Below are 210,720 nucleotides of genomic sequence, written 5' to 3'. Positions count from 1 at the left end.
GCCACTAAAGTGACATATGAGGTTCAACATGGAAAATAACTGGACGTTTTGAGTTCTACCTTCATAGTTGACATCCATTCACATTGCCGGGACCAGTCCGGCCAACTCAGAAAATGAATGGTAAATAATAGAGAGAAGCTACAAATATCACATCATTCCGTTGTGCACCTGAAAAGAGTGTGTTATATGTCCATTATATTTCAATAAAACAAAGTTAAAAAAAAAAAAAAACTAGAAGCGACTTGCCGTATGTTCCTCTCTGTCTTTTCTTGGCACTGAGGTTCGCTGGCTGCCTCGGATGCCACAAGAATGGAGAGAGCGTCCGCGGAGTGCAAAGGACGAGCCGACCAGCGCCACAGGCAGGAATTCGCGCTTGCAGTCGGTCGGTTCGCTGACGCGAGCTCTGAGGCACCAGCTCTGAGCCGCAGGAGCGCGACGCCGGGAGACGTCCCGGCCCGCGAGCGTAAGAGCACTGCGCAGGCGCAGACCCGCCCCCCGCCCTCTTCGTCACCCTCGCCGGTTTCCCCGCCCCCTCCTCCGGCTGCGCGCGCAGCGCTTGAGCCGGCACCGGCGGGAAGAGAAGCGGCCGGTAAGAAAGGCTTAGCGTTCCGGATGCTTCTGTGACGGGGTTGGGACTTTCCTCTGGGGGTCTCTCCGGCTCTCGGGACCCGTGAGGAGGAGAGAGAGAGAGAGAGAGGAGCCCCTGAAATCGGCTTTGTCCTGCCGCTTAGGCGTGCCTCTGCTAGTCCAAGTGTTTTCGCCCTCACCGGAGCTTCTCTGGTCCGGTCCGCTCCCCGCCTCTGCTGGGGAACCCCAAGGCCCAGCCCCCGGCCAGGCTGCCACCCCCGGACGGCTCTGGGATGCCTTCCCCGCCATGTAGGTAGCGCCGGAATGTGCATCCGCCTTCAGTGGCGCAGCAGCGTAAGGGTAACTCTCCAGGCAGCCCCCACGTCAAGCACAGAGCCTCGTGGTTTTGTTTGTTTTGACACTTGCTTGTCCTGTGATTCTTTCTGAAGAATCAGCTTTGTGCTTCACTTCCTCTGGGCTGGCTGCTCCGCCGTTTCCTAGTAATCGGCCTTTCAAGTTTGAGGCTCTGGATGCTCGTCTCTTACATCCCTGTGCCGTGTCCCGAATTATGATCTTTCCCTGCGGAAGTGCAGTCACACCCTGTGTTCCTTTTGGGCTGGAATACACCAGTGGTGGTGGGATAGTAGCAGCAGTTTCTAAAAGCGTGGTGAATAGATCGGGGTATCTTCTGTCAGCTGCCAGAGTGGGTGGATATTCAGTGAGCTCTTAGCGGCAGGAGGCAACATTTTAGCCCAGTGGCTGTGCTTGATGCCTTGAAGGTACCTTGTGTTTAAACCACCGGGGAAAATCTGCTGACAGGAAGAAATCTTAAAACAGAATAAAGCTCGATAGCCAGGTCATGTTTAATAATATCTGCAGGTCAAATTTCTATGTAGAGACAAATACACTGTTTACTTTTATATGCCAGTTAAACAGCGGCATTCTGTAGATACTGTTGTGAATAGCAGCCGCCTGGAAACGTCTCAAATTTCTCAAGTTAATTCCTAGATAAGTATGATAATCAGCCTAGTTATTTTTATTTTGATGAGCTTTAATGCTATAAACTTAACCACTTTTTTCTAACATCAGCCCACACCATTCCTGTCAGCCTAAATTACAAAACCCTAGGCATCTTAGATTTCCCCTGTGTTTCATCTCCTTATATTAGTGAATCTCATGGTTTCTTGATTTAAAAAAAAGTAACTTGGGTTTATATCTTTGATTCTCATTGTTGAAGCTGAACCAGCTGTGTTTTAGGACTTCGCTACCTCTTAGCTTATCCCCCTGAAGGCTCAAATAACGGTTCTGAAATATGATGTTTACTCCCGATGAACCTACAAAAGCTCAGGTCCAAATTTCTGTGCTTGGATTTCTCTATAACCTGGCATGTGGGAAGAGCCCAGGATTTAGAGTAAGAAGACCTGGGTTCAAATACTGGGACAGTCATTACATTAACACTGTGTTCTTAGGAAACTTTGAGCTTGTTTCCTTTTCTGTCATTTTGAATAACAGTATCTTTTCCTTCCAGCCCTTAATTATTGTGAGAATTATAGTTGACATAATGTGTTGAAAAGCTATCAGAGTTGTACAAAAACAACCTAAGCGCCCCAGCTGGTTTTGCTTGCGGTGGTTCTCAACCTTCTGGCCCTTTAAATACAGTTCCTCATGTTGTGACCCAACCATAAAATTTTCGTTGCTACTTCATAACTGTAATGTTGCTACTGTTATGAATCGTAATGTAAATATCTGATATGCAGGATGGTCTTAGGTGACCCCTGTGAAAGGGTCGTTCAACCGCCAAAGGGGTCGCGACCCACAGGTTGAGAACCGCTGGGATAGAGCAATGGCCTGCGGACTCAAGGGTCCCAAGTTCGATTCCGGCCAAGGGCACATGCCCGGGGTTGTGGGCTCGATCCCCAGTAGGGGGTGTGCAGGAGGCAGCTGATCAATGATTCTCTCTCGTCATTGATGTTTCTATCTCCCTCTTCCTTCCTCTCTGAAATCAATAAAGAAGTATATTTTAAAAAAATACCTAAGCCATTGTTATTTCTCATTGTACTGACTCATTTTACCAACATTTGAAAACCTAATATATGTTCTATTCTTGTGCTATAGCTATGAAAGATAGTCCCTGCTTTTGAGGGTCTTCCTTTCAAGAAACTTTCAGAGAGAGAGAGAGTAGGGAGTAGGGTGATAGAGTGTCTGACAAGATAGAGTGTGATATAGATTGTAAAACAGGTAAGCTTAGGGCAAGCACCAAACCCAGAGGAGAGAGGAACAGGGAAGAGTTCCTAAAGGAAATTATATTTGAGCAGTCTTGAATTATAACAAAGATCCAGAGGGAAGAGGTGTGGAAGGACACCATGCAAGTCACTTTTAAAGAACTGCAAATTGTTAGGTTTTGTTGGAGTATTAAGTTCAAAGAGGAGTATGGGAGATGGGACTGGATAGGTAGACAGAGGTAAGATTTGAAGGACTTCTGTGCGCTAAGGGAAGTGTACAGATTGAAGGATTCTAAGCAAACAGTTACCCTGATCACAATTGTCTTTTGAAAGTTCATTCTGGCTACAATGTGTGCGTCCTTACTGCAGTGTACAAAAGCTTCTTTCTGCCTTTGTGCCTTTCCTTATTTTCTTTACTCCACCCAGAAAGGCTCATGCCCTCTCCTCATACTTACTATCTTTCAGTATCCAGTTCAGGTTCCATTTTTCCATGTCCTCCAGTTATTTTAGGTCCTATTACTTATTCCTTTCTCTGAAACCCTAGGAATGGTACCACACAGTTTAGTTCTTATTTGTTTCATGTGTGTTTTATTCCCTAATTATATTGTAGGTTCCTTGAGGATAGGGAATGTTCCATAAGTATATGAATAAAAGACATGTTGCCGAAACCGGTTTGGCTCAGTGGATAGAGCGTCGGCCTGCGGACTGAAGGGTCCCAGGTTCGATTCCGGTCAAGGGCATGTACCTGGGTTGCGGGCACATCCCCAGTAGGAGATGTGCAGGAGGCAGCTGATCGATGTTTCTCTCTCATCGATGCTTCTAACTCTCTATCTCTCTCCCTTCCTCTCTGTAAAAAATCAATAAAATATATTTTTTAAAAAAAAAAAGACATGTTAAACACAAAAATATGATGTTTGGTCTCTTTCTGTTTTGGTTTTCAGGGTAGGACCAGATTATGGGCAGAAGTCCTTTAAATTAATTTATCATCATCATGGCTAATGAGGGCTGTCCCAAGGCTGGTGATAGTCTTTTTTCATCAGATAAACATGCCCAACTCATCTTGGCCCAGATCAATAAAATGAGGAATGGACAGCATTTCTGTGATGTGCAGCTACAAGTTGGGAAGGAAACTTTTAAAGTTCATCGGCTGGTTCTCGCTGCCAGTAGTCCTTACTTTGCAGCTTTGTTCACTGGAGGAATGAAAGAGTCCTCAAAAGATGTTGTACAGATTCTAGGAATTGAAGCTGCAATATTTCGAATACTTCTAGATTTTATTTATACAGGTATGTTAAGTAAGCCTGTAGTTTTAAGTGAAGAATGATGCAGTCACTCATGTACTGCTATGGAAATATAAATTGATATTACTTATATGGAAAGCAGTTTCACAATTTATTATTATGAGTCTTTGAAAAATTCCTATCTTTTGACCTTGTAGTCTTTTTCTAGGAATACTAAAGAACTAATTAGGGATTCAGGCTAACATTTATGTACCAGGATATTTATAACATTTTTTTTTATATAACATTATTTATAATAGTTTAATTGAATGCAGTCTAATTCTCCCTCAGTAGGTTATATGGTTAAATAAATTATGGTACATATAGGTAATAGAATATTTTTTAGATCTTGCAAATGATTTATATACTATCATGGAAGGATGTTTGCAATATATTAAATGAAGATAATCTGTATGTAAATACCACTTCAATTTTGTTTTTTAAAAATTATTTGTTTGTATTTGTACACAGGAAAAAGACCACAATGTTGATGTTTACCTCTAGATGATGAAATGTGGAAGATTCTTATTTTTCCATTTTTTTCTGTTTTTCCTTTGTAATGTCATAATCAGCATGTATTATTTTATTTATTTATTTTTCTATATATTTATTGATTTTTTAAAATATATTTTATTGATTTTTTACAGAGAGGAAGGGAGAGGGAAAGAGAGCCAGAAACATCGAAGAGAGAGAAACATCGATCAGCTGCCTCCTGCACACCCCCTTACTGGGGATGTGCCTGCAACCAAGGTACATGCCCTTGACCGGAATCGAACCCGGGACCCTTGAGTCCACAGGCCGACGCTCTATCCACTGAGCCAAACCGGACAGGGCTATTTATTGATTTTTTACAGAGAGGAAGGGAGAGGGATAAAGAGTTAGAAACATCGATGAGAGAGAAACATCGATCAGCTGCCTCCTGCACACCCCCCACTGGGGATGGATGTGCCTGCAACCAAGGTACATGCCCTTGACCGGAATCGAACCTGGGACCCTGCAGTCCCCAGGCTGATGCTCTATCCAGTAAGCCAAACCAGCCAGGGCACCATGTATTATTTTAATCAAATCTTTTACTTCTAGCCGAAACCGGTTTGGCTCAGTGGATAGAGCGTCGGCCTGCCGACTGAGGGGTCCCAGGTTCGATTCCGGTCAAGGGCATGTGCCTGGGTTGCGGGCACATCCCCAGTGGGAGATGTGCAGGAGGCGGCTGATCGATGATTCTCTCCCATCGATGTTTCTGACTCTCTATCTCTCTCCCTTCCTCTCTGTAAAAAATCAATAAAATATATTTAAAAATAAATCTTTTACTTCTAAAATTTTTGTGAAGAGTGTTAATGATATTAGAAAATCCATATAAAAACTATATATAAAGGTTAAATCTTATATAACAAATATACATGGGAAAATTTTTAAAGAAATATAATAAAATGGTAATAGTGTATGGATATGGAAAATGTGTGATTTTCATGTTCATTTTTATACTTTTCTAACTAAAGTTTTTTCTGTAGTGAATACATAGTACTCTTATAATCAGAAAAAAAAGTTTAAAACAATGACTGTTGTTTGGCCTAGTTTTGAGAATACACCATACTCTCCGTAAAGGAGATAATTATGTGGCCTGATAAAGTGTTGCTTATTTAATGCATAATATTTACAACTGGAAAATAACAAAAGGTAATTTTTCGTTGTGTAGTTTCATATTCCTTTTTGGAAAATTTTAGAAAATAAGTTAATTGTGAGGATTGTAAAAATGATTTTTTTATCTACTGAAAGTAATGCAGCTCTGCCTATTGGCTAATGTACAAATTAACATTGAGAGGTTCTTGATCTGTCTTTTGTAAATGACTTGTGTGAGTTGGAAACTGCTTTATAAATACCCCTGCTTCTCATACTTGGAAAATAGAAATGAACAGATTAATCCAATGGAATTAGTTGAACCACATAAAAACAGAAGAAATGCCACAAACTGTCTACTCCGCCTCTGTTGTCTGTTAGTAGCAAGAAGAGATATTTAGTGAAAGAGAATGTTCATGGCATCATTACTATATTGCTGGTGATTAGCACTTCCATCAAAGAATAAGAAGTGGTAAAACCCAGAGAAATAAAAGTTACTGAGCATATATAGGGAAAAATAACTGTACTACGTTAACATTTAAAGCTAAAACTGGTGTAACAGTTAAGAACAATGTTTGCCTGCTAGTAAAAGATACAAAGTGGCTTAACCAGATAGGAATTTATTTATTTTTCCACAAAAATGAATCCATAGTAATTCAAAGGCTGGTATAGTGGCTTCATGATGTCATTAGTGTCCCATTATTCATCCATCATTTTGCTCCACCATCTGTAGTATGTAGCCTCTATGTTATCACTGAAGTCCAGCCAGTGGAAGGAGGAAGAGGAAAAGGCAAAAGAGCCTGCCCCCTCAGACTGTCCTCTTTTTAAGCTTTTCTAGTAACCCTAACCACTAACCGCTACCTATATCCTTTTGGCTAACCTCAGTCAAAAATTCATTTCTATCTGCCAAGGGAAGCTAAGAAATATAATTTTTAGCTGGGCACAATTGCCACTCATAGCAAAATCAAGGTTCTATTAATAAAGATGAAAATAAATTTTGGGCATATATATTGGTCAGGGAACTTTGTAATTTGATACAATTTTTTTTAATTTTTTTGTGGTTAGAACATACCGTTTTATTTTATTTTTTTAGCATATTAGGCTTTTATTATATAGGATTTTACATATGTCTCCTTTTTTCCCCGCCCTTAACAATCTCTCGGCCTCCCCTACTCCCCAGTGTCTTATGTCCATTGGTTATGCTTATATGCATGCATACAAGTAGTTTTGTTTTTGTTTTTTAAAAAAGAACATGTTCTTTGATTTTCATTGTAGTGGCGTTTCCTTTTCGGGGAATGTGGGGACAGCAGTCAGGGTTAAATGAATGTATAAAGCAATTAATTCTGTGTCTACTTCATTGTAAGTGTTCCATAAATGTTCTGTATCTTTATCATATAAGTTTTGTGCTCTTTCTATCAATCCTTTGTTGCCTTTTTACTTAGCTATTGGTGGAATCAAATATAATGCCTCTTTAATATAAGTCAAATGTTTGTTTTTATTTTACTGCATTGGTTATTTGTCTCCCTGTTTCCCTAGGCATAGTGGACATAGGTGTGAGTAATGTCCAGGAGTTGCTTGTTGCAGCGGACATGCTACAATTGACTGAAGTTGTTAATCTTTGCTGTGCATTTCTGAAAGGACAAATTGATCCACTGAACTGCATTGGGATCTTTCAGTTCTCTGAGCAAATTGCCTGCCATGATCTTTTGGAATTCACAGAAAACTATATTCATGTCCATTTCTTGGAGGTTCAGAGTGGGGAAGAGTTCCTGGCACTTACAAAAGATCAGTTGATCAAAATTTTGCGAAGTGAAGAGCTTAGCATTGAGGATGAATACCAGGTCTTCTTAGCTGCAATGCAATGGCTTCTCAAAGATCTGGGAAAAAGAAAAAAATATGTGGTGGAAGTGCTAGACCCAATTCGATTCCCTTTACTACCTCCTCAGAGGCTTTTAAAGTATATAGAAGGTAACTTTTTGTTGTATATCAGTCAACTACTTATCCAATGGCTTTTTTGCTTTCTGAAATGTGATAGTGTTTTTATTTTTCAGTTCAATAGCAGACATTTATTGAATGATTACTATATGCAAGTTACAGATTTGTGTTTTTATGGGTAGATAGTTGTATTTCCATATTTCTGCCCTTTGTTTTCTTTTTAAATATATTTTATATTTTACAGAGAGGAAGGGAGAGGGATAGAGTGTTAGAAACATCGATGAGAGACGAACATCAATCAGCTGCCTCCTGCACACCCCCTACTAGGGATGTGCCCACAACCAAGGTACATGCCCTTGACTGGAATTGAACCTGGAACCCTTCAATCCTCAGATTGACACTCTATCCACTGAGCCACACTGGTTAGGGCTTCATATTTCTACCTTTATTTTAATAAAATCCTTATGTACCTTTCTTGAAATTAAATACTAATAGAGGTTAGAGCTATAGATAAAATTACTGACTGAGCTAAAATACTGTTGTTTTTGGCAGTACTAATTATTTCAGGATAAGTTTCCTCTTGTCGCTTTTAAAAAGTCAGCAAAACCTAACAGTTGAGGAAAATGCATATGCTAAAAACAAAAACAAAACTTAATAAATCCTGTAAGTCCTCTCATTATAAAATAAATTTTATATTGATATATCATAGCTCCTAAGTGCCTTTGAATCAGACAGACAGAAATATCGATGTGAGAGAAACACATCGATTGGTTGCCTCCTCCTGCACGTGCCGAGACCAGGGCCAGAGAGGAACCTGCAGCCAAGCTATATGCCCTTGACCAGAATCGAACCCAGAACCCTTTGGTCCACAGACTGACACTCTATCCACTGAGACAAACCGGCAAGATTTGTCCTACACTGAATGAAACTTGAGGATGTGACTAAATTATGAATAATGTAAGAGCTAATTCTCTGGACATCTTTTCTACTTTAGTTTACTTTGTTTCTCCCATCTAAAATTTGAGATCTAGGTGTTATGTTCTCACCACTTCTTTCTAGCTTGAGACATGAAAGAAGTGGAAGAATAGAGATTTGCTAAGGCTGAGGTCCTTCCTTAGGGACTTGGTTCTGAGCTTTCTTATGAGATCCTAATATTGATCTTGTGTCAGGACCTACCTACTTAACCCAGCCAAGGATGTATCTCATATAGACTTTGGCTAGCAAGGTGCTCTGTTAGATGGCAAACTCTGGCGATCCTCTCTACCTTTACTGCTGGTCCTATAAGGGATTTTCCTTTTATTGTTTTTGTTCTTTGACTTCTCAACTTGGCTTCTTAACTGCTCATTCTACCTCTCTCCAAATTATTAGTAAGAATTCTCAAGATTTTTTAAATTGACCTTCTTTCCTCAATATTGCATCTGAGATGTAGGGACAAGCCTTGGAGATAGTCCTTGCTAGCATAAATGGGCCTTTGTGCAAATTTGAAAATAGTGCCCTTTTAGGGGGTCTTAGAGCTTGCCAGATGGGATACAGGTTGACTTTCATCCCCAATTCACCACCTCATCTAAGTACCGTTGAGCAGGAAAAACCTATCCAATCATGCTCAAAGTCTCTAGGAAATGGATCTCATCCCAGCAGCTCATCCCAATAGCTCTTTTGTTTCTTGCTTTGAGTATAATTTTTTTTAAATATATTTTCTATTGATTTTTTACAGAGAGGAAGGGATAGGGATAGAGAGTTCGAAACATCGATGAGAGAGAAACATCGATCAGCTGCCTCTGCACACCTCCCACTGGGGACGTGCCCGCAACCAAGGTACATGCCCTGACCAGAACCGAACCCGGGACCCCTCAGTCCACAGGCCGACGCTCTAGCCACTGAGCCAAACCGATCAGGGCTGACTATAATTTTTTAAAGTTTATGACATATTTTATATCCTTTTGTTATTAGGTTATATGTATTGAATTTTGGGCTACTTTTTTTTTCATTTTGTTAAATAATTGTGATTCTATTTCACCTTGCCATCTTTATTTAGAAATCCTCATACATGTATTTTAAAATTGTCTAGTATGAAGCATTTTTTTATTGATTTCAGAGAGGAAGGATGAGGGAGAGAAAGATAGAAACATCAATGATGAGAGAGAATCAATGATTGGCTGCCTCCTGCACACCCCCTGCGGGGTGAGCCCACAACATTCGCCCTGACCAGGAATCCAACTGTGACCTCCTGGTTTATAAGTTTATAAGTCGACGCATAACCATTGCGCAACACGAGTTGGGCTGAAGCATTTTTTAAAAAAATATGTACTTATTGATTTTAGAAAGAAAGAGAAACATCAATTTGTGCCCTAGCCATTGTGGCTCAGTTGGTTGAGCATCATCCTTACAGGGTTTTGTTTAAAAGGTTGCCGGTTCAATTTCTGTTCAGGGCACATGTCCAGGTTGCAGGTTCGATACCCAGTATGGATGTTTTCGGGAGGCAACCAACGAATGTTTCTCTCTCACATTGATGTTTCTCTCCCTTTCCCTTCCTCTCTCTCTCTCTCTCTAACAATCAATAAAAAACATTTTAAAAAGAAAAAGAAACATTGATTTGTTGTTCTACTTATTTATGCATTCATTGGTTGATTCTTATATGTGCCCTGACCTGGCATAGAACCTGCAACCTTGGCATATCAGGCAACACTCTAACCAACTGAGCTACCCCGTCAGGGCCATGAAGCATATTTTTAAAAACAATCTTTGGCCCAGCCAGCGTGACTCTGGTTGAGTGTCAACCTATGAGGTCACGGTTTGATTCCCGATTACAGGCTTGATCCCCAGTGGGGGGCATGCAGGAGGCAGCTGATCAATGTTTCTCTGTCATCATTGATGTTTCTCTCTCACTCTCTCTCCCTCAAACTTCCTCTTTAAAATCAATAAAAATATATTTTAAAAAATAATCTTTGATTTAAGGAAAGTATATTTTTTAGTAGCAATGAGAAAAATAATATAGGAATGGTGTGGTTAAATCACACCATTGTTTGATGATGAGTTTTTTATTTTTTGATTGTCAATTATTTTTATGTAAGCATATCTTTTCAGTATTTAAAAGTTGACTAAACATTATATTTTTAAACATTACTTTAGGAGTATCTGATTTTAATCTTCGTGTTGCATTGCAAACACTTTTGAAAGAGTACTGTGAGGTGTGCAAATCTCCCAAAGAGAACAAGTTTTGTAGTTTTCTGCAGACATCTAAGGTTCGACCTCGGAAGAAAGCAAGAAAGTATCTGTATGCAGTAGGTGAGAACGTACATTTATTTATTTATTTATTTTTCTTTCTCTTTTTACATTGTATTTATAGGAGTAACATTGGTTAATAAAATTATATAGGTTTTAGATGTACAATTTTATAATATACCATAGTTGATAGAGGTTATCTTTATTTTCAGGATCAAAATCTTTTAATATTTTATTGTTATTATACATGTCAGAATATTCAGGTGTGTCAAATAGACATTTAATTTTACATGCAGACTACAGATTTATAAATTGTAGTTATAGAATACAGTGAACACATCTAAAAATTAAATAGCTACTGATTTGACATTATTCTGTGATCTGAATATTTGGTTCTTAGATTAGTCAATTATTGTCAATAACTGACTACAGAAATATTACTTTAAAAGTTGAAAATGTGCTTTAAAAGTATCTGATTTTAATCTTTGTGTTGCATTGCAGGAAGAAAAATGAACCTCAAAAATATTAACTATTCATAGTGTCATAGATGGTCATTAGGGATGATAATAACTAATGGTCTCCAAAGTGTGGGTGTGCAGGATAATCCATAGGCATATCAGATGAACATATTAAAGCCTCTCTTTCTTTTTATTTTAAAAAACATTAAACCATATCAGTATTTGATCGCCTAGCTTTATATAGATAATATAATTTATATATAAATATTTTCTGTATAATTTATATGTATGTAATTATAACTAGAGGCCCGGTGCACGAATTTGTGCACGGGGGTTGGAGGGGAGGAACCTCGGGAAGTTGGCCGGTCAGGGGGAGCGGAGGGACTGTGGGAGGTTGGCTGTGGGAGCGCACTGACCACCTGGCCACCTGGGGGGAGGGACTGTGGGAGATTCGTTGGCCGCGGGAGGTTGGCTGTGGGAGCACATTGACCACCAGGGGGCAGCTCCTGCTTTGAGCATCTGCCACCTGGTGGTCACATCATAGTGCACATCATAGTGACTGGTCATTTGGTTGTTTGGTCATAACTGTCGCTAGGCTTTTATATATATAGATTTTATATATGCTATAATGTATAAGTATGTAATTTTTTAGTGCATGCTAAACTTTTTAAATGAGATGTGCAGTCAAACGTGAATTTCAACTTGCTATTTTTTTTAAATATGTTTCTATTAATTTTTTTAGACAGAGAGGAAGGGAGAGGAGAGAGAGAAAGCAATTTGCTGCCTCCTGTACACCCCCTAATGAGATTTGAGCCCACAACTACAGTGTGTACCTTGATCAGGAATCGAACCAGCAACCTCTTGCTGCATGGGATGACATTCAGTCAACTGAGCCACACCAGCAGGGCTCAAGTCACAATTTTTATTTGAAAGAGACACTAATAGAGATCATAATGGAACTTTTTAAAAAATATGTTTTCCAAAGCGAGAGAGAGAGAGAGAGAGAGAGAGAGAGAGAGAGAGAGAGAGAGATGAGAGGGAGAGGAAGGGTAAGGGGAGGGGGGAGAGAGAGAGAGAGAAAAAAAAAAAAAACATTGATCCCCTGCTTCCAGCATGCATCCTGACCAGGGATGGAGCAAAACGTGGGCATGTGTCTTGACTGAGAATCAGACCGTGACCTTTTGGTGCACAGAATGAAGCTCAACCAACTGAGCCTCACTGCCCAGGGAAGAAACTTTTTTAACTAGACAGATAACCAGCTCCTAGATTATGTTTTTTGTTTTTTTTGGGTTTTGGTTTTTTTGTTGTTGTTAATCCTCACCCGAGGATATTTTTTCCCTGTTGATTTTTTTGGAGACAGTGGAAGGGAGTCACGGGGGGAGAGAGAGAGAGCATCAATGTGAGAGAGACACATGGATTGATTGCCTCCCACACACCCCCCAACCAGGGCTGGAGATCAAACCTGCAACCTGGGTGCATGCCCTTGAGCAGGAATGGAACCCGAGAGTCTTTGGTCTGCGGGCCAACACTCTAACTACTGAGCAGCACCAGCAAGGGCTAGATTTATGTTTTATCTAATGTTCTATATAACTAAGACCAGGTAGTACAACATTGTGGTTAATTCACTTTATTTAAGCCATAATCTTTCAGGACTTGGCACATTTAAGAATAATATATGTATATATGGCAAGCTCTAAAGCATTTATTCTTTGCTATGAAATAGTTACACTGAATGTCTAGATGTAGATGGTTAGATTTTTCTCCTTATTACCATTTCCGTATTTAGCGGTAAGGGATTTGCTATGGTTCTTCTTTCCTTCCTTTGTTCAGGTGGATATACTCGGTTGCAGGGTGGTCGTTGGAGTGATAGCAGAGCCCTCAGCTGTGTAGAACGTTTTGACACCTTTAGCCAGTATTGGACCACTGTATCTTCACTTCATCAAGCTCGATGTGGGCTGGGAGTAGCAGTTCTGGGAGGGATGGTCTATGCTATTGGAGGTAATGATGAGAGTGTCTTATTTCCCTTATTAATCTTTAGCTATAAGTTGGCTAAATTCTTATATGCTTTACATATATTGTGAGGCTATGGGGTATACATAGCTACCTTGTGCTTAATAAATATTTATTGAATAAATGAGTGAAAGAAATTAAAAGAAAACACAAGATATTGAATATTTCAGACCAGAGGGATACTATAATTTATCATAAGGCAGAATACTTAATTTTGATGATGTCTGTTTTGTTGTTGTTGTTGTTGTTATTATTGTTGTTTTAAATTATTTGTATTGATTTCAGAGAGGAAGAAAGAGAGATAGAAACATCACTGAGGAGAGAGAATCATTGATTGGCTGCCTCCTGCACAACCCACACTGGGAATCAAGCCCACAACCCGGGCATGTGCCTTGATCAGGAATCGAACCATAACCTCCTGGTTCATAGTTCAACACTCAACCACTGAGCCACACTGGCTGAGCACTGTTTTTTAATTGCTTTTTAAAATACATATTTTATTGATTTCAGAGAGAGAGAGAAATAAAAGCATCAGTGATGAGCACTAGCCCAGTGATGGCGAACCTATGACACCCGTGTCAGAGGTGACACATGAACTCATTTTTTTGGTTGATTTTTCTTTGTTAAATGGTATTTAAATATATAAAATAAGTATCAAAAATATAAATCTTTGTTTTACTATGGTTGCAAATATCAAAAAATTTCTATATGTGACACGGCACCAGAGTTAAGTTAGGGTTTTTCAAAATGCTGACACTCCGAGCTCAAAAGGTTCGCCATCACTGCCCTAGCCGGTTTGGCTCAGTGGATAGAGTGTTGGCCTGTGGACTAAAGGGTCCTGAGTTCGATTCTGGTCAAGGGCACATGCCCAGGTTGCAGGCTCAACCCCCAGTGTGGGGCATGCAGGAGGCAGCTGATCAATGATTTTTCTCTCATCATTGATGTTTCTATCTCTCTTTCTTCCTTCTCTGAAATCAATTAAAAAAAAATTTTTTAAAGAAAAGTTCATACAATGTGGCACCAAAACTTAGGTTGATATTTATCATTAAAAAATTTTTTAAATTCTGAAAGCTGCATTACAAATCATTTTTAATTAATCAAGCTATCCAGATAGTGGGACATACAAAAACCAGGTCAACTAGATATTTGGATATATTTCTTGATTGAAATCATTGTGTTTTCTGAAACTGTTATTGTGAAATATATGCTCCAGCAACTGAACCACACTCAACAAGGCTCTAAATATTGTTTTTTTTGTGTTTTTTTAAATATATTTTATTGATTTTTTACAGAGAGGAAGGGAGAGAGATAGAGAGAGTGAGAAACATCGATCAGCCGCCTCCTGCACATCTCCTATTGGGGATGTGCCCGCAACCCAGGTACATGCCCTTGACCAGAATCGAACCTGGGACCTTTCAGTCCGCAGGCCGACACTCTATCCACTGAGCCAAACCGGTTTCGGCTCTAAATATTGTTTTTAAAAAATTAAGATATAATTCACATACTATCAAATTCACCATTTAGAGTATATAGTTCAGTGGTTTTTAGTATATTCACAAAGTAGTGCTACCATCACTACTCATTCTAAAACATTTTCATCTCTGCAAAAAGCTTCTCTTATCATTTAGGGAAATTTATTTTTTTAATTTTATTTATTTTAGAGAGGAAGGAGAGGGAGAGATAGAAACATCAATGATGAGAGAGAATCATTGATCTGATGCCTCCTGCACACCCACTACTGGGGATTGAGCCCGCAACCTGGGCATGTGCCCTTAACTGGAATGGAACCCAGAACTCTTTAGTCCACAGGCCGACACTCTATCCACTGAGCCAAACTGGGTAGGGCATTTAGGGAAATTTTTATATCAGTGTAGGGAACTGTTTACTAGCCATATTCCAAGACTCCAACCAAGGGTCTACCTTGCAAAGCAAGCCTTTCTAAAGATAGGCAGTCTCAGACTTGCTATGTTAACTTCTGCACAGTAGGAGTTTTGTATACATTCAGGATTCTAGGCCCTCATACAGTTAAATGTGCTGCAAATATCTTTCCTACTATGCTGCTTCACCTTTCACTTACATGGTATCTTTTTTTATTTTTTACTCTTCTCCCAAAGGTATGTTTTCACTGACTTTAGAGGGGAAGGGAGAGAGAGAAACATCTATGTATGAGAGAAACATCAATTGACTGCCTCCGTTCCTTGCCCCTGCCAACAATCAAACCCACAACTTAGGTATGTGCTCTGACCGGAAATCAAACCAGCAACCTTTCAGTACCTGGGTTGAGGCTCCAACCAACCTGAGCCACACCAGCCAGGACTTTTTATAGTGTCTTTTGATAAACAAATGTTTTAAATTTTATTGTAGCCAACTCTATTATTTTTCCCTTTTATGGTTAGTGTTTCTTTTACCTTTTTAAAGAAATCCTTCCCTACTCCAAAGTCATGAGGATACATATCTTTACTGCTTTCTAAAATTTTATTTTTTTTATTTATTTTTATTTTTTTATTTTTATTGCTTAAAGTATTACAAAGGGTATTACATATGTGTCCATTTTATCCCCTGCTTTCTAAAATTTTATAGTTTTTCCATTTACATTTACGTCTATAATCTACCTGGAATTGAGTTTTTAAGGATAGTGTGAGTAGGGAACCAGTTTCCTTTATCCCGCCTATCCTATCTAATAAAAGAGAAAAACGGTAATTGGTGTATGACCGCTACCCTTCCCATTGGCTAATCAGTGAGATATGCAAATTAACTGCCAGCCAAGATGGCGGCCGGCAGCCAGGCAGCTTGAAACTAACATGAGCCTTGCTTGCTTCAGTGACGGAGGACTCCAACGTTCCCCGCCTGTCTTGCCGGCCTCTGAGCCTGCAGTTTAAGAAACATTGTAACGAATATAGAAGCTAAACAAAACCCCAGAAACCTGCTTTCAGCGAGCCTGGGATCTCAGAGCTGGAGTTGATACAGAGTTTCGATTATAGAACCGAAACATACCTGATACCTGCTTTCAGGAGCAGAGGCCTAAGAGCTGGAGCCTCAGAGATAAAGCTGGCCCAGAATAAAAAATAAAAAGGAGCGGTTGGGAGCTTCCGTCACCCGCCAGCCTGAAAACAGCCCTCAGCCCTTCACCCAGTCTGGCCAGGCACCCCAGTGGGGACCCCCACCCTGAAGAGTGTGTGACCAGCTGCAAACAGCCATCATCCCCTAACCCAGGCTGGCCAGGCACCCCAGTGGGGACCCCCACCATGAAGGGTGTGTGACCAGCTGCAAACAGCCATCATCCTCTCACCCAGGCTGGCCAGGAACCCCAGTGGGGACCCCCACCCTGAAGGGTGTGTGACCAGTTGCAAACAGCCCTCAGCCCCTCACCCAGGCTGGCCAGGCATCCCAGCGGGGACCCCCACCCTGATCCAGGACACCCTTCAGGGACAAACCACCCGTCCCCACACGTGCACCAGGCCTCTATCCTATATAGTAAAAGGGTAATATGCCTCCCAGCACCGGGATCAGCGGAGCTGTGAGGCCTCCCGGCACCGGGATCAGCGTGACGGGGCAGTGCCCAAACCCCCTGATCGCCCTGCGGCTCTGTGTGTGACAGGGGGTGGGGCCACAACCTCCCTATCGGCCCTGCTCTGTTCGTGACAGGGGAAGGCGCCCCAACCTCCTGATCAGCCCTGCTCTGTGCCTGATACGGGGGAGCTCCCCAACCCCCTGATCACCCTGCGGCTCTGTGTGTGACAGGGTGCGGCGCCCCAACCCCCCCCCCCACGGGCCCTACTCTGTGTGTGATTGGGTAGAGCCATAACCTCCCCATCAGCCCTGCCCTGAGTGTGACAGTGGCAGCGCCCCAACCCCCTGATCGGCCCTGCTCTGTGGGTGACGGGGCGGTGCCCCAACTCCCCTATCGCCCCTACTCTGTGAGTGACAGGGGGGAGCTCCTCAACCCCCTGATGGGCCCTGCTCTGTGCGTGATATGGGGGAGCTCCCCAACCCCCCTGATGGGCCCTGCTCTGTGCGTGAAAGGGGGGGAGCTCCCCAACCCCCTGATCGACCCTGTTCTGTGCGTGACAGGGTACGGAGCCCCAACCCCCCTGATGGGCTCTGCTCTGTGCGTGACAGGGGGCAGCATCCCAACCCCCTGATCGGCCCTGCTCTGTGCATGATAGGGGGTGGTGCCACAACCTCCCTATCAACCCTGCCTTGAGTGTGACGGCGGTGCCCCAACCCCCCAATCGGCCCTACCCTGAGCATGACTGAGGGTGGCATCGCAACCTCCCAATCCACCCTGCTCTGTGCATGACAGGGGATGGTGCCCCAACTCCCCAATCGGCCCTGCTCTGAGCCCGACCAGGGGCTGCACCTAGGGATTGGGCCTGCCCTCTGCCACCCGGGAGCAGGCCTAAGCCAGCAGGTCGTTATCTCCTGAGGGGTCCCAGACTGCGAGAGGGCACAGGCCGGGCTGAGGGACCCCCCCTTCCCCCCCGAGTGCACAAATTTTTGTGCACCGGGCCTCTAGTATGTATATAACCAATTATCCTAGCATAATAAAACTTTTCTTTCTTCACTGCTCTGCAGTACAAACTGTCTTATGCCTAGTAATCATATATGCATAGATCTGTTTCTAGATTTCTTTTCTGTTCCATTGGTCTATTTGTCTATCTCTATCTTAATTACTATAGCTGTATTTAAATCTAATGAGCTTATCTGATAGGATAGTTTCTCCTTAATTTCTGGGAGTGCTTGCCTATTCTAGATCCTTTGTGCTTCCCATATAAATTTTAGAATCATTTTTTTTAATAATACTGTATGATTCCACTTATGTGAGGTACTCGGAATAGTCAAAATCTTAAATCAAAGTATAATGGTGATTGCCAGAGGCTGGGAGAGGTAAAAATGAGGAGTTTTTGTTTAATACGTATAGTGTTTCAGTTTGATAAGATAAAAAGGGTTATGGTTGTCGTGGCTACACAACATGTGAATGTGTTTAACATCACTGAACTGTAAACTTAAAAATGGTTAAGATAGTAAATTTTATGTTGTGTTAAATGTAACAAAAAAATATTTTTTTAAAAATTGGGATTATATTATATCTATAAACCAGTTTGGGGATAATGGTATATATATGTAATTTTTTGTTGTTAATCCTCACCTGAGGATATTTTTTCATTCATTTTTAGAGAGAGTGGAAAGGAGAGGGAGAGACAGAGGGAAATATTGATGTGAGAGAGAGACATCAATGGTTGTCTGCCACATGAGCCCTGTCTAGGGCCGGGGATCAAGCCTGCAACCAAGGTAGATGCCCTTGACCAGAATCAAACCCAGGACCCTTCAGTCCATGGGCTGACACTCTATGCACTAAGCCAAACTGGCTAGGGCAATAATCATATTTACATTGACTCTTCTATGTCATAAAGATGATACATCTCATTTATTTAGATCAGGGGTCCTCAAACTTTTTAAACAGGGGGCTAGTTCACTGTCCCTCAGACCATTGGAGGGCCGGACTATAGTTTAAAAAAAAAAAACTATGAACAAATTCCTATGCACACTGCACATATCTTATTTTGAAGTAAAAAAACAAAACGGGAACAAATACAATATTTGTATTTGCATGTGGCCCGCGGGCCGTAGTTTGAGGAGCCCTGATTTAGATATTCCTTAATTAAAAATTTTATCTAAAGTTTATAAATTTTAACCCTCGAGGTCTTATACAAGCTTTGATTAGATTTACTCCTAGGTATAGTATATTTTTCAATTCTTTTTTAAGTAATATCTTTTTTATGCTCCTAAGATATATATATATCTTATATATGTATATATATATATACACATATATATAGATATAGATATATACAGATATAGATGCAGATACAAAGATAAAGATATGGACCTGTAGACACATTATATACTTACATTACATATGTATTACACTTATGTGTGTTTGTGTATATATATGTGATTGGTATCTTCTTTTATGTTGTTATTTAATTGTATGTGTGATATGGGACTTCTCTCCACAGCTTAAATCATAGTTAAACTGTAGTTTTACCCATTTTCCAATAAATTCCATTAATTTCCACTTAATTTTTTTCATATTTTTAGACAAAGTGACTACAGGTATCAAATTCACATATACAACTCAGCGTTTTGTGTTTTTTTTTTTAATTTACCTTTATTGTTGAAAGTATTATAGATGGCCCCCTTTTTTCCCCATTGACCCCACACCTGTCCCCACCTCCCCCCAGGCCTTCACCACACTATTTTCTGTTTGTTGCTAGATAAGAATTACATTACTAGTAAAATTCAAATTTTGCAATTGTCAAAATGCAAATTGTGTGGATTGTTTGGGTCAGTGGTCCGCAAACTGCGGCTCGCGAACCACATGCGGCTCTTTCACCCCTTGAGTGTGGCTCTTCCACAAAATACCACATGCGGGCGCGCACGTACAGTGTGATTGAAACTTTGTGGCCCATGCGCAGAAGTCGGTTTTAGGCCTGGGCGAGTCTGTTTTGAAAAAGTGGTTTTAGAAGAAGTGGGGGTACGTTCGCTGAGGTCGACCCCTCAGATTGAGGACATTTTTAACAAAGGCCAGTTTAGGAGTACCCTAATTAAGTTAATAACAATGTACCTACTTATATAGTTTAAGTTTAAAAAATTTGGCTCTCAAAAGAAATTTCAATCGTTGTACTGTTGATATTTGGCTCTGTTGACTAATAAGTTTGCCGACCACTGGTTTGGGTGATAGAATTAGAAATAAATAATAGGAAAATTGTGCCATTACTACATTAAATGGACTTTACTAAATGATAGTGCTATGATTTCAAAATAACACTTGCTGGACAAATGAATTTTAATAAATAGTATAAAATCAGACATAATAGTTGAATTTCTGACAACATGAAATGCTACTGAATATTGTGTTATGGTTCTAGACTATTAGCATTACTAAGTCTCCTGATATGTGTCTCTTTTATTTAACATAGGTGAAAAAGATTCAATGATTTTTGATTGTACTGAATGCTATGATCCAGTTACTAAACAGTGGACAACTGTAGCTTCAATGAATCACCCCCGCTGTGGCTTGGGAGTGTGTGTGTGTTATGGGGCTATCTATGCTTTGGGTAATTATGCTGTTCAATTTAAGGATATTTAATGTTATTTAAATTCTTAGATTCTGATTACTTAGAAATTTTCCTTCCCTCCTGTAAGAAACATTTTCCTTTCAGCTTTATAAATTATTCTTCTCAAAATACTATTACTTGGGGGATATTGTAAAATGTGGAGTTCTTAGAAAGAGGTGGAGATAAAATATAGATGAGATATCCAATGAAACTCTTTAGCTGATAGTTAAATTGCATGACTAGTATAAGCAGGCTAAATATGCAGAAGTTGTTTCAAAAGATAGTTTTGCAAAATACCAAATTTCCTATGCAATATGTTGAAGTTTTAGGTTTATTTTATTTATTTTTAAGTACATTTTTATTTTATTTATTTATTTATTTATTTATTTATTTATTTATTTTAAAATATATTTTATTGATTTTTTACAGAGAGGAAGGGAGAGAGATAGAGAGTTAGAAACATCGATGAGAGAGAAACATCTATCAGCTGCCTCCTGCTCATCTCCTACTGGGGATGTGCCCGCAGCCCAGGTACATGCCCCTGACCGGAATCGAACCTGGGACCCTTGAGTCCGCAGGCCGACGCTCTATCCACTGAGCCAAACGGGTTTCGGCATTTTATTTATTTTTAAAATATACTTTTATTGATTTCAGAGAGGAAGGAAGAGGGAGAGAAATAGAAACAGCAATAATGAGAATCATTGATTGGCTGCTTCCTGCACACCCCAAACGGGATCAAGCTTGCAACCCAGGCATATGCCCTGGCTGGAATTGAACCATGACCTGGTTCATAGGTTGGCACTCAACCCCTGAGCCATGGCAGCTGAGCTATATTTGTTGATTTTAGAGAGAGGAAGAGAGCGGGATAGAGAGATAGAAATATCGATGAGAGAGAAGCATCATCAATCTGCTGTCTCCTGCATAACCCCTACTGGGAATTGAGCCTACAATCTGCACATGTGTCCTGACCTGGAATTGAACCGTGAACCAGGCCTACGCTCAACCACTGAACCACACTGGGCGGACTGTTTTGTTTTATTTTAAATTCCCAGTTGAAAATAGACAGTTAAAAGATCTGAGTTCTACTCACAGTTAAATTCTAACTTTTCATGTGATCTTGGACAAATAACCCCTCTATTCCATGTGATAATCATCCATAATATGAAGTTGTCAGGTTAGATGTTTTCTAAGGTGTTTTTGATAAATAAGATTCCTTTATCCCAGACATAACATTTTTCTGTTTGGTTATAGGTGGATGGGTTGGAGCTGAGATAGGGAACACCATTGAACGATTTGATCCTGATGAAAATAAATGGGAAGTAGTTGGCAACATGGCTATGTCACGCTACTACTTTGGCTGTTGTGAAATGCAAGGTGATTGATTGCTTTATAAAATGTTTTTCTTGAAAATATCTATAATAATAAAAGTGTAATATGCAAATCGACCAAACGACTGAATAGCAGAACAACCGTCTGGACAACCTTCTGGACAACCACGCTATGACACCCACTGGCGCCAGGCCAGCTAAGGCGGGTGCGATACAATTGGTTGGGGGCCTGGCCATGGCCCCATGATTGCCCTGCAGAGGGAGGCCCAGGCCACCGGCTGGTGGGGCGATCAATCAATTGGGGGGCTCCACGATCGCCCCAAAGAGGGAGGCCCAGGTCAATAACCGGCAGGTTGTGGTGGGTGGGCGAGGCCTACTTCTTTGGGGCGATTGATTGTGGGGCTCCCGGACTGAGAGGGCACAGGCTGGGCTGAGGGACCCCCCTGCCGAGTGCACGAATTTCATGCATTGGGCCTCTAGTATATTTATAAAAACTGAGCCTGAGGCTTTTATTTACACAAAAGTATATTTATGTCTATTAATGTTTATTAAGTATTTAACATTAACAATATAGAAGTTCTGCTTTTAACCTCATATCTTTTTAACTTCTTATTTCTTTATTTCTGTATTGTCAAATAATATATTTTTCTCCAAAATAAACAAAGTTAGAATTTAAAATTACAGATAGGCAAAAACACCTGACTAGCAAAATAAGCATTTAAAATATAATTCTTGCCCTAGCCCGTTCGGCTCAGTGGATAGAGCATCGGCCTGTGGACTGAAGGGTTCCAGGTTCAGTTCCAGTCAAGGGCACATGCCTAGGTTGTGGGCTCGGTCCCTGGGTAGGGAGTGTGCAGGAGGCATCAGATCAATGATTCTCTCTCATCATTGTTTCTATTTCTCTCTCTCTCCTCCTCCTCCCTTCCTCTCTCAAATCAATAAAAATATATTTTTTTAAATAAAAATAAAATGTCATTCTTGTCCTGGCTGGTTTGGCTCAGTGATTAGAGTGTTGGCCTATGTGCTGAAGGGTCTCAGGTCCGATTCCTGTTTGTGTTATGGTAGACCATTAGCATTACTAAATCTCCCCAAGGGCACGTACTTTGGTTACAGATTCCCCAGCCCCAATAGGGGTGTATACGGGAGGCAACCAATAGATGTGTCTCTCTCACATCAGTATCTCTCTTCCCTTCCACTCTCTAGAAATCAATGGAAAAAATATCCTCGGATGAGGATTAAAAAATAAACTAAATTAAATGTCATTCTTTATTGTTATTTTGTCTCCCATTCAGGCCTTAGCAAGTATTTCTAAGTAAGGAGAGAATATAAAAAACAATCTTCACATTCTCTTCTTTCAGGCTTCTTCAGTGTGTTTTTTAATAGGGTACGTTGTGATTCAGGCCACGTAGAATATAATGCTACAATAGATTTAAAAAATGTTGCACTGACTATTAAAATGGTGTACAGAAATTATTTTAATTGTCTGTTATACCCTGAGAGATAGGTAGTTCTGTCAAATAAAACCTGATTCTCTGTCCAGAGTTAGAGAGCAAATTTATATGTACCTGCAGAGTAGGAAATAGTCTGCCCATTGTTTTATGACAACTCAGCCTACTTTGTTCCCAGCTCAAGTTCTTCCTGCTTTGTGAAGATTTCAACTAGCATTTCTCAGATTTCAACTAGCATTTAAATGTACAAATTACATGGTGCAAACTATATTAATATTATAATGTTCTCTAGTTGTTTTATATTTATTATTTTATCTTCCCATCTAAAAATCATAGAGTCAGGCATCTTGGAGATTATCTATTTCAACCCCTTTATTTATAAATGAGGAAGCTGAAGATTAGGAAGGCTGTGAGTTATCTGTTTTCATAGCTGGTTACTAGATAGCTGGAGCTAGAACCCAAGTTTATTAACATTTAGCTCACATTTCTTAAAATACCATTAAAGTGAGGAGTTATCACCTATAGCTCCTCACTTTAGAAAGTGGGAAACACACTGGGTACTCAGAAATAATTATAAATTGACAGAACCAGTAGTTTCAATCAAATTTAAAAATGAACTCTCTGTGAATTATATTCTATTATACTCTAGTGATTAATCTGATACTTTAATCTAGCCATATAAATATTATAATTTAAATTCAGTTATCTATTTTATTTCCATCTGAACAACAGGTAGGCTTTCACAGTTTAAGTGCATAATATTTTAAAATATATATATATATTTTTATTGATTTTAGAGATGAAGAGAGAAAGCGACAGAAACATCAATGATGAGAGAGAATCATTGATCAGCCTCCTGCACATCCCCTACTGGGGGATTGAGCTAGCAACCCAGGCATGTGCCCTGACTAAGAATCAAATCATGACCTCCTGGTTCTTAAAGTCATTGTTCAACCACTGAGCCATGCCTGCCAGGTTTAAATGCATAATATTTTTTAGGGGGGGAAAAGTCCCTTTCCCTTTCCTTTGTTACCTATACTTGGTAGCATATGGAACTTGAGACCATTAAGCAGACAATAAGATGGGAAATCCTTGTCTGACATTTATTTTCTTATAGCATCATTAGGCTCGTTGAAAATTTAATTAACACTGTAAATTCATACCCCTAACTCTTTGTAACATGCTTAAATGTAGCTGTAATAAACTAGACATATGTCAATTTTCTGTTAAAAAAAATTGGTATAGCCCTATATTAAATATAACAAACTGAAATCACAACTTTTGCTAATTATTGTGTCCTATTTTCTATAGCATCTGAGCAAAAATATTCCATTTCCAGGTTTAATTTATGTAATTGGGGGCATCAGCAATGAAGGAATAGAACTTCGTTCTTTTGAAGTTTATGATCCACTTTCCAAGCGTTGGTCTCCACTTCCTCCAATGGCAACCAGGAGAGCATATCTTGGGGTGGCTGCACTCAATGACTGCATATATTCTATTGGAGGGTGGAATGAGACTCAAGATGCTCTTCAAACTGTAGAAAAATATTCCTTTGAAGAGGTAGGTTGGATGATTTCAAAGATTTAGTATCCTGTTATTCTTTTAATGTCTTTAAGATCTGTAATACTCTAGCCAGTTTGGCTCAGTGGATAGAGCCTGCAGACTGAAGGGCCCCAGGTTCAATTTTGGTCAAGGGCACGTACCTCAGTTGCAGGCTCAATCCCTGGCCCTGGTTGGAGCTAGTGTGGAAGGCAACCAATCAATGTGTCTCTCTCATGTCAATGTTTCTCACTCTGTCTTCTCCCCCTCACCCACCCTCCACCCTCTCTCCGCCCCCTCCCCCCCATCAGTGGAAAAATAGCCTCGGGTGTGGATTAACAACAAAAAAAGATCTGTAGTGATGTACATTCTATCATTCATGATGTTGATCATTGAGGTTTTTTTCTCTTTTCAAAAGAAGTAAATTTTGGTGTCACTGATTTTTTTTCTACTTATTGTCCACTTTCTATTTCATTTATTTCTGTTCCTATTTTTTTTCCTTCTATTTGTTTTGGGTTTAATTTGCTCTTCTTTATATTGGTCTTTATTATCCGTTTCAACCTCACCAGGGCCGTCCCAATGTATTGATTTTTAGACAGAGAGGAAGGAAGAAGGAGAAAGATATAGAAACATTGATGAGAGAGACACATCGATTGGCTATCTCCTGCATGCCCCCTGTTGGAGATTGAGCCCACAACCTGAGCATGAGCCCTGACCTGGAATTGAACCTGGGACCCTGGTCCATGGGATGACGCTCAATCCACAGAGCCATACCAGCCTGGCTTATTTTTGTTTGTTTTTTAATAACTTTTTAATGTGGAAGCAATTCTTAGTTTGTAGTCTTATACAAATAGGTTTCCCACCCCTAATCTATACTACTTTTCTGAAATATGTTTTGCAGTCACTAACTCCACCAGATGGTCCTTGCAAAAAAGATTACATGGTTAAATAAATTTGGCAAGTGTTTTTTTGCTATGTCACTCACATAGAGATCTATAAGGCTCATTAGCATTTCAAAGACTGTTTAAAGCCCTTCTGTAAACTGTAGATAAGCACTTATCTTCTAGGACAGCCGTTCTCAACCTGTAGGTCGCCCCTTTGGGGGTTGAACGACCCTTTCACAGGGGTCGCCTAAGACCATCGGAAAACACATATATAATTACATATTTTTTTTGTGATTAATCACTATGCTTTAATTATGTTCAATTTGTAACAATGAAATTGGGGGTCACCACAACATGAGGAACTGTATTAAAGGGTCGCGGCATTATAGGAAGGTTGAGAACCACTCTTCTAGGAGCTTTGTGGGTTTGTGGTGTGTGTGTGTGTGTTAGTGTGTGTGTACGCACATTACCTACTTGTATTCCATAGAACTAGTTTTTCAGAATGCCTGCCTATATAGAGTCTCTAGATTTATTTTCTGGTAATAATTTATTTTTATTTTTTTTTAACATATATTTTATTGATTTTTTACAGAGAGGAAGGGAGAGAGATAGAGAGTCAGAAACATCGATGAGAGAGAAACATCCATCAGCTGCCTCCTGCACATCTCCCACTGGGGATGTGCCCACAACCCGGGTACATGCCCTTGACCGGAATCGAACCCGGGACCCTTCAGTCCGCAGGCCGACGCTCTATCCACTGAGCCAAACCGGTTTCGGCATAATTTATAATTAATCACAGACTTTTCAATTATTTTCCTCTAAAATTACCACTTTGTCTACATCTACTTGAAAGTTTATTTTAAAATGTTCTATATACTGATGTGACTGGATTGTATGTTTGAAATTTAAATATAAAAAGAACCATAGTATCTGCTTTCTTCACAGTTTTCTCTATTATTATTTTATGACACCGCTAACTTATTTTTTTCTCTTAACCAGGAAAAGTGGGTTGAAGTTGCCTCAATGAAAGTGCCTAGAGCAGGCATGTGTGCTGTGGCAGTCAATGGGCTTCTGTATGTTTCTGGAGGTCGATCTTCCAGCCATGATTTCTTGGCACCAGGTACCTTGGATTCAGTTGAAGTTTATAACCCTCATTCAGATACATGGACTGAAATAGGTAATATGATCACCAGTCGTTGTGAAGGAGGTGTTGCTGTACTATGAACTATAAACTGTAAGAGAGCACAAGAAACATTTTGAAAATATAGGTTCTGACTTTTTGCAAATCACACATGTATCTGGTCATAGGACCCTTTGATTCTGTTGAGTTTCCCATGTATTTGATAAATAACTAAAGATTATTTTTCTAAGAATTTGAGTGAAAAGGATATGGATTATGTCCTAAATTAATAAAGAGCTCACAAAAATTTGCCACGCTTACTAATAGAAATGCTATTTATGTTTAAGAATTGTTCAGTTAGGAGTAGAGTCCTACTTGTAAAAATTATTTACTAGAAACTTCTTGGCAAATAGCCCCTTTAGCAGCTTCTCCAGTGCAATTTAAGCTGTAACATGACCTTGTGTGATATAAAAATATCAGTGGAACAGTTTCAAGATGTCGAAATTCATAATGTAATCCAGAGCACAATTTTTCTTTTTCTTTTTTCTTCTCTCTCTCTTTTTTTTGTTGTTAATCCTGGCCCAAGGATATTTTTCCATTGATTTTTAGGAACAGTGGAAAAGAGAGGGAAAGATGGAGAGAAATATCAATGTGATGGATGTCAATTAGTTGTCTCCTGCATGAGCCCCGACTGGGGCCCAGGGCAGGGAGGAGCTTGCAACCAAGGTAGGTGCCCTTGACCGGAATCGAACCCGGGACCCTTTGGTCCACAGGCCGACGCTCTATCCACTGAGCCAAACTGGCTAGGGCCAGAGCACAATTTTTCTTGGCCATAGTTTAATTTATACTGATTAGCCAATGAAACAACATACTACTTTTACTTGATGCTAGGAGTTTCACTAGCCCCAAACTTTTAAAAAATATATATTTGTATTGATTTCAGAGAGGGAAGGAGAGGGAGAGAGAGTTAGAAATATCAATGAGAGAGAATCATTGATTGCTTACCTCCTGCATGCCCCACACTGGGGATCGAGCCTGCAACCCAGGCATATGCCCTGAGTGGGAATCAAACAGTGACTTCCTGGTTCATAGGTCGACGCTCAGCCAGTGAGCCACACCTACCAGGGCTAGCCTCATACTGTTTCTTGGCAGCAGATATATGGGAGGGACATATATAGCCACTGTTAGAAACATCTAGCTACTTATATAGAGAGATAACAGCATAAAAAAAAGCTTTTGCTCACATCTTTTTTCTTGATGCTGAGAATGCAAATAATTAAGAGGAGGTTCTTAGTGATAGTCCTTTATTGCAATAGAATGATGGAATGGGTGATAGAGCCCAGTAGGTGGTATGCACCTACTATATTTTCCCCTATTTTCTAAACAGGCACCAAAAATATGTTTGGCTTTGGGAAGATGGAATTTTATTAGATCATCTAGCTTTGTAAAGTTTACTTGCACTTGGGCAAGCCTAAGTATGAGCTTATTACAAAGCTACTGCCTGGCTTGAAGAAGGTAGAATTTTAGATACCTGTGAAATTTTTTATAGACACTGACTCATAAGATGAAAGGCTTCTGATTCAAAACTACTTCTCAAAACTTATTTTTCCCCTAAGAAGCATTTTAAAGAATTGTTCTCTGTTCAGTTCTGAAAGATCTGTGTATATGATCATTACTTTTAAGTTATTTCTACTAATCAGTTGGAGCCATTTATATGAAAGATCTTGCATACAATTAGGTTTTTACCTAGCTCATTCCAGGATTTGATTAGTATATTCCCCCTTTTCTTTACTAAAGTCCATCAGTATATATATATTTTTTTAATATATTTTATTGATTTTTTACAGAGAGGAAGGGAGAGAGACAGAGAGCCAGAAACATCGATGAGAGAGACATCGATCAGCTGCCTCCTGCACATCTCCCACTGGGGATGTGCCCGCAACCCAGGCACATGCCCCTAACCGGAATCGAACCTGGGACCTTTCAGTCCGCAAGCCGACGCTCTATCCACTGAGCCAAACCGGTCCCGGCGTCCTTCAGTATATTGTTATAAGTATCAATAGCTTAATTAGAATGAAAGCTTTATGTAAGCATTAAAGACTCAGGTAGCATTAATATCCAAAATATTTGGATTGGCCCACAAGAATACTTCATAACTTAACCATATGCTTGTATTAAGAAAAGCTTATGGCCCTGGCCAGTATGACTCAGTTGGTTGGGCATCATTCCATGCACTAAAAGGTTGCCAGTTCGATTCCCAGTCAGGGCACATGCCCAGGTTTTGGCTCAGTCCCCAGTGGGGGATGTGTAGGAAGCAGCTAATCAATGTTTCGCTCTCACATTGTTGTTTCTTTCTCCTTTTCTCTCTTTAAAAGTCAATTTAAAAATCTTCCCCCAAAAAAGAAAAGCTTATATAGTGCAGACAGAAAGCTCTGAAAGTCTGAAAGGTCACAAATACCTAATTGGGATCTGTAAAATGTAAAGGAATGAAATGTCAAGTTAATTTGTAGGTTATTTAAGCTCATGTGCCTTTAATATTTCTAGTTACAGAGAATCTGCTTTCAAAAGAGATTTATAAAAATGCTCCTAATTTAATTTTCATTATTGCCTAGCAACCTAAAATGGCAATGTGAAAGGGGGGCATTATGTACTACTGTGGCAGAAATGTAATGTCAAGACAATGTTTAGCCTTAATAGGTCCAAATGATCCCTGAAAAATAGGTAATTGTAAATATGCTTATTGTTTCCTAGGTAATGACAGACTGTTTAAAAAAGAATATACTAATAAAGTATTTTGATTTTTGCTCTTACAAGGTTTTGCTTTTCCTTCTGAGAAAGATCTTCTGAAGAGTATGAGTTTTCATATATATATGTGTGTGTGTGTGTGTGTGTGTGTGTGTGTATGTATATGTATATATACATATATATATATTTTTTTATTTTTTTATTGACTTCAGAGAGGAAGGGAAAGGGGAAGATAGAAACATCAATGATGAGAATCATTCATTGATCGGCTGCCTCTTGCACAACCCCTACTGAGAATGGAGCCTGCAACCTGGGCATGTGCCCTTAGCCAGAATCGAACCTGGACCTTTTGGTCCACAGGCCGATGTTCTATCCACTGAGCCAAACAGGATAGGGCAAGAGTATGAGTTTTCTTTATTATCAGACTATAGTAAACTGTTCTCTACCTTAATAAAGAAGGATCATGTGGTGGTTTCAGCCATGGGCTTTAACTAGTATACTTCTTAACCATACCAGACCTGAGGCCCTGAACCTAAATGTCCCCTATACCTGGGCTCCTGAGCATTACAGAGAAAAAACCAACATGATATAGAAAAATGTTAGTTACATGCAAACAAGTGGTTAGAATAAGATGCAACTTGGAGACATTGTAGAAAATAGGTCTAGGCAAAGTACCGAAAATTAGGTTCAGCGATATAGCGGCAGATTCGGAAATTACCGAAAAATCAGTACAGCGGTCTGGTAGGGTTAATGATCCAAATAAGTTCTAGCTCTGTGGTGGTATATTTGTTTGCTTAGGGCTGCTGTAACAAAGTACCAGGGAAAATTTTAAAAATATCTTTTTATTGATTTTAGAGAGGAAGTGAGATAGAAACATTAATGAGAACCATTGATTAGCTGCCTCCTACATGTCCCCTACTGGGGATCAAACCCACAATGGGCCCTGATCAGAAATTGAACTGGCATTCTCCCTGTATACATGTCTCTAAATTTTCCCTTGTTATAAGAATTCCAGTAATATTACATTATAGCCTACTCTCATGACCTCATTTTAATAGTTATTACCTCTGTAAAGACCCTACCTCCAAATAAGGTCACATTCTTAAATATTGGGGATTAAGACTTCAACACACAATTCAATACATAACAGGTGTGTAAGAAAGTAAACAGGCTACCAATCTAGACTCTCATCTCTTCACTGCAAGAATCATCACCAGCACGGAAGTCATATGTATATAATTTACTTATGAAATTTGATATTTGAATACTTATACAAAGATAACATACCAGGTGAAATCATTTCCTTATTTATATTCTTACATAAATTCCTTTTTTATGATACTAAGAATCTCAAAAGAAAAGGTTTTCAAATTAGAGTCTTAAGGTGATGTTTTTGCTGTTTTGAAAAAGCTTTCTGGGAGTTAACATGTAACATTAATAGCCCTGCTCATTAGAATATCAAGATGGCTCCAGCTTGATTTTTCCTAATTTTATGTACTAACAGCTTTATCTTTTAAATAATTTTGACCTGCTGGTGGTCTATTTGGTGATAAGTTGCATCTATACTCTGCCAAATATCCTGATAAAAACTAGAAAAAGTGTCCAGATTCTCTTTAAACATGACTTCCCCTCGTGACACTACTCCCAAGTGACTTTAGAGCCACAGATCCTCTCAGCTCGTGTAACTAGGTTGTACCAGGTAAAATGAGCTTGGGAATGCAATCCCCGGGGCAACTGCAATGAAAACTCTACCCTGGAACTGCTTATTGTTTTCAGACATTCATGGATTGAAGTTTTCCTCTTGAAATGGGAAAGTATGTGTGTTTTTCAATGATCATAGATTCTAGCAAAAGGGATTTTTCCATCTTTTGCTTTTAATTTTACTTTTTTCCCCCTTCAAAATAAAACTTTGAAATGAGTGGACCACTATATAATTCCTAACACTGAATGAGAACTCTAACCTAATATGACATAAAAAGGACTTAAGGATTTTCAAGCTGTTGATCATATAATTCCTATGAAATAGAATTTTTAGAAGTGAAAAAATGACTAAATTACCATTGGTGGGAAACAAGGAGCTAAACAGTAGTAGAAGAAAAAGGATATGTAAAACAACCTTACAAGGCTGTAGCCAACGTGCTAACATCATTTATTGAGTAGTTTTATATTTATTCTCCTTGACCAGGTTTCTGGGGTCCTTTCTCTGGATAAATATTTTTAAGTAGTAAAGTGATTACAAACGATAAAAAGGCCACTAAAGTGACTACTATCCTCAGGGCTTTGAACCAATTGGGATAATCTGGCAAAAGAAAAAGTTCATTATGTAATGCTATCCCCAAACCTATTATTACTGTGAGTATAGCTTCAGTGAGCCTTTCGGAAACAAGGAAGGCAAACCATGAAAACAGGACAGGAGCTGTACTACTAGCTAAATTTAGGTAGTCTGGTTTGGCTGGACTACCTTCTGGCAGAACAAAACCCCATCTGATCCCTCCCAAGAAAGATAGGAAACTGGCTCCATAAGCCATCTGAGTAAAAGCTAATACGGGGATATAAGTCTTTACCATCACCATAATCAGTGGTGGAGCAAGGAAAGGGATTAGTCCCGCCAGAGATATGTATAATGCTGGCTTTGGGCTGTCAGGCAGGTATGTGATAGTTTTCGGTGGCCTGGCTGGAAGCACTTCTTCCTTCTGCTTCTTCTTAAAGTTGCATGGGGAAGTATGATAGTATTGTGTCTTGCTCATACACACTGGAAATGATGAGGAAGGCCTAGGCCTTAGAAACAAAGGTGAAAAGTTCTGCTGGAGACATGCCTTGAGAGATAGTGTTTCTATTCTCCTGCTGGCTCCTAGTCCAACTGTGAAAGGGTACTTCAGCATCTACATAGAGAAAATAAACCAGAAGACGAAAGCAGATTTTAAAAAATGTGTATCACCAAATGTCTTAGTTAATGCCAAACTAGAACAATATAAAAACAAACAAACTGCTTTCTGTTAACACATCGAACTTTACAGAAAGGTTGGACTACAGAGTGATGTTATTGCTGGCTAAGACTATTAGCAGCTATACCACATACAAAAGAAACTACTGACTAGAAGTCACTTATGTTTTGGCTTACCACTAATCTTATCCCATGAGAAAATATCTCAAAGAAGAACAGGTAAAGACTGGATATTTAGTATTTGGCATTCTAAACTGCCTCTTGGACTTACAAATTGCAAAAGCAGTTGCACTAATCACTGAGGCAATGCTATTTTATGTAGAGAAAAGCAGTGTACCTTCCAATATAGCTTTATGAACACTGCATACTTTTCATAGTTCCATGCTTTTCTATATGTCTCTACCTAGCATTCTGTCTTACTTTTCTATTTTGGAACTGTTTTTACAAATTCAGCTTAAAACTTTATCCAATCTGCTTGACCAATTTGTCTCAGTGGACAGAGCGTCAGCTTGCTGACGACTGAAGGGTCCCAGGTTCAATTCTGGCCAAGGGCACATGCCTCGGTTGTGGGCTCGGTCCCCAGTGTGGGGTGTGCAGGAGGCAGCCAATCAATGATTCCCTCTCATTATTGATGTTTCTGTCTCTCTCTTCCGCTCCCTTCCTCTCTGAAATCAATAAAAATATATTAAAAAAACAAAAACTTTCTCCAATCTGATTTAATGCTCCTATAAGTAAGTACCCTATGTGTACTTCCATTATAATTCTCACCATGAATTAAAATTGTGAGTAAACTTGAGAACCAGGACCATATTTTTTCTTTGCCTTAAAAAAAAATCCTTATGCCTTCCATGTTATATGACCAAATAAACTTCTCTGCTGATTCTATGCTTTAGTAAGCAGATTCCAGACTTCAGTTAGTAAATAGATTACAAGTAACTCAAGAAGTGTTTGATGAAAGCAAAAATGAAAGTTGAGAATTTTGGTGATTCCTCAAAATGCTAGGAATGATTCCATCTTGGGACCTCATTTTTCCTTTAGTCTAGAATGTTCTCTGAACTACCTGCATGGCCCATTCCCTAATTTCTGACCACCCCATTTATATAAAGTGCAGTCATAAGTCTATTTTTTAATTTATTTTTTAGTCTTTATTGATTAAGGTATTACATATGTGTCCTTATCCCCTCATTGCCCCACCACCACCCAGTTCATACCCTCAGCCCCCTAGTGTCTGTGTCCATTGGATATGCTTACATACTTGCATGCATACAAGTCCTTTGGTTGATCTCCCCCTTCCCCCCACCCTCCCCTTTGTAAGTCCATTTTTGACAAGTCGTATTCCCTTCTCCTGCTTTATAGTACTCCATAGCACTTACCACTTGATATATTAAATATTTTACTTATTTGTACTTTACAAACACACACACACATATCCAAATATCAGGAAAGGATTTTTTTTTTTTTTTGTCTTCTTTTTCACTGCTATTGCCCAGCCAAATCATGTCTGGCAAGTAGTGCTCAAATATTTGCTAGATAAACCAACCTTTGAAGATGCTTGAGAAAACTTCCGGATGAAGTGAAGCATACTGGGACCTAATGAAGTCTTGCTCAGGAAGATGCCAGGCAGTTCTGATTAATGTATTTTTATAGCTAAGTGGACACGCTGAATCAGAAGCATGTTGCTGTGTACAAAATAAGATGTCAAAAAAAAAAACAAAAAACAACCAAATAGATGTCACTTAATTTTCTTCATTTTATACATAATTTTCTTAAAGTAACTTGAGAATTGCCTGGCTGGCATGGCTCAGTGGTTGAATGTCGACCTATGAACCAGGAGGTCACAGTTCGATTACTGGTCAGGGCACATGCCTTGGTTGCAGGCTCAATCCCCAGTGGGGGGCATGCAGGAGGCAGCCAATTGATGATTCTCATTGATGTTTCTATCTCTCTCTTCATCTGTCTTATAAGTACCGGGCGCTAACCGATTGCGCCACTGGAGCTCCTCTCTCTTCATCTCTGAATTCAATAAAAATATATTTAAAAAAAAATAATACAGTAACGAGAATTTCTTCTATATGTTTCCTTTGAAAACAATCATCATTTTCAAAAAATCAAAAACATGTTAATAGATCCTTTCATTCTCTGAAAATATTAATGCACAGAAATCTAGATTTTACAGATAACCATCATTTCCCAGCTGTGTGTCCTTAGATAAATTGCTTCCTTGAAGTGCCAATTTCTCATCTTTAAAACTGAGGGTCAGCCCTAACCGATTTGGCTCAGTGGATAAAGCATCGGCCTGGGGACTGAAGGGTCCCAGGTTCGATTCCGGTCAAGGACATGTACCTTGGTTGCAGGCACATCCCCAGTAGGGGGTGTGCAGGAGGCAGCTGATCGATGTTTCTCTCTCTCATTGATGTTTCTAGATGTTTTTAACTTTCTATCTCTCTCCTTTCCTCTCTGTAAAAAATCGATAAAATATATTTAAAAAAAAAATAAAACTGAAGGTCATAGCATCCATGTTCTTTTTTTCCCCTTATTTATTTTGGAACTTAGGAGTTTATAGCTCAAAATAATGATGATAATACAATTCAGCTGTGAACCAGACACTGTGTTTGATATACAAAAACTAATTAATTACAAAAACCTCATCATCTTAGTGCTGAGAGACTGTATAACCTGGTAAGCTAGAGCACAAACTTTGGAGTCAAACAATCTAGATTGGAATCCTGGCCCCACCACTTACTAGCTATGACTTCAGACAAGCATTTAATCTTGCTATGATGCAGTTCATTCACCTTTGAAGATAAGGATTATAATAACTACACAGGATCGCTGTAAAAATTAAATCATTTGATACATGTAAAGAGCTAAGAACTGTCCCTAACACAAAGAAAGCACTCAAAAAATATCTGCTACCCTAGCTAGTTTGGCTCAGTGGCTAGAGTGTCAGCCTGCAGATTGCAGGGTCCCGGGTTCGATTCTGGTCAAGGGCACATACCTAGGTTGCAGGTTCGATCCTCCCAGCCTGGCCTGGTCTGGTCTGGATCTCTCTCACATCAATGTTTCTGTCTCTCGCCCTCCCTTCTACTCTTTCTAAAAATCAATGGGAAAATATCCATTGTGAGGATTAACAAAGAAAAATTTTTTTACCCTAGCTGGTTTGGCTCAGTGGCTAGAGCATCAGCCTGCGGACTGAATGAATGGTCCCAGGTTCCATTCCGATCAAGGGCATGTGTTTGGGTCGCAGGCTCAATCCCCAGTAGGGGGTGTGCAGGCAACAGCCCATCAATGATTCTCTCTCATCATTGATATTTCTCTCTCTCTCTCCCTCTCCCTTCCACTCTAAAATCAATAAAAATACATTTAAAAAATAAAAATATATATTTTAAAATTTTAAATTCTTATTTCCTCATTCTTTTTTAATGCTTTTATATTATTGATTTATTTTGCTTACATAATATAAGTAGCCAGTAAAGTGACTGAGAATATGAATCCATGTCTTATGTGAGTCCCATTCTTTGTTCTTTTTCCCCCTTTTTTTGGTTTGATTGTGTGTGTGTTCCCCACTCTTAACCAGAAAAATGAGGTCAAAAAAATTCACAAACCAAAAATTTTTTTAAATCCCAAACCCACAGTTGCCTCTCCATTAACAATTTTAATGAACTAACTTCTTTTATTTGTGCGTTGTTGTTTTTAGTTACTGATTTTTAGAGAGAGGGGGAAGGGAGAGAGACATTGATTTGTTGTTCCACTTACTCATGCTTGTATGTGCCCTGACTTGGGATGGAACCCGCAACCTTGACTGTGGGAAAGACGCTCTAATCAGGGCAATGAACTAATTTCTTGATCACAAATCTGGGAATTCCTGTATACTGGTCAATGTCATTCTATACATAGGAAGCAAGTAGTGAGTTAAGTTATCCTGGGCCTCGGAGTAGATCTTAAAATGACACCCACCACCACATACACCTCGTAACTCCCAGACACACATTTCTCTGCAGGGCCCACACAATCACTTTTATGCAAAATCACCTGCTTAAGGGCCTTCTGGACCACCCCACTTAAAATCCCAGCGCTCTCTCCAGCTTTGGAACTCTCTATGCACTGTGATATATGTGCTTTCCAACTCGTGAGTTCAAGCGAATCAATGATAGCCTAAAACCCGGGGGCGGCCAGTTGGTTAGGGAATTAAGAACAGACCCAAGGGTTAATCCGCTTCAATTCAGGCGAAACGCTCAGTATTTCCACTGCCCCAAAAGAAAGAGTTGCAAACTGCAAGCCTCAGAGCCCACATCGGAGAAAAGGAGATGGAGCCTGAACTCTCGGATCCTCGGTGAACTTTCCCCAACAATGCCCGTGTCTCCGGTTTACTGCCAACCCCGATTGCCCCCCTTTCCAACCTGCATTTCTGGCAGCAGCCCTACTACTCACTTGCCAGGGTCGCGCGGAGAGATGAAAACCTGAGCTGCAAGAACAGCCAAGTACTCCTGAAAAGGCACTTCCGGCAAGTGGGGTTATAGTCCTTCACTTCCTGTCAACTGGAAAAAATGAATCCGGGTAGGATCGTGAGCAGCGCTAAGTGGTTCCTACGTTGGGCTTTCCTTTCCGTCTTGGGTCAGTCTCTGAATTTAGTGAAATCCGGCTTTTGAAATCTGCAGGGTACCTGACGGGTCTTTGCCTCTTTATTCCAGGTCTCCTAGGCAGTTCGGTAGGAGAGATTTGGAGTCTAGACTAAGTGTGAGTTGGCCAAATTGCTTGTTATCTCTGGAACTCATATTTTAGTGTGCATAACAACAGGGTTTCTCAGATCTACGGGGCATATCTCACTGCGATTTATGGTCCTAATAAGCAAAAGTAAATATGGAACATAGTGTTAGTTGCCTATCCAATATCCATTTCTCTATCTTCCATATTAACACAATTCCAGTTTTGTATGGGACACCAATGTATGAAGAAAAAAATATTTTTACTTCCATTGTCTTTGCTAGGGCCTGGAACCTTCATTAAGAAATGAGGGAAGCCCTAACCAGTTTGGCTCAGTGGATAGAGCGTCGGCCTGCGGACTGAGGGGTCCTGGGTTTGATTCCAGTCAAAGGCATGTACCTTGGTTTGGGGCACATCCCCAGTAGGGGGTGTGCAGGAGGCAGCTGATTGATGTTTCTCCCTCATCAATGTTTCTAACTCTCTATCCCTCTCCCCTCCTCTCTGTAAAAAATCAATAAAATGTATTTTTTAAAAAGAGAAACACATGAGGGGAGCCGGACTGGTGTGGTTCAGAGGTTGAGCGTGGGACCATGAATCAGGTCACTGCTGTGGGCTCAATCCCCAGTGGGGGGCGTGCAGGAGGCAGCTGATCAATTTTTCTCTCTCATGGATGTTTCTCTCTCAATAAAGTCAATAAAGCTTTTTTTTTTTTTTTAAGGAAAGACGGGGAGGACGGAAAGGATTAACCAAAGGACATATATGCATATATGCATAACCCATGGACGTACAGTGTGGGGAAGGCCTGGGGTGGGGCTGGGACTGGGTGTAGGGGGACAGAAAGGGGGAATGGACATCTGTAATACTGTCAATAAGTAATTTTTTTTAAAGAGCACAAGGGGCAGGATTTTCATGCTCATGAAAGGTGTAATAGTAAGAGCTTTGGGGGTGATTCAAAAAGTTAGATCATTCATCCTGTCACCCTTGGCTTGAATTTTTGTCGGTTATGTGACCTTGGGCGAGTTCGTTCCCTTCTCCATTTTACAATCTATCAAAGAGGAACAGCACCAAGCAATTTGAGTGGCCTTCTTAAGCCAAGTAAAAGGACAGCTCAAGAGGCCCACGCTAGGCAGTTTCTCCATCCCTCCGGATTCTGCGTGGCCCAGCTTCCCGGCTGCGGGTCACCGTGTGGTGTAGCTCCCATTGCTGGATGGGCTCACAGCAAACTCTTCGTAACTGTAACCGCTTCTGGTCGCGATAGGCTTTCGCTTTTATTTCCTCCTCTGTGCGTCTTGGCAGCGCCGCCCCTTCCCGTCGTGCAATACCCATGAGACTTTATTTAGTTTGGGGAACAGCTTCTCGGCTGAGCAGAGGCCAGAAAGCCGCACTGTGCCGGTCCAGGGCGTGACGCCAGCCGGCAGCGGAACTACCACTCCCGGCGGGTAGCGCGTCGCGCGCCGGAGCGCTGGCCTCCCGAGCCCGGTCGTGTGGCCCGCGGGGGGCTGGAGTCTTAACGACACGCGCTCGCGAAGGAGCGGAAGGTGGGGAAGGGTCGGCAAACGCACGCTCCTACGAAACGGGTTTGCTAGTCCTTGTGGAGGTAATTTGGGGACGGGGTGTGGGAGGGTGAAGAACGGAGGAGCAGGGAAAGGCGGGTACACATAGACACACACCCCCACGCACTCATTGACACGCGTCCCGGCTCTAGGGTTGGGCCGGGGGACGAGGGGGGGGCACCAAAGTCCGCGGGCCCCGCCTCTGGTCGAGGCGGAGGGAGCTGGGGGCGGGGCAGGGAATAACCGCCGCTCACGTGCCCCGAACGTTGCCGGCGTGGGGCCCCGGCAGGGTCACCCGAGCAGGGCGCGTGCGCGTGCGTCCCTAGTGGGCGTTGGGAGTGGGCGTGTGTGTGCGGCGGTGTTGAATGGGGGCGGGCTGGGCCGAGCGTCGCTCCTCCCCCTCCACCCGCCGGGCCCCTCCTGGGCAGTGTGGGCCGGGCAGCCATTTTGGGAAGAGCTTTGTTATGGTTGTGGGCTCTCCAGCTCTGCGGGACCAGGAAGCCGAGGACGCGTCCTCAGACACCGCGGTGTCGCGTGCCTAGCTGCAGCCCGGCCGCTGCCCAGTGAGTGGGAGCTCCCGACCGCGGGGCAGTAGGAGATCGAGGGTTTTCCCGGCGCGGGACTCCGCCCGCTGCCTGCCGGCCGTCTGTTGAAACTAGTTGGAGGCGGCTCTCACACAGGTGGTTGGGTGGAGGTGGGCCCGGGCCAGGGGAGCGGAGCCCGCGGGTCGTGTGGTGGGCACCGGCACCTCCCCCCGCGCGTGGGCTCCGGACGCGGGCGGCGCCGCGGCGGAGGGCTCCCGCTTCAACTCGGGTCTGCGGGTCGCAACCCTCACCTGCGGCTCTCGGGCTCCTCTCCAGGCGTCTCCGCCTGGCGGTGGAGTGACTTGGTTTACGGGTTTCCTTTTCTTCTTCGAGGAGAGCCAAGGGCTTTTTTCCAGTGAAGGAAAATAATGAGGAGGAAATGATCGTGTTAGTCAAATGCGGTGTGTGTGAGGGGGAAAACCTTTAACCCCCACCCTTCTGGTTCTCCTTGGCAGCGAGGTGTTTTCCTTGGTTGAGCACCTACCATCACGACCCTCGGGAAAAAGCTGGTAGATCTTGAAGTATGAGGAGATGTTTTGTGGGGGGTTTTTTTTGTTTTTTTTTCTGTTTTAAATCTACCTCTAACACACACACCCCCAGACCCCCGGTGAAATTCAAAAGAAACGCTGAATCTAAAATGGCTGTAGCTTGGGGAAGTGCCCTGAGCCTCGGTCACTTAAAATACGTTAAATCGTCTTACATTTTTAGTTGTTTCTCCTACGGGGACAGCTTAATCTTTTGATCTTTCGGTTGTCTTGTAACTGGTGTCTTATCTTGAAAAGGCCTCGGTAGGTGAAAACAAACGTGAGGCCAAAGAAGTTTGCTTACTCCAAAAGTTTACGTAAGAGTGGGTGCGGGGGTTGTGTGTTGTCATTGCTTATAGTTTTGAAATGGTGCTGTGGTGGTAATTTTATCTCCCAGCTTTGTGCTCTGAGGTTGGTTTGTCCTATTTGTTGAAATAACTTGCTCTTTGATATGATTTATTGCCCCGGAAAAAAACGGAGTCCGCGGGTGGGTCATGTTTTAGTTCAGTAACGAGTCGCTCTCCGTGTCATCCCTTCCCGAGTACGGTGACGGGTGTCCTCGGGGCGCGGAGCCCTGGGGTCCGGGCCGCCGGCTTTTCCGAGGTCTTTTCTGTGAAACAACCCGAAAGGGAACCTGCGTGCCGTTAAGTTTGGGTCGTTCATTAGAGGAGTGAAGACAAGTGAAAACAAACTTGAGCCGCGGAGCGCCTGGTGGTTGTGTCCTTTTAGACAAAAGCCTGTCTTTTTGTTCTTTCTTTATTTTTTTTTTACTATAAGACCCAGTAGTATAACTGAAAACAAAAAGGCAGAGAATGTAAACCAGAAACAGTTAACTTAAGTGTTTGGGAAGGTGCTTGAGCTTCGACTTGTAATCTGTCTAAACGATAATAAAATGCTAATGGGAATGAGAACTTTGGAATTAATAGTTAAATAAGCTGTCATTCCCCCCGCGCCCCACTAGAGAGTCAGTGTCAATTTACTTTCCTCCATTCTTTCAATACAAACATATATTTTTTAGGATTTTTTGTTCTTATTTTGGTGGTTTTACGAAAAAAGAAAAACATTTAAAGTGCTTTATAGAAATTACAAGTCAGTTTGGTTTTTTTGTCATCGTTTCCTACTGGACCCCGTAAACTTAAATGCGACCTTATTGTAATTTTTTTTTCAGGGTACTCAAATGGTTTGTATATGGTGACATATTTTTTCAATTGATACTGGATAGTATGCTATCAGAGCTCTTGAAATTTGGGGCGGGGGGGGTGTTATGAAGCCTTTTTTATTTTAAGTGATTTCAACTAGTTTTCTCTATCAGTGGCTGTTTAAAAGCTTGGCTAAGGAGGGGGCACATGCAACAATTTTAATAGGTTTGGAATAGTAAGAGATCTGGGGCACATTTCTGCTTACAAATTCATTTTCAAATGCTCAGTTAAAGATGAAACAATTCTGAATCAGACTTCAGCAGATTGCATATGTTTTATGATTAAAGTGTATACACTTAACAACAGTGATAACTCTAATGTGCCAGGAACTGACTCCTCCTTGAAGTGCTTTACATTTATTAGTTTATTATTCCTATGAGGTAAATATTGTTTTACCCATTCATTTTTTAGTTGAGGAAAAAAAGCCCAGAGACTCATCCAGCTAGTATTTATGCTATTGGAAAGATGAGAACACACAAAATTTTAAAGCATCAGCTGGAAAAGTAGTCCATAGAAAAGATAAATTTTGGTGTGTGTGTATATATGGTTTTTCAAATGGGTTGTAAAAAATTCTATGTGGTGCATAGATAATACTGCCTCAGAAATGACTATTAATCAAATTCTGAATTTTATTTCCCGCCGAAGTCTGCTCAAAACAAAACTGACTATAATCAAACTTCAATAGTTCAATAAGCACAGCTAATCATTTATTGTCCAAAAGTATATCTTAACTAAAGAGGTAAAATATTGCTATTGTTATGTAAATTGGATTTTATAGGTGATTTCAAATAAACTAGGCAGATATATTTAAAGGATTCTAATAGTTATTTTCCTTTACTGAAGCAAATAATCAGCCTTTAATTGATCTTTTGGGCAAATTATTTTTTATTTTATTTATTTTTTAATTCTTTTTGTTGCTTTTTTTTTTTCCCCCCCAAAGAGGAAGAGGGAGGGGGGGGGAGAGATAGAAAGTAAAGGGAAACAAACAGCAGTGATGAGAGAAAATCATTGATAGGCTACCTCCTGCATGCCCCGCCCCCCCCCCAGGGGATCGAACCCACAACCCTGGCGTGTGCCCTTGACCAGAATCAAACCCGGGACCCTTCAGTCTGAAGACTGATGCTCTATACACTGAGCCAAACCATCTAGGGTTTTTTTCTTTTTTTTATTTATTTATTTATTTATTTATTTATTTTTTGAGAGAGAGAGAGAGAGAGAGAGAGAGAGAGAGAGAGAGAGAGAGAGAAACATCCATTTGTTGTTTCACTTTAGTAATTGTGCATTCATTGGTTGATGCTTGTAAGTGCCCTGACTTGGGATAGAACCCACAACCTTAGTGTATCGGAATGATGCTCTAACCAACTGAGCTAACCAGACAGGGCTATTTTTCATTTTTTAGACAGAACGGGTCAATTATTCTCCTTTTTAAGAAATGCAGAAGCACATGACTTGGGGTGGTGAACACAGTGCAATATGAAGATGATGTATTAGAGAATTGTACACCTTAAACCTATGTAATTAACAAATGGAATCCCAATAAATTTTTTTAAAAAAAAGGAGACGAAGAAGAAGAAGAGGTACTGCAAGAGGGTGAACTATGTATGGTGCCAGTATCAGCATGCTGGGTGCTAGGAATACCTAGATGACCTTAAAACATTTCCTGCCACCAAAGAACTTGTTGGTATAACAAATAAACACAAAAATATTCATAGGTTAACAACATAGCTGTCTTTCAAGTTGATTTTTTTTATATTTTATTGATTTTTTTCACAGAGAGGAAGGGAGAGGGATAGAGAGTTAGAAACATCGATGAGGGAAACATTGATCAGCTGCCTCCTGCACACCCCCTACTGGGTATATGCCCGCAACCAAGGTACATGCCTTGACTGGAATCGAACCTGGGACCTTTGAGTCCGCAGGCCGACGCTCTATCTACTGAGCCAAACCGGTCAGGGCTCAAGTTGATTTTATAACATTAATTAAATTTACCTTCCTTTTCTTTCTTTTTTAAATACATATATTTTTATTTCAGAGAGGAAGGGGAAGGGAGAGAGAGATAGAAACATCAATGATGAGAGAGAATCATTGATCGGCTGCCTCCTGAATGCAGCCTACTGGGGATCGAGCCAGCAACCTGGGCATGTGCCCTTAACTGGAATCAAACCCAGGACTCTTCAGTCCGCAGGCCATTGCTCTATCCGCTGAGCCAAACCAGCTAGGGCTACCTTCCTTTTCTATAATAAAACTATTTTGCCTTATATTAACCAGACATCAGGCTAAAGAATCACCAGCATAAACAAAATTTTAGTGCACTTTTCTGAGCAGTAGGTCTATTTATGTGGAATAAGTTTTGTTTGTCTTCAAAAAAAATTTAATTTAAGTTTGGCTATACTTTAAATTGCAAACTCTTGTTTCTGCTGATTATAAGTTTAAATTTTATGTAAAATATTCCTTTTTGAATTATTGCTATTCTTAAAGTTTATATTTATAACTATCTTGAAAAGTTGGTTTGGGTGCTCTTTAGCTAGTTAATTAAAAGGTAGAGCTATTCCAGTGTTTCTGCTCTGTGTTTATGAATTATTAGCTCGACTTTTTAATTAGTCGCTGCAGGTATGATGGGAAGGGTAGTGAGAACCATTATTGTGGGTTTCATAAGCTAAAGCCTATAATATAGTCCAATATATAATCTCTCTATTCCTTAACTATGTATGGTGCCCTTCTCTTCTACAAGTGAGTGTACAGAGGTTCTGAGAGGTTAAATAAATAATTGATATGACATAAGGAGAGATGGGTATTCAGGCAGTTTTATCTAATTCCAAAGAGCTGTTTCCACTACATCATGTAGACAGTATGATATAGTAATTCAGGGTACCAACTTTATAGCCTGAGTTTGAATCTCAGCATTGTCACTCGACAGCTTTATGACTTGGGGAGAGTTTTAGGTAAGGTTTCTGTGCCTGTTTCTTCCTCTGTTAAATGGGGAAAGTGGTACCTTCTCATAGGGTTATTGAGGTTAACAAATAAAATATTTGTAGAGTTCTTAAAACAATACCTGACAATAGCAAGCACTTCATAATTGTTAAATATAAATTGTCTGAAATTATCATTAATGTACATCCATTTACCAATGGGGTGAAATCGGAACAGATCATTGCACATGGAGTTGTTTGCTCTGTTTTTCTTTCTTAGATTCAATGTTTCTGTTGACTTTCCTAGTTTTTGTTTGTTTTTTGTTTTTAAGCAGAACCCAGGCCCTACACACTGTAATTGACTGATTTTCTTTCAAGCCTCTTAATTTGTATGTTTCTTCTCTCTCTCTTTCTCTGCACTTTGTTGAAGAAACCAGGTCATTTGTCTTGCAGAGTTTCTCATATTCTAGATTTTCCTGATTTCCTGTAAATTGGTAGTTAGATGTAGAAGCTTAGATTGAGATTGATTTTTGGGGAAGGGGAGTCAGGAGGCAAACTTCATAGGTGATTCTGTGCTTTTTGGGAATTCCCTTCCGACCCCGTTGAATATTAACTTTTCAGATAGTTTGTTTCCTGTCCTTTTTTTCTTTCTAGTATATATTTATTGTATTATGAAAATTGAGCTAAGTATGCTAGGTTTGCAGTGGTTTTGTATTCTGGTTTTGGGTACTAGTGAGTAGTTTTCTCAGCCTATTTGGTCTGAAATTTTCTCTTCCCCCTATTGTTTTATTCTTAACACTGATTGAATACACACTTTTGGCAGGTACTTTTCTTTTCTTTCCCCCAGGGGAAAACATCCTGGCAACTATTTAAGCACTACATATATTCACTCATTTAATCATCAACTTTCCAACAACCTCAAAATTATAAATAAGGATTTGAAGCAAAAAGAAGTTGAAGTAACTTATTAGCCCAAAGTTGTACAGCTAGTAAATGACAGAGCCAGCTAGATCCAGAGTCTGCTCTTCTAACTTAAAAGTAATGTTTGGGAGGGATGCAAAGTTTATTATTGAGAAGAGAAAATGCTTGAAGTAAAAATGTATGTCTTCTGATATAGTAGTCACTACTATTAAATCTCAGTTATAAAAACGATAGTTTTTTTAATATGACAAATAGACTATTTACTAACATATATAGGGAATTTGGAGCCTTTCAGGGCCAGTGTAGGTGCAAATATTTGATAAAAGTTACTATTAAATAGCCTGTTTGTAGTGTAGTTGATAACTTTTGGGACAAATGCTCGTAAAACAGTTTTGCTGGTTCTAAACTCTTAGTTTCGGATACTTGCATAAATACATAGTTATCTAAATCTTATAGCCAGAATTTAATGTGTCAGATTGCATTAGATAGTAAATTTACATATGTATCATATTACTAGTATTCTTATTTGGAACTGTTGTGATTTCAGTGAATTCCATTTCTATAATAAGTGTTTAAGTATGGTTGCAGCAAGTATTTGTGACTTTGAAAGACAAAATATTGGAAAGGAGATTAAACACCTGAGAAAGGTTATAAATTTTAGGTTTTAAAATTTTTCTTTGTAAAATTACTTTCAGGAAATGTTTTTTTGGAATATGAAGCAGAAGAAAATACACATTAAAGTTTATTACTAATGGGAAGACTGGAATAATTCTTGTGCTGTACATTATACTCATGGGGCTTTAAAGCGATCCTTGGTTGTTCCATTTATCTGTTTATCATTTTAACCCCTTTCCAGTGTTGCATTTTTGTGACTCTTAGAGAGGAAATTGGAAAGGCTGTGTGCCTATAACTTGTATGTATACACACATACACATATCTTATACATACACTTTCTGTCCTAGACCCCTGGTAGCTGTGCCACTCAGATATACTTGACTGAGGGCTGGATAGGTGCAAAGAAGCAAGGACAGTTTAGAATCCATTCCATTGGCTGGTGGCAGTGGCAGTTTTAGTGGAGTTTCCTGAGGCTCTTCCTGTGGTGTGATCTTGGTTGGTGGTCTTGACTAAGCTTTACTTGGTTTCTGCATATCTGCCAAGTTAAGGAGGCTCTCATTCATTCTCTGAACTCTCTATATCTGATAAATTCCTTTTCTGGCTTAATCTACCTAAATACGGTTGGTTTCTTTCAACCAAGGACCCTAATTTTTTTAATTGTCAATTTGCTCCTTCCAGGAGATTTTATTTGTTACTGCCTCTATTTAAATAGAGTCGTTTCCTAACTAAGTAAAAAACTTCCATGAATGTCTTTTTATTTTTATTTTTTTATTATTTTTTTAATATTTTATTGATTTTTTTATAGAGAAGAAGGGAGAAGGATAGAGATAGAAACATCGATGAGAGAGATTGATCAGCTGCCTCCTGCACGCCCCCTACTGGGGATGTGCCCGTAACCAAAGTACATGCCCTCGACCAGAATCGAACCAGGGACCCTTCAGTCCGCAGGCAGACGCTCTATCCACTGAGCCAAACCGGTCCGGCCCATGAATGTCTTTTTAAAAGGTAATCTTTTAAAAAGAATTTTCCTTTTTATCTAATCCCAATTCTTTTTTATTTTATTTTTATTTTAGAGGAAGGGGGAGAGATAGAAACATCAGTGATGAGAGAGACCCACTGATTGGCTGCCTCCTGCATGCCCCCGGCTGGGAATCGAGCCCGCAACCTGGGCATGTGCCCTTGATCGGAATTGAACCTGGGACGCTTCAGTCCACAGGCTGACGCTCTATCCACTGAGCCAAACTGGCTATGGCATAAACTTTTTGAAAATAGATTTTTCATTGATTTCAGAGAGGGGAAGGGGGGGCGGTGGGAGAATCATTGACTGGCTACCTCCTGCACACCCCCTACTGGGGATTGAGCCCACAACCCAGGCATGTGCCCTTGACCGGAATCAAACCTAGAACCTTTCAGCCCCCAAGCCGACTGCTCTATATCTACTCCCAATTCTTAAAAGCAGTAGTTCTCAACCTTTAAAAATTTGTCTGGAGAAAGGCCTGGGTATTTTGTCTTGTGTTGTGTTCATGTATGATTAAGATTGTGGATCATAGAGGTTTCACAGCTTCAACTTTATATTTGCCAAACTGTTTTCTAAAATGGTTATACAGGTTTACACTTCCACCCACAATATATGAGAATTCCTTGTTGCTTTACATCTTTATCAATACTTGATAATTGCAGAAGTTTTTGCCAGGTTAATAGGTTTGAAATAGTCTCTCATGATTTGACTGAGGTTTTAAAAGTAGAAATTTGTGAGTGATTCAAAGTAATGTTTTCTGTAGTGCTTTATATTATTGCAGAGCACTTGCATATCAAATACATATCTCTTGTGGACAGGGTAATACATAAAATTTCCAGTTATTTTTTGACAAATAGGTTTGTTGTCATCAAGTTTGTACTAGAAACAGATTTTTTTTTGTTTATTGGACCCTAAATATATGATAGCAGGTTTCACTTCTCAATATTGATTACTATGATATTAAGTATTTTCTTAATGGGAAAATGCTATAGTGAAAAAAAATCTTAAAGGTGTCTTATGTGCCCTTTTGGTTCATTCCTGCTCACATTTCATGTCCTTTATGAATTCTTAAATAAGGATTTTTCTCCTCTGAAATTAAAATAAATACTAAAGTAGAAAATGACTTTCTACTTTTTTGTGCTGAAGTATCAAATATGAGGATTAAAAAAATTACGTAATGTGCTCTGGCCAGCACACCAGAGGGTTGCAGGTTCCATTTCCACTCAAGAGCATGTACTTGGGTTGCAGGTCTGATCCATGCCCTCAGTCTGGGCGTGTGCAGGAGTCAACAATCAATGTGTCTCTCTCACATCACACTCTCTCCCCCATCACTTTTCCACTCCTTGCTTGTCCGGTGGGGATTTAAAAAAAATTTTTTTTAAATAAAAATTAACAACAGGCTTACCAGTAACCCTGGTGTTTTCCTTATTGAGGACTTAGGAGGGAAGCTGATATACAGACAGTTAGGAAATGAGTATAGAGTCTTGTTGGGTTATTCAGTCTTTAAAGGAAGTGAAAGTGTTAAAGACATCCTATCTAATAAAAGACAAAAAGGGTAATTGACCATACCTTCACTACGCTTCCCATTGGCTAGTCAGGGTGATATGCAAATTAACTGTCAACAAAGATGGCGGTTAATTTGCATACATAGGCTCCAAGCAGTGGAGCGAAGCCAAAGGGCCCCGAAGCCAGCTGAGCCGGGAGGCCTCATGCCCTGGGATCGGCGGAGCCGTGAGGCCTGCGGGGGCTGGGGGGGTCCTCTGACTGGAGCCCAGCCAGAGTGAAGGCCTGGGTCCCGGGTGCCAGAGGAAAACTGGTGCCAGCAGCCAAGGGAAGGCCTATCGCACAAATCTCTTAGTGCAACAGGCCTCTAGTTTAAACATAAGTAGTATTCTCAGTTCATGAGATTTGGAAAGGAAATATTAGGACGAGTGAATATCTGAAAATAGGCAGGGGTTACTGTTTTGGGCTCTGCAGTTGAAGGAATGTTCAAAGAGCTCTTAAGAACAGGAAGATAAAGGAGCTACTAATTGATGTAATTGTCAACATCTCTTAAATTATTATGTAACAGTCATCCTGTGTATACTAAGATTATCTCATTTGCTATTAACCCCTACCAAGTGATTCCCATTTGTAGGGGAGATATAATATGTAAACAAGTAAAAGTGATGCATGATGGATGCTTGAGTATAGATACGTGCATGATATAATGCTTCATGAAGCAGGAATTTAAGTCACCCACTTAGAGGTGAGAACTGATGGCTTGAAAGTGAATGAGAGAGTAGAGATTCCAGAGAAACAAGAAAAAATGCTGCATCAGAGCTTTTGAGTAGCTGTTATATTGACAGAGCAAAAGAAAACGTGGGAAAAGAAGTAATCACAGGGTAGGGAGAGGATCAGGATATCATAATGCAGTCCATTCACACTGCTCTCTGACAAAGACTTCCCCAGCCCTTCTTGAATATTATCAATGTAAGGGTGACAGTTTTTCTTTTTTCTTTTTTTTAATATGACTTGTCCTTTTTCTAACATTCTACTTATCCAAATAAAATCGGCAACCAGTATCACTGAAACATTTTGAAATTTTATAGCTTGGTGCAGTCCAAATCTGAAAACTGTAGTCTTAACGATACAGCGTCATAGAAACCAAGAGAAGGGATTTTAAGATGGGATTGGCCCAGGTACATGTAAACAGTATAAGCCATTGAGGGTGGTGAGTCACAAGTTTCTGACCTTTGAGAGTGTATTGGTCAGGGTGTTTTTGTTGTAGATAACAAATGTTTAAAAGCATGGTTTTGTGTTTTTCTTCACCCACTGTCAACTTTCATGGGTGATAGAACAGAGTAACCAAGATTTGGGTTTTACTGGGATTGGAGTTTGGGAGTTGGATACAGGTTTCGAGAGAAGAGCCAGTGCGTTCAGGGCAGCCGTGGGCAAACCACGGCCCGCGAGCCGGATACGGCCCGTTTGAAATGAATAAAACTAAAAATAAAAAAAAAGACCGTACCCTTTTATGTAATGATGTTTACTTTGAATTTATATTAGTTCACACAAACACTCCATCCATGCTTTTGTTCTGGCCCTCCGGTCCAGTTTAAGAACCCATTGTGGCCCTTGAGTCAAAAAGTTTGCCCACCCCTGGTTCAGGGTGTACATAATGATGGACTAGGTCAGTGGTCGGCAAACTGCTGCCCCTTGAGTGTGGCTTTTCCACAAAATACCACGAGCGGGGGGCGCACATACAGTGCAATTGAAACTCAAGGGGCCAAAGAGCCGCAGTTTGCCAACCACTCAAACTGGCTCGTGAGCCACATGCGGCTCTTTGGCCCCTTGACTGTGGCTCTTCCTAAGCCTTAGGAGTACCCTAATTAAGTTAATAACAGTGTACCTACCTATATAGTTTAAGTTTAAAAAATTGGGCTCTCAAAAGAAATTTCAATCGTTGTACTGTTGAAATTTGGCTCTGTTGACTAATGAGTTTGCCAACCACTGGACTAGGTAATTTAAACTACAGAACTATGCTAACTGGTCTTATTTAAATCCATGATAACTTACAAATGTGGGCCTTACTGTGCTGGGAAACTAGTGTATTTAGTTCATTCACTCTCCAGTTCTCATTTCATACCCTAACTCTTCTCAAACTTGCTCCTTCCCATTCTGAGGACTTTGTTTCTACTTCATTGAGAAGATAGTTGCAATCAGAATAGAAAGTCTAAGCCAGTGATGGCAAACCTATGACACGCGTGTCAGAGGTGACACGCATGTCAGAGGTGACACGCAAACTCTTTTTTTTTTGGTTGATTTTTCTTTGTTAAATGGCATTTAAATATATAAAATAAACATCAAAAATATAAGTCTTTGTTTTACTATGGTTGCAAATATTAAAAAATTTCTATATGTGACACGGTACCAGAGTTAAGTTAGGGTTTTTCAAAATGCTGACATGCCAAGCTCAAAAGGTTCGCCATCACTGGTCTAAGCTCTCATTGTAGCAGTACTCAGGTATTCAGCCTTCCCTCTACTATTACTGTAAATAACAAAGCCATTGAAGGCCAATCTCTGGCATATCAGATCCCACTCTTCACCTACTCAAGGGCATTGTTTTCAGCTTCATCAACTGCATCAGGTTTTTCTTCTTTACTAGATCATTCCCATCAATGTATCAAAAAAAAAAAACCTTCTTTGATCTTCTAGCAGTCTAGCTGCTACCCTATTTCATTGTTCTACAACACTCAAAGGAGTGTTGCAGTCCACAGTCCCTTAGAACCCACTCAAATCAGGCTTTCACGCGGCCCTATGCAGCATAGTCACTGGTAACGTACATGCTGCTAAATCCAGTGGTCAGTTCTCAGTCTTCCATCATTTAATAGCATTTGATATAGTTGATCATTCTTACTTTCTTGAAATACACTTCTGCTGAACTTCTTTGTGGGTCCCCATACTCTTGGTTTTCTCCTCAATGGTCCCAAATTTTAAAGTTTTACTTTGTGGCTATTGTGACTAAAGCTGCTATGAACATTCACTTACAAGATAATTAAAAATTAGACACTGTGTACTTTTTTATTTTCCCATAGGTTATTTTTTTGTACTCTATATTATAGCCAAAGCCCCAGTGGTGGTATAGAGGTAACTTGAATTACTGTGTATATGTGGGAGGGAAGTAATTTGGTATGGATTGAGGAATAAATAGGGGAGTGAGAAAATGAAAACACTAAGTGTACTCTGCTCTCTATAGAAATTTTGTTAAGAAAGACTAAAGGGCCGAAACCGGTTTGGCTCAGTGGATAGAGCGTCGGCTTGCGGACTGAGGGGTCCCAGGTTCGATTCCGGTCAAGGGCGTGTGCCTGGGTTGCGGGCACATCCCCAGTGGGAGATGTGCAGGAGGCAGCTGATCGATGTTTCTCTCTCATCGATGTTTCTGGCCCTCTATCTCTCTTCCTTCCTCTCTGTGAAAAATCAATAAAATATATTTAAAAAAAGAAAAGAAAAGAAAGACTAAAGGAAAATGAGCATAAATACCTAAAGGGAATACAGACTCGATGAGAGATGGGTGTGGTTTTGTTAGTTGAATAAAACCAGAGTAGATAGAGGTTGTAGGTACCAGTAGTCGTAGATGTGGACTGTGGAGAAAATGAGAGCGATTGAGATCAAAATACACAGAAGATTGAGTGGCAAAGGAAACCTAAGGTAGAGGAGATTGAGATAAGGCACTTGTCAGGGATAGTCTGTACTAGCAGTATAAGTTTAATTATAAGGTGTAAAATTAGGCCATGTTGTGAAGTACCTCATAGATTGCCGGGTTGAATATGAAATGCCCAATAAGTCATAGGTTTTGAAAAGGTTGATCATCACCCTGCCGGTGTGGCTCAGTGGTTGAGCCTTTACCTATGAGAGTCATATAGTAATATTTGTCATTTTGTGTATCTGGCTTCTTTCACTTAGCATAATGTTTTCAAGGTTTATCCATGTGGTAGCATGTATCAGAACTTTATTCCTTTTTATAGCTGAACAATATTCTATTGTATGGATATATGACATTTGTTTATGTATTCATCAGTTGATGGATATATGAATGGGTTGTTTTACTTTGTGGCTATTGTGACTAAAGCTGCTATGAACATTCACTTAAAAAATTTTTGTGTGGACACATGTTTTCATTTCTCTTGGCTATATACTTAGGAGTGGAAATATGGTTAGGTCATATGGTAGCTTTATAACTTTGTGAGGAATCACCAAATATTTTCCACAGCAGCTGCACCATTTTATATTTCTACCAATGATGTAGAGGGTTCCAATTTTTCTGCATCCTTGCTTTATTATAATTTATTAAACCTTTGAATCTTTTCTACTTGAAAAGGCATCATGCTAGATGTCGTGTGAGTTTCAAAGAAGGACATTCTACAAGCAACAAATTTTTGGCCTGCTGCTGGGAGTTAAGATCAACATTTGTAACTCTTTCTGAAGAAGCAAGTGTTAAGTGCATTAGAAGGCACAATTAAAGTACTTGAGCAAAAGCCACTTCATTTAGTCTGCCTTTAAAAATGGTTACAGCCCCAAAATACATCACCAAAGGAGTTTATAATATATTATAAAAAGTGCCCTGACCAGTGTGGCTCTGTTGGTTGGAGCACATCTTCCAGTGCACCAGAAGATCATGAATTCAATTCTTTCTATCATCTAGATTATTAGGTCAGTTTGTTTTTTAGTCTTTTTTTTTTTTTTAATATCTATTTCTATTGATTTTAGAAAAGAAGAGGGAGGGAGAGAGGGATAGAAACATCAGTGATGGGAGCTAATCATTGATGGGCTGCCTCCTGCATGCACCACACTGGAGATCGAGCCCGAAACCCTGACATATGCCCTGACCAGGACTCGGATCCATGACCTTCTAGTTCATAAGTCAATGCTCAACCACTGAGCCATGCCAGCTGGGCTGTTTTTAGTCTTCTTAAAAAGTGTTTTTAAAACTTATTTTCTATTAAGTGCTGCCCTAGCTGTAATATTGCAAATTTATTGTGTGTGTTTTTTGTCGCTCTATTTATTTTGAAATTTTCTTTACCATTGCCTCCTGTCTCACACAGTAAGCAATCTGACACCCATGCTTCCTAATATTTTTACTTTTTGATTAATTCCCAATATATGACCAACCTTCTGTTATCACATTCTCCCTTGAAAGTAGTCCTTTCTCACCACACTCAAGTTGGAACACCTGTGAAGGCACCTTGCTGCATGGAAGCCCTTAGTTAGCTTGGCCTTATCCCTGTGCCAGGATGCCCTTCTCATTCCACTCAGGCTCCCACTCTGCATTGGGCTGCCCTCCTACTGGGACACTTGCTTGTGATGCCTAATGGGTTCTGACATCCTGCACTGTGCCGCTACTTTACACACACATTTCTCCATTCTCCACCCCACATGGACACCCTTCACATCTGGTTAGGTCCCAACACCCTGCTCTGGGTCACTGTAGCACCTCCTCTGCCACCAACAGATCCTTAACTTGCTTGACCCCATCTAATGGCTTTGGACAGGATTTCATCAGGAAGAAGGAGAGGGAACTGCAAGAGAAAGTCATTTTCTAATTTTTCAATGTGATTAGAGAACATGGGTGTTTCATTCTTTGGAACTAATTGAAACAACTAGTGTAAGGTCAGTTTTTATGACTATTCCATTTTTTAAAAATATATTTTAGTGATTTTTTACAGAGAGGAAGGGAGAGGGATAGAGAGTTAGAAACATTGATCAGCTGCCTCCTGCACACCTGCTACTGGGGATGTGCCCGCAACCAAGGTACATGCCCTTGACTGGAATCAAACCTGGGACCTTTCAGTCTGCAGGCCGACGCTCTATCTACTGAGCCAGACCAGTTAGGGCTATTCCATTTTTGCTGAAGGACTAGATATACTCTGGATGATTGATATATATGTATGTTTACATGTATATGTGTTTCAACTTATAAAATACATTATTCAAATCATTTACCCAACTTCATATATGCTTATTCTATTACTGCTCTTTAAGTATTACAAGTATATAAAAAAGTGTAGAGAACAAGTGGATAGTCATGTACACATCACTCAACTTAAGAAATAATGTATTATAGATAAAATTGAACCCCCCACCCCATGATCTTTTTTATTTCTTTCCCTTTATTTCCCCACGGAGGTATTTACTAGCCTGAATAATTAGGTAGATGATGACTGTGGTAATAAATGAGCAAGTTCTATGGCTCTTCGACCATTTATTTATAGCAAGCTGTTCTATGTATAAATCTAACACTCTTTAATTTGCATTTCCTTTTTTTTTTTTTTTAATTGACCTAAAGAGAGGAGTAGGGGGAGGGAGAAACAGACATGCAGGCATCAATGAGAAAGAGACATCAATCGGTTGCCTCCCTCATACACCTTGACTAGGAATTGGACTGCAACCTGGGTATGTGCCCTGACTGGAAATCAAACCCAGGGCATAATTAGCATTTCTGAATTCCTTTGATAGCTAATTGGATTAATGGTTATATAAAAAAGCGAGCTCTTGCTTTGGCTGGATGATTCATTTGATTGGGACAAGGTTGTGGGTTTGATTCCCAATCAGGGCACATACGGGAGACAACTGATCGATGTTTCTCACATCCATGTTTCTTTCTCTCCTTCCTCTCTCTCTAAAATGATTGAAAACATATCCTCTCTTTAAAAAGCAGACTCTCTTCAGGTGGCTTTTCTAAAATTCTTAGAATTATAACCAGCTTAATATGTTGTTGCTATAGGTGGTGACACATTAATGTCTAAATTAGACTTAAGAGTTTTGACTCCTAAGGACCTTTATTTGAGTGAACATTTGATTGTCTCATTTTAGCAATTATATATAATAATGATTTCGCCTTGTGATAATGTTATTTTGTTTTTGTTTTTTTTATAGTGTTAGATTCCTGTGGCCTTTTAAATTATTGAATAATGATGGATATGGATCCAAAATAATAAATGACTTCTCTACTGAAGCAATAGAAGATTCTTCACATCACCTTCCAGTAGCTCAATTTCAGTCTTCAGGAAAGGGCAAAACAAGTGAAATACAGAAAACTGCAGAGAAGAAAACCTCACTTTGGAACTGTCTTTCTCCTTGACTACTCCTTAACCCCCATCTTTCTACTTGTTTTAATTTTGCTGTGAATTTATAAATAGTGAAGACCAAAGAAATAGAAGATACATTTGGGAGCTTTATACCAAGAAATTTGCCTTGAAAGCTGCTATTCTTTGGAGGGAAAAGTATATCAAGTTCCTGTCTGATTTTTTTTTTTTTTAACAAGATTTCTTATATCCTTAGATTTTGAAGAATAAGACAAATATAAATACATATCTGCACACTATTTTTAGCAGCTGTGTAAGAATAATGAGATTTGTAAATTAAGGGCTTTTCATGTGGATGTTTTGCCACTGGAGTTGAATGCTCAGAAGACCTTTTATAGCTCTTTAATATTATATTTTTGATCTGTCACTTAGATGACATTATTTGCCCTTGCAAGTCCACCTGTCTTTCTAGTTATGCCCTTGCTATGAACAGTGTTTGTACTCACTGTGCAAATATCCATGTATTATCTATTTAAACAACATCATAGAGCCATCACTCAAGGAAGTTGAATGAGGTGAACATAGACATAGGTCTTTCCCCTTCCCCCCATTTTTAAATGTAACAAATACTTTTTTTATCTTCCCCTCCCCCCTCCCCCTCCCCCCTTTTCCCTTTTGGAAACCGTGTCAGGAACTAGGTAGTTTAAGATGAGCAATTGAGGGGACTGAGAGAGTGATCCACACAGAGCCTGGCTTCTTTGTGCTTCATCATAAGGTGTGCTGCTGGTCAGCCTTATTAAGCACCCTTCTAACGAGAACCTCGTGGGAAATCCAGCTGGCAGACTCAAGGAGTTCAGGAAACAGGACCACAGAGGTTACACTCTGGGGTAAATATTCTATGTCTAACTTGGGAAGAAGACTGTATGTATATGTATCGTGGAAGATATACTGCTTTCTGGTGTATTTGATTTTGGAAAATATCAGTGGGGTGATTTGGAGACAGTAATGGATCTTTCAGGAAAAACTGATGATAGTTGTGTTTGAGGAAATTAAAATGTGAACTAAATAAAACTCTTGAAAGGTTGTATCTTCCTTCTCTAGGAAGATTTTTTTACTGCCTTTTTTTCCCCTACTGGTTTTGCCAAAAATTACCTAAAGGAGATTAATCTCTTTTTATAAGTATCTGTAATTTTGAGTAAATGTTTATTCTTTTTTAAAAATTATATTTTTATTGATTTCAGAGAAGAAGGGAGAGGGAGAGAGAGAGAAACATTAATGATGAGAGAGAATCGCTGATTCTTTGCTTCCTGCACGCCCCCAACCTGGGCATGTGCCCCTGACCAGATCAAACCCGGGACCCTTCAGTCCACAGGCCGATGCTCTATCCTCTGAGCCAAACCAGCCAGGGCTAAATGTTTATTCTTAAGGTTCTTCTGCTATAACTCAAGAATTCATTAGCTTCTTTCATATAACCTTCCAGGTCTAGGTCACTTTTTGTATGTGTGTTTTTCATGGATATATATTCACAGACCATTTCTTTGTTAAAACTTCTCTGAAGTATGGATTCTGATTAGTAATCTAGACAGACTCAGAGGGCAGGTCTTTCTGTAAAGAGCAGGATCTTAAGTAATCACAAACTCCTTTACACATTAGTATCAAGATCTTGCAAGCATAAATGATGAGAGTTCTCTCATTTTCAGATCCTGGCCATGAGGTTGATGCCTCACCTTGCTGAAAAGAGACACTGGACCTAAATGGCGCAGCATGACTTTGTTCCTGCTTGGCTAAATTTTTCAACACCACAGGCAGTTAAGGTACTGGTCCATTCCTATAGTAACTACCCAAATACCAGTGTTTTTTTCATGCCCAACTTGTCTTGACTTCGGTTTTACAGTTTAGGTGTTTTTGGATTTTCAGCTTTGCCAGAGGATTTCAAATATGTTTTCACAGACTAATTACCTTTGTTTTATTTTATATTTATGATAGATAGATAGATAGATAGATAGATAGATAGATAGATAGATAGATAGGAAGGAAGAGGGAGAGAAGATAGAAACATCAATGATGAGAGTATCATTGATTGGCTGCCTCCTGCAGCCCCCCCCTCCTTACTGGGGATAGAGCCTGCAACCCAGGCATGTGCCCTCACCCGGAATCGAATAGTGACCTCCTGGTTCATGGGTAGATTCTCAATCACTGAGCCACACCAGCCAGGCAAATTTCAATATTTTTAATAAAGCTACAGTAAGCAAAGTTGTGTGGTATTGGCATAAGGATGGGCATATTAAAGCAATGGAATCAAATAGAGAATTCAAAAATAGTCCTAAATATGTAGCCAGTTGATTTTTTACTAAAGTGCCAAGGTAATTTAATACAGAAATTAAAAACCATAAAACTTCTAGAAAAAGAATAGGAGAAAAATTGTTGTAACCCACTATAGTGGTTAAAATAAAAAAGACTGGCAATACCAAATATTGGTGAAAATATTAATAAATTAGATGTAAAGATGTCTATGCCCCAACCTGTAGTTTTCCTATAAGCCCTTGTCAAATATATCTATACTTCAAATGGCTTTTTAGACTTTGGTCTCTATCACTTGAGATTAAAGAATGTCATAGGATAAAATTATTTGGAATAGGAAGGGACATTACAGTTCATTTGTAAAACTGTTCCATAAACTGCTTTCTTTTTTGTGTGACTTCAAAGACTAATTCTTCCTGACTTCTTAACTCATGTGTAAGTGAGTAAAATGAGGATGATGCCAAATTATAGTACTGTTATAAGTATTAAGTAATGTTTGAAAATAAGTCTTTTATAAAACTACTAGAGGCCCGGCGCAGGAAATTTCTGCGCGGGTACCGTCCCTAGGCCTGGCCTGTGATCAGGGCCACCTTCACCAGCTGCCGGAAGCCGGCCCCGCCCCCTGCTGCCACCCACCCCAGTTCCCGTTTGCCATTGGGCAATAGGAGCCTGACGGTTGGGGGACAGGACCGAGAGGTCAGCCATTCCCACCTGATCGCCGGCCCCGCACCCTCCGTGGGTCATCCTCTGTGTGTGGGGAAACTGGCAGGGCGGGGGCCTTGGCCTAACACTACCTGCACCCCCCACCACCCATCTTCGGTTCCCCGTTTGCCATCGGACGATCAGAGCCTGCTGGCCAGGGAAAGGAACCAAGAGGTGATCAGTGCACCTCATAGTGACTGGTCAAGCGGTCATTCTGGTCCTTCTGCTGTTGGGGTCAATTTGCATATTACCCTTTTATTATATAGGAGGATAAAAGCTTTGTGTAGTTGTTAGTGTCCTACAAAGGTGGGCATTCAACCACTCCTCCAGTCTACAATAATTTACAAAAATAATCTGTTTAGAATTTTTTTAAGGAAACATCTTAATTTTTCTTTCCTATTGCGAGATTAACTTAATATTTTTAAGTGTGAAGTTTTGGGACTTATTCTTTCTGGCAAGGTTGTTTTGTGTTTTGTTTTTAAATAGATCTTTATTAATTTCAGAGAGGAAGGGAGAGAGAGAGTTAAAACATCAATGATGAGAGAGAATCATTGATCGGCTGCCTCCTGCATGCCCCACACTGGGAATAAAGCCCGAAACCTGGGCATGTGCCCTGACTGGGAATCAAACCGGGACCTTCTGGTTCATAGGTTGATACTCAACCACTAAGCTACACTGGCTGTGCCTGACAGGGTTTTTTGTAATTAATTGAAGTAGCTTCCTTTTCTTTCCTTCTGGGATAGTGTAAGTGAGTTAATGATTGAATATGTAACCTAGGCCCTCTCTTGACTCAGAGGCCTGAGGTACCCTTATTATGGCCTATCTATAATGATAAAGCATAATATGCTAATTAGACCAGACATCCTTCCAGAGGAAGCCAGAGCTGCGAGGGAAGTCCAGATCCCAGGTGCCTGCTGGTGGCTGGAGGGAAGCCCGGGTCCCGGGTGCCAGAGGGAAGCTGGTGCCAGCAGCTGGGGGAAGGAAGGCCTACTTTTGCACGAATTTCATGCATCAGGCCTTTAGTCTATATATATAAAAGGCTAATATGCTAAGTGTCTGACTGTCCGACTGGTCACTATGATGCACACTGACCACCAAGGGGCAGACACTCAACGCAGGCGCTGCTGTGACGCGCACCGAGAAATGGCACTGTGGACCTGGCGCCCACAAAGCAACACTTGGCTTCCCCCAAGTGGGACACAGGCCCCACCACCACTCGGAGCAACAGCCCACCAAATTGCAGCCAACGTTGCCGAGACCACATGGCGCAAAATGTGGCCCCCAAGCCTAGCCCGGAAACGGTGGCTATGGACGCCGGGTAATGACATCATGTAGCAACACCCGGCTTCCTCTCCCTAGCGATGACTAGCCTCCTTGCAGTTTCTTCAGTCGAGTAACACAACTTGCTTTATAGCCAGCTGCAAACATTTCACACTTTAACCAAATGTCTATGAAGCCTTTTCCTGTGCTTCATCTCATTTGATTCTCACAGAAGTCCTGGAGTAGGTAGATGGGAGACTCAGTGGAATCCTGTTTTCTTTTCATCAGTCAGAAAACGGAGATTTAGAAAGCTTAGAAACTTGACCCCACTGAAAAGAAGAAATGGTGGACCTGGAAAATGACTTCAGGTTTTCTCACTGTACAGAATGTAGTCAAACACAGCTGCAGTTAAATATTTTACCCTTTGTTCTCCCTGAGTGATCTACAATAATAATCTGCTTCCTGTTGATATTTACAGCTGTGTTGCTGACAATTACCTGAGAGAGAAGTTGGGGTGCTTCACTGGGCTGGAAAAAGTTTAGCTACATCAGAAAGCAGGTCTAATTAAGCAAGTTTATTCTATATATATTAAAGGCTAAGTTGACTCACGCATGCGTGATACATATAAAGCTCTCGCTGGTGCCAGTCACACACGTGTTTCCATCTGTCATTGTTGATCATGAATTTGGTTGACACTTCTAGTATAGAGAAAGGGCAAATAGCGATATTAAAATATTTCTTATTAGCACCAAAGGACTTGTATGCATGCATATTAGCGTAGCCAATGGACACAGACACTGGGGCGGTGGGGGCTTCCCTGGGGTGGGAATGGCTGTGGCAGGGGGGTCAATCAGGGAAAAAGGAGACATATGTAAAACTTTAGACAAATATAATACATACACACACACACACACACACATATATATATATATATATACACACATATATATATTTCTTATAGTTAATTTCCTTTCAGTGTGCACAAATCCATGCACTGGGACACTAGTATTCTTATAATGGCAGTTTCTGCCACAGTCATTTCTTGTTTTCTAAAAGCCTGCTACAAAATCTAAGAAAGACATATCTACTTACCTGTTTGTTTCCCTATTCTTTATCATCTTAGTCACCTACAGCCACCTTTGAAAAACACGGAGAGCACCTACCCCGAGGAGATGGTAGATTTGGAGTAAGCCGTCGTCGACATAATTCCTCTGATGGCTTTTTTAACAATGGACCTCTACGAACTACAGGAGGTGAGCCATGGCCAACTTCGATGTTTATATTTAAGCTACTCATTTAGGGCAAGCCCAGCATGAGGGTGCATGTCCATAATCTTGAAATTATGATCTTTTCTAAGCATAGTTCTCAGTTAAATACTCCAACTATGTTGGCTTTCTAACATTGTTATGTTCTCAACTATATTGGGTGTTCTCATGAGTCATTTATTCAGTGGAAGAACTCATATAGAAATACATTAAAAGAAAAATATATATTTTGTGATTTCTTTTCCGTAAACTTAATCTTTTATTTAAAAGGTCCCCCTGAAGGGCTTTTGGTGATACCATAAACCAGATAAGGAAGCATCTGGCCAAATTATTTCTGAATTTCCAGGAAGCAAATAATCTAATGTGTTACTTTTCCTTACTGTTCTAGATTCCTGGCACCAGCCCTCCCTGTTTCGCCATGATTCTGTGGACTCGGGTGTCTCTAAGGGAGCATATGCTGGAATCACAGGAAACCTATCTGGTTGGCATGGCTCTTCCCGTGGTCATGATGGCATGAGCCAGCGTAGTGGGGGTGGCGCAGGAAACCATCGCCACTGGAATGGCAGCTTTCACTCCAGGAAAGGCTGTGCCTTTCAGGAAAAGCCACCTGCAGAGATTAGGGAAGAAAGGAAAGAAGACAAGGTGGAAAAGTTGCAGTTTGAAGAGGAAGACTTCGTAAGTATTATGATGGTTTAGTTGTGCAGTTAAAACCTAACAAATAATGTCTTAATTACAAGACCCTATTAGTAATGAGAACATTTCAGAAATTACTAAAAATTGAGTCCCTACGTTTAGATTTTTATTGTTTTCTGAGAAGAGTTGATTAGCATGAAGATGGTGTCAAAAATCTTGTGTAACTTTGAGCACATCTTTTGTTTTCATCTTTATGCCTTTGGAACTTTAAAAAAGATCCTTAATTTCCATTAAGTTTTGTAAGGTTTAGTATTCAAATATATAATAATGTAAAAATGTAGTCCTGCATATTAAATTGTCTTTCTCCAATTATCATAAGAGGGTTTTTTCTCTTAAATTTGCCCTTTTATATAAAAGTTATAATAAGTTATAAACATGCAATTAGTAGTACTCTAGCTGTTGTCTATTTATTCTGTGAAACTTGATGCTATTGTGTGTTGAAGTACATGCCTTTTGGCTCTAAATCAAAAGTACTCTTATAAGCAAATACATGAAAGAATAGGTGGAGTGATGAAGAAACAAAATCTGTTGTTCATCACATTTTGAAAACTTGGTGAAATCATCATATCATCAATCCAAATAAGTTTAATTGTATTCTTATTATAAAATGAGTTTCTTTTTGTACTTCTATTCCTATAATTAAATGAACCCACTAATTATAATTTATATCTTACATGAATATTTATCTAATATTTATCTATGACCACAACCAGCTGAGCATTTATAAAACAGGTATATCTAGGTCTCTTTAATAGTTTGGTTTATTATGTGCTTTGATAAAAAAAGAGATTGTAAAAAAACTGAAGTAGTATGGTGTAGAGTTGAAGTTATTTAGAGTACCTTCTAAACTAGGTATTAAACAACTGATTGGCATAGTTTGATAAGAAAGTCCTTTATCATGTCAAACTTTAAACAAAAAAAGAAAATGTAAAAAAAAAAAGAGAGAGTCCTTGATCAGTTCTGTGGCATTCCAACTGGGAAATGAATTGATGACAGAAAGAAAAAGGTTAAGGTAGCATTATCTTCATCTGCTAAGTGATTTAAATGGAAGTTTGTTGTCAAATCAAATCTGAACAAGGTCAGTAAGGGCAAATTTATTTTGCATTTATGTTTTTTATACAATATTCTATAAGTCAGTGGTTCTCAACCTTCCTAATGCCGCGACCCTTTAATACAGTTCCTCATGTTGTGGTGACTTCCAACCATAAAATTATTTTCGTTGCTACTTCATAACTGTAATTTTGCTACTGTTATGAATCGTAATGTAAACATCTGATATGCAAGATGGTCTTAGGCGACCCCTGTGAAAGGGTCGTTCGACCCCCAAAGGGGGTGCGACCCACAGGTTGAGAACCGCTGTTCTAAGTGTACATAGAATATGAAGAAAATGATCAAATTAGCACATCACCTAACTTTGTGAAATATTAACATTTGCCAAATATGCTCTAGACCAGTGATGGCGAACCTATGCACATTGACCAACCTTTGACACACGAACTCATTTTTTTGGTTGATTTTTCTTTGTTAAATGGCATTTAAATATATAAAATAAATATCAAAAATATAAGTCTTTGTTTTACTATGGTTGCAAATGTCAAAAAATTTCTGTATGTGACACGGCACCAGAGTTAAGTTAGGGTTTTTGAAAATGCTGACACGCCGAGCTCAAAAGGTTTGCCATCACTGCTCTAGACCATTCTTTTACAAAAGAATTAAAATATTACAACTTTTCTATCTGGCTGCCGGCTTCAGAAATCTTAAAAGGATCAGTTAAATGATTCCCAGAAAACATGGAGCAGACTCACAAAACCTTTTAAGACCTAAGTATCTTTCAACTAAAAAAAATCTTAAACCATTATTTTATGTGTAGAGGTTGTTCAACAAAAGTAGTAAATGTCTGTTAAATTTTTTTAAAATGGTAAAATATCACAGATATAGTTAAAGCTTCCCTAATCTGTTCTCCTCACTTTCCCCTAGAGCAGTGGTTCTCAACCTTCTGGCCCTATAAATACAGTTCCTCATGTTGTGACCCAACCATAAAATTATTTTCATTGCTACTTCATAACTGTAATGTTGCTACTGTTATGAATCGTAATGTAAATATCTGATATGCAGGACGGTCTTAGGTGACCCCTGTGAAAGGGTCGTTCGACCGCCAAAGGGGTCGGAACCCACAGGTTGAGAACCACTGCCCTAGAGGTAATCACCATCTTTATTTTCAATGTTTCATCATCCTCATACATGTTTTTTATAGACTTTTACTACATGTGTATATCCATAAACATTCTATAATATAATTTTTGCCTGATTTTGATCTTTATATGAACAGTATTATATTGTACTAGAGGCCCAGTGCATGAAATCGTGCACCAGTGGGGTCCCTCAGCCTGGCCCGCAGGATCAGGCCGAAACCAGCTCTCCGACATCCCCCAAGGGGTCCCAGTTTGTGAGAGGGTGCAGGCCAGGCCGAGGGACCCCACCTGTGCATGATCGGGGCCAGGGAGGGACGCGGGAGGTTGGCCAGCTGGGGAGGAACCACAGAGGGCTCCAGGGCGTGTCTGGCCCGTCTGGCTCAGTCCCGATTGGCCAGACCCCAGCAGTAAGCTAATCTACTGGTCGGAGCATCTGCCCCCTCAGTGCACGTCATAGCAAGGGGTTGAGCAGCCTTAGCATATCATTAACATATTACACTTTGGTTGAACAGACAACTGGACACTTAGCATATTAGGCTTTTATTTTATAGGATTCTCTTTTATTTGCTTAAAATTATTTTGAGGTTTATCTGTATTAATACATATACCTGTGGATCAGTGGTTTTTAATCAAATGCAAGTCACCCCCTACCCATATCTCCCCCTGGGACACATTTGTCAATATCTAGAGCAGCGGTTCTCAACCTGTGGGTCGCGACCCCTTTGGGGGTCGAACGACCCTTTCACAAGGGTCACCTAAGACCATCCTGCATATCAGATATTTACATTACGATTCATAACAGTAGCAACATTACAGTTATGAAGTAGCAACGAAAATAATTTTATGGTTGGGTCACAACATGAGGAACTGTATTTATAGGGCCAGAAGGTTGAAAACCACTGATCTAGAGAATTTTTGCATGTCACAACTAAGAATAGTGCTATTGGCATCTAGTATATAGAGATCAGAGGTGTTTCCTAACATCCTACAATGCATAGGACAGCCCCATAAAAAGAATTAGCCAGCCCAAAATGTTGGTAGTACCATGTTTGAGAAATCCTGCTCTATGTCTTTTTTACTGCTATATAGTAAATATTTTATTGTGTGAATATAGATTTATTTATCCATTTCCCATTGACAGACTTACAGGTTTTAAAAGATCTTATTTATAGGATAAATCTAAAGAATTGGAACTGAGGTATTGTAACTGGGAAAGAAAGAATAAAAAATAAGATTTCTTTCCAAAGCAACTTGAAGCATAATTAGTAATTAATTTGCCAAGGAAAATAGGAGCAGAATTGGAAGGAGAAGATAACAGATCCTTGGTACCAAAGGAGAGATCTAAAGACATGCACTTGGAAATAGAGAATAATAGTTGAGGTTTATAAATAGGTAAAATCACCCAAGGAGAATAATATATAAAGAGAGGAAGCCTCGCCCTAACCGGTTTGGCTCAATGGATAGAGCATTGGCCTGGGGCCTGAAGAGTCCCAGGTTCGTACCCGTCAAGGACATGTACCTTGGTTGCAGGCACATCCCCAGTAGGAGGTGTGCAGGAGGCAGCTGATCTGTTTCTAGCTCTCTATCCCTCTCCCTTCCTCTGTGAAAAATCAATAAAATATATTTTAAAAAAAGAGAGAGAGAGGTGGCCTAGAGTAGAACCTGTGGAATGTAAGGGATTACTGAGAAATAATTGGTTGAAGAAGAGGTATATTAAGAAAAAGTAGGTGGTCAAAAATAACAAATTAAAGATCTTTTATAGAAAGTTATTTTGTTTTATTTTTTTTTATTATTTTTTTTTAATATATTTTATTGATTTTTTACAGAGAGGAAGCGAGAGAGATAGAGAGTTAGAAACATCGATGAAAGAGAAACATCGATCAGCTGCCTCCTGCACGCCCCCCACTGGGGATGTGCCCACAAGCCAGGTACATGCCCTTGACCGGAATCGAACCCGGGACCTTTCAGTCCGCAGGCCTACGCTCTATCCACTAAGCCAAACCGGTTTCGGCAGTTATTTTGTTTTAAAACAGTATTAGTTTTTAGCCCTGGTCGGGTAGCTCAGCTGGTTAGAGCGTCATCCTGATATGCCAAAGTTAGGATGAATGCATAAATAAGTGGAACAACAAATCTATCCATCTCTCCCCCTCTCAAATCAACAATTTTCTTTTTAATGGGCAAGATTTGAATGGCTATTCCCAAAGGAAATTATACAAATGACCAATAGGCACGTAGATAAAAACGATCCATGTTTTTGGTCATAAGAGAAATTTGGAAATTCAAATTAGTATCACTATGACATACTGCTAAACACAAAATTTGGTGACATTTTAGAGCACCTGGAACTCTCTCACATTGTTAGTGGGATTGTGAAGGAGTACATCCGTTTTGGGGAAAGGCTGTTTCTTATAAAACTAAACATAAATTTACCTTGTGGCCCATTCCATGTCTAACTTTTTGCTAAAGAGAAATGAAGGTATATGTGTATTTATTATAATTTCATTCATAATAGCCCAAAATTAGAAATAATTTAAATGTCTATCAACATAAAAATAAAAAAGTTGTGGTGTAATCATGTAATGGATTATTTATTCAGTAATAAAAAGGAATGACTGATGTAATAACGTGATGAATGTCAATGAAGCCTTACCGTGAAGGGAACGTACTGTATAATTACATTAATATGACATTCTAGAACAGGCAAATAACCTATAGTGAGGGCAAAAACCAGAACAGTGGTTGCCTATGTGGAATGAGGATTGACTTGGGAAAAGCTTGGGTGAACTTGCTGATTGTAGGAAATAGTTATCTTTATAGAAGTTGGCAAGGTGTGATCATTTTTCAAAACTCCTGGAATAGTATAATTAGTATTGGTGCTCTTCGTTGTATGTAAATTTTATTTTATTAAGAAGTAGATTAATGTCACAGTCATGGGATGGTACAAGAGCAGATCATAAGCCTTCTGGTGTGATGCAATGAGGATCCAACATTACTTCTGAATTCCTTCAAAAAATGCATATCCTTGAATCTAACCATGAGAAAACATTACACATACAGTCAACCCTCGATTTTGTGGCCCTCAGTTAGACGGACAAAATTTTCTGTTTGTCATTTGAAAATTAATATCCTGTCCATTTTAAAATGCTTTTAACCAAGTTTTGCTTATAATTAACATGTGGGTTTTATTTATTTATCTATAAATATAGTTTTCTTGATGTCAGAGAGGGAAAGAGAGAGCTAGAAACATCAGTGATGAGAGAGAATCATTGAATCAGCTGCCTCTTGCACACCCCACACCGTGGGTAGAGCCCGAAACCCAGTCATATGCCCTGAGTAGGAATTGAACCATGATCTCCTGGTTTATAGGACAATGCTTAACCACTGAGCCATGCCAGCGGGGCAAGTCTACATATTTAAATCCAAAAGTCATTGCTCGTAAACAATATTCAGGGAATGATTAGCACGTTATCGCACCTCATTACACATGACAATTGGTTCTATTGTTGCGTGGGGTGACCTCTGCTACAGTTTTAACATGTGCTGGCCGATTTTGCCACGTGCACTAAGCCACACAGCAGCTGTGTGCGTTTGTTCACTCGAGGTGACTGGTGACTGCATGCATTTACTAGACCTATGTAGTATAAACTTAAATTTGCTGTAATTCACATAGAAAACTTTTCAGTGAAATTAAACTTTTCATTCCTACTTAATTTTACACAAACGTGTCTACATAAGTAAACTCGGGTAAACTAACTAATTTGTCAATTTTTAGAATACACATTCAGAAAACCGACTTTCGGCTTTAACAGACTCTCCCTTGCCTGAATTAGTCCATTATATCAAGACTTTACTGTACTCAAATTGAGGTTTCTACAAAAGAGTTAGAAAATATTCCACACAAAAACTAGCCTGTACTCAAAAAAAGTTATGGTTATGAAAAAAAGTTCCAGATTAAAGAAAACCAAAGAGAACAACTAAAGGCAACATGTGAACCTACATTGGATTCTGGGTGGGGAGAAAAACAATGTTTTTAAAACTTTGTTTTGCTATAAAAGATATCAGTGTTATGGCTTAAATAAGGGTTGTGGATTATAAATAGTATTTATTGTTAACTGCCTGGTTTTTATAATTATACTGTGATTATGAGAGTGTTCTTTTAAGGAAATACATAATAAATTTTTGAGGATGAGTGACATCAAATCCATCAACCTGCAAATGCTGCAGAAAAAAAAATATATATCTACAGAGAATGAATGATGAAATAAATGTGGTAAAGTGTTGACATCATTGGTGAGAGCAAAGAGGAGGTTATCAACTCTGCTTTTGTGGAGCAAATGCAGAAGCGGAGCTTCAAGGGTAGTATAATAGATGGAGCCTATTGATGAGTACGGTGCGGCAGCTCAAGGAGTTTGATGAAAAAAGCTTTGTCTCAATTACCAAGGGGGGGCCTCGAGCTACCTGAGGATGAAGAGAAGACAATGGAAGAGAGCAAGGCCAAGTGTGAGAATATGCAAACTCATGAAAGAAATCTTGGATAAGAAGGTTGAGAAGGTGACAATCTCCAATCGGTTTATGTCTTTATCCTGCTGCATGTGACTAGCACCTACCTACAGCTGGACAGACAACATGGAGCAGCATATCATGAAAGCCCGGACACTTTGAGATTACTGTACAATGGGGTACATGATGGCCCAAAAGGACCTGTGCTACTGTTTGAAACTGCGCTGCTCTCTTCTGGCATCTCATGTGAGAATCCCTAGACCCACTCCAACTGCATTACTGCATGATCAAGCTAGGCCTAGGCATTGATGAAATTGACGTGACAGCAGAAGAACCCAATGCTGCTGTTCCTGATGAGATGATCTTCATCATCCCGTTAAGGGTGATGAAGATGCCTCTTACCTGAAAGAAGTCGATAAGGACTTCCTACCTGCAGAACTTGCTCTCCCAGCAGCCCTGAGTGTGTCCCCAGCCCACCTGGTTTCCTCTGCTGATGTCTAGTGGTTTTTTTTCTCTTCTGTCTTTCTGCCTAAGGCAGAATACAAGAGTCTCAAGCCTTGCCTTCTCTTCCCACATTTGACATCAGGTTTGGATGTTGTTTATTTGGTGGGAGGAGAAGTTGTTTATTTGATTTTGAAATTAAAATATGCAAAAGAAAGAAGATGGCAGTTTTATACAAAAAGTAATATAAATAATTATTAGAATGGTGTAATGAGTGATTGGCTAATAAGAAGTAAAGAGAATACTAAAGAAGATTGAAATAGCAGATAAAAGGAGCAGCCCACTAACCCTAAGGCTAAGATGAGCACCCAAGGAAGAATTCCCCATTCCCCCATCACCACCCCAGACTGAGATCCAGACTTTGTTGAAAAAGGCTTTGCTGTGGCTCACTGAATGGCTGAGCAATTGCTGAAGTGCTTCTCCAAGGAACATGCTGGAAATCTGCCTTCTAGAGTACTTGATAATACTGTTCATGGAAGATGCCTCCCTGTTACAAAAATCACTCACGTCAGAGCTCACTTGTACTTCAGAACCTGGCTTAGCAGGAACTGGGTGCTACAGGAGTCTGCTGAGTAAGCACACTGGAACAAGAAGCAAAAGTTTCTCCATTGTTCTCTACTGATTAAAAAATTAGCATGCCAGCTGACAAAGGAAAATTTTTTTAAAAATATATTTTATTGATTTTTTACAGAGAGGAAGGGAGAGAGATAGAGAGTTAGAAACATCGATGAGAGAGAAACATCGATCAGCTGCCCCCTGCACATCTCCTACTGGGGATGTGCCCGCAACCAAGATACATGCCCTTGACCGGAATCGAACCTGGGACCTTTCAGTCCACAGGCTGACGCTCTATCCACTGAGCCAAACCGGTTTCGGCGACAAAGGAAAATTTTTAAAGTGCACAGAAACATTTACACAGAGCAGACAGAATGGATGGCTTTGGAATTAAGAGACAATAAATTGATAACTACCACAGGGTTCTATCGTTGTTCATACTAACCAGCAATATTCCCTTTCAAAACAAAGCCCCCAAGGACAAATCTTTTGGAAATAGAATCCAGATTGAGCTGCAGAGTCCATCTGGTGTGGCTCATCCACCTATGAACTAGCAGGTCACAGTTTGATTCCTGGTCTGATTACTTGCCCTGATGCAGGCTTGAACCCAGTAGGGGACATGCAGAAGACAGGGGATCAATTATTTCTCTCATCGTTGATGTTTCTCTTTCCTTCTCTGAAATCAATAAAAAAAAATATTTTTTTTTTTTTATAAAGAACAAATAGAGAAGAAAGACAAGGTTCAGATAAAAGGGGGAAAGTGGGGCAGGGGAACAGCCAGGACATGAAAGAAAGTGAACCATCATTTCTTTTTTGACCCTCTATGAAAATAACAGGAGAGCTCTAAAGTATGATGTTTTTAAAAAAAGCTATCTTGACCCACATTCCCAAAAATGATCACATACAAATGAACAAATTAAGGAGAAACAAATAGATTGAAAGTTAGAATTGAGAAAAAATGATACAGAAGTTGTGGTGGGAAAGGCTCCAATCCTATGTAATAAAAGGCTAATATGCAAATCAATGGAACTGCAGAACGACCGGTTGATATGACGCGTACTGACCACCAGGGGGCAGACACTCAACTCAGGAGCTGCCCCTGGTGGTCAGTGCACTCACACAGGGAGCACTGCTCAGCCAGAAGCCCTGAGCTGGGCTCACCACCCCCCACAGCAGAGCTAAGGATATCCAACTGATGGCTTAGGCCAGTGGTTGGCAAACTGCAGCTCGCGAGCCACATGCAGCTCTTTGTCCCCTTTAGTGTGGCTCTTCCACAAAATACCGACATCTGCGCATGGGCCACGAAGTTTCAGTCACACTGTACACACGTGCCCGCACGTGGTATTTTGTGGAAGAGCCGCACTCAAGGGGCCAAAGAGCTGCATGTGGCTCACGAGCCGCAGTTTGCTTACCACTGGCTTAGGCCCACTCCCGAGGGCTCCCAGACTGCAAGAGGGCACTGGCTAGGCTGAGGGACCCCCCCCCCCAAGTGCATGAATTTTGTGTACCGGGCCTCTAGTATATGTATAATAGGATCCTTACCCTCCACTCCACAAAAAATAACTCAAACAAAGGAATGGTTTAAATAATAAAAAGTGTAATTCAGGAATAATTTATATTACAATAAGATTTGTAGCTACAAATTGAAAGGATAACCAGAACAGCCAACATCTAGATAGTGATAAAATACTAGACTCAAACAATAAAAAAAAGTCCTTTGGTCATCCAGGCATAAAGACCAAGTGACTCATAAAAGAAAGAAAATCAGACACTTTGACAACAAACCTTTATAACAAATCAGCGTAGTAACAGTTGCAGTATGCAATAAAAGAAAACGTGAGCCAAGGGTTTTATGTCAAACTTCCCTTCAGTTATAAAGGTTAAGTATCAATGTATAGAAATTCAGAATACTGTTCCTAAGGCTTTTCCTGAGGAAAGTACTAGACAACAAGCTTCAGACAACCAAACTGACCAGAAAGACAGCAAGCAAGCAACAAAAGGAATGGTGGTAAATATTAAGTATATGCTTAATTGTAGAACTAAGACTAAGTGAGAGTTAAAATAAAGTATTGGCATGTAATAGCTATAGCTCTGTCAGTCTATTTACAGCATAACTATTTTAATGAGAGAATGGGGAAAACGTACAAGAAATTAACATTTTAATCATACTGGTGGTATAATATTGATATTGTTTTTCTCAGACTATTGTAATATGGAATAAAGCTATTGAATATGATATTCTATACCTGTATCCTTGAAAGTCAGGATTCTTGGTGTAGAAGAAAGGAAATACAGATATAAGAAATGTTCAGTAAAACCCCAAGGTACTCAATTTGAATTAGAAATATCAATAAGAAGTATTTTATCTTTGAAAATGTGTCCTATACACACACACCTGCCCCACTGAAAAGATCTAAAAACAATGATCAATCCCACAGCAATGAGCATTCCTAATGCCCAGATTGTGGTCTTGAAATACCATTACTGGAAAGAGCATGTATTGTAAGATAGGCTTGGGATTTTTTGTCATACTAAGTAGCAAAGAAGAAAAGACTACTAGAATTGTAGCAAAAGGATTCAGAAGCCAAATTAGAGGTTCCCACTGGCCAAACATGGGATAGTTCATGTATCAATTAAGGTTAATAACTGCAAGGGTTTAGTCACAACTGTAATTAAATCTGTGAGTTCACAGTAATATTTCATCTTAGAAACTAGCATGCATTTTATCTTTTCCATATGAATCATACCAGTGAGTCACCAAATAGAGTAAGTTCCTTTTAATGGAAGTATAATAGCTAATAAGGAAGGAGTGAAAAAATTAGAAGGTCATTGTTTTGCAGCTTGTAGTGAGTTAATAGTTTTAGGCTATAGGCAATCAATGCGTGCCACCATCTCACAAAGAAGCACAACCAGATGTATGTGTCTCCTAAAAGAAAAACACAACATCAGTAAGAAGTTGCCTTTCCAAAATAAAGAGGCAGGGAGGAGATTCTGTAACCTCTAGAACCAATTACCAATTTATAGAAAATACAGAGGGCCCTAACCGGTTTGGCTCAGCGGATAGAGCATCACCCTGCGGACTGAAGGGTCCCAGGTTCGATTCTGGTCAAGGGCATGTACCTTGGTTGCGGGCACATCCCCAGTTGGGTGTGCAGGAGGCAGCTGATCGATGTTTCTCTCTCATCGATGTTTCTGACTCTATCCCTCTCCCCTCCTCTCTGTAAAAAATCAATAAAATATATTTTAAAAAAAGAAAAGAAAATACAGAGGTATAAGATTTTTTAAAGTAATCTGTAGATGAAGAGAGTTTGAAGTTTTTTGTAGACAAACTATAGTTTTGAGGGATACACAAAAGCAAAGAGGCGATTGCTGTAAATCAGGAAAGAAGGATTTTCTTTTTTTTGTTTTTGTTTTTGAATGAGGCTTATAAAATGTTTATAAGAATTTGGCCTATTTGTTTTATGCAGTTATTTTACATTTTTAAAAATCAGTGAAAAGAGAGCAAAGCTATCACATAAATAGGGGCAGTATTTCTGAAAATTCTAGAAAGAATGTGACTAAAAATGCAGGTATCTGACTGGGCAAAGGTAATGGTCACCTTAACGAGAAAGGTGTCTTAAGACTGGCAGACAGCCGAAACCGGTTTGGCTCAGTGGATAGAGCGTCGGCCTGCGGACTGAAAGGTCCCAGGTTCGATTCCGGTCAAGGGCATGTACCTGGGTTGCGGGCATATCCCCAGTAGGAGATGTGCAGGAGGCAGCTGATCGATGTTTCTCTCTCATCGATGTTTCTAACTCTCTATCTCTCTCCCTTCCTCTCTGTAAAAAAATCAATAAAATATATTTAAAAAAAAAAAAAAAAAGACTGGCAGACAAAGCAGGCAACTCCATAGAATTTATTACAGGGTCATTTACATAATGAAAGATTGGGTTGAAGACCTAGGAACTCTGCAGATTATTCTCCTCTATGGTATACTTTTTTTAAAAAAAAATTTTTTTTAATATATTTTATTGATTTTTTTTTTTTTTTACAGAGAGGAAGGGAGAGGGATAGAGAGTTAGAAACATCAATGAGAGAGAAACATCGATCAGCTGCCTCCTGCCCACCCCCTACTGGGGATGTGCCCGCAACCAAGGTACATGTCCTTGACCGCAATGGAACCTGGGACCCTTAGTCCACAGGCCTACGCTCTATCCACTGAGCCAAACCGGTTAGAGCTGGTATACTTTTTTGATAGTGTAACTTGGGTACTAATAATTGATAAGACAAAGGGACAAAAATGCAGTAGCGCCTGGGGCTGTACTTCCTGGTGGTCTTGTGATAGAGTATTGTTTATCATTGCTACTATCAGTAGTTTAATATTTATCTCAGTTGTCATGCCATTTTGGCTATTAACTAACAAAAGTATTTATAGCTTCATTTTAAGGAACACAGATAATTGGAAGGCTTTGATATGCTTGCTAAGAACAGTGAGCTTAAATATCACATGCTCTCACTCATTTCTGGAATATAAACAACATCATAAACTGATGAACAAAAATAGATACAGAGACTAAAAAGCATCGAACATACTGTCAAACTTCAGCAGGAAGGCATGTGGGGGGGTGGTAAGAGATCAACCAAAGGGCTTGTATGCATGCATATAAGCATAACTAATGGACACAGACACTAGAGGGATGAGGGCATGTGCCAGGGAGTGGGAGAGTGGGAGGTGGTCAATGAGGGAAAAAGGAGACATATGTACAACTATTTGTAATACTTTAAACAATAAAAAAAAAAGATTCAAAAAAGAACAATTAGGTTGGTCAAAGCATGAAACTTAAAAAATCGAATGAAATTGAGACACAGAGATGGAGTTGGTGTTTTTCACACCTACATCTATAAAACTAGGCCTATTAAAACATGATATTCTAAAAAAAATCATATTCTGTCACTGATTTATCCACTTATATAGTGAGTTGGTGTTTGTATCTGCTTATTCCGTAGTAATGATTCTCACCTTGACAGGTCGAAAATACATACCTGCTAGGGCCCTACTCCTAGAGATTTTTATTCAGGAGCTCTGTAGTGGAGGGTGGGCATCTTTCTATTCGTTTAATTATCCATGGTCAATTGTGCCGAAAAGACATTTCTTATTCTATTACCAGATTTTAAAGTTTAGGCTTGGACACCAGTGTCATTCTCAAGTCCAGTCTATTGCTCTTTAACACTTCTCCATCCTTTTCCTCATCTTCCTTTACTTCTGTTGCCTTCATTACTCTCCTGGACTATGAAATCAGTCTTCTAATGGTCTCCTAGTTGATGTTTAAACCCCTCAAATACATCCTTCAAGCTGCTACCAGACCATGTAAACTAATGATTGGATCATGGTTAACTCTGTTTATGAAAGAGGGGTCATTACCTATAGAAATAAAAGTCAGTCTCTGAGAAATACTCCACAATCTGGCTCTTGCCTACTTTGCCAAACATCTCTTTCCTCACAAAAGGGTCCCCTCTTTCCCTAGCACTAATCATGTTGAACTATTTGCAGGTTGCTGAATATTCTATTCTTTTTCATGCTTTCCTGTCTTAGCTTTCACTGAGCATTCTGTTCTTTAGAATCGCTCATGGAAATCATCTTTAAGGACTCTTAGTCATCTCCCAATGAAAACTTTTCTAAGAGCACTTCTCTTTCACGTGAAATTGGCTATTCTTAGTATTCCTTCTTTAATATGGATATTTTCATATCCCCTATAACCTTTTATTGTACCTATTTATCTTCAAGTTTATCTTTAGAGTGAAACTAACCCTTGTGGGGACAAGGACTCTTTTTAATAGGCTTAATTACCTTTGTATTACTATTGCAGTCCCTGGCACATGGTTTGCTTCTGTCCTAAAGCAATCTTAGACACTGACAGATTGTCCTTAAATCTGAGAAAAGTGATTCACATTCTTATTCATTCAGCTTTCTGTGGAAAGAAAACTTGAACATTTAGTCTGTTTTGTTTTGTTTTTTACTCCTCTTTTTAAAGGAAATGAAACCCAAAAGAGCCTAAGATTAATATAAGACCTATCTATTTTGTATTTCAACATCATTTATCTGTTAGTTATTTCTGAATACAGCATTAAGTAAATGCTGCTGATATTATTTGATAGGTTTCATGGTGGTACTACTTTGCAAAAGGTGCCAAAATGATTAGCTTTCTGTATCAACCATTAATATCCCTTTTTTCCTAGCCTTCTTTGAATCCAGAAGCTGGCAAACAGAATCAGCCATGCAGACCTATTGGGACCCCTTCTGGAGTGTGGGGTAGGTAGATTTTGCCATTTTAAAGGCACAACTTTAAATTTTTCATATCAGGGAGAGGAGCAAAAATTCTTTATCTCTCATTTTGTTTCTTTATCTTGTTTCTCATCTCATCTATTTGCACATAGTAACTAACACCTATTAACTCCTACTCTGCCCCCCAAAATATCATTGAAATGTAATGAGTTAGAATACAGATTGTTGAGAACTTAAAGGGCCCTGAACTTAAAGCATTTTTTTTTCTATTTTTGAAAGCAGATTTTAAGCAAAGGGAGAATAATATATAAAGCTTATAAGAAGTAATTTTTAATTAACATTGCTAATTTGCTTATTACAATTAAATTGAGTTATATGTGTTATCGGTGTGTCCTAAATATTTGGTAGGCATATATAACAATGTATTCTAAGCATTCTTCCACATTACTGAATGGTCTTCTAAAGTGTTATTTGAAAGGCTATATAATACCACATCCTATAGACCATTTTATTCAAGTTCCAGTTGCTGAGTTTTTTGTTTTGTCTTGGCAATTACAAAGGATGCTTATTATATAGGGAAAGGAGAAAATACATAAATACATACATATATATATGGGAATAACTAGCCTTATAAAAAATTAACAGACAAATCAGTGTATTTCAAACCAAACATGATGTGGCATTAGGGTATTTGGCATTTACAAACTGTACTCTCCTAGTCCCTACATTAGACATGTTCAGTAGTCAGGCATCATATTGGGAAGGCCTTATCTAAATACTGGGTTTGGACCTTGAGTTTTAGGATTAAGGATGGTTGCTGTAACATTTCCCCTTTGTCGATGGTATATGGCAGCTTCCCCAGTTTCCTGATCTCCATTCCCATGCTGACAGGAGCTGCCACCCTTGGATATATTCTTGTTTGCTCTGTGCCTGAGTGATACACCATATACTAGAAATGTTATGCCCCTGAAAGACTACTAACATCTTTGGGCTTTCTGGGTGATTTATCACTTTAGAATCAGGTGCTTAATATACTGTCTTTTTTTCTACAATTCCTAAGTAGTATTGCTTTTGAGGGTATCTGTTAAGTACACATCAGGAATGTTTGTCCCTCAGTCTCAGTCGTCAATTCTTTGTTGATTGTGAGATCTTCATATAAACTGTGCTTCCTGTTAACTAATATCTTTACATTCTTTTGTTTCTCTACTATTTTATTTCACAGAAAACCCACCTGGTGCCAAACAAACCTCCAAAATGCTAGTTATCAAAAAAGTTTCCAAAGAAGATCCTGCTGCTGCCTTCTCTGCTGCATTCACCTCACCAGGATCTCACTATGCAAATGGGAACAAATCATCCAACATGGTTCCAAGTGTCTATAAGAACCTGGTTCCTAAGCCTGCACCACCTCCTTCCAAGGTATGATTTGGAATCCATGTAAGAACTTTACAGAGCAGAAGTTTGGGGATAAATCGGGGGGGTGGGGGAGGAAATAGTAAATTTATATTTTTCTGTTGAATCATTCACCAAATATTCAGAACTTGTTATATATGTATGTTTTTGTATTCTGTCTCCAAACTCTACTGCTGATGACTGGATTTTAGTAGGCCTCTCATTCTTTAGCTTCATCTCATAAACCTTTTTTTGTTTTTTTTAAGTCAGTGATTTTTTTTAATCTTTATTAATTGCAGAGAGGAAGGGAGAGGGAGAGAGAGATAGAAACATCAATGATGAGAGAGAATCATTGATCAGCTGCCTCCTGCACGCCCCACACTGGGGTTTAAGCCGATTACCCAGGCATGTGCCCTGACCGGGAATCAAACTATGACCTTCTGGTTCATAGATCAACACTCAACCACTGAGCCACACTGGCCAGGCAAACCTGCTTTTTCTGATTTGCTCTTTCCATTAATACACTAACATACATCTGATCATTTAGCTGAGTATCTCGACTGCTGCTTTCCTCTTCCTCTTGATTCATTCCCCTATACCAAAAAAATTATAAAGTCCCTGTCAGTTACTACTTTTCTAATGTCCTATGCCCTTGTCATCTCATCTTTATTATTGTATATACATCTATTTCCTCATTTTTCTGTTCATCTTCCACAGAACTGCCAGAATGATCATCCTTGAATATGTCATGTCCTTTTCCTAAATCCCTTCAGTGGTCCCAAACCATCTATAAAGTAGGGGCTGGTAAACTTTTCTGTAGAGGATCATATAATGAATAGTTTAGGCTTTGCTGGTCACGTATGATAGATATATGGACTTTATTTAACCCATGGGTCATAGCTTGCCAACCCTATCAAAGATATCTGGGTAGGTGAATTTAAGATAGCAATGAGGGTTGTCAGCACTTGTCAATTGTTGATGAGAGATTGAGGAAAATAACTGAAAGAACATTTTTAACCTTAGCAGTTTGAAAGTTTTTGGTAATCTTTGAGTTGAGGTTTTAGGAAAGTAGCATAGGTCTGAAAGAACAATTCAGGAGATTCTGGAATTATGTAGGTTGAAGTGGAGATAGTGGCACATTTAAGACTTGACAGTAAAAAGAAATAGAATATAAGTGTAGGTGAAGTTAAGTGATAGGATGAAGAAAATCTTTAGGAAGAAGCCTGTGAAGACACCTGGAAATGTACTTGGAAGAGGTCATTAAAGGATTATGGTCCAACAAGAAATAACAAGAATAAAACTTACAAGTGGAATTATTTTTTAAAAGGTTTTAAGATACTTGTTCCTCTGATGTGGAATGAAAAGAGTGTGAATTCAAGTCAAGAGAGGAACTACTATTAAGAAATAATAGCATAGAAATTAATAGAAGGGCTTTGGAGTAGATTTTACTTCATGCCTTCTTTGTGATATGACCTTGGACAAGTTTCTTAGTTCTAAGTTTCCATTTCATCATCTATAAAGCGGAGGTAATGATACCAGGGACCCCACTGGTGCACGAATTCATGAACTGGACCTCTAGTTTAAAATAAAGTAACATTTATGGAAACTCTTCATAAACTCTTAAGGAAAGGGACATAAGGTGCTGCCATGTTGACAGTAATAGCTAGCATTTATTAGTACTTACTCTATGCTAATTTTAAGTACTTTACAAAATTTTCTCATTATTCCCAAAAAAATCCTTAAAAAACTGGTATCATTTCTTGTAGGAGTGCTTATCACACTTTAATGCACAAACGAATACTCTAAGGATCTGTTTAAAATGCAGATAAAGGATGAATGGGGTAGGGTTTGAGCTTCCATATTTCTACAAGTTCCCAGGTGATGACAATGAGAGGGAAACAGAGTTCTGAGTAGCAAAGTCTTTTAGCCTATATTTTTGCTTTATAGGACACAATTGGTACTTATGATTTAATATATACCACCAGGATAGAAGCTCCATGAGGTTTGTAGAGATTCCACTGATCTTGTCCATCACTGTAAACTCTAAGGTCTGGCAGTATTTTACTCAGAGCAAGAATTCAAGCATTTACTGAATAAATTCAAATTTGGCTTCTTGGCTCTGGCCAGAGTACCAGAGGAAACTCACAGGGCTAACATCACAAGCCCTGTTGTGTAGGACTAAATTGAAGATAGATTGAAAATAGAAAAACTGATGTAAAGGCTGCTGCTGTTGTCCTTGTAAAAGGCAATGAAGCTTGAACAGAGAATGTAAAAGTAGGCAAAGAAAGGAGGTGGTGACGGCACATAATGGGAAGCAGATTAAACAGGAAAAAAACAGAGAACACTTAAGTATTCTTCCCTGAGAAACTGGAATAACTATGGAACTATTTTACTGGAGTTAGTTAAGTGAGAAAGATGGGTTTCAGGAAAAGTTGGAAAGAGTGGTTCTGGGTACCTTGAATATAAGATGTTAGAGGAAGGAAGAGGTGAAATGACTAGTAGGCAGAAGGGGATTTATCTATTCATTTTTCTCTAGATATTCAACAAACCATTAGAGAGAACGAGATTGAAGATACAAGGGAGAAATAATTGACAAATTCTCAAAGGAAAAAGAACAAACACATGCAGAATGGTAGAAAGGATGAAGCTATCAAAGGAACTTGAGGTGCAAAGGAAGTAATTAGGGAAAGTTTGGATTTAGTGATTTCTATTTTTCAGTCCAGTAGAAAGCACAAAATCATTTGACTTGGAGAATTGGGCTTGATTTGTAGTTTGGAGGAAAAGACAGCACATTTTTTAAAAGAAAACAGTGGTCAGTATGTGGTTAACTTTAGAGTATTTCCATATATAATTCCTCTAATAAAAAGATGTGGGGCATAATTGTTTTCTCCGGTGAGCAGCACAGTGTTTGAGTAATGGAAGATGAAGATCAAGTTGGGCGGAGATATAGGTATCCTTTTGCATATAACGCTGCCTGTTAAACCTTCCGTACTACTATGACTGAAACCTTCCATGTTTCTATGCTCTGTGTATATTTAGCCTGTCATAAGCAGCCGTCTTTAGATTTTTCAGCAAGAAAAACAATCTTTTCTCTGACTTTTATCTGCTTGCATTATCTTTTGGAGTCATTGTGAAAAAAGTTACCACATACTACTTGAGTAACCTTGAACGAATTGTATAACTTTCTTAACCTCAGTGTCATTCTCTGTAAAAAGTGAACATCATAATTATGCCTGATTGAATTAAGAATTAAATAAAACAGCATGATGAGCATCTGATACATGGTAGATAATAAGTTAGTTCCTTTCCTAAAGTCTATAGTATCCTCTTTAATACCAAGAAAGAATTCTTTTTACTCAGACCCTTTCTTTGTTGTGAATGTCTCTCGGTTTTCATTGTTTCTTTCTGGAGAAAGGTTGTTTTCACTTGTTTCAGTCTCACTCCATCAGCATGCTTTGTCTTCCCTATTCTCTTCAGATAGTATAATTGACTCTGTATTCCAGCTATGCTGTCATAGTTGGGGCCAGGGCCAGAGTGACAGAATATGCCCAGGCCCCACAAGGCTGGGCAAAAGGAGGGCCTCTGGACTAAGCAGGAATGTCCAGCCATTTACATTGCCCACCCTGGACTGGAACTAGCCATTGAAGTTTCTGGAAAACAGTATTTTTCTGGTATGCTTTTTTTTAGGGTATCAGGATTACATTTAGGTTAACACACCATAAAAGAATACATTTTGATGTCACATAATTTTGGAAAATGTTGTATATTATATCTGCTTCTCAAATTCACATGTACAGTTAGATGCTTTGAGAAATAGCACAGTAAAGAAACCTATTGAACTCTATTCACTCCAGCATGTTCCAGGCTTGTTGAACTAGAGTTTTTTGTTGTTGTTGTTGTTGTTTTTGTTGTTGTTGCTTTGAAAAATACTTATTAATATCCATGGATCTTTTGGTTCCCATCTGCCTTTTTATTTCAAGTGCCTAAGAGGTTGCATTCTTCCCAAACATGTTGAAACGGGTTTGCTCTGGAAAATAATGTTCCCATGTAACATTTCACTCTTTGCCTTGTGATCTTACAGGTTGAGCTGTCTGCATGCTTGTTCTAATTTGTTCTTTCTTCCCATGTAGCCCAGTGCATGGAAAGCTAACAGAATGGAACACAAATCAGGATCCCTTTCCTCTAGCCGGGAGTCTGCTTTTACCAGTCCAATCTCTGTTACCAAACCAGTAGTACTGGCTGGTGGTGCAGTTTTAAGCTCTCCCAAAGAGGTGAGTGAAGATAAAGCAGAGGCCTTTGTTAAAGTTGCCATTTCCCATTTACTTTACTGACGTACTCAGTGTGACATATACAGCTCTAACTCGATTTCCTTTGTATCTCTGCTTAGCTCAAAGTTGTTTGTTTACTAGTGATTCCTGTTAGCGTTGCAAAGATGGGCAGTAGCTGAGTGGGGTAGTTGTTTTGGAATAGACAAGGTTCAGCCTGTGTTAAAACTGACATTATGCTGGTGTCTGTAGAAAAATCAAAGAGGTGCTATGTAAGCCATCTAATCTTTTTTTTTTTTTTAAATATTTTATTGATTTTTTACAGAGAAGAAGGGAGAGGGATAGAAAGTCAGAAACATCGATGAGAGAGATCGATCAGCTGCCTCCTGCACACCCCCCACTGGGCACGTGCCCGCAACCAACGTACATGCCCTTGACCGGAATCGAACCTGGGACCCTTGAGTCCGCAGGCCGACGCTCTATCCACTGAGCCAAACCGGTTCAGCAAGCCATCTAATCTTATTTAATTTTTTAAATTTTTTCATTGATTTTAGAGGAAGGGAGAGAGAAACATCAATGATGAGAATTAGTGATGGGCTGCCTCCTGTATGCCCCCTACTAGAGATCGAGCCAGCAACCCGGGCATGTGCCCTGACCAGGAATCAACTATGACCTCTTGGTTCATGGGTCCACACTCAACCACTGAGCCACGCTGGCTGGGCAAGCCATCCAGTTTTAACTGTAAAAAACAGCAAAGCTAAAGTACGTTTAAATGAAAAGGATAGTTAGTTTGTTAGTTAGCTTATCTGTTTGTTTGTTTTGGGTGTCAAAGACAGAATGATAGCTAGGCTACCAGATTCTGGAAATCAATCCATGTAGAAGTGACCCGGAGAATCCCAGTAGTTGCTGTTTGCAATCTATTTGTGCAGAGTCCCTCCAGCACCACTCCTCCCATTGAGATCAGCTCCTCTCGACTGACCAAGTTGACCCGCCGAACCACCGACAGGAAAAGCGAGTTTCTGAAGACTCTGAAGGATGACCGGAACGGAGACTTCTCAGAGAGCAGAGACTGTGACAAGCTGGAGGATGTAAGAGCATAAGATTTCTTCTAGGCAGCACAGGTGTTTCCTTACGCTGTATGTGTGCTTTTTTTCTTCTTAGGAGAAAGATGTAACAAGTTTTTAAATGTATAGAAAAGTGTCTGTAGGACTAACAGCCTCTGGTAGAATGAGTTTAATTCTTTGTTCAACAGATTTCAAATTAGGGCTTATTTTAATGATAGTTGCCTTGGGACTCAGTATTCTTCAACTGAGCAGCACTGCTTTAGTCCTGAACCGGTCAAGCCTGGAAGAAGTTGGTAAATAATAGAAGCTTTTGTCAGTTAGGGCTGTATTGTATTGCAAAATAAGAACAATAGTATCTAGTAGCTTCTCCATTGTTGACATAACCTGTAGATGGTGGCCAGTTGGTATCCTTTGGAAATCTTAGCAAGTCCTCATTTTTTTTAAATATATTTCTATTGATTTCGGAGAGGAAGAGAGAGGGGGAGAGAGAGATAGAAACATCAGTGATGAGAGAGAATCATTGATCAGCTGCCTCCTGCACACCCCCTGCCTGGGATCGAGCCCGCAACCCGGGCATGTGCCCTTAACTGGAATCGAACTTAGGACACTTCAGTCCGCAGGCTGACTGCTCTATCCACTGAGCCAAACCAGGTAGGGCAAGTCCTCATTTTTTTTTTAAATATACTTTTATTGATTTTAGAGAGGAAGGGAGAGAGAGAGAAACATCAATGATGAGAGAGCATCATTGATAGGCTGCCTCATGCATGTCTCCTACTGGGGATCAAGCCCACAACCCAGGCATATGCCCTTGGCCAGAATTGAACCTGCGACCCTTTAGTCTGCAGGCCAACGCTCCATCCACTGAGCCAAACCGGCTAGGGCGCAAGTCCTCGTTTTTAAAAATATATATGTATATTTTTTATTGATTTCAGAGATGAAGGGAGAGGGAGAGACAGAAACATCTATGATGAGAGAGAATCATCGATCAGCTGCCTCCTGCATTCTCCTGAGCCTGAAACCCAGGCATGTGCCTGACCAGGAATCAAACTGTGACCTCCTGGTTCATAGGTCAGTGCTCAACCACTGAGCCACACCAGCCCGGTGCAAGTCCTCATTTTTTTATTTCTTTTTAAAGATCCTTAAGTTAATTTTAAAGAGGGAGAGAGAGGTGACAGTTGACAGCAAAACATCAATCAGCTGTCTCCTGCACGTTCCCCACAACCCAGGCATGTGCCCTGACCTGGAATTGAACTGGTAACCCTTTGGTGCATGAGACAGCTCCCAACCAACTGAGCCACAGTGGCCAGTGCTATTCCTCATTTTTAAATGGGGAAAACCTATGTGTTGAAGTTGTCTTCTGTCAAGCACTTCCCTGGGTTCTGACTCCTTCTTGTAGATCGCTTTTCTTGCCTGAAAGGATTGTTACACAAAGTGAGTTCTTTTCCTCACTGCAGTTGGAGGACAACAGCACACCTGAACCAAAGGAAAATGGAGAGGAAGGCTGTCATCAGAATGGTCTCCCTCTCCCTGTAGAGGAGGAAGGGGAGGTCCTCTCACACTCACTGGAAGCAGAGCACAGGTAAGTGAGGATTAGATCACAGAGGATGCTGTGTGTGTGGCTTGCAAGGAGCTGGACCATACTTAAGACATCTCGGGTTGAGTCCAGCATACAAATGGAAGTCCCATGAGCACCCTAACTTGTTCTCTGTATGCCCCAGATTGACCTGTTTCTCAATGGGTGTTCCTTAACAGAATCAACCAGCTTTTTGAAACTCCTAAGGCTTTTCTGTAGTTTCAGACTCAGTTTATGGCTCCAGTTGAAAAGAGGAGAGGGAGACCTGTTTCCTGGGACTGTTGTGCTCTCTCCTTGGACCCTCCTGGCCCAACTGAGCAGTTACTATAAGACTCCTTGAAGGGGCCTTGGGAGGCATGGGGCCCCAATTCTGGAGCTTGTTCTTTAAGTGAGACCCTTAAACGCAGAGCAGCCAACTGTCTGGGCAGCTGAATGGCACATGGGGCCTACCAAGCGATATAGTACCTTTCTGCAGGAGGCTCCCGTCCAGAGGAACTTTTGGGGTCATAATGTTAAGGAGAACATTAATGTCATGAAATTGAACAAGAACTTCATTACATGTGGAAATGTGCTAATTTGCTCACGAGACAAAAGTGAGATTTATTCCTCTGTTTTGTCTATGGGACAATGAGGGCCCTTGCAATTTGGCTCCTTTCATTATGCCGTCTTATTTTCTGTTTTTAGTATCTCTTCTCTGTAACTCTTATGATCTGGAAAGAGCAACTGTGGAAATCCCCTATATAATTACAAGCACCTAAATAACAATAATTAAAGCTTATTTCACTGGGGATAAAAGAACCTAAGTTTCTTGTCCAACATCGAAGTGGGTACCATTGCCCCTGGGGAGAAAAGTTTTCTGTGGAAAGTTGTGGGCTTCCCACTTATGCTTCAAGGTATGTTTTCTTTGCCTGACCTCCTTCCTCCAGGCTATTGAAAGCAATGGGATGGCAGGAGTATCCTGAAAACGATGAGAATTACCTCCCCCTCACAGAGGATGAGCTGAAAGAGTTCCATATGAAGACAGAGCAGGTATGTCATAACCTTTCCTGGAGACCAATTAACGAGTAGGGAAATTGAGATGTCAGGACAGTCGTAGCCCTTAAGGAGCCCAGCTTAGTGTGAGAGAAGGACCTTGAAAAAGAAAGTATGTTGCCATTATATATATATAAATAAAACCTAAGCGACTGTTCGATCCTTCACCAGTAGCTATGATGCGCAATAATCACCAGGTGAAAGACGCTCAACACAAGAGCTGCCAAACTGCAGTGACTTTGTAGCTTTGGTTCTTGGGTGACACACCCGGAACCAGAGCGGAGGGGAGCCAGATTCTGGGATGCGTCACCCGAGAACCACCCTCTCGTAATCTGGGACCCCTCAGGGGATGTCAGAGAGCCGGTTTCAGCCTGATCCCTGCAGACCAGGCCAAGGGACCCCCTCCCCCCCCCCCCCCCCCACTGGTGCACGAATCCGTGCACCGAGCCTCTAGTCAAAATATAAAAGAACATCTAAATCTGCCTATGCAATAGCGATCTGCAGTGTTGCATACAAAAACCAGGTCAGGGTTAGAAGGTTCCAGGAGGTAGTATGTGCTTTCATCCTGGAGGCTTTCACCCCTTATCAGAACCACAAGACTATATTCCAAAGTTGTGAAATAAGCCCTTGGTCCCTAGGGAAGCAGGCTCACCCTCTTGTGATGTTAGCCCTGTGGGTTTCCTCTGGTACTCTGGCCAAAGCCAAGAAGCCAAATTTGAATTTATTCAGTAAATGCTTGAATTCTTGCTCTGAGTAAAATACTGCCAGACCTTAGAGTTTACAGTGATGGACAAGATCAGTGGAATCTCTACAAACCTCATGGAGCTTCTATCCTGGTGGTATATATTAAATCATAAGTACCAATTGTGTCCTATAAAGCAAAAATACAGGCTAAAAGACTCTGCTACTCAGAACTCTGTTTCCCTCTCATTGTTATCACCTGGGAACTTGTAGAAATATGGAAACTCAAACCTACCCCATTCATCCTTTATCTGCATTTTAAACAGATCCTTGGATTATTCATTTGTGCATTGAAGTGTGCTAAGCACTCCTACAAGAAATCTTGCATCTCTTAGAAGGCCTCCCTCTACATTCTGCCTAGAATTGAATTGAGACCTGGCCTTTCCAGGTCCCAAGGGCCCTGTGTCAATATTGATGTTTTGTTTTGTTTTTTTCTTTGTTTCCCATGCTTACACAGCTGAGAAGAAATGGCTTTGGGAAGAATGGCTTCTTGCAAAGCCGCACTTCTAGCCTGTTCTCCCCTTGGAGAAGCACGTGCAAAGCAGAGTTTGAGGATTCAGACACAGAAACCAGTAGCAGTGAAACATCAGATGACGATGCCTGGAAGTAGGCACATAAATGTTCACAGTTAAATCTGACCCATAAACTCAGCTTGTGTGCTTATGGAGAATACAAAAAAACCTTTTCCTTTTCTTATGTTGTTGTTGAATATTTCATGCACAAGGGAAATAATCATATCCCAAAGAGAGAGCGATTGGCTTGTTTAGCTTTTGTTGTTTTTTCTTTCCTGTTATTTGCTTAGTAGAGAAAAGTTGTGTGGTGAGAAATATTTTTAAAATACACACACAGTATATATGGGGCGATGCACAAGTGGGAGCTGACAGTGCAGAGAGGAGGAGACACTGGTCTGCAGCAATAGCTTCCACCAGCCCTTGGGGCACTCACCCCTGTGCTCAAGCAATCATTGTCAATGACAAAGTGACTATTGAAGTTATAATTGTATTAAATTAATGCTAATAATTTGGATATTTTATTTTATTTTTGGCTGCTCGGGTAACGTTAGCCCTTAACCAAGCATATGTGGGGGGGGGGGGGGGGGGGGGTTTGTTTGTTTGTTTCTTTTTTTTTCTTTTTGGGTACAGCTGTAAAATATTTGGATATAGGAAATGTGTTATTCTTGCAGCCTTGATATTCAGGGTGGATTGTAAAATATAAATTTTTGTGAGATTTCAAAGATTAAGATTATTTTGATAACATTATTTACAGATTTAAAAGATGTGGTTATCACAAGTCTTGAGGGGGAAACTACTGCATAAAATAACTAACTTGGAATAAATATTTTGCATCAGTTTGGATTGTCTTGTGTAAGAAGTATATTTTCTTTAATATTAGATTGAGTGGTTTCTTTTTTAGGGGAACTACTACTGGCAGTCTGAGGAACATCTAAATTCACACACACCTGTTTCTCCTTTTAGCAGCTACTTTTTTGAAAACGTGTGCAATAAAATTACCAGTAATTAATCAGAAACCCAAGTTTATTTCCAGAAACTGTAATTCACTGCCCATGTATTTACCAGTGTATGTATATTAAGGAAGGTCTGTGCCTCAACTTTCCTGCCAAATAAGAACATGTGGGAAAGGGTTTCAGCCAATGCTGGCTGGGTGACCAGTGGAGGAGACAGATTTTTTCATTCAACAAATACTCCCCAGGTTCTTGTGTGTCCCAGGTACTGTGCAAGGCTCTGGGTGATACGAGGAGTGCCCGGACCAATAGAGAAGAGAAGACACAGTTATGTTAAAAATGAAAATTTAACCCTGGCCAGGTAGCTCAGTTGGTTAGAGCCGTGGTCGGCAAACTGCGGCTCGCGAGCCACATGCGGCTCTTTGACCCCTTGAGTGTGGCTCTTCCACAAAATACCACGTGCGGGCGCGTGAACAGTGCAAGTGAAACTTCGTGGCCCATGCGCAAAAGTCGGTTTTCGGCCTGGGCGAGTCTATTTTGAAGAAGTACTGTTGATATTTGGCTCTGTTGACTGATGAGTTTGCCTACCACTGGGTTAGAGCATCATCCCCATATGCCAAGGTTACAGATTTTATCCCCAGTCAGGACACACATAAGAATCAACCAGTGAGCCTGATCAGTTGTGGCTCAGTTTGTTGGGCATCGTTCTGTGCTCTGAAAGGTTTCTGGTTAGATTCCCAATCAGGGCACATGCCCAGTTTGCAGACTTGATTCCCCAGTAGGGAGTGTGCAGGAGGCTGTCAATTGATGTTTCGCTCTTTCTCTCTAAAAATCAATACAAATATTTTTTTAATCAACCAATGAATGCATAAGTAACTAGAACAACAAATCAGTGTTTCTCTCTACCTCCCTTCTCTTTCTAAAATCAGTCAATAAAAAGAATATCCCTGTTGGTGGTGTCGGTGGTTATAGTGTTGGCCCACTCACTGACTCAATTCCTGGTCAAGGGCACACACCTGGGTTACAGATTCAATCCCTGCCATGTTTGGGGCCCATGTGGGAGGCAACCAATCAAAGCATCGCTCACATTGGTGTGTGTGTGTGTGTGTGTGTGTGTGTGTGTGTTTCCTGATCCCCGCCCTCCCACTGTAAAAAGCAATGGAAAAATATCCTCAGATGAGCATTAACAAAAGCAATATATCTTCTTTTTAATGTATTTTTATTGGCTCAGCTGGTTTGGCTGAGTGGATAGAGCATCGGCCTGTGGACCAAAGGGTAAAAGGTTCAATTCTGGTCAAGAGTTCGTACCTTGGTTGCAGGCTCCTCCCCTGGCCAGGTCTCCTGCAGGAGGCAACCAATCAATGTATTTCTCTCACATAGATGTTTCTCTGTCTTTCCCTCTCTCTCCCACTCTCCCTAAAAGTCAATGGAAAAAAATCCTCGGTTGAGGATTAACAAAAAATGTGTATATTTTTTTATTTTTCAGAGAGGAAGGGAGAGGGAGAGAAGTATAGAAACATAAATGATGAGAGTGAATCATTGATCTTCTGCCTCCTGCATGCTCCACACTGGGGATCAAGCCCACAATCCAGGCACAGGACTCAAACCATGAACTCCTGGTTCATAAGTCAATGCTCAACCACTGAGCCATGCTGGCTGGGCTCAATAAAAAAAAATATTTTAATGAAAGTTTAGGCCAAGATCTGATGGACAAGCAGAAGTTAAACAACAGATATTTACTGGCACTCTTTGGCAGTCCCTACAGTAGTACATGGTCCCTAGTGGATATAGAGGTCCAAGATGATACACTAATGGGCGACAGCACAAGAGTAATAGGCCTGATTTCATGTTAGAAGGATGACTAACGAAGTGTGAGCTGCAGGTGGGGTTTAGGTTAGAGACAGAGATAAGAATGACATTTGCTAGATTTAGATTCTAAGGTTGGGAAGGCAGAGACCCTATCTGCCTTTCTGTACTTGTCTCTTCTCCTACTGGTATAAACAGTCCATGTGCAAGCTGTGGAAATAGTGGCTGAGATAGAGCAGTAAGAACTATATTGTATTTCATGGAATATATATACTTTTAAGACATTTTTTATGCATTAAGATAATGCTTGCCAAATTGTGACACTCCCGTTAGTCGTGAATCTGATCTGTGTTTAAAAACATGCATCTTAGAATCAATGAAATATATTCATGCACCACATAATGATGTTCCAGTTAACAGATCAAATATCAACAGTGGTCCTATCTATAATAATACAAGCTTAACATGCTAATTAGACCAGACAGCAGAACAACCCTCTGGATGACCTTCCGGACAAAGCCGGGGCTGTAAGGGCCAAAGCAGCCACTGCAGCTGCAAGGGCGGAGCCCCTTACACGAATTTTGTGCATCAGGCCTCTCGTCTATATATATAAAAGGTTAAGTGTCTGTCTGACCAGTAGCTATGATATACAATGGCCACCAAGGGGCAGATGCTCAACGCAGGAGCTGACATGATACACACTGGCCATTTAAAAATAAACAATAGAAACCAAGATGGCGGCATAGGTAAACACCAGAGTTTGCTGCCTTGAACAACCACTTCAAAACTACACCTAAAAGATGGAACAGACATTATCCAGAACCACAGGAAGGCTGGCTGAGTGGAAATTTCACAACTAGAAGGAAAGAGAAAAACATACCGAGACTCAGAGGGGGCGCAGTTCGGAAGTAAAATACTAAGGTGCGGAGGCGCACACAGAGCGGGCTGGTGGCTGAGGGCACAGTTGTCATTTTCAATCGGGAAAGAGTCTCAGGTGCTGAGCTCCAGTTCCAGGCGAGTCTCTGAGGACCCAGACTCATATGGGAGAAGCGGGACTGTCTGGCATCGGTCGGAACTCGAGGGCAGCTTTCTCTCAGAGGGGCAAGCAGCGATTGCCCAGACACTGAGAAGCGGAGCCTCTGAGAGCAGCCATAACTGCTAGCCCCACCCTGTTGATCCCGTGGGACCCGCCCCACCCAAGCCCTGCAGGGAGGCTTTTGCTGGATAGCCTAAGGCAGAGGCTAGATTAGCACCTCCCTAGAGATCCAGGAGCCAGGAGCCACCCAGAGGTCAGAGTGGGACCATCCAGTTTGCAGCTCCATGGAACCATAAAGGACATACTCAGGGGGCAGACTCAGCACCAAAGCCCCATTGAAGCAAGTCTTGCCCCGGAGGGGTGTCTCCAGCACAGAAGTTCTCCCACTGCAGACACAGCTAATTCTCATAGCCAATTGGCCTGGAGGTCAATTCCTCCCAGTGATACCTACAATAATCAAGGCTTAACTACAAGACTGTGCACAAAGCCCACAAGGGGGTGCACCAAGAGTGTCCTCAGATAATTGGGGAGGCTGAACCACTGGGCCCTAGAGGACACTTAGCACAGAAAACCACTTTATCAACACAGGGAAGCATAAAAAATTCAGAGACAAACAGAACACAAATGACAGAAATGGAGAAAAGCAAACTACTGGATATAGAGTTCAAAACCACACTTTTAAGGTTTTTCAAGAATTTTCTAGAAACTGCTGATAAACTTAATGAGATCTACAATAAATCTAATGAGACCCTTGAGGTTGTGGTAAAGGACCAACTAGAAATTAAGCATACACTGACTGAAATAAAGAATATTATACAGAATCCCAACAGCAGGCTAGAGGATCGCAAGAATCAACGATTTGAAATACGAAGAAGCAAAAATCACCCAATCGGAAAAGCAAAATGAAAAAAGAATCCAAAAGTATGAAGATAGTGTAAGGAGCCTCTGGGACAGCTTCAAGTGTACCAACATCCAAATTATAGGGGTGCCAGAAGAAAAGAGAGAGCAAGATATTGAAAACCTATTTGAAGAAATAATGACAGAAAACTTCCCCTACCTGGTGAAAGAAATAGACTTACACGTCCAGGAAGTGCAGAGAACCCCAAACAAGGAATCCAAAGACGACCACACCAAGACACATCATAATTAAAATGCCAAGTGCAAAAGACAAAGAGAATCTTAAAAGCAGTAAGAGAAAGAAAGTCAGTTACCTACAAGGGAGTGCCCATATGACTGTCAGCTGATTTCTCAACAGAAACTTTGCAGGCCAGAAGGGAGTGGCAAGAAATATTCAAAGTGATGAATGCCAAGAACCTACAACCAAGATTACTTTATCCAACAAAGCTATCATTCAGAATTGAAGGTCAGATAAAGAGCTTCACAGATAAGGAAAAGCTAAAAGAGTTCACCACCACCAAAACAGTATTAAATGAAATGCCGAAAGGTATCCTTTAAGAAGAGGAAGAAGAAGAAAAAGGTAAAGATACAAATTATGAACAACAAATACACATCTATCAACAAGTGAATCTGAAAATCAAGTGAATAATCTGATGAACAGAATGAACTGGTGATTATAATAGAATCAGGGACATAGAAAGGGAATGGACTGACTATTCTTGGGGGGGAAAGGGGTGTGGGGGATGCGGGAAGAGACTGGACAAAAATCGTGCACCTATGGATGAGGACAGTGGGTGGGGAGTGAGGGAGGAGGGTGGGGTGGGAACTTGGTGGAGGGGAGTTATGGGGGGGAAAAAAGAGGAACAACTGTAATAATCTGAACAATAAAGATTTAATTTAAAAAAAAGACTAATGATGTGGCAATTGGCTGCTAAAATATTCACTGCTAGTATTAGTGGAGGGAAATGGTACCCCTGTGCGTAAGGTGTGTAAGGGAAATAAATGCAACACGATTATAGTAATCAAAAAACAAATAAAAATAAACAATAACACGGACCTGGTGCTGATAAACAAACACAGCTTCCCCCAAGTGGTGGTGGATACAGGCCCCACCACCCCAGAGTGACACCCCACCAAATCACTGCCAAGACCCAATGTCACAAAATACAGCCCACATCCCAGCCCAGCCTGGAAATGGTCACTTTAGGCACCTGGAAATGATGTCATGTAACAACGCTTGGCTTCCTTTCCCTAGCAACTAGCTTCCTTGGAGTTTCTTCAGCCCAGGAACCCAACTTGCTTTATAGCCAGGTACAAACATTTTACAGTTTAACCAAGTGTTTGTGAAGCATTTTCCCGTGCCTCATCCCATTTGATCCTCACAGAAGTCCTGGGGTAGGTAGATAGGAGACTTTTATTAGCCAGAAAACAGAGATGTAGAAAGTTTAGAAACTTGGCCCAACTGGAAAGAAGTAAGAAATGGTGGAACTTGCCCTTACCAGTTTGGCTCAGTGGATAGAACGTCGGCCTGCAGACTGAAGGGTCCCAGGATCGATTACGGTCAAGGGCATGTACCTCAGTTGCAGGCACATCCCCAGTGGGAGGTGTGCAGGATACAGCTGATCAATGTTTCTAACTCTCTATCCCTCTCCCTTCCTCTCTGTAAAAAATCAATAAAATATATATATTTTTTTAAATGGTGGAACTTAGACCTGGCCGGTTTGGCTAAGTGGATAGAGTGTTGGCCTATGGACTGAAGGGTCCCAGGTTCAATTCCAGCCAAGGGCACATGCCTGGGTTGCGGGCTCAATTCCCAGTAGGGGGTGTGCAGGAGGCAGCTGATCAATGATTCTCATCATTGATGTTTCTTTCTATCCCTCTCCCTTCCTATCTAAACTCAATTTTTAAAAAATGGTGGAACTTGAAAATGACTTAAGGTTTTCTCACTGCACAGAATATAGTCAAACACTGCTGCAGTCAAATATTTTACCCTTTGTTCTCCCTGTGTGATCTACAATAATAATCTGCTTCGTGTTGATATTTACTACTGTGTTGCTGACAATTACCTGAAAGAGAAGTTAGGGTGCTTCACTGGGCTGGAAAAAGTTTAGCAATATCAGAAAGCAGTTCTAATTAAGCAACTTTATATTTATAAAAGGCTAAGTTGACCCACACATTCACGATACATATAAAGCTCTCGCTGGCGCCAATCGCACACATGTTTTGATCTGTCATTGTCAATCATGAATTTGGTTGACACTTCTACTATAGAGAAAGAGTGAATAGTGATATTAAAATATTTCTTATAATTTCCTTTCAGTGTGCACAAATCTGTGCACCGGGCCACTAGTAAAATGATAATAGAGCTAAAAAAAAACCCCTGTCACCTAGTGACATAGCCATCATAAGCACATTGCATTACTTAGAAGTTTGTGGTGATGCTGGTGTAAACAAACCTGCCCTGCCAGTTGTATAAAAGTATAGTACAAAAAAAAAAAAAGTATAGTACATACGATTATCCGATATAATAAAAGGCTAATATGCAAATCGACCGAATGGCAGAGTGACCAGTCACTGTGACACACACCACCAGGGAGCAGACTCAATGCAGGAGCCAGAAGCCGGGCCTCACCGCTGGCAAGTGCATAGGTCTAAGCTGGCAGTCGGACATCCCCCAAGGGGTCCTGGACTGCGAGAGTGCTGAGGGACCCCCGGCCGCCGAGTGTATGAATTTCATGCATGGGGCCTCTAGTACCATACATAATGCTTGATAATAAAGACTTAATGGTTTATGTATTTACTATATTTTTTATTATTTTAGAGTGTGCTCTTACAAGTTTGCTGTGAAGCACTGTGCTGTGTTATGTGGGCAACAGCCTCATATATCTCCTGCATACTATATCTCTTGAGTATTCTCTTGTGCTTGATTAAATCTCATATTTTGGACATGCTGTGCAGTAGCAGTGGGGAAACTTTTTTCTGCCACGGACCCTTTAATATAAATTTATGTTGCTATGAAAAAAGCTAGATTTTTAAAATTATCTCAATATATCTCATTGATGTTTCTCTCTGTGTCTCTCCTCCTCCCTTCCACTCTTTAAAAAAATTAGTAGAGTCCTGACCAGTTTGGTTCAGTGGATAGAGCATCGGCCTGCGGACTGAAGGGTCCCAGGTTAGATTCCGGTCAAGGGCATGTACCTTGGTTACAGGCACATCCCCAGTAGGGGGGTGTACAGGAGGCAGCTGATCGGTGTTTCTCTCTCATCGATGTTTCTAACTCTCTATCCCTCTCCCTTCCTTTCTGTATAAAAATTAATAAAATGTGTTTTTTTTTAAATATCAGTAGAGCCAAACCAGCGTGGCTCAGTGGTTGAATGCAGACCTATGAACCAGGAGGTCACGGTTCAATTCCCTGTTAGGGCACATGCCTGTGTTGCAGGCTCAATCCCCAGTGTGGGGTGTGCAGGAGTCGGCCGATCAATGATTCTCTCTCCCTTCCTCTCTGAAATTAATTTTTAAAAAATTTTAAATCAATAGAAAAATATGCTTGAGTAAGGATTAACAAAAAAGGCAGAACAAGCGAAGCAGCTGCACCTTCTTCCAGGACATACAAAAGTCTATCCAAGATGAGTAGGGTAAAGCTCAGGATGCCATAAAGGCCACCATGGTCATGAAGAACCTGAACCTGGCTCTTTTGCATCTGCATACCCTACGTTCAGCCATTAAAGACTCCTTTCTTTTTTTTATGTGTCTTTATTGTTTTTTTTTGAGAGGGAGAGGAAGAGAAGATAGAAACATTGATGATAGAGAAACACTGATCATCTGCCTCCTGCACACCTCCAACAGTGATTAATCCTGCAACCCAGGCATGTGCCCTGACCGGAAATCGAACCAGCGACCTCTTGTTGCATTGCAGGACATTCAATTCATTGAGCCATGCTGGCCAGGCAAGACTATTTCTTAACTTCCTGGAGAACCACTTCCTAGATGAGGTGAAATTCATCAAGGAGATAGTTGACCACCTGGCTGACTAACACAGGCCAGATGGGCTGGGCAAGTATCTGTTTAAAAGGTTCACCCTCAAACATAACTAAGAGCCTTTGGAGACCAGAGACCTCTGAGGGCCCTTCTGTGTCCCCTGGTGTCAGGCTTCTCTGCCTGAGCCTCTCCCTGCAGCCACTAGGCAGCCTTCTAACCAACATGGTACCCTCTCCAATGCCCTGACCCAAATGGAAACAAAGCTTTTGGCAGAAGAAAAAAAGACATGGGTTCCTGGCAGAATGCTCCTAAAGGCAGACTACCTACTCCGGTGTTTCAGGAATGGAGAATGACACTAACTTGAGTTACATCCACTTAGGCAAACAAAAATGAATAAGATAACACTTCCCTGCCAGAGGCCATTAGATTAACCAATGATGGAGTGTGTTAAAAGGACTCAGCAAGCCCTAGCCACTTTGGCTCAGTGGATAGTGTCCCCTGCAGACTAAAGGGTCCCGGGTTTCATTCCAGTCAAGTATGCATGCCCCGGTTATGGGCTTGATCCCCAGTGGTGGGGTGGGCAGGATCCCCAGTTGGGGGGTGGGCAGGAGGCAGCCAATCAATGATTCTCATCATTGATGTTTTTATCTCTCTCCCTCTCTCTGAAATCAATGAAAAAACTTATTTTTTATAAAAGGGCTCAGTGAGTCCATGAGGCAGATGTTCATTCCCCTTTGTTTTATTAATACAGGCAGAAAAACCAAGGTATACTATTAGACACTTGCCCGTCTCATCTCATGCAATGAGGTGGAGCAGACTTTGTGACACTTTTTCAAGCCATTGCCTCCTCCCAAAGATGACCAAGCCTTCCCATCCATACTCCAGACCTGCCCAGGCCTGTCCTTGCTGCCCAGGGAGCTAAGGCTCCTCCCCAAACAAACTTGATACTGTGGACCCAATATACTTGGCCTTTCCTCTCTGTTCTTTCTGTTTCATCCTCTTCTCCCTTTCCCCTGCTCTCTGTCCTGTCTTCAGCAGGTCTTGGTATCAGGGAAGGGGTTCCATCCCATGGCCTCCCACTCTGGGGAGCCAGGGCTCCTGCCCTGTGGATCCTGTGACATGGTTTTCCGCTCCTGGGCCCTGTTGGCCACTCACACTCAGCGCTTCTGCATTGGCCGTTTGACACGGGAGGTGACACTTGGAGCACAGCCCTCAAAAGCCTCGGAACCACAAGGTCCCACGGTAAGGGCCTCCTCCATGGCCATGGCTGGGTATTCAAGCCACCCTGACCCTCAGGGTTCCTCCTCCCACACGCTGTATCCAGGTTGCGGCGTCCCAAGAACACCAGGGCTTCCCAGAGCAGGAAGCCAGCAAATCAGCTTTAAGGAAGCTAACAGAAGAGGTACACTGGGCACTACCCACTGGCTCAAAACTGAGCATCCTACCCAAAAGATCAAGGGTCAGATTACCCCCACATGGGGGTCGCGGGTTACTGTTATCTCTAGGTGCAGGGTCTGCGGCTGTACTTGGAGGAAATGCAACCCTGGATAACAGCAATTCCCAGGCAGTCCGTGCAGCCCTGGGGGCGTCCAAAGGCTCCCACCCAGGGCCCCAACTCCGCGGCTGCTGGGAGCCCCAGCGAGCGGCTGCGGGCCCTGCAACGGACTCACACAATACGCGCGGCCGAGACAGAGGCACAGAGCCTGGCCCTGGAGCTACGCGGCGAAGGTGAGGCGGGAGGGATTGCAGGGAGGGGGACGAAGTACTCGCCCCTTGGTCTGAGGTTGCTTGGACCCATTCTCACTCGGTCCCTTAGAACTGAACCGGCGCCTCCAAGGTTTGGCCCGCAACCGGGGCGGTCTATCACGCCTCGTAGGCCTGGAGCGGGAGCTTGTAGAACTCCGGGCGGAGGCCGGGCGGACCAGGGGAGCGCTGGAGGTGCTGGGAACGCGCGTTCAGCAGCTACAGTCTGAGCCCCGGTGAGAGCGCCGCCTGGCTCAGCCAGCAGGCCCGGGGCTGGGGAGCCGGAAGGGGGGTGGGGGGTGGCAACGCGGACAAAATGTAGGTTCGGAAGCAGGGGGAAGAAGGCCCGTGTGAGCTCGGGATGGGGCGATCGGCCGCAGGTGGGGATCAATAACAACGTCTCTCCGTGGGTCGCCCCCAACTCCAGGACTGAGCAGAACTCCTTGCAAGGGGCAGAACTCTGTTGGCCGGCGCTACCGTCCAACCCAGGGACTCTGGCTGCTGAGATTGGGTGAGGTCTGGGCCCGGGGACGGGCATTGGGCGAAGCACTGAGCAGGCTTGTAAAGATGTTGCCTTCTCGTCCCCTTCTCACTAGGGCCCTGCGTGAGGCCTACATTCGAGGTGGGGGTCGGGACCCCGGCGTTCTGGGCCAGATATGGCAGCTGCAAGTGGAGACGTATGCTCTGGAGCTTCGACGGTCACGTACCCACAGGGGTGAACAGGAGGGGCCAGCCAGGAGGGTCTCACGGAAGCGGTGGTCTTAGTCTTGGAAGGAGAAAAGGGCGGTGAGGGAGGGAATGTTTGGCATGGGAACCACCTAAGCAAAAGCTCTGAGATAGAAAACCTGGGTGGCCTTTGAGGCAGTGACTAGGATGTTAGCCAAGAAGTCCACCCTCTCCGGGGAGTCCTAAGGCCTGAGAGCTGCTCAGAACTGGATTAAGATGGTCACCAGCGGTCAAAAGTGACAGGTCAGACTTGTCCATCACAGGAAGGCGGGCAGGTTCCACATCTGGGAAACTTCTAGCAGTGGAGACTGAAAACCAGCGTCTGGAGGCAGAAATTCTGGCTATGCAGATGCAGAGGGGTGCAGGCCGAGCACCCTGGGGTCAGTGAGCATCCCAGTCCCACCCCAGGCTTAGAGGAAGGTGTTAGGCTATGCATGGGGAATGAAAGTGTGTTTGTGCCCCATCTGTCTGTGTCCATGTGCATCTCCAGGTGTGTGTGTGGGGGGGGGGGGGGGGGGGGGCGGGGCGGGGAGTGGGAGGGTGTTGGTTCTCAGGCAGGGTGTCTCAGTCCAGTTATTTGTTGCTTCCTGCTCAGGAGCTCCCTACTCTTCTTCTATATCTAGGGTCCCGAGAGCCACAATTTGTGGCCAATCCCAGCCTGCGCCTGAGAAAGGAAGATCCCCCATGCCTCCCACCACCGGTGGCTCCCCCGCTGCCACCACTTCCACATTCCACAGGCATCCTATTCTTGGGTGGCACAGAAAAGACTGTGAGGACCCAGGGGTTGGGTGGGGGCAGCTCTGCTCTGGGTAGTGGGGAAGCATAAGTACCCAGGAAGCTTTCTCGAGTACTCAACTCTTCCCCACAGTCACAGCTTCCTGGAGCCATGAGCAGGAACCTGGGCGTGGGTCCACACTTTGTCCTGCCCCCAGCTGATGTTCTGGGCCCTGCTCCCTATGACCCTGGGTGAGGCCTGCTCCCTCCTTTGGCATCCTCTGTGACTTGGTCAGCACTGCTGGTGATGGTCCAGCTAGTGTTGGGGAACGGCTAGGGGGGTGGAGGGGTGGTGAGAGGAGTGTGTGTGGAGGCTCACTGAGACCTGTGTTCCCAGGGCTGGCCTGGTCATCTTCTATGACTTCCTGCGGGGCCTTGAGGCTTCTTGGACTTGGGTGCAACTAATGACTGTCTTGGCCCGAGATGGACGGGATATAGGAGGGACCACAGCTTTGCCCCCAGCCCTTTGTTTGCCCCCTCCTCCAGCTCCTGGGCCCATGGGCAACTGTGCCATCCTTGCCAGCAGGCAGCCTGTACCCAGGTCAGTAGGTGGGAATGATGACTTTGGTATCCCTTGCCATAAGTTTCCTCATTTGTATACAGGGCTACTGGCTCTGAAGGCCAAGTTCTAGGAAGGGAGTAGAACCAGTTCTGGCTTCTGACACCTCTTTTTAATTTCATTGTTTTAGACTCCCACCCTCACCATCACTATCTCTGGTCTGTGAGTTACAAGCCTGGCAGGGGCTGGCAGGGGCTAGGGCACCACAACCAAAGGCCTGGGCCTCACTGGTGCTCTTTGACCGGGATCAGAGGGTACTTAGTGGCCGTTGGCGTCTCCCACTTCGGGTCCTTCCTCGGGATCCCAGCCTTAGCCTTGGGCAGCTGAATGGAATTCCCCAGGTAAGTGTGGAAAATGGAGAGTGGGTCAACTCAAAGGTATGGATACAGTATCATTTCATCTCTCCCCAGGTAGGTCAGGCTGAGCTCTTTCTGCGGCTGGTGAATGCAAGAGATGCAGATGTACAAACGCTGGCAGAGATCAATCCAGCCAGTGCCCACGAGTACCAGTATCCCCCTCTGGTGAGGGCTCAACTAGAGCTAGGGACACCATGGGTATGGTCGGTGTGGTAACAGCCAGCCTTTGTTGACCACTATGTGCCAAATGCTTCCTGTGGCTTGTGACCCTGACACATCCAACAGGTTAGTATGTAAACAGATAAGGAAATTGGAGCACAGTGGGATTAACTTGGTTCAGTTGAGACTCTAAGGTAGTCCAGTCCAACTCCAGAACCGGTGCTCCTAACCTCTACATAAACCTGCTAAACATCTGTCTTCTCGTCTACAGGTGCCCAGCTCAGCGTCACTGGAAGCCAACTCCCTTGCACCAACAGCTGGCTTTGTTGACCCCCCTCCTCCTGCAGAAGAGCCCCTTGACAGCAGAGTCAAGGATAGAGATGAAGGCTTGGGCCCCACCAGCTTTGACTCATCCCCACTGGCTTTCTGAATCCAGAATGTGGGTATGAATAGCTCAACATGTACAGGACTAGGTCCTAATTGAGGCCTATTCCCAGACCTACAGCTTTACTACTGTTCTGACGGAGGGTCTAGAAGCAAAAAGCAGATGCGCACAAAATGTGAGCTCCAACCATAGCTTTACCACCTTAAGGCTAAAACTATTTGGCCTTTCTTTACCCGTTTTCCCTTTGTAAAAGAGATTGATGAGAGGATTAAATATTGTCAGGTATTTGCAGTATCATCTGGTATATAGGAAGTTCTTGGAAAGGTGAATAAAGGAGCACTCTTTAATCAAAGCTTTTGTTTGTTTTTGCTAAAAATCAGTTTTATTGGCACACTTCATTCAAATCCAAGTTTTCTCAGGACACCCCCCAGGAAGCCTTGCAGGTTCTCAACAGGAAGATCTTGTAGCCATATACTAGTGGCCGTGCACGAAATTTGTGCACATTAAAAGGGATTAGAGGCCAAAACTGGTTTGGCTTGGTGGATAGAGCGTCGGCCTGCAGACTGAAAGGTCCCAGGTTCGATTCCAGTCAAGGGCAAGCACCTGGGTTGCGGGCACATCCCCAGTAGATGTGCAGGAGGCGGCTGATTGATGTTTCTCTCTCATCGATGTTTCTAACTCTCTCTCTCCCTTCATCTGTAAAAAATCAATAAAATATATTGAAAAAAAATTATATATATATATATATATATAAAAAAGGGATTAGAGGAAGTATTTTAATATTGCTATTTGCTCTTTATAATAGAAGTGTCTAAGATGAAAGAAAATTAGTAAAATGTATATGAAAATCTCCTTCCTGTCAGAATCTTGGGGTGCACTGTGGGACCCAGAGTCAAGTCCCTACCCACCCGCGCACACATTGAAATTTCACGGAGACTCATACCCGGCCTGCCCCACCCCCGTCAAGCCCCTTAAGGCGGGGGGGTGCAGCCTCAGGTACCCCAGCCCCGATGCAAGGGCGCAAGGGCACAACGACCATTTGCATATTAGCTCTTTATTATAATCTGGAGATAAATAGTGCCCAATGCGAAGCAGGTTTTTAAACTAAGAGTCAGGGTCAGAGTCAAATACAGCTCTGCCAGTCTCACACAGCTCTGTGCCTTGGACATCGCTGAGGACCTAAATGGGATTTTGGTACTAGATCCCTAGTAGAGTTACTGCCTTTCAACCCTAATTCCACACAGAAATGCTCCAGAAAGCCCAGGATCCCACTCTAAAATCTTTAAACACAAGTCCAGACCAGGAGTGTTTTGGTTTTTTTCCAGGAGTGTTTATTTGAGAAGTCAAAACTGCAGATGGGTAACAATTCCAAGTGTTGATATAGTTCAACCTTTCTGTACAGAAAATAACATATCTCAACCAGCCAGCCTCCCCAGATTCTTCCAACCACACCCAAAGTGTCCATCATGGTCAGTCCCTTAGCCACGTTCAGTCCAGAAAGCTCAATTCTCTACCAGCAGCATACCAGTTTTCTTCAAAGTTTTTTCCCCAGGACAGGATCATGGCCCTAGTTGGAGTAGGGGAATAATTAAAAACAGGTACCTCCCAAGGCCTGGCTTAAGGGCTGTTATCAGCTCACAGAGCCCATCACACAGTATAAGCACCAAAGAGTAAGATTGTCACCAAGTCTTGTTTTTGTAGCCCCCATTCAGGGACAGCACCACCAAAAGTTTGCAAGACAGCTGCGTTCTCTCAAGTATTTAAAATGGAAAAAATATAGCACCATTGGCCAGCAGCCACACTTGATTTGATCACATCTACATTAAATAGAAATTTGGATTAGAACATTCAACAGAAAGGGGGGAAAAGTACTTTTAGTCACTATATAAAACCAATGTGCTTCAAGGCACAGATTCAGTAAGTATGTAAGAAAAAAGCCATCAAAGCCTCAACCTTTGCATACAATCTTTATTGAAGTTATACAAAATCCCCCAAAAGTGAAAAAATACATTATATACAAAAACACTTTCCCTTGGGAGGAAGGCTCTGTTCCCTCTTAACATGCAGTGCTTTCAACTGTAGCTGCAGCCTCCACTGTCCCCTCCATTGCTGCCCGGCTGTCAGCCTGATTCTCAGCCTGGAAGATAAACAGGGAGCCTGGGCATAAGTCACCCTTGTTCAAGCCATTCCATCTTATACAACTGAGTAGGCCTCAGTCAAAACAAGTCCCCTAAATTCTACCTTATTCCCATACTAAAAGGGCAATGACCAAAGTATAAATCCAATTTCTTAAACACTCTGTAATAGGGCTGACAGAGCCAATGTTCATACATTACATGGAAAGAAGCAAGCAGAAGTGACCCAAGGTCTTGACAAGTAAGCCTTCTCATACATTCACAGAGCAGGACTCGTGGTGTGTATATAGGTTCCATTGGCCAGTGAGATGTCCTATAGTCCATACCAAACTGTTTCCTGAATAACCTCATTGTTTTTATGAAGGTTACACTCAAGCAATCCAAACAGGCTCAAGGTGGGGAACATGCACTTGGGAGGACTGGTTTCCCCAGGCCCTGAGAACAAGGGGAAATGAGGCAAGAGTCCAAGCCCTGCTTTAACTGCCCACCTCCTCCTCCTCCATGTTTTCAGAAACTTCATTTCCACTGGAGACTGCATCCCCACTGCCTCCATTCACCTCCGGCTCTTGTTTGGCTTTCTTTGCATCATCTTTCCGGGGACTCTCTTCCTCCGGTTTCCGCTAAAGATATAATTGTAAAATCTTCAACAAACATGTTTAATGTTTTTAAAATAACACTTCTTTAACACCCCTCCCCCTGTTGTATGCAAAGAGCCCGAAAAGGAGTCATAGCTCTTAGGGTCTTTCTCAACCCACAGGAGGCAAAGCAGAATAAATTGGTCTGTGCCAACATACCAATTCAGCCTCTCTAATGGAAGGGTGGGGTGGGTGTGAGTAGTAGATCTGAACAGTAACCAAATCACAAGTTTAATATACTAAATTTGAGTCAGGAAATAAAGCAGGATTTAGACTCTCTCACAAGAGAAAACTATTGCAACCAAAGGCAAAAGGCAGACTCACAGGAGTTTATCAGAAGGTCTGCTACTAAATGACTTGAAAGAAAACCTGACAGCTTACTAACAGGAGCCAATCTGACCAATCCTCCTCAATAGCTTTCCGGATGAGTCCTTGGGCCAGGTGAGTTTTGCTTTAAGAAGTATGCAGAGGAGAACCAAGATGGCGGCATAGGTTAACTCCGGAGTTTGCTGCTTTGAACAACTACTTCAAAAGTGAAACTAAAAGACGGAAGGGACATCACCCAGAACCACAGGAACGCTGGCTGAGTGGAAGTCCTACAACTAGGAGGAAAGAGAAACGCATACGGACACTCAGAGGAGGCGCAGTGCTGAAGTCAAATTCTGAGGTGCGGAGTGCGCGGAGCTGGCTGGCGGCGGAGGGCGTGGTTGTTGTTTTCAATCGGGAGGGAGTCGCAGACTCTGAGCACCAGATCCGGGCGAGTCTTTAGGGACCCAGACTCAAACGGGAGAAGCGGGACTGTCTGGCTTCGGTCAGAGCGAGTGCAGCTTTCTCTCCGAGCTTTGCAGCGGGTGCTGGGACTCAGAGAGGCAGAGCCCCTTGGGACAGGACTGAGAGCCGCCATAACTGCTCTCTCCGGCCCACCCTGTTGATCCTGTTCGACCCGCCCCGCCCAAGCCCTGCACAGAGGCATTTGCCGGATAGCCTCAGGCAAAGGCTAGATTAGCACCTCCCTAGAGGACAGAAGTTCTCTCACTGCTGACACAGCTGAATCTCATAGCCACTTGGCCTGGAGGTCAAACCCTCCCTGGGATTAGCTACAACAATCAAGGTTTAACTATAAGACTGCTAACAAAGACCACTAGGGGGTGCACCAAGGAAGCATAACAAAATGCGGAGACAAAGAAACAGGACAAAATTGTCAATGGAAGATATAGAGTTCAGAACCACACCTTTAAGGTCTCTCAAGAACTGTTTAGAAGCCGCCGATAAACTTAATGAGATCTACAAGAAAACTAATGAGACCCTCGATGTTATATTGGGGAACCAACTAGAAATTAAGCATACACGGACTGAAATAACGAATATTATACAGACGCCCGACAGCAGACCAGAGGAGCGCAAGAATCAAGTCAATGATTTGAAATGCGAGGAAGCAAAAAACATCCAACCGGAAAAGCAAAATGAAAAAAGAATCCAAAAATGCGAGGATAGTGTAAGGAGCCTCTGGGACAGCTTCAAGCGTACCAACATCAGAATTATAGGGGTGCCAGAAGATGAGAGAGAGCAAGATATTGAAAACCTATTTGAAGAAATAATGACAGAAAACTTCCCCCACCTGGTGAAAGAGGACCACACCAAGACACATCATAATTAAAATGCCAAGAGCAAAAGATAAAGAGAGAATCTTAAAAACAGCAAGAGAAAGAAACTCAGTTACCTACAAGGGAATACCCATACGACTGTCAGCTGATTTCTCAACAGAAACTTTGCAGGCCAGAAGGGAGTGGCAAGAAATATTCAAAATGATGAATACCAAGAACCTACAACCAAGATTACTTTATCCAGCAAAGCTATCATTCAGAATTGAAGGTCAGATAAAGAGCTTCACAGATAAGGAAAAGCTAAAGGAGTTCATCACCACCAAACCAGGATTATATGAAATGCTGAAAGGTATCCTTTAAGAAGAGGAAGAGGAAGAGGAAGAAAAAGGTAAAGATACACATTATGAACAACAAATATGCATCTATCAACAAGTGAATCTAAGAATCAGGTGAATAAATAATCTGATGAACAGAATGAACTGGTGATTATAATAGAATCAGGGACATAGAAAGGGAATGGACTGACTATTCTTGGGGGGGAAAGGGGTGTGGGGGATGCGGGAAGAGACTGGACAAAAATCCTGCACCTATGGAAGAGGACAGTGGGTGGGGAGTGAGGGCGGAGGGTAGGGCGGGAACTGGGAGGAGGGGAGTTATGGGGGGGGAAAAAGAGGAACAAATGTAATAATCTGAACAATAAAGATTTAATTAAAAAAAAAAATAAAAACAATAAAAAAAAAGAAGTAGAAACAAACAAACAAAAAAAGAAGTATGCAAGGGAAAAGTATCTTTTTAAAAATTGATTTTATTTAGAGAGAGGAAGAGAGAGAGGGAGAGGAAGAGAGAAACATCTATTTGTATTTACTTATTTATTCATCCCTTGGTTGATTCTTGTAAGTGCCCTGGCTAGGGATTTGAACTAGCAACCCTGGCACAGTGGGACGACACTAACCAACTGAGCTACCTGGGTAGGGATGAAAACTATCTTTACTTGCAAATCCTTACCACCTTTGCAAATATCTTTGCACCAAGAAAGGTATTCCTTGTGCATTTGGAAAAAAGAAAAGAAAAGAAATGATCACATGTAAATTTACCTTCTTTCTGACAAGGTGGGAAATATCAGTCACACAATTTGATGAGGAAGCACCATCTGTTGATTTTCTACTGGCAATCTGACAAAAAGGAAGCCTTTGTTAGCAATGAATAGCTAGCCACATGAGACAAAGAATGAGGTCTAATATTAAAGAGACAAAACAAAAAACCTGAATACTCACCATGGAGACTGAAGAGCCTCCTACACTAGGAGTGAAACCTGAAGTAGCGCTCTCTACCTGTGAAGATGACAAACTGCAGTGGGTCCCAGGATAGAAGCCATTGGGTCACCCACAGGCTTACAACAGGTACCCACCATCAAAGCAACTGATTAAGACCTCAAATAGTGGCCCCATATAGCAGCAACACTGTCTACCCCCTCTACCTATGCCTGTTACCTGCCAGACCCAATCTGGGGTATACAGACAGAGTGTAGAAATTAAACCAAGCCTTGGCCGGTTTGGCACCCTGATTAGAGTATCCGCCTGTGGACCCAAGGGTCTGGGTTTTGATCCCCAGCCAAGGGCATATACCTGGGTTGCAGGGGAGTGTGCAGGAGGCAACAGATCAATGTATCTCTCTCACATCAATGTTTCTCTCTCTCTAAAAATGAATGGGGAGCCCAGCTGGCGTGGCTCAGTGATGGAGCGTTGAACTATGAACCAGAAGGTCACAGTTCGATCCCCAGTGTGGGGTGTGCAGCAGGCAGCAGATCAAAGATTCTCTCTCATCATTGCCGTTTCTATCTCTCTCCCTTCCTCTCTCTGTAATCAATAAAAAATGTATTTTAAAAAAATGAATGGGGAAAAAATATCCTTGGGTGAGACCTAACTAAAGAAATTAAACCTGCCCTGCCGGTTTTGCTCAGTGGATAGTGTTGGCCTGCGGACCGAAGGGTCCCAGGTTCGATTCCAGTCAAGGGCACATGCCTGGGTTGCCTGCTGGGTCCAACGTGTAGCGTAGGAGGCAGCTGAGCAATGATTCCTTCTCATCATTGATGTTTCTATCTCTCTCTTCCTCTCCCTTCCTCTCTGAAATCAATAAAAATATATTAAAAAAGAAAAAAAATTAAACCAAATCCTCCATATCCTATCATCCTGACACCCTAGCACCAAAAGGCATAGACAGGCAATCTGGGGTTAAAAGCTTTCAAACACCTCACTAATCTATACAGAGGAATTCTCAGAGATGGACACAACAGTTTATAGTTATTAAACAAATACCATCTGTCTTGCACCGTTAGAAATGTCTTAACATACAGGTACTATTTTCATCCCCATTTTACAGATCAGACAACTAAGGCAAAGAAAAGTAAACACGCTCATGGTCATATATAGTAAACAGCAAAGATAGGAGTCAAATGCAATCTGGAGTGTATTGTCTTAAGCATTATACTATCTGATAGGAATATCTAGATGAGTTCTCACGTCCCCTCTGACTTCCAACTCCCTGGAAACCATGTTATACCTAAGATTCCTAGCCAACAGAACACTAATACCACAATGCCTTCAACAATATCGAACATGTTATTATCAAAACTTGAAAAGGAAACCAAACCAACCAGAGTTGCTTTCAGAGCCAATTCAGCTACATTCCCACTATGCTGGGACTCCTTTGCATCTTCTATCTTCTCTCTAATTTCAGGTAGCAGTTCCTTCAGCTCCTCAATTTCTTTCTCACATTCAGTACGTGACCCTTCAGCCTCCTTCATCTGCTCATCGAGTACAGCTACAAAGGTTGAAGTGATCAGTAAATTACCACGAAAAGATTCACTTTTACCTTATCAATTACTGGATCCATCAAAATCATTGTGAAAACAGCTGATGCTCACTCACCCATTCTCTTCTCAATGACTTCAATAGATTTGCCAAACTGTGCCACTGCCTCATCATACTGAGAGTTGTACCCATAGGCCAAGCCCAACTGGTAGTGGGTTTCTGCAAGAAGACGGTCATGGGCTTCTAGGTACTGCTCTTGCAGGTTTAGGCAAGCCTGGAATTCCTCCACAGCTTGGACATAATTCTCTAATGAAGAGAAAAACAATAGCAAGCATTTAATACTATAGTACTTCTAAATTTTAGACTATTCTGGGGGAATGCTCCCCAATTTACATTTCATGATCCTTGATTATAAAAAAAAATATCAAAATAACTAAGACTTTCAGGTAGAGTGACTTTTAGGAAATACTATTCACTGTTCTAGGGACTATAGGGACCCAAACCTACTGTCCTTTTAAAGCTAACCGCCTATAATTTATGATCAAGCTTGATTTAAAGGAATTTGAGCCCTGACCCATTTGGCTCAGTGGATAGGGTGTCGGCCTGCGGACTGAAGGGTCCCAGGTTCAGTTCCAGTCAAGGGCACGTACCTTGGTTGTGGGCACATCAACGGTGGGGGGTGAGGGGGGGGGTGGGGGGAGGGTGCAGGAGGCAGCTGATCGATGTTTCTCTCTCATCGATGTTTCTAATTCTCTATCCCTCTCCCTTCCCTCTATGTAAAAAAAAAAAAAAAAAGTCAATAAAATATATTTAAAAAAATAAAGGAATTTGAAAAAGACTGGGTGGGAGTACATTAGGGGAAGAGTAAAATGGAAGATGTATTACCAGATTCAACACTAACTTCTCCAAGTTTAAGATGTGCCTGTGCAGCATAAAGCTGAGCTTCTTTTGTTTCTTGCCTAAAACAAGGAAATATGGTCAGAAACCTTAACAGAATTTGTCCAACCATAACTAGGTTCTATTTGCAACCACCAACTTCCCAATCTGAGCCTAGAACAGTGGTTCTCAACCTTCCTAATGCTGCGACCCTTTAATACAGTTCCTCATATTCTGGTGACCCCAACCATAAAATTATTTTCGATACTACTTCATAACTGTAATTTTACTACTGTTATGAATTGTAATGTAAATATCTGATATGCTATATGTGTTTTCCGATGGTCGCGACCCACAGGTTGAGAACCGCTGGCCTAGAAGCACCACGAGTTGTACCTTTTAAAAATGATCTTTGCTAAATCCAGCATATCCCAGGCAAGCTCTAGGTTCCCAATCTCCTCCTCTTCATTTTCTTGAAGTGACTAAAGTATATCCAAATCATTGGTATTAGGCAGAAGTACAAGACAGGCATCTTTAGATTACAAACCTAAATAGATAATTTAGTATGGCTTAAAAAAACCTGACATAGGATTCAAAATTCAGACTTTTCCCTAACACCTACAGCGGGTCTTAACAATGAGATCAAATGGATGTCTAGACATGAATAGTCACACATATACTAACTAATAAAACTACAGCCCTAAAATAAGGAAGCAAAATATATTGAGCAAATGATTACCTTGTTTTCAAGAACTAAATCATTTGGTGTTTCTTCAGACTTGTCATTTTCTTTATCCTCTTCTTCTGAGCCCTCAGTTTCTGCAAGCAAAAATTCCTCAGTATTGAGAATACTAAGGTATCTTTTGACTAGTCAGATTCCAATAAGCATCTGTGAAATAACCTATATTCTGGGGTAGGACAGGCCCGATGCTAAGGCAAACCAACCAACATTTGAACTGGCTGATATAAATAAGCCCAGGGATTAGTCTAATCGTGTAGTGTCTATAATTCAGACCTTCAACAATCAAATGCTAAGTGTTTATTTTCTAAAAGTTAATCTAGATCAGGGGTGAGGAAGGTCCGGCCTGTGGGCCCATATAATGCCTCAGAAATCACTTCGTCTGACCTGCCCAAGGTAATTGCAGGCAGGACTGGAAACTCAACAAATAAACTTTTTTTCATAGCAACATAAATTTATATTAAGTGAATTATATTAAGCAAATGATGTTATAATGACCCTTGACAGGAAAAAAGAGAAAAGGTTTCCCACCCCTGATTTAGATCATTCAGATGAAGACAGTTTACTGCCTCTTGTTCAATGTCAACAACTTCCCATATACTCAGCCAGAAGCAATTTGGAGGCATCTTTAGCCAGTGTTCCTGGCATCTTTAAGCTCCTTTTTAGATAATACTACGAAAAAGCTGAGAAAGTACTAAAAGTTAAAATTCTCTACTTCATTCAGAGCAAGAATACTGAACAGACTAGCTTTCCCACAATGGAGCTGTGGAGAGAAAAGCATAGCCTTTACCAACTCCCACCAGTGAGCATGTCACAGACTCCAGCCAGCTTTAGCATGTACAGAATTTGAGTGAAAAGTACTATAACCAGTTATTTCACTCCAGCAACATGTTAAAATCTGCAGCCATAATGACACCATATTTTATCTAATTGACATACACTCACAAGTCAATAACCTATAAGGACTATTAATAATTAGCTCTACACAGCATGTAAAGTTCAGAATGCCATGTGATTAAAATGGGCTATTCAGGGTAACGGACAATTCATAAATTGTGTATAATGTGCTACCACCTCTTATATCTTTCATTAATATTGTTAACACCAGTAAAAGAGCTCAATTATTGTCTCCCAACAACCTACTGTGAGAATGTAAATATAGAAATGAATTGATGTTTTTTAAAAATACATTCCATTGATTGTTTACAGAGAAGGGAGAGGGATAGAGAGTTAGAAACATAGATGAGAGAGATCAATCAGCTGCCCCCTGCACGCCCCACTGGGGATGCGCTCGCAACCAAGGTACATGCCCTTCATCGGAATCGAACCTGGGACCCCTCAGTCCGCAGGCCAACGCTCCATCCACTGAGCCACTGAGCCAAACCGGCTAGGGCAGGGGTGGGCAAACTTTTTGACTCGAGGGACACAATGGGTTCTTAAACTGGACCGGAGGGCCGGAACAAAAGCATGGATGGAGTGTTTGTGTGAACTAATATAAATTCAAAGTAAACATCATTACGTAAAAGGGTACGGTCTTTTTTTTTTTTTTTTTAGTTTTATTCATTTCAAATGGGTCGGATCCGGCCCGGGGGCTGTAGTTTGCCCACGGCTGGGCTAGGGCAATGAATTGATTTTAGAGAGAGGAAGGGAAAGACTGATTTGTTGTTTCACTTATTTATCTATTCATTTGCTGCTTATGTTCCCTAACCAATAATTGAACCTGCAACCTCGGCATATCGGGATGATACTCTAACTGATCTATCTGGTCAGGGCCTAATTTAGTACTTTTGAAATACAAATACCCATCACCATATAGCATATTTTTCCATACCAAATTTCCAAGTGGTTTGTGTACTTAGTTCCCTCATGTTAAACTAGATGAGTGGTTTTATTGTCTTGACAATGAAGTCTGTCTTTTAATAGATTATGTAATGACAGGTTGTAAGGATCTATGTAGTCTTTTAACAGACTTTATCTTCTCAATTTGCAGAAAAAATTGACAAAATATTTGTTATTCTATCAGTTCTTAATAATCAGGTATCTATTCCTACTCAGACTAGAATGTTAGAAGATGACATCTAATTTGGTAAAATACACCTAATTTTTTGAGTTTTATATCAAATTTTTAAATTACAATTCTTACAACAGTGAGAAAAATACAGGTTTTTCTCAAGGAATCTGTACTACCCTCATGGAATGATGAAGAGGAAGGTAGGTTAATAAGCCACTGCCGAAACCGGTTTGGCTCAGTGGATAGAGTGTCGGCTTGCGGACTGAAAGGTCCCAGGTTCGATTCCGGTAAAGGGCATGTACCTGGGTTGCGGGCACATCCTCAGTAGGAGATGTGCAGGAGGCAGCTGATCGATGTTTCTCTCTCATTGATGTTTCTATCTCTCTCCCTTCCTCTCTGTAAAAAATCAATAAAATATATTTTTAAGAAAATAAAAAATAAGAAAGCCACTACTTTAAGACACTTTCCAACCTGGTAACCAATACCCAGGTATTAACAGAAATGCCCTGATGTCCAGAGAGCTGTTAACATATTTTCCAATATTCTCTAAAAATGGAATCGTGTGGTATGCCTACCTATCATCTTTCTGAGAAAAGGGAGACATTATTTTATATCATTTTTCTGATCTTGTAGCAAAAAGCAAAGTGAAGGCAATATGATTTTCGAGCTATTCTAGCCTTCTCACAGGATAACCACTAGAGATTGACTAGTATAGTCCAACTGAGTGTGGCCAAGCTTTATGCCTCCAATATTAAAATTCTATTAACTTACTAATCATATCTAGCATGACACTAGAAATAATACCAGACCAATATTCTTTATTAGGGATATGCACAGCTTAAGAGGTGGTAAGAAATGGAGTTTTAAGAGAAAACCACAAGATTTCTGCAATTGTGTTGTCACATAAATTTCTGATAGGAGGTGGTTAAGGGAGAAGATAAAAGTTACTTTCCTCAGAGTGAGGCTGCTTAGGAAGAACAATATATTCAAGTTAGATCTAGGGTTGGATTCCAGTACTAGGACTTACTGGTTGACCCTAGTCAATTAATGTAACCCTAAGCCTCAATTTCCTCATCACTACAACTTGAATAATACTACTTATTACATAGTATTATTATAGAATAAGAGATATGTATGTATGGGAGAGCTCTAACAACACGTTACTGATGATCCAACTGAATAGTTATTGAACATCTGTGGAGAAATATGACATCTCTACTGTAGCTTATAACTCAAAGTCCAACTGTAAGAGCCAGCAGAGCTTTTACTATTCTTGCTCACTATCGTTAAAGATCAAGACATGGGAGTTTTTAAAAATTGAGAAGTTCAGTTCTGTCCTTTACCTAAACGAATTTCTAAAAGCCCATGAACAGTCCAATGGTGCTACCATTTAGAGCCAAATTCATTTCTGATTACCATGCCTGTGCTGGCTGGAGTGCAAGGACCTGCACATAGGTACAAGTTTATCAGAATGAGCTACAAATATTGATAATGGGTCTTTAAAAATCTTAGTCTGTCAACTATATGATTAATTGGTATACATTTGTGGTTATTAATACCAACGTTAGATGAACTTTATAGACAGCAGAATCCTCAAATCATAGTACAACTTAATTCAGATGTGCCAATTTTTTAATTACTAATTAGGGGCTTATACATGTTGGTTAAGTTGAATCAAAAGTAGACTAAATAATACTATATAAAGCACCCACTTTATAATGTTTAAGTAACAAAAATTTCAGATTGGCAACCAAAGCAAACATGAGGGGAGAAAGTAGCAAGGTGGCCAATTACGTTTTTGTTATCTTTTGGAAGGGTCTAATTTTAACTAATGTGAATAGCCTTTAAATATTTCTGAAGACTTAAAGAGGGTTACCAGAATTCTTTCACTCTGGTAATATAGCCTTCAAGAGTGAACTTGAATTTAAATGGCATGCCTGCTTAAGTGTACCAGGTTCAGTGGATTCTACTGCTCTAATCCTGCTTCCTAAAGCAGAAAAAAGGAACCATGTGAACAGCAAGTAAAACAATTCAGGGGCATGCAAGTGAACATCCATTCAGCATTCTCTGCCAGCCTAGCCCACTATTGCCCTACTGACCCCACACCCATCCAGCTTTACTGGCTAGTATGGTACAAGTTACTAATAGCTAGCCAAGTCTCAGAAATCAAAGAAGGCCTATTTTGCAGTTAGTAAAAGCGTTAGTTTATAAGCCAGCTAAAGAAGTCTTGCTTTTGATTTAACTCGCTCAACTTATCACAACCTTTTTAAACTACCCCCATTTTCATCTTGCCCTTTCCTAATCCAAAGGCAGACGGAAAATCCTGAATGGAAGACTGACTTTTACCCATGATTAGTGAGTCAAATCCAGAATGTACTCCACCCACTGCAGGTCTTGCATATCCCGGTTACCTTCACCCTCTTTCATCTGTTCTTCTCTCTCTTGTGTTTCTTCATTAGCAGTTATCTTAACTTTGTCTTCAGGGGATTTCTCAGTACCCCCCTGGGCTACCTTGGTCTCAAACCCATCTCCAGCTGCCCCAGACTCTTCTAGAGATAGCTTAGTCTCCTCCTGGTTAGGAACCAACTCTGCCCTACCCTCTTCTAGTCCTGTGCCATCATTTCTTTCTGTTAATCCTTCTGCATTAGTCTCTGGTTCAGGAGTCTCATCTGCAGCTGACAGTCCACTGACTGTACCATCCTTAGGGAGAACTTTGGCCTCCTGCCCAGGATTCTCAGAGACTTGTGATTCATCTTTTGCAGCCTCTGTTGTCAACTCTGGTGACTCTTCAGCAGGAGGCATTTCTTGCCCTACCAACTGCTCGGGAACAGCTTTTCCTGGATCATTTTTAGAGGCAGCTACCTGCTCCTTTGGCTCATCCCCACCCACATCCACCGGCTCAACTGTTGAATCTATAGGCTCTGCTTCTACCTCCACTGCAGTGGCCTGCTTTTCTAGAGTCACAGTAGGCGGCTCTTCTGAAGCTTCTTTTGGCTTCTCCTCTATGTTCACAATTACTTCTTCCTGTTTGTCCTGACCCCCTTTTTCGCTGTACTCTTCTTGGACATCAGGTACAGAAACTGATTTTCCTTCCTCAACATCAGGTGCTTTGTTTTCTGGCTTCCCAGCAATGACCTCAGCTTCAATCAGTCCTGATACTGATACTCCTTTTGCCTCTTCAGTGGTTTCAGTTAAGTGATCTGGAGTTGATTCAACTTTTTCCTGTAGTAACTCTGCAGGCTCACTTATATCCATATCTTCTCTTTCACCCTTCTCCATTTCAGTCTCCTGTTCTTTGTCAATTTCAGGCTTTACCAAAGACTTGTCTTCTGGTTTTTTTGCTTCTTTTTCTCCCATGGCGTCATAAACCTGTTCTCTCAACTCTTCCCTTGCTTCCTCTACATGGTTAAAGAACATGAAGCATAAACATGTCTTCGAGTTTAATGTTAAAGGCATAAATGGAAACTAAAAACACATTCCCTTTAAACCCTTCAAACAGCCTGGCTTAAGTTTTAGCGGATGGCCTACAAATTATCTGCCCCTTTAAGAAAAGCAAAGGTAAAGTCCCATCTAGCAGTGCAACTTATTGCAAAAGAAACCCAAGCTCCCTAAATTAGCTTAAGCATTCTGAATACCAATTAGTGGAGATGCCAAGCTTTACATTCTCCTCTAAACATTATAGACCTCCATCTGATTGGCCAAACTAGGCTTAGAAATTAACATTTGAATTTCTTACACACACAAAATGTAAAAGGGCTCTGAAAGCACTGCTATTAAAATAACTGAGTGGCACAGAGTTTCTAAAAAAATAAGTTATCCTCTTAAAAAACAAACAAAAAAAAAAACCTAGTCACTTTTTGTAATCAGCCACTTCCATTGAAGTCTCCGCCCGATGCAGGTTATCACCTAGGCATCTTATAGATGATCCTGGATAGGAAGAGCCTATCTCCGTCACTTGTGCACAAGAAATATATGTTGCATCTCTTTAATGCCACATGCAACTCCACATACCATCTATGTTATCATTATTTTCTACCAGCGATTCTTCTTCTGTTTTTTCTCCTTCTTCCTCTTCCACATGCACACCTTCCAGGGCATTTCCTAAAACACCATTCTCCATTCTAGGAAAAAAGGAAAAGGTACTAAAGGAATGATAACTAGAACGTAATAATTTACAACAGAAATTGTAATCCTATATTATAAAAGCAACAGAAGAGTAAGCAAATGCAGAGAATATAACGTAGGTGTTCCTAAAAAACTTCTATAAATTAAGGCTGGGAGAACAGTGAAAGAATAAGTATAACCTTCAGCTACTGAAAAGTATTGGTGACTCTTATAAAAAGAACAAGATCAGTATATATTTCCCTTATAATAGGGCCATATTTCCCAAGCCTCACACCCACTGACATTTCCTTAAATGGGGAAAAAAAACCATTCTGGCAAGATTATTACGACAAATCACCAAAATGCTCTATAAAATTAGGAAACTTACTAGAACTGATATTAAATAGATCATAGATAATTTGCTAGTTTCATGTGCCCTCAATGTATTTTATCCTGGTGAATAATTTCTGGTGGAAACCACACAACAACTTTACAATAATTAAGACAACTTCTAAGTTTTATTTGTTAGAGATATTCATTTGCTACTGTTTTCTGACCCCAAAGTCAAAACTTATGTATAATTTTACTCTTTGCATGAAGTGCCTTTCAAAAAACTTCCATGCTCTCCCTAATTTCCTATTTCTTAGTAAAATTAGTCTCTTACTTCATGTGAAATCTCAAGCTAGTAAACAATCTTAGCAAACAAAGAAACTAAAGTGTTTAAATAGACCATTGTGGTGATACAAAACATTCTACTTATAAATTGTGACTTCAAAGACATACCTTGCCAACTCCAGAAGAGATTTCCCATAGAAAAAGAAAGCTTCTCCACACTCATTAGCTGTCTCTCCATACTTTTTACCTCTATAAAGAGAATAAACATCAAAGATCTGAATTAACACCTACTCTAAAACATTTATTTCTAGTTCTTTAGTTATGACATTCTTCCAGTAACACACTTATAGGAAACCAGTACTTCCCTCTTTTGCTTTCCAGTCAAGGTCAAATGGACCTTGACCTAACAAGCAGGGCATAAAATTAATGTTGCCCGTTCTTCAGCTATACATATATTATATATTCTAAATGACATCAATTTACTACAGTTATCACATATAATCTAAGACCTAAACTACATCAATAGGGATTTCTTCTGCTATAAGACCAGTGTCAAAATGGGCCAAAATAGTTAGAGGACTAACTACTAGTTGGCTGGGGCCTAAAGGATAAGTAAGGCCCATGGAAAAGCATCATGATATAGTTAAGAGCATTTTTCCTCTGGTAGAATGCCTGGGAAGTTAATTTCACAGTGCCTTTGTTTTCTCATCTGTAAAATAGAAATGTGAAGAATGCTCAGAGAGCTACTGCAGGAACTGAGTTAATGTATATAAAAGCACTTAAAATAAGGCTTAGAAATACAGATTTATAGATAAGTTTTAGCTATTATTTACACAGGGAAGCAGGAAGGAAAAAATCACACAAGTATGATAAACGGGAAGGAGGAGGTACTGTATGTCAAGAAACCATTTTCATGTAGTAAAGGATTGGCAGAAGCCATGCAAAGTAAGGTCAACTACCAGCATTGAGAGTCTAATGAGATTAACTAAAGAAACTAATCAGGAAAAACAGAAGAAAAAAAATCTAGGAAGTACTATGAAGAAAGTCAAGTTTAAGGATAGTCTGTTTCATTTCACACTTATATAACCAAATGTATGTAAAAGGTTTTCCCGTTCCTCATCTCATTTGATCCCCACAGAAGTTTTGGAATAGGTAGATAGGAGACTTGGTAGAATCCTATTTTCTATTCATTAGCCAGAAAACGGAGATTTAGAAAGTTTAGAAACTTGACCCAACTGCAAAGAAATGGTGGAACTTGAAAACGACTTCAGGTTTTCTCACTGCGCAGAATACAGTCAAACACTGCTGCAGTTAATATTTTACCTTTGTTCTTCCTGTATGACCTATAATAATAATCTGCTTTGTGTTGATATTTACTGCTGTGATGCTGACAATTACCTGAAAGAGTAGTTGGGGTGCTTCACTGGGCTGGTAAAAAGTTTAGCTACATCAGAAAGCAGGTTTAATTGAAGAAGGAGAGAGTAGGAGAATGCTGCACAGACATGCTCCCAGGAGCAAGCTTGAATTACAACTGAAATTCAGAAAGATTTACTGAATAATCAATGGAAAACTCGCAGGAGAGAACCCTGATACCCAAGGACCGAAGGTGGAGACTAGTAGGAGGGGCAGCAGTGAGAAAGGGCTAGCTGGGCACCCACAGATGGCAACTGAAGTCCCAGACAGAGATCTCAGCTGCAGGGGCGGGGTGCCACTGAGAACTCGGGGATCCAATCCCCAAGCTGGGCTGCCCAGCAGAGAGCACCAAACTGAGGGGGGTACCCACATAACATCTAGCTATGAAAAGCAGTGGGTTGCTGTCTGCCAGGGAGTGGCAGCTGAAAGTTTAGGCACCCTCTTAAAGGGTCCAAGCACAAAAATTCCCTGTGGAGCTACCCACCTTGTGCTCCAGCAGAGGGAGGGTGAAGTGGACTGGACCTGTGAGAGCAGAATCCAGGACTGGGGACTTGGGGAATAGAGCTCAGAAGGCAGACACCCCAAGTTTCCTGGGATGAGCCATTCCATCACAAAGCAGAGGACATCTTTCCCACATAGACATCTGCCTTGCCTGAGGGGAAGACAGTGGACACACCCCACTGGAAAACACCTTGCCCTGAGGCCACTGAAGAAATTAAAATGAACTATTAGCCTTCAGGCATAAACAACTGTCCCACCCTGTTGAAAAAACTCTTGCCACACCTGAGGACGATTGCCTGGGGGGCAATTCAAGTCTGTAGACAGGGGCGGTCTATGGAGGCTTTGAGTCTTTGCCTGATCTAATTAGTCAGAAACAGCCTTTAAGACTGTCCTGCACTAGAGATTGAGAGGTACAGAGGATCTACCTATAACATAATCACAAACCCAAACAGACAACCAAAATGAGGAAAGAAACAACCCCCAAATGAAAGAACCAGCGAATGAATTCTCCAGAAAAGATAAATGAAGCAGAGATAAGAAATTTATCTGCCAAAGCCGGTTTGGCTCAGTGGATGGAGTGTCGGCCTGCGGATTGAGGGGTCCCAGGTTTGATTCCAGTCAAGGGCATGTACCTGGGTTGTGGGCACATCCCCAGTGGGGGATGTGCAGGAGGCGGCTGATCGATGTTTCTCTCCCATCAATATTTCTGGCTCTCTGTCTCTCTCCCTTCCTCTCTGTGAAAAATCAATAAAATAAAAAATAAAAATAAAAATAAAAATTTATCTGAAACAGTTTAGAGTAATGATGTTAAAAATGCTCAACAGTATGAAAAAAGGTATAGTAACTATGAAAAAACAGTCTGAGATAAAGAATGACATAACACAAATAAAGAACACATTGGAAGGAATACTCAGCAGATTAGGGGAAGCTGAGAGTCGATCAGTGAATTAGAAGACAGAGTTGAAAATATCACTCAATCAGAGAACCAAAAAGAAAAAACAATTAAAAAACAGGATGACAGCTTAAGGAAGCTGTGGGACAATGAAACGTAACAATATTAGAATAGAAAGGAATAGAGAAGGTGTTTGAAGAAATAATGGTAGGAAACTTCCTTAACCTGGAAAAGGAAAAAGTCAAACAAGCTCAGGAGGCACAGAGAACCCCAAACAAGAAGAACCCAAACAGAACCATGCCCAGACACATCCTAATTAAAATGCCAAAAATTAAAAGACAGAAAGAGAAAAGAAAACTGTTACCCACAAAGGAGCTCCCATAAGGCTGACACCTGATTTCTCATCAGAAACTCTAAAGGCCAGAAGGGAATGGCATATAGTACTTAAGGTAATGGAAAGCAAGGATCTGAGACCAAGATTACGGTATCCAGCAAGGCTATCTATCATTCAAAATAGATGGTCAAATAAAGAGCTTCCCAGACAAAAAAAAAAAGCTGCAGGAGTTCATTACCACCAAGCAGGCATTACAAGAAATGCTTAAGGGATTTGAGAAGAAAAGAGAAAAACCTAGCCATACACAATTAAAATGGGAATAAATAAGTACCTATCAATAATAACCCTAATTGCCGAAACCGGTTTGGCTCAGTGGATAGAGCGTCGGCCTGTGGACTGAGAGGTCCCGGGTTCGATTCCGGTCAAGGGCATGTACCTGGGTTGCGGGCACATCCCCAGTAGGAGATGTGAGGGAGGCAGCTGATCGATGTTTCTCTCTCATCGATGTTTCTAACTCTCTATCTCTCTCCCTTTCTCTCTGTAAAAAAATCAATAAAATATATTTTTTTAAAAAAATAACCCTAATTGTAAATGGATTAAATGCTCCAATCAAAAGGTGTAGGGTGGGTGAATAGATATAAAAACATGACCCAACTATATGCTGTCTACAAGAGATCCACCTCAAAAGATACACAGAGGATGAAAGTGAAGAGATGGGAAAAAATTTTCCATGCTAATGGAAAAGAAATTTAAAAAAAAAAAAAGCAAAGCTGGAGCAGCAATACTCATATTCGACAAAATAGACTTTAAAAGCATCATAATAAGCCCTGCCAGGTTGATCAGTTAAGCGTCAACCCAGGAACCAAGAGGTCATGGGCTTGGTTCCTGGTCGGAGCATATGCCCAGATTGCAGGCTCGATCCCCAGTGTGGAGCATGCAGGAGGGAGCCAATCAATGATTCTCTCATCATTGATGTTTCTATCTCTCTCTCCCTCTCTTAAATCAATAAAAATATATTTAAAAAAAACAAAAAGCAACTGGACTTAAAAAAATTTAAGGAACCATCATGCTAAGCGAAATAAGCCAGTCGGAGAAAGATAAATATCATATCATTCACTCATTTGTGGAATATAATGAACAACATAAACTGATGAACAAAAATAGAGCGGCGGAAGAAGCCCCCTGCCACTGACAATGATCGGAAACCCAGGGGGGAGCTAAGAGCTGGGGGGCAGGGCAAAGGCGGCCCTGGGGCCGCCTTTGCCCTGCCACCCAGCCATGATCAGAGAATCAGGTGCCTTTTCCGCCCTGGCCAGTGATAGCAGGAAGTAGGGGTGGAGCCAGCGATGGGAGCTGGGCACGGTCGAAGCTGGCAGTCCCAGGAGCTAGGGGTCCCTTGCCTGGGCCTAAAGCGAAGCCCACGATCGCGGGGCCGCTGCAGCTGGGGGTCCCCGCTGCCCGGGCCGGACGCCTCAGCCAGAGGCGTCCTGCAGGGGCAGGGGCGGAGCCCGCGCAATCGCGGCATCCCCTGCTGCCACTGCAGGTCCCCGCTGCCTGGGCTGGATGCCTAGGCCAGAGGCATTAGGCCTGGGCAGGGGCGGAGCCTGCAACCACGGGGAGCTGGGGGTCCCCTGCCCAGGCCTGACACCTCTGCCGGATGCCTCAGGCCTGGTCAAGGGGCCGATCCAGTGATTGGTGATTGGAGGGTGATGAGGGTCAACTCCTCTGGCCGAGGCATCAGGCCTGGGCGGGGGGTGGAGCCGGGGATTGAGGGATATCATGGTCCCCTTGCCCAGGCCTGATGCCTGGGCCAGAGGCGTCAGGCTTGGGCGGGGGGTGGAGCAAGAGATCAGAGGGAGATGGGGGTCCCCTACCCAGGCATGATTCCTGGGCCAGAGGCCTCAGGCCTGGGTGGGGGTAGAGAGCCAGTGATTGGGGGGAGATGGGGGTCCCCTGTTCAAGCCTGACCCCTCTGGTGGAGGCGTCAGGCCTGGGCAAGGGGCCGATCAGGCGATTGGAGGGTGATGGGGGTCTACGCCTCTGGCCGAGGCATCAGGCCTGGGCAAGGGGCAGAGCCAGCAACCGGAGGGGGCTGGGGGCAGAGCCAGTGATGGGGGGGAAATGAGGGTCGATCCTGCGATTGGAGGGTGATGGGGGTCAAGGCCTGAGGGCTCCCAGTATGTGAGAGGGGGCAGGCTGGGCTGAGGGACACTCCCCCCCACACACACACACCCAGTGCACGAATTTCGTGCACCAGGCCCCTAGTACTAGAATATAATAGAAGTAATACTGTTATTTGCATATTTTTTATATTTCCTACAACTTTTGTGACATGTTATGTCAATACAGTTTTGGTAATATTATACCTAAAATCTTTTTATTCTTGAAATATTAATGTTCCTTGCATGTAACATCATATTTAAAATATATAGAAGCAGGTCTAATTAAGCAAGTTTATTCTATATCTATAAAAGGCTAAGTTGAATCACGCGTGCGCAATACATATAAAGCTTTTGCTGGCACCAATCACAAGTGTGTATTTCCATCTGTCATTGTCAATAGTGAATTTGGTTGACACTTCTATTAAAGAGAAAAGGTGACTAGCAATATTAAAATATTTCTTCCAATTAATTTTCTTTCAATGTGGACAAATCTGTGCACTGGGCTACTAGTGTTAACAATAAGCTAATTAAGAAAGCTGACAGACTTCCATTGCTACTGGTAATGATATCTTAGAGGGAACTAGCTCAAATCAAGGCATAGGCTGGCAGGCTAATGCCTGAATGAAGATTTAACTTTCTCAGCATACAGAGGTGCATTAAAAGCCTTTGGTTAATATCAATCAATCTTGAAGCACTAAAGCTAACCTGTTTCCCCAAGATACCTACAGATACACTAGAGGCCTGATGCACGAAAATTCATGCAAGAGTAGGCCTTCCTTCCCCTGGCTGCAGACACCAGCTTCCCTCAGGCACTTGGGACTTGGGGTGGCTTCCTTCCCTGCCCCAGTTTCACCAGGACGGATGTCCAGTCTAATTAACATATTACCTTTTTATTATTATAGAAGACAGATATGATTACCTGGTGGTAATTACCAACTTGCTAACAGAGCAGATAACAAAGTGATAAGAGTATGAAAAATACTGTGCTAATAATAATATTAATGGTAGGGTGACCAACCATCATGGTTTACTTGGGATTGAGTTTATCCAGATACAGACTTTCCAATGCTAAAAATGGAAAACTCCTGCAATTAACCAGGACAAGCTGGGCGCCCTAATTAGCAGTGACTAGAAAACAGATTACCTTACTCAGGAAAATCAAAGGCTACAATTGCTCAGTTATATGTAGATTTTATATTTATAGAACTTATACATGAAAAATAATCTTTTTAAACTCTTACACTTGATTTTTCTCATAAAACAACTTCTTATGACTCAAGTTTATTAGAAAGATAGGATTACATTTTAGCAAAACACAGTACTTACAAAAGACTAGCTGCTTCCTGGAAAGCATTGACAGCTGCTGGAATATCCCCCATCACCAGATGCTTCTGTCCTAAGCCCAGCAGCTTCTTAGCTTCACTATCCACATCCAAACTGCCAGAAAAAAAATTTTTCATGTGTTAAATACTTTTAAAGTCATTATTTCTTGAAAACCTGCTACATTTAAACCATAATAATTTCTTTAAGCCTGTGAACTACTCTGCAAGGCTAAGCTAACTCACATTTATCACTACAAAAGCAAAAGTTATCTTATAAGTTTTCCTTAAATGGGAAAAAACATTCTGGTAAGATTCTGAGGCAACATTCTCAGAATTCGACTAGAATATTTCCTCTTAAAGGTTTATCTACTCACTACCAACAAATAAACTTGGTTTCCATGATTGTGGAGGGAAGCCTCCCCAAAAGATACTGGCATTGCAGAAGCTGCAGGAAGCCCTGGAGTTGGCTTGGCTGCTGTGTTCCAGCTAGCGGTCCAATTTTTGAACTAGCAGGCCCTGCGCCAAAGTGATTGAGGACCCTCCAAGCAGGTAATGACTCCACAGGGAAAAGGTATTGTCACAGCTTTTGTAGCCACTGCCAGCATTGCTGGAACCCCAACTCAGTAGCCACGGGTCCAGGGGACTACCCACACATTTGTGGGCTGGGCAACACCCACCTCCAGGCATTATGGCTACTCTACCTGGTATGAGACCACCCATGAGCCCATCAATTAGGCTAGCCCCATCCCTCCACCCCACCCCTGCTTAAGGGACACCAACAGACATGTCTCCTCCTGGAATGAGACCTCCTCCCCCATGAATGCATCCACCAAGACCCTAGAATACTATTGGTCCTTGGTTACTCCTTTCCTACAAATGTGTTTTCTGAAACTAAAATGTTTGTGAGTTTCTGTCCCGTCTTTACTGCATTAATATATGCTAATAAATTCATGGAGCAATAAAAAAAAATGACACATGCAAATATTTTGTAGGAGGATTAAATAAAATTGGAAACAGTGATTCTCAACCTAAGTGAGCTTAAGAATTATCAGGAAGTTTTCCCAACACACAAACCTGAATTCTATCTGAAGCTAAACAAATAAAATCTCTAGGGATGCAACTCAGGCACCTACCTTTTGGATTAGCTTTACACTTATTACCTCTGCTTAAGAATCATGGTCACATCAAGATGGGGAAGTTATATGGAAGTAGATGTGGGCTCAAAATAAAATTTAAAACTTTTAAACTAAAATAACAACAAAATCGAAAATAGTTGCCGAGACCGGTTTGGCTCAGTGGATAGAGCGTCGGCCTGCAGACTGAAAGGTCCCAGGTTCGATTCCGGTCAGGGGCATGTACCTGGGTTGCGGGCACATCCCCAGTGGAAGATGTGCAGGAGGCAGCTGATCAATGTTTCTCTCTCATCGATGTTTCTAGCTCTCCATCTCTCTCCGTTCCTCTCTGTAAAAAATCAATAAAATATATATTTTTTAAAAAATCGAAAATAGTAACCTTACAAAGAAATCTGTATCAGCAGAAACAAAAAAAAGAATAGGTTAACTTTTGTTAGTCATGTTGTATAAGGAATAAGGAGCATAACTAAACTTTCAATCCTAGTATTTTATTCAAATGTAAAAAAACACATCATTGTCTAGACACCACAGTCTGATTTACAAATAAGTACCTTAATATTTGGTCTTATTTGTTACCTATTAAACATAATGAAACTGACTCCTCCCCATGGCTGCCTGGACCAGGAAGGGGAATCCCTTTTAAGCTCGTAGAAATTTTAGATGTCAAGAACATTCCCTGTGTACCTACGCAGTATTATATGGTTCATTAGTATATATTGTGGCTGGCCTTGGACATCTCTTGTTAACTAGGAGAATTAGAATATGCACATATAGCCCTCACTAGTTTGGCTCCGTGGATAGAGCGTCGGCCTGCGAACTGGAAGGTCCTGGGTTCGATTCCGTTCAAGGGCACATGCCTAGGTTGCAGGCTCAATCCCCAGTAGGGGGTATGCAGGAGGTAACTGATCAATGAGTCTCTTTCATCATTGATGTTTCTATCTCTCTCTCCTCTTCCTTCCTCTCATGTGATGTTGGAGTATTTTGGTGACTTTGGGACAGGTTCCATTGTAGGTATAATTACACAAAGCTAAGAATCCATAAAAGAACAGCCAGAGAAGGAATTAAAATAGGATTTTATGTGAGAGTATCCACCCTAGATCCTGAAACAAATAGCAACAGCAGCAACTGAGCAGAGCCTAGAACATTAAAACCCAAACACAACTGACATCAATGTGAACAAAGTTGAGATCAACTATGTAAAATATCATACATACCATTAAGAAGGCTTGCAAACCAGTAAATAAAGTACGTGTAATTTGCAAAAACCCCCACAATAATTAATTTAATTAAATACAAACCTAGCTGTACCAAGTAAATAATCTTACCTCCCCACTTTATCTGCAGAGGTAGAAGGAGCAGGAGCATCTTCAATTCTGTAATGAAAAAATAAGGAGGGAAAAGTAAATATGTGGATAAGAGCATCAGTCAGCCCACAGACTGAGGGTCCCAGGTTCGATTCTCGTCATGCCTGGGTTTCAGGATTAAACCCCAGTAGGAGGCATGTAGGAGGCAACCTTCCTCTCTGAAAACAATAAAAATATAATTCAACGAAAAGAAATATGTAGGCCCTGGCCAGGTAGCTCAGTTGGCTAGAGCATCATCCTAATATACTAAGATTGTGGGTTTCATCTTTGGTCAGGGCACACACAAGAAGCAACCAATGGCCTGGCCAGTGTGGCTCAATTGGTTGAGTGTCATCCTCTGCACTAAAAAGTTGCTGGTTGGGTTCCCCAGTCAGGGCACATACCTGAGTTGTAGGTTTCATCCCTGGGTTGGAACACTTTCATAAGGGAACTGATCAATGTTTCTGTCTCTCCCTTCCTCTAAGAATATCCTCAGGTGAGGTATAAAAAAAAATGTCACAGCTTAAAAAAATAACAATAAAAGGGAAATTGATAAACTAGACTTCCTATAAAAAATAATTAACCAATGACCCATGCACCAGGTTACTGGTTTGACTCTTGGTCAGGGCACATGCCTGAGTTTGGGGCTAGATCACCCCAGCAGGGGAGCATGCAGGAGACAGCTTAATATTTTTCTCCCTTTTTCTCTAAAATAAATAAAAGCATTTTTTAAAATATTTTTAATTGATTTTTTACAGAGAAGAAAGGAGAGGGAATAGAGAGTTAGAAACATCGATGAGAGAAACATCGATCAGCTGCCTCCTGCTCACCCCCTACTGGGGATGTGCCTGCAACCAAGGTACATGGCCCTTGACCAGAATCGAACCTGGACCCTTCAGTCCGCAGGAGGACGCTCTATCCACTGAGCAAAACCAGTTAGGGGGCCAGCTGGCCAACCACCTGTGGTCGCACCCTCTGGCTGGTCCCACCCCAGATGGCCCCCACCACTCTGATCTGCCCACAGCCCCTCCCCACAGCCAGCTCCATCCTGATTGGCCCCACCACTCTGATCAGGGGCAGGGCCAGCTAGCCAACCACCCATGGCCCCTCCCCACAGCCGGCCCCACCCCTGATTAGCACCCACCACCCCAATCTGTCTGAGGTCCCTCTCCGCAGCCAGCTCCACCCCGATTGCCCCCTAACACCAACTAGGAGTGGGGCTGGCCAGCCAACCTCCCATGGCCCCTCTCCTGGCCGCTGGCCCCTGGTCGGCCCTCCACCCCATTTGGGGGGCAGCCGGCCCATCGCCCACAGACCCAGACCCTCCACAGCACCCCCCTCCCCCCGCAATTGGGCCTACAGGCACTGCAGCACCTCATGCAAGCTGGCCCAGCCCTAGGGCGGGCTGGCCAGCCAACCTCCCACCATCTCTTCCTCCTGAAAAGGCCTGGCCCCAATCTGCCCCACCTGTAAATGAGTTTGTGCATTGGGCCTCTAGTATAATTTAATATAGTCATATGAGCTACCATTAAAAGCCCAGCATGAACCCTGGTGGGTCTGGCTCAGTGGATAGATCTTTGGCCTATCTGAGGCATCCGGGTTTGATTCTGACTGGGGGCACATGGCTGGTTTGCAGGCTCAGTCCTTGGTGGGGGGTGCAGGGGGCAGCTGATCAATGATTCTCTCTCATCATTGATGTTTCTCTCTCCCTTCCTCTCAGAAATCAGTAAAAAATATTTTTTAAAAGCTCAGCATAATACTAAAATCTTTTTTATTTTAATATATTCCTACTGGTTTTATATAAGCATTTTTTAGTTCAGAGAGGGAGAGATAGAAACATCAACCATGAAAGAATTATCGATCTGCTGTCTCTTGCACACCCCACACTGGGGAGCCCGCAACCTAGATACGTGCTCCAACTGGGAATTGAATGGTGACCTCCTGGTTCATAGGTTGACACTCAACCACTGAGCCGCTGCAGCCTATCAAATTTAATCCTACTCATTCAAATCTATTAAACATTTATTTGCTAGGTATAAGGCATACTATAAATAAGACAGTCACATAGTAGCTTCGAGTTTACAATCAGATGAAAGAGAATGCAGTATTTGTTATAATGTGATATATGCATTCTTGGCAAACCTCACATTCTACAAAACTGCTCACTAAAGATAAGTTGTTGTGTTTTTTGTTTTTGTTTTTAATATTTTATTGATTTTTTACAGAGAAGAAGGGAGAGGGATAGAGAGTTAGAAACATCGATGAGAGAGAAACATCGATTAGCTGCCTCCTGCACACTCCCTACTGGGTATGTGCCTGCAACCAAGGTACATGCCCTTGACCAGAATCGAACCTGGGACCCTTGAGTCCACAGGCCGACGCTCTATCCACTGAGCCAGACGGGTTTCGGCTGCTTCTTTATTTAAAAACACAACAACTGCCCTAACCGGTTTGGCTCAGTGGATAGAGCGTCGGCCTGCGGACTGAAAGGTCCCAGGTTCGATTCCGGTCAAGGGCATGTACCTGGGTTGCGGGCACATCCCCAGTAGGAGATGTGCAGTAGGCAGCTGATCGATGTTCCTCTCTCATCAATGTTTCTAACTCTCTATCGCTCTCCCTTCCTCTCTGTAAAAAAATCAATAAAATATATTAAAAATAAATAAATAAATAAGCAGTTTCCCAGAACATTCATTTGTTGAGTCCTAATAAATATATATATATATATATTTTGGCGAGAGAGAGGGAGAGGAGGACAGAGAGAAACATTGATCTGTTGCCTCCAGTACATACACAGACCCAGGACACCCACAATCTAGGTATGTCCCTGACCAAGAATCAAACCCACAACCTTTTAGTGTAATGAACTATACTCCAACTAACTGGGCCACCCAGCCAGACTCTGATTCAGCAGGTCTACGATGAGGCTCAGGATTTGCATTTCTAACAACTTCCCTATACTCCTTGGTTTTAGACTCACACTCTAAGAATCATTGAATTAGAACAAAAATTATAAACTGACTAGAGGTCCAGTGCACAATATTTGTGCATGGGTAGGGTCCCTAGGCCTGGCTGGCGATCAGGGCCAGCTTGGGCCTTCCTTCATTCCACGCCGGCCCCTGGTGGTGAGCACACATCACAGCGAGCGATTGAACTCCCAGTTGAACCCCGGAAGGGGGGGGAGGGAGAGAGAGAGAGAGAGAGAGAGAGATAGAGAGAGAGAGAGAGAGAGAGAGGGAGGGAGGAGAGAGAGGGAGGGAGGAGAGAGAGGGAGAGAGAGGGAGAAAGACAGACACACATGTGCATGTCCTATCCAGGTCAGAGACAGGTTATCCACTGTTATTTTTTTTATGTTAATTATAATAGGTCTACGTTTAAAACTATGAAGATATCACATAGAAATCTGATTTCTGATTCTCTTGAAAAATCATCACATAAAATATAAATCCAGCAAAGTACTAGAGAAAATTATGGTTGAAATACTTTGTGATGCATCTGGAGAAGGCCTTTTTAAACTCAGAAACCATGAAAGATTAATTCTATTCCACCTAGTTAATTTTACAAAAGGTCAACTTAGCGCAGGTGTGGCTCAGTGGTTGAGCATCAACCCATGCACCTAGAGGCCACTGGTTCGATTCCCGGTCAGGTACATGCCCTGGGTTTCTGGCTTGATCCCAATAGGCAGCTGATAGTGCAAGCATGAGGCAGCTGACTGATGTTTCTATCTCTCCCTCAAAATAAATAAAAACTTTTTTTAAAAGGTCAACTTAGCATACACACACACACACACACACAGAATCTCAGCAATCAATATAGAAGAAAAGCCCAAGATTAAAGAATACAAACACATTCACAGAAAACATGAACAGCTCAAACATTTGAAAACATGTTCAGGCTCCTTAAGAGAATCACAGGCCCAGACACTGTGGTTCAGTGGTTGAGCATCAGCCTATGAACCAGGAGGTTATGGTTCAATTCCGGTCAGGAAACACGCCTGGGTTACAGGTTCCATCGCCAGTGAGGAGCAGGGGACTAATCCTTGCAAGTAGGGATTACTTTATATTATTAATAAGAGGACCGGTACACGAAATTCATGTGTGTGCAGTGTGTGTGTGTGTGTGTCCCTCAGCCTGGCCTGCACCCTCTCCAATCCGGGACCGCTGGCTCCTAACCACTAACCTGCCTGCCTGCCTGCCCCTAATCACCTCTGCCTCGCCAGGCAACCGGGACCCAGGCTGGCTTCGCCTACACCAGCCGCAGCCGCAGGGGACTGCAGGATGGGCAGCTTGTCTCTCTCCCAGGCCACAGCCTGGTTGATCCCCATCCCTCTCTCCCCAGTGTTGAGTGTCTGAGTCTTAAAGGGGTGACAACTATTTGCATATTAGCTCTTTATTATATAGGATTTATTAATTATTATATTATTTTCTATACAATCATAAAGATACTGGTGCCTAATCCTATACCAGTACAGTTCCTTACAATGTTATTCACTATAGCACTGTTTATAATAACTAAATACTGAAACAACTCAATTGTCCAGCCATAGTGAACTTGTTGTGAGAATAGAATACAATGAAGCCATTAAAAAAATTAAGGAAATGCTCTGGCCAGTGTGGCTCTGGTGGTTAGGGGGTTGTTGTCCATATACCAAAGTGTCAAGTATACAGCAATATAAAATAATTACAATTTACAATTTACTCTCTCTCTCTCTCTCTCTCTCTCTCTCTCTCTATATATATATATATATATATATATATGGTATCATTGAGGAATATGTAATAAATCTCTAACACTGATTGACTCTGTGATTAGGGAGTAAGGGTTGGAGGGAAATTTCACTATATACCTCCATTCTGGATTTTGAATCAGAAAGGTTATTTTTTTTTTTAACTTCAATGGTCCATCAAAAATCAAAATTAGCCGAAACCGGTTTGGCTCAGTGGATAGAGCGTCGGCCTGCGGACTGAAAGGTCCCAGGTTCGATTCCGGTCAAGGGCATGTACCTGGGTTGCGGGCACATCCCCAGTAGGAGATGTGCAGGAGGCAGCTGATCGATGTTTCTCTCTCATCGATGTTTCTAACTCTCTATCTCTCTCCCTTCCTCTCTGTAAAAAATCAATAAAATATATTTTAAAAAAAAAATCAAAATTATCCACCAATATGCCCTACATTCTCATGCAAACAGCTTTAGTTAAACAGCAACCTCTTCTTTAAGGAGGAGTTCACTGTAATCCTGCCCATTTCATTTTTCCCTATCTGGTCCATATGCCTAAGCCCTGCTACAAAATACCAAATTGCTAAATATTGGTGACTACTTACAAATTAGAAAATAAGAAGTCCAGAATATTTTTATTTCTGAGGTTGGAAACAGTATTATCCAACTAGAATAAGGTATAAACACAGGATTCATTAGTGAAAACTGGGGGTTTATGCATTAAGACCTGTTGATTTGAGGTGTTTGCGGAGCACAAATAACATTCAAAAGGCAATTCAGAGCAAACATACAACTAATAGACATGGCATATGCAGTGCCTGTTACATTTTTTAGTGCTCTCACCAAAAAAGAAAAAACACCCATGCCCTGTCAGGTGTTTCTCAGTGGTTAGAGTATCTGTCTTCACGAAGGGTCATAGTTTTCATCCCAGCCCCAAGTCTGGCAGTGTGCAACAGATGACTGTGTCTCTCACATGCTTATCTCTCTCTCCTCTCCCCTCTCCTTCCCACTCTCTAAAAAAATCAATGGCAAAAATATCCTCAGGTGAGGATTAACAAAAAACACCCCGTGGCAGGTGGCAATATTCATATTTACAGAGAAGGCACTTAACCAATTGACTTTGTAACCTATATGACCCTCCCCATCAAAATTCATACTGTATTCCAATTTCCTATTGACTTTCTGTATTCCCCAGAATATAGGACAGGCGTGAGCAACCCCTGGCACGCGTGCCAAACATGGCATGCCAGTAACTTTTGCTGGCATGCGAAACCCTCTTATAATCTTCCATTTACAATTTTTTTCTTAATATCAACTTTTTTTAAAATGTATTTTATTGATTTTTTACAGGGAGGAAGGGAGAGAGATAGAGAGCCAGAAACATCGATGGGAGAGAAACATCGATCAGCCGCCTCCTGCACATCTCCCACTGGGGATGTGCCCGCAACCCAGGTACATGCCCTTGACCGGAATCGAACCTGGGACCCCTCAGTCCGCAGGCCGATGCTCTATCCACTGAGCCAAACCGGTTTCGGCTCAACTTTTTTATTTTTCAGATAAATTCAGTGTAGGTGCATCTTAGATAAATAAATAATTTTACATAATAAGTTATCTTAAAGACCATAGACATGGATTGACGAGAGAGGGGAAGAGCAATTTCAATAGTGTTGAAAACGAACTATTGAGGACTTGGAATGCCATTCCAGAAAATTTTTTGTTTAAAAAAACTTTGCAACAGCATTACTCTCCATGTTTTCATCCACACTGTTCTCAGTGATGAATTTTGTTATGTCTCGTCATAGGAGTAGCCTGACAGACGAAAGTAGTAGCTCGTGCATATCTCTGAAGGTCATGAAATATAAACCTGATGTAAAATCTCTGTCATCAGTGATGCAGCAGCAAAAGTTCCACTGATAATATCAAACAGTCATAAAGTTTTCTGTCAGACTATCAGTGTACATGTATACATTAAAAAATAAATGTATTTTTCATCATCGTATACTGTTGTTTTTGTCGCTTGAATGAATTTTATTATTTTTTCAAGGTTCTTCACATACATACACCTTAAGAGATATCAAGTAGGCGTAACGTTCTCAAAAAATTAGGGTTGGCAGGCAGAAGAGTTTTGAGTCGGAGATTTTGCTGGTTTTGGCACTCACTCACAAAAAGGTTGCCCACCCCTGATATAGGACTTAATTCTAAGGAAAGAAACCATGTGTATTTTATCCTAGCTGTAGCCTAGCACCAAGCACAAGGTCTGGCACCTAAATCAGTATTTGTTAAAATAAGGAATGATCCTGGATGGTGTGGCTAAGTTGCTTGAAGTTGATTCCTGGTGAAGCACATACCCAGGTTGTAGGTTTGATGGATATTTCTTTCTCATTCTCCCCCCCCCCCCCGCCCTAAAATCAATTGAAAAAACAAAGGAGCAATTCTGAATCACTATGGTAGGATTAGGGCAAGTGATTTTGTCAATTAGCATGTAAATGCCAGAACTTTATTATTGAGCTAAACTACCTTTTTTTGTCATCTTCTAAAGCAATGGATAAGCAGCTCAGGAATTATGACAGGGAAGTCAAAATTCAATGACTCCACAAGACTTCTTTTAACTTTCTCATTCCTTCTCACCACTACAGTACAAACTCTTTTTTTAAAAAATATATATTTTATTGATTTTCTACAGAGAGGAAGGGAGAGGGGCAGAGAGCTAGAAACATCGATGAGAGAGAAACATCGACCAGCTGCCCTCTGCACACCCCCTACTGGGGATGTGCCCGCAACCAAGGTACACGTCCTTGACCGGAATCGAACCTGGGACCTTTCAGTCCGCAGGCTGACGCTCTATCCACTGAGCCAAACCGGTTATGGCTACAGTACAAACTCTTATATGCTTTATATTTTCTAACATAAAGCTGTAAAAACTAATTAAAAAGATAACTATAATGAGGACTGATTTAGCATTTAGACAATTATTGCCATCAGTCATGTTGTTTAAATGGCAAGAGGAAGAGAAGCCAAATTGGAGCTTTTTACAGAAGACAAAATTGTGGCCCAACATCACTGCTTAAGCAATGAAGCTGGTATCCAAAAAAATAAAAATCAACCCTGCATTGAGGTTTATCTCTCATTCCACCTTTCCTCTCTACTGGTTTGGAAGTTATATTCTTATCCTTTCAGTGGTTATGCTGGAATTACAATGTGCATTCTTATTCAAGTCTAAACTCAGAAGTATTTTCTTTACCCTCCCCTTAAAGCGCCTTAGGGGCTTGACCTCTGAATAGTCTCAACCAAGATGTAACTTCTGAATGCTACCTTTTATTGTTCTTTCAGACTAGCTAATTAGGTTTACATGCAATTTCATTTCCTCTCAGATAAGCTTTTGGGTAGGTAACCACAAAATAAAAACTTGGGTTTATGGGACTCTTTCCCCCTCCCCACTTGGGAGTCTGTACTTGTTCTTCAATAAATCTCCACCTTTGCTATAAAACACACACACACACAGGAAAAAGAACTTGGGTTTAATGCAGACTCTACCACTTACTAATTTCTGCATTCTGATCCTGACATTTCTCACCTACAGGAGAACTACTTCATAGTATACTCATGTGGATCAAATATAAACATTCAAAGACCCAAAAAGTGATAGGTAGCATAGGTAGAGATAAGTAAACCTCTGGTAACTGTAAGTGTACCAACACAATCAAAGTGTAAGGCTCCAGAAATTCATAAAAACCTCACAGCAACCTCTCCCAGTACAGTGCACCAAGAAAAGTAAATAAATAAAAAGTGCACCAAGAAAAAAATAACAAAGCCCCTGAGAAAAAAGAAAGATTGCACAGTTGGACATACTAGATGGGAAAGAGCACTTGTTTTCTTTAATGAAATGTTTTCACTATGGAGCGTCGACCTATAAACCAAGAGGTCAGGGTTCGATTCCCTGACCAATGGTTCTCTCTCATTATTGATGTTTCCATTATTTCTCTCCCTCTCTGCAATAAGCAAATAAATAAAAACCATTAAAAACGCGTTTCTTCATTATTCAAGAAATATCTCAGGCCTGAGTAGCATGGTGCCACCTTCGGAGCAATCGTGTCTTCTATCATCCCCTCGTCCTTCTGTGCATTCCTACTGCGCATTCACCTACCAACCCAACACCGCCGCCAGCGAGCAGAGCGCCAGGCAGCTCTCGGTGAAGATACTCCACATCCCCCAGAAGCCCCAGAAACAGCGTCTCTCGCCGACACTCCTACAGTCCAAAGAACCACGATGCTCTCCACCACAGGCCCAGAACCGGCTCGCTGCAGGTAGGAGGGCACGAAGTGAGCGAGGAGAGCGCGGTGAACCAGCCTCCCGGTGCCTCACAGCGGAAATCCGAGGCTCCGGCCGGGCAGCCCCAAACAATGGAAGTTTTCCCGCCTCCTCAGGGCCCCGCCCCCTGCTCCCGCGCCGGCGAAGGCCGGCGAACACGGGCGCCAGATCCCGCCCCTGAGGCCCCGCCCACCGGCCCCACCGGTCCAGCTTCTCCTGCAGGGCTTTTCTTTTTTTTTTGGCGCCAAATCTCTATTGGTTATTCTCTCAGGTTGTTTGGGGATCCTACCGGAGACGCGCGCCAGGAGTGCGGGGGCAGTAAGCTGCAGCGCCGTGAAGGCTCAAGGGTGAGCTGGGCCCCGCCTCCCCGCCGATAGCCCCGGGCCGGGGGAGGAAGAAGAGGGGCTGGCGATGCAGACAGACGTCGCTGCCCCCGGCAAGATGGCGGCCGCGAAAAGCGGGGCAGGGGGCGCCAGCCAACCGGCGTAACTGCTAACGCGCGAGACTTTATGCCAGAGGTGGGCTTCTCCAGTGTCCAGGCCTCCCCAAACAGCGACGGTTGTTCACTAGGAGGCAAGCCCTCCGACCCACTGGTCTCCCCTCCCGGGGAGCCCCAGTCTCCCCCCCGCTCCCCGCGAACTGGCCAATGCCTCAAGCTTTCCGCGGTCCCGCTTACTTGTCGGCAGAAACCAGCTCCGCAGAGATGGCGGCAGTGGCTGTGGACTCTGCGTCCATCGTTCCCCTGAGGTGGCGGTCCAGCGGACGAAATACAGCCTGTGAGAAAATAGCGAATTTGGGACGCCAAAGACTCACACAGGCACAGAAAATGGCAGATTGGAGACCCCGCGCGGCTGGGCCCTCTCATATATCAGGGCCCTTCGCCCCGCCCATCCACTTCCGGATCCTCCCCCTCTAGTTTAAAGGACCAGAATCCAGCCCCGTCTAGCCCAAGGACACCCCCATCCTCGCTTCTGACTCTCGGTGTACCTTTTCTCCCTGACCTGTTTTCACCCCAAAAAGCAACTTCCAGCCTCTCTAGCAAGTCGCATAAGCACTGGAATCTTGGTACTACAACTCCTGAGTGGGCTGTAGCCAGCGGCTTCCACAGAAAGGGAAGCTGGTGCTGCTCGGCATATTTGGAGTGAAGAGCCGAGGGTCTATTTCCGGCCCGGATAATGCGGGAGGTTCTGAGACCTTATCCTCGCAGTCGTAACGGATGGACACGCAAGAGCCGAGCACGGGTACAGCAGCAACGGCTAAAACTGACCTCGGCGTGAGACGCGTGGCTGGGAGCCTCAGCAACAGCTGACCGAAGGAAATGCTCGTCTAGGATTGGCTACCGCGGAAACCACCGCGCTCGATTCAAAGCTCAGCTCTGCAGTGGCGCAAGGCTGGCCCCACCCTCCGGGCCCGCCCCCTCCGGCTGGCCCAATCGGCTGCCGCCATCAGCTGAGGCCCGACCCAGACTCCAAATCTGACTAGCTTAGTGGTCCCAGCTCTGCCCTCCGCTCAGCGCTAAGATTTGTTTGCCTGCTACAAGCGAGGGCACTGTGCTTAGACACTTAAAGAAAGCGATTAGCAGTCATACATACGTAATCTTAACAACACTACTAGTCAGATCGGTGTTATCAACCGCATTTGGTAGAAATGGAAACCACAGTTCAGGAAAGGGGGGACTTGCTCAGAAAGTTGCAAGCCAAGTCGGTTCTGGAAAGCAGTGCGCTTCATTTTCTGCAACTGATTGGGAAGATTGCTGGCAAACTGAAATGGCTGCACTTACCCACACCTAGAGCATCATCCATTGCGTGCCACCTTAGCCTTGCCTACAGTGATCAGAATAGGATTTTATTTACGTCCAGGTTCAGGCACACTGGTAAAGATTCCTGGTGGGTAGAGACGTGGGCTCTTAGCTGGGTGAACAGAGCCAAGCCGTGTAACCTTTTAAGATTAAATGTAGCCCAGGCCGGTGTGAGTCAGTTGGTTGGAACATCGTCAGGTACACCAGAAGGTGGTGGGATCGATTCCCGGTCAGGGTACAAGGGTACAAACCCGGGCTGGGTCCAATCCCTGGTCAGGGCGCATGCCGGGGGCAGCCAGCGGATGGTTTCTCTCTCTCTCTCTCTCTCTCTCTCTCTCTCTCTCTCTCTCTCTCTCTCTCTCTCTCTTCTCAAAGCTGGATCACAAGGTTGGAGGCATGTAGGAAGCAGCCCATGGATATTTTGCTTTCACATGAATGCTTCTCTAACCCTCTCCCTTCCTCTCTCTCTAAAAATCAATAAAAATACATTTTTAAAAAGATTAAATGTGCCTGTCTGTTTGTGTGGCTCAGTGGTTGAGCGTGGGCCTATGAAGCAGGAGGTCAAGGTTCGATTCTCGTCAGGGCACATGCCTGGATTGTGGGCTCGATCCCCAGTGCAGGGTTTGCAGGAGGCAGCTGATCGATCATTCTCTCTCATCATTGATGTTTCTGTCTCGCTCTCCCTCTCCCTTCCTCTCTGAAATCAATTTAAAATTTTTTTAAAGATTAAATGTAAAATGAGGACATATTAGTATCCACCCCTTAAGCATATTGTAAGAATTATGTGCCTGGCCTGGCAGATATGGCTCAGTGGTTGAGTGTGGACTCATGAATCAGGAGGTCACGATTGGATTCCCAGTCAGGGCACATGCCTGGGTTTCAGGTTCAATCCCCAGTAGGGGTGTGCAGGAGGCAGCCAATTAATGACATTACAATCAAAAGAGAATACATAATTGGATTACATCAAATGCATTGGTAGTAGATTTGGGAGGTAGGAGAAAGCAAAGCAGGGAAACCTCTGGGATTGGATGAAAAGTAAAATGATAGACACATCTTTTACATAGGTGGGTACAGGATAGCTAACAGTCCACAATTAATGGGGTAACAATAACAATGAAAGGATTTATGGTCTCTACCCTGGGTGCACTGGTTGTGCCCTGAGGGGTTTAGAAAAAGGGGAGTTACACTGACATTCCAAAGGGCAATAGACAGGTTAAGGAAAAGATTGACTTTTTTCAGGGAAGATTCTAGCCTAGGACATGACTACCTTCCATAAACTGCTTTCAGTTAAAAAGTTTAATTTCAGCCAAAACCGGTTTGGCTCAGTGGATAGAGCGTCAGTCTGTGGACTGAAAGGTCCCAGGTTCGATTCCGGTCAAGGGCATGTACCTGGGTTGCGGGCACATCCCCAGTGGGGGATGTGCAGGAGGCAGCTGATCGATGTTTCTCTCTCATCAATGTTTCTAACTTTCTATCTCTCTCCCTTCCTCTCTGTAAAAAATCAATAAAATATATTTTTAAAAAAAGTTTAATTTCAGACCATCCTTTCTGGTTACTTTAGGTCTCTGAGTTTGCAAGGCCACCATGCAGGCCTTACCTCATCAGGTTAGCATGTGGCCCCTTTTCATCCACATCCATATTCTTACCATGCTGGTCTCCTTTCTGTTCCTCAGAATTCCCAAGCCCTTTTTCAGATCCAGGGACCTTTGCACTTGCTGCCTCACTACCTAGAACCGTCTTCTCGCAATATTTTGAGTGATAGCCTCGAATTCATCTGTTAGGCCTCATTTCAAACAAAGGGAAGCTAATTTTGATTGAAATCAGGCCTCCCTACTCACCTAATCAATATTAGCTTCCCTTTGTTTATGTCTTCCATTATACTTATCAAAATCTAAAGTTAATTTACTTGTTATTGTTTTTTTTAATCTCTCACCCTTCTAAGTATGTAGGCTCCATGTGACCTTTTCTGTTTTATTTACACCTAAATCCTCAATGCATACAATAGTGGTTGACGCATACTACTTGTTCAAAGTAAACTTGTTGAATGAATGATTAAAGCAATAACAGTGTAATCATAATTAGAACTGGAAAATTTTCAAAGTATATCTATATAAAATAAAAGCTAATAGCCCTGGCTAGTGTAGCTCAGTTGATTGGAGCATTGTCCCAAATACCAAAGGTGGTGGGTTCAATTCCTGGTCCGGGAACATACCAGGTTCCATCCCCCATCAGGGCACATGTATGTGGGAGGCAACTGATCTCTCTCTCTCTCTCTCTCTCTCTCTCTCTCTCTCTCTCTCTTTCTCTCTCTCTCTCTCTCTCTCCTTCCCTTCCTCTAAGATCAATTTTAAAGATAAAATAGAAACCAGTATTTCATTGTAAGTAATGAGGGTAAATGGGACTTTATCTTGGGAGGAAAATTAAAGTTATATTTAGCAATATTTAGAGAGGACTTTCTGTTAAATGTAGGGGGTGAACAAATACATTTACATCCATTTCCTTTAAAAATATATATATATATATTTTGTATTGATTTCAGAGAGGAATGGAGAGGGAGAGATGGAAACATCACTGATGGGCTGCCTCCTGCACATCCCCACTAGGGATCAAGCCCACAACCCCGGCATGTGCCCTTGGCTGGAATCGAACCTGGGAACCTTCAGTCTGCAGGCTGACACTCTATCCACTGAGCCAAACTGGCTAGGGTTATACCATTCCCCTTTGAAACCTGTCTACATAAAAATAAAGGAATTTTTTTAAAGGTAAAACTCACAAGATCAAAGAGAAGGAAGAAGCAACAGCAACAAAATTTTAAAAGCTGGAGAAGAGATGGACAAGTAGTAACTGACCCAGCAGACTAAGAAAAAAGAGTCTTAATGGGGAAAGCCATGAAGCAACCAGATTGACAATACAAAAACCACAAAAGGCTCACGAATTGTGTGTGGCCCTAGCCGTTTTGGCTCAGAGAATAGAGCATCAGCCTGCAGACTGAAGGGCCCGGGATTCAATTATGGTCAAGGACACATACCTCGGTTGCAGACTTGATCCCCGGCCCCCGATCAGGGTGTATGTGGGAGACAACCAATCTCTCTCTCTCTCTCTCTCTCTCTCTCTCTCTCTCTCTCTCTCTCCCCCCCCTCTCTCTCTTTCTCAAATAAGTAAAGACATATCCTCCAGTGAGGATTTAAATAAATAAATAAGTCATGGGGATGTAATGTATAACATAGGGAATATAGTCAATAATATTGTAATAACTTTGCATGGTAACAAATGGTTATTAGACTTATTGCAGTGATCACTTCATAAGGTACATAAATGTCAAATCACTGTTGTACACCTGTAACTAATATAATATTGTATGTTAACTATACTTTGATTTAAAAAATATAGAGCATTGCTTGTCATTGTTTCAGTGGGAAATAGGAGTCCTTCATAGATCACCTTTTCCCGAACAAATACTGTGACTTCTTTCCAATGTGTGTTATCAGTCCCCCTTCTCAAGTATCCTTTTTAAAATTTGTCAGCCTTTGACTACAGCTCACAATCTCTCTCTTGAAGAATGTCAGAAGGGGAGAGAGTGTAGTATGGCGAAGACCTACGATTACCTGTTCAAGCTGCTGCTGATCGGCGACTCGGGGGTGGGGAAGACCTGTGTCCTGTTCCGCTTCTCCGAGGACGCCTTCAACTCCACTTTCATCTCCACCATAGGAATTGACTTTAAAATTAGGACCATAGAGCTCGATGGCAAGAGAATTAAACTACAGATATGGGACACAGCTGGCCAGGAACGGTTTCGGACGATCACAACAGCTTACTATAGGGGCGCAATGGGCATCATGCTGGTCTACGACATCACCAACGAGAAGTCCTTTGACAACATCCGGAACTGGATTCGGAACATTGAGGAGCATGCCTCTGCAGATGTTGAAAAGATACTTGGGCCGAAACCGGTTTGGCTCAGTGGATAGAGCGTCGGCCTGCGGACTGAAAGGTCCTAGGTTCGATTCCGGTCAAGGGCATGTACCTGGGTTGCGGGCACATCCCCAGTAGGAGATGTGCAGGAGGCGGCTGATCGATGTTTCTCTCTCATCGATGTTTCTAACTCTCTATCTCTCTCCCTTCCTCTCTGTAAAAAATCAATAAAATATATTTAAAAAAAAAAAAAAAGAAAAGATACTTGGGAACAAGTGTGACGTGAACGACAAGAGACAAGTCTCCAAGGAACGGGGAGAGAAGCTGGCCCTGGACTATGGAATCAAGTTCATGGAGACCAGTGCAAAGGCCAACATCAATGTGGAGAATGCATTTTTCACTCTCGCCAGAGACATCAAAGCAAAAATGGACAAAAAATTGGAAAGCAACAGCCCCCAGAGGAGCAACCAGGGAATCAAAACCACACCGGACCAGCAGAAAAAAAAAGAACAGCTTTTTTCGATGTGTTCTTCTGTGAGGAACGCCGCCTTACTCTGAGCCTTGTTCAACTGAGCTGACTGTGCCTGTCCTGAGTGAGCCCCTCACTCAGCTGGGGCCCCCCCTCCAATGCCCCTGCCATGGCCACTGGGCCCAGGGCCACCAGGACACAAATGAGAAATTGTTTATTTTAGTAACTCTGATCTTTTTCAACTTTGGAGATGGAATAAATTAAGAATTTGCTATTTTCCCTGTGATGTCCACTGAACTGGCCCATGCATCGTGTATCTGGAGAGAAAAATGGACATGACATGACCAGCAACCGTGACCAATATGATGGGCCTCCATCTCTGGGGCGTGACCACAAAAATTCCACTGCAAAGCCTGTCTACATCTCCTCGCACAGAAGCAAGGCTCCCAAAGGCCAGTGATGGTTCCAGGAGTGCTGAGCTTCCCACCCGCAGGGCGGTGACCCCATCAGGCCCAGGAGGCATCGCCGACACGTCTGACTCCCACTGTCACCTTTTCTCTCAGTTTTGGACAAGTGACAAAAACCGTTATGTTTCTTTTTCTCCCCTCCCTCTTCTTTTTGACTCTCAAACCAAAGGGAAGCACAAATTAAGGAAATCCTGTGTAAAGCGTTCAGAAGGAAGGCGGAGAGTATGCGGGGGGGAGGGGGGGGGTGTGCCTTGCCTGTCCACAACCAGGTTTTGGTCTGTAATCCAGTCAGGCCTCGGGCATGGTCAGTGGGCCTTGGCAGTCCCTGTCTGATCACCGAGGGGACATCATGCATCCTACGGGTGACCCCAAAAATGCAACCACACACCGATCACCCGCAATTAAGGCGTTGGCCTCTTGGCCCCCAGACAGCCCCCACTCCCATAGTCTCTGAATCGGATGTTCTTTCCAGCTGAGATTTTTATTTTTCCAGATCTGTAGTGCCATCAAATGATTGCGTCTTTGATTTCCAGCGGCAGACCCAGGTGACCAAGGACACGGATGCATCTGTGATTGGATGTGGCCGAGAGCATGCAGCGTCCCAGGCAACAGACTGGCCACAGAGCTTTCGGGGATGGTTTTTAACTGCTGTCATTGGTTCTGTTTTGACAGCTCTGCCTTCCCATAGAGGGTGCGTTTGAGACCAGGTCACCAGGTCCGAGGGGTGTCACGAGGGAGCCTTTATATTTCTTTTTCTTACACTTCACCCCAAGCTGCTGTCTACCCAAGCCACTGGCGTCGAAATGTCTTTTTTGAATTAAAACCAATGTACCAGCCAAAAAAAAAAAAAAAGGATGTCAGAAGGTCTCCCTTTTCCTACTTGAGTGAGACAGCCCCTCCTCCTTTGCAGTCTACAAAACAGTTTCTGAAACCGGTCTTAGATTGTACTTGTGTATAAAGAATTTTGATGTAATGAACTGGAATGTGGTGGTATTAGCCTCTGGCTGGTGAGTACTCTCTTCATTCTGGAATGTGGTCTTATAAAGACAAGTCTCATTTTAAAATTCTGAGCCTGTGGTCTTTTATTCAAAACAATAATCATATAAAAAATCCTTTTTGCAAAAATACTCATAGTTTTCCCAAAGACCTTCCTTAATACTTGGATATTCCAAACACCTTCCTTTGAAGTCTAGCATTTTTTCTCTTCCATTTTCGTAAGTTTAACTTTCAGGTCCTCACTTTGCAATGGTGAGGCTTTGGTGAAGTGAGTGAAGTTCCCCAACATCACATTTTAATTCCTTCATAAAGTATTGCATCTTTTTTAAGATCTGCAATTTCACTGTATAGTGAATGTGCACTGTACAGTCCAATGATTAGACAAAGATGTCTGTAGAGCAATGCTGTTAATGATGAGATATCTGAATCAAGAACCATTTTTAAGTAGTTTATTAGTGAATTTTTAAAAATCCTCATCCGAGGATATTTTTTCATTTCTTTTTAGAGAGAGTGGAAGGGAGGGAAGAAGGGGGAGAAAGACAGAGAAAAACATTAACATGAAAGAGACACATTGGTTGCATGCTGCACGTGCCCTGACCAGGACTGCAATTGAACCTGCAACTCAGGTGCATGCCCTTGACCAGAATGGAAACCTGAGACCCTTCAGTGCATGGGCAAACAATCTAACCACTGACAGCACCAGCCAGGGCGAATGAATAATTTCATATTATAACTTTTTAAAAAAATATATTTTTAATTGATTTTTAGAGAGAGGAAGGGAGGAGGACAGAGATAGAAACATCATTGAGAGAGAATCATTGATTGGCTGCCTCCTGCACACCCCATACTGGTGATCAAGCCCACAACCCAGGCAAGTGCCCTGACCGGGAATTGAACTGGCGACCTCTTGGTTCCTGGGTCAACCCTCAACCATGAGCTACATCAGCTTGGCATCATGTTATAACTTTTTGCTTCCTTATATGAGCTGAATTGTCCTCCCCCCTCAATTTATATGCTAGTTCTCAGAATGTGATTGTATTTGGACTGGGCCCTTTTCCAATGACTGGTGTTCTTACCAGATGCAAACACAGGGAAGACAATGTAAAGACAGGGAGAAGATGGCTGTCTACAAGCAAAATACAGAGGCCTAGAACATTTCCTTCCCTCATGTCCCTCAGAAGGATCCAAGTCAGCTAATACCTGATCTTCCACTTCTAGCTTCCAGAACTGTGTGAAAATAAATTTGTTGTTTAAGCCACCCATTCTGCGGCACTGTTCCAGCAGCCCAACAAACTAATACACATCATCGTTTACCTCATAACCATGGAAATGTGGATCATGAAAGTGTAACGGAGCCATGGTATCACATAGTAAGCCATCTGGGTAGGGTGAGGTCAGGAAAGATATCCTAGAGAAGTGACAGCTAAACTGAACATTTAAGTAATAGGTGTTAGCCCGTAGAATGGGACAAGGGTTACAATATTCTAGGTAGTAAGGGCCAGAGACAAAAGACTAACTCCAAAACGCCTCCCTCCATTTACTTAACCACTGCACCAGGGTTGTTTCAAAGACATAAATCACGCCATGTTATTCCCTCAAAACTTTTCCATGGCTTCCTGCAGCATTCAGGATTAAAAAAATCCTCACTCACCAGTCTCTGCCCAATTCCAGCATTCCTTTGTGTCATCCTACCTTTGCTCACCTTCAGTTTCTTTCACAGAAGCTTCTTTTAAGTTTTCCCACTTCTTCCAGTTTCAAGGCCTTTCCCCCAAGCTACCCAATTTGCACAGAACACTATTCCTACTCTCACATCATTTAACTAATTAATCTCTATTCATCCTTCAGATCTCACATGATAAAAACAGGCTTCTCACTATATTTTTGTGCAGCACTTCTTCCCAACTGTAATTAAGCTAATTATGCAATTACTTTAAAGTCTTTTCTGAAGTAGACTACAGGGACCTGTGTGTCGTGGTTATACCTATATCCCCAGGGTCTAGCATTGTACCTAACCCACATAATTACCCAATAATTATTTGTTCAGTGAAGAACAGTGTTTTGACTAGAAACCCAAAATGAGTTTTGTGTGACTGGAGTTTACAAGGATTTTCTTTTCTTTTTAATATATATATTTTAAATATATTTTTATTGATTTCAGAGAGGGAGAGGGAGAGATAAACATCAATGATGAGAGATTGATTGGCTGCCTCCTGCACGCCCCCTACTGGGGATCAAGCGCACAAACCAGGTATGTGCCCACCTTGACCAGAATGGAACCTGGGATCCTTCAGTTTGCAGGCCGATGCTCTGTCCACTGAGCAAAACCGGCTAGGGCTTTAAATATATTTTTATTTATTTTAGAGAGAGGAAGAGAGATAGGAATAGAGATAAAAACATTGACAAGCCGAAACCGGTTTGGCTCAGTGGATAGAGCGTCGGCCTGCGGACTGAAGGGTCCCGGGTTCGATTCTGGTCAAGGGCATGTACCTGGGTTGCAGGCACATCCCCAGTGGGAGATGTGCAGGAGGCAGCTGATCGATGTTTCTCTCTCATCGATGTTTCTGACTCTCTATCTCTCTCTCCCTTCCTCTCTGTAAAAAATCAATAAATTAAAAAAAAAAAAAAAAAAAACATTGACAAGAGCCCTGGCCGGTTTGGCTCAGTGGATAGAGCATTTGCCTGCGGACTCAAGGGTCCCAGGTTTGATTCCGGTCAAGGGCATGTACCTGGGTTGCGGGCACATCCCCAGTGGGAGATGTGCAGGAGGCAGCTGATCGATGTTTCTCTCTCATCGATGTTTCTAACTATCTCTCTCCCTTCCTCTCTGTAAAAAATCAATAAAATATATTTTAAAAAAATAAAATAAAATAAAAAAACAAAAACAAAACATCGACAAGAGAAAAACATCAATCAGCTGCCTCCTGCATGCCCCCAACTGGGGATTAAGTCTGCAACTAAGATACATGCCCTTGCCCGGAATCAAACCCGGAACCCTTTAGTCCATAGGCCAAGGCTCTATGCACTGAGCCAAACCAGCTAGGGCTACAGGGATTTTCATAAAACCCTCCTAAAAATCTCAGTGCCCTTTAATGGGACTATTAAGTATGAAAAATAGGACTTTAGGTGCAGAGTGACAAGCTTTGGGGCTGACTCTGCCCCCTTCGGTAGGCTATGCACACAGATTGTCCTGTGTGACAGAAAAAGCCCGTGTCCCCTTTCCATAATTTTGCAAGCTATTAAGTTGGCTCTTCATATTCCTAAGCCTGGGCACTGACCAGGGTAGGGAATGGGCTGGGAACTCAAGACTCAGGGTCAACAATGCACAGAACTCTCACTGCCTTGTTACCAATACCAAGGTGACCAATTTTATGGATTCTCAGTAAGAAAGCTGGGGGCCACCGGGTGGTAGCATGCAGTGCTCAGAGCTGCCTGTAGATGGCGGACCAGTTCACTAATGTACCTAATTCAGAAAAGCACAAATTGAATTCAGCTCCATCTTGATTCCTCCAGAATGAAGAATGATAAGGGAGTTTGGGCTCCTGGCAGGCAGTACTCAGTATCCCCAAGGGAAGCGGTTCCATCCCAGGTCCTACCAGCCGAATAACACAATAAGCAGTGTAGATGTTTCAATGGCTTTATTACATCTTTCTGGGGGTGGCAGTACCTCACAGCTGGAGATGGAAAGGAAGCTGTCGTTTCAGTACGGGTCATTAAAGGGGTACAGAGGGTGTCCTGCATCTCTTGGGACCCTCTTCCCATCCACCTGGAAAAAGAGACAGACATATGACCCTATTAGGAGATAATATTTCAAAGACGCAGGGCATCTTTTCCCAAAACTTCCTGACCCTCACTTGTGTACAGCGTGATGCCAAATGGCAGTCACAGGGCCTCAGCCTCATAGAATGCCACAGTATCAACAGCATTCCCACTAAGCCCATAACCTGGTGCATAGTTTGCAGTCTCAGCTGGGAAGGAACTACTTATTTCCTTATGTGCAATAGGCTTCAACCCAACTTCAAGCCCTCTAAGAAGGCCGAGCATGCCTGTAGGCTCCCCTCATTTATATCATTTACTAAAATTTTTCTGTGTGTCAGGAACTAGAATCATTTTGAAAATAGGAAGCTTAGGCTTGGAGAAGTTAAATAACATCTAGCTTACAAGATATAGAAAACCAAGACTGGGACTCACTTGTTATATTTCTTATCCTTGAGCCACTATTTCCCCCCAAACTGAACAAAAAGAGCCCACTGCATCCAGGGCAGTAATCCTACCAACAACCATTCTGCCTCTGTCTGATCAGCAATGTTGAGGCCAGGCTTGGGTCAGAATCCTGCTCCAAATCTAACATTCACCGGCTCTGGGGGTGTGAAACATACTCACTGTAAGCATGGGCACGATGTATCGCCAATTTTTATTCAGGGAATCTAGCTGCTTCATCTCTTCTGGACTAAAGGTGAAGTCAAAAACCTGGGGGTGGGTAGTAGAGGTCAGGAAAGCCAGCTTTGTGAGTGAAAGTCGGGGTTCCAGAACACTGCCTTCTTAGCCTGGCAGAGTTGGGGCCAGACTGTGTGCCAATGGCCTAAAGACAGGACCCATCACCAAGTACCTGGATGTTCTCAAGGATACGGGAAGGCGTGATACTCTTAGGGATGGAGATCACTTTTCGTTGGACCTGCCACCTGCGATGGGGGATTAAGGTAGATGAGGAAGAGGAGTCAGTACTCATAAGCATTGTTTTGTCTTCCATGCAGCCTTTTCTTTAAGCTCCTGAGCCCCGCTGGAATGGGGAACATGATTCAGAGTGGCCTCTCCCAGATCACATGGCAAGAGCCTCAGCCTCATCTAGGCATTTGGATAAGGAACCCCTAAACCAGTGGTTCTCAACCTTCTGGCCCTTTAAATACAGTTCCTCATGTTGTGACCCAACCATAAAATTATTTTTGTTGTTACTTCATAACTGTAATGTTGCTACTGTTATGAATCGTAATGTAAATATCTGATATGCAGGATGGTCTTAGGCAACCCCTGTGAAAGGGTCGTTTGACCGCCAAAGGGGTCACGACCCACAGGTTGAGAACCGCTGACACCCTTCCCTCCCAACCCAAGAGCCCTTTCTCTGAACTGACCTTCTTTCCCCAAGATTGCCCTCACCTGAGCAAGATCTGTGCTGGAGACCGGCCATACTTTTCAGCCAGTGCCAGGACCACTGGCTCCTCAAGCAGGACAGGCTCATTAGGATCACGCCAAGCACGATCAGAGGAGCCCAGAGGGCTGTAAGCAGTCACCTCCAGGCCGCGTGCTTGGCAGTGAGCAACCAGCTCCTGCTGAGCCAGATATGGGTGGCATTCCACCTGAGCCAAGAAATAACCCATCACCATGGGGTGGCGACATCCAGCTTGCCTGGCTGTGCCATCCGGACCAACATGCACTGCTGACCCCCCTACTTCCCTTCAGTCCTCTTTTATCACTGTTTTCCACTGTCCATTTCATTCTTGTCCCACACTTCAATGTCCTTCTTTATGTAGAGGAGTCCTACACCAACATTTCTGACAACTTGCTAGCCATCTCCATGAAGTAGACCCATTATCTGCTCACTCATGCTCTTGCACATACACCTCTTCCCCAAACAACTGACCTGCTATGCTGTGCTCACCTGCAGGACAGCTGGGCGCACAGAGGCCACACTGAGAAGATCATCAATCTGCCGACTGCTGAAGTTGGACAGGCCCAGTGCCCGCACCAGCCCCTTAGCCACCAGTGCCTCCAGAGCCTTCCAGGTCTCCTTGTAGTCAATGAAGTCATAGCGGATAGTCCCATCAGCATTCTTAGGGAAAGGGTCGTCTCCCCGCCTGAGTGAAAGACAGCCTCTCAAGAGTGGGCACAAATGCCAGGCTTCTGCCTTACCTGCCCATCCAGCCACTCTATGTCCCATACTCCAAGCCCAGAAAGGGGAAAGCATGGTTTTACACCTGTCCAGATCATGACCCAGGTGTTTACCCTATATGGAATGGCCATTTCCCCTCTTCTTCTTCCCAGGGGCAGATCATATCTCCTCTTCTCTAGGAAGCTTCCTTATTGCCTTCCTCCTCAAAGATTGCATGCTCTTGCAGCCTTCTTATGGCACAGGGCACAGAGCAGATGGCAGTCCCTCTCATACCCTCGGCTAGAACTTACTATTTACTTCCACCTGGGCCTAGTTCAGCAGGAGCCAGTACCTTTTCTGAATGAATACAGGGAGCAGAACCCCTCATGCATACCCTAAGATAGAAGCCATGTGAGGCTGCACTCCTTTTTCTGTAGCTAAATTCCTGGCTGCTGAAGCAGAAAGGGCTGAGTCCCCATGCCAAGTTCCGCAGCCTGCCACACAGATAGTGTTCCTATCCTGCTCCGCTACTGTGACTTCTGATAAGTTACTAACATGACTGACTCCCCCAACCCCTAATTCCCTGGATAAAGACACTGGCAAAGCTCACTCAAAGGCATAAGGCCAGTGTATCAGGTACAGGTCCAAATACTCCAGCTGGAGGTCAGCCAGTGTCTTCCGGAGGGCAGACTCCACATCCTTGGGGTGGTGCTTAGTGTTCCACAGCTTGGAAGTCACAAACAGCTCCTCCCGAGACATCGCCTGGTGCAGGAAGCAGGGCCCATAATGATAAGAGCCAATGGGCACCCAATCTTACCCACCCTCACCTCTGGGAGAGGAATTAGATGGGAACTGATGCCAGTCCCCTCCAGCCAGGCCTCAGTCCACCCCCCACCCCCCACCTCTTAGATCTCTCATCCCATCCCTCTGTAGCCCTAGTCCTCACCTTGCCAGGCCCCACAGTCTCCTTCAAGGCCTCCCCAATCTCAGTCTCATTGCCGTAGATAGCAGCACAATCAATGTGGCGGTAGCCTACGCTCAGGGCATACTTAACAGCTGCTTTTACCTGCCAGGTGAGAGAAGCAGAGGGATTCAGCTGTTAGTCTGGGCCAGAAACTGCCCTCTGGAAGGTCACTGGTGGCGGAAGGAGGCGGGAACATACACTGCAGTCATCCATGCAGTGGGGGAGAGACGATGGAAGATGGTTCTAGTCTAGGGGAAGGGACCAGACCCTCAAACCCTTTGTCCCCATCCCACTAACCTCCAAAGCTCCTTCCTACCCAACAATCTCAGCAGTGCCCAGCACAAAACTAACGTGTTCCTAGCTACCTGCTCAGAAGACGAATACATTGACAGGGGGCAGAAGTATAGGTCATGGAAACAGGTCCCCTACCCTGAGGAGCTGGTTAGGGAAACATGATACACAGGTAAATATTCCTAGGCCAAGGCCATTCTGAGAGAGACACTCAGGGAGCCATATAACCAAGCACGCTCTGGGGAATGAGGCAAGCAAAAGTGGTGATGGGGGAGAAAATTAAGGAAATAGACATGTGAGATGGAAGCTTGGTCCAGAGTCTCCTGCCAGAAGAGAAAAAAGGTGGTATCAAGTAGGAGGCCAGGTCCAGTTAATTTGCTAAAAACTCGACTAGAAACATGGCATCAGAAGCAGAACCAGATGCCAGGTCCTTGGCATTCAAGATCCCCATCTAGGTGCAGCTCTTACTATCCAGACATATTCCCCAACCCCAGGCCCTACCCCTGCTGCTTCATTCTGCCCGCCTCCTTGTTGGCCCTGGCTCTGACCTCCACCCCTTGCCTTCATCTAGCTGCTGGACTTGTCCTGCCATGTCAGTGCCTGTCTGGAGCACAAAGACTCCAGCTCCACAGTCCTAGGCAACTGTAGGAAGGAAATCAAAGGCGAAAAAAGGCAGAGTCACCCTACTGCACCACAAACACTAGCCAAAATCTCAGAGAGAAGAAGAGGCTGTTCTCACTGCCCGAGCCCCTCCCAAACTTAATCCCCAAACTTCTCCAAACTCTGACTCAGATGACCAAGGAACAATGGCATAGTGCTGGGGAGATGCCCAACACTAGGTGGATGCTGATTTCTAGCTGTCGATCCTAGGAAAGTGGGTCTTCATTCCCAAGCCCCCCGTGGCTGGAAGGGTTTACATTTGGGGTCATTAAACTCCAGCTCATAGCGGCCTTTTGTTTTTTGGGAGCCCTGAGCTATGAACAATTTTTATATTTTTAAATGGTTACATAAGTACATAATCACCTCCATTTTGCAATCTGTCCAGCAAAATCTAAACTGTTAACCATCTGGTTCATCAAGAAAAAGTTTGCCCTGGCCAGCATGGCTCAGTGTTTGAGCATCAACCTATGAACAAGGAGGTAACGGTTCAATTCCTGGTCAGGGCACACGCCCAGGTTGCAGGCTCAGTTCCCAGTGTGGGGTGTGCAGGAGGCAGCCAATCAATGATTCCCTCTCATCATTGATGTTTCTATCTCTCTCTCCCTCTCCCTGCCTCTCTGAAATCAATAAAAAAAAAATATATATATATATATATATTTTTTTTAATATATTTTATTGATTTTTTACAGAGAGGAAGGGAGAGAGATAGAGAGTTAGAAACATCGATTAGAGAGAAACACCGATCAGCTGCCTCCTGCACATCTCCTACTGGGGATGTGCCCGCAACCCAGGTACATGCCCTTGACCGGAATCGAACCTGGGACCTTTCAGTCCACAAGCCGACGCTCTATCCACTGAGCCAAACCGGTTTCGGCTATTTTTTTTTTTCTTAAAGAAAAAGTTTGCACCCTAGCAGGTTTGGCTCCCCAGCCTTGGTTGGGTTGCGTGCAGGAGGAAACCAATCGATGTGTCTCTCTCACATTGATGTTTTTCTTTATCTCTTCCCCTCCCTTCCACCCTCTCTCTGAAAATCAATGGAAAAATATCTTCGGGCCCTAGTTGGTTTGTTTCAGTGGACAGAGCATCAGCCTGCAGACTAAAAGGTCCCAGGTTCGATTCCGGCCAAAAGCACATGCCTGGGTTGCGGGCTCAATCCCCATTGTGGGGTGTGCAGGAGGCAGCCAATTAGTGATTCTCTCTCATAATTGATGTTTCTATCTCTCTCTCCCTCGAAATCAATATAAATATATATATTTTTAAAAAAAATAATCTCTCTCTCTCTTTCCCCTCGGGTGAGGATTAACAAAAAAAGCTTGTTAACCCTTGGTCTTGACCTAGTTATTCTTCAAACCCTGACTGATACCTTCTGTGTGACTACCTCTGGAATGAGAGAGGCCCAGCCCTCAAGGAGCCCAATGATGATCAGATCACAGCACAAGGTGATGACATATTAGGGGTCAGCAACGGGCCAGATACAGAGGGGTCCCACATCTGCCAAAGGACTGTGTCGATCCAGTTAGGGAAAGGGTTCTTTCCTATGACCTTTGCCCTGCTGACCCTCTCAGCCCCTCCTCTGAGTTAGCTAGGTAGGCTAAGGCTATGTTACCAGGCTCTTCCCTTGTTTTTCCCACTGCCCTCCAGGCTCATTCCACTTTAAGTGGAGTATAGGCCTGGGGCTGCTAGGGAAAATGCAGGGACTCTCTCCCAAATACTGCCTTTTCCCTAGCAGCGGTGCCGGAAGCCCTCCTCCTCTTCCCCCATCCCTCACCTGGCCAGGATTGCTCTTCCAGGTGCCCAGTCCAATCAGGGGCATCTTCTGCCCAGTGTGCAGGAGGACACAGGAAGCCGCCATTGCCTCCTGAAACAGAAATGGGAAGAGAATGATGTGGGGATTAGTGCTGCTTGGGCTTCAAGACTCCTGTAAATCATGGGTGAGAAAGGAGGCACAGAGGTGATGAGAACAAACTTGTGATTGTGTGTATATGCCCAGAAGCAACCAAAGCCAGTAGCTCCTGGACAAACATTAACCAGACCACCAGCCTGGCTGCCCTTCCTTTCACCAGGCTAAAGGTCTGTGTTAAAGAGCTCCAATACCTAAAAACAAAGGCAGGGTGGCTCTCGAGAAGTGCCCAGCCTTGACTACATAAGGTCTCAAGCCAGTGTAAGACAGGCAAGCCATTATGAGTCAATATGAGATGGGGTGACAGAACAGGCTCAGGAAAGGGTTACTTCTCTGAGGATGAAATGAACATTCCCAGGAGTTTGTCAGAATGACAGAGACTCTCTGAGTTCCTCTCACAGAGGTCTGATACGCCATGCTGCTAGGCCTGAGTGGGCTCTTACAAGGGAAGTATAATATTTTATAGATGAAAAAACAGGCATAGAGAGATCAAGTTATTTGCCCCAAATCAACGGCTAAGTGGCAGAGCCAAGGATCCAAGAACTGATGGGAAAAGGAAGCTAAACACAGACCTATAAAATATATGTGCTGCCCTAACCAGTTTGGCTCAGTGGATAGAGCGTCAGCCTGCGGACTCAAGGGTCCCAGGTTCAATTCCGGTCAAGGGCATGTACCTTGGTTGCGGGCACATCCCCAGTAGGGGGTGTGCAGGAGGCAGTTGATCGATATTTCTCTCTCATCGATGTTTTTCTTTCTTTCTTTCTTTCTTTCTTTCTTTCTTTCTTTCTTTCTTTCTTTCTTTCTTTCTTTCTTTATTTCTTCCTCTCTTTCTTTCTTTCTTTTATATATTTTATTGATTTTTTACAGAGAGGAAGGGAGAGAGATAGAGAGTTAGAAACATCGATGAGAGAGAAACATCGATCAGCTGCCTCCTGCACATCTCCTACTGGGGATGTGCCCACAACCCAGGTACATGCCCTTGACCGGAATTGAACCTGGGACCTTTCAGTCCACAGGCCGACGCTCTATCCACTGAGCCAAACCGGTTTCGGCTCTTTCTTTCTTTCATTCTTTTTTTTTAAAATATATTTTTATTGATTTTTCACAGAGAGGAAGGGAGAGGGATAGAGAGTTAGAAACATCGATGAAAGAGAAACATCGATGAAAGAGAAACATTGATCAGCTGCCTCCTGCACACTCCCCACTGGGTATGTGCCCACAACCAAGGTACATGCCCTTGGCCGGAATTGAACCCAGGACCCCTGAGTCCGCAGGCCGGCGCTCTATCCACTGAGCCAAACCGGTCAGGGCTCTCATCGATGTTTCTAACTCTCTATCCCTCTCCCTTCCTCTCTGTAAAAAAATCAACATATATATGTGTGTGTGTGTATGTATATATATATATATATATATATATATATATATATATATATATATATATATATAAATAAATATATGTGCTGATAGTAGACAATGTACATTCAATGTGCTACAGAAAGCAAGTGACTTCTGCAGGGCAAGAACCAGGGAATACTGACATGGGCTTTTAAGAATGAGTTGAATTTTCCCTGGAGTCAGGGGGAAGAGTCTTTCCAGGAAGGTGAATAAGACACAGGATTTCAGTGCAGCAGACAGCAAAAAATTTCAGACGCAAGAAAATTTCCAACTGAACAAAGCAGGTGGGTGATTGGAGCAACCCCTTTGAAGAGCTATGAAAATCAGAAGTTTCTAAATGGCTCTAGAATGAATACTCATTCAGTCAGCAAATGATGAATATTCTAAGCTTTGTGCTAGACTCAGATATTCAAATAGAGTCCCTGCCCTCTTGGAGCTTATGGCCTGGTGGAGGAGGGGGGAGGGCAGATGATATGGGTGCAATATATAAGAAATATGACCAAAATCTGCACAAGTGCTATAAGAAAAGAGTACTCCGGCTAGGATGGCTTCTTGGAGGTGCTGAGTCAAGTCCTAATCAATAGGAGTCATCCAAGCGAAAGGGGAAGGAGAAAGAATGCTTACCCCCAAAGTAAATAAGGTAGAAAGCTTTTCATTTGATCTCATTAGTACTATAAGTATCACTCTCTCAGGATTGATTTCATTGTTAGCAATACCTTTAAATATAACCTTTGTTTCCAAGTTCTGAAAGGACATCAAGAATATTATTGTTGCCCAGCTGGTGTGGCTTGGAGGTTGAGTGTCGACCCATGAACCAAGAGGTCACTAGTTCAATTCTTGGTCAGGGCACATGCTCAGGTTGCAGGCTCAATCCCCAGTAGGGGGTGTGCAGGAGGCAGCAGATCAATGATCCTCTCTTATCATTATGTTTCTATCTCTCTTTCCCTCTCCCTTCCTCTCTCTGAAATCAATAAAAACATTTTTTAAAAATATAGGCACTTCTGCCATAGCCAGTTTGGCTCAGCGGGAAGAGTGTCGGCCTGCAGACTGAAGGGTCCCAGGTTCGATTCCAGTCAAGGGGCACATGCCTGAGTTGTGGGTTCAATCCCCAGTATAGGGTGAGCAGGAAGCAGCCAATCAATGATTCTTTCTCATCAACCGAAGGATTTGTATGCATGCATGTAAGAATAACCAATGGACACGAGACACTGGGGGGTAGGGGAGGCTGGGGGAATGTCGGGGGGGGGGGGAGGAGACATATGTAATACTCTTTGTAATACTTTAAGAAATAAAACAAAATTTTAAAAAAAAATGATTCTCTCTCATCATTGATGTTTCTCTCTCCCCCTCTCCCTTCCTCTCTGAAATCAATAAAAATATAGTTTAAAATGACCACTTAAATTGACACATTTCAATTTAAAATATTGTAAACGAGAACCTTAAAAGTTAACTGATATAAGCTTATACAAAGAAAAAAGTTTACACTCATAGAGAAGTGCCTATATTTATTTTTTTGCTTTCTTTTTTTTTTTTTAAATTTTATTTTTATTGATTTCAGAGAGGAAGGGAGAAAAAGAGAGAGATAGGAACATCAATGATGAGAGAGAATCACTGATTGCCTGCCTCCTGCACATCCCCTACTAGGGATTGAGCCCGCAACCCGGGCATGTGCCCTTGACCAGAATCAAACTTGGGACCCTTCAGTACACAGGCTGACACTCTATACACTGAGCCAAACCAGCAAGGGCAATAAAACATTTTTTAAAAAAAGATTATGGTAAAGCAGGTAATAAGGGATGTTGTGTGTACAACCTACATACCAAAATTGTCTTTCCTAATATTTCTGACTCAGGAAGAATTTTACAGTCCATCTAGCACAGTGGTTCCCAACCTTCTGGCCCTTTAAATACAGTTCCTCATGTTATGACCCAACCATAAAATTATTTTTGTTGCTACTTCATAACTGTAATGTTGCTACTGTTATGAATCGTAATGTAAATATCTGATATGCAGGATGGTCTTAGGCGACTCCTGTGAAAGGGTCGTTCGACAGCCAAAGGGGTCGCGACCCACAGGTTGAGAACCGATGGTCTAGCACCGTGATGGTGAACCTTTTGAGCTTGGCGTGTCAGCATTTTGAAAAACCCTAACTTGCCGTAACCGGTTTGGCTCAGTGGATGGAGCGTCGGCCTGTGGACTGAAGGGTCCCAGGTTCGATTCCGGTCAAGGGCATGTACCTTGGTTGCGGGCACATCTCCAGTGGGAAGTGTGCAGGAGGCAACTGATCAATGTTCCTAACTCTCTATCTCTCTCCCTTCCTCTCTGTAAAAAATCAATAAAATATATTAAAAAAAAACAACAACAAAAAAAAACCCCTAACTTAACTCTGGTGCCGTGTCACATATAGAAATTTTTTGATCTTTGCAACCATAGTAAAACAAAGATTTATATTTTTTATATTTATTTTATATATTTAAATGCCATTTAACAAAGAAAAATCAACCGAAAAAATGAGTTCACATGTCACCTCTGACACGCGTGTCATAGGTTCACCATCACTGGTCTAGCACAGCCAGTTATGGAGACCACTTCTTTCTGCTAAAACAAGAATGGTCAATCTGGGAAGCAAACCAAAGATTGCTGAGAGCAATTCTCTGTTACCAGACTTCCCAGGGATCAGGCAAGTATGCCTGGAGTCCACAGGAGGAACTAGCTTCCCGTTTAACATCAGAGTCTGTGGCTGATTTGCTGGGCTTGATCCCCAAACAAGTGACCTGTTGGCCTCTCTAAGATTTCCCAGCACACAGGGGAGGGCTCTGAAATTACAACTGGGCTGAGAGCTTGAACAAAAACCATACTTAAGGGTAAAAGGAAGAAGAAACTCGATGCTTGCTTCTTTTGTTGGTGAAACGGAAAACCAAAAGCTCTGAGGCTTGCGAGTGGAGTGGGGGGAGATCATGGAGGTAGGAAGACCTAACCAAGACCTGCAAAGAACAAAGAAGTAAATGGAGGGGCCCCAGCAGAAGACGGATGTTTTTCTCCAGGACAGGAAGTCATCCTCTTCCAGTTCTTGACTTCCTCATCTTCTGCCCGAGGCAACAGCTTTCCAGCCTAGCCCTGCATTAACAGGCTCTGAGCCTGTCAGGAACTGCCTCACTGGATCTCGGCAGCACTCAGAAACCCTCATGTTATATCGGGAGAGGTTCTAAATGTTCAAGAGAGAGAAGCCGTGTATGTCTGAGGAGATGTGGAAGAGGGTAGCATCGGGAGTCAGGTTTTATTCGAACTTACGTTCTTTCACACTGGGGTTCAGTCTTCCCTTCTCAAAGGAGGGCTCTACAGTTGCTGGCTGGATGTGGGGAACTAGAAAACACAGGAAAAAGAGGAAGCAGTATTTGGATGAGTGTTCCCTTCATGGGCCTCTCCTCAGCCTCCCATAAATGTTGGTGTCCCTGGAGATTCTGTCCCCAGTCCTCTTCTCACTCCCTGGTAGAGCTCATGTCTTCAGCTATCAACTTAAGCACTCATTCTTCCCACCCCAGTTCTGTATATTCAACTCCCTCTGTTCATCTCCACAAGTGTGTCCTACCGGTATCTGAGACGCAACATGTCCAAACTGTGCTTGTCAAATCCAGCAGCAGAGCACAGAGGAAACAATTCAAGGTCTGGGGTTCCACAGACCTGGGTTTGAATCTCAGCCCCATCTTGTGAAGAAATACTATATCTAAAGCACTTTACACAGTGCCTTCCCCATGATCTTTCTGTATATTTTTTTCTCAACAGGGACTCAGGCCCTTAGTGAGAAAACAAACCAGGCAACATGCTACTTTTGAGAAGCATGTCTACAATTTCATAGAAAGGCCAGATCTCCTGGAAAAAAAATCGTGTTAGTGAGCAAACAAAATAGAAGATGGCAACTAAATCTTATTGAGCATCTAATATGTGTGCCAAACTCTTTAAAAGCTTTATCTCATTTAATTCACTGGGTCTTTAAAAAGCCACCTAAATAAAGTATTTCAGTTCATTTGAAGTATTTTTGAGCATTATCAGATTATGATTTTGATAAGTGACGGGGAAGAGAGCATATCTTCTCCTATACTTCTAATAAGCCAGCATATATATGTAACGGTGACCAAGATTTGGTCTATGTGGCCAGGTTAAAAAAAACCTGTTAGTACTTGTATATATAAAGAAAGATATTATTTGCTCTAAACTATAATGTAAAACCTTAAGCTACAATAACACTTTACATACTTCTTGATGTGGAAAAAAAAAAAAACTTTAAACAATATATTTCCTAAATCTTCGCCAGTCTATCCATGGTTACCTCTGCTGCCACTGCTCTAGTTCTGACCACCCCTTCCTGCAACAGGGATCTCGCTGCTTCCAGTGTGGCCCCTCTCCCCACAATCCATTCACTTCATCTGACCATGTGACTCCCAGGTTCAAACTCTTCCAGCAGCTCTCTCCTACCCAGGACAAAGTCCAGACTCCTTAGTACTGTATACCCTTCCTAACCTGGCTCCCACAGTCCTCATTTTCCCTCCTCATTTCGGGCTCCATGGTTCTGAGTTTGCAGAGTGAGGCACCACTTACCTGACTCCAGGTCTCTGCATACTTTCCTTCCCCAAGTCCCAATCTTACCTGGCTAATTGCTGCTCATCCTTCAGCTAGCACTTTAAACTTCTGGCTCCTTCCATGTACTGACAGCTAGTGCACACAGCTGTCTGTTTATGTAAGTTTCTTCCCACAAACCTGGGTACTCCTTGAGGTCAGCGCCTGTCATCTGTCTGAACCCCTCACTCCTCGACTGCCTGACACACACACACACACTAAACACATACACACAGAGGCAAAGGGGAGAGATCTTGACAGCTGGGTATTTAAGGAAGTCACTGCCTTCTTCCTTGCCCTTCTTGGCTAACCTGGAAAGACTCATCTCTGGAAAATATCAAAGAACTTTACTATCTCTGTCCCCCACCCCCCAATAAAATCCCAAGGGCTCCAGAGAGAATGCTATCAAGATTACTCCTGTACAAAACAAAAACAAAAACAAACTGAGACCTTGGGGAAAACAACAGGCCTGATCAGAACCATAAAGCCTCTGCTAAGGTAGGTCCTGCAGCCCTGCGTACGGTCCAACTGAAGGGAAGAGTTCATAACAGCCCCATCCGGTGAAGGTTCAGATTCGAGTCTTCCTGTAGCAGAGCTCCGAGGCAACCAGAAAGCCCGCCCTGGCTTCCCCAAACCCAAGGCAGGTGCCTAAGCAAGCAAACTGTAACCCCTCCTCTGCTACTTTTGAGAAGCATGCCTACAATTTCATAGAAAGGCCAGACCTCCTGGAAAAAATCGTGTTAGTGAGCAAACAAAATGGAAGATGGCAACTAAAACTTACTGAGCACCTAATATGTCCCGAACTCTTTAAAAGCTTCATCTCATTTAATTCTCCCTACAGTTCTGATGTAGGAACTCGTTTTACCACTGAGGAAAAAGAGGTCCAGAGAAACAGAACGTATTCAAGACCGCACAGCGAATAAGAGGAAGAGCTCAGATCTGAAACCAAGGCTGGCCCCTCCAGAACCTGCGCTCTCCACTCCGTCCGGCGGCGGACACCTCTGCAGTGCAGGATCAAGGCCAACACCTCCGTAAGGAAGATGGGGCCTCAGCTCACCCTCGCACGAGCGCTGAGCGGGAAGAAGGTGGTATAATCTCGGCTCCGTCCTGGGCCCAGCTAGGGATCCAATGAGCCTCGGCTTCCGGGACTGGAGGGCTGCAGGGGAAGTCCGCCTGATGGAGAAGGCAGGGACCCGGTCCCAGTCTGACCGAACTCCTCCCAGAGGAGGGGCCAGGGCTGGGCATTCGGCCTCTCTAACGGCGGTGGACCCCGCCCCAGCCCCCAGGAGGGACTTGGGGGTGGAGAGCTGAGAGCCCGCGCCATCGCCTCCTCGGGGTGCGGAGGGTCGGATTGGCCGAAGCTCGGATACAATTGGCCACCGGGGTTTGGAGAAGGCGCCGGCAGAGGGAAACCAGCGCTGTAGTCACGTGGGGGGTCAGGGCGGGACCACGACACGCCTCTGCTGGCCCACAGTGCACCGCGCGCCGCGCCGCTCGGACTCCTGCCCGAGGAAGGAGGGTCCCGAGTGCCGCTTCCTTCTGGTGTCAGGTCACCTTCCTGATTCATTAATCTGACTCTCGCTCCTTTCTCCCCTACAGTCAGGCTGGCCGGGTTCCCAGAATGTACTGAAGCTGAGCCCGGTATTTGGTCCGGCAAACGGAGAATTGGGAGCTGGGGAGTCCGTGGTTCCTGCTGGACTTGGATCCTAGCCACGCGTTTAGGTGCCAGGCACTGTGCTAGACTTTATTATAAGCGTGATTTTATCGATTCTTTATAACAACCCTGGATGGAGGATGTTCTTTACTTCTTGTAAGTCTTTATTGAAGTATGTATTATAACATACGTACAAAAAAAATGTACAAATCTTAAATTCGCAGCTCTGATTTTTGGGGAATGTAATTACCATCCAGGTGGGGATAACAGATATTACCAGAATACGTGAGTAGTATTGCCTGTGAGAAGTATTCGCTGTCTATTTTACAGATTGGACAGATTCAAGAAGGTAAAATAGCTTGCCCAAAGTCACACCGCTGTTAAGTTACAGATTTGAAATTTGAAATAGAGCCTGCTTTTTAGGCTGAGAGGTGTCTTGCATTTGTATGTGTCAATGTAAGAAACTTTCAAATCTGTAAAGATTTTTTGTGAGTTATAGGAGCCAACCTGTGGGAAGCATAACATTGAGATAAAACTCAAGAGGATAGCAGTTTTGCACCTTGTTTTATACATTACAATCAAAAGAGAAGACATAAGCCGGCTGGCATGGCTCAGTGGTTGAGCTTACGCCTGTGATCCAGGAGGTCAGGTTCAATTCCTGGTCAGGGCACATGCCCGGATTGTGGACTGGATACCCAGTGTAGGGTGTACAGGAGGCAGCCAATCAATGATTCTCTCTCATAATTGATATTTCTCTCTCTGTCTTTCTCTACCTTTCCCTCTCTGAAATCAATAAAAAAATATTTTTTAAATGCCTACAAGACATAAAAGAGAGCCAAGTAGGCTGTTAGATACACTAGTATGAGTCTGGAGCACAGTGGTGAGGGCGGGGCTGTATAAATGTTTAAGGTCCTGAAACTGGAAGAACTTAACCTAGGGAATAAGTGAGACATTAGAGAAATGAGGACCAAGGATTCTGTTCTGGAGCACCCTGTAACGTTTAGAATTCAGGAGAGTGTCAAATCCAGAAGCCAGGTAAAGAAAGCATTTTTTTAAAAAAATACATTTTTTTAATGATTTCAGAGAGGAAGGGAGAGGGGGAGAGACAGATAGAAACATCAATGATGAGAGGGAATCATTGATTGGCTGCCTCCTGCACACTCCTTACTGGGGATTGAGCTTGCAACCTGGGCATATGACCTTGACTGGAATCGAACCTGGAACCCTTCAGTCCGCAGACTGACGCTCTATCCACTGAGCCAAACCAGCTAGGGCTAAAAGAAGCATTTTTTTACAAATATATTTTTATTGCCCTAACCGGTTTGGCTTAGTGGATAGAGCATTGGCCTGCGGACTCAAGGGTCCCAGGTTCGATTCTGGTCAAGGGCATGTACCTTGGTTGCAGGCACATCCCTAGTGGGGAGTGTGCAGGAGGCAGCTGATCGGTGTTTCTTTCATCGATGTTTCTAACTCTCTATCCCTCTCCCTTCCTCTCTGTAAAACATCAATAAAATATATTTAAAAAAAAAAAAACACAAATATATTTTTATTGATTTAAGAGAAGAAGGGAGAGGGAGAAAGAGATAGAAACATCAATGATGAGAGGTAGTCATTGACTGGCTGCATCCTGCAAATCCCCTGGGATTGATCCCACAACCCGGGCATGTGCCCTTGACCGGAATTGAACCTGGGACCTTTCAGTTCGCAGGCCAACACTCTATCCACTGAGCCAAACCGGCTATGGCTAAAGGAAGCATTTTAAGGAGAGAATGAGCAACCAAGATAAATGCTGCTGAGAGGTCATTTAAGATGATGACTGAAGTTCTCCCTTCTGCAGCACAGACTAAAATTGGAACAATAACAGAGATTAGCATGGCCCCTGTGCAAGGATGACACACAAATTTGTGAAGCGTTCCATATTTTATTTTTTTTTAAAAAGATGATGACTGAGGCTTGCTATGGATTTGGCATAATGGCAGCCATTAATGATCTTGACAATAGAGACTTCAGTAAAATGGTATAAATAAAAAATGATTAGAGTGAACTGAGAAAAGAATTGGATGTAAGGAAGTAGACAGAGTGCATATAGGCAATCCTTTTAAGAATTCTGCTATAGCAAAATGGGTGATAGTTGGAGGAGTAATTAAGGGATTTTCTGCTCCGTGAATTGGAATATACACGATTACAGTGGGTCATGTGCTGATCCAGCATAGTGAGAAAAAAGGAAAATTTAGTAGAAAGAGAAATTAATTACAGGAGCAGTATCCTTGAGTAGGCAAGAGAATTCGTGCATTTCAGACCTTAGTTAGGAGAGCAAACTAATAAATACTTTTTAAAGTCATTTGAGTCCTGAACTCAACAGTAACCCAGCACATTGGTATTTAATCCCCACAGTAACCCAGCACATTGGTATTTTCATCCTTATCTTAAAGTGGGGTAAATTGAGTATCAAAGAGGTTTAGTGATTTCCTTAAGATGACATAGTGGTAACCCTAGCCAGTTTGGCCCAGTGGATAGAGTGCTGACCTGTGGACTGAAAGGTCCCAGGTTTGGTTCCCTTTAAGGGCACATGCCTGGGATGCGGGCTTGATCCCCAGTAGGGGGCATGCAGGAGGCAACCAATCGGTGATTCTCTCTCATCGATGTTTCATGTTTCTCTCTCTCTTCCTCTCTGAAATCAATAAAAAATACAGATTTTTTAAAAAATGTTGCCACAGAAGTCCAAAATGGCCCCTTCCAACTTCCTCTTTCCGTCTATAAAAGCAAACCCAGCTTCTTTGTTCTTGGGACTTGCCTATGGTTCCACCATAGTTTGCCTGCCCTCAGTTGAAATTCCTCCGCTATTTCAGAAAAAAAAACCCAACACATTTTGCTGGTAAAATAACTGGCTCTTTGTCTTTTTTAAGGTCAACAGATTAAATGAAACAATGGGTGTAAAGTGCCTGGCAGTACATAGTAGGACTTGGTGAATGGCAGTGATTATTATCTGTATTCAGAATAAACTGTTGCAAGCTTGGCTGGGGGAGGGAGAACTATCCCCTCCTCACCCAGTGAAGCTGCTGAAACTCTTCCCCAGATTCAGGAGAGATAGCCGGACTTCTGAATGGAGGAGGATTCTGCAGAAGGATTGCCCCTCTCTCTCACACTCGCACATGTGTGTGCACACACATTTATGTAGCACTCCAGGTGTTGGTATAGAAACTAATTATATTAGGGCAGGAATCACAGTCACACAGAACAATGCTGCAGTGAAGCAGAGGAAAGGAGGCTGCAGCCAAATGAAACCATTAGTCTGGGGCTGGAAAGGGGAGGTGAAGAGGATGGAGTGGTACGGGTGGGGCTGGCAAGGCAAGGCAAGGCAGAACCACAGCAGGAAGCTGACAGATTAAGTCATGTGGCAGTGTGGATTTCTCCTGTGTACTTCCCAATTTTACATCTTTCCATTGCACATCACCCACAGAGGCCACTCTGTGCTAAAAGTGGGTAGAAATGATTGGTTTATTTATTTAATTGACAAACATTTAATCCTACCTACCATATGCCAGGAACTTTCTGGAAGGATAAACAGTTGTTGGATTTAATGGTAGCTGGGAGGGGTGGTGTGGGCAGAGGAACTAAACATGTCCCAAGCTGTGGTGGAATGAAGCCAGCAGGATGTTACCTTCCAGGAACTATATGTGGTTTGTGTTAGGTGAGGTGGCTCAGGAGGCGGCGAAGGAAATAAAGGGAGAGTTGATCAGAAAAGGAAGGAAGGAAGGAAGGGAGGAAGGAAGGAAGGAAGGAAAGAAGGAAAGAAGGAAAGGAAAGTTTATTCTGCGTCCCCGGGAGACCCACGTACCCAAGGACAGGGCACGTGGATTCACACCAACAGGGAAGGGGGTGCTTTTTTTATACTGCGGTTGGGTGAGGGGCGGGGACATGAGCTGAGGTATTCAGTTGAGGAAGTTTCAGCTGCAGGGGGTCAGCCAGGTATTCAGGAATGAGTCAGTATCTGTGTGGGGGTCGTTGTGGATTCAGGGAGAAGCCTGTATCTGTGTCTGGCACTCTGATCTGTTAGAAATGCCAGGGGGAGTCCATTATTTCGTCACGTGTCTGCATGTATTGATCCTGGGCTCTCTCCGACCTAACAGTTTGATAAGAAGGGAGCATAGGATTCCTGGGAGAAAAGTAGGAGATGAAACTGGAGAGGTAGGATGAGGCCAGTTCATAAAGATCTTGCCGAAACCGGTTTGCCTCAGTGGATAGAGCGTCGGCCTGTGGACTGAAAGATCCCAGGTTCGATTCCGGTCAGGGGCATGTACCTGGGTTGCGGGCATATCCCTGGTGGGAGATGTGCAGGAGGCAGCTGATCGATGTTTCTCTCTCATCAATGTTTCTCTCTCATCGATGTTTCTTTTTTTTTTTTTTTTTTTAAATATACACTCCATTGATTTTTTACAGAGAGGAAGGGATAGAGAGTTAGAAACATCGATGAGAAACATCGATTAGCTGCCTCCTGCACATCCCCCACCGGGGATGTGCCCACAACCAAGGTACATGCCCTTGACCGGAATCGAACCTGGGACCCTTCAGTCCGCAGGCCGACGCTCCATCCACTGAGCCAAACCGGTTTCGGCTCATCGATGTTTCTAACTCTCTATCTCTCTCCCTTCCTCTCTGTAAAAAAATCAATAAAATATATTTAAAAAAAAAAAAAGATCTGAGATGGCACATTAAATGTCTAGATAATTTTTTTTTTAAATATATTTTTTATTGATTTTTTACAGAGAGGAAGGGAGAGACATAGAGAGTTAGAAACATCGATGAGAGAGAAACATCGATCAGCTGCCTCCTGCACATCTCCCACTGGGGATGTGCCCGCAACCCAGGTACATGCTCCCGACCGGAATCGAACCTGGGACCCTTTAGTCCACAGGCCGACACTCTATCCACTGAGCCAAACCGGTCCCGGCATGTCTAGATAATTGACTAACCATTTTGGGCGGGGGGAGGGGGCAGGGGATTAAACTATTTCATACTAAACACAAAAGTAAATTTCAGAAAGTTTAAAGGTTTGATTATTAAAATACTAAAAGAAGAAATAGAGACTGTATAATCTTGGGGTGGAGAAGGCCTTTTTAAACTTTTATTTATTGATTTATTTTTTTTTAAATATATTTTATTGATTTTTTACAGAGAGGAAGGGAGAGAAATAGTTAGAAACATCTATCAGCTGCCTCCTGCACACCCCCTACCGGGGATGTGCCTGCAACCGATACATGCCCTTGGCCGGAATTGAACCTAGGACCATTCAGTCCGCAGGCCAATGCTCTATCCACTGAGCCAAACCGGTTAGGGCTGATTTATTTTTTAATACAAGGAAATAGGACTTTATTAGCAGTGTTAGAGGTGTTGCATTACATAGGAACTGATCCTTAGCATGTACAAAACCAATTGAGCTTTGAGGAGATAAATCATAGGAGAAATAAAATCAACATCGAATTTCAAATAAAAGTTGCAAGTTCACCTTACAAAAAGATAAAAAGAAAACCCCTTTTTACATCTTAAGCAGCAGAACATTTCAAATATGAAAGTTTGCCCAATCACCTTCCCATCATGCTTGAGTCCTTGAGTACACTAGAGATTACTTGATGTTTTTTTTTTAAAAGCTTTAAGATTTGTGTAAGAAGCCGCTATAGGGTCAAGCCTAGGACTGACCTGTGGCAGGGCCACAAACAAGTCCCAGCTTGGAGGGCAGAGCCCTCCTAGCATAATTAAGCTTGATCTTATAGTCTTCCCTAGTTCCTTCCTAGGTAGCTAATGGGCTGTGGGAGGTGCAGCAAGTGCTGCCAAAACAAGGTGAAATTCACAAGAACATTGTAAACATGTTGACCACTTCCCTTGTTTTACTTTGTGTGCTCTGACTATAAAATAAAGCTTCAGCTTGCAGGCTGGGTCTCTCTGTGTCAGAGATCCACCTAGCCCCAGCTGTATTCTCTTTGTCTTTTTTAATCCTTTACCGCCCCTTCTCTGGCTCACCAAACCTGGCTGTGCTGAGGGTGACACAATTTGTGTCTATCTTTTGTGGCGCTTTATAATTTTTATAATTTTATAAAATGTTATAATTTTTTATTCTCTTGAATTTTGAATTTTGTGAAGTGTTAGCAAAATAATTGTAAAAGCTAGTGCCTTGCACACATAGAGATCGAGTGAGGCAGGACCCAGCTTCTATCCCACTGTCCTCTTGGAGCTGGGGATGGACTGTGTGACTGCAGCATTCACTTTGGCCCAGCCCTGTGGGGTCTTTATGAATTGGGCTGGCTCTGGTGAGGCGGGAAGTCTGGTCCAGCCTGGAGCCCCTTCTCACAGACATCCTATAGAAGACACTCCCTGGCTGTTCCTCCCACCCAGAGAGGATGGCAATAGCTCTGTTTTTCGGCTGTGGTTACAGATAGAATGGACAAGACAAGACTGACATAGGACTGAGGGCACCTCCCAAGTTGCAGACTCATGATGGTCTACCAGCTTAAGAGCCTTTCCAGGAAAGGTGGTGAGTGTGGGAGTGGGAGTGTGCCATGTGGGAGAGCTCTGGAGTCCTGGAGATGGCCTCTCAGTCCTCGCTCTGCTCCCCCTTTGCTCTTGAGCATAATGAAGGCCAGTGAGGGGGCAGCCTATCTTTGCTGGGGACCTGTGGCCAGTTAATGGTACAGTTGGGACCGAGCCCAGGCCTCCTATTCCAACACACTGCTCTTCCTGTTTCAACAGGGATAGTTGGCCCAGTTCTTCCTGGTGCTGGGAGACCTGGGAGCTGGGGAAACGTGGCTGCCCCAGTCTTCTGGGCAGGTCTCTGACCCCTAGGTCGCACTAGCTGTCGTCACTAAACTGGTCCTTGTGGGCAGACATTTCCTCCCCATTTTCTTCTCATCGCCTTCCACAGGGGTTTGTGATTCTAGGTTTCAGGTGCAGGCTGGGGCTTCCCCCTCAGATGGAAGAGGTAGACCCTGGGGTGTGAGCTCCAGAAGGGCAAGGTCTCACTGTTTTATTCACAGTTCTAGCCCTTGTCCCTAGAATGTGGCCTGGCTACAGGACACTCACTACATTTAAAAAGTATTTTTATTGATTTTTAGAGAGAAAAGAAAGGATGGAGAGAGAGAGAGAGAGAGAGAGAGAGAGAGAGAGAGAGAGAGAGAGAGAGAGAGATATGGATGTTTCCCTCTCACATCTATTGGTTGCCTCCTACATACCCCCCTACTAGGGATTATACCTGAAACCGGGGCTTGTGCCCCAACCAGGAATCACACTAGCAACCCTTCAGTGAAGGGGGCAGTGAACACCCAACCAACTGAGCCACTCCAGCCAGGACAGACACTCACTACACTTTCAAAAAGTGAGTGAAGAAATGAGTAAATGACCGTCGCATTAGGGGCTGGCTCTGAGCAAAATTGTAAAGTGGACCAAGTTTGCTCTGAGGGGACTTCAAGTCCAATGTTGTTGTGTCTGTCCCTCCCAGGGTCACTTTCCTGCCCTGAGGCACCTGGTCACAGAGGCTACATGTGACACCCCCCCCCCCCCCCCCCCGTCTTAAGTTACTACCTCTGACTTAGACAATGACACTCAGAGAAAGAAAAAGGTATCTCAGGAGGGAGGGTCAGATGATGGTGAAGTCCTGTCAACATTTTGGGGTAGCAAAGAAGTCTGATTTCCCCTGAGTTTTAGGAAAGGGTGGCCTTGGTCTGAATACATCAAATACTAAAGGTAAGAGAGTCCAGAGGGTGAGCTGTGAGGGGCCCTCAGGAACCTTGAGCTGTGTGGCCTGTGAGGAGGAGGATGGAGCAGCCAGCAGCAGTGGCTGCTGCTTCCTGCTTGGGGAGCAAAGGCCCCCCTTCTGATGGATGCAGGACTTGTTTCTCTCCCTCCCCGGAGTTGGGCCTGGACTCACCTGGCACAGCTTTGACTTCTTATCAGAAGTGGGGATCCTCGACACGCTGGAGAGGACTGAACCTGGTCACACACACACCCATCCCCCAGGGCTCTGCAGACGGTGCCCGCATCCCAGCCCCTGGACATCAGGCTCTGCAGCTGCACCGAGTGTTTGTTATATTAGAAATCAGCGAGCTGAACAGAAGACGCCTTAGTAAGACAAATTTGGAGTCTTTATTACGCCAGCAGTCTCAGAGGAGTAGCCTCCAGAGTCTGAGACAAAGCAACATGGAGGAAGCTTTCCCTTTATACCCCTCTTCCCCATTTCTTTGTCTCCTAAATATGGGGCTTCCGGACCTTTTGCAGGCTTTACAAAGAGCCCTATGTACTGGGAGATATTTTGCAGGAAGCTTGTAGCCTTGAGCACAGCATAACTCAGTAACCTTGAGCACCACACAATTCAGATAACTAAAAGACACCTGGCATGGGAGTAACCAGGGACGGACCAGACCCTTATGTCAGCAGAGCGGCTTGCAAGGCCAGGTAATTGAGCTTATTTTCCCTATTATTCAGGCAAGCATGTTTACAGAAGCCAAGAACAGTAGAGTTAATTCACAGAACAAAGGGCCATCTATGTTTAGTGGAAAATTTCAAACTGTTTTTACATCATAGAGGTTACGGGAACAAGATGGAGTGCCTATCCTTCATGTTGTTCCATAAACTGCTCATGCTTTTGCTTGTCCAGCCTGAAGCTGAGGCAGGCCTGGTGCATTGCCTGTGGCACAGCCTGCTCACTACTGTTCCCTGCCTGGGTGGTCATGAACACACAGACACGGCACGTGGGAGTCTTGAGGTAGCCATTCTCCAGGCAGGGACCCCAGAGCCATGAGGCCTAGACTAGAAACAGTTAAGTTCTCCCTGCAGAGGTGTTCAGTTCCTGGCCTCTCTGGACCAGCGCCATCCTCCCTGGAGCACCACGGACAAGGCTGCAGACCAGCTGGGGCAGCTCTCGTGGGGCAATAACATGTCCAGCAGCATGACAGTGTATCACTTGGCCCTACTGATTTGAGGGAGAGAGAGAAAGATCAATTCGTTGTTCCCCTTATTTATGCATTCGTTAATTGATTCTTGTATGTGTCCTGTCTGGGGATCGAATCTGCAACCTTGGTGTATCGGGATGAGACTCTAACCAGTTGAGCTACCCAGTCAGGGAGAGAAGGCCTTTCTTAACTTTACAACCAAAGTTAGAAATTATAAAGGAAGATATTGACAGTTTTCACTAACTAAAAGTGAAAGTTGGTCAGCAAAAGTCAGCATAAGCAAGATTAAAAGACAAATGACAAAGTAGGAAAAGACTGCAATATTTAATGGTTGAAGTGTTCAAATCTTACTTTATAAAGAACTGATACAGCCCTAGCTTGTTTGGCTCTGTGGATAGAGCGTCAGCCTGTGGACTGAAGGGTCCCAGGTTCAATTCAGGTAAAGGGCACATGCTTCGGTTGCAGGCTTGATCCCCAGTAGGGGGCGTGCGGGAGGCAGCCAATCAAAGATTCTCTCTCATCATTGATGTTTCTCTCTCTCTCTCCCTTCCTATCTGAAATCAATAAAAATATATTTTAAAAAATAAATGATATAAAATCAATAAGAGAAAGACAAATATTTTGGTAAAAAATAGTTTTTAACAGGGATTTCTCAAGAGAAGAAAAATGGCTATAAAAAGATTCTTGAAACACTAATGATGAATCATTACAAATCACTTTTCCCATTAGATTGATAAAATTAAAATATCAAACCCCAGTGTTCGGGACAGTATGAAAAAAAGGATCTATACACTGTTGATGGGAGTGCAAATGGTATATATTGTTGCATGTGTTTTTTTTCAAACTATTAAGATAAAGTTTAGAAAATCACAGAGGTAGAAGAAATTTGGCTCAGGAAACAAGTTACAGAGGCAAAAGAAGGGCCCTTGAAAAAAAAAAAGAAGAAGAAGAAGGGCCTTGGAGCTTAGGAGAAAGAGAGAAGCAAGGAAAACATACCTGGGGGAAGGGAATAGAAAAAGGAGATGAGGGAAGGGAATGGGGGAAGGAGTGGAGAAAAGCCAGGGTGTGCTCCATAGAGAGAACTGCCTATAGTATATAATCTTTATAGGGTAATTGGGTAATATATATTAAAATTTTAAGTGTGTATTCCTTTTGATTCAGCAATTTAAAGGAATTTAGCCAAAGGAAATAATAAAATTGTGACAAGGATAGTTACTGTATTGTTTATAGGAAAGAAAAATTACCCAAATGCTCATAATAAATTAATTATTGTGCTTCTGTATCATAAAAACTATACAGTCACAAGGATAAAGTAGACATATAAGTGTTAGTGTCCATGATATGTTGTTAAATGGGAAAATTCAAAAAACAAGAAAGATTACAAAAAGCAGGTTTGGTATTAGCTGTGTTCAGCTAATTCAGTTTCAAAGACCAAAGTCCTAGGGCTTCAGAAGGCCAGGGTGCCAGTTCCTGCCCCTGGGTCTAGGTTGTGCAATCTGAGGGAGGAGGATGGCCATGAGCCCACAGTAGGGGTGGGGATTGCTTCTCCAACGTCTGCAATCATTACAGAGCCCAAGAGCCAGATCCCTGCAACTGGAGCCTGGATTTCCTTCTCTGGGCAGAATGTGGGTGAGGGTTAAAGTCCTGTGTAGGTATTGGTGCCCTTCCCATTTCATTAGGGTAAGAAGGTGACGTCTCTGAGTTCTGCTAGTGTTGGGCTTTGGGAATCCGATTTCCTTTTACTAGGAAGTCTAGCAGATAAGCCTTTGCCATAACGCTGCTCTTTCAGTCATACACCAACTATAGACAAGCGACTTGTCTTGATCATGTTCTAGTAGAGAAGAGACATTTGAGCCCATTTCTGAAAGGCAAGAGGATCATTAGATTTCAGAAGAAATTTGGCTCAGGAAACAAGTTACAGAGGTAAAAAAAGGGCCCTTGGAGCTTAGGAGAAAGAGAGAAGCAAGGAAAACATACCTGGGAGAAGGGAATAGGAAAAGGAGATGAGGGAAGGGAGTGGGGGAAGGGGTGGAGAAAAGCCAGGGTGTGCCCCATAGAACTGCCCAGGAATAAAATAGTAGGCTCTTGATAAAGACTGATTAAGCTTCACATAAGCCTGAGCTTCCACGGAGATTCTAGGAAGCAAAATAGTTTCTTCATTATATGAAATATTTAGAAATCTGAACATTAGAAAGACCAAGCTATTATTACTTAAATGGCCAATTAGTAACAAATTAGAGCTCTGGGACTCCCTGGCCAGGCCCTGTCTGGAAATATTCTTGGGACTGAGGTAGTAAATGCAGTTTATAACATTTACTGATCAAAAACATTCTCCAGCCCTAGCCAGTTTTGCTCAGTGGATAGAACTGTCAGCCTGTGGACTGAAGGGTCCCACGTTCGATTCTGGTCAAGGACATGTACCTCAGTTGCAGGCTCGATCCCTGGCCCTGGGTTGGCCTTGGTAGAGGTGCATGAGGGAGGCAAACAATCAATGTGTCCCTCTCACATCGAAGTTTCTATCTCTCCCTCTGCCTTTCACTCTCTCTAAAAATCAATGGAAAAATATCCTTGGCTGAGGATTAACAACAAAAAATACATTTTCCAGCTGGTTGGAGCAACGTCCCTTACAGCAAAGGTTGCAGGCTCAATTTACATTTGGGGCGCATATCTAGGTTTTGGGTTTGATCCTGGTGGGGCACACATGGGAGGCAACTGATTGATGTTTCTCTCTCACATCAATGATTCTCTCCCCTTCCTCTCTCTAAAAATTTTAATAAAAAAATAATGATTTAAAAAAATATTCTCCAGTGAAAATCCTCATGCTGGTTTTTCCCACCTAAGGTACTAATGGGCCAATTCTTAAACACTGAAATAATGCCTGCAGCCCGCTGGAGTGGCTCAGTTGGTTGGAGCGTCATCTCACGCTCTGAAAGGTTGCCAGTTAGATTTCAGGTCAAAGCACATACCTGGATTGTGGATTCGATCCTTGCTTGGGGTGTGTTAAGGAAGGCAACCAATCAATGTCTCTCTCTCTCTCTTTCTCTCCCTCCCTCTCTCTCTAAAAATCAATAAAACATATCTTTCGGTGAGGAATAAAAATATGATCACCAAAAGCGTGGCTAGTCCCCTGAGAGCAATGCCTGACTCATTCATGTATTTATTCCACATTCATTGAGCACCAACTGCTTGCAGGCCAAATGCTGGAGATGTGGAGGTGAAGATGTGGCACTGTCCTCAAGGAATATACAGTCTAACACAATTGTTCTCAGTCTTTTTTCTCTTCAATGCTATGAAGTACTTACTACTGCCATAACTTGATCTATCAAGGGTTCTTCTAGGAGACAGAAAAAGAATCAGTAATTACAGAATGAAGTGCTAAATGCTATTGGTGATAGAAATAAGCGTAAAGTATAGTGGGAATACAGAGGAAGGATTACTGAAAGTCAGATTGGGAATGGGGAGATTGTCAAGAAAGTTATTCCAGAATGGTGGCAGTTGAGCCCAGTTTTGAGAGAGATGCAAGAGTTAGGCAAAAAAGAGTAAGCAAATAGGTTGTGGGAGATCTGTAGTATCATGATACGCCCAGGGATAGTATGCAATGCTATATTGTTAGAGCAACATAAGGTATACGTGAGGAAAGAAAGACAAGGCATCAGTTAATGGAAGGCCTGTGTGTCAAGATTATGCTGAACATTATGCTAAGCTAAATGCTATGGAGGTAGTTATCAGCAAGGGGTTTGGAAATCATGTCACATAAGGAACTGTTGTAGAAATGGAGCTATTTAAACAGTTGAAGAAGAGCCTTGGCCGGGTAGCTCAGTTGGCTAGAGCATTGTCCTATTACACCAAGATTGCAGGTTCGAACCCCAGTCAGGCCACATACAAGAATCAACCAATGAGTGCATAAATAAGTGGAACAACAAATCAGTGTTTCTCTTTCTTTCCCTCCCTTTCTCTCTCTTTAAAATCAATCAATAAAAAAATTTAAAAAATGTTAAACAGTTGAAGAAAAGAGGAGAAAAATCTTCTGGTTTATAACATTGCAGAGTTTTTTATTTTGTGTTACTTCAGAATTAGAAAGGGCCAATTTTTCTCCTGGCTTGGCAAACCAAATATGATGAGCAGGTTAGGGGCAGGTACCAGACCTCTACTGACCTCTTTGATCAGGTGCCTAAACTGCAATCATATGGGATGGCCCTGGCCCCTATCCCACTCTGGTCAGAGTTCTCAAATGAGGGTCCACCTTTCAGCCGTGATGTTCCTCTGGAGAAGGTGAAAGGAGAGAATGTAGAGAAGCCTCTAGTTGCAGAACTGTGGCTTGCAGATGGGCAAGGCAATATGACTAAGGGCACCATTTACAGGCATGTTCCCAGCTTGTGGTTATAGGTGTGGTTGAGGCTAGGAATGAATCAGTGAGGCCTTCTTGCACAGAGGTAAAGCTCTCTTTTTCCATCTGTAAGCTTTCTCAGAGCCTTTTGTCCTTTGTCTCCCATTCTCTCCCATCTGTCAGTGTCAGAAGAACAAGCCAGAGAGTCATTACAATGGGTGTGATTCTTTCTAGTTCCAACATCATCACTCTCCTAATTGCCATGGTTCTGACAAGCAAGGCACTCTTTTCTGGAAGCTTTGGCCAAAATGTCTAGTAATAAAGTATGAATTTTGAGAGAATGAAATGAATCCCCCCCCCCCCAACCTCACCCCTACCAACCAGGACAAATGAAATGGCAAATGGGCCAGAAGGTTAGACAGGCTAGAAGTCCTCAAGTCATTTATTTGACTTTCTCTAACTCAGAGGTTCTTAACCTGGGGCAATTTTGTCCTCCAAGGGGACATTTGGCCCTGTATGTGTGGGGTGCTACTGGCATCTAGAAGGCAGGATATTGCTAAACATCTTATGATCAATATAGCCCCCCTCCACACCACACACACACACACACACACACACACACACACACACACACAGAATTATTAGAGTCAAGATGTTCATAGCAGTGAGGTTGAGAAATAACTGATAAATTCTTATGTTTATAAGGATTTGGTTGTAGGAAGGGATTTGAGCATTAGTCCCTGAGGCATCAGGTGGCTATAAGTAAAAACCAACTCTTTTTTTTTTAATTAAATCTTTATTGTTCAGATTATTACATTTGTTCCTTTTTTTTTTCCCCCATAACTCCCCTCCTCCCAGTTCCCGCCCCACCCTCCGCCCTCACTCCCCACCCACTGTCCTCATCCATAGGTGCACGATTTTTGTCCAGTCTCTTCCCACATCTCCCACACCCCTTTCCCCCGCAAGAATAGTCAGTCCATTCCCTTTCTATGTCCCTGATTCTATTATAATCACCAGTTCATTCTGTTCATCAGATTATTTATTCACTTGATTCTTAGATTCACTTGTTGATAGATGCATATTTGTTGTTCATAATTTGTATCTTTACCTTTTTCTTCCTCTTCCTCTTCTTAAAGGATACCTTTCAGCATTTCATATAATCCTGGTTTGGTGGTGATGAACTCCTTTAGCTTTTCCTTATCTGTGAAGCTCTTTATCTGACCTTCAATTCTGAATGATAGCTTTGCTGGATAAAGTAATCTTGGTTGTAGGTTCTTGGTATTCATCACTTTGAATATTTCTTGCCACTCCCTTCTGGCCTGCAAAGTTTCTGTTGAGAAATCAGCTGACAGTCGTATGGGTATTCCCTTGTAGGTAACTGAGTTTCTTTCTCTTGCTGTTTTTAAGATTCTCTCTTTATCTTTTGCTCTTGGCATTTTAATTATGATGTGTCTTGGTGTGGTCCTCTTTGGATTCCTTTTGTTTGGGGTTCTCCGCGCTTCTTGGACCTGTAAGTCCATTTCTTTCACCAGGTGGGGGAAGTTTTCTGTCATTATTTCTTCAAATAGGTTTTCAATATCTTGCTCTCTCTCATCTTCTGGCACCCCTATAATTCTGATGTTGGTACGCTTGAAGCTGTCCCAGAGGCTCCTTACACTATCCTCGCATTTTTGGATTCTTTTTTCATTTTGCTTTTCCGGTTGGATGTTTTTTGCTTCCTCGCATTTCAAATCATTGACTTGATTCTTGCGCTCCTCTGGTCTGCTGTCGGGCGTCTGTATAATATTCGTTATTTCAGTCTGTGTGTGCTTAATTTCTAGTTGGTTCCCCAATATAAGATCGAGGGTCTTATTAGTTTTCGTGTAGATCTCATTAAGTTTATCGGCAGCTTCTAAACAGTTCTTGAGAGACCTTAAAAGTGTGGTTCTGAACTCTATTTCTTCCATTGACAATTTTGTCCTGTTTCTTTGTCTCCGCATTTTGTTATGCTTCCTTGGTGCACCCCCTAGTGGTCTTTGTTCGCAGTCTTATAGATAAATCTTGATTGTTGTAGCTAATTCCAGGGACGGTTTGACCTCCAGGCCAAGTGGCTATGAGATTCAGCTGTGTCAGCAGTGAGAGAACTTCTGTCCTCTAGGGAGGTGTTAATCTAGCCTTTGCCTGAGGCTATCCGGCAAATGGTTCTGCGCTGGGCTTGGGCGGGGCGGGTCGCACAGGATCAACAGGGTGGGCCGGAGAGAGCAGTTATGGCGGCTCTCAGTCCTGTCCCAAGGGGCTCTGCCTCTCTGAGTCCCAGCACCCGCTGCAAAGCTCGGAGAGAAAGCTGCACTCGCTCTGACCAAAGCCAGACAGTCCCGCTTCTCCCGTTTGAGTCTGGGTCCCTAAAGACTCACCCGGATCTGGTGCTCAGAGTCTGCGACTCCCTCCCGATTGAAAACAACAACCGCGCCCTCCGCCGCCAGCCCGCTCCGCGCACTCCGCACCTCAGAATTTGACTTCAGCACTGCGCCTCCTCTGAGTGTCCGTATGCGTTTCTCTTTCCTCCTAGTTGTAGGACTTCCACTCAGCCAGCGTTCCTGTGGTTCTGGGTGATGTCCCTTCCGTTTTTTGGTTTCACTTTTGAAGTAGTTGTTCAAAGCAGCAAACTCCGGCGTTAACCTATGCCGCCATCTTGGTTCTCCCAAAAACCAACTTTAATTCTACAAACATAGACTACAAGTCCCCTGAGAGTCTGGCTTATACCTATGCTATGATTGATCCAGTTTGGGCATTTTCCCTTTACTGCTCTGGTCTGGATTGTATATGTGCATTCATTCCAGCTCTCCTAAAATTGGAGGGGAAGGAAGATGAAGTAAAAGAAGAGAAATCAACACTTTTATTATATTTCTAGTTAGGTATGGGAGCATGTAAACTTGAGCCTAAAATCAAGACTTCAGTGTCCTAAATGCATGCCTCATTTAATTATGAACAGCAGCTCAGTATAAAACAGGACAGCTGGGCTGGGTATGGCTCAGCGATTGAACATCCACCCAGGAACCAAGAGGTCACCGGTTCGATTCCCATTTGGGGCATATGCCTGGGTTGTGGGCTCGATCTCCAGTGTGGGGCGTGCAGAAGGCGGCTGATCGATGATTCTCTCTCATCATTGATGTTTTTATCTCTTTCTCCTTCACCCTTCCTCTCTGAAATAATTTTTAAAAATTAAAAATCTATACTAATAAAAGGGTAATATGCTAATTAGACAGGACATCTTCCAGATGTCCTTCCAGACAAAGCCATGGTGGTGGGGCCGAGGCTGACGTGGTTAGGGGCGATCAGGTGATCAGGCTGGCAGGGGAGGGCATTTAGGGGTGATCAGGCCAGCAGGGGAGGGCAGTTAGGGGCAATCAGGCAAGCAGGCAAATGGTTAGGAGCCAGCAATCCCAAATTGCGAGAGGGATGTCCAAGGAGTCCTGGATTGGAGAGGGTGTAGGCTGGGCTGAGGGACCCTTCTCCTCTCCCCGCCACCCCTGTGCACAAATTTTGTGCACCAGTCCTCTAGTAAATAAATAAAACAGAACAATGACAGAAGATAACAGATACCAAATCATGCTTGAATTTAAGGTAGAAATTTGATTAAAAATGTAGAAATTGAGATGTTAGATTTGTAAAAATACAAACCATAAATATGAATAGAAATAAGTTCAAGTAATGATTAAAAAGCTATGTTAAATACATTTCTTTTTTTTTTCTTTTTATGATTTGAGGGAGAGGGAGAGAAAGAGAGAGAGAAAGAAAGATTGAGAAACATCAATTTGTTGTTCCACTTATTTATGTATTCACTGGTTGCTTCTTGCATGTGCCTTGACCAGGGATTGAACCTGCCATCAATTGAGCTACCTGATCAGGACCTAAATACTTTTATCTGTTGATGGACTCAAATGATGGGGTGAAGTCAAACCAAAACAACAAACATTTTTAAAAGAATACTTTATTGATTTTTAGAGAGAGAGGAAGGGAGAGGGAGAGAGAAAAAAATGATGTCAGAGCCCCCTGTACCTTCCCTACCCAGGATAGAGCATGCAACCCAGGCATCTGACCTTGACCAGAAATTGAACTAGCAACCTTTTGGTATATGGGATGATCCCCAACCAACTGAGCCTCACCAGCTAGGGCTCAAACCAACAGATTTTTAACACAGATAATAACCATAAGAATGATGATGAAAATGATCTTGTCTTAAGCACTTACACTGTGCTTAAGATATAACTCTCATATCTTAAGATATGAGATAACTTAAGTGCTAGAGATAACTCTCATACTGTTTTTTCAAAATATTATTAGTGTTATTTTTTTCTTACTATTACTTTTTAAAAAATATAATTTTGATTTCAGAGAGGAAGTGGGGGGGGGGGGAGAGAGAGAGAGAGAGAGACATCAATGATGAGAGAGGATCATTGATTGGCTGCCTTTTGCATGCCCCCTACTGGGGATTGAGCCCACAACCTGGGCATGTACCGTTGACTGGAATTGAACCTGGGACCCTTCAGTCCGCAGGCTAAATCTCTATCCACTGAGCCAAACCAGCCAGGGTTGTCATAATGTTTTAATGAGGAGAAAACTGAGGCTGAGGGGAACTACATGGGGTCTCAGTTATTCATGTTTGTGTAACAAATTACTTCAGAACTTGGTGGGCAGATCAAGGCAGGGAGTCAGTTCCACTGTATTCTACATGGGTAGTACCGTAGTCTATTTCTTCCTTCCTTCCTTCCTTCCTTCCTTCCTTCCTTCCTTCCTTCCTTCCTTCCTTCCTTCCTTCCTTCCTTCCTCCCTTCCTCCCTTCCTCCCTCCCTCCCTCCCTCCCTCCCTCCCTCCCTCCCTCCCTCCCTCCCTCCTCTCTCTCTCCTCTTTCTTTTCTTATTTATTATAAAGAGAGAGAGGAAAGGAGAGAAGTATTGATTTGTTTTTCACCATTGGTTGATTCTGTATGTGCCCTGACTAAGAATCAAACTGCAACCTTGGTGCATTGGGGTGACACTCTAACCACCTGAGCTACTTGCCAAGGGCCAACACTGTAATCTTATACAACTGAATTGCTGCCCACTTTTATGAACACTTGGAGGAAGGTGATCCAGACAGAAAGGAGTTATCACTGAAGTGTTCAAGCCAAGGCCCAGGGACTGTTAGGTCTATTAAAGAAGGGATTCTTGTAATGGGTAGAAGGTTGGATGTTAAGCTCTCTGTTCAGTGCAATGCACAAAGGGCAGGAGCTAGGATAGTACATGGCACATAGTGGGAACTTAATTGTTAAATTAGTTAACTGTGATTCCTTCCAACTCTGAGGGTCTAGGTCTTGATTTTTTTTTTTTTTTATAATATATTTTATTGATTTTTTACAGAGAGGAAGGGAGAGAGATAGAGAGCCAGAAACATCGATGAGTGAGAAACACCGATCAGCTGCCTCCTGCACACCTCCCACTGGGGATGTGCCCGCAACCCAGGCACATGCCCCTGACCGGAATCGAACCCGGGACCCTTCAGTCCGCAGGCCGACGCTCTATCCACTGAGCCAAACCGGTTTCGGCTTGATTTTTTTTAAAAAAATTTTTTGGGGGGGGCTTGATATTTTTTGAAGAGATAACAGTTCAATAAGAAAATATTGCTGAAACCGGTTTGGCTCAGTGGATAGAGTGTCGGCCTGCGGACTGAAGGGTTCCAGGTTCGATTCCAGGCAAGGGCATGTACCTGGGTTGTGGGCACATCCCCAGTGGGAGATGTGCAGCAGGCAGCTGATTGATGTTTCTCTCTCATCGATGTTTCTAACTCTCTATCCCTCTCCCTTCCTCTCTGTGAAAAATCAATAAAAATATATATTTAAAAAAAAAGAAAGTATTTAATTGTTCAAGTAGCCAAGCGTTATATATCATTTCATGAAAGGTCTAAAGACCAAAAACATCACTACAAATAGGGTTGCTGTTACCCAATTATAAGGGCACTATTCACATAGAATATAATGGAATATAATGTATAGATAACTCCCTGAAGTTGTGCAAGAGAGAGGCCCTTATTATAAATATAAAGCAATCTTTTTAAAAATATATTTTATTGATTTTTTTACAGAGAGGAAGGGAGAGGAATAGAGAGTTAGAAACATAGATGAGCCTTGACTGGTTTGGCTCAGTGAATAGAGCCTCGGCCTGCGGACTGAAAGGTCCCAGGTTCGATTCCAGGCAAGGGCATGCACCTTGGTTGCGGACACATCCCTAGTGGGTGATGTTCAGGAGGCAGCTGATCGATGTTTCTCTCTCATCAATGTTTCTAACTCTCTATCCTTCTCCCTTCCTCTCTGTAAAAAATCAATAAAATATATTTTAAAAAAAGAAGGAAAAAAAAAGAAACATAGATGAGAAAGAAACATCGATCAGCTGCCTCCTGCACACCCCCTACTGGGCATGTGCCCACAACCAAGGTACATGCCCTTGACTGGAATCGAACCTGGGACCCTTCAGTCCGCAGGCTGACTCTCTAGCCACTGAGCCAAACTGGTTAGGGCTAAAGCAATCTTAATAAAACAAACTACCACCTAGCAAGTTTAGAAAACACACACACAAAACCATTAGAGTCTTTTAACATGCTTAGATGTTCCCAATCAGAATTCTAAGTTTCTCCTTTCAAATTTCATCAAGGTTAATCACTCTACTTGCCTATCCAATATCCTTCTCTCTTCCTAATGAAATCTTAATTATATTAGGAGTGGACGTATGCTGAACTAATAAAAACAATTCCCAGCCAGCACCGGTTTAGCTCAGTGGATAGAGCGTCGGCCTGTGGACTGAAGGGTCCTGGGTTCACTTCCGGTCAAGGGCATGTACCTTGGTTGCGGGCACATCCCCAGTGGGACATGTGCAGGAGGCAGCTGATTGATGTTTCTAACTCTCTATCCCTCTCCCTTCCTCTCTGTAAAAAATCAATAAAATATATTAAAAAAAAAATTCCCAGCCTCCCTTACAGCTAGGAGAGGCCATGTGACATGGTTCTGGCATATGGTATGCAATCAGAGGGTTTCTGGGAATGCTTTGCTTCATCATTATAGTACCTAGTCACTTCTGGCTGCCTTTTACTGTCTCCCTTCCTGGAATATAGGTATAAATGGGAAGTAGAACAGACATTACCCTATATAATAAAAGCCCAGTGACCATAACGGTGTAACGACCAGAATGACTGCTTGACCAGTCACTATGAGGTGCATTGACCACCTCTTGGTCCCTCCCCCTGCGGCCCACAGCTTTGATTGCAGGATGGTGAATGGGGAACTGGGGTGGGTGGCAGTGGGGTGAAACTGGGGACTGGTGAGCGGGAGGAAGATGGCCCTGATCGTAGGCTAGGCCTAGGGACCCTACCCACACATGATTTTGTGCGCTGGGCTTCTAGTATAACTATAAGTTAATTATAAGAATGAAAGTGCATATGCTAGAGTTTTCAGAACAGCCGGCAAAAGAAGTCTGAATCACTGACAGCAGCATGGAATCCCCATACCAGCCTTGGACTGCCCACTTGTTAAATAGGACAAAATTAATCCCTTATTTGGTTAAGCTTGTTATTTGAGTTTAATCTGTTTTTTGCAGCTGTATTAAACTCTAACAACCATATTATCCTTGATAATAGTATTTCTCAAAATGGTATCTGTTGTGTCCCAAATGTAATTTTATAAATTAAATTATTGTAAATGTAAGGACTCAAGTGTTCTTTGAGAACTGTTAAATGTAATATTTTCTTTCTATAATAATTTAAAAAATTAGCTTGGTCAGTGTGGCTCAGTGGTTGAGCTCGAGCCATACACCAAGAGGTCACATCGCCCTAGCTGGTTTGGCTCAGTGGATAGGGTGTCAGCCTACTGACTGAAGGGTCCCAGGTTCAATTCCAGTCAAGGGCACATGCCCGGGTTGGGATTGCAGGATTGATCCTCAGCAGGAGGCATACAAGAGGCAGCTGATGGATGTTGATGTTTCTCTCATTGATGTTTCTATCTCTGTTTCCCTCTCCCTTCTTCTCTCTCTAAAAATCAATAAAAAATATATTAAAACATTTTTTTTTAAAAATATATTTCTTTATTGATTTCAGAGAGAAAGGGAGGAGAGAGAGATAGAAACATCAATGATGAGAGAGAATCATTGATCGGCTGCCTCCTGCATGCCCCGCACTGAGGATAAAGCCCGCAACCTAGGCATGTGCCCTTGGCCGGAATCGAACCCGGGACCCTTCTGGTCCACAGGCTGACGCTTTATCCACTGAGCCAAGCCGGCTAGGGCTTATTTAAAAAATTTAACATAAACATATTCTGAATCATCTGGATGTTCTCATGCTGACTTCTGTCCTGTAATTTTGTTGTTACAATTATAGGAAAGCATTTAGCTTTAATGGTTTATAGGTTTAACTTTAACGGTTTACAGGTTTAACTCTAATGGTTTATAAGTATACACAAGTTGTGGTTAGCAAGTCTTAATGTTAAAATGATTACTGTTTTAGGACTTCTGCTTTAAACTCATATTGAATTGCCTTACCTGTTGTATCTAGTTAGCTATCAAGAGGGGAAATGGCTGTTGATGAGTCAGTTAACTGTCTACTACAGCAACTCAGTGCAGTCATTTAACTACTGCTTTGTTTTTTTTTTTTTTAAATATATTTTATTGATTTTTTACAGAGAGGAAGGGAGAGAGATAGAGAGTTAGAAACATCGATGAGAGAGAAACATCGATCAGCTGCCTCCTGCACATCTCCTACTGGGGATATGCCCGCAACCCAGGTACATGCCTTTGACCGGAATCGAACCTGGGACCTTTCAGTCCGCAGGCCGACGCTCTATCCACTGAGCCAAACCGGTTTCGGCAGCTTTGTTAAATGAAGGCCAGATTCCAGGTCAGTAAACATGCTGGGGTTGTGGGTACTCTCCCCAGTGGGGGGCTTGTGGGAGGTAGTGGAATGATTATCATCATTCATATTTCTTTTTTTTTTTTTTAATATATTTTATTGATTTTTTACAGAGAGGGAGGGAGAGAGATAGAGAGTTAGAAACATCGATGAGAGAGAAACATCGATCAGCTGCCTCCTGCACATCTCCTACCGGGGATGTGCCCGCAACCCAGGTACATGCCCTTGACCGGAATCGAACCTGGGACCTTCCAGTCCACAGGCCGACGCTCTATCCACTGAGCCAAACCGGTTTTGGCAATCATCATTCATATTTCTACCTCTCTCCCCTCTCCCTCCCTCTCCTTCCTTTATCTGAAATTTTAAAAAAAATTTAAGAAAAGGGGGTGTTGGGGACAGGTTCAAAGGGTTTGCCTGGGACCAACTGCTGCTGCCCATTGCTGCCCTAGTTGCAAGCCTCATGGGGTCCCTTAGGAGATGCATGCCTGTGAGGGAAGAAGGGGGTGGGGTGGGAGGTGTACGCATGCCCTCTGGAGGGAGAGAAGTAGGTGGGTCCTTTGTCTTGAGGCTTTTATTTCCCTCTTGCAGGCAGGCGGGAATCTTAGGGGAAGTCTCAGGAAAGGGTTTTAGCAGAATATTAGTCAGTTTTCTAAGTATGCTCCGTCAAGATCCTGGTCTCCACTGATTGGCCAGTGTCAGGTCACGGGGTACTTAGTCATTTCAGCTGGTCCTGGTGCTGCCCACCTGGTTTTGCTGCTTTTCTGGATCTGCAGCTGAAATACAACTGATGCCTGGATGTTATTTCTAGGGAGGTGATCTGTGTGTGCTGTGAATTGCTCTGTCCGTTTGTTCAGCTATCTGTCTCAGTTTCTCTATTCCACTTGTCCTGGCTTTCTTGTCTGTCTCAATATCATGATGAACAAGGCAGATATCCCAAAAGCTTACCCTCAAGTTTACACATTTCCAACTTCCTCTTAGTCATCTTCCCCTGGAATCCCAAATTCGACATGCCTCAAAGTGGGCTCTTAATAATCTGCTCCAAAATCTGTTTCACTGCATTTCTGTGAATTTCACCACTCTTCGTCCAATTCACCCATTTAATGATTATTCAAAACACCTCAATAGATGGTGTCTCATTTGTCTTGAATGTCTGGTACCTAGCAGGGTATAGGCCTCCTGTAAATGTAATTAAACCTCTGTGCTGCTGATTCTAAATGTACATCTCCAGCAGTGACCTCTGAACATCTCCACCGGGATGTCTTGAGGGTATTTCAATGTTGTTTGCCTCAAACCAAACTGATTATATCTTCTCCTTTAAAGGAGAAATCAATAATAGGGTGGACACCAGAGTTATACAACCTGGCCATAACACTGTAAGGCACACAACTCCACTCCATGGGGCACCATTCATAATATAGCCTCTATAATATCACATTACATATTGTGCAACATGATGGCTCTGCTGCCTGGGCTGGCAACAGGCTCCAATACCTGTTAGCTCTGACCTGGGACAACTTATTTAAATTCTTTGGTCATCAGATGCCTCAGCTATAAAATACATAGTATTCAATAAATGTTTGTTATTCTTTAACCTCAAACCTGCTTCTCCTCCAGTTTCCTATGCCTCTGGTTAGCGACATCACTCTGTCACCAAGAATAAGACACCAAAAAATTAGACTAAACTTCCTCTTTCTTCTTACCCTAAATCCAATGAATCCCAAGGCCTATAGAAATATTCTTTCTTTCCTTCTTCCCATCCTGCTGTCAATGTCATATGACAGTCCTGAGACTTCTCTTGTCTGGACTATTGAAGTAGCCTTCTAATTGTTTTCTTTAGGTTCTGGTACTATAAAGATAAATAAAAGAGGTAAAATCCTTCCTAGACTACTGCTGAACAAATGAGGATAAAACAATGGCATTTTTGTAAAAATGGAGATAGAGATTTATACCAAGCCCTACAGAAGAATAAAGGAAGAAACCCCTCATTTCTGAAATTGTTACTGCTTTCTGAGGAAAGACTCCACAATCATTTAATTAAACAAAAAATATTTAACAGATTTCTCTTTTTAGAACTCTGTTCTGCTGTTTAATTTTTTTTTTTAATATTCCCATGGGGATAGGTTGTTGCCATTTCCCTGGGCCATGGTAACTCTTTTGGTTCTTAAATGAAGCAAGCCCAAATGCCCAGTCCAGGACCTGGCACATGGGAGATACAATAAACGGTAATTTTCTTTTGGTTGAAGTAGGACAGTGTGTTGTTGGCTTAATCTGCTCAGACCATTAATCATCCATAGTTAAGCTCTGAAATCTAGGTCTCTCCTGCCTCCTCAAGAAGAAAATGAATAATGGCCGAATAACTGTTCAACCTCAGGCAGGGAAAGAAAAACAAATAAAAAAATCACTACTATTGCAAGGTAGGATGATAAATACTAAAAAAGAATTGAGATGCTCAGTCAGCATGACATAGCACTTCTCCATTTCCTACCCTGCTGTAAGGTCTAAAGGAATTGTGTGTGTGTGTGGGGGGGGGGGGGGGGTGGGGGTGGAGGCAGAGCTGGGGACATAACACTATTTATTAAATGCTCCTATTTTAACATCAGGTGCTCTATTGTCACCTGGCGGCATAGAGATGACAGGAAAATCAGCCTAGCAAGGAGAGGCAGACATGTAAACAAGTAAAACAGCTTAATTTTTTTTGGCTCTACAGGCTATTGTTTGGATACAAAGGCAAGAATGGTCAATACTGGGGATGAGCAAAATTCAGAACAACTTTAGAGGAATTCTGGGGATGAGCCAAGGCCATGAACCGTTTCAAGTAAGCAATGCTTCAGCTGCATCTTTAAAGACTTTAGGCCAACTCGGAGGGAACAGTTTCTGTGATAGCACAGGGACCTGGGCCAGGATCCCAAGGACACCGGGTAAGAAAAACCACAGAGCTGATGCTACTCCTGTCCCTGGCAGGGGATCCCAGAGTCAAAAGGCCAGAAAACACACACCTGGTAAGCCTACCACAAAAATGAAACCACTCCTCTTCCTAGGAAAAAAGTCTTATCTTCCTTCTAAGGACCTGCTCCTCATACACTGACAAGCAAAATTCCACAAGCCCGGTCTCCTGCCCCACCCCCGAAAAAAAGCTCGCCTTTCACACAAGTCCGCTTTGCCTCCAGCTTATAAAAACAGCCAAGCAGAGCCAGTCCCCTAGCTAGTTCAGAGGACCTTCCTCTCCTCTATGCTGCCTCCCTTGTGCTCTAGCTTAATTAAGTTTAATAGAAATCTGTCTGGAAATTTCTCTGGGGGTTCCCCATGATTTCTATCTTAGGGAACCCAAGAACCCTAACAGTGGTAACATTTCTTCATGCTTGAAAAAAACCTGAAGGCTTGAAACAGCCACACACTGTTCTGGGTGTTACAATCGAGACGCAAAAGTTATAGTAATAATAGATAACATTTCTAATGTGTAGTTAAGAACTGGGTACTGTGCTAAAAAAACTACATAGATGATCTCAATAAAGAATAGTATTCCTATTTTACAAGTAAGAAAAGTAAAGCTAAAGGATTAAGACTCGTGCCTAAAGGCCACACATAAAATGGCAGTGAGATGCTTGAATTCAGGAAATTGCCCCAGTTTTTTAAACCACAAATCAGAGGAGTGATACGGTCAGATTTCAAAAATATTCCCTCCAGACGTGGTGGAAGGGATGGATGGAGATGGAAGCAGCAATCTTGTAATTAGAACAACGAAGGGGGCTAAGCACTGAGGGGTACCGAGGATCAACACTAAGGCAGAGGATGTGGGGGCCCGAGGGGAACATTTGGATAGCTCGCAGGGCTCGTAGCGGTTAAATGTGGTGCAGCAGCGAGACCCTCTATCCAGGTTTGGGTTTTGAGCGCAAGGCACGCTCCCCCTTACCTCCCCTCCCCCCACCCCCACCCCCGTTCCCGAAGAAATCCCGGGTAACGGGGGCGTCTGGAGTCGATCCAGTGTGTGTGTGCCTCACTCCGACCCCAACCACGGGCGGCAGGTATGGGGGGTTGGTACTTTGGGCACCGAGCCCGCCCCTAGGGAAAGCGCTGAGTCATTCCGGCTGGGAGCGTTGGATCCGGACTGGGCCCGGCCAGATCCCCCTCCCCTCTCCCCCTCCCGCACCCCGACCCGCTCTGACTCTCGCGAGAACCATACCGGCTATAAAAGCAGCGCCGCGAGGCCGCGCGCGCTTTTCGTGCGTCTCCTTCCTGCTTGACTGGTTTTGCCATTTTTGCTTCAGTGCTGGTGAGTACGTGGGCCGCGCGGCCTCTGCAGGTGAAGCGCCCCGCATTCCGCAGGTCGCCTTTTATTCCCCTCCCAGCCGCCCCCCCACCCCCGGGCTCCACTGGGGGTGCTGTGACGGGGGAGGCGTCCGGGCGCGGCCTGCCGCCCGAGAGTGGCCAGGCGGTTTGCGCACCTTCGCGAGGACACACCTGTGGGTCCTGGGGGTTGGGTGAACCCCGAGGCTAACGCAGGCTCGAGTCCCCTCCCATCCACCAGGGCACAGGGCACGGATTGGCTCGGAGGGGCGGGCTGGTGGTCGTGTCCCCTCGATTAGGGCGGTTCGAGAAGCTTCTGGAATGGACTCGGAAGCTGACCTGAGGTCACCCCTCTTTCAGGTGGTAGGTGTAAAATAGCTGTCCCCTGGCCTGGGCCGTTACTAGCGGTGAAGCTGCGGATATTACGGTTCCCTTCCCCGCCTTTCTTTTTCCATCTGCAGAATGGGGGTGGTGGTGATCCCCGATGCCTCGGTGAAGACTTTTTTCTGCGGGCGCTTCCCGAAGTGCTGGGGTGGGAGTGATGGCGGGAGGGGCGGGGGGGGGGTACCTTCGGTGCGGCTTGAGGGTGTGGTTTTTGGCTGGGAAGTTCTTGGGCTGATCTGACGAGTCCCACCCGGGCTGGAAGTCCAACGGGCTTTTCCCGATTGGTCCGGCTTTAGGGGGAGCCGCCTGGAAAAAGCAGGTTCGGACGAGGCCACTTACGTTAGGGTCACATCTGTATTTGGTCGCCATGCAGCAAAGTCCCTTACCGTTTTTTGTTTTTTAAATTGTTGTTATTAAAGGTATTAGGCAGTAAAAAGTTTGAGATAATCAATGCTCACAACGTTTCTTTCGGTTGTGGTAGTATGACCCCAAACCGTTGGTACTAGAAAATGAGCTTCTTGAGGCTTTCAAACCCATGGCTTACCTGCATCTCATTCTTAACTCCTTGGAGTTGACCTGGGTGAGTCCAGTGCAACATTCCTGTTTAGCAATAGATTGGCTCTTGTACTTATTGCCCCAGGATCTTGACCCTGAGGTCAGAAACTCATTTTTGAAAGGACTGGTCGGGCTTAAACACAAATACCTAAAGTTTTGAGATTGAGCAGATGCCAGAATTCTGGTCTTGCCTCTTAAAAGGCTGGATGGGCTTTAGGGTATGTGTTCTTGGCAAACTACCACGTGTGCTTGAATATCAAGTGTGCTTCCCACGCTATGAATACAGTGGAGGCGCAGCCCAAGGAAAGGGCAGTATTATCCGCTTTCGGGAGTCAGGCACTCTGGCATTGTGCGTTTGGGTTCAGGTTTGAGAGTCTCCATCCCCCCCTCCCCTCTCTGCTTCTGTATGATGAAATTATAGAGGAAAATGCCATTGCACAAATGATGGTTCAGAAAAAGTAATGGAGGTTACTTCAATTATTAAAGAAATTGCTGTTTTTAAATGAAAACAAAAGTTGATATTCAGAGATGTGTCATATCTGGTTTTCTTTCAAAAACTGGAAAGCTTCTTACTAACCTATGAAAGTTAACGTAGGTGACAGGGGAAGATTTAACTTGTGGGCACACGGTGCAATATATAAAGATCTCGTAACAGAAACCCACACCTGAAACCTATGTGACCATGTTGACCAATGTCACCCCAGTAAAATTAATTTTTAAAAAAGTTAATGTAGCCCTAGCTCAGTGATGGCGAACCTTTTGAGCTCGCGTGTCAGCATTTTGAAAAACCCTAACTTAACTCTGGTGCCGTGTCACATATAGAAATTTTTTGATATTGGCAACCATAGTAAAACAAAGACTTACATTTTTGATATTTATTTTATATATTTAAATGCCATTTAACGAGGAAAAATCAACCAAAAAAAGAGTTCACGTGTCACCTCTGACACGCGTGTCATAGGTTCGCCATCACTGCCCTAGCTGGTTTGGCTCAGTGGATAGAGCGTCGGTCTGCAGACTCAAGGGTCCCGGATTGGATTCCGGTCAAGGGCATGTACCTTGGTTGCAGGCACATCCCCAGTAGGGAGTGTGCAGGAGGCAGCTGATCGATGTTTCTCTTTCATCGATGTTTCTAAATCTCTATCCCTCTCACTTCCTCACTGTAAAAAATCAATAAAGTACGTTTTAAAAAAAAGTTAATGTAAAAGCAAAACAAAAAATAAAATAAAAAACTTAATGTATATATTCAGGGCCACCAGGTAAATCCTTTATTGTACTACAGTTAAGTCTACAGTTAAGTTGATGGAGGGTACTGGTTATCTAGAAAAAGACTTGTTTCAAGTTCATTTCCTCTTTTATCCTTTCCAGCTGATAGCAAGATGTCTTCAGGAAATGCTAAAATCGGCCACCCTGCCCCCAACTTCAAAGCCACAGCTGTTATGCCTGATGGTCAGTTCAAAGATATCAGCCTATCTGACTACAAAGGTAAGCCTATTACATTAGGTTCATTGAAATGCAATTATTTTGCTATCTAGAGATGGCTTGTTCGATTTTTGTATTTCTGTATTTTTGATTGTAAAATAATTTATGTCTCCTAGATCAAGGTGTTCAGGGTGGTAGGCTGTTGCCTTTAGGTTGAAATGACATGGTGATTATCGATAGCTATCCTAGGTCCAGACTATTTTGGAGAAAGCACATGCTTTATTTTGCCTAAACTAATGTATTAGCTCATTTATCTTCTCAGCACTCCTCAATTGTATTATTGGAGACAATCTGATTATCTCAGTCTTACTATTTCATTATAAGAAGTCTTCAACAATTTAAAATCTCAGAGCTCATATTTGGAGCTGTGACACTGCTTGTTCAGTTTATGAAATATGTGTCATAGCTACTGTATTAGTAGAGGGTTTAGGCACATTCACTTGACTGTTTTGCCCCCAAGGGAGAGTTGATGTCATGGTTGGAATAGCTCTCTTTTCTGTTAGAGGTTCATGCAGACACTTGTCAAGTTCTAATAAGGTTCTCTTTTACCTCACAGTTGGGAGCAGCTGGGACAATTGTACGCAAACCTCAAACTCCTCTGTCAAGTATAGGTGTGAGAGGCTACCTGGCCTTTGAAGAGCTATTCAGTTGGTAATCTGAGTGACTTCAGTAAAAGTCCAACTGGAAGTCCTGTTAACTACCAGGATTTTTAGAATGTTTGCCATATAAAATTTTTCTTGTCAGGCTGATTAGGAACATATTTGTGGTGATTCAGGCAATCACTTAAACCTTACCCACTCTGTTACTGTGGTTCATTGTGAAAGAAGTGCAAAGGCTCTGACTTCTTGTTGGTCTCTTACTACCCTGCAGCAGAGAATTCATTTCAGCTTCTTATTGGGCACTGAGTGTAAGCATTGGCATTGGACTATCCAGTAGATAACTGCATTCTTGTTTTTGCTTTTCTTTACTGGAAAACTTGTTATCTGTGCTAATTTTTTAAAAAATATATTTTGTTGATTTTTTACAGAGAGGAAGGGAGAGGGATAGAGAGTTTGAAACACCAATGAGAGAGAAACATTGATCAGCTGCCTCCTGCACACCTCCTACTGGGGATGTGCCTGCAACCAAGGTACATGCCCTTGACCGGAATTGAACCTGGGACCTTTCAGTCTGCAGGCTGACGCTCTATCCAGTGAGCCAAACCGGTTAGGGCCTGTGGTAATTTTAACTATCCAGAGAAGATAAAAATTAGACTGAACCGCCTGGCCGGTATGGCTCAGTGGTTGAGTGTCCACCTAAGAAAAGGTTCGATTCCTGGTCAGGGCACATGCCCAGTTTGTGAACTTGATCCCCAGGAGGGTACATGCAGGAGGTAACCAATCAGTGATTCTCTCTCTCCATCATTGATGCTTTTGTCTCTCTCTTCCTCTCCCTTCCTCTCTGAAATCAATAAAAATATATTTTAAAAAAATTTAGTTCTGTATTTGGCAGCTAATATGGAGACAGAAAAATAAAGCATGGACTGGGAAGGAACTTTTCCATGCAAGTCCTCCTGCAAGAGGTTCTGAAAGTGGCTGCCAGGAGACATCTATGTTTGAGCATCTTGACATCTAGCAATTATGTCTGGCATCAACTTAAAAAGGCCTCTTTTTCTGTTGGAATATGTGTTTTTTGTCTATTCTCTATAAAGCAAGGATGTCTGTTTCAAAGGCTAACTTGGGGTTCTTTTTTTCTTTTTTCCAGGAAAATATGTGGTGTTCTTTTTTTACCCTCTTGACTTTACCTTTGTGTGCCCCACGGAGATCATTGCTTTCAGTGATAGGGCAGAAGAATTTAAGAAAATCAACTGCCAAGTGATTGGTGCTTCTGTGGATTCTCACTTCTGTCACCTGGCATGGTAAATCCGTTGGTCCATTTGACATATGGACTTCTTAACTAAGCAGGAACTGGGATTAGGAAGCTTTGGCAATAGACTTTGTCAAGTATTGGCTTCTGGCTCCTCATGGAAGGAGTGCAAAGGCCCTGGCTTCCTCTTGTTGCTTTCTTATTACTTGGCAGCAGAGGAGAAGCAACTTGGGTTGCAGCTGAGTATACCCTGGTGACCTTAATTATCCTTAGCCATTCAGTTTACTGCTGGAAAAGTTTGAAGTTTCTGGGAAGTAGGTTAGAAATGTTGGAAAGGGGGTGTGTGTGTAGATACAGTTAATGTATTTGCTACACAAGAGTTTGCGTGAATGTGATTTATTTTTTTTATTTTTTATTTTTTATTTATTTATTTGTGAATGTGATTTATATGTGTGCCCTTTGCTGTAGGATCAACACACCCAAGAAACAAGGAGGACTGGGTCCCATGAACATTCCTTTGGTGTCAGACCCCAAGCGCACCATTGCTCAGGACTACGGAGTCTTAAAGGCTGATGAAGGCATCTCATTCAGGTATATACTTGGGGGCGGGGAGGGTGTTGCTGACATTTATTGTAATAGATATGATTGACTGAGGCCCTTTTATTTGGAGAAAGGTAGAGCCCTGATCTGTACAGACTCCTTTCTCATTTCATTTTTTTAATCAGTTTTATAAAGAAATAATTGATATATCACCCTAGCTAGTTTGGCTTAGTGGATAGAATGTCAGTCTGCAGACTTAAGGGTCCCGGGTTTGATTTCCAGTCAAGGGCACCTATCTTGGTTGCAGGCTCAATCCCTGGCCTGCTGGTTGGGGCATTTATGTTAGGCAACCAACCCATGTCACTTTGATGTTTGTCTTTTCCTCTCCCTTCCACTCTAGAATCAGTGGAAAGATATCCTCAGATGAGGATCAACAAAAAAATAAAATGAAATAATTGATATACATCACTGTATTAAATTTAAGGTGTACAGCGTGATGGTCTCATTTAAAAAATATATTTATTTTTATTGATTTCAGAGAGGAAGAGAGAGATTGAAACATCAATGATGAGAATCACTGATGGGCTGCCTTCTGCATGCCCCCCACGGGGGATTGAGCCCAAACCCGGGCATGTGCCCTGACTGGGAATTGAACTGTGACCTCCAGGTTCATAGGTCGGCACTCAACCACTGAGCCATGCTGGCCAGGGATTGGTCTCATTCTTTATGCAAGGGCATCCTCAATAAGGGCAAGGCCTGTGCATGTCTGGGAGACCAGCCCATTTCCATTGCTTCTCTATTCTAATAAGCCAGTTTTTAATTCTTTTTTAAAATATATTTTATTGATTTTTTTTACAGAGAGGAAGGGAGAGGGATAGAGAGTTAGAAACATCGATGAGAGAGAAACATCGATGAGCTGCCTCCTGCACACCCCCTACTGGGGGTGTGCCCGCAACCAAGGTACATGCCCTTGACCGGAATCGAACCTGGGACCTATAAGTCGGCAGGCCAACGCCCTATCCACTGAGCCAAACCGGTTAGGGCAAACCAGTTTTTAATTTTTAGAAATTTATTGATTAATTTTAGAGAGAGAGGAAGGAGAGAGAAACATCAATTTATTGTTCCGCTTATTTATGCATTTATTGGTTGCTTTTTGTATGTGCCCTGACCAGGAATCAAACCCGTAATTTTGGCGTATCAGGACAACACTAAGCTACTGAGTTACCCAGCCAGGGATGCCTAAGAAACCAGTTGTTAAATCTGTACTGCCTCTTTCTCAAACCTTCAATCTTTTCTTCCCAGGGGCCTCTTTATCATTGATGATAAAGGTATCCTTCGCCAGATCACTGTGAATGACCTTCCTGTTGGCCGCTCTGTGGATGAGACTCTGAGACTAGTTCAGGCTTTCCAGTTCACTGACAAACATGGGGAAGGTAATTCAGTCTGTTTTGTGACAAGACAACAAAATGGTGGATGGATGGGAAAGATGTGGTAGGAACAAAGTCTACCAAACAATGAGAGTGATTATGTTTCTTTAGGAAATTGAAGTTTCTGGATTGTAGTGCGTTGTGGGGGTGGGGTAATAGAAAAGCTTGGGGAGAAGACTATAGAGCAGCGGTTCTCAACCTGTGGGTCGCGACCCCTTTGGGGGTCGAACGACCCTTTCACAGGGGTCGCCTAAGACCATCGGCAAACACATATAATTACATGTTGTTTTTGTGATTGATCACTATGCTTTAATTATGTTCAATTTGTAACAATGAAAATACATCCTGCATATCAGATATTTATATTACAATTCATAACAGTAGCAAAATTACAGTTATGAAGTAGCAACGAAAATAATTTTTTGGTTGGGGGTCACCACAACATGAGGAACTGTATTAAAAGGTCGCAGCATTAGGAAGGTTGAGAACTGCCCCGACCCGCGGGACAACAACGTGGGAACGAAGAGACACCCTAGGAGAATGAAACAAACAAGGGACACGAAAGAATGGAGGCAAGACAAGTCAGTCCTGATCAAGCCTCCAACTTTATTCTCACCGCGGCAGAATATATACTGTTTTAGGGAAGGGGGGTGGGTAAAGGGGTCTATGGGCAGTAACCTAGAGATTTATTATGCTTCTGATGGCTGTGCTTATCAGCGGAGATGTGTGATTTAGCAGGCTCTGGATGGCTGTGTGTTTATCAGTGGGGATGTGTGATGTAGCAGCTGTGTGAGGGCAGTTTATCTTTAACTGCTGGCCAATTTGCAAGACACAGGTGGTTTCTGGTAATTAGGAGTTTCTGGAGGAACCAGAAACTTACAGTTTTTAAGATGGCTTTGTCTAAGCCAATATTTCTAATGGCTCCCAACAGAGAACCACTGCTATAAAAAAAATTTTTTTGTATTGATTTCAGAGAGGAATGGAGAGGGAGACAGACATAGAAACATCAATGATGAGAAAGAATCATTGATTGGCTGCCTTCTGCACGCCCCCTACTGTGGATTGAGCCTGCAACCGAGGCATGTGCCCTTGACCCTTCACAGCCCATAGTCTGATGCTCTATCCACTGAGCTAAACTGGCTAGGGCTATATAGGCTTTTTAATATATATATATATATATATATATATATATATATATACATTTTATTGATTTTTTTTTTTTTTTTTTTTATAGAGAGGAAGGGAGAGGGATAGAGAGTCAGAAACATCAATGAGAGAGAAACATCGATCAGCTGCCTCCTGCACACTCCCTACTGGGGATGTGCCCGCAACCAAGGTACATGCCCTTGACTGGAATTGAACCTGGGACCCTTCAGTCTGCAGGCTGACCCTCTATCCACTGAGCCAAACCGGTTAGGGCTATAAAGGGTTTTTATTCCAACTGTATAGGAATAACCAGCGAAGGCTTCTTGTTATTATTTTAAAAATATATTATTATTGATTTTAGAGAGAGGAAGGGGGAGAGAGAAACATCAGTGAAGGAGAAACATCTATTGGCTGCCTCCTGCACAACCCCTACTGGGGATAGAGCCTGCAATGTGGGCATGTGCCCTGACTGGGAACCCAACCAGCATCCTCTTGGTGCATGGGATAATGCTCAACCAGTTGAGCCACACCGGTTAGGGCTGTTTTATTCGGGTTTTAAAAATAAAGGTAATAACTCAGCTGGTGTGGCTCAGTGGTTGAGCATGGACCTATGAACCAGGGGCTCAAGTTTGATTCCTAGTCAGGCATATGCCTGGGGTTGAGGGCTCAATTCCCAGTGTGGGGCATGCAGGAGGCAGCCGGTCAATGATTCTCTTTCATCATTGATGTTTCTATCTCTCCCCCTCTCCTTTCCTCTCTGAAATCAATAAAAATAAATAAAAGTACTATATGAACAGTTTTGACATTTGGAAAATAAAATAGGACTAAGACAACTTAACCAAAAACAATAGGCAGATACAACTAATACATTTTTTTTTTATAATATATTTTTTTATTGATTTTTTACAGAGAGGAAGGGAGAGAGATAGAGAGTTAGAAACATCGATGAGAGAGGAACATCGATCAGCCGCCTCCTGCACATCTCCTACTGGGGAATGTGCCCGCAACCCAGGTACATGCCCTTGACTGGAATCGAACCTAGGACCTTTCAGTCCACAGGCCGACGCTCTATCCACTGAGCCAAACCGGTTTCGGCACATTTTTATGATTTAAGAATATATTTGAGCCCAACTGGTATGGCTCAGTGGTTGAGTGTTGACCTTTGAGCCAGGAGGTCACAGTTTGATTTCTGGTCAGGGCAAGTTCCCAAGTTGCAATCCCAACTTGCTGTTCCATCCCCAGTGGAGGGCATGCAGAATGCAGTCAGTTAATGTTTCTCTTTTATCATTGATATTTCTGTCTCTCTCCCTGTCCAGTCTTCTCTGAAATCAATAAAAATATATTCTAAAATATATATTTTTTCAAACTTCCTTGTTTTATTTTTAGCATTTAAAAAATATGTGGTAAAATATACATAGCAAATTTTTTTTAAAAAAAATATATTTTATTGATTTTTTACAGAAAGGAAGGGAGAGGGATAGAGGGTTAGAAACATCAATCAGCTGCCTCCTACACACCTCCTGCTAGGGATGTGCCCACAATCAAGGTACATGCCCTTGACCAGAATCGAACCTGGGACCTTTTAGTCTGCAGGCCGACACTCTATCCACTGAGCCAAACCGGTTAGGGCAGTGATGGCGAACCTATGACATGCGTGTCAGATGTGACACGCGAACTCAATTTTTTGGTTGATTTTTCTTTGTTAAATAGCATTTTAATATATAAAATATCAAAAATATAAGTGTTTTACTAGGGTTGCAAATATCAAAAAATTTCTGTATGTGAAACGGCACCAGAGTTAAGCTAAGGTTTTTCAAAATGCTGACACGCCAAGCTCAAAAGGTTTGCCATCACTGGGTTAGGGCATACCTAGCAAATTTACCATCTTAACCATTTTCAAGTGTACAATCCAGTGACATTTAAAAAAAAATTTTTTTTAAGGAGAGGTTAGGCCTATAGGGTTTCAAGTGAAATATCAAGGTTCTTAATTTAGAATTTTCAGGATCAAAGATAATGTGTTTGTGAGTGTGACTTTGTAAAGTCTAAGCATAACTGAGCAGATTCACCATAAGGTTTTTAATCCAGCATTTGCCAAGAGTGTAGGCCTTTTTTCATGGCTCCAGCACTAGTACTTCTCTCCTTAAATATTCTGATTGCAAGTACTGAACTACTTGATCCCATCTTTTGAGTTTGTAAGGCTATAGCTTTTTTTACTCCCAACCCAACTCTTCCTCCCCTCCCCCATGCAATTGTTGCTGGAATGAAACAACCATATCCCAACTAAGAGTTAATTAGTTTTGCCCTGAGTACTTTGGCTCAGTGGATAGAGCTTCGGCCTGTGGACTTAAGGGTCCCAGGTTCGATTCCAGTCAAGGGCACCAAAAAAAAAAAAAAAAGTTAGTTTTAAGGACTCAGTTCCTGAGGCTGCAGATAGAAGAGGATCTTGACCGCCTCCCCGCCCCCCCCCCCCCCAACTTAATGTACTTGAGACCAAAATAGTTGTGATTAAGTGCTACTGATAGCAGATCAAGTGCACAGGTGGGCTTGGACAAATTTCTTGCCTTATTTCATTTTCCCTAGAAGTTAAGTATTTCAAACTAGCTTTCTAAGGCCAATTCAACTCTGATATTGTGACTTAAAGAAGATGGAAGTTGTTAGTCTGGATTAATGTCCTCATTTTGGGGACCCAAAAATGAAACTTGGCTCTAGTGGAAGGCTAATAGGGATCAGTGAACACTGATACCAGAAGGCACCATTTACAGAATCTCCCTTGGGAGTAGACTGAAAGAGCAGACAGCTCCTGATACTGCCTCCTGGTGTGGGGTATGAGGTTCAGCACAAAGACTGGAGTGGCAAAATTAGCTGCAGAGAACAAAGCAGTATGAAAGCAAAGACCAGGCTATAGGCAGAAAAAGTTTGGCAGTAGATGCTAATAAGCAACCAAAAAGATTGTTTTGTCTAGAAGAAAACATAAAGCTTTAGAACAACCCAATTATAACACAGAGAGGAAGAATAATGAACCAGGATAAAGAGACCTTGCCAACTTAATCTCCTTGGCCCTAACGTCATGGCACTTAAGACCATACCAGTAATTAGAAAGATCCACACTTAGTTGTTTCACTCAAATTCAAGTGTTGGTTTTTAAAAAATATATTTTTATTGATTTCAGAGAGGAAGGGAGGAGTGTGATAGAAACATCAAGGATGAGAGAGAATCATTGATCGGCTGTCTCTTGCACATCCCCTACTGGGGACCAAGCCTGCAACCTGGGCATGTGCCCTTGACTGGAATCGAACCCGGGACTCTTCAGTCCGTAGGCTGACACTATCCACTGAGCCAAACCAGCTGGGGCTGCTTTTACAATATTATTAACTATACTAGAGGCCCGGTGCACAGATTTGTGCACTGGTGGGGTCCCTCAGCCTGGCCTGCGGGGATCAGGCCTGAAGTTGGTTGATTCTTATGTGTGCCCTGACGGGGGTTGGAAAACAGGGGCTCGAACCCGCAACCATGGCATATCAGGGAGATATGCCGCTCATGCTCTCACAAGTGGCAAGATTTCATTCTTTTTTATGGCCAATATTCCATTGTAGATATGTACCTCAACTTTTTTTATCCACTCATGTATTGATGTTTTGCTCATTTTTGAATTTTTTTTGTGTGTGGTTGAATTGCAGGAATTCTTTTTGCATTTTGTATATTAATCCCTTATCAGATATATAATTCATAAATATTTTCTCCCATTCTGTGGGTTGCCTTCACTCTCTTTATAATGTTCTAAAAGTTGTTAATTTGGATCAAGTCCAACTAACCTGTTTTTTTTATTGTTGCTTGTGCTTTTAGCATCATATCTAAGAATACATTTCCAAATCCAAGGTCATGAAGTTTATGTAGAAAGCATAGCCTTCAACATTTCCCTGCCATCCTGAACTAGCAGTGCTCCTTACGCTAACCTGAGGAAAGTGAGGCAAGGGATTAATCCTGATTTTCCACTTTGAAGAGTTTATGATTTTAGCCCTTATATTTACTTCATTAATCCATTTTTTAAAAATTGATTTCTAGGCAGGGGAGAGAGAGAAATGTTGATCTGTAGTCCCACTTATTTATGAATTCATTGGTTGGTTCTTTAAAAAAAGTTTTTACTTTTTTATATATATACTAGAGGCCCGGTGCACAAAAATTCATGCACTCGGGGGAGGAGGGTCCCTCAGCCCGGCCTATGCCCTCTTGCAGTCTGGGACCCCTCAGAGGATGTCCACTTGCTGGCTTAGGCTTGCTCCCTGGGGGATTGGGCCCAAGCTGGCAGTCAGACACATCCCTCTGGCAGCCCGGCAGCCCTCGGGAGATGTCCAGTTACCAGCGGGGAGCAGATCTAAGCTGCAGTCGGACATCCTTAGTGCTGCTGAGGAGGCGGGAGAGGCTCCCACCACCACCGCTGTGCTGGCAGCCATCAGCCTGGCTTGTGGCTGAGCAGAGCTCCCCCTGTGGGAGTACACTGACCACCAGGGGACAGCTCCTGCATTGAGCGTCTGCCCCCTGGTGGTCAGTGTGTGTCATAGTGACCAGTCATTCCCAGTCGTTCTGCTGTTAGGGTCAATTTGCATATTACCCTTTTATTATATAAGATTTAAATATATATTTTTATTTCAGATGGGAAGGAAGTAATATGTTTTTATTTCAAGGGAGGAAGGGATAGGAAGATAGAAACATCAATGAAAATCATCCATTGGCTGTCTCCTGCACGCCCCCTACTGGGGATAAAGCCCACAACCTGCACATGTACTCTGGCAGTGGAACTGTGACCTGGTTCATAGGTTGACACTGAACCACTGAGCCACACCGGCCGGGCCATTGATCCATTTTTGAATTATTTTTTTTAAAATTTGGAGTCTAGTGTTACTCTTTTGCACGTGGAAATCAGCTGTCTCAGCACCTTTTTGTTTTTTTAAAATACATCTTTATTGATTTCAGAGAGGAAGGGAGAGGGAAAGAGCGATAGAAACATCTATGATGAGAGAGAATCACTGATTGGCTGCCTCCTGCACATTCCCTACTGGGGATTAAGCCTGAAACCCAGGTATGTGCCCTTGACCAGAATCGAACCTGGGACCCTTCAGTCTGCAGGCTGATGTTCTTTCCACTTAGCCAAACCAGTTAGGGCAGCACCACTTTTTTAAGAGCAGCATTTAAGCTTATTTTTTAAAAGATGCATTTGAAGCATACATAAAATTACAGAGAACATGAGTACCCCTTTATCTATTATCTACTGTTAACAAATCTTGCCTCATATGTTTTAGGTTTTTTTGAACAAAGCCTACAGTTGAAGCTATTGCTTTTTTAAAAATAAATGTCAGGTGCTGAATGAATAAACTAGGTATAATAGTAATGGGGCTATAGAGAGGATTAAATTGCATGTTTGTTGTTAGCCTTGCACTAAAAGGCTTTATACTTATGATCTTAGACCAGCCGTGGGCAAACTATGGCCCGCGGGCCGGATCCGGCCCGTTTGAAATGAATGAAACTATTGAAAGAAAAGACCGTACCCTTTTATGTAATGATGTTTACTTTGAATTTATATTAGTTCACACAAACACTCCATCCATGCTTTTGTTCCAGCCCTCCGGTCCAGTTTAAGAACCCATTGTGGCCCTCGAGTCAAAAAGTTTGCCCACCCCTGTTTTAGACTGTAGGTTAGGCTTCCTGGTGCTTATTACAGGCTCTTTAGGGCTCAGATTTAGTTTTGAGGAACCCATTTGTTCATGAGAGTTCACCACTGAGCAAATTACTAATTAGTGGTAACTTTCTCTTGCAGTGTGCCCAGCTGGCTGGAAACCTGGCAGTGATACCATCAAGCCTGATGTCCAGAAGAGCAAAGAATATTTCTCTAAGCAGAAGTGAGCACTGGGTCATTATAGGGTCATGCGGCAATGTACAGCCATGAGAACAGATCCTCTCTTTTACTATTGTCATACTTAAAACAAGATCTTAGACTTAGCCCAGATGTGGCCTTTCCTGTAGGGTTTGGGGAGGGTCAGCCATACTTCCTCTGGAGGAAATTGTCTAATGTAAACAGTAGTGGGACATCACCTTTGATCTTTTGTGGTTTCTATTAAACTTGAACTGAGACCTGTTGTTTCTTCATTTTATTTTATTATTTTTTAAAATTTTGTTTTATTGCTTAAAGTATTACAAAGAGTAGTACATATGTCTCCTTTTTTTTTTTCCCACTTGACCTTCCCCCGGCCTCCCCTACCCGCGTTTCTCCATTGTAGGGGCATTAGCCTTTGATTTATTCTTTGCTTTCCTTACGGGGAAAATAAGTGAGAGCTGCTTCAGAAACAGGGAATTATAGAGGGGAAATGCAAGACACAGGGAATGGAATTGAACCAAGGTGTTAACTTTATTTATTTTATTTTAGTATATTTTATTTTTTACAGAGAGGAAGGGAGAGGGATAGAGAGTTAAAAACACCGACCAGCTGCCCCCTGCACACCTCCCACTGGGGATGTGCCCGCAACCAAGGCACATGCCCTGACCGGAATCGAACCTGGGACCCCTCAGTCCGCAGGCCGACACTCCATCCACTGAACTAAACCCGTCAGGGCAACTTTATATTTTTTAAAATTTTTTTATTGATTTCAGAGAGGTATAGAAACATCAATGATGAGAGAATCATTGATTGGCTGCTTCCTGCACGCTCCCTCTGTGGATTGCACTGGCAACTTGGGCTTGTGCCCACTGGGAATTGAACTGTGACCTTTTGCTTCATGGGTAAATGCTCAATCACTGAGCCACACCCACACCAGCTGGGGAAGGTGTTAACTTGTTTTTTGTTATATCTGGGAAGAAGAGCAAGACCTGCTCTGGTGTTATCCAAGGTACTTACGTTTATATTATAGGCTGCATTGTAAGTTAAGGCACCAATGATATTACTCGGGCATTTGTTCTTTATAGTTTAAGGAGGGCTGCATGAGAACCTGAAGATTGACTTCCTTTTTTTTGTAAGTGTTTTTGTTTTTAAACCTTTACTCGAGGATATGATTTCATTGGTTTTTAGAGAGAGGGGAATGGAGAGAGAGAATCATCAATGCGAGAAACATTGATCAGTTGTCTTCCACATGTGCCCTGAGTGGGCATTGACCCTGCAATCCCTATATGCCCTGACCGGGAATGAAACCTGCAACCTTTTGGTGTACAGGACAATTGTTCAACCAACTGAACCACCCGGCCCATGGAAGATTAGCTTCTGATGAAAATCTGCTACTGGCTTTGTAAAAGATTAGAATTAGAGGCTCGGTAACTTTATAACTAAAAGGGGGAGAAGATAAGCACAGTGTTGGTATTTGTAGGATAGAACCTTGCAAATCAAAAGCATAAGGTTGAACACCTTTCACCTTCCCTGGGTTCTCACCTTGATTTGCGGTAGTCCTTTTTTTTGCCCTCATTCATATCATTGTCCTGAGGGAGGCATTGGTGGGGGTTGGGGTACCTCCTGGGCCCTTAAAGCTAGGGCAGATTCAGAACTGAGGATATATTATATGGTGACCTTCCATACACTTGTTTTTATCAGCTACCCCAGCCTACCAGACATCAAGACATAAGAACAGCTGATAATACTGCAGTAAGCTAGGCTGTTTCAGAAATGCTTTACATGTATTCAGTCCACACAACAACACTATGATACATTATTTATTTATATTATTGCTTAGAGGATTAGTTGTCCCTTAGGCCCTATATCAAGTAACATCTTGGAGCATTGCAGATAAATGGTAACAGGCAATAAATACCCCTTTGTCCTTGTAACATGTAGCACTGCAGACTAATGGTAACAGGCAATAATTCCATATGACAAGGCAGGTGGGAATTCAGAGTCTGCCTTCGTCTTTTTCCCTATTGAAATATTAACTAACTAATATTGATTAGTCTTTGATTTCTGTCTTGACCAGACTTCTGAGCCTCATTATCTTCATTGAAGATTTCTACTATAATTCTTTTATCAAAAGTAATCATCTTTTAGCCAAAATAAAACCTTTGCCTTGCCAAAGCAGGTTAAGTCTTAGCAAGTACCATTGGTATAAATAGGGATCCCACAGGGGAGGAGGGTATCAAGGGCCAGGGGATGCAGGTGGTGAGACCCTGGGGCTGAGCCACCCCCTGGCTCTGCTGAGATTCTGAGATTTGGGTATCAGTGTGGTAAAGAGAAGCTCCGGGGATGCAGAACTAGGCTCCTCTGAGGGTTGGGCCAAGCCCAGCAAGGCCAAGCGCTGGGCAGGTGGTGTGGAAAAGTAGGCTTTCTGCTCTTCTGAGTAGCGCTCCTGGGGTGTCACAGCATCCCGGTAAGCCCAGTCACGCCAATGAAAATTGAAGCTTTCAAGCAGGGCGATTCGGTCAGTTCTTGTTGGTACACAGTCGAGGGGTTTAGCGGGTGGCAGATCAGGCACTTCTATTCCTGGCAGCAGCAATACCCCTCGGATGGCAAACCAGCCCCCAAATCGGGGATGTATGCACACACCTGATATATGCTGGGGAGAGGGTCAAGAAAAGCAAGGTCATGGACATCCCCTTAACACAAAGTTCAACTACTATCACTGCAACTAGGCGTTTTATTCACACTCAATGGACACTGATTCCACATGTGAGCCTCATCTGCTCTTGTAGATGAGCTCACTCTGGCCATGAGGAAGGGTTTCTTAAGCTGAGCCTCAATTTCAAAGTCTCACCACTGATCTAATCACTGCTCTGTCCCCTCCATTTTGTAACAGTTTTATGAATAGACTAGGTCCATGGTCGCCAAACTGCGGCTCTTGAGCCACATGCGGCTTTTTGGCCCCTTGAGTGTGGCTCTTCCACAAAATACCACGTGCGGGCGCACATATAGTGCGGTTGAAACTTTGTGGCCCATGCGCAGAAGTCAGTTTTCGGCCTGGGCGAGTCTATTTTGAAGAAGTACTGTTGATATTTGGCTCCGTTGACTAATGAGTTTGCCGACCACTGGACTAGGTTCTCCGATTTGACTAGAGATTCCAGAAAGCACATGGGGCTGGATTCCTGGGTAGGGAATACCTTTATCCTGGATTGTGTCTACAAACTCCTTTACCCATGGGAGGTGGAAGGATGTGAGACCTGATATCTTGATGGCCTTCACCATTTTTTCAGTCTCTAGTCCAGTGGTTCTCAACCTTCCTAATGCCGCGACCCTTTAATACAGTTCCTCATGTTGTGGTGACCACCAACCATAAAATTATCTTCGTTGCTACTTCATAACTGTAATTTTGCTACTGTTATGAATCGTAATGTAAATATCTGATATGCTTTATGTGTTTTCTGATGGTCGCGACCCACAGGTTGAGAACCGCTGCCTAGTCATTCATACTTGCCCTCTGACCTGGGTTCCCCAGGGGTCAGCCTCTACGTCCTGTCGTTGGTAGTAGTAAGCAGCCCCTGCCACATGGGCTGCTGTCTGGGCCAGAATCTTGGGACGCCGGTTGGGGTGTACCTCGTAGTCAGCAATAACTTCAATCTGCAGCTCTGGGAGGCTCTGGGATGGAGGACAAGATGGAGGCTTCTTTCAGCATGACAGGAATCATGACCTTGTCCTAGAGAGCCCTAATTTGTGTTAAGGTCCTGTCCTCAGAAGTCATATTTGAAAGGAAAACAACCTCAAACGGGGTAAGGGGGGTCCAGGGTGAAGAAAATGATATTCTGTCCAGGAGGGCCCACGTGTGAAGGTCTTGCTCAGAAACCTCCATTATGAGCGGTAAGCTGGCTCTGCCCTCCAGAGTCCCAGTGTGGAGGAAGACATGGGAGACCCAGTGTATGCATATATATGTAAACATGTACATGTGAGTGTGTGGTGGGGAAATACTGTTTTGTCCTTAAAAGGCCCCAAAGACAGCATAAAACTTCCAGGTCTAGGGCAAAGACAGGTGAGAGATGCCTGGGAAATGTTACTCCTATTTCACTTGGAGGTCAAGGGAAATCTGGTCTGAGGTTCATTTAGTTGCCCATCAGTGTAGGGTGAGTGAGACTGATTTCAGGCCTGGGGCGCTGCTAGAGGAACGTGGCCCGACTCGGATTGAGAATGGAGAACGGGGAGAGATCACAACGTCAAGGCAGTATTTCATCCAATGGAAGTGGCTCCTAACCTTAGGTCTAGTCCTGCACTGAGCTTGGAGTAGCTAGAAGCAGTTGCAGGTTTGAAGCTGGGAGAGGATATGAATGTTGCTCACCTTTTTAACACGGCCTAGGTGGTAGGCCACACATTGGTCCACAGGGTCAGTCAGTGGTTGGAGGTGGCCACTCTGCAGGAAGGGCTTCAGGGCCCGGTCAAACATGGCAGGTGTGCTGAGTACCAGGAAGGCCAGGGTAGGTCCTGGCAGGGGCAGGTGGAAGGCTGAAGGCAGGACTGCATTGTACCATGCCACCTGGAACAGAAAATACATATACATACCTTAATCTGGCATTCAAGGTCTCATATATCATGCCCCAGCCTCCATCTCATTCATTCAATCATTGAATTTCTAGTGATGCTCTGTGATGAGTGTTTATGGGGGATTTGTCTGAATGTGACAGGAAGTTTAGAATAGAGAGGGAATTAATGAACAACTGAGAACAAAAAAGTTGCCCTAACCATTTTGGCTCAGTGGATAGAGCGTCAGCCTGTAGACTGAAGGGTCCCAGGTTCGATTCCTATCAAGGGCATGTACCTTGGTTGCGGGCACACCCCCAGTAGGGGGTGTGCAGGAGGCAGCTGATCGATGTTTCTCTCTCATCGATATTTCTAACACTCTATCCCTCTCCCTTCCTCTCTGTAAAAAAAATCAATAAAATATATTTTTTAAAAAAGTGCAACGACAGGGCCAGGTGACAGTCCTCTGAAATTAGAAAAGGCTTTTTGGAAACAGTCTTTAAGGCTGGGAGGGAAGTTAACAGGCTGATGTGGGGAGGGAGAAAGAATCTGGTATATATTCTAAAAGATGACAGCATAAACAATGTCAGGCAAAAAGTACAGGGCACATTTGGAGAATTGCAAATTGTTTAGTTTGATAGAAGTGGAGTTGAAGGGTCTGCAGAGGGGAGCAGAGGGAGAGAAGGCTGGAGATCAGTAGGAGTGAGATTGTGACTGGCCTTGGATACCAATTTAGGAATGGATCTAATTTGGTAATAATGCAGGTCATTAAGATTTAAGGAGTAAACTGACATGATCAGTTTTGGGGAAGATTAATGTAGCTGCAGTGTGCAGGATGGGTTAGACCAGCCGTGGGCAAACTACGGCCCGCGGGCCGGATTCGGCCCGTTTGAAATGAATAAAACTAAAAAAAAAAAAGACCGTACCCTTTTATGTAATGATGTTTACTTTGAATTTATATTAGTTCACACAAACACTCCATCCATGCTTTGGTTCCGGCCCTCCGGTCCAGTTTAAGAACCCATTGTGGCCCTCGAGTCAAAAAGTTTGCCCACCCCTGGGTTAGAGGCAAAATGACAGCAAGGTTATTGCAGTAAATCCAAATGTGAAATGGCTTGGACTAGAGCATATATTGGATGGAAGAGAATGGATTTGGGAGATTCAGGAGACAGATTCCTAAAGGGCCTGGTGGCTGATTGGATGGGGGGGGTGGGGGGGAGTGAGAGTCGGAGCCTAGAATGACTGGCAGAGCTTCAGTGCAATAGCTCCAACTATCCAAGTCCACTTGACCCACCAGATAGGCATCCTTACTGTCCCCCCATATCTGCTACCCACCAACTCCTTTACTCAAGCTGTTCCTGATATTTGGCATGTACATAACCCTCCTTCCTTCCAATCTATCTTTTAAAAATGTTTTTATTAACTTTTAGAGAAAGAGAGAGAGAAACATCGATCAGCCGCCTTTGGGGTTTGAGCCTGCAACCTGGGCATGTGCCTTGACTGGGAATTGAACTGATGACTTCTTGGTGCATGGGACGATGCTCAACCAACTCACCCACACTGGCTGGGACCAATCTATCTTTTCATATAAAGCTCAACTCCTTTTTTTTTTTTCTGGAAAGTCCTCTCTTTCAAACTAGACCCAACCTATCCCCTCTCTCTATAACCTCTCCTAGCACTGCTGTGGGCCACTAAGCGGAAGGGGTGAGAGTGGGCTGTCTCTTAAGTGTTGTAAAATGTTTCCCTTCCACGTCCCGCGTGGTTCAGGGTCCAGGATCTGAAAGAGGAGCTGCACACAAATGAAAGAGAAAAGACATGAGACATGAGATAATTTGGAAATATTGGGGAGCCAGGCGGGCAAGTCCAACTCAAGGAGAAGGACTTCCACTGGTGCTCAGGCCGCACCAACCTTTTATTTGGTTTGGGATCCACCCATAGGATAGCCCTTAGGCAGGGAGGTTCCAGTGACACACAGACTATTCTTATCAATAAGGATTTACATGATTAAAGGTGGGGAGGTTGCTTCAGCTACCATTGTCTGGCCTGAGTGGGTGCACAGCTCTGACCTTTGCTAGGGCTTCAAGGGTACCCAGCCTTGGGGGGGGGGGCGCTGTTTCTCTGTCTACGCTTATCAGCTAGTGAAGACAATAGGTGGTCTTCCACATTTAAGCAACAAGCAAAGGGTTCAAGCTGAGCTGCTTTAGCTTTCTGTCCAAGTATATAGGTCAATGGAGGGGGCACCGGATAAGGAGAAAATGAACTTATATAAACAAGGGAAGGTGGTGGTGCAAGACTTGTGTGTCAGTCGGGTGCAGTTGCTATACCCAACCCAGTGGCTGGTGATTGGCAACACTATGACTTATTCTTCTGTTGGAAGGAACAAACCAGCCAGTTGTTTGCTTGTTCAACAGCAGGAATGCCCTTTCCTTTTCAAATGACCTAAATCCTAGCCATGCAAACCTTCCAAGACTTGCCCTCTTCTAATGCCTTCAGAAAGCTTCCAAAATGGGCCCTGACCGGTTTGGCTCAGTGGATAGGGCGTCGGCCTGCGGACTGAAGGGTCCTGGGTTCCATCCCGGTCAAGGGCATGCACCTTGGTTGCGGCAGGAGGCAGCTGATCGATGTTTCTAACTCTCTATCCCTCTCCCTTTCTCTGTAAAAAATTAATAAAACATTTATTTATTTATTTTTTAAAAAAAGAAAGCTTCCCAATGACTCTGGCCCTAAGAGTGCCTTTCTTCCCGTCGATTATGTTAAGTGACAGCCACAAGGTTACTGGATCAGCGACAGCTCCTACCTACCCAAGCCCCCTTGCCTTTCTGTCCCGGGAGATCAGATGTACATGGGACCAGAGGAGCTCCGGAAAGACCAGGAGGCTTAAGGGCCTCACGCCAGTGGCACCGAGGCCAATCATATACCTCACCCTAGCACCGCAGAAGAGAGAAACGAACCTGGAAGGGGTAAACCTCGAAGCCAAAAGGGCACAACGTGTCCTCAATCTTCTGCTTCAGCTCAGCGACTTGCGGCTCCATGCTGTATACTACACGCTGAGCTTGCTGGGGAATGGAGTCTCAGAATAACCGGGACCGTTAATTTTCAGGGCAGCTTGGACTCCATTTCCCAAGAACGTGTGGGACCCCTAGCGGGACACAGTTGACTTTGCGCGATGCATCCTGGGATACGTAGTTCATTTGTTCCTTGGAAACAACCACTATAGAATCAGAAAGACTCAGTTTCCCGACAAGCTTCACGGTGGGGATGTACGTGCACGTATTGCCTCCAGGGAAACGTAGTTCGGTCGCCTCCATAGTGGGTTGTTTCCGCGAGACGAGAACTCAGTTTCCCAAATGGCGCTGCGGCAGCCAGCCCAAAGTCAGACTTTCTTGGCCTACTAGATGTTTTGAACGCTGCGGCGGCAGTAGTAGCTAGCCTAGGATCGGTGTGATGGCGCCAGTATCCTGCGTCTGGGAAGGTTTTAACCAAGATTCGGCACCTTAAACTCCCTCCTAATATGTGCATATGAGGGTATCCCGCTTTCCCCCCCAGTTTCCCAAGTACGCCTCTCCCCTGACTAGTCCTAGAGGCGTAGTTTTGGTCTGATATTGCATCCCTACCCCTAGTATTCCCTCTTTCAATTAGACGTTGTGGCCTTTCCTGGTTTGTGCGTCGGTTGTTCGGTGCTGGGAGAGCAAGGGCACAAGACGCCAGGGAGACAGACCCCTTGCCATAGGCTGTGAGTATGAACCTGAGCTGGTCTGAGCAGCTCGATGCGCTTCTCAATGCTACTGACGGAAATGTGGCCAGGACTAAGGTAAGGGGAAGTGAGGCCCCCCCCCCCCCCCCCCCCCCCGTTTGGGAGTGTGGGTTAAGGGACTCAGACAAATCTCATTGAACATGCACGTGTTCCTATTGTAGCAGCGGTTGTATCCCCTTGGCATCTCTGCTGCAGGTAAGTATGGTCTCCTTTTCTACCCACTTTACGATCTCTTCCTTTCAGGAAGATCTCTTTCAGGATCTTCCTTTTCCAGTGCCTGTACCATCCATTATTCCTTCCGGTGTCCAACTATTTCCTTTCTTTCTTTTTTTTTTTTTTTAATTAGAATGTTTTTCTTTTTCTTTTTTTAAAAAATATATTTTATTGATTTTTTACAGAGAGGAAGGGAGAGAGATAGAGAGTTAGAAACATCGATGAGAGAGAAACATCGATCAGCTGCCTCCTGCACATCTCCTACTGGGGATGTGCCTGCAACCCAGGTACATGCCCTTGACCGGAATCGAACCTGGGACCTTTCAGTCCGCAGGCCGACGCTCTATCCACTGAGCCAAACCGGTTTCGGCCAACTATTTCCTTTCTTGAACAAACATCTGTCCCCTCTTATCCCCCTCAACAGCCCCCCCCCCCCAAGTCTTGCATTTGTCCTTTATTTCCTCAGCAGGAGATCTGACTGGGACCTGGGTTCCCCCTAATCACTTGCTTCCCCAACCAGGAGCCCAAGCTCAACAGCCTTGGGCTCTAGAGACTCCCATTGTTCCAGAGAGGCTAAATTGGGCTGAGGTCCATAGGACATCTTCTCTCCGGGATGAAGTTACTATTCTTAGATCCCAGCTACGATCCCAGGGTCAGGTGAGGCTTGGAATCCTAGGTGTGTTTATGTAGTGTTTGTGTGAGACAAGGATACCAGGTGTTGGGCTATCACAGTAGCTCATGTGGTTTTCTGCCCGGATAGGTGACTGAGGCACTAAGACAAGCTGTGCAGGGCCTGCTGAAAGAGCAAGAGCAGCAGAAGTACCAAATCTGTGCCCTGGAAGGTATCTGGCCAGTTCTTTTCTCCATACACAAAGCCTCATACATATGCAAACAATTTTTTTGCACACCTGTTGTGTGTGCATTTGTATCTTGATTCACAGTGGAGTCTCTAGGCTCATTTGTGAAGTTCTTAGAGGGGTTGACCCCCCAACTTGTCCTATTATAGCATCACTAAAGTTGCTGCAGGGGGGCCCAGAGCGGAAGACTCTTCTCCTGGAGCAATGCCTGGACCGGCTGAGAAGGGAACTGAGGGGCCTTCGAAGCCAGGTGCAGGAACAGGCCCAAGCCCAAATACAAGCAGGTCCACAAAAGTGCAGTGTTACCAGTGGCCTTCACCAAGAGGTGCAGAATGAGTAAGTGATGGCAAGACCTCTTCTTCAGGCCTTTGAACTCCAGGTCCTCTGGTAGCCTCCTCTGGGTTTCTTGATTGGCTTTTTAGAATGAACCTGCTGTCATCCCTGTAGGAGGCAACTGCTATGGGAGGAGTCAGAGGTCCTGAGGGAGGAACTGAAGTTGCTGCGGGATCAGCTGAGTGAGTAAAAGACGGAGGGAGGTTCACTTGTCCTCTTTTCTGGAAAGCCTTCTTATTCTCCCAGTAAATGGCCAAAGCTCTAAATGCTGGAGCTACTCAGAAGTCTGGCCAAGCATTTGTCTTGCCTCCAAATGTGTGATCCTACTCTCCCCAGTCAGCTTGGAAACTTGCTATCAGCTGGACCAGAATGCTTCTATCTCAGCTTTCAGCACCAGACTGGGAACAAGGCAGGGAGGAAGAAGTAAAGAAGTTGGGGAACAGCCTTCTTCTTAAGAAAAAAAAAATCTTTCAGAGAGGAAGGGAGAGGGAGATAGAAATATCACTGATGAGAGAGAATTATTGATCGGCTGCCTCCTGCATGCCCCACACGGGATTGAGCCCACAAGCTGGACCTTAGAGAACAGCCTTCTTACATGTTCCTTCATCTGCAGCCCAGCATCAGGAGCTGATGCTGAAACAGATGGCTGACGGGCAGCAAGTTCAGGTCCGCAGCTGGAAGGTAGGACCAGGATTGAACTTATCCCTTCATAACTTCCTGTTGTGGCCGCTCCCTTCCCTGTATAGCCTGTTCTGCAGGCAGGCCAGGATACTCTTTCCCATCCTTATCTCTTCCTCTTCCTGTGATGACTTCACCTCCCTTCAAAGCTCTTCTTCCTAAGCCCTCTCCTCCAATTATGGGGAGGGGGTTTTCTCCTGGAGAGGGAGAGGTCTGGTTCTACCTGGGACCATAATCTGGCAGATGTTGGAGCAGCAGCAGAGTGGCCAGGAGGGCAAGGAGGCTGCCAGGACAGAGGCTGAGGATGCCCGGCGGGAGCATGACCTCCTCAGGTCAGGGGGTGTGGGTACCTGTGTCAGTGGAAGGGATTTGTCTTACAGAGGCCAGGAATTGGGGACCAGAATTCAGCTATCCTATATTTGACATGGGCCAATAGGGGCAGCATAAGGATCTGGGTTACAGCCCAAAAGGGCAGTACTGGGTGTTCTTTATTTGATATGGAGTCAGTGAGGTATCTGTATGTTTGGAAGATAAATTGTGAGTTCTGACCTCAGGAAGGAGGACACTTCCATGCTGGAAGGGCCCCTTTGACCCACCATCACCATTTCTCTCCCTTTCCAGGACCTCTGTTCACGTCCTTGAGTCGAAGCTACCCCTGGCTGCCACCTTTGCCATGTCTCTTTCTTCATCTAGCTCTGAAGTCAGTCATCAGGACAACAACAGTAGCTGGGAACTTTTAAAGAAGCTGGGTGAGGATAAGGGCAGGGATCCCAGTTGTGGGGAAGGCTGAATCTAAATGATGCCTGAATGCCACCTGCCTAATTGTTTGGTACTAGGTAGTATGGAGTTTCTGCCTTTTTATTTGTGAATCCATTGACCTCTGTTGCTACTTCTCCCAAGTCAGGGCTATATGTACTTCTCCAACAGACAAGCCCAGTGCTTGCTGATGGTTTGTTCCGTCTTTCCTTTCTCTCCTCTTAGATCTCCAGAAGAGTACCCTTTCTAACCTGGAACCCAGCAACTTTCAGCTCCAGGTCCAGAGCCTTGAGCAGGAGGACCTATCCTTTAATGGCTCCAAGATACTCCTGAGTGACCTGTAAGGACATATAAGAGTAGTAGGATAAAGTCCTTGCTCACCTTCCCCTCCAAGGCCCAGTTTCTGGGCTCCCTGCCCCTACCCTCTTGATCTAGCTGGTTTCTGCCCTCCCTACTGAGGCTTGTCACTGCCTGCTCACCTGCCCACCAACTGCAGTAAAATGGCTTAACCCACCCTGATGTGTTTTCTGTGAATCAGCACCCACATGGGATAGACTCAGCTGTACCTTTTCTTCCTCCTGTAACATGACTACTTCCTACCACCTCTCCCTCGGAAATCCAAGTTCATAGACATGTATATCTGTACCTTCTGAATTCAATCCCTGTGCTCAGTAGAACGTGGAAGGAGGTGGGAGCTCTCATTTTGGTGGGAGAAGTAGGACAGTGCTCTGGGGCAGTACTGCTGTGGGGATGCAGAGGAGGAGGAGACATTCTAGTGGGCCCTGGACCGTAATAGGAGGCTTTCTCTCCTTGTCTCCACTTCTGCCCTTGAGGCTTACTCCAGTCCTTCCACACCTCTCCATCCTTAAGCAGTCCAGGCTACACTTCTGTAGCAGTCTACTTCCTGCTCTCCTTTCAGTCTCTCTGCCTCTAATCCAATGGTTTTACAATTTTTTTGACTGTGACCTCTAGTAAGAAATAGCTTACATTATAGCTTAGTAAATACAGATGTACACTGAGTGGCCAGATTATTATGACCACCTCATCAGAATTTCATTGACACTTCCAAAAATACTGAATATTGAAAACTTCTTAAGCAAATACTCTCAAGGTTTTATTATTGTTATTATTTGCATAACTAATTCATTGTACTGATGGGGTGGTCATAATAATCTGGCCGATCATAATAATCCAGCTACTCAGTCTATATATTTATTAACTGAAACAAATCTAATGATTCAATACTTATGCTTACTAGGAGTGATGCCCTCTGATATTTCCTATTATATTAAAAAATGTTTTGTGGCTATTGGTTCTGATCCTTCCACCATTGGTTGCTCTCTGGAAAATATATTTTCCTAGGTAGACTATGGGTACATTACTTTCTCCTAACTTGGGCTTTGTATTTTAGAAAATGCAGTTCAGGATTTCCTTAGTAGCAATAGCATCTCACTGAGGTCTCATAAGATCTCTTCCACTGCTAAATATAGCCAAACGATAATGCCATTCATCCAAGTTGATGTTTATTGAGCATAATACATACCAGTTCTAGTGTGTATTTAGCCTGAGCTAAGATATACGGTGGGCTCATGTAAAAGTACCACTTCTTAGCTCAGTCCAGCTGGGAAGAGGAAACAGTTATCTGAAATAAAAGCATCATAAAAGACTGATGGCAGGAACTATTTCCTTTATGGGGTGCATTCAAGTTCCTGAAATAAGTAGCAGACAGGTCATGAAGAGTGGCCTTTGATACGCAAATAAGGCTTTCCTTGGTTTTTACCCCACAGCATTAGGGAGATTGCTGAGAATGGGATGGTAGAGATCAGGCCTGGGTCAAACAGAATCTGTTTAAAAAAACAAAACCAAAAAACTTCCATCAAGACTCACCTTCCTGCTAAACCAGGTATAAGTAATTCCTTATTGTTAAATCTTTTACTGGTCAGGTGATACATCTGGCATGGTGGCATTATTCAATTAGTTCTATTTACTACCAGTGCTCTACTTATTTATTAGCTACTTTACATTGGGCTCTGTGGAAGATATGTTTGCAAGGGTG

At 42.7% G+C, this 210,720-nt stretch overlaps 9 protein-coding genes, 2 long non-coding RNA genes and 2 pseudogenes across 27 annotated transcripts; 7 read left to right on the top strand and 6 right to left on the bottom strand.

Moving 5' to 3' along the window:
- The first annotated feature begins 565 nt into the window (after nt 1-565).
- On the top strand, nt 566-27,235 carry IPP (intracisternal A particle-promoted polypeptide). Of its 6 annotated transcripts, none has more exons than XM_059690017.1 (9): nt 566-589; nt 3,731-4,072; nt 7,217-7,648; nt 10,745-10,900; nt 13,126-13,293; nt 20,289-20,426; nt 21,678-21,800; nt 24,542-24,762; nt 26,625-27,235. In XM_059690017.1, exons 2-9 carry the CDS (start codon nt 3,781-3,783, stop codon nt 26,847-26,849), a joined length of 1,755 nt encoding a protein of 584 aa, XP_059546000.1. In that variant the 5' UTR covers nt 566-589; nt 3,731-3,780; the 3' UTR covers nt 26,850-27,235. The 6 variants fall into 6 exon arrangements, with proteins under 6 accessions (XP_059546000.1, XP_059546005.1, XP_059546002.1 ...); XM_059690016.1 differs by lacking the exon at nt 566-589 and adding an exon at nt 606-876; XM_059690019.1 differs by lacking the exons at nt 566-589; nt 13,126-13,293 and adding an exon at nt 604-876.
- Nucleotides 27,236-27,297: 62 nt separating this feature from the next.
- LOC132231245 (uncharacterized) lies at nt 27,298-29,509 on the bottom strand. Its single transcript, XR_009452004.1, has 2 exons — nt 28,767-29,509; nt 27,298-28,531 (listed from the first exon to the last, which is right to left on the bottom strand). It is a non-coding gene; the product is annotated as an uncharacterized LOC132231245 (long non-coding RNA).
- Nucleotides 29,510-29,660: 151 nt separating this feature from the next.
- On the bottom strand, nt 29,661-179,956 carry LOC132231247 (uncharacterized). Its single transcript, XR_009452006.1, has 2 exons — nt 179,726-179,956; nt 29,661-30,535 (listed from the first exon to the last, which is right to left on the bottom strand). It is a non-coding gene; the product is annotated as an uncharacterized LOC132231247 (long non-coding RNA).
- TMEM69 (transmembrane protein 69) lies at nt 31,623-37,008 on the bottom strand. Its single transcript, XM_059690030.1, has 3 exons — nt 36,866-37,008; nt 33,975-34,113; nt 31,623-32,372 (listed from the first exon to the last, which is right to left on the bottom strand). Exons 2-3 carry the CDS (start codon nt 34,014-34,016, stop codon nt 31,659-31,661), a joined length of 756 nt encoding a protein of 251 aa, XP_059546013.1. The 5' UTR covers nt 34,017-34,113; nt 36,866-37,008; the 3' UTR covers nt 31,623-31,658.
- On the top strand, nt 38,495-86,672 carry GPBP1L1 (GC-rich promoter binding protein 1 like 1). 4 transcript variants are annotated; one of them, XM_059690024.1, is made up of 13 exons: nt 39,096-39,254; nt 54,874-55,220; nt 55,714-55,909; nt 56,723-56,836; nt 60,409-60,538; nt 60,939-61,225; nt 75,208-75,280; nt 76,476-76,669; nt 80,773-80,913; nt 81,837-81,995; nt 83,426-83,550; nt 84,471-84,573; nt 85,775-86,672. In XM_059690024.1, exons 4-13 carry the CDS (start codon nt 56,777-56,779, stop codon nt 85,925-85,927), a joined length of 1,425 nt encoding a protein of 474 aa, XP_059546007.1. In that variant the 5' UTR covers nt 39,096-39,254; nt 54,874-55,220; nt 55,714-55,909; nt 56,723-56,776; the 3' UTR covers nt 85,928-86,672. The 4 variants fall into 4 exon arrangements, with proteins under 4 accessions (XP_059546006.1, XP_059546007.1, XP_059546009.1 ...); XM_059690023.1 differs by lacking the exon at nt 39,096-39,254 and adding an exon at nt 38,495-38,735 and having other exon boundaries at nt 54,874-55,909; XM_059690025.1 differs by lacking the exon at nt 39,096-39,254 and adding an exon at nt 39,354-39,371 and having other exon boundaries at nt 54,874-55,909.
- CCDC17 (coiled-coil domain containing 17) lies at nt 95,090-99,821 on the top strand. The gene is made up of 13 exons (XM_059689991.1): nt 95,090-95,738; nt 95,821-95,898; nt 96,002-96,224; nt 96,313-96,475; nt 96,667-96,750; nt 96,836-96,954; nt 97,229-97,345; nt 97,589-97,734; nt 97,834-97,931; nt 98,077-98,280; nt 98,429-98,639; nt 98,709-98,819; nt 99,085-99,821. The coding sequence occupies exons 1-13, from the start codon at nt 95,565-95,567 to the stop codon at nt 99,241-99,243; spliced, it is 1,887 nt and encodes a 628-aa protein (XP_059545974.1). The 5' UTR covers nt 95,090-95,564; the 3' UTR covers nt 99,244-99,821.
- NASP (nuclear autoantigenic sperm protein) lies at nt 101,149-123,879 on the bottom strand. Its single transcript, XM_059689990.1, has 13 exons — nt 123,810-123,879; nt 121,356-121,466; nt 114,896-114,976; nt 114,020-114,129; nt 112,420-113,406; nt 107,998-108,077; nt 107,655-107,740; nt 107,268-107,341; nt 106,500-106,688; nt 106,226-106,392; nt 104,847-104,903; nt 104,667-104,744; nt 101,149-101,953 (listed from the first exon to the last, which is right to left on the bottom strand). Exons 2-13 carry the CDS (start codon nt 121,406-121,408, stop codon nt 101,810-101,812), a joined length of 2,106 nt encoding a protein of 701 aa, XP_059545973.1. The 5' UTR covers nt 121,409-121,466; nt 123,810-123,879; the 3' UTR covers nt 101,149-101,809.
- LOC132231227 (ras-related protein Rab-8A-like) lies at nt 138,216-140,344 on the top strand (annotated as a pseudogene).
- AKR1A1 (aldo-keto reductase family 1 member A1) lies at nt 144,104-157,539 on the bottom strand. 5 transcript variants are annotated; one of them, XM_059689985.1, is made up of 10 exons: nt 157,143-157,538; nt 154,853-154,924; nt 150,035-150,124; nt 147,298-147,417; nt 146,962-147,113; nt 146,142-146,337; nt 145,640-145,839; nt 145,095-145,167; nt 144,869-144,955; nt 144,104-144,251 (listed from the first exon to the last, which is right to left on the bottom strand). In XM_059689985.1, exons 3-10 carry the CDS (start codon nt 150,116-150,118, stop codon nt 144,186-144,188), a joined length of 978 nt encoding a protein of 325 aa, XP_059545968.1. In that variant the 5' UTR covers nt 150,119-150,124; nt 154,853-154,924; nt 157,143-157,538; the 3' UTR covers nt 144,104-144,185. The 5 variants fall into 5 exon arrangements, with proteins under 5 accessions (XP_059545968.1, XP_059545967.1, XP_059545969.1 ...); XM_059689984.1 differs by having other exon boundaries at nt 157,233-157,537; XM_059689986.1 differs by having other exon boundaries at nt 157,041-157,161.
- On the top strand, nt 159,653-159,753 carry LOC132232072 (U6 spliceosomal RNA; annotated as a pseudogene).
- A 4,176-nt stretch (nt 179,957-184,132) lies between the features above and the next one.
- On the top strand, nt 184,133-197,791 carry PRDX1 (peroxiredoxin 1). Its single transcript, XM_059689983.1, has 6 exons — nt 184,133-184,272; nt 186,594-186,710; nt 188,451-188,604; nt 189,021-189,143; nt 190,395-190,525; nt 197,478-197,791. The coding sequence occupies exons 2-6, from the start codon at nt 186,605-186,607 to the stop codon at nt 197,561-197,563; spliced, it is 600 nt and encodes a 199-aa protein (XP_059545966.1). The 5' UTR covers nt 184,133-184,272; nt 186,594-186,604; the 3' UTR covers nt 197,564-197,791.
- Nucleotides 197,792-198,724: 933 nt separating this feature from the next.
- On the bottom strand, nt 198,725-205,182 carry MMACHC (metabolism of cobalamin associated C). 2 transcript variants are annotated; one of them, XM_059689981.1, is made up of 4 exons: nt 205,025-205,182; nt 201,895-202,089; nt 201,051-201,203; nt 198,725-200,187 (listed from the first exon to the last, which is right to left on the bottom strand). In XM_059689981.1, the coding sequence occupies exons 1-4, from the start codon at nt 205,103-205,105 to the stop codon at nt 199,771-199,773; spliced, it is 846 nt and encodes a 281-aa protein (XP_059545964.1). In that variant the 5' UTR covers nt 205,106-205,182; the 3' UTR covers nt 198,725-199,770. The 2 variants fall into 2 exon arrangements, with proteins under 2 accessions (XP_059545964.1, XP_059545965.1); XM_059689982.1 differs by having other exon boundaries at nt 201,895-202,224; nt 205,025-205,131.
- Nucleotides 205,183-205,261: 79 nt separating this feature from the next.
- Nucleotides 205,262-209,178, top strand: CCDC163 (CCDC163 homolog). Of its 4 annotated transcripts, XM_059689977.1 has the most exons (11): nt 205,275-205,627; nt 205,713-205,884; nt 205,989-206,022; nt 206,507-206,697; nt 206,801-206,882; nt 207,047-207,233; nt 207,345-207,412; nt 207,844-207,911; nt 208,152-208,240; nt 208,530-208,657; nt 208,890-209,178. In XM_059689977.1, the coding sequence occupies exons 2-11, from the start codon at nt 205,813-205,815 to the stop codon at nt 209,006-209,008; spliced, it is 1,038 nt and encodes a 345-aa protein (XP_059545960.1). In that variant the 5' UTR covers nt 205,275-205,627; nt 205,713-205,812; the 3' UTR covers nt 209,009-209,178. The 4 variants fall into 4 exon arrangements, with proteins under 4 accessions (XP_059545962.1, XP_059545961.1, XP_059545960.1 ...); XM_059689979.1 differs by having other exon boundaries at nt 205,262-205,884; nt 208,602-208,657; XM_059689978.1 differs by having other exon boundaries at nt 205,270-205,884; nt 206,510-206,697.
- The last annotated feature ends 1,542 nt before the right edge of the window (nt 209,179-210,720 follow it).

This window comes from Myotis daubentonii, chromosome 3 (genome assembly GCF_963259705.1).
Source record: "Myotis daubentonii chromosome 3, mMyoDau2.1, whole genome shotgun sequence".
Taxonomy (NCBI): domain Eukaryota; kingdom Metazoa; phylum Chordata; class Mammalia; order Chiroptera; family Vespertilionidae; genus Myotis; species Myotis daubentonii.
Note: the sequence above shows the minus strand (reverse complement) of the source record. Positions and strands in the feature narration are given on the sequence as shown.

Bases quoted from the DNA above. Each gene is read 5' to 3' on its own strand.
- MMACHC (XM_059689981.1), bottom strand. From the start codon at position 205,105: ATGGAGCCGCAAGTCGCTGAGCTGAAGCAGAAGATTGAGGACACGTTG. The intron at 202,090-205,024 runs GTTCGTTTCTCT...TTTCTGTTCCAG, and splicing joins TCGAGGTTTACCCCTTCCAG to GTGGCATGGTACAATGCAGT. The intron at 201,204-201,894 runs GTGAGCAACATT...CCTCCATCCCAG, and splicing joins ACCTAGGCCGTGTTAAAAAG to AGCCTCCCAGAGCTGCAGAT.
- CCDC17 (XM_059689991.1), top strand. From the start codon at position 95,565: ATGGCCTCCCACTCTGGGGAGCCAGGGCTCCTGCCCTGTGGATCCTGT. The intron at 96,751-96,835 runs GTGAGGTCTGGG...CCTTCTCACTAG, and splicing joins ACTCTGGCTGCTGAGATTGG to GGCCCTGCGTGAGGCCTACA. The intron at 97,932-98,076 runs GTGAGGCCTGCT...CTGTGTTCCCAG, and splicing joins CCTGCTCCCTATGACCCTGG to GGCTGGCCTGGTCATCTTCT.
- NASP (XM_059689990.1), bottom strand. From the start codon at position 121,408: ATGGGGGATATTCCAGCAGCTGTCAATGCTTTCCAGGAAGCAGCTAGT. The intron at 114,130-114,895 runs GTATGTCTTTGA...CTTTTTTCCTAG, and splicing joins TCTCTTCTGGAGTTGGCAAG to AATGGAGAATGGTGTTTTAG. The intron at 106,393-106,499 runs GTGAGTGAGCAT...CAACCTTTGTAG, and splicing joins AGTCATTGAGAAGAGAATGG to CTGTACTCGATGAGCAGATG.
- TMEM69 (XM_059690030.1), bottom strand. From the start codon at position 34,016: ATGCTTCACTTCATCCGGAAGTTTTCTCAAGCATCTTCAAAG. The intron at 32,373-33,974 runs GTTGGTTTATCT...TTCTCTATGTAG, and splicing joins TTTCTCAAGCATCTTCAAAG to ATGCTGAAGTACCCTTTCAC.
- GPBP1L1 (XM_059690023.1), top strand. From the start codon at position 56,777: ATGGCGCAGCATGACTTTGTTCCTGCTTGGCTAAATTTTTCAACACCA. The intron at 80,914-81,836 runs GTGAGTGAAGAT...CTATTTGTGCAG, and splicing joins TTTTAAGCTCTCCCAAAGAG to AGTCCCTCCAGCACCACTCC. The intron at 83,551-84,470 runs GTAAGTGAGGAT...TCCTTCCTCCAG, and splicing joins TCACTGGAAGCAGAGCACAG to GCTATTGAAAGCAATGGGAT.
- AKR1A1 (XM_059689988.1), bottom strand. From the start codon at position 150,118: ATGGCGGCTTCCTGTGTCCTCCTGCACACTGGGCAGAAGATGCCCCTG. The intron at 145,840-146,141 runs GTGAGCACAGCA...TTCTTGGCTCAG, and splicing joins TGCGCCCAGCTGTCCTGCAG to GTGGAATGCCACCCATATCT. The intron at 145,168-145,639 runs GTGAGGGCAATC...CCCCCATCGCAG, and splicing joins CCAGCACAGATCTTGCTCAG to GTGGCAGGTCCAACGAAAAG.
- IPP (XM_059690017.1), top strand. From the start codon at position 3,781: ATGGCTAATGAGGGCTGTCCCAAGGCTGGTGATAGTCTTTTTTCATCA. The intron at 21,801-24,541 runs GTGATTGATTGC...TTCCATTTCCAG, and splicing joins TGGCTGTTGTGAAATGCAAG to GTTTAATTTATGTAATTGGG. The intron at 24,763-26,624 runs GTAGGTTGGATG...TCTCTTAACCAG, and splicing joins AAAAATATTCCTTTGAAGAG to GAAAAGTGGGTTGAAGTTGC.
- CCDC163 (XM_059689977.1), top strand. From the start codon at position 205,813: ATGAACCTGAGCTGGTCTGAGCAGCTCGATGCGCTTCTCAATGCTACT. The intron at 206,023-206,506 runs GTAAGTATGGTC...TTATTTCCTCAG, and splicing joins CCTTGGCATCTCTGCTGCAG to CAGGAGATCTGACTGGGACC. The intron at 207,234-207,344 runs GTAAGTGATGGC...TCATCCCTGTAG, and splicing joins CACCAAGAGGTGCAGAATGA to GAGGCAACTGCTATGGGAGG.
- PRDX1 (XM_059689983.1), top strand. From the start codon at position 186,605: ATGTCTTCAGGAAATGCTAAAATCGGCCACCCTGCCCCCAACTTCAAA. The intron at 186,711-188,450 runs GTAAGCCTATTA...TCTTTTTTCCAG, and splicing joins CAGCCTATCTGACTACAAAG to GAAAATATGTGGTGTTCTTT. The intron at 190,526-197,477 runs GTAATTCAGTCT...TTTCTCTTGCAG, and splicing joins CACTGACAAACATGGGGAAG to TGTGCCCAGCTGGCTGGAAA.